The sequence below is a fragment of the Vulpes lagopus genome, chromosome 2 (assembly GCF_018345385.1).
Source record: "Vulpes lagopus strain Blue_001 chromosome 2, ASM1834538v1, whole genome shotgun sequence".
In the NCBI taxonomy this organism is placed as follows: domain Eukaryota; kingdom Metazoa; phylum Chordata; class Mammalia; order Carnivora; family Canidae; genus Vulpes; species Vulpes lagopus.
Genome location: NC_054825.1, coordinates 33,920,849 through 34,197,959, shown reverse-complemented (window position 1 = coordinate 34,197,959; position 277,111 = coordinate 33,920,849). Strand labels below are relative to the sequence as shown.

Here is a 277,111-nt window from a genome sequence, read left to right as displayed (position 1 = left end):
GATGCTCAACCTCTGAGCCACCCAGGCGTCCCAACAGTTCTTTGTCACATGTCTTTTGCAAATATTTTCTCCCACTTTGTGACTTGTTTTCTCATTCTCTTGATGTTGTCTTTCATAGAGCAAAACTTTTTACTTTTAATGAAGTCCAGTTTATAAATTCTTTCTTTCATGGATCACACCTTTATTTTCTTTAAGATTTTATGTATTTTTTTGAGAGAGAAAGAGAGAGAGTGAGAAAAAGTACCAGCATGGGGGAGGGGCAGAAGCAAAAGGAGAAGCGGGTAGCCAGCATGTGCGGAGCTTGATCCCAGGACCTGAAGATCATAAGGACCTGGAGATCATGACCCAACTGAAGATAGTCATTTAACTGACTGAGCCACCTACGTGCCCTGGATCACGCCTTTAGAGTTGTACCTAAAATGTTATAATCATACCCAAAATCATCTAGGTTTCCTCCTATGTTATTTTCCAAGTTTTATGTTTTACATTTGGGTCTATGATGCATTTTAAGTTAATTCAAAGGGTATAATATCTGTGTCTAGAGTCATTATTTTGCATGTGGTTGGAAGTCCAATTGTTCCATCAGCATTTATTGAAAGGACTATTTTTGCTCCATTGTATTTTCTTGCCTTCTTTGTTAAAGATTGTTCACTATATTTATGTAAGCTTATTTCTTTTTTCTTTTTTATTTTATTTATTTATTTTTTGGGGGGTCTATTTCTTGATTCTATTCTCTCCATTGATTTATTTGTCTGCTATTTTGTCAATACTACACTGTCTTGATTACAGCAGCTTTATAGTAACACTTAAAGTTGGCTATTGCCAGTTCTCCAACTTTGTTCTTCTCCTTTGGTATTGTGTTGGCTATTTTGGGTCTTTTGCCTCTACATATAACATTAATATCAGTGTGTCAAAATCCACAAAATAACCTACTGGGATTTTGATGAATAATGACTTAAGTTTATTTATTTATTATTTTTATTTTTTTTTAAGTTTATAAATAAGGTTGAGAAGAACTGACATCTTAACAATTCTGAGTCTATGAATGAACCTGAAATATTTCTCCATTCATTTAATTCTTTGATATCCTTCACCAGAGTTTTGTAATTTTCCTCTTGTATATATCTTGTACATATTTTGTTAGGTTTATACCTAAATATTTCATTTTGGGGGGTGATAATGTAAATGGTATTATGTTTTTAAAATTTCAAATCCCAAATTATTCACTGATGGTATATAGGGAAGTGATTGGTTTTTTATATTAAACTTAAATTCTGCAATCTTGCTATAATCACTTATTATTTATGGGAGATTTTTGTCAGTCCTTTCAGATTTTCTATGATGATCATATCACCTTTGAACAAAAATAATTTTATTTCTTCCTTCCCAGTCAGTATATCTTTCATTTTCTTGTCTTATTGCATTATCTAGAACGTCTAGTATGATGTTTAAAAAAAATGGTGATAGGGGACATTTTTGCCTTGTTCTTGATTAGTGGGAGACCTTTAAGTTTCTTACCATTAAGTATGATGTTGATTGTAAGTTTTTTGTGCTTATTCTTTATTAAGTTGAGGAAGTTATCCTCCTACTTTACTAAGAGATTTTTTTTTTATCATGAATTGGTGTTGAATTTTGTCAAATGCTTTTCCTGCATCTATTGATATGATCATGTGATTTTTCCTCTTTAGCCTGTTGTTGTGATAGATTATATTAATTGTTTTTTAAAATTGATTTTTGAATGGTGACCCAGTCTGGAACACCTGGGACAAATCCCACTTGGTTATGATGTATAATTCCTTTTATTGTTGGATTCAATTTCCTAAATTTTCTTGAGGAGTTTTGCATCCATGTTCATGAGAGATACTGATCTGATGTTTTCTTTTCTTGTGGTATTTTTATCTGATATTAGGGAAATATCAGCTTCATAGAGCAAGTTCAGTAGTATTCTCTCTGTTTCCATCCTCTGAAGGATGATGCTCTTTGAAAGAGGATAGAAAATTGATATAATTTCTTTGTTAAATTTTTGGTAGAATTCACCAGTGGGCCCATCTGAGCTTGGCACTTTGTTTTGGAATGTTATTAACTATTTATTCACTTTAAAAAATAGATATAGACCTGTTCAGATTGACTATTTTTTCTTGTGTGAGTTTTATCAGGTTGTGTTATTCAAGGAATTGATTCATTTCATCTAAGCTATCAAATATGTGGGCATAGAATTGTTTATAATATTCTTTTATTATCTTTTTAATTCCCATGGAATCTGTAGCAATGTCCTCTCTTTCATTTGTGGCATTAGTAATTTGTGTCCTTTCTTTTTCTTTTAGTTAGTCTGGCTAAAGGCTTAGGGGGTTTTGATCTTTTCAAAGAACTAGCTTTTGGGTTCATTGATTTTCTTTGTTGATTTCCTATTTTCTATTTCATTGATTTCTGTTCTAATTCTTATTATTTATTTTTTTCTGATTAACTTGGATTTAATTTGCTCTTCTTTTCCTAGTTTCCTTAAGTGGAAACTTAGATTATTGATTTTCTAATATTCTTTTTTAATATGTGCATTCAATGCTATAAATTTCTCATCAAGCACTGCTTTCACTACATCCCACAATTTTTTTTTAAAGATTTTATTTATTTATTCATGAGAGACACACATAGAGAGAGAGAGAGGCAGAGACACAGGCAGAGGGAGAAGCAGGCTCCATGCAGGGAGCCCGACGTGGGACTCGATCCCGGGTCTCCAGGATCATGCCCTGGGCCGAAAGTGGCGTTAAACCACTGAGCCACTGGGGCTGCCCCTCATCCCACAAATTTTAATAAAATGTATTTTTATTTTTATTCAGTTAGAAAAATTATTTTAATTTCTCGTCAGATTTTTTGACCCATGTGTTATTTAGAATTGTGTTGTTTAATCTGCAAATATTTTGGATTTTTCAATTATCTTTCTGTTGTTCTTTTCTAGTTTAGTTCTATCATCTGAGAGCAGACATTGTATGATTTCTCTTCTTTGAAATCTGTTAAAGTATGCTTTATGGCCCAGAATGTGGTCTATTTTGGTGAATGTTCTATATGATCTTGAGAAGAATGTGTATTCTGCTGTTATTCAGTGAGGTAGTCTATAGATGTTTTTTATATACAGTTGATTGATGATGTTAAGTTCACAATGTCCATATTGATTTTCTGCCTGCTGAGTCTGTCCATTTCTGATAGAGGAGTATTAAAGTCTGTAATTATGGTAGTGGATTTATCTGTTTCTTCATGCAATTCTACTAATTTTTGTCTCATTTAAATGGATGTTAGGGTGTTAAATGCATACACATTAAGGATTTTTATGTCTTTGAGAATTGACCCTCTTATGTAAAAATAATATTACAGAATATTAAGGTAATATTACAGAATAATAAGGGTATTATAAATACCCTTCTGTATCTCTGATAAATTTTCTTGCATTGAAGTCTGCTCTGTCTGAAATTAATATAGCTACTTCTGCTTATTAGTGTTAGTGAAGTATATTTTTCTTGATCCATTTATTCTAACTCTATTTGTGTCTTTATATTTAAAGTGGGTTTCTTGTAGACAACACTTAGTTGGGTCTTGTATTTCGATCTACTCTGATGGTCTCTGTCTTTCCATTTATATGTTTATAGCATTGATGTTTAAATTGATTACTGATATAGTTACATTATTTTATTTATTACTATTTTATACTAATTGCCCTTATTCTTTGTTCCTATTTTTGTCTTCCATTATCTAATGTTATTTTACAATTTATAATAGTGTTTTTAGTTATACTTTACTTACTATATGCAGGTGCTGTGCCATGAGTTTTGCTTTCATTTTCTTACTTAGTCCACTTAACAATCCTATGATATAAGCTATAATAGCCAGCACTTACTATATGTCTACTAAGCTGTTAAACTTGTCATTATCTCATTTAATTCTTTCAACAACGCTATGTCAAAAGTTATTATTATTCTCATTTTACAGATGAGGGATCTGAGGCTTACTGAGGGCATGTAAGATGTCAATTGTAGTCTTATCTTCTTTTAATTTTCCAAAATAATCCCTACTGTCTTCATCCTGCCTTACAAACATCTTTCTTTACTTCCTAAGGCTGAGCTTTGTCATTGCTTACCTGTTTCATCAAAAAATAACACATGTATATCCTTTCTTTGAATTTGCTTATTCTTTCCTAAAGTGTGAAGGCTTCTGTTGCTCCTGTTAAGTTTTTTAAAAAATGATTTGTGTGTTTGTGTGAGTAGCAGTTAGAATGAAAGCTGAGGTATGAAATACATAAAAAGTCTCTTTCTTGGAGGACTTTACAAGATGGTAGAGGAGTAGGAAACTTTAGTGTTGTCTAGTCAGAGGAATTCAGCTAGATATCTATCAAATCATTCTGAACACCCATGAACTCAACCAGAGATCTAAGAAAAGAATTGATGCAATTCTACAGATAGAAAAGTGACCACTTTCTGCAAGGCAGGAGGTATGGAGAAGTGAATCCGAGGCAATATGTCAGAAGATAAACTGTGGGGGGAGGGAGTCTCTCCATAAGTTGGCTACCTGAAAGTGATATAGAATCAGATTGCAAAATTGGAACTTTTAGAAGTCTGCTTGCGTGAGGAACATCCCTGCCCGAAAGGGTCTTAAGTAACAAAATGGGGCAGAATATTAGAATGACAAGATGGAAAAATTCACCTCAAAAAAGAGGACAAGAGGCAGTACTGACTGCCAGAGATCTAATCAGTATGGGAATTCAGTTGGGAACTAGAGTTCAGAATAATGATTATAAAGATACTAGCTGGGCTTGAAAACATAGGAGACACTAGAGAATCCCTTTCTGGAGAAATAAAAGAACTGAAAAAGAGAGGAAAAAGAGAGAGAAGAGGGCAGAAGGTATATTGGAGCAAATTATAACAGAGAAGGTCTCTAATCTGAGGAAGGAAACAGGCATTCAGGTCCAGAAGGTACAGAGAACTCCCATCTGTTCTACAGTTCTTTTGGTTTCTATCTCATTGATTTCTGCTCTGATCTTTATTAATTCTCTTCTCCTGCTGGGTCTAGGCTTTATTTGCTGTTCTTTACCTAGCTCTTTTAGGTGTAAGGTTAGGTTGTATATTTGAGATCTCTCTTGTTTCTTGAGAAAGACTTGTATTGCTATATAATTTCCTCTTAAGACCCCCTTTGCTGTATCTCAAAGGTTTTAAACAGTTGTGTTTTCATTTTCATTCATTGCGTTGAAAAATTTAAAATCCTCTTTAATTTCCTGGTTGACCCATTCGTTCTTTGTAGAATGTTCTTTAACCTTCAGGTATTTGAGTTCTTTCCAAATTTCCTCTTGTGATTAAGTTCAAGTTTCAAAGCATTATGGTCTGAAAATGTGCAGGGAATGATCCCATCTTTTGGTACCAGTTGAGATCTGATTTATGACCCAGTATGTGATCTATTCGGGAGAATGTTCCATGTGCACTTGAGAAGAATGTGCATTCTGTTGCTTTAGGATGTAACTCTCTGAATATATCTGAAGTCTATCTGGTGCAGTATATCATTCAAAGACCTTGTTTTCCTTGTTGATCTTCTGCTTAAATTATCTGTCCATTGCAGCAAGTGGGGTGTTAAAGTCCCCTACTATTATTGTATTATTATCGATGTGTTTCTTTAATTGGTTTATACAATTGGCTACTTCCATATTAGGGGCATAAATATTTACAATTGTTAGATTTTCTTGTTTGATAGACCCTTTGATTATGATATAGTGTTCTTCTTCATATCTTATTATAGTCTTTGGTTTGAAATCTAATTTGTCTGATACAAAGATTGCTACCCCAGCTTTCTTTTGCTGCCCCTTAACATGATAAATGGTTTTCCACCCCTTCATTTTCAATCTGGAGGTGTCTTTGAGTCTAAAATGAGTCTCTTGCAGACTAGGAGCTGGTTCTTTGAAAGAATTGATTAGATTAATAAACTGGCCAGATGAATCAAAAAGAGAGAGAGAGAGAAGGGACCCAGATAAAATCATGAATGAAAGAGGAGAGATCATAAGCAACACCAAGGAAATACAAATAATTTTAAGAATATATTATGAGCAACTATATGTCAAAAAATTAGGCAATCTGGAAGAAATGAATGCATTCCTAGAAATGTATAAACTACCAGAACTGAAACAGAAAGAAATAGAAAACCTGAACAAACCTATAACCAGCAAGGAAATTGAAGCAATAATAAAAAATCTCACAACAAATGTATGGCTTCCAGGGGAATTCATCCAAACATTTAAAGAAAAATTAATACTTATTCTACTGAAACTGTTGCAAAAAATAGAAATGGAAGGAAGACTTCCAAAATCTTTCTATGAGACCAACATTACCAAAAAGGAGAATTACAGACCGATATCCATGATGAACATGGATGCAGAAATTCTCACTAAGATACTAGCCAATAGAATCTAACAATACATTAAAAAGATTATTCACCATGACCAAGTGGGATTTATTCCTGGGCTACAAGAGTGGTTGAATATCCACAAATCAATCAGTGTGATACACTACATTAATAAAGGACAAGAACCATATGATCCTTTCAACAGATGTAGAAAAAGCATCTGACAAAGTACAGCATCCTTTCTTGATTTAAACTCTTCACAGTGTAGGGATAGAGGGAACATACATCAATATCATAAAAGCCATATATGAAAAGCCCACAGCAAATATCAATTTCAATGGGTAAAAACTGAGAGCTTTTCCCCTAAGGTTAGGAACACAATGTCCACTATCACCACTGTTGTTCAACATAGTACTAGAAGTCATAGCCTCAGCAATCAGACAACAAAAAGGAAAAAAAGGCATCTGAATTGGCAAAGAAGTCAAACTCTCACTCTTTGCAGATGACATGATACTCTATGTGTAAAACTCAAAAGACTCCACCCCAAAATTGCTAGAACTCATACAGGAATTCAGCAATGTGGCAGGATATAAAATCAATGCATGGAAATCAATTGCATTTCTATACACTGAGACATAAGAAAGAGAAATAAGGAGTTGCTCACATTTACAATTGCACCAAAACCATAGGATACCTCGGAATAAACTAACCAAGAAGCAAAGATTTGCACTCAGAACACTTATGAAAGAAATTGAGGAAGACACAAAGAAATGGAAAAACGTTCTATGCTCATGGATTGGAGGAACAAATATTGTTAAAATGTCTATGCTACCGAGAGCAGTCTATACATTCAACACAATCCCTATCAAAATACCGTCAGCTTTTTTCAAAGAGCTAGAGCAAATAATCCTAAAATTTGTATGGAACCAGAGAACACCCCGGATAGCCAAAGGAATGTCAAAAAAGAAAACCAAAGTTGGTGGCATCACAATTCTGGTCTTCAAGCTCTATTACAAGGATGTAATTATCATGACAATATGGCACTGGCACAGAAACAGACATATAAATCAATGGAATAGAATAGAGAACCCTGAAATGGACCCTCAACTCTATGGTCAACTAAACTTTGACAAAGCAAGAAAGAATATCCAAAGGAAAAAAGTCTCTTCAACAAATGGTGTTGAGAAAACTGGACAGCCACATGCAGAAGTATGAAACTGGACCCCTTTCTTACACCATACACAAAAATAGATACAAAATGGATAAAAGACCTAAATGTGAAACAGGAATCTACCAAAATCCTAGAGAACACAGGCGCCAATGTCTGCGACCTCTGCCACAACAACTTCTTGCTAGACACATCTCCAAATGCAAGGGAAACAAAGGCAAAAATGAATTATTGGGACTTCATCAAGATAAAAAGCTTTTTCCCAGGGATGCCTGGGTGTCTCAGTGTTGAGCGTCTGCCTTTGGCTCAGGGTGTGATCCCCGGGGCCCAGGATTGAGTCCCGCATCGGGCTCCTTGCAGGGAGCCCGCTTCTCCCTCTGTCTGTGTCTCTGCCTCTCTCTCTGTGTCTCTCATGAATAAGTAAATAAAATCTTAAAAAAAAAAAAAGTTTTTGCACAGCAAGGGAAATAGCTGACAAAACCAAAAGACAACCGATAGAATGGGAGAAGATATTTGTAAATGTCTTATCAGATAAAGGGCTAGTATTCACAATCTATAAAGAACTTATCAAACCCAACACCCAAAGAACAAATAACCCAATTGAGAAATGGGCAGAACACATGACTAGATATTTCTCCGGAGAAGACATACCAATGGCTAGCAGACATGAAAAAATGCTCAACATCACTCGGCATCAAAGAAATACAAATCAAAACCACAATGAAATACCACCTCACATGTGTCAGAATGGCAAAGATTAACATCCAGGAAATGACAGATGTTGGCAAGGATGCAGAGAAAGGGGAATCCTCTTATACTATTGGTGGGAATGCAAGCTGGTGCAGCCACTCTGGAAAACAGTATGGAGGTTCCTCAAAAAGTTGAAAATAGAGCTATCCTATGATCCAGCAATTGCACTACTAGGGACTTACCCCAAAGATACAAATGTAGTGATCTGAAGGGCCACCTGCACCCCAATGTTTATCAGCAGCAATGTTCACGATAGCCAAACTATGGGAAGAGCCCAGATATCCATCAACAAATGAATGGATAAAGAAGGTGTCATATTTATACAGTGAAATACTGCTCAGCCATCAAAAAAAAAAAAAAAAAAAGGAAAGAAAGAAAAGAAAAGAAATCTTGCCATTTGCAATGACATACATGGAACTAGAAGGTATTATGCTAAGTGAAATAAATCAATCAGAGAAAGACAATTATCATATGATCTTACTTATGTGGAATTTAAAAAACAAAACAGGATTATAGGGGAAGGGAGAGAAAACTAAAACAAGATGAAATCGGAGAGGGAGACAAACCATAAGAGACTCTTAATCATAGGAAACAAACTGAGGGTTGCTGAAGGAGAGAGGGGTGGGGAGATAGGGTAACTGAATGATGGATGTTTAAGGAGGGCATGTGATGTAATGAGCACTGGGTGTTATATAAAACTGATGAATCACTGACCTCTACCTCTGAAACCAATAATACACTTTGTTAATTAATTGAATTTAAATTTTAAAAAGTCTTTTCCCCTCCCCATACAGCAGGATCTTGTCCATTGGTCCACAGCCTGGGTTTGGTAGTAGATGTCCAGGTAGCCAAGTCTTCCCTCTAATCTCACATGCTTATGCCTCTGCAATGCTAGAACTTCTCCGGGAAAGGTTGGGACATTTTACCATTGGATTTGCACACTTCTTATAATAACTGTCTTTTCCTATTTCAGTTCATGCAAAAACTTTCTCTTGCTCTTCTACTCTCATTCAATGCAGAAGCAATCTGAGTTGTCTCAGTTGCAGGAAGCCACACACACCTGCAGACCTTCCCCTGCAATCTGGCCCATACTTCTCCAAGAGTGGTCAGACTCTCTGGGAAGCTTGTTAAATGCACATTCCTAGATCTCACTTTCATGGATTTTGATTCATAGGAATAGGTAGAACATGGAATCTGTGTTTTAATAAGCACCACCCACCTACCCCACCCCTGAAATCTTACTTTAAAGCTCAAGAACCATGCTTTGGTCTAGGTCCATCTGGCCTAGGAGAGGGTGAGGGTTAAGAATAATGAAAACACACCTTCACAGTTGCCCTTGACTCCTCCTTTGGAATTCCCACTTCTCTCTACCCCAGTTCCATGGGTCTTTGTGTTATGGGCTTCTACCACCAATGCCTGGCTTGTGGCTCCTCAAGTTCTTTGGTTCTACCATGGAGTGCTATCTGGGAATGTGCATGAGATCTGGGAATATGCATTTAAATGCATTCTCCCTTTATCCCAGTGGAACTGTGATGCTTTCTGATTTTTCCTTAGTTCTTGCTCTGCTGCTGATAAATAGCTTATACCAAGTTCTGATCCCACTGATTAAGAAAAAGCTCAGTAGAGCAATGGTTATGCTCTTGGCCACAGAAGCTGGAGGGACCCAAATATAAATCTCACCTCCACTCAATAACATGGCTATGTGATTTAGGTCACTGGATCTCTTTGGGCTTCCCCTTTATGTGTAAAATGGAATGAGTATATCTGCTCTATCTGTGACAAAGAGTTGATGACTGGAAGGAATTGGCTGCTAGTATATGCATTCTAAAGGTGGGGTTGTGACATCACTGCTGAGCTATAAAGAAAAATATTTAAATTAGTTGGAATGCTCTCTTACAATAAGCTTTTACATTGAAAGCCTCTCTTCCCCCAGGCTGGAAGTAATGGAGGGCATGGAGAAGTTTGCCTTTATACAAAACTTTTTAAAGTGTTGAAACTACAGCCTGCAAGGAAAGCTGACCACCTACCATGCAACCAAGATCAAAGCTGTTCTCTTTTAAATAGAAAAGGAAAAGTTAGCTTGTTATGTTTGTCTTTCTTCACTTGGGGTGCCTTCTCAGGGCTTGCTACTTGGAGAGTGTGAGCCTGGACAAATGCCTCTAAAGTAAACCCATATCCTTACTTGTGAAATGGAAAGGACGATTGTAGGGTACATCCCTGAAATTATGCGTTAGTTCACATACATACACTGTCAGGGAGGAAACTGCTCTTGGGGAGCTGAAGGCCTTCACACCTGCCAGCTGAGGCACTTGAGGCTACGCTGGCTGCTTCTAAGAAGGCCCTATTTCTCATGCTTGACCAACTTAGCGTCTGGGTGGCTGGGAACCAGAGAGCAGTGCCTTAGCAGAAAATCCCCTCCTCCCATACTAAACTGCTAAGGTTGCCCTCTGGAGGTTTATGCACTTTTGGTGTTGAAGTGGCTGGCCCCCTGCTTTTAACATAATTAATAGCTGTACACAGTTGGAGTCTATTGCATGTGGTGGGTGCAAACCTGAGCCCATGATTCCATGCTTTGAATGCTCAAAGGACTTTGAAGCAGGCCTTTTCCAAGCGGGTGGTGTGCATGGGAAATGCCTTGTAGATATCATTCACAATAGGGAAATCCTCTCCTCTGTACTGTGATTGGGGCAGAAACCCTCAATAAAGGGCCAAGCTTTGAGGTATTTTAAAAGAGAGATTAACACTTATTGTAGAAGTGCTAATCACTGATTGAATTAATCAAGAGCCAAACTACAAGGTGTTAACAAGAAAGATTAGTGACTTTGGGTGTGAATATTCAAAACCAAGGATTGGGAAAGGACCAAAGTTTTCCCTGGTACCAAACAGAAAAAAGAGCAAATAGAAGACAAGGTAATGAACTACTACTTTTACCCAGTGATTTCCTCTTGAGCAGGCTGGGGAATCACTGTTTAAAAATATTAAATGTCAAGTGCATGGAACAATGCTTCATTTATAACAAAGACTCTAAAGTGTTAGCTATTATTATTCCTTCTATTAAGGTCCCTTGATAGGAATATCAGCTGAGGATTAGGGAGAAAATTCCATTTTCTTTAGAGGAGAAAAAAAATGTCTGGCTCAATTATTATTATTATTTTTTAAATTAAAGCTTAGTTTGCCTTCAGGAAATTGAACAGATCTTAAATGTACAGTTTAAGCTGAACTACTTTCATAAGAAAGGACTGGGGAAGATACTTTAGTGCTACAACAATGTACTAAATTTTTTACCTCCTTTCTGGAAAAAAGTGATCTGTAATCTGAGAAGCAAATAACCAAGGAAATAAAATTTGAAAGTGAAATTACAGCAATAAGGAGATGGTTGATTCAAATAAACAGCTATGTCCAAATCACTAAGTCTGAATAAATGGTTTTTAGGAAGTCTGTGTTTGCAGCAAATACAATGCGAGGGCAGAGGGGAAGGAGATGGTCACCTGGGGGAGGTTGCTGAGAATGAGGTGTTAATTTTAGAATATGATGAAAAAGCTTGAAAAAACCCAGAAGGGGGGAAAAACCCGGAAATAGATAATAAATTGAGTGAACTTAAAAAAATTATTGAAAAACCTGTGTGAAGTATTCAAGAGTTGAATGAGTGTCTTTTTAGTACTGAATTGAGGAAGGAGAATGAGGGCACTTACATTTATTGGTCTTAGAAGGGTCACTGAGGGGCACCTGGGTGGCTCAGTCAGTTATGGGTCTGACTCTTGATTTTGATTCAGGTCATGATCTTAGGGTTGTGGGATCAAGCCCTGTAATGGCTCCCCAGTCAGCACGGAGTCTGCTTGAGATTCTCTCTCCCTCTCCTTCTGCCTCTCCCCCAATTTGCTTACACACATGCATACAAGCGCTCTCTCTTTCTCTGAAACAGATAAATAAATAAAGTTAAAAAAAAATAAAGGAATCCTACAGCAGCCTCTTCCTTTTGGGCATAGAGTCTGCTTAAAATTCTCTTTCTCTGTCCCTCTGTCCCTCCATTCCCCTCTTTCCCTTTCCCTTTCTCTGAAAAAAAAGGGGGTCATTGAATGGCCGGGAGAAGTAAAAGGATAATTTGATTTCTACATCCAGCACAAAGATGATTTCACATGTAGACAGTTCCAGACTAAGACCCTTAAATATAGGTTATCTCTTGTAATCTTCACTATCATTTTATGAAGTAATGTTACAGATGGAGAAACTGAAGCTCGGTATGAAGTCTTGGAAATATCTCCTCAGTATATGTTTTGAATGTAAGCCAGCCAGACTAGATCCAAACCTGAAAAGCACTCATTTAAATTTTCTTAGGTAGAAAAAAAAATGTTTACTGTATAAATTTTGTAGGATTATTCAAGTAATTGGCATGTTTAAAATTTTCACCACCTAGACCAGCACCATCCAAGAGAAATGTACATAAGATACATGATGTAACTTGTAGCAGTCACATTTTATGAAGTAAAATAAATGGCGGCACCTGGGTGGTTCAGCAGTTGAGCATCTGCCTTTGGCTCAGGTCCTGCTCCTCCCTTTGCCTGTGTCTCTGCCTCTCTTTCTCTCTCTCTCTCTCTCTCTCTCTCATGAATAAATAAATAAAAATAAAATCTTAAAAGATGTGTTAAATTGATGGTTCTCTATTCTCTCCATCTATCTATCCATTCATTCAATAAAACTTTAATGAACATTTACCAAGCACCAGGCACTAGATTGGGCCCTGGAGAGGCAAAGATGAAATAAGGACTTTCGGGTACTATGTAGGAGGTGGGGGGTAATCTTTGGGGTGGTATAGGAGGAGTGTGTTGTGAAAGGGAGCCATTTCAGGGTTCTACTTAACACCTACCTAAGAGCTTGAGGGGCACCTGGGTGGTGGAGTCAGTTAAGCATCCAACTCTTGGTTTCAGCTCAGGTTGGGATCTCAGGGTTGTGAGATTGAGCCTGGCAAAGGGCTCTGTGCTCAGCTTGGAGAGGCCTTGAGATTCTCTCTCCCTCCCCCTCTGCCCCTCCTGTTAGTGCTTCCTTTCTCTCTTTCTCTCAAATAAATAAATAAATAAATCTTCAAAGGTGTGCTGGAAATGGCTTATACAGCTCTCAAAAGGCAACTGTTCAATTTAAAAAATATATATAGCCCTGTGTAAAAACTTATTAGAAAGGTAGAAGTCCATTTAAAGGTGATCTGAAATGGAACATACACTCTTCCACCCCATACCCTTTCCCTAGGGCTTTTTCCTGTTTCCTCTTTGTCCTGGTGCCATCCTGGCTAGGCAAGGTTCTTTGCCTCTTCTCTTTCCATAGCACAACTCTCTTTTATTTCAGACAAAGCACAAATTTGGCACATCAGGCATAGACCAGTCCAGAGCCGGTGATGTAAAGCATCATGTAATGAAATATTAAATCTTGTTTGTGATGCACATTTCTGTGCAAAGCAGATACTGTTTAAGCATGTGATTAGCAGATTTTCCCCCACAGAAGCATGTAATGAAACCATTTACGTAATATGTTCAGTTATAAACATTGTAGAATTATACTAACCTAAAGTATTTTTGAAACTGATTTCTGCTTCTTCCCTTCCCCCATGTAGACCAGACAAGCCTGGCATCTATCCAAAAAGGATTTTAAATTAGTGAGTCATTAGGCTGTGTAAAAAGAATTTACCTTGTGTAAAGGTACCCTTTTCCACAAAACAAAAGGGCCTCAATGACCACAACTCATTTAAACTGAAGATTAAACATTTTAACCAGAACAGTGCCCTAATTCAGCAAATTTTATTTATGTCCAAATGCAGTGCTATTGGCAATGAAGAGCAATTCGAGAAGTCATAACCCAAGACAATTATTGTGAGGGCCTTTAGAGTTTCCTATAAATTTACCCTGGTGACCTCAGAGCCAATGCTGGACCACATAGTCAAATATTTGTATTAGGTGTTCCTGTGTTTAACACACTAATTAAAAAGATGGAATTCTTTGATTCTATCTCAAATCATTTTACTTCTGATCTCTTTCTGGAAAAGCCTGTTGAATAAATGGAACTAAAAGTATGCTTTCTAAAAACAGGCTTTGCCGTGTTGCAATAAATCTGAGGATCGAGGACATTAATGTACCTGAAGTGGTCTTAATGAGTCTATGGTAGAGATCATCCTTCCAGTCCTGTTTCAGGGACCTTTACCTTGGAGGTTATAAATCCTTTGAGAAATGACTATAATGGGGGAAAGTTTTACCAAAGGAAACATTCAGTTCAAACATAGCTAAATGTACACTGGCCAGATGGGCAGGTTTAAGGACAGGTGAGGAGGCCATGACACTTTGAAGCAGTAACTCAATGAGGGGAGGTCACATGACTGGCCCTGGAATCTACTCAGAGGAAACAAAAATACCATTTGGAAATCTCTCCATTACCCTTCAAATAATGTATTTCTCTTCTTTTCTTTCCTATTTACAATTAGGGGTAGGAAGGGCTGCAAAGAGCTCTCATCCAAAGCATAGTCTGAGGACCACCTACATACAAACCACCTGGGGGAATTATATCAGGAGTGGACATTTTTAGGCCCAAACTCATTCCTGCTAAATGAGAAACCCTCACAGTGGTGCTGGTGTAGGGGGAGGTTGGAAAGCTTAGATTCTGAATTTTTTTGTTTTAAAAATTTAAATATTTATTAGTCTATTTTAAAATAACAATAAAACCATCACATTAACATATATATCTCTTGAACAATAATTATTCAATAATTATTTTCCAAAACAGCAAGTAATTTAGTAAGAAGAGTGGTATCACTCTTTATTTTTGCAAATCTCCTTAATACCTGGCTTTAATTAAGGACAGATAGATTTTCTTTTCTGCTTCTACATTGATTGAATCTTATGTGATATGCTATTTTGGTTGAAATCTGGTAAGTCTCATACAGGTATGTAGTTGGAAAAAAGAAGGGTGTTTTAATAGCATTCTCAGATAATTGTGATTTTTTTTTGATATCTCGCCAAAATTGGACAAGTAACAGTTTCTTTCTTTTCTTAAAGATTTTATTCATATATTTGAGAGAGAGAAAGAGAAAAAGTACACAAGTTGGGGGAAGGGGCTGAGGGAGAGGGAGAAACAGAGTCTGCTCAGCAGGGAGTCCAACCTGGGGCTTGATTCTAGGACCCTAAGACAATGACCTCAGCTAAAGGCAGAGGCTTAACTGACTTAGCCACCCCAGGCATCCCAAGTAACAGTTTTTTGAAGGGTAATTGCAATGTGAAATCTGAAATCATGTCACCAAAGAGTTCATACTGTTATATTAAAATTCAGTCATCTATCTGAAATCTGGGCTTTTAAACCAGCTACTTAGTTTATGCTTATACAGACCATAGTTTTAGAACCCCCAGATCCAGTTCAATCCCTTTATTATGCAGACATAAACTGAAGCCCTCTAAATGCATCTTCCTGTCACAGGACCCAAAGGCTTTTCCCTTTTATGATACTCCTTAGTCATTAACACAGTGCTGGAAGCATCATGGGAAACCTGTACATTCTTCCAAATTCCTCTGTCAATTTCTTTGGGTCCAACAGGCATATCCCAAAGGGGAAAATGGGGAGAAAGGCTGCTTATCAAGGTGGGTAACTTATTCAGGGCAGGATATTCAGGAAAGTAAATAGGAGGCAGAAACCAAACAAGAAATCTAATGACTTCCTTTGTATCAAGAGGCAACGTTGGGTCTTTACAACTGGATGATACCTTTCGTTTTCAGACTCCTGACACATTACAGCAAAGTAAGGCATTGTCATCTTGTGATCAAATCATGACCCTTCTCAAGCTGTGTGGAAACATTCATATTTATGCCAGTATTTGTTCATGCAGTGTAAGGAGTCTTTCCTCTAGCCTGATGTGGGTTATCAAAGACATTTAAAATTGTCTTTTACCCAAAATAAATGCACATTCTTCAGGAGAGGAAGAGAAAAGTGCTCTGATGTTGCAGCCTATCAGGACAGAGACTTTTAGTTGACCTTTGGTATCTATTCTCATTTTCCATCAGTACAAAATTTGCAGCTGTGCAGATGTCCCCCGAAATCAAAACTACATCTTCTAGCATCCCTTGCTGCTAAGTGTTACTTAGTTTTCACCAATGAGATGTAAATGGAAGCTCTGTGGGGCAGTTCTGGAAACCTTCCTTAAGAGCTAACTGGCATATGCCCTTTGCCCTTTCTTATTTCCTTCCTCTGGAGGGAGAGGCTGGAGCTCCATTATGAGTCATGAGGACAAGGCCAAAGTGTAGGGTTGTAGGCATGGGGTGCAGAAAGCTGGCAGGAGCCCAAGACTTTGAAGGCTTCATGGAGCAGGATCATCCTCTCTCCCTGGGCTTATCTCTGGATGGTTACATGAGAAAGAAATGCAATTCCAGGTTATTCAACCTTCTTTTACTCTGGATCCCTATTACTTGCAGCTAACTCCAACCTAACTGATGCCTCCTTTGATATGTGAGAGAGGGAAACCCTGCCAATTCTCTGTGAGCCCTTCACTCTGCTGCCAGTTGTCCTATGATGTTACCACTTTCAAGAACTTCTACAGGGAGGAACAGAATCCTGGGGGGCCTGGCCTCTCCCAGCTGCCCTGGCACCCTGGGCATGGTACTGCATCAAGACTGAGGAGAGAAAGTCTGTTTTGCTGTTATTCCCTTGGCTCCACCCTCACCCTCCATGGGGAACCAGGATGGGTGCGGGTTCATTCTATTAGGAACAAACACTTCATTCTGTTACCAACAGACACTACTTGCCAATTTTTCTCTGTTTAATTCTTACCAGAGTTTTTTTTTTAACACCTTAGCTTTAAAAATATTCACATTTTTAAAAAAGATTTTATTTATTCATGAGACACAGAGAGGCGGGGGGCAGAGACACAGGCAGAGGGAGAACCAGGCTCCATGCAGGGAGCCCGACGTGGGACTTGATCCCTGGTCTCCAGGATCACGCCCTGGGTGGCGCTAGACTGCTGAGCCAGTGGGGCTGCCCTCACATATTTTGTTAATGTGTTTTTTTAAATTCTGATTTCTCTTTTCTTGATTTTCACTAATTTTATGCATTTTAGTATCTGACATAATTTTACTTTTACATTAGTTTTTAGTTTTTATTTTTATTTATTTTTTTTTAAATTTTTATTTATTTATTATAGTCACAGAGAGAGAGAGAGGCAGAGACATAGGCAGAGGGAGAGAAGCAGGCTCCATGCACCAGGAGCCTGACGTGGGATTTGATCCCGGGTCTCCAGGATCGCGCCCTGGGCCAAAGGCAGGCGCCAAACCGCTGTGCCACCCAGGGATCCCAGTTTTTAGTTTTTAATATGGCTTCTTTGCTATTTTAGTTTATTTATCCTCTTATTTCCTATATTTATTCTCTTACCTTAGCATTTTATTATTTTTCATTCCTTCAATATTTTGATTAGATTCTTAAAAATCTATTCCTAGCATCTTTCTTTTCATTTATTTTAATGTTACTAACATTTTTATATCATCCAGTTTTAAAAGTTGTTTTTTAAAAGATTTTATTTATTTATTCCTGAGACACAGAGAGAGAGAGGCAGAGACATAGGCAGAGGGAGAAGCAGGCTCCCTGTGGGAAGCTTGATGCAAGAGTCCATCCCAGGATCCTGGAATCATGCCCTGAGCTGAAGGCAGATGCCCAACCACTAAGCCACCAAGGTGCCCCTCCAGTTTTAAAAGTTTTATTGTCAGTTTAGCTTGTCAATATTTAGTCTTTTTTATTCTTGTGGTTTTTCTTCATTCTATTTTTTCAAGTTCATCCTAACATTTTTAATTTAACTCTTTCAATTTGTTTTACCATTTAGTATTAAAAGTGCCACATTTTTTTTTGTTTGCTTTTGATTTTAGGGCTTCTGGATTTATTTCTTAAGTTCAGTGTTTCCATTTCTATTATGCCTATTTTTTGTTTCCTATCTATAACTTCTGAATTGATTTTTTATTCATTGTTCTTTATTTGTTTTAATGATCAGTAGGAAGTACACCACAGACATGATGCCATTGGTATCCTGACCTCCATTTCTTACCTTGCTTCTCTGCTGTGGGATACCTTGACTGGAGGTTAGGGGTGGGGGAAGAGGAGGAATCTGTGGTTTCAGTAGTGAGTCAAAACTTGAGCCCTTGAGGGGCACCTGGGGGGCTCAGTGGTTGAGCCTCTTTCTTTGGCTCAGGTTGTGATCTTGGGGTCCTGGGATTGAGTCCCGCATCAGGCTCCCTGCAGGAAGCCTGCTTCTCCCTCTGCCTATGTCTCTGCCTCTCTATGTTTGTCTCTCATGAATAAATAAATAAGATCTTTAAAAAAATACAAAAAACAAAAAAACTTGAGCTCTTGAACTAAAGGATAAAACAGTGTACTGTTTTCAAGGATCCATTTTACTCAAACTTTTGGGAGAAAAAAATTCTGTATCCTTGAAGATTCTTGGAAAGAAATGACCAATATATGCACTTAAAATGCAGTGTTAACTTTAAAAAATTCATCCCAAGTTCCAAAAATTGGTAGACTCAAATAGCAATAACCCAACTGTAAACCAAGGAGAGAAGAAGCCTCTACATGGTATTTGTGTCAAATATGTGAACCCAGGGGCACCTGGGTAGCTCAGTGGTTGAGTGTCTGCCTTTGGCTCTGGTCGTGATCCCAGGATCCCAGGATCAAGTCCCACATCTGACTCCCCGTGGGGAGCCTGCTTCTCCCTCTGCCTATGTCTCTGCCTCTCTCTCTGTGTCTCACGTGAATGAATAAATAAAATCAGAAAGAAAGAAAGAAAGAAAGAAAGAAAGAAAGAAAGAAAGAAAGAAAGAAAGAAGAAAGAAAGAAAGAAAGAAAGAAAGAAAGAAAGAAAGAAAGAAAGAAAGAAAGCCAAAGGAGAAAATATATTCAAGAAAAGGATAATAGGGGAGAAAGTTGAGAAGGTCATGTTGTAGAAACATTCATAGTAATGAGAACTGAGAGTAGGCCATTGCATTTTGTAGCCAAGAAGTTAATGTGACTTAAATGCTGAGCATCTGTCCACGCATCCATCCACTCATTGCTTGTTCATTCAGCATTCACTGAACATCTCTAGTGCACCAGGCACTGGACTATGCCTCTGAGAAATAAATGGAGAAAACACAATCCCTTGCTGCACGGAGCATGACATAAGACAGAAGGAACATTCAATGTTTTGAGACCCCTTTTGTGCATGAGTTGATCCCAGCAGGAGAAACCAGCTTCATGGGATAATTGTGATAGAAGGATAGAGAATTAGCAGGTCAGGAGGAAACTGAAGGGCATGTCGAAGGCAAGCCGAAGGAAGAGGGGCTTATCAGTTTAATTTTAATAGGGAGATTAAAGAGGAGAGAAAACAGAATGCTGAAGCATTTGGGGTCACATTTTTTAGAAGATTTTATTTATTCATGACACAGAGAGAGAGGCAGAGGGAGAAGCATGTTCCCTGTGGGAACCCCAATGGGGGACTCGATCCCAGGGCCCCAGGATCACACCCTAAGATGAAGGTAGATGCTCCTCTCCTTTGGCTTTCCAAATTAGATGCTATTCTGGTGTAACTACATACCTCCAAATTCTATAACGCTACTGTCCATTATTTCTTCTGCTGGCCTTAATTGTAGACATCCTAAGGCTCAGGCATTGGACTCATTTCTTTATTTTCTGCCTGATTAAACCCAGATAGTTGTCACAGCTTCAACCCCCAGTACCATCCTGATAACCCCAAGTCTATATCTCTAGCCCTGACCTCTCACCTGAGCTCCTGCCTCTTATCTCTGTCTGCCTACCACTGGAGCCTTCTGCCTGGATTTCTTACTCCTGCATATCCCAAACCAACCTCCTCAGATTCCTGTCTATGAGGGAATTGTATGTGTGTGTATTTTACTTGCTTTTCATACCACTGCAAACATAGGATAATAAGAATAGCTATTATATTTTGGTTACCTATTTTATGTCAGGCACTGTATATTTATGAGCTCATTTAATCCTACAAGGTAGGAATTATCTGCATTTTTATAGATGAATAAATAGAGGCTCAGAGAAGTTAAACAATCTTCCCAAATCATGAAGCTAGTATGTGGGACTCAAATTCAAGACTGTCTATCTCCAAAGCTCATGTTCTTTCTGGTGCATCACACAACCATCACATTTAAAAATTTATACCTCAGTTTCTTCAAATATGGGGAACATCAATGACCTCTATAGTGCTTGTAATTTGGCACAATCTATGTCCCTCCATTGACAGTGTTTGCCCAATAACAGCTAGTGATTAAACATAGAGGCTCTGGACTCGGGCAGATCTTGTTCAATCTCAGTGCCATTATTTACATGAAGGGGCAGGCTAGTTAATCTTTCTGAGGCTCAGTTTACTCATCTGTGAAATGAGGACACTAATTCCTACCTCCCAGAAGTACTGGGGAGAGAAAAATGGAAGGATATATGTCAAGAATCAATTGAAATGTCCATCAACTGATGAATGGATAAATAAAATGCCATATATCCACACAATGGAATGCTATTTAGCAATAAGAAGCAATAAAGTTCTGATACTCTCTACAACCATGAATGAACCTTAGAATCTATATTAAATGAAAGAAGTCAGTCAAAATATCACATGTTGTATGATTCCATATATATGAAATGTCTAGAATAGGCAAATCTGTAGAAACAGAAAGCAGAGTAGAGGTTGCCTTGAGCTGGAAGTGGGGGTGTGAGGGTGATGCTATGAGGGAAATGGGGAGTGATGCTAGTGGGTGCAGCATTTCCTTTGGGGATGATGAGAGTATTCTAAAATTGGTTGTGCTTTTGGTTATACAACTCTGAATATACTAAAACCCATTGAATTGCACCAATTGTGGCTAAATAGCTGAATTGTATGGTATGTGAATTAGATATCAATCAAGATGTTTTTTAAAAAGAAGGTATGTCAGATGCTTAGCACACTATTAGCACTCAGTAAGTTCTCACTTTTCTGACTTTCTCTTCTTTGCCTGGTTTGTCTCCAGCACCTGATAGTGGACATTTACTCCTACGTGCAACACCCTGCCTGGCTTGTTAACACTTGGTGGACTTACTTTGTCTCCTTTCGAGGTACTTGAGCATTTGGGGGCAGTCTGCTTGCTGCTCCTTGTTTCTTTCTTTTCTTTCTTTCTTTCTTTCTTTCTTTCTTTCTTTCTTCTTTCTTTCTTTTCTTTCTGATAGTCAGAGAGAGAGAGAGGCAGAGACACAGGCAGAGGGAGAACAGGCTCCATGCACGGGGAGCCCGACGTGGGATTCGATCCCGGGTCTCCAGGATCGCGCTCTGGGCCAAAGGCAGGCGCTAAACCGCAGCGCCACCCAGGGATCCCTGCTCCTTGTTTCTTGACCTCTGTCTGGGCTTGGGCTGCCCTGAATGTACCCTCCTTCACTAAACCTGTCAAAATAACCTTCCTGGTTACCTTTCAGACCTTCCCTCTCTCCTTAATCAACAAACACTTGGTAGGTAATGGCCCTAGACTGAGTATTGCTAAGCCCTGGCGGTGATGTGAGGAGCTTAAAGACTCCGCTCTTACCACAAAGAGCTCTTTGATTGTGTTTGGGGAAATAACACATAGATATAAAAACAACTAAGGTGAGGATACAGGTCTCTAAGTGTCAATTGTGTAATTCTCACGTAGATGCTACGGGAGTTTAAAGAGGTGGGAGATGATTGGTCAGGGAAGTCTTCAAAATGCAGTTGGTTTTTATTTGATGGGTAAGCTTCATAGTGGAAGAGAAGGGGACAGGCGAGTGAGCAAAGGCATGGGTATGTGTCTTCTTCCTGCCTTATATGTTTATTGAGCATGTAGTGTATGCTAGACCCTGGGGTCATAAAAAAAAAAGTGGGGTAAGATTTGTCCTGCCCTGTAAGAGCTTACAGATGTGGGGAAGCTGTGCACACAGAGATGACAAGCAATCTGTGCATGCAGTGAGGCAAGGGCGATATTTGCCTGAGGGAGTCGGTGGAGGCATCACAGAAGAGCTGACATTAGGACATGAGAGGTGAAGAAGCAGGTGACATTTCAAGTCAGGTGGTGAGGAAGCAGAGTACAGCCACAACAGAGGCCAGAGGCCTGAGGGCTGGGGGCAAAGGCTGAGAGCTGATGAGGCTAAGAAGGTGTGCTGGGACATAATTGTAAAGATACTGTGTTTTACATGAAGTAATTTATGTTTCCTTCTGAGGCAATCAAAGATGTGTGTTGGGGGACACCCTTTCCACTCTCTCAGACCAAACTGTCTGATTCCAAGTCTGTCTTTCTGTGTCTGTGGAATGTTAGATTCTGTCCAATGCTTCCTGCAGCAAGGTACTTCCCTTTTGTGAAACTGAATGCTGCTGAAGTGATCTTTTCTTGAAGCCTTGCCCTATGCGTCCCCAGAGACTCCTTTATCCATCATTCACAGCTTTGACAAACCTCACTGGAGACAGGCAGGGAAAACTTCCCATGCAAACTGCACGGCAGCTCCTTGGCAGAGATCAACAAATTCAGAATCAAAATAACGTTGATCCCACAGATTTTGACCGGTGGTCAGTGCAGCATGTCTATGCATGGCTTTCCAAATTTTATTTTGATTAAAACATTTTTAAGTGCAGGCCCCAGTCACTTAACAAACAAGTCCTTATAATATAAGTAAATTAGTACACTGTCCATAGAATTTTTCTATTGATGTACTGAAAAATTTAAGACCTCTTTCTATAGAAACATAAAACTCTTGTGGATCATTGGAGGATTAGTAGAAATGCATACAACACATCCAAATGTACTTAAGGAGCGTTTTTTTTTTTTTTAATATTTATATTGATTCTTGAGAGACACAGAGAGAGAGGCAGAGACAGGCAGAGGGAGAAGCAGGCTCCCCACAGGGAGCCCGATGCAGGACCCATCCTGGATCCCAGGATGACACCCTGAGCCAAAGGCAGACGATCAACTGCTGAGCCACCCAGGAGTCCCAGGAAGCGTTTTTAAACAGAGCACTGTACTGTACAGATAATTATTTGTATCATCTACAAGCAAAATAAGATTGTAGTTTCCAAACAAAAGGGCAAGTTTGTTGACTGAATGCATACTCATTTATCATGCTGTCCTGTACTGTATTAATATTTTTAAATGGTTAGTCAATCATAAAAAAAATTAAATCCTCAGTAAATCTTATCAGTAGCACAAAAATAATGGGATTTCTGTTTACAAGGTGTCGATTGTGTTCAGTCTTTGATAATGACGGCAGACAGTCAATAAACACTGGGACATTTACATGGTCGGTAGGAGCCTAACTAAACTATCTAATCTTTCAAAAGACAGTCAACACAATGAACTCTAAATCTAATCCCCTCAAATACTGGAGAGACAGTTTAGTGCTTTAAATACTACTCAACCCAAAACCCCACACTAAAAAGAACCATTAAGGCTTTTTCTTAAACTCACATAAGGGGGACATTCTGATTTCAGTTCCAATCTCTGAGGGCCAAACTTTACTTTATAATCTAAGTTCAACCTTTTATAAGATCTGAGATTTATGAAGGGTGACAAGTATTGTAAGGTAGAACTTGACTAAAAACTGAAAGAGGAGTAGTGTTGGATGCTTATTTTAAGCTTTTTAAATGACCTTTTTTTCTCTTAAATTTCAAGAAAGCAAAACACATGACTTGCTGGTTTTGTTTGCTGTAATCAAGTAGACTCACACTTACTCAGAACTCCTGTTGGTGCTATATTTATTGCTGGGAGTTTTTTTTTTTTTTTTTAAACTAAGGGCGGTGTGTGTTTGGGGGGAAGGCTATTAATTGACCATTTCCTCTCTTCCATGGCTGTGTTACTCAATGAAGATAAAGGTTTAAAATCCTAAAATCCTGACAAGAGACTTGTATAAGGGAAGTTGAAAATGCCTGACTATGGCATCATGGATTTAGACACCAAAAGAAACTTTGAGGTTTTTGTGCAGAGAAAGAAAGAGAAAGAATTTCAGCCTGACTTGTATAAGTGTCCTTTTGATTCTATGATATTTTGTGATCTTAGTCAATGATATGAACATGTGTGGGAGAGCATTTGATACTGGCTGGGAAAAGTGGGCCCTGACACTCCACTCAGAAAGAATGGTTTTCCTGAGATGTTTGATTTGGGGGCTTCTCTTCTCTTCTTGCGTGCCCAAAGTGTTAGTTTCTTTATTGTTCCTGTCCAAGGAGCTTGGCCAGAGAGGTTCTGGCTTATTGCTCCATTCCACACCTGAGGCAAGAGTGGGGCTCAAGGAAGAGCAACCTTGCTGCTGTGGAACAGCTTAAAACAGATGTGACTTTGCTTTGAAATCTGTTTAACACAACAGACTACCTGAGATCTGATGTTCAGTTCTCTTCAGGCTATAGAAATGAGAGTTTTTGGTTGACCTGGCATTCTGCCATGTCAGAGAGTCCACTGGAATCTCTACTTTGCTATTTGCAGGAAATGGCAGGAAGTGTGTGAAAATCTGGAATCCAGCAACAGGATTTAATCATGCCACATTATGAGGTCACTCTCTCTATCAGTGATTGAGAAGGAAGAAGACTGATTAATTTAATTTTTTTTTTTTTAATTTATGATAGGCACACAGTGAGAGAGAGAGAGGCAGAGACATAGGCAGAGGGAGAAGCAGGCTCCATGCACTGGGAGCCCGACGTGGGACTTGATCCCGGGTCTCCAGCATTGCACCCTGGGCCAAAGGCAGGCGCCAAGCCGCTGCGCCACCCAGGGATCCCCTGATTTATTTAATTTTTTAAAAATTTTATTAAGTTTTAAAATTTTAATTCCAGTAGAGTTAACATACAGTGCTAGATGGGCTTCAGGTGTACAATATAGTGATTCAACACTTCCATACATTACTCAGTGTTCATCATGATAAGTGTCCTCTTAATCCCCATCACCTATTTCACCCATCCCCCCAGTGGCCTCCTCTCTGATAACCATCAGTTTGTTCTCTATGATTAAGAGTCTGATTAAAAAAAAAAAAAAAGAGTCTGATAAAAAAAAAGAGTCTGTTTCTTGGTTTGTCTCTCTTTTCCTTTGTTCGTTTGTTTTGTTTTTTAAATTCTACATATGAGTGAAATCCTACAGTATTTATCTTTCTCTGATTTTGCTTAAGTAAGGCTGATTTATTTATTTTGGGGTGAGTTTATTGGGAGCTCATGCTGGCAAGCCCCTAAATTCTAGCATCTTTGGGCATCATTAAGGCCTAAATTTCTTTGTGGGTGCTCACACACTCTGTGAATTCCAACAATCCTTTAACTCCATTGGAACCTAAGAAACATTGATCCAACTATATTTTCACTGCCCCTCACTCTTTTCATGTCCTTACTTCCCTCCTTACTCAGCTTAAATCTGTGGTCAAATTTTTCATCACTCCCTTGAACATACTTTTGATTCCCTTGTTCCTCTGTTACTTGGTTAAACTTACTTAGCTAAACCACAACCTTTATTAAATTTGACTTTTCCTTACGCCCTTCCACACAGTTGAACAAAGCCAGAGAAAAACATACCATCAAGCCAGCCAACTGGTTTCATTTTACATCGCTGATCACTCATCTCTAGTAGAGTCTTACGGCTCTCTAGCAATCATACTATATTTCCCAAGGCCTTTCATTCGCTTATTCTACTGGAAGGGGATGATTTTTACACTCTTTCTTCTCTTCCCCAAACTTAAACCAGGAGTTCCCCATCCTCACTGTCATGATGATCTTGCTTCCTATATACTGAGAAAATGGAAGCCCTTGAAGGAAACTTCCATAGCCCCCATGCCCACAACTACCTACTTGCCAGCATCAGGGCTCATAGACTGTCTTCCCTCCTGTTCTTCTGGGTGAACTGTCCAAACTCTTTACAAAGGCTAACAACTAGGGCAGCCTGGGTGGCTCAGCGGTTTAGCACCACCTTCAGCCCAGGGCATAATCCTGGAGCCCCAGGATCGAGTCCCAAATCGGGCTCCCTGCATGGAGCCTGCTTTTCCCTCTGCCTCTCTCTCTCTGTGTCTCTCATGAATAAATAAATAAAATCTTTGAAACAAACAAACAAAATAAAACCAAAGGCTAACAACTCCATGTACATGCCAGACTGTACTCATTTCCTGTTCAGTCAAGGACTCTGCTGTAAGCACTCCTCCCTTCTCTCCTGCATCAATTTTCCCCTCTTTCCCAGTACCATATAAGTATTCTCTCATCATAAAAACAAACTCTCATTCCTCCTTCCCCTTCCAGTTTATCCCTCTGTTCCTTTCCTATTTTTAAAAAATTTTTAAAAAGATTTTATTTATTTATTCATTCATGAGAGACACACATGAGAGAGAGGCAGAGACATAGGCAGAGGTAGAAGCAGCCTCCCTGCTGCATCCCTATCAATTACTTTTAAATTTATACCTCCAGTATGTACCACTTCCCTGTGCTCCACACCATATATCCAACTTCCAACTTAACATCTCCACTTGGGGGTCTAATCTATATCTGTGCCTCTGCTCTCCTTCGACCCCCATCCAGAGACTGCTTCTCCTATATTGTTTCCCTTCTCAATAAGTGGCAACTTCATTCTTCCAGTTGCTTAAAAAAAAAAAAAAAAATCTTGGCATCAAGCTGGACTTTTCTTGCTCTGATACCTTGCGTTTTAATCCATTAACAAATCCTGTTAACTCTACCTTCAAAATATATTCAGAATTTTACCACCTCTCACCATCTCCTTTACTACCTACCCTGGTTCAAACCACCTTCTAGCTGGTTTTGCCACTTCTGCTCCATCTGGAATGTAGTAGAACTGAGATTCAAACTCAATTTTTCTTCCATTTTGAAGACTTAGATCTTTTGTCTGGGCTTTACTGTCCTTCTGCTTTTTTACCTTTGATGGCTGTGACTATAGGTACCTCCCCTATATTCGTTTCCCTATTCTTACCATTTTTCCTTAGTCATAGAATCCTAACTACATTCAAAATGGCACTGTGATCAAATATCTTTTGTTCTATCTTTCCCAGCCTCATGTGTGGATAGATGTGGGCATGTGACTAAAGTAACTCCTGATCAATGAGATAAAAGCAAAAGTTACTGGGTGGGATTTATAGGAAAACTCCTAAGTAAGGGGGACACACAGCTGGTTCCATCCTTTTTGACCTTACCCCACCCTCCTTCCTGCTGCCTGAACTGAGGACTTGGTTGCTGGGAACTGAACATTATTCATCTCTAAGATGAATTCTGATTAGTGGGAAGAGCATGTTTCTTTGAGTGTTGTCTTCTCTTACTAGTCTTTGGACAAGTCATTTAACCCCTGAGTCTAAGTGGGTGTTTTGTTTTGTTTTGTTTTGTTTTGTTTTAATCTGTAGAATGGAGGGCAGCCCCGGTGGCTCAGTGGTTTAGTGCTGCCATCGGGTGTGATCCTGGAGACCCGGGATGGAGTCCCACATCGGGCTCCCTGCATGGAGCCTGCTTCTCCCTCTGCCTGTGTCTCTGCCTCTCTGAGTGTGTGTGTCTCTCATGAATAAATAAAATCTTAAAAAAAAAAATCTGTAGAATAGAAATAATACCAAAAAGAGCTATTCCAGATGGCTATTGAGATGATAAAATGAGGGAACACATGTAAAAGGGCCTAGTTCATAGTAGTCACTCAATAAATATTTGTTCATTCATCTCAATAACATAAATGCTTTAGAATTTTTGAAATACTCTCACATACTGTACAAGTTATTGTTAAAATACCAAGTACCCATTAACACTTCCTCTAAGAACTTTTGGATGGTTGTATTTTAATTATTTTAGGATGTGACCAGCTTTTGTGAAGTTGAGTTAGTTGGCTTCATTATTCCCCTGCAACATTTCCTTTGCACTCATTGATTTCCATGGCTACATGATGATTACTTCCTGAGAAACAAAGGAACACATGTGTTTGGAAGTAAAAAGGAAGCATACAGATCACCTATTGAACCATAACCCTGTAAAGCTTGGTATAAATGGAAACTTTTCTTTTTATCATATGGTGTTTGAAGTGAAGGAATTCATATTAGTCATTAGCTCAGTTTTTACTCCACAATAGGTGTCCCTGTAAGGAGCCAGATTGTGTCAGGCCTTATAATCCAAACATATTCTAAAACATTTTGTAAAGTCGACTATTTACAACATCAAAATTTCTGAGTGGTGACCAATCCAGAAAAGTGATAGTAGGTAATGGGAAACTTGAAGACAAAAGATGAGTAGTAGAAGAAATAGCTTACTACTCTAAAACACATGGATTCTGTTTCATTACATGAATTAGTCAATCATTCTAGCAAACATATATTGATGACTTCTACATATGAGGTCCTGTAGTAAGTGCTCTGAGAATTACAAAGGTGAGTGAGGCCCAGAGGTGATATTCAAAGAATTCATAGCTTAGTATTGGAAATAAAATATTTACATCCCCTGTACAAATTATGTCCTCTTTGAAGTGATTCAGAATCTAGGGGGGCTTTGAAAAAGGGGCTGTTTTGAGTCTTGAAGAATACATAGATATTTGCACAAAGTAGGCAGATGGAAAGGCATTCCAGATAAAGGGACCAGTAGCTACAAAGACCCAGAGGTGACGAGGCTCAGACTTAGTGAATCAGAGGTAGGCAGAGATTGATTCAGAAATACCTATTTTGGAAAAAAAAAGAAATGTCTATTTCGGGGATAGCATCATTGTTAATAGGTAGGTATTTGGTATGTGGAGACTGGCTTAAAGTGGGAGGAGAGTATTATAGATGGTGTCCCCCTCAAATTCCTGTGTTGAAACTAATCCCCAATGTGATGGTATTTGGAGGTGTGGCCTTTGAGAGATGATTAGGTCATGAAGGTGGAACCCCCATGAATAGGATTAGTGCCCTTATAAAAGAGACTCCTGAGAGCTTCTTTGCTTCTTCTGCCTTGTGAGGACACCATGAGAAGATGGCCATAATGGACTAGGAAGCAGGCTCTCACCAGTTACTGAATTTGTTGGCTTCTTCATCTTGGACTTCCAGCTTTCCAGGACTGTGAGAAATAAATGTTTGCTATTTAAGTCACTTAGTCCATGGTATTCTGTTATAGCAGCCCAAATGGATGAAGAGAGGAAAAGTAAGTTCAGTTTTGGACATGTGGAATGTCAAGTGAAAGCGACAGGCTATTCTGGTAGAGATGTTATGTAGGTGGTTAGAAATGAAGTTTGGAGCTTAGGAGAGAAGTGCAATTGTAGGTCTACATTTGGGACTCATCAACACACAAGTGGAAGATGAACTTATAGGAGTCTAGAGTAAGAAGAAAAGACAGTTGGGGACGGATTCCTGGAAACAACTAGATTTAAGGGACAGACTGACAAAAATAAACCTGGGAAGGAGGCTGAGGAGCTAGAGAGATATAAAGAAAAACTATAAGAAAATGGCAGTGTTTATCAGATTCTCTCTTTCTCTCTCTCTCTCTCTCTTTCTCTCTCTCTCTTTTTCAGGCCCCCCCCCCCAGGTTTTGGGGTTCTTTTTCTTTTCTTTTTTTTTTTTAAGACAATCCTTTTTTTTTTAATTTTTGTTTATTTATGATAGTCACAGAGAGATAGAGAGAGAGGCAGAGACACAGGCAGAGGGAGAAGCAGGCTCCATGCACCGGGAGCCCGACGTGGGATTCGATCCCTGGTCTCCAGGATCGTGCCCTGGGCCAAAGGCAGGCGCCAAACCGCTGCGCCACCCAGGGATCCTGATTCCTGGGTTCTTAAGCTCCAATGAATCAGGGAGGCAGCATACCATAATGGTTATGAGCACTATGGTTAGATCTGTGTTCAAGCATCATCTTGAAGCCCACAGGTGGATTCTCTCAGCAAGTGTGTGTGTGTGTATGTGTGTGTGTGTGTGCTGTCCTGGTGTGGACTGCGGGTGTCACATTCCTAGACCCCTCTGCCCCCACTTTCAATCCAGTTGGAATAAAGAGAAATTTCTCCACTGACCTATGAGCTTCTCAAGGGTTTGATACACAGTAGGTTCTCAAATACATAGTTTTCTTTTAAAAGGTGAATGAATACATTAACAAAACATAAACAGGAAATAATTTTATAGTAAACATATGAGCATTGTGGTCTCCTAACACTGTGGTTTTATGGGTCACTGACATTTTCAAAACTGTGATCATTGAGCATCAGAGAAATATCTACACATGTCCACTGGAAAAGAAATAGAAGAACAGCTTTATTATGCCATAATAAAATTATAAAGCAGTTGATTAAAAAAAAACAAAAACAAAATATCATCCTTAATGGTTCATAACATCATTCCTTATTAAGCAATGGCATAACACTAATGCTTCTGTAGTGCTTTCTGCTTTCCTGGCATTGTTCTGAATACCTTATTTGTATTAATTAATTTGATCTCCTCAACAAAATCTATGAGATAGGAGCTTGTCTATTATGTAGATAAGGAAACCTCAGGTATAGAAAAGAGCCCAAGGTCACATAGCTAATAATTAGCAGAGGTAGGATTTGAACTCTAGAGTCTGTGCCTATAACTGCTATGTTACACAGAAGCCTACTTTGATTCTGTTACTTGCCTGCCCAGCCAGACCCACCATGTTTATCACCTAATACAGAAGGAAAACTACATTGTATGTGTGAAGTGAGGCCTTCTCACCAGGGCTTGGGTGGCAGAAGGTGGGGGCAAGGACATGTTGTGGGAAATATATTTGTGTTAAATCAGGACAACAAGCGTGGTAATTGTTGATACTAACAGAAATCATAATCACACAGTGATCTTATTTCACAATTTACTTCCCCTAATCCCATGGCCAGGTGACTTAAACTCCTTGTCACAAGCCCTCATTCATAAGCTCAGAGAGACAGAGAAGCTCATTGCTTTGGATGGGCCAAAAAGTGTGTATATGTGGGAGTCTGCACGGAACTCAGTGACCCTGTCTGTTCTCTACGGTCCTGCTCGGGACCTTGTTTTCTGAGGGGACCTTGTGTGAATGGCCTCATCTTATTAGTTGGTCTCTAGGAGCCCACACTGTTTGTCCCTTAACGGAGGAGTCACCGAGAGAAATCTCAGAAGGAGTCAAGCAAAAGAGGCAACACCAAACCAAGAAGAAACATTGCTGCTGCTTGAAGGGAATTTGAATCCAAAAATGATAGTTTGGAATGGCTCTAAGGAATGTATCCAATATATGCTATAGCACATATGTTTAAAAAAATTTTTCAAACAAACTATTTCCTGATATTATGTTCAATGAATAAGGATGTTTTACAACTGTTAAATATATTTAATATCACAGAAGAAAAGAACTCAAAACACATGAAAATAAATCAGATTAGGTTTTGTCTTTTGATTAATGTTTTTTTCTTCGCCCAACAGGAAAATACTCATTAACAAAAGTTTTGAGAACAATCAAGCAACTGGAGGTTATTAATATGAAAATATTGTCAATTGTTCCTCCCGTAAAAATCTCCCTGGACAGCCCACTTCCTGAAAAATGACTCAGCGAAAGCTCCCAACCCGAGTTGTTCGTGTTTCTTACAATTGTTCAGGCTGGTGCTCATTTCTTATCTATAAAGTCCCCTTTTGATTGATGATTCATGTTTCTTTTCAATTATAGGCTTTGAATGCAAACTATTTCTTAATGTAAACAAATGGCCTCAGTATTTAAAGCAAAACATTTCCGTTTGTTTAGTACTATTTCCTATTTTATGCCTGAAACCATATTTTTGAGGGAATTGTTTGGTTTCAAAAGAGGGAAAAGAGAATGATTGTTTAGAAGAATGTGCTCAAAGGAGGGGTGCATTTGCTATGGGCCGCCTGCCAGAGGTGCAAGGGTATGCTCAGAAGGGGCACATGGAGGCCTACCCTCTCCTAGCATGGCCCAAAGAAGTTAGTGTCCTGAATTCTTACTTTAAAGATCCTGGTTTTCCTGTGGGAGAAAAGTGTATCTTTGGCAGCTTGATAATAGGCCTGGTAGCATATCTTTATGTTCTCAGTTCAGCTGAAGGGCTCTGAGCTAGATGAATGGAGGATAAATGATGCATCGAACAGTTGCCAGAAATGCTAGAAAAAAGAGAGCAAGGTACTCAATGATTTCTAATAATGTTTTACAATTACCAATAAAAAAAATAAAATTAAAACCTGGAAGACCAAGGGCCAGTTTCAACAGACCATGTGTCAAAAACTGGCCACTAGGTAGCGCCATAATCCAGCTCCAGGACCATAGGGCTGAGACTGCTCATTCTTTGTTGGCCAGAATTCAAATGTTCAAGATTGACATTTGGGAAAGATCAGCAAGGGCACCCTAAAAATTTCCAAATAAGGAGACCCCAACATAATAAACAGAAGAGGCCTAAGGTTCAAAATATTTACTTGGTGAAGCTACTTATTCTATCTATATCAATTATGTTTATTGAGAACTCAAGAAACAGACATTGTAGGTGTTAGAGATTTTACCTTAGCCTTCTCTTAATGACACCTCAGATTTGCATGAAGATAAAGAAAGGAATAATCACAGTTAATTAAAATGATTAGTCCAGAATTTTCTTGTCAAATTGGGAAAATATAATTTAATTAAGCAGTGGACACTAATCATATTTATTTTGGAAAGTCAGTATTATTTCTGTCATTCTTGCCAAAGTCTTCTACTCATTCAGCAATCATTGAGTCCATGCCTACTATGTGCCCAGTGTCACGCCAGACGCTTTGAATATAAAGAAGCATAAGGCCCATTCCCTACTTTTGTGTAGCTCATAGTCCAGTATGGTAGATAAATATATAACAAAAACAACAATACTAAAAGATCAGAGCTTTGATAAAGACAACATGCTCAAAAGAGTTATGGGAGATAGTAGCAAATCATTCTATACAATGAGGCAGCATTGAACAAAGCCTCGAAAGATAAATCATAGTAATAGGTGACACTGATGCTCATCAGGTACCACACTCTCCAGAGTGCTAATACATTCTTAAAGGTCATGTAACCTTCACAACAACTGGATGAGGTAGGTGCTACTGTTGTCATCTCTGGCTATAGATGAAAAAACAGGTTTGGGGAAGGTATCTAGACAAAAGAAGTAGCATGTATAAAGGTTCGGAGACATATAAAACTATGGCATATTCCAGGAAATAGAAGCTCAGATAACAGTAATGATATTATAATATTCATAGAAACATGTCCTCTAAGATTTTATAAATAGAAAAATGTGATGAGTTATAGCAGAATTTTAGAACAGATTTTTAAAAACAGTTTTCTTAATTATGTAAAATTTTATCCTTCAAAGAACAGTAGGAATATAGTTTATTGAGAAAACATGGATCCACTGAAAGACCAAAATGCATTTTGTAATGAAATATTACATCTTGAGTTTTGAAGATGATAGAAAAAAAAAAAGGAATGGCTCCATGGAGCCACCTTTTTGGATACCATAGATATTTCTTTTTTTTTTTTTTTTTACCATAGATATTTCTTAAAAAACTTGCTGGGGCACCTGGTTAAGAGTCTGCCTTCAGCTTACATCATGATCCTCCAGGGACTGAGCCCTGCATCTGTCTCTCTGCTCAACAGGGAGTCTGCTTCTTCCTCTCCCTCTGCCTCTGCCCCACGTCCTTGTGCTCTCAAATAAATAAATAACATCTTTATTTTTTTCCAAGATTTTATTTATTTATTCATGAGAGAGACACACACATAGAGAGAGAGAAAGAGAGGCAGAGACACAGGCAGAGGGAGAAGCAGGCTCCATGCAGGGAGCCCAATGTGGGGCTCGATCCCGGGACTCCAGGATCATGCCCTGGGCCGGAGGCAGGCGCTAAACTGCTGAGCCACCCAGGGATCCCCTAAATAAAATCTTAAAAAAAAAACAAACCCTAACTTTTTAATAACAAACCATACTGCTGTGAGCATCCTGAAAATAATAATGCTATAGTTTTATTTTATATTTTTATAGTATGAGGCAATTTTATTTAAAAAATTATGTATTTGAATATATGAAAAAATATCCAGGAGGATATTCATAAAATTAATAACTGGTAATTTTTGGATGGGAGGATCTTGATTTCCTTATATATTTTCTCCATTATTTTTTCAGTGAGCATGTATTTATTTATTTTTTTAATTTTTACTTAAATTTTAGTATAATGCTATAGTTTTGAGGTTTAACTGCATACCCTAAAAGATTTTCTAATGTTGAAAAATAATACTAATAAAATTAAAACAACTTTTATCTATCTTATTTGAGATAGCCTGTATAAGATAAACTGTGATATCAAGATTAAATATTTATTGGTTGTCCATTACTTACAAAGCATTGTAATGCTGTATCAAGATAATTTATTGAACAAATATTTATTGAGCACCTAACTCGTGCCAGCCATGGTGTGAATTGCTGCAGGTATAGTAATAGCAGAACAACAATAAGGACCCAATCTCTGCTTACCTTACCTCAAAAAGACTGAGGGGTTTTTTTGTTTTTGTTTTTTTAATGATTTATTTATTTAAGAGAGAGAGAGAGAGAGCATGAGCAGGGGAAGGGGTGGAGGGAGGGAAAGAATCTCATGTTGAACATGATCCCGTAACCCTGAGATCATGACCTGAGCCAAAATTAGATGCTCAACCAACTGAACCACCCAGATGCCCCTGATGTTTTTTATTTTCCAAAAAGTTTTTATTCAAAAATAAATAAAATAGGGCAGCCCCCGCGTGGCTCAGCGATTTAGCACTGCCTTCAGCCCAGGGCATGATCCTAGAGACCTGGGATTGAGTCCTACATCAGGCTCCCTGCATGGAGCCTGCTTCTCCCTCTGCCTGTGTCTCTGCCTCTCTCTCTGTCTCTCTCTCTCTCTCTCTCTCTCTCTCTCTGTGTGTGTCTCTCATGAATAAATAAATAAAATCTTAAAAATAAATAAATAAAATATTTTTTCATTCAAAAATAAAATTAAATTAAAAGGCAGCTTTTATTTACAAAATTTTTATTCACAAAGTTTTATTCGAATAGTAAACTTTTTTTTTTTAAAGGTCAATTTCTAGTTCTAGAGGGACTAGGGTTTCTAGCAGACTAATAAGATAGAGACTCAGTTTCAGAGGAAGAAGAAAGCAGTCAGGCGCCTCAGTAACAGAGCCATTATCAACACAACACATAGCCTGATGATGTCTTGAAGATCCACTTAAGGCAGGATTTTCTAACCTCAGCACTATTAGCATTTGGGGATGGAAAAGTCCTTGTTGTGGGGGACTGTGCTGTGTACTATATTAGCAGCACCTTTGGCCACTACCCACCTCCAGTTCTGGCATTAAAAAATGTCTCCGAGGAGCCTGGATGGCTCAGTAGATTAAGCGTCTGACTCCTCATCTTGGCTCAGGTCAAGATCTCAGGGTGGTGAGATTGAGCCCTGTGTTGAGCTCTGTGCTGGGTGTGGAGCCTGCTTAAGATTCTCTCTCTCTTTCTCTCTCTCTCCCTCCCTCTGCCCCTCCTCCAACCCCCTCACCTCTCTCCCTCTCTAAAAAAGAAAAAAAAGGAAAAAACCCAAAATGTCTCCAGGCATTGCCTTGGGGCTGGGGAGGAACAAGAATCACTGGCCTAAGGCCACTGAAGCTGCTCCTGTCAGTGGTCAGGCTTGATCCTAGCAAGTAGTCCAAACAGTTTGAGCCCCAGCTGGGAGGAGAAGTTAAGGGTGGAGATTGGGAACATTCCAGTCACACACACCAGTCTCTTTTTATGGGCATCTTGGAATATATCTGTTTAAAAATGTTTCCATTTCCTCCTTTTCTTTTCCTTATTTGGTGAATTTGTTGTCAGCACGATGGGATAGGGGAGGTTGTTTTTCTTAACTGTTACTTTCGGGAGGAGATGGTCTCCTGTTCATTCAATCTGTGTGGACTTCCGGCAGGAAATGGCAGTCAAGGAAAGTTTTGAATAAAAGGAAGATGCTGGTTAGCCAGTGGAAACAGGAAGTTGTTGCCTGTGTCTTACACAGCTTAGAAGAAAGTAAGAGGCAGAGGGAAAATTCACTTCCCACAAGTGGGAGGAGCTGAAGAGAGTGGGATGGGAGTGGAGGAGGGGTAGGGAGCGCTGAGGAGCAGAGAGGCAACCAGGTTAAAAGACCTTGAATCTCCTGGGGGAGCTGGCTGCAGGGGAGGAGGGTGACAGCACTGTGTAGTAGGAATGGGGGCATGCAGTAGCAATAAGTCAAAATTATTGTGACTTATTAAGTTGTGCTGTATACCACTAAAAATACTCTATTTAAAGAAATACAGTTTTCTCACAATATATATTAAAGCATTTGCCAACATTATAAAATCCCCTTGAATAGAGAGAGAGAGAGAGAGAGAGAGAGAGAGAAAGCAAACGTGGCAAAATGTTAACAATTGGTAAATCACATGAAGGGTATATGGCTGTTCGCTGTGTTCTTCTTTAAATTTTCTGTAAGTTTGAAAGTTTTAAAAATAAAAATTTGGTGTATGTGGGGAGAAGAATCCATTTTTTTAGGATTTTACTTTATTTAAAATATTTTGAAATTTTATTTAAATTCAATTAACATATAAGGTATTATTAATTTCAGAGGTAGCATTCAGTGATTCATCAGTCCTATATAACACCCAGTGCTCATTACATCACCCAGTTGCTCCATTCTCCTGTCCGCTAGAATCAATTTTTTTTTACTATGTGATATTTGAGGCTGGATGGATCATCACAGATATATGTTCATGGGTACATGGCATTACCTATGAATTCTCTACAACATAGTATAGTGGTGAATAATGTTCTCTTATGACCAGAGTAATTTCTTTCTTTTTTTTTTAGAGAGGGAGAGAGGAGGGGGGCAGAGAGAGAATCTTTTTTTTTTTTTTTTTTAACTTATGATAGTCACACACAAAGAGAGAGGCAGAGACACAGGCAGAGGGAGAAGCACAGGCAGAGGGAGAAGCAGGCTCCATGCACCGGGATCCCGACGTGGGACTCGATTCCGGGTCCCCAGGATCCCGCCCTGGGCTAAAGACAGGCGCTAAACCACTGTGCCACCCAGGGATCCCGGAGGGAGAGAATCTTAAGCAGACTCCATACCCAGCGCGGAGCCTGATTTGGGGCTCAATCTCACAACCCTGAGATCATAACCTGAGCTGAAGTCAAGAGGACGCTTAACCAACTGAGCCTCCCAGGAGCTCCCAGAGCGATTTCTCATTGTACTTTTATTAATATATTCTCAGATTCTGATAAACTTAATAGGGAATTCTGAGATTTTTGCATAACTTGGATCAACATTTCTTAATAAGGCAGAGGTAACTCTTAGCTTGTAGCTTTTGCTCTCATTTATTCAATAAGCATTTCATGAGCACCTATGGTATATAGGGCAATGTGTTACGTGTTATGTGGAATACAAATATGAATCAAATGGACCTTCTGTTTTTTTTTTTTTTAATTTATTTATTCAGAGAGAGAGAGAGAGAGGCAGAGACACAGACAGAGGGAGAAGCAGGCTCCATGCAGGGAGCCCGACGTCGGACTCGATCTGGCATCTCCAGGATCACACCCCGGGCTGCAGGCGGCACTGAACCGCCACAGGGGCTGCTCGGACCTTCTGTTCTTAAATAATCTGATAATTTGGTAGATGAATTTTAAAACTTTCCACATAAATGACTTTTTTTTTCCCCACACAAATGAATTTAACCCAAGGTAGAAAATCACTTGGGTGTCCAGTCTTGGAGGAGGACATCATCACTTCTTCCAGAGGGAAATGGTGTTAAGCTTATTCCTGCTGCATCATGCAGTGGACGAACAGTGGGACTCGAGTGAAGAATCCTACACTGATCTGCTATTGCTGTATAACCCATTATTCAGTAACAACCCTGTGTAATTGCTCATGTGTCTGGGTCAGTGGAGCATGGTTGACCTATCCCAGGTTTGGGTGGGTAGTTTTGCTTCAAGCTGCTGTAGCTGGATGGGAATATATGCCTCTCCCTGCAGTTTTGTGAGTCAGTAGGGATGATGACCCTGCTTCATGTATCTTTCATTGTCCTTGGACCAGGAAGCTAGATAGGGCAGGTGTTCCCAGGGGATGGCAGAGGTCTATGAGGACAAATAAATATATGGGAGGCTTCACAAAGCCTAGGCTCAGAGCTCACATGCTGTTCTTTCAGCTCATATATGGTTGGCCAGCTGAAGTTACAAGCTGAACCCAAAGTGGTGGGTCAAGGGGGAACACAGTGCCCTAAGTGAGGTGTTGGCGAGGGTATGGATGCAGGAAGAGGTGAAAAACTGATGCAGTTTATGACATGTCTTTTGGTTATTGAGCACTACATCTTTAGGAGAAATAACTTCAATTTTTTTACACAGCAAAACTTAAAAATCTGATAAAAACTTAAAAAAATAGGTTCATATGGAAGAATGTCACTAGCCATCCCTTTATTTATTTATTTTTTAAAGATTTTATTTATTTATTTATTTGAGAGAGAGAGAGAATGAGAGAGAGAATAAGCAGGGAGGAGGGAAGGGAGAGGGAGAAGGAGAGCCTGACACAGGGCTATATCCCAGGACCCTGAGATCATGACCTGAGCTGAAGGCAGATTCTTAACTAACTGAGCCACCCAGGCACCCAGGCACCCCTTAGCCTTCCCTTTAAATACCTACTTTCTAGTAGTGGGCAAGAAAGCATGAAGTTAAACTCAGACTTGAGGAAGATCTAATGCAAATGGTGATGGGAAATATGTGCCCATTTAGTTTCTTTTAGTCCTTCTTGGGGCTGGCTGTGGGCCATATTTTCCCTTGATACTTTGGGCCTTTATTTCCTGCATTCTTTCTTCCTCTCAGTGGCAACCAGCCCCCATAACACCCTGATATCTTCATGTTTTCTCCCTCCCCATCAAAACTTTTTCTGTAGTAAAGATTTGGCCAACTCCTTCACAGTGAGGCCTAAGTGACTAACAAGGATTAGAAGCTAACTGCTTTCAGGAGCATTTGAATTTGAGCAGGGGACAGAAGAAGGAATGGCTCTGTGAATGAACAACCACATAGCAGTGACTAGGGTGGAGAAGTGAAGGAGATGGAGAACCAAAGAATGAGCCCAGTGGCCTCAAAATCATATCCTGTAAGATGTTACATTTTTCCTGGCTAAGCTACCTGCTCAAGTTTGTGGGCAAGGGTATAACTGTAGGAATAACTAGAAGTGTGGCTTGTATTATGTATTTAGCATAAATAATATTAACATATGTACCCTGACAAGTCAATTGTATTTAAAATTTTTATAGTGCAATGGTTCTAATTCCTGCCCAAGTTTGCAGTGACTATCTTTGAGAAACAAATAAATAGACATAGCTGACATTAGGCAGGAACTTTCTGAACTGTGTCAAGGTTAATAATAAGTAAAATGTTATAAGTAGAGACAGGACAGCAACAGCTGTGCAACATTCTTGGAAGCAAAGATTCTGATAGCATGAAGTAAGACTTTGAGCTCAGTTTTTGCTGCTACTCTGGGTAAACAGAGAACGTGTATAATAATTGAACAAAAGCCTATTTCTTTTATGAATTACAACTGTTCTGTGCTCAAAATCTGATGTCTACAGCTGGAAAATCAGGGGCATGTGAAGCAATGTTGGAAGAAGACCCAGATCAAAATTATGAGAATGTCCTGGCTGAGATTCAGTCTTTCGAGCTGCCCATTGAAGCTACTTTAAGGTAGGACTCCTCTTATGCGTTTCTTCTTTTGTGGTGATAATGCAGTCTTATTCACTTCTTCTTTTATTTTTTTCTATAATAGAATAAAAAATAATTTTTGAAAAATAATTACAATTCTGCATATACCTAAACTCTACCTCTTTTCTTATCTTTAGATAAATTACAGTAAACAATCCACTCTTGTTTGCATTGTATTTGTTTCCTGATTTATCACCACAAGGTTTAAAAAATAGAAATGACTTTCAAGAGATCAAAAAGGGTCTCTTGCCATCTCCAAATAGATATCCCATCTCATTTATATAAGATTTCAAAGGTTTTCTCTAAGATGTCACTTAGTAAAAAACATTGAGAACCATTAGACATATCAGTGAAACCAATTTCTATTTGGGTAGATGTGAGTTTTTGAAAAAAAAAAAAAAAGTAAAACATTTATTTGCATGGTTACTACTCGGGTATATGGTGATCTCCCGGATATGGTTATTTGTTTTTTTTTTTTTTTTAATTTCCACATAACATTTAAAAATAGCTTCTTGGTAATATGTGGATTAATGTGCACATTTCAAGAACAGGATTAAAATGAAAGACCATGTATCTTTATGTTAAAAGGGCAGCTTTAAAAATGTAATCCTTTCTGACTGCCTGCCTGTAACTGACACCTATCAGTGTGGGAATGGAATGGTAATCACTGAATTTGATAGTGACCGACAATAAATATTTGTTGACTAATATTTGTTGATTAAATAAAAGGATTTTTTGAGGAGGGGTGTTGTCTCTTCATCCTCAGAAAGGACCCCACGCCAAGTTGCTTTGAAATATGCTGCAGTTTAAATCTGAGTAAAGTTGGGGGCATGGGAAGGCATTGATATTTATTGGTTGATTCTTGGATTATCAATATGTAGGTGCAGTTGTAAAAGAATTAAAACTTCATTTCAATTTTTCCTTACACTTTTTTTTTTAATCTGAGCATCATGAATATTCCATGAAGAAGGGAAGGTAATTTCTACCCTATTTAATAGGTGGAAGAAACCAGAGTTTTTTTTACTAGTGGGAAACTCAATCATTTTTTTCCATAGAACCAACTTTATACTGTACCAGAACCTTCTAGAACTTGTGCATTTGCCTGATGGTTAGATCAGAAGTGTAAAGGGGGACAAGAAAAAGGGTGAGGGGAACCTCAATGTGTGTTGAGGCCAATGTGTGGCCTCTGTTGCTGTTGCTGCTTCAGAGCTCTTGGCCTTCAATCCCTGACTCTCTCCACCTCTCCCCTGGTCTCACAACCCTGGCTGACACCTATACATGTCATCCGTCCATGGAATAATACTCCTGACTAGTCTTCCTTGTTATTGGACCTGACTTCCTGCTTTGGATCTTGGAGCTTTCCTACCTTCTTTAGTTAGGGCAAATATTCCTCATCTTGTACTTAGTCTTCCTAAAGCAAAAATCAGTGTAGATCTGGCTGTCACAGCACTCTCCCAGTGTCACCCTCAAGAGGGGAGACAACATAGATATTTTCTCCAGGTGTTGCTCTTTCACCACCAGAGTGGACCCTCATTTCTGGGTTATTGAACAAGGGGTGAGGTCACTCTTTTCCAAAGGCTTCTGCTAAACCACCCCAATGTTATTTGGAGGGTAGACTCAGAGCTCTTAAAAAAGCTTCATCTGGGACAGTATTAAATTAGTTTTCCTAAGCTTTTGCTTTAATCACTGATTAGATAAAGACTTAGGCAGACATTTGATGCCTTTCTGCACATACTTATGCATGTTATTGATATTCCGGTTTCAACTATTCTGTTCCACCGTTTTTACAGAACACATTAGCTCATGTGGTCAAATATGAGGGTTGGAAAATCAAGACAGAACTTCCATTTTGGCTGAACTAGACTGTTTACTATTTGATAATGTCGTGAGATTTTCTTCCTTCTGTGTTCATGGTTTATTATTATTATTATTATTATTATTATTATTATTATCCACTCTTAGCCCTGCAAAGCAGGGCATGATTCAAATGTTCTTTCTTATATGAAGCCTCTCCTGATCCCCCAGTCACATATGAATGCCCATCCTTTGAAGCCCCCAAAGAATCCAGGACATTTATTCTGATTTACTTGGTGTGTGTGTGTGTGTGTGTGTGTGTGTGTGTGTGTGATAACCATTTTCAGGCTCAAAGATTCCTGAGGGCAGAAATCTCTCTTTCCTTTACCTTTGTATCCTCTGCAGAAGATTCTACCAACAGAGGAGCTAGATATTTGTTGAACTGACTTGTATGAGCTTCTGAACTAATGGTGACCATGTGAAGCAAAAGAAAGAAGGCAGTTGAAAGAGAAAGTAATCATTTTAGGGAAGAAGAGGAGGTGGTGGAAGTATTTGAATAGCTACAAGCACTAAAGGCAGAGATGGTGGAAAGTATGGGTCACAAATCGGGTCTGAACCGATACCAAAAGATTGGAAAAAAAAAAAAAAGATGGTGGAAAGTGGCTTGGGTTGGATGCAGATTGACCATTGGAGCTGCACAGGAGCTGCTGGGAGACCCTGGAGTGGGCGGTGAGATAAGGGTAGGACATTGAGAGAACAGGGCTGGCAAACAGGAGAGAAACCTTCTCAGGGAAAGCCCTGTACCTGAGAATTGAGAGACTTCTACTGTTCACCTTTCCTTGTCTCTGAAAAAAGGCATTTCCTTCAGCAAACACTTTCTGTCATAAAATCATCAACTCTCTTCCTTCCCTTCCCCTGCCCACCTCATTTTCCAGGTCAGGAATCTGAGGTGCCCTGCTCAAGGTTAGGGTTCTGATCAGAGCCAGGTGGGGTTTGCTTCTCTTTCTCTTTTAAAGACTTTATTTATTTATTCATGAGAAACACACATACACACAGAGGCAGAAACATAGGCAAAGGGAGAAGCAGGCTTCCTGCAGGGAGCCTGATGTGGGACTCCATCCCAGGACCCTGGGGGATCACGACCTGAGCCAAAGGCATCTGCCCTCAACCACTGAGCCACCCAGGCATTCTGGAGTCTGCTTTTCTAACAAGGTGAACTTCCAAGAGCTCAGTGGCTCAGGACTTAGAGATAGTTTCTGCTTATATCATTTAAGAGTCACTCAGCAGCTCTTCTTTCACAGGGTGCAAGCTTCCTAGCACTCACCCCACACACCCCCCACTCCTCTCCCAGAGGAGTCATGCTGTTGCGTACTGTCAAAAGTCTGAGGTCTCTTTCGCCCTGCCATTTGTACTCCCCCTCCTCCCCACTTCACACTTGGCTGCTCCCAGAGCAAACTTCTGCCAGACAGTGGAACCTGTCTCCTGCCGGACTCCTCCAGTGGGACCTTGGGTCTGCTCCTTTGGCCCTCCTCCTCCTCCTCCTCTTCCTCCTCATCCTTCTTCTTCTTTTTTTTTTTTTTTTTTGGTGGAAAAGTGGACAAAAATCAGATGATCCTGAGGTACTGTGTTTCTTTTCATTCTTTGTGTGAAATGGGACCACAGCCTGTAGTATTAAGTTTAAAGGAGAAATAGTTTTAGGGGAGAGCTGTGAGTTACTATGGTTTTCCATGATTTGTGTTGCCAATGATTTTAAATATCCATTAAAGAGACATTGCAGGCTGCTATAACCATGGAATCGGGAATGAGATTCCAGGGTAGAAAAGTAGAATTTGATATTAGCCTTGAAGATGGTGAGTGAGTTTAAGAGAAAAGGGAGAATTGTGAAGAAAAGTCTACTGCTAGTACCTGTAATGTCCTAGTATGGCTTTGCTTTGGGCATTCAGATTGTTGGTAGATGCAACTCATCAGCAGATGGGATCTGGAATTAGTTTTGCTGCCATAACCTTTTGCCCTGGGCATAACTGTTTTCCTTTTGTTACCACCATATGCTAATTTCCACTGGATTTTCTCATTCTTTTTAGATTTTCTGACTTTCACTCCAGTCCCTCCATTTGGCTCAGATATGTCCAGCTCCTTGCAGCTCCTGCATCTGGGGGGACATGGTTGTCCCTGGTAGGCTTAGGGGCTGTCTGGAGCCACACTAAAGGAAAGTACTAGCACAGCCTTATTCAGCCTTACCAACTTTCTTTACCACGGATGGGCACTAGGTTTCAAGCAGCAGATCAATTCCAATGCATTGGTAGTGGTTGCCTGAATCTCATATTGACATGATTCTGATAAATTAGTGATGGCAGCTACGGACTTTAAGATAGGGTAGTAGCAGTGTTCATAACATGTACCATGTTCACACTAGAACCTCTTGCTGCCAGGCCTTGTCCATTCTACCTGCCCTACTCCATAGGTCCTGGCTCAATCTAGATGTCTTGGGGTCCTGAGGTATGTTGTTAGCCTCTTAGACCAGGCCCTGAAGTCACACCATGTCTCAACCCACTTGGGCTTACAACTTACAGCATGTTTTATTGCTATCACTGACCCAAGAGTGGGTAAGGGCAGGTTGAGGGCACTACAAAGTTAATGGGAAGTAGAGTAAGGGGACATATCCAAAGAAGGCCTTACAGAGCACTGGGAAAAATAGGAGGAAAAGGGAATTGTATAAGATGACGTACCAGAAGAAATTTTTGTAATTGTTTTATGATAACATAATTGTTTTACACTTGTATTCACAGGCTCTCTTGGGCTCTTTTCCAAAAGCTGACCATGAAGTTTTACCAGTTTAAGAGCAAACAGGATATTTTTATTTCTTTGACCTTAATGTTTTTTAGGAATGAAGATAACATGCTTTAAGGAAAGGACAGAAAACATTAAAAAAATCCAACTAGTAATCTAAACTATATGTAAAAAAAAAACTATATGTACAATGAAATCTTGGAATGACATACTAAAAAATAGGAATAGTAAACACTTGTAGACATTTTACAATGCTCTTGCTCTTGCTGTATATACCTTCAGAAATGTAAGATTTCTATTAAATCTTACCCATTAAGTATGTCAATTAAAATTAATTCCAAGTTTTATTAGTTGTTTGAATTTGGCCTTAGTTTCTGAAACTATAAAATATGGATTAAGAACTTTTTTTAAAAAAAGATTTTATCCGTTTATTTGAGAGAGAGAGAGAGAGAGAGAGAGAATGAGCAGGGGGAGGGACAAAGGGAGAGGGAGAAGCAGACTCCCCACTGAGTGCAGAACTGGGGGGGGGGTGCATCCCAGGACCCTGAGATTATGACCTGAGCTAAAGGCAAACATTTAACCAATTTAGCCACCCAGGCACCCCTAAAATAGAGATTAAAATACAACCCATCTCAAATGGTTAATATATGCAAAGTGCTTAGCACAATGCCTGCCTAACACTTTGTAAATGCTCAATAAAAATTAGCTATTATTATTATGTCTAATTACAAATCTGGGGTATATATTTCAGTATAATTTAATAAATATATAGAGTGTTGAAATAAACAAGCACTCACAACATCTTGAAATTCTGAGTTAGTGGGAAATATTGAGTAATGTAAATTTTATTTTAGTTGTATAATATTTAGGAGAGAGAGGCATCCCTTTTTCAAAAACATATTTACTAATGCTTATATTTTATACTAATGTAATATCATTACCTTATTTAATCTCTGATGAGAATGATGTAGTGTGCTACATGTTGTGGATATATATAGAGAGTTCAGAGAAATCATCCAGAGATAAATGTGGGCCTAACCATGACCAAGGTCTACCCGTCTGCAGAACCTCAGGAAAGCCTGGAGTCCCCAGTGATAGTGGGCTGTGTAGTTGCTAAACTTCTGATTATTTAAATCATAGCATTCACTATTTGATCTTCAGTGTAACACAAAAGAAAATCTAAAAAGGGGGCAGCCTGGGTGGCTCAGCGGTTTAGTGCCACCTTCAGCCCAGGGCCTGATCTTGGAGACCCAGGATCGAGTCTCACATTGGGCTCCCTGAAGAGAGTCTGCTTCTTCCTCTACCTGTCTCTCTCTCTCTCTCTCTGTCTCTCATGAATAAATAAATAAAATCTTAAAAAAAAAAAAACAAAAAAAGAAAAGCTAAAAAAAAAAAAAAAAAAAAACAACCCATTTCTATATCTGGGAACCAAGTATTTCAACCAGGGAGACAGTTTTGTTGATATACCGGTTAAATTAATAGACTCTGGAGCCAGAAGGATGTAGGTTCAAATTTTGCATCTTTCATTACTAACCGAGCTACTTAAAGGATTACATGAATTAGGTATGAAATATATTTAATGTAATGCCTTATACATAGTAAATGCTCTTTACTCATTTGTTAATTCAGTAAATAAATGTTTATAGAGTGCCTATGGTGTGGTCAGCAGTAGTCTAGGATGGTCAATGGTTTTGCTGTGGATAGAGCAAGATGAAGACCCGGACAGTCTCTGCTCACAGGGAGCTTGTATTTTTATTTATTTTATTTTATTTTATTTTATTTTATTTTATTATTTTATTTTATTTTTTAAAAGATCTTATTTATTTACTCATGAGAGACACAGAGAGAGGCAGAGACATAGACAGAGGGAGAAGCGGGCTCCATGTAGGAAGCCCAATGTGGGACTTGATCCGGGGACCCTGGGATCACACCCTGAGACAAAGGTAGATGCTCAACTGCTGAGCCACCCAGGCATTCCGGGAGCTTGTATTTTAGTGAAGGGAGCTATGAATAAACAAATTAAAAAGTGTTATTGTTGCAGTGCCCCAGGCCCTTCCTCCTAAGATGTGGCTGGAGCTTGAGGCATGCCCGGCCAGGACATGGGAGACCCAGAGCAGCTGGGACGATGTGAATAATAGCACTTCAAGCCTGCAATAAAAAATAGCCTCCAATTAAACTACATTGCAAAGGCTGTCAAAGAAGGGGCGCCTGGTGGCTCAGTCAGTTAAACATCTGACTCTTAATTTTGGCTCAGGTCATGATCTTAGGGTCATGAGATTGAGCCTTTCTTTGGGCTGCACATTGGGCATGGAGTCTGCTTAAGATTTTCTCTCTTCTCCCTCTACCTCTCCCCATCCCTCTCTGAAAAAAAAGGGAAAGAAGGAGAATGGAAAGAGTAAAAAAGCAGAAGAGGCAGAGTCTGGGGCACCTGGGTGGCTCAGTTGGTTAAGTGACTGCCTTTGGCTCAGGTCTTGGGGTCTTTGGATTGAGCCCTGAGTCGGGCTTCCTGCTCAGTGTGGAGTCTGCTTCTCCCTCTCCCTCTGCCTGCCACTCTTTCTCCACGTGCTCTGTCTCTCTGTGTCAAATAAATAAATCAAAATCTTAAAAAAACAAAAAACAAAAAGCAGAGTCAGAGCCTGAGGAATTTGTGTTGGAAAAATCTGGACTGCTGTGTAGTGAATGGGAAGGTGGAGTATTTTCTGAAGTGGAATGGGTTCACAGATGCTGACAATACTTGGCAATTTGAAGAAAATTCAGATTGTCTAGATTTAATTGAAGCATTTCTTAATTCTTCAAAGCTGGTAAAGAAAAAGATGGTATAAAAAGACTATCTGTACCTGACAGTGAATCTGATTATAGCAAATCAAAGAAGAAAAGAGATGTTGCTGATGAACCAAGAGGCTTTGCCAGAGGTCTTGGTCCTGAGTGAATAATTGGGGCCATAGACAGCAGCAGAGAATTCAAGTTGTTCATGAAATGGAAAGATTTAGATGAGGTAGACTCAGTGCTGGCAAAAGAGGCAAATAGGAAGCATCCTCAAATTGTAATTGCTTTAAAAACTTTTTTTTTTTAAGTAGACCTCATATGCAGGATAGAGCCCAACACAGGGCCTGAACTTATGATCCTGAGATCAAAACCTGAAGTGAGATCAAGAGTTAGACTCTTAACTGACTGAGCAACCCAGGCATCCCAACTGTGATTGCTTTAAAAAATTGTTTTAAAAATATTTATTTAGGGATCCCTAGGTGGCGCAGCAGTTTAGCGCCTGCCTTTGGCCCCGGGGCACGATCCTGGAGACCTGGGATCGAATCCCACGTTGGGCTCCCGGTTGCACAGAGCCTGGTTCTCCCTCTGCCTGTGTTTCTGCCTCTCTCTCTCTCTCTCTCTCTGTGACTATCATAAATAAAAAAAAAAAAGACCTGAAATTAAAAAAAATTTATTTATTCATTTTGAGAGAGAGAGAAAGAGAGAGTGAGCAGAGGGGCAGAGGGAGAGGGAGAAGGAGAGAAGCAGACTCCACGCTGAGCATGGAGCCCAATGTGGGGCTTAATCCCATTACCCATGAGATCATGACCTGCATCAAAACTGACTGAGCTACCCAGGTGCCCCTGTAATTGCTTTTTATGAAAAGAGACTAACTTGCATTCTTGTCCAGAGGATGAAGCTCAATAATTTCTTGCATTGCTTTATATATTTTACACACACACACACACACACACACACAAAATCTGGGTTTTGAAAATCAAGTTTGATATGTTTGTTTTGAAGTAGTATTAGGGAAGTTGTTGGGGATCTTTGCATCTATAGCCTGGTTACTTTGAACAAATAAAAGCCTTCTGTAATTGCTTCCTTTATTAGAAAAGAATATTCCAGACTATGGTATATGATTCCCCTGCATTAGAGAACACCTTTTCTAAATGTTGGGGAAGGGGTACCTGGGTGGCTTAGTCACTTAGGCTTCTGACTTTGGCTCAGATCATGATCTCGGGGTCCTGGGATCTAGCCCTGTGGCAGGCTCTGCACTCAGCAGGGAGTCTGCTTCCCCTTCTCCCTCTGTCCTTCCTCCTGCTTGTGTTCTCTCTCTCTCCCTCAAATAAATAAATTAAATTAAAAGAAATGAAGGGGTGCCTGGGTGGTTCAGTTGGTTAAGCATTTGCTTTTGCCTCAGGTCATGGTCTCAGGGTCCTGGGATTGAGACCCATACTGGGCTCCCTGCTCAGTGGGGAGTCTGCTTCTCTCTCTCCCTCTATGCTTGCTCTCTCTCTCTCAAATAAATAAATCTTTAATAAAAAAATAAATGAATAAATGTTGGGGGTAATCTTCACAGTCATTACTCAATCAGAATTTGTGTTTAAATCCTATATGCCTGGGACGCCTGGGTGGCTCATTGGTTAAGCGTCTGCCTTCTGGCCCAGGGCATGATCCTGGAGTCCCGTGATTGAGTCCCACATCGGGCTCCCTGCATGGAGCCTGCTTCTCCCTCTCTGTGTCTCTGCCTCTCTGTGTCTTTCATAATAAATAAATAGAATCTTAAAAAAAAAATTCTATATGCCTGAGGACTATTATAGGTTTTTTGTTTATTTGGTGTATGTGTGTGTGTGTGTGTGTGTGTGTGTGTGTGTATACTTGAAATACATATGTAAATGGTTTTCTTTTTCTTTTCCTTTTTCTTTTCTTTCTTAACATTCACTAAAACAAAAACAGCATTTTATAACCATGGATAGGCCTCTGTTTCTGGGATGCCATCATTTTCAGCAACTTAAGAAATAAATCACTTAAAGTTAAACTGAATTTTTTCCTGAAGCCTTAACCTTTCAAATTTTGTAAATAATTGGACAATTTAATATAATGTAAGCAATTTAAATTGGACAATTTAAAAGCAGCCATATCAGAATCCATATCCATATCTACAATCATATAAATGCAAGTTTATCAGCAAGATCCCTGGAAGGAAATCTCCCCAACAACTGCCAACAACCTCCCCACCCAAATGAGAAAACTAGAGAAGTCCTGGTGTGTTTTTGTTAGGTAACCACACCTATTTAAATGGACAATTAAAGGTTCCTTATAGTGAACCATTCCTTTAAAAAAAATTTTATTTATCTGAAAGAGAGAGAGAAAAAAAGAGAGCATAAGCTGGGGGAGAGGGGCAGAGGGAGAAGCAGACTCTCCACTGAGTGTGGAGCCCAATATGGGGCTTGATCTCACAATCCTGAAATCATGGCCTGAGCTGAAATCAAGAGTTGGATGCTTAACTGACTGAGCCACCCAGGTGCTCAGAACCATTCCTTTTCAGGAAGTTGAAATCCCTGTGCTGTATTGACCAAAAGGTCATGATTCATGTAATATCTAAGACTTTGTTCATGGAAACCTAATCATAATCAGATAGTTACTGATTTTGGCAATTTAGGACCTGCTGAAATAAATGGGTGAACAAACTTCTGTAATCTAAATTCTTGACCTGCATGTTTTTTTCTTTACCCCAACTCATTCCTTACGTGCAGGCTCAATCTTCTCACTATTTGAGTCACTCGTTCAGCAGAAACTGGGGAAAACAATAATTTGGGAGTCAGAATGTTATCTGAGTATGTTGTTTACTTTGTTGTAAATACTGGTCAACAGTGGTCAATAGTTTTATATTAAAAAAAAAACTGGTATTAAGTGCTATGTGAATAACAAAACAGGGTGAGGGCTAGAGAGGTCCTGGGATGCTGTTTTGCAGAGAGTGGCCAGAATGTAAATGTCAGCTATTGTATTATTATTATTTAATTACATTACACTAGTCATGTTTCTTTTTTAAAAGATTTTATTTATTTATTCATGAGAGACACACAGAGAGAGGCAGAGACACAGGCCGAGGGAGGAGCAGGCTCCCCACGGGGAGCCCAATGCATGACTCAATCCCAGGACCCCAGGATCACAACCTGAGCCAAAGGCAGACACTCAACCACTGAGCACCCAGTCGCCCCTACACTAGTTACATTTCTAAATCCATTTTGCTGAGAGAAGAAAAATAGGATGAGAGGAGGAGGGGAGGGATCCCTGGGTGGCGCAGCGGTTTGGTGCCTGCCTTTGGCCCAGGGCGTGATCCTGGAGGCCCGGGATCGAATCCCACATCGGGCTCCCGGTGCATGGAGCCTGCTTCTCCCTCTGCCTGTGTCTCTGCCTCTCTCTCTCTCTGTGTGACTATCATAAATAAATAAAAAAATTTAAAAAAATGAAAAAAAAAAAGAGAGGAGGAGGGGAGAAAGGGCAAAAGGACTAAAGGGAAGCTAAGTGGGACAGGAGTGCGGAATAGAGAGTACAATAAGGATGAAGAGAAACACCAGCAATGAGGAGAAAAAAGAGAAGAAAAAAAAATTGATGTTATAAGCTAGACGTGAGAGGGAAGAGGAAGGAAAAGCTAGAATGAAATTCAGAGAAAATATTGCTCTTCAATTTCTTGACAGACTTGAAAATGTTTAGCTTTGGGATGAGTGAGCCAATGGACCTTTTAGGACATTGTTCTGAGGGTAAGCCTAACAACACCAGTTATCAGATCCAATACAAAATGAAAATGCAGGCCCCTTTGTTTAGAAATTATTAAAAATTACAAGATAGAGATGGCATAGCATTAAGCCACAAGCAACTGCATAGGTCACATACTGATGAACCAGCTCTGTCTAAGAGCTTAGCACAGAGCCTGACACACAGAGCCTGACACACAGCAAGCATTCAGTAAAAACAGTTGTTCAATGAACAGAACCTGGGGCTAATTACTTTTGAATTTCTCTAAAGACTGGCCCATATTTCAGAAAAACTGACTTTATTTGGCTCCAACTTCAAATTTCCTTCTATTGTTCTCCACCACGGGGTCCAGATCTTTATGGAACATCAGATTCCTGGACATGGTTTTTGCAGCAGGAATTCTCAGAGACCTGGCTGGGCTTGGTTTATAATTCTCATGCACTTACTGAGTGTGGCCACTTGAGGTCATTGCACCAACACGGCAGAAGGTGAAGGATGGCCATTATCAAGCCGGCTCCAGAGAGGGGCTAAAAGGCACCGGGAAGGTTAGATATTAAAGCCAATGTATAAAGATAGCCTCTCCTTTACATGTTGATACAGTTCTACAGCTATATAATGAGGGCTTTTAAACTCCTTAGGAAATATCTGAATGATATTAGCCAAGTCTTGAGAAGATGAAGATCAGGAAGTCAGCTCTAGGGTTCCCAAGTGTGGGGAGGAGAGTCATTCTGTAGAGATGTGCCCGACCTTATGAAACATGGTTTCACAACATCAATCTTAACATCAGAAGTATCTGTATGTGGATTGTTCAGTTAAAACTATTAACTGAGCTGGAGAGCCAACAAAACAGATATTGTCCCTGTGCCTGGAAGTGGAGACTCAAATGATTTGTTTACCACCACAGTATGTGCCTCAAAGGATGAGCACTGCCTCCAAGGACAACAAAGAGGCACTTGACTTCTCTGAGATCTGGAGAGGTCACTTAAGTGGATCTGGAACCAAGAGTCTAACCCAAGGACATGGTCCCTTTTCCTCTTCTACAACAGGAAACAAATTTCAGGCAATTTCCATCTACCAAGCATTTAAGAAAATGAAGTTCAGGTTCAGAAAATCTTGACATAAAAGTAGGATACTTTGTTAATGATTAGAAAAAAAGGACATTTTTGTGTCTGTTTTTTATTTGTATTTTATCAAAAAGGAAGCTAAATTCTGGGCTTCCTGGTTTAAAAATAAATGTCTGATAGTCCTGGTCTCTAATGCTAATGTTGATTGAGCTCTCGGCTAGACATTATGCAAATATTATCTCCTTTAATTGCCACACAATTTGGTGACCTAGGAGCTGTTACGTTCTCTAATTCACACTTGAAGAAACTGGGGCTTAGATAAGTTAGCTAGCTCTCTGGAGGCCCGACATCTAGTAAAAGATGAGTTGCAATTTGAATCCAAGTAGTTAAATGCCAGACCAGGGCAGCTGCATTCTATAGCCTCCTTCTCAGGGAGGGGTTTTACCAAGACTGATTATGAGTCTGCAGACAAGTGGCTTAAAGTATAAGTCATTAATGATTAAGAGTTTATTTACAGGTTAAATCCTTACTTTGGTGGTTAGTTTCCTACTGGACACACAATGCATCTCCTGTCCTGCCAGTCTTCCTGGTTTACCTTTCTTCTCCCAGGAGACCTGAAGTGAGGTTTTGAGTGAATCTCTGGAAGTCAGTTATCTACTGACCCAAAAATGACCCAATGTGCATGTGTAATCTGCCTGTGTGTGCCCCACTACCCTCCAGTCTCCATAGACCAGACTGATTAAATCATCTATTCCATGGGTAAAACAACATTGGAACATGATTATTGGCTGACTTTTATTAATGATAGAAACAGGAACTGGTTAATAGCTCCATCTTCTTCAACTCACTAGCTGTGTGGCCTTGGACAAGTGACTTAATTTCTGTAAGTCTGTTTCCTCATATTAAACTGGAGATAGTGAAAATACACCATAGGATTAAATTAGATTTCAGAAAAATTAGTACTAATTACATTCCCAGTTAAATTACTGGTTAAGTTAAAGATTAAATTAGATAGTATAAAGGGCTTAGCAAATAGTGCTTAATATATAGCTATTATGGTTTTTATTTTGTTCTATAGCTGAAATTCCTTATATTTTAGAGATGTACCGCTTAGAATAGGCTCCTTTTTGCACATTTATGTATTTGTTATATCTCTTTCCAAAATTAAAATTTATATAGTTATTTAGAATGTTTAGCTTTAAATTCTTAGCAAAAAAAACTTCAGGTGCTAATGGAACTGTCAGAAGTCACAAACGGAACCAGCAAAAGCTGTTTCAGAAGGAGAAGTAGTATATGGACTTCTGTCTTGACTTGAATTGAGGGGAAGATACTGCTGTGTATGTTGAAGTAATCTCTATGGGCAGGTGTTGAAATAGGCCTGGAGTGCCAAAGGAGGGCTGGCTTCCTAGAATAGGGGCTGGGTTTGGGTCCATGAGGAAAAGGTCTTCGGTAATGAGTGCTTGGGAATATTCCACCCTCAAACAGTTGTTAAATAAGAAGGTGGCCTGTACCCCTTGCCCTGTTCTCTTCACCTTGCTTTACTCTTCAGAATAATGAATTCTGGCCACACACATCAACCGACCTAAAATAGTCTGCTATTTCCTGCAGAGAAAACTGGCTTCCTATTCTCTTTGCAAGAAGATACAAAAATTTATCTTCATTTCATATGTTTTGATTTCAGGTTTGATTTTCAAAAGGTTTATTTTCTTCTCTCAACAGCTGTACCCACAAGTCAGTTACCAGGTGCCTCAATCCTTGTAGATGCAGAAAAATATTCCTTTTCTTACTACTCTAGAAATAATGGCTTGAAGGCTCAAACAATGGGGTCCAGGTACTGGGCTCTGGCTTGATTCAAGGATAAAATTCAACCATTTAAAAACAAAAATCCATAAATGTTGTTTCTTGCATTAAAGCCCTTGATAAAAGTGGGCATCATGGAATTTGAGGTATACATTGTTATTAGTACAGATTTCTATTAAGGCAACTGAATACAACCATATAAAATGTTACATTTGATGTCAATATGTAAAGGGAAAGTTTAAAAAAAACTAACTTTTTAAAATTTGATATTGTTCTAATTCCAAATTGTTACCAATCACAGATTAATCAAACTCCTACCTTATGCTTAGACCTAGTTTGGGATGCTACTTTAGACTTAGTAGACTTAGACTTAGTTTGGGATGCTACTTTCTAACTAATCCTGAATTCTTTCCAATGGCTTCAGAGCTTCAGCATTGTCTAGTTTTAAAATCCTTCCAGCTTTCAGCCACATGCAGAACTCCATGGGGGAACTATAGGAAACCACAAAATTAAAAAAAAAAAAGTGTCATCTCTCAACCTAAGGTCTTTAACATACTGTGACAATGCTGGTGGCATTTTTGGGAAGAGGGTTTTTTTTTTTTTTTTGTCTTTGCATATTTTTGCAGCTTGAAAAAGTGGGATTTCCCAGGGAAGATCTGGATTCTTCTGCACCATTGAGACAATGGAAACATGCTTGTTGATGAGGTTTCTTGGTAGAATGGGCAGTTGGATGTAGCAGAGCTTCCTTAACCCTCGAAGCCAGTATGTACTAAGGTCAGTTGCATTTTGATTCCCTGGGGGCCAAGGGTACAAAAACAAACAAAACTCACAGATGTATGAAAAGGAACTAATCAAAACAAGTACACACTATTTAAACAGTTGGTAGTGGAGTGGACAAATGTGTTACATTGAATCTAGAGTTAGTAGAGAAGGTCATGATTAGATAGGGGACTCTAAATGAAGGAGATATATTTGAGTTGAATTTTCCAGGGAGGTCAAGAATTTCAGATTAATGGAAAGGAGGGCATTTATATATGTTTGTAATGTTTATTGGGCCTTTACTCTATGTGGCAGGCAGAATAATGGCTCCCTAAAGAGGTCTGTGTCTTAATCCCTGAAACATGTAAATATGTCATACATGACAAAAGGGATGTTGCAGATGTTATTAAGGTTAAGACCTTAAGATAGAAGATAATAGATATGAATGTTTCAAGGTACTAAGTTTGTGGTAATTTGTTACAGCAACAATAGGAAACTAATATAATATGAGATAGGGATATGAGGTAGACATTACAAATGTGGTCATGTACAGACGGGGAGACTGAAAAAGATACTAGGTTCTTGTTCAATGTCACTCAGCTGTGAAGCAAAGGAGCAAGGGAATTAAATTGAGGATACCTGTCCCTAGAGCTCATGCAATACCACCTCCCAGGATTTTTGTAGGGAGGAGGATGGGGGTAAACTTCTAGTAAAAGCTCACTGAAGGGGGTGAGTTACACAGCTGGATAGGAAAGAGCTTGGCTCACTCAAAGGAGAGTTCGGAACCTTGGGTTAATGGGGATCAGAAAACAGTTGTCCCTCAGCGTTAGGTTTGCACTCCCTGATTATCTTCCTCAGTGGCTGCTTTGGCCACGACAAACTGGTTTACCCAGCGTCCCACAACAGGTCATTAAACAGGACGCTTCTACACTAGTACTTTGCGGAAGCCACCCCACTTCCCCATCTTTCTGATGCCTGCCGCTCTCGAGGGCTTCCACTCCTCCCCATCCCAGCTACAGGCCCTGGAAGGCACTGGGGTTCAAGGGTTTCAGGGACTAAGGCACGAAGTCACATGTTGCTCTGGACCTCTCTTGTATCTTTGCCATCAAGTGTAGTAGATTTTCATCATTTAATTTTCCTGATGCTTATGGCTTATTTCCAAGTTGGCTGGCCGCTGTGAACTTCCTGCACGAAGGCACCGGAGCAGTAGTCATGGTCGTCAGCTGGGATCTTCTCGGTGCATTCCTAAAAAAAATCCTCCCACACACAATTTTGATTTTTTGGAGTGCACATTTCCTTTTCACCGACTCCTCATCTCCCAGAGTACATCGGGGTTCCTTGTTAAACGTTCCCGCAGCTTTGAATACAGATCAAGGGGGATGGTTTCATTTTCACCGCCTCATTACTAAGGTATATCGAGCGCGTTAGCAGAGGGTCTGGGGCAGAGAATGCAAGAAGAATACACGGGAAAGCCAGGCCAGTCACTAGGTAGCAACTAGGGGCAAGTCGCGGGGGAGAGCGGAGGGCGAGGAGTCTTCCCTCCCGGCCTCTGCTGGGAGCACCACACGCTGGGACAGGTGCGGGAGCTGAGCTCCGGGTCCGGTCGCGTGCGCGTGCGCGTGCGCGTGCGCGTGCGCTGCCTCCCACACCCTCTGCGCGCCCCCGCGCCGTCTTCCCGCTCGCCACGCCCCCTGCCCCGCCCCCTTGCGCGCGCGCCGCAGGCTGCTCGTCCCCGCCGTCCGCGCGGCGCCGCGCCTCACCGGCTCCTCAGCTTCCAGCCAAGATGGCGGAGAATAGCGAGGGTCTGGGCACCGTCCCCGAGCACGAACGGATCTTGCAGGAGATTGAGAGCACCGACACAGCCTGCGTGGGGCCCACCCTCCGGTAAAGCTCGCATCGTCCCGGGACCTCGGGCTGCCGCCGTTGTCCGCTCCTCAGGAGCCGGGCGGGGCGTCCGCCCCCGGCCGCGCGCCGGGCGTACCGACAGGTGGTGCGCGTGGAGGCGGGCGGGGGCGCTCCGGGGCGGCGGGCCGGGACCTGGGCCGAGCCCGGGCGGGGAGGGGCGGCACGCGCGGCTGCACCTGTCTGCACCGCCCGCCTCCGCCCCGGGAGCTGTCACCGCGCAGCCGGTGGGTGTGGCCTCCGCGGCGCGGGTGACCCCGGTATCCGCGGCGCCGCCCGGCCCTGGCGGCCTGGGGTCCTGAGGACGCGCCTTGGGCCTCTTGGGCTCCCGGCGGGGCTGAGGGCGGCCGTGCTGGGGCGAAGGTTGATTGCCAGCAGCCCGCGTGACTGGGATGCCGAGGCGCCCGCAGGTGGAAACCCGGGCGCTAGGGCCGTGGCGGGCGTGGGAGAATTGAAATTGGCCGGGAGTGGCCGGCACCATTATCCCCCATCGCGGCGGGAGTGGGCGAGAAGGGAGCGTGGGCTGGCCGGGAGGAGCCGACGCTCGGAAGCGCGCTAGTGCGACCCAGCGCCCGCTCGCCAGGAGCGCCTTCCTGGAGCCAGGGAAGCTTTTACTTATTTGCGAACGTTTCATTAATTTTGCATTAACTTTCCCGTTTATTTTAAAGAAGATCTCCACCCTTTAGAAATAGTATTAGGTAATGAATATTCCAGACTGAATATCTGCTGCCCTAATAATAGACTGTTAGTCGGGCGCTGTTGTGATCCATTAGGTCAGGTTAGGCTTTCTCACCAAGGATGAAGTGCCTTTTAGAGGCGCTTGGCTGGCTCCGTGGGAAGAGCATGCGACTCCTGATCTCGGCGTCCTGAGTTCAAGCCTTCTCAGTTGGGTGTAGAGATCATTTACAAATAAGTAAATAAACCTAAAAAAAAAAAAAAAAAAAAAAAAGAGAATAACTGCCTTTTGAAGATAAGGTTTCGGCTTTCCTAATGATAATAATGTATTATTATTCACGTAGGGAAGTTAGGAGTCATTGTGCTTTACTTTCTAGAAATGAAGTGCTGTATGCTTTGTGGACTTGGGGATGTAGTATCAAGCAAAGCTATTTATAATGTAAATCCACCTTGCCCTGAGAGTCTGGAGTGTTCTGCCCTGGTTCTACCGCTGACAAAGTGTGCGGCGGTGGACAAAAATCATTTAAGCTCTGAACATCAATTTTCTTATTCCCGTACTTGGGAAGGGAGTGGGTATTTAAATGCCCGGGACATTAGAGATCTTGCCTATTTGTTCACTCTTGTATCCAAGCATGTGGTAGGCACCTGATGAGTTGTCCTTTTGTTTTGTCACATGAAGTTCTTGCTATGATACGATAAACATAATTAGTGCATTTCCTTAATTTTCTAGCATCATAATGATTTCTTTTCATTGAACTTTGTACAGGGATGCTTGGGTGGATCAGTGGTTGAGCCTCTGCTTTGGGCTCAGGGCATGAGTCAGGTCGTGATCCCAGAGTCCTGGGATCGAGTCCAGCATCGGGCTCCCCACAGGGAGCCTGCCTCTCCCTCTGCCTATGTCTCTGCCTCTCTCTGTGTGTCTCTCATGAATAAATAAATAAAATCTTACAAAAAAGCAAATTCTGTACTTTTGATAATGAAAGTAGAAATCATAGATTAAAAGGAAGCTTTGTTTTCTTCATTGCACATGATGAAACTGAAAGAGTACAGTATGTGGTATAGTTATCAGAACAGCCAATTTTTTTGAAAATACTGTGGGTTATGAGGGGAGATACTTCCTCTTGGGAAAAAAAATGCTAGGCAGTATCTTTGAAAAGAGATGAAATTAACCTAGAAGAAAATTTTGAAATATACTGAGAGACTTTCGTGACACAAATAGAAAATATGTATTCATGGTGTTACTCTGTTCTCTTTTGCTGGGCAGTTGTGTCACCACCTCACTTTGCTGAAACCCATGCCATTTTCTTTGGCCAGCTCCAGTGACTCATACTTATCCTATATACACACTTGGCATCATGTTCTCTTAGGAAGCGAACCTGTCTCTTAGAAAGAAAGGGAGAGGGGATCCCTGGGTGGCTCAGCGGTTTAGCGCCTGCCTTCCTGCCGGGCGTGATCCTGGGAGACTCTGGGAGACTGGGGATTGAGTCCCACGCCAGGCTCCCTGCATGGAGCCTGCTTCTCCCTCTGCCTGTGTCTCTCCCTCTCTCTGTGGGTGTCTCATGAATAAATAAATAAAATCTTAAAAAAAAAAAATAGAAAGGGAGAAAATGCCAATTATCAGGAATTACCAATTCTTGATACTGGTATCTGCAGTGATATTACTGGTAACATCACTGCAGATTCTACAGTATTAAAGGAATACTACAAATAATTTCATGCCAATACATTTGATAACTTAGAAGAAATGGACAAATTCCTTGAAAAATACAAACTATCAAAGAAGGTAATTTATCCAAATTGGTCTTTAGATTTGGATAATCTCAATCAAAATCCCAGCAGAAGTTTTTGTAGAAATTGACAAGCTGATTCAAAAATTCATATGGAAATCTATTGGACCTTGAAGAGTCAAACTGACGGGAAAAGATGAACAGAGCTAGAGGACTTACAATAACTGCTTTTAAGGTTTATAATAAAGCTATAGTAATCAAGTTAGTGTGTGGTACTAGCATTCAGTGAAACTGAATAAGGAATTCCATAAATAGATCACACCTATGGTCAATTTTTGACAGAGGTACAAAGGCAGTTCATTAGAAAAGGATAATGTTTTAAAATAATGATGAAACAACAGAATATCCATATGCAATATAATGAACTTTGATGTATACACTATATTTAAAAAGTAACCCAAAGTGGGTCATAAGCTTAAATATAAAATGCAAAACTATAAAACTCTTAGAAAACATAGGAAAAAAGATCTTTGTGACTTTGGTTAAGCAAAGATTTTTTACATGCTATTCTAAAAGCATAATACATAAAAGAAAAAAATGATAAATTGGACTTCAGCAACGTTGAGAACACGTGTTTTTCAAAGATACTATTAAGGGAATGAAAAGCCACAGACAGAAAATCTGAAAATCATGTATCTCATTAAAAAAAGTGCCCAAATTGTGTAAAAGAAGTCTTTAGATAAGAAAGCAAACAGTCCAATTAAAAAATAAGTAAATGAATAGATACTTCACAAAAGGTGGTACGCACAAAGCAAATAAGCGCATGAAGAGATAGTTAACATTAGCCATTAGAAAAATATGAAGTAAAACTGCAACATTGAATCATCCTATTAGAATATATAAAATGAAAAAGACTAACCATACCGTGTATTGGTGAGGGGGAACAATTGGCACGCTCATGCCCTGCTATGGGAAGTTCATAGTTGTTTATCAGGTTGAAGAAGTTCCTTTCTATTCCTAGTTTATTCAGTGGTTTTATTATGAAAGTGTGTTCAGTAATTTCAGATGCTTTTTCTGCATCTGTTGAGATGGTCATGTGGTTTTTAATCCCTTATTGTATTTATGTGGATATTACGTTAATTAATTTTGAGATATAAACCAACCTTACATTTGTGGGATAAATCCCATTTATTTATAGTGTGTAACCCTTTTTATATGTTGCTGGATTCTATTTGCTAATATTTTGTTTACGATTTTTGCATGTGTATTCACAAGAGATATTGGTCTGTCATTTTCTGGTGATGTTTTTGGTTTTGTTATGAGAATAGTACCTCAGAGTGAGTTGGTTAGTGTTACCTGAATTGAGGTGGCCATGTGGGGTTTCTTCCCCTTTGTTTTATTTGTGTGGTGTGGTACATTGATTTTTTTTTTTTTTTTTTTAATGTTGAATCTCTCTTGCATTCTTGGGATAAATCCTGTTTGGTCATGGTGTATAATCCTTTTACTGTGTTGTTGGATTCAGTTTGTTAGTATTTTGTTGAGTGTTTTTACATCTGTATTCATAAGAAATAGAAGTCTATAGCTTCTTTTTGATATCTTTATCTGGCTTTAGAGTAATACTGGTCTCATAGAATAAGTTATGGAGTGTCCCTCATTTTACACTTTTCAGAGGAGTTTGTGGAGGATTAGTGTTAATTCTTTAAGTATTTGGTGGCATCATCAGTGAAACCATTTCTTTGATAGGAGGTTTTGATTACTGATTCAGTCTCTTGTAGAAATCTGTTCTGATTTTCTAGTCTTTCTGAGTCAGTTTTGTAGTTTGTATCTTTGGAGAAATTTGTCCATTTCTGCTAGGTTATCAAAATTGTTGGTATGCAATTGTTCATAGCATTCCCTTATAACTTTTTATTTCTGGAAAGTCAGTAGTAATGACCTCTCTTTCATTCTTTTTTTTTTTTTTTAAGATTTATTTATTTATTCATGAGAGACACAGAGAGAGGGGGGCAGAGACATAGGCAGAGGGAATAGCAGAGTCTTCGCAGGAGCCCCGATGTGGGACTCGATCCCCCATCCCAGGATCATGACCTGTGCTGAAGGCAGTTGCCCGACCACTGAGCCACTCAGGCGTCTCTCATTCTTGATTTTAGTAATTTGAGTCTCTTTTTTTCTCTTGGTCAATATAGCTAAAGCTTTGTCAATTTTGTTGATCTTTTCAAAAAACCAATCAACTCGTGGTTTTATTGATTTTTATGTTGTTTTCTAATAATTTCACTCGTGTCCAATCTTTATTATGTCCCTCCTTCTGCTTGTTTTGTATTAGTTTTCTTTTTATTGCTGCTCTTTGATGGAAACTAAGCTCTTTTTTTAAAAAAAATATTCTATTTATTTATTCATGGAGACATTGGGGGGAGTGGGGAGAGGCAGAGACACAGGCAGAGGGAGAAGCAGGCTCCATGCAGGGAGCCTGATGTGGGACTCAATCCTGGGTCCCCAGGATCATGCCCAGGGCCGAAGGCAGCGCCAAACCACTGGGCCACCGGGGCTGCCCAAAACTTAAGCTCTTGATTTGAGATCTTTGTCATTTTAAAATAGAGGCTTTTACAACTATAAATTTCTTGCTAACCACTGCTTTAACTTCGTCCTAAAGTATTTTTAAAATTTCTTTTATGATTTCTTCTTTGTCTCATTGGTTATTTAGAAATGTGTTAATTTCCACATATTTGTGAATTTCTCAAGTGTCCTGTTCTTAATTTCTAATTTCATTACATCATGGCCAGAGATCATAATTTGTGTAATTTCAGTTCTTTATCGAGGCTTGTTTTATGGCTTAATATATGACCTATCCTGGAAAATGTTCCATGTGCACTTGAGAAGAATGTGTATGTTACTGTTGGGTAAAATAATTCTATAGATGTCTATTAGGTGTCTTTAGCTTATAGTTATTCATGTCTTCCTTTTTGATGTTCTGCTTAGTTTTGTCCATTATTAGATATAATGGATAGTTTCTGCTTCATGCTATTTTGGGCTCTGTTGTTAGTATGCTCTCTCTGTATTCTTGTTACATATTCCTGGTAGATAGACATTTTGCCATCATAGTATATTCTTTATCTGTAGATTTGTTTTAAAGTCTATTTTATCTGATTATAGTATAGCTACTCTAGCATTTTTATGGTTGCTTTTTGCATGATATGTCTTTTTCTATCCTTTTACTTTCAGCCTGTTTTTATATTTGAACATAAAAACTACCTCCTATAGATAGCATATTGTTGGATCTTGTTTGTCATCCAGTTTGACAGTCTGCCTTCAAAAAAAATATTATATTTATTTGAGAGAGAGAGAAATCACAAGCCGGGGACGGAGGGGCAAAGGGAGAGGGAGAAGCAGACTCCCTGCTGAATAGGAAGCCCAATGTAGGGCCCCATCACAGGACCCTGAGATCATGACCTGAGCCAAAGGTGAGTGTGAGTTGGGAGAGAGGCAGAGGGAAAGAAACTTCAAGCACACTCCCTGCTGAGTGTGCCTGATGTGGAGCTTCATCTCACAACCCATGAGTCACAACCTGTGGCACAATCAACAGACACTTACCGACTAAGCCACCCCGCACCCCAATAGTATGCCTTTTGATTGAATTGTTGAATCTACTTATGGATTTAATGTTATTTATATAGGTGGGTTTATTTTACTGCCATTTACTCTTTGTTTTCTGTATGTCACATTTCTTTTTTGATCCTCTGTTCCTTTTTCACTACTATTTTTTATTGAGTATTTTCCAGTATAACATTTTAATTTAATGATTTTTTTCATTATCTTTAAAAAAGTTATTTCTTAGTGGTGGTTCTCAGAATGGACTTCAGATTTATTCTAACTTAAGTCCAATGAAATACAGAAATGTTACTTCCATGTATCTATTATATCTTTTTTTTTATTTTTATTTTTAAAGAGAGTGTATGCAAGCAGGGCAGGGAGAGGGATACAAGGAGAGGGAGAGAGAGAGAATCTTAGGCAGGCTTCATGCCCAGTGCAGAGTCCAGACATGGGGCTGGATCTCACGACACTGAGATCATGACCTGAGCTGAAATCAAGAGTCGCTTAACTGATGGAGCTACCCAGGCACCCCTGTTCCCCTTTTCTGTGCTATTATTGTTATAGGTTTTATAGCTATCCATGTTACAAATCCAACAGTACATTGTTGTAATTGTTACTTTGTATAACTTTTGTTTTTTTAAAGAATCTAACATAACAGAGGAGAGCCAAGTATATATTTATAGAGTTTGTTATGTTAACTCAATTATCATTTCTGGTTGTCTTTATTTTTTGCTGAGTTTTAAGTCATCATCTTGTGTCATTTTCTCTCTCTCTCTCTCTCTCTCCCCCTCCCTCTCTCTTTCCCTTTCTTTCTCTCTTTTCTTTCTTTCTTGTCATTTTCTTACTCCAGTACAGCTTTGCTCCTGTATCTCCTTTGTACTCTTATTGTCAAATATATTTCTATATGTTAGGCCCACAAATAGAATTATGTACATGTTGTCTTATGCAATTGCTTTTTAAGTCAGTTAGGAGAGATGCTATTTATACTGTGTTTTATAATTATGTAATTGTCTTTACTAGTACTGTGTGTGTGTGTGTGTGTGTGTGTGTGTATGTGTGTATATACTGCCATCTGGGCTTGCTCTTTTGATTGTGAAGAACTTTCATTAGTTTTTCTTGTAAGGCTGGTCTGCTGCTAACTAATTCTCTCAGTTTTTGTTTATTTGGGAATATCTTTGTTTCACCTTCACTTTTGAAGGATAGTTTTGTTGGATATTAGACTCATAGTCTGACAGTTTTTTCTTTTAGAGTTGTGAACATGTTATCCCACTGTTTTTTGGTCCCCGTTGGTATAACCTTGTATGTGATAAGTGATAAGTGGTTTTTCTTTTGCTACTTTCGAGATAATCTCTTTTCCTTTCATTTCTTTTACCATGATGTGCCTAGGTATGGATCTGTTTCTGTTTATCCTTCTTGGAATTCATTGGTTATCTAAGGTGTCCAGGTTAATGTGTTTCATCAGAGTGGGAATTTTAATCATTATTTCTTCATACATCCTTTAAATATTTTTTCTGACATTTTTACCATCATAAAATAGTACTATGGTGCCACCATCATGTGTATGCTGATGTGCTTAATGGTGTCCACATTTCTCTGAGATGCTATTCATTTTCTTCACTCTTTTTCCTCTGTTCTTTGGATTGTATAATCTCTATTAGTCTGTCTTCAAGTAGTCTTTCTTTGTCAGTTTATATCTGATGTTGATATCGTGTGATGCATTTTTCATTTCTGTTATTTTCAACTCCAGAATTTCCATTTAAAAATAATTTCTATCTCTTTATCAATATTTTTTATTAGACATCTTCTTTCATTTCTTTAAGCATAGTTCTTAAGTATTATGAATGTAGTACTTTGAAGCCTTTGTGAAATCCAACATCTAGCCATCTCACAGGGCCTGTTTCTTTTTTCCTTATATGTGTCAATGTCTCCTATTTCCTTGTTTATCTCATAATTTGTTATTGTTGTTGAAAACTAGAAAGTTTAGATAATATATTGTAGCAACTCTTGATAAGGGATTCAGCCTCAGCCTAATTCCAGGAGGAGTCCTGGAACATGAGTGACATTAGTTGAGTTGCAGGGGCTGCACTTTTACTTTATCTCCTAAAATCTGTCAGTGGCTGCAGGCTGCCCCAGGTGTCTGTGTATTGGGTGACAGACTTTCCAGGCATCACCAGATGGAGTGCCTCCCACTCGCAGGTCTCTAGAAAAGGGTGCAGCTGTGAGTCCTTAGCAACTGGGAGATGAAAGTAGCACCAGGAAACAGGGATGTACTATACATTCCAGCAGCTAGAACACATCCAAGGAGATAGTGCTCATAAGTGTTGAAGGAATAAATGATAAAACTTTTTCATTTATCTCTTTATTTCACATTTATTCCTGGCTTAATGATTTTTCTAGTGGATGAAATCCCCCGATTTTCCTAATCTTGATTTTTGTATCTTGTTTTTCAAAATTATGATAAAATATATGTAGCATAAAATTTGCCATTTTAACAACTTTTAAATGTATAGTTCTGTGTCATTAAGTACACTATGCCACCACCAGCTGTCTTCAGAATGTTTTCATTTTCCACAACTGAAACTATGTTCATTATATACTAACTCTCCATTCCCTTTTCCCACCAGTCCCTGGCAACTACCATTCTGCTTTCCGTTTCTGTAAATTCGAATACTCTAGATACCTCATATATCTGGAATCATACAGTATTTGCCATTTTGTGGCTGGCTTATTTCACTTAGCATAATGCCCTCAGGTTCTTCTATGGTATAGCATGTGTCAGAATTTCCTTCCTTTATAAGGCTGGCTAGTATTGCATGTATTATTTTTTGTTTATCCTTAATCAGTGCACACTAGTATTGCTTCCATCTTTTGGCTGTTATGAACAATGCTGCTATGAACATGGTATGGTGTACAAATATGTGTTTGAGTGCAGTGATAGTTTTTTAGGCAGTCTCTGGGACGTGTTCTGACTGCAAGAGGGCTTTCCACCTTTTCTTTCTCCGGTTCTCTTTGGTAAACTAGGTGTTGTATGATTTTTAGCTTGTTGCTCTCATGAGTTATACCAGCCTCCTTTCAATTGTATACTACCAGAATCTCCATTGTTTTCACGAATGTCCTTGTGTTTGAACTTCCCCACACTCTGTTCTAAATAACCGTCACTTTTTTGGGGGAGAGCTTTGCAGCTCTCTGTACTTATCTCCTGTATCTCCCTCTGCATATAATCTTTGAGCCATTTTTCCAAAGTTGGGGGTAGAAACAGTGACTTGCTTCTCTTAGAAATCCTTGTTTTAAGAGCAGGACTCTGGTAGGGTAGTAAATTCTAGTCTGCTCAGCTTGTTACTGGTAGTGTAGAGCCTCTGTCCTGTGAGTGAGCCAGGGTGAGGCAGTCAGGATCCTAGTATTCCTGGCTTCTTCATGTATGGTAGAGTCTCTGTGCTATGACACTTTCATGGGGCTGAGTGAAGGAAGGGGGACTGGGTATAAGAAGGGAGCCCTCAGCCTCTTGGCCACATTCACCTGGAACACAAAGTTGGTAGGAAGGAGGATGGGAAATGCTGGATGCCTGTCCATTTTTTGACACTTGACTAAAACCTGCAGGGAGAGGAAGCCCTACCTTCTTAGCCACAACCACCTAGGATGGAGCTTCTGTCATGCTGAACTGGGTTTAGGGAGGAAGGATGTGGGTCATGGTTCAAGAGCCACAAACTCTTACTGTTCTTATCAGGTATTTAGTAGATTTTCTTGAATAAATGTTTCTTCATTTGCTGTATGCTCTTGGGACAACTTCCAGAGACTTGGTTTTTTTTTTTTTTTTCTTGTTTGTTTTAAATAATTTTTACTAATAATGGTTGTTTCACTAGGAAGCAGCTTTGTGAGTTCTGGAAGCTTCTTGTTGCTTTTAATAGTGGTAAAATTCACAAAACAAAATAAGCCATTTTTACAGGTATAATTCGGTGACAGTACCTTCACAAAGTTATATAACCATCACCTCTATCTAATTCCAAAACTTTCATTATTGCAAAAGGAAACTGTATACCCATTAAGCAGTCATTCCCCGTTACTCCTAGTCGTTGGCAACCACTATTTTGCTTTTTGTCTATGTGGATTTATTTACTCTGGGTATTTCATTTAAGTAGAAGCATACAGTATGTGATTTTTTGTGTCTGGTTTCTGTCACATTAGCATAATGTTTTTGGGATGCATCAGTGTTGTAGCATATATCAGTACTTGTTTGTTTTTTAAGGCTGAATAATATTCCATGGTATGGATATTCCACATTTTATCTATTCATCTTTTGGACATTTGGGTTATTTCTACCTTTTAGGTGTTATGAATATGCTATGAACATTCATGTCCAAGTTTTTGTTTGAATACTGGTTTCAATATTTTTTGATATTATATCTAAGAATGGTATTGCTGGGTCATACGATTATTCTGTGTTTAACTTTTTAAAATGTCTGTTTTATTGAAAGCCAATAGTTTAAAGTGCCATGAGACTCTGATACTGTCCTTCATTGTTGAAGATATAAACTCTGACTTACAGCTTTTAGCAGAGCTTTTTAGGCAAGCATCGGAGTAAAACAAAAGCTATCCTATGATAGAGGCTTAATGGTAAAGTTTAATTTATTACTGTAACTGATATCAGAATGGCAAAATTTTCTGTCAGGCACAGTGCATTACTATAAATGTTTTGGCTAGTGGAAACGTAATTACAGCTAGAAAATGGACAAATCTTTAGGGACATCCCATACATAAAGAGTACAATTTCAGAAATGTTTGTATTATGACACTTTTTTACCTATACAGTTTTAACGTAGGAAGGCTGAGCATCTCTTCTAATTTGACAACTCTTCCAGTATGAGCTTTACTGCAGTAGCACAACAAACTTAATTATTTCTAGCATTTTTCTTTTTATAAATTGAAAGAGTAAACAACTGACTATGCTCTTGCAGAGTTACTCTGGGAAATCTCAAAGACAGTTTTAGGTATAAAAGATACCTTGAAATTTTTTTTCTCTATTTGGGCCCCAAATTTTAGAAGACGAAATCAAAACAGTTATGAGATGTTACCTGAGAAGCAATGCTTTGGTACTGAATTAAAGTGAAATTAAAGTGGTTCTGAAGTATTTAAAAAATAAGCATAGATAACTTGATTGAAAAGAACCTTCATTCTTTCATAAGTAAGAGGAAATATTTTTGTTTGTTTATTAAATAATCAATATAATAAAGTCCAAAGGAAGCATAGAAAATTATTCTGGCAAAATGGATCCACTGCTGCTATTTAGGTAGATTACACAGAAGGTAAAGAATAACCTTTCATATTATAGGCAAGTCATTAACCAGTAAACCAAAGCAGCAAGCCCAACAAAATTGAGCAAATGTTGCTAAATTTTAAATGTATTTTATAGCTTATTGTCAGACTCAGATATTATAAACCAAGGCAAATACAATTCATTTTCCATGTTTGGTTGTTCAATATGCTTTTTCATGTTTTGGACCAGTTTACTATAGAGTTTACTATTCTTTCTTGGGGATCTGTTAGGTCAAAATCATTTTCAGGGGTACTGGCTTGCTTAGTTGGTGGAACATGCAACTCTTGATCTCAGGGTCATGAGTTCAAGCCCCACACGGGGAATAGAGCTAATTAAAAAAAATTTTTTTTTTCAAATAACTCAGAGGTTTTTATGTTAATATGCAGTGCGTTCATCATTGCTCTTTTTAAATGAATCAATCAGTAGATTTTTAAAAAATTGTTTTAATTTCTAATATAAGTATTGATAGTTATGATCCACATAAATAAAATCTTTTTGGAGTTCTTAATAAGTTTTGAAAGTGTAGAGAGACCAAAACATGGGAGAACTAATGCTATAGGACAAAACCACTCTTTTTCTTTGAAAAACAAAAACATATACACAATTGTATTTCTCTGTCACTATTGGTCTTAGTGTAATTTCAATCCTTGTAATGATTTAAACTTTTAACCAAAGTAACTGTATTTAATTTAAATTTCACATTGAAACAATGGAATGGAACATTGTGAACTGTCTGTTGTACAAAACAAGCATTTTATCAGACTAGCAATGCTCATGAGCACATACAGCTCTACAGAGGAGAGTACACTCCTACCAATGTCCCTTTTATAATTTTTTTAAGGTTTTATTTATTTATTTACTTGGATGTGTGCGCATGTGAGAGAGAGAGAGAGAGAGACAGACAGACATGAGGGGACAGGGAAGGAGCAGAAGGAGAGGGACAGACAGACTTTGCACTGAGTATGGGGGCTTGATCCCAATGACCCTGAGATCACAACCTGAGCTGAAATCAAGAACTGGATGCTCGGGGATCCCTGGGTGGCCTAGCGGTTTAGCACCTGCCTTCAGCCCAAGGCAGGATCCTGGAGTCCCGGGATTGAGTCCCATATCGGGCTCCCTGTGTGGAGCCTGCTTCTCCCTCTGCCTGTGTCTCTGCCTCTCTCTCTCTCTCTCTGTCTCTAATGAATAAATAAATAAAATCTTTAAAAAAATAAAAAGAATTGGATGTTCAACTGACTGAGCCACCTACCCCTTTTATACCTTTCTAAAGTGGGAAAAATGGACATTTTCATTAACAAGTCGCCAAAATATACCTTCTCTACAGCATATAAAAACAAGCAATAGTATATAGTGTTAATTATGCTTAGTTATCAGTCTTCTAAAATTCTACCATTTAAAAAAATTAACTAGATAACCGTGATTATCTATTAATTGAATATCAAAGTTTTAAGCTGCTTAAAGATCTTAGAAATCATTGTCAATGCAGGTTGTAATAAAAATTTGTCAGAGGGGTGCCTGGGTGGCTATGTAGGTTGGGTGTCTGCCTTTGGCTCAGGTCAGGATCTCGAGGTCCTGGGATTGGAGCCCTGCGTTGGACTCTCTGCTTAGCAGAAAGTCTGCTTCTCCCTCTCCCTCTGCTTCCCCCCGCCCCATGTGCTCTCTCAAATAAATAAGTAAAATATTAAAAAAAAAAAAAAGGTTTGTGAGAATAATGATTTAATTTAGTTGAGCACAAATTTATATTTTTAATCATCTTAAATATTTATATAGGCTAATGTTAGCTTATCTGAAAAGTAAATCTTTATGCATTTAGGAAAAACAAACCAAAGTAGAATAAAATAATTAGAGAAAATAAATAGCTTTTTTTCATAAAGCGAAGTTATCAAAACCCGGCTTGTTTGCCAAAGTTTTACTTTGATTATGTGAACCTAGGACTTTTAAAAATGTTACTGAGGGGCACCTGGCTGGCTCAGTCAGTAAAGTATGAGACTCTTGATCTCATGGTTGTGAGTTCAAATCCCATGTTGGGCATGAAGCCTACTTAAAAAGAATAAAAATAGAAAAATTTAAAACTGTTTGAGGTAATTCTTGTAAGATTAATTTTTTTAAGTCTAACATTTAAACTATTAGAAGTTTTTTTCTTTTTTTTTAAAGATTTTACTTATTTATTCATGAGAGACAGAGAGAGAAAGAGAGGCAGAGACACAGGCAGAAGGAGAAGCAGACTCCATGCAGGGAGCCTGACATTGGACTCGATCCCAGGTCTCTAGAATCATGCGCTGGGCTGAAGGCAGCAGCGCTAAACAGCTGAGCCTCCGGGGCTGCCCATACTATTAGAAGTTTAATTTACTTGTTCCCTGGGAATTTGACAAATATTCTATTTATACAAGTACTTATAATTTTTTGCCAATGAGCCAGACAGAAGAGTTAAACCCTTTCTGAACTGCACATAAAAACTTTATAGTTTTGTTTCTATGATTTCACCCCAAGTTAAGAGACATAAATTGTAGAGATAAAAACAAACAAACAAACAAAAAACTCTCACTGGTCCAGATACCAAAGTTTTTGGTGAGCATGAAATTCTTACTTGATGTGACCTCTAAATAGACAAATAGAAAAAATTACCAAGCCAGAGTGTCTTTTATCTTTTACCCAAGAGATCTCTGTCATCTATGTAGAGGGATCACCAAATAAGTGATGAAGCCATAAAACCAAATTGTTAGGTATTGTTATCACTTAGAGGTAATAATTTATTGGCCATGCAGTAATTAAAAACCAAACCAAACCTATAATCTGTAGAGAAGAAACAATGACAACAACCAGAGAAACAAGAGTCAGCAAAGTTAAATGTATATTGCCACTTGGTTTTTACTTCTGGGATCCAAGAAAAGAGGTGCCTAAGTTTAGGCAGCCCATGAAGTACAATTCTCTGGCAGTGCAGTTTCTTAGCTGTGCCAGGAGAATCCACTGGACATTTTGGTGAAACTTTCAAAAGTTTTAAAAGATAGTTTAAAAAAAAGATAAAACATGGCCCTCATACAAATATAAAAGTAATGCATGCCAAAGATTTTTTTTTTAACTTGTTAATTAATGAGAGAACTAATAAGCTGTTACAACTGTTTCAGAGACGGTGGCAAAAAACAATTATTGGCATTTGGGAATGCTAAAATAGATTTGTAAAGAGACATAGCTGGTCACTATCTTCAGGGCAGTAATCAATTGCATTCCACAGGCCAAAATGTCTTGCATTTATATAGAGAAGAATAATTTGCTTTACTCTCAGTTTTCTACAATTTATAAGGATTTAAAATAGGTCAGATAGTGAAAGGCACAGATAATCTCAAAGAATGTGTTAGAGTAATCATTTTCAACCACTTGAAAATCTTTCACAATTTTTTTTGCCATTAGTTGGAACCATTTTTTTTTCATTTTGTCTCTTACTATGCTTGTTTTTTTTTTTTCACTTGCAAAAGTTTATTTTTATGAAAATGAAATTTATCAATCTTCTGGATTTTGAGCTATAGGAAAGTTTTCCATAGTACTAGATTATAGAGGAATCTATCCATGTTTTCTTTTGGTACTTATATGATTTTTTGATTTTTACATTTCTATTCTTTTTTTGAATTTTCTTTGGGTATGGAATAATGAATGGCTCCAGGTTTTATTTATTTATTTTTAAAAGTTTATTTATTTATTTATTTATTTACTTATGTAATCTCTATACCCAACATAGGGCTCAAACTCACAAACCTGAGATTAAGAGTCTCATGGTTTTCCAACTGAGCTATCCAGGTGTGCTGGATTTATTTTCTTTTATATGGCAGTCCAGCTATCCTAACACTTCTTATTTAAAAAGCATATATTTTTCACATTGATTTGAGATGCTGCCATTACCATTTATTGAATTTTCATATGTGGTTGGTCTTTTGTTTCTTTATTCTTTATTCATTGTCTGTATATCTATTCATGTGCTATATATATATACCATGCTTTTAATTATAGTGGCTTTATTGTTATATTTGCTAGGGCTACCTTTACCTCATTGCTCATCTTTTTCAGGGGTTTCCTGGTGACTCTACCTTTTTAAAAATTTAAAAAATTTTAATTTATTATCTTTTTTGAGTATATTTGACACATAATCTTAGTTTAATATGTACACTATTTTAATTCAAGATTTCTATACTTTATGCTATGCTTACAAGTGTAGCTACCATCTGTCACCATGCAATGCTATTATAGTACCAGTCACTGTATTCCCTATGTTGTACCTTTCATCCCAGTGGCTCATTCATTCCATAACTAGAAGCCCGTATTTCCCATTCTCCTTCACTCATTTTGCCCTTCCTCCTAACCCCTCCTCCCCTTTGGCAACCATCAGTTTGTTCTGTGTAAGTATCTGATTCTGCTCTTTGTTTATTCATTTGTTTTTTAGAGTCTACATGAAATTGAAATCATGTGGTATTTGTCTTTCTCTGACTTATTTAGCATAATACTCTCTAGCATATAGATCATCTCTTGAGCTATTAGGCAAAATGCACATTATTTGATCTACTTTAGAGAATTTAACATTTTTTTGTTTGATTACCTAAAGTCTAAGGAAGCAGTCTACATCTGCATTCATTAATTTGCAGTAAGCATTTTCAGTTAAAATTGATTTAGCGATTCAATTTGTTATCCTAGAAGACAAATACAATTTTGTATGTATTGGGTATTTCCATTTCTCATCTTTTGCATTTTACCAAGTAGCACAGAAGTCAACAGGAAGAGACATCTCAGGTCAGAAGTGTAAAAACAGGAAGGAGGAAGTCTATTGCAAATCTGTGTTAGCAGATTATCAATTCAGGTTTCACTATAGAGGATGTCCATTAGCGATTATCATTGTACTTTGTTGTTACCCAGAATTAACAGTAAGTGTTAGTGTTATAGAACGTCAACCCTAGTTATAGGAAGTAATGTTAACCAATGAACTGTACTAGGTTCTTTCCTATGCATGGAAACAGGATATTGTTAGAACAAGTCACAGAAATTGCATATAGAGGAAAACAAGGCAAGTAAAATTCAACATCAAAAATATAGGGAATATCTCCTGTATTTTTTTTAAAGATTTTATTTATTTATTCATGAGAGAGAGAGAGAGAGAGACAGAGAGAGAGAGAGAGATGCAGAGACATAGGCAGAGGGAGAAGCAGGCCCCTCCCATCGGGAACCCGATGTGGGACTCAATCCCCGAACTGGGATCACACCACTGAGCCACTCAGGCGTGCCTATCTCCTGTATTTCTGCCTTTGCTTGAGCCTGATGCTTTGGCAGGTTGCATGACTCTTTAAGATATGATTGCACTCTTTTTTTTTTAAATTAGGGTATGTCAACTCTTTTATTTAAAAAATTATTTGACGGAATGTCTTCAATTGAATTAGAGGAAGCACCTGGGCATTATTTTGTAAACCATGCTAAGAGTGTATAACTAGCTGAAATATTTCATGGGAAATAACACAGAAGGTGAATAAGAAATCTTTATCTGTATTTTGTGATGAAAGAAATTGGATACTGTGTTTATACATTTTTTTCCTTCTGAGTTTGCTAGTAAGATACTTATTAGCATATCCTGAATTCTTTACTTAGCTGTACAATGTTGTGGATGTGTTGGAAAAATGAAAAAGTATTGTGTAAAAGCTAGATAGTGGCTGCTGCTGCTGTTGCTTCTGCTGCTTCTGCTTCTGCTTCTGTTTCTCCTTCTCTTCCTCCTTCCCCCACCCCTGGTTGACATGTTTTTTTTTTCTCAGGAGTCTGCTAACCTAAACTATGCCTTTACACACTTATTTATGGATTATTTTGTGATAATGCTTCCCACATTTTTTATGTCATAACACAAACAGAAAAATGAGAGATGATCATTGTGGTATGCCTGTAATCTGTTCAGTTGGGAAGATGTACTCTAGTATATTGATTAGATGAGGGGGTTTGTTAACCTCTTAAAATTTTAAGAAATGTTTATGTATGTGTCAGTGTGTGCCTGGATATGTGTTTAGGGAATTTTTTTTTTTAGTTGTAGGTGCTAAACCAAATTGAGTTAACGTAAGGAAATATAACAAAAATAGTGGAAGCTTACTGGCTACTTCACAAAATTCTTAAGGCAATCATGCTTCTTAAAAGACTGAGATAAAGAGGTAGAAGAATGTTTCTTTCTCTGTCTTCCTTTTCCTCTGAAGTATAGTTTTCTCTGCTTCTCTCTATACTTAGTGGAGGATGACCACCTAGAGCTTCCATATGTCAGTCTGGCACATATGGAAGTCCAATTCAAAATTCCTCTGAAGTCCAATTCAAAATTCCTGAAAGAGCGTATCTGATGGAACCAGTTTGGATCAGTTGTACACCTCTGGGCAATGTACTGTGAGTGGAAGAGACCATATTTCTTTTTCAACTTTATAGTTGGTCTGGAGTTCTCAGAGAGAAAGTGTATATTGCAGTTGTGTTTGTGAACTTTTCTGGGGAGAAGATCCAACTTTTTTTTTTTTTTTTAAGATTTTATTTGTTTATTCATGAAAGATACATACAGAGAGAGGCAGAGACACAGCTAGAGGGAGCAGCAGGCTCCGTGCAGGGAGCCTGAAGTGGGACGGCCTGGGTCTCCAGGATCCGGCCCTAGGCTGAAGGCAGCGCCAAACCACTGAGCCACCTTGGGGTGCCCTGAGAAGATCCAACTTTGATCAAAATTACAAAGGAGGATCTTGCCACTCCCAGGCCACTGTCCAAATAAAGATTAACTGATCCAAGAGTTATAATAGAATTCCCACTACTTAGTACATCCTTCATATGAGTTAACTGCTTGCCTTTTTCACAGTGCCATGTCCTTTTCTTCCTGTTTACCCATGATTGATTACCCCTCTCTATTTTTTCCAAGTACTCAAATATTACCTATCATTGAATTCTCATCTTAGGTCCAACTTCCTCCATGAAATCTTTGCATCTCAGAATAAGGCATTCTAGGTGTATATGTATTTATATATAATTTTTTGTGTGTGTCTGAGTTCTTATACCATGGATTTTTAAAGTGCTATACAATGTTATTTAATTGTGTGTGAATGTATGTTTTAATATTTATGTCTTAAATACATGTCTTAAATGCAGGACTAATGAAACTCACACATATCTGATTAGTTCCTACCATGTTGCATAGCATAGTGCCTTGGGTAAAGCACCCTCTCAATAAATACCTTCTGAACTGAATTAATGAAAAACAAAACCCTTTTTGTTTTATAGAAAACTTGAAAAATATAGAAGAATAGAGAGGGAAAAAAAGTTTCCTATTATTGAAGGAGACTCCTAATTGACATTAATTCTAGTTTATTCTTATATTAGAAACAAGTATTATTTATTTGTTGAATGTTTATTGAGCAAACTTATGCCATTCAACAAGTTAAATTTTTAGTATTAAATTTGTTAAATGAAAATATAATTTTCTTGTATAAATTTTCATCCTGGTTATTATTTCCTTATTGTTGTACCTTGAGGTGGTTCTTATTTTTGTCAAATTCTATAAACAGTGATAATAACTCTAAAATAATTTCCTAGGATCTTTGTTCCCAAAGTAAAAATAATCATGTATATAATAATGAAATCTATTGGACATTTACTGCGTGCCTATTTTAAACATTTAAATGTATTATTTAATCTTCACAAAAAGCAAATGAGATACCATTATTATATACATATTCTGCAGATGAAGAAATTGAGGTAGAGGTAGATTAGGTCATTGGCCTTAGTAAGCGCAGAGTAAGTGGTACAGCTAGATGAACACAGACCCTTTGGCCTCCCAGCCTGTACTCTTAATCGTTATGCTTTGCCTTCTAATTTAGAGTATCAGATAATAAAAGCTGCAGTGCAAAAACATTATTAAATTTTAACTGAAAAAACATGGCAAGGTTTATATTAAGATTAGGAAAGGCAAGGAATGTGACCAGGACTATGCTCAGGGAGGGAAGGTCCTGTATTTTAAACTTGTGCTTGGTCAGAGGAGGCTCAGACACTGAAATTAACTCACAATAAAATGATGTAGGTCCCTTACTCCTCTGCAGCTCCCAGATACAGGGCTGTAGTAACTTTAGTAAGGCCAATCTCCGGTTTATTCTCTCCAGGAGATGGGGGCTGCTTGATGCAGGAAAAATCCCTGACTTTTTATCTTCTCCGTATCCTTTTTTCAATTCTAAATGACAAAAAAGCCAAAACACCACCATCATTCCCTACCTTCCCTTCTCATTCCTATCCTTTTGTTCATTCCTTTGGTAAAAAGTACATAAGTCAGGTTTGCTTTTAGGCCTGTCTTACTAGAAGGGCTGGTTCTTTTCAGTTTGGTAGACCAGGCCTAAGAGAATCTGTGTACAATTTGTTTTTTTGTTTTGTTCTTGTCATGTCTGAATGTGAAGGCAGGCAACTGTTCTTTGTGTGGTTTATGAGAGTGTGTGTGTATATTGTTGATGTCTGGGTATTGCCAACTTTATTGTGGAGCAATTTAATTTTCAGAGACTTGATTAATAGAGGCATTGCCATAGTAATAACAAAGGTACTCTGGAAGTGAGAAGTGACTATTACATATTTCAGGTAAGTAATTTTCAGCAACAGAATGGTGATTTTTGTGCAGTATTTGTGCTTTTACCTTTTCTTGTGCAGTATTTTCCAACACTCCTTTTTTAAAAATTTTTAAAAAATTTTCCAACACTCCTTATGGATCCAAGACTTGGATTGTATACCTGGCTCTGGCCTTTTTAAAGATTTATATATTTATTTGAGAGAAAGAGAGAGTGAAAGAGAGAGAGCAAGCTGGGTGAGGGACAGAGGGAGATTGAGAGACAGAATCCTTATGCAGATTTCCCGCTGATCACAGAACCTATCACAGGTCTTAATTGCAGGACCCCAAGATTATAACGTGATCATGATGGCTAGCTCTGGCCTTTTTAGTGGGCACACGGTGTTGAGCAAATCCTTTAACTTCTCAGACCTTCATTTCCTCCATGTGTGAGATAGAGATTAAACCAATTGTCCTGTCTTCCCCAATGGGGTTCTTGGAGTCAAATGCAGTGATGTACTATGCAGAATTGCTTTGTGGATTACGAAGTACTAAAACAGATGTAAAAGCTTTTATTTATTTATTTATTTATTTTAGTTATTACATTCTGCTTTTGAGTGGTTGCAGAATTGTTCTTATCAACTTACTGTTTTCTCTGCAAAGCTGTGAAATGACCAATAGCAGTGGACTGTAGTCAGGATCAGTAGTGGGAATTGAAATCAGCCTTATATCAGGGAAAACATGTTTCTGCTTTCCTCCATACTACTTGTGAGTTATACTTAATGTGGCAAAATTTTTTGTCTTTTGAAAAACACATTATAAAAATTAATAGTTATTAGTTAAGATGTATTTTAATGCATTTTTTAAAGATTTATATTTATTCGTTTGAGAGAGAGAGCACAAGCAGGTGGAGAGGCAGAGATAGAGGGAGAAGTGGGGAGCTCAATGTGGGGCTTGAACCCAGGACCCAGAGATTATGACCTGAACCAGAGGCAGACACTTAATCATCTGAGCCACTCAGGCATCCCTAAAATTAGCATATTTTTGAATGCTTTCTTCCAAAGTTCAAATTAAATACATCAACATCTGGCTTTCATTTTTAATATATTGTGCAAGTTAGTAAAGTTCTTGATTTTACTTCAGGATCTTATATGATAGTGTCTTTTCTAGGACCTCCAAAAATTATGAGCCTGGAATTGCCAGAGAATTTTTATGGTATTTATAGTTCTTATGTGCTATTTTTAACCATCACATTAAAGTAATAAGGATCAGGATAAAGCAGCTTCAAAAAAAAGTTATTTTGATTTCATGGTTTTTGTTAATTTGGTTGAGTATGAGATTCATACCATGTTTTGATGCAATAGTAAAATATTTGGATTTGTACTTTTTGGTGAAGGGTGCCCTCTAGTGACCCTGTCCTTTTCATTAAGTTTTGCAATATTTTGTATCATTTTGGCACTTATGATTTGAATATAGAAATAAAAGACGGGTGGCCCCAGGTGGCTCAGCAGTTTAGTGCCACCCTCAGCCCAGGGCTTGGTCCTGGAGACCTGGGATCGAGTCCCACGTCAGGCTCCCTGCATGGAGCCTGCTTCTCCCTTTGTCTCTCTGTGTCTCTCATTAATAAATAAATAAAATCTTAAAAAAAAAAAAGACACCTTCAGTTCTCACTTTAGATGAAATGTACCTGAAATAATTAGAAAATAAGTTTTATGTTATACAAATAAATAAAAGATAAATTTTTAAAAAGATAGTGTTACACAAATAAATAAAGTAATAGAACTAAGAAAATTCCAGGTAGCAGGAAAGTTATTATCCAATATGGCTATTGATGAAATTTCTCTAAAGCAGCTGTCTGAGCTGAATTGTGAAGGAAGATTAAGATTGAAGCATATATTGTGAGGAAAGGACATCTTGCAGTGGAAAAAGAAGTTAAGGACAGTACCAAAAAGGACTGATGCCAAAAGTAAAAAAAAAGAGATAGAAGAAAAAAAGAAATTACTTTGGAAAATATTTAAATTTAATTCTAATCTACATATTTTATGCAGATATCCAAATAATTTGTATTGTACTTATAAACTTTTTTTTCAGGGATTCAGGAAGGATTTGGCTGGGCATTTGTGATTGGGGTTTTTCATGTATTTGCAATCAGATATTCGTTGCTGCTGGGGCTGAAATTATCTGGACTAGACAGCCAAGATGGTTCCCTCACATTGTTGGCAGTTGATATGGCTGTCATTCTCGAGCGCTCTATGTGGTCTCTCCAGCATGTTATTTTATACATGGTGGGTGGCTTTTCCCAGAGTGGATGTCTAAAGAAGTTCAGGGGCAAGTTGCATGTTTTTTTTCTAGTTTCTGAAGTTGTGTGTAATTACTTCTGTTATATTCCATTGGTCAAAGTACTCAGAAGCCTGCCGAGATTCAGAAGAAGGCGGGTATATAGATCTCACTTCTCAGTGGAAAGTGTGTAAAAGAACTTTGGATCTATGTTGTAAAACTACTTCATTTATTTTCCTACCTTTTTGAAGAATTATGCTCAGTACAGATACATTTTTAATGATTTAGGGATCAGTAAACCTCTGTGTTAAGGTTAACTATGCATGTTTGTTTTTTGCCCTTGATTTTCAGTTTCTTTTGCATATGATTGGTACTTAGTGAATATTGTTGGAAAGAATATTCCTGTCTTTATCCAAGTGTTACTGTCTTGGAGGCATTTCATTTTTTTATTTGCTCCTGGATTACAGAGTGTCAGGGAAAGTTATGGGAATGTTGTTTTTCATGTTTGATATATTTGATAAAATGGTTGGGGAAATGTTATGAGTACTTGGTATTATAATTTTATGTTGACTACTTTTTTTCTTGCTATTTTTAAAAATAGATTTTATTTATTTATTCACAAGAGACACACAGAAAGAGGTGGAGACACAGGCTGAGAGAAGCAGACTCCTTGCAAGAGCCTGATGTGGGACTTGATCTCAGGACCCTAGGATCATGACCTGAACCGAAGGCAGATGCTTAACCACTGAGCCACCCAGGCATCCCTTAAGTAGAATGAGCAAGACTTTTGTGCATTTAAAATAGAGAGATGGTATATTTGCTATTTGTTGTTTAAAAGAAAGGAATTCCAAGTGGAATTCTTCATGGAAAAAAGCATCCTTAGGATGCCTAGGTGGCTCAGTGGTTGAGCATCTGCCTTTGGGTGAGGTTGTGATCTTGCGGTCCTGGGATCGAGTTCCGGATTGGGCTCCCCATAGGGAGCCTGCTTTTCCCTCTGCCTGTGTCTCTGCCTCTCTCTGTGTGTCTTGAATGAATGAATGAATGAATGAATGAATGAATAAATAAATCTTTAAAAAAAAAAAAAGAAAGAAAAAAGGCCCCTTCTCCCAAATGAGAACTCATTCACTATCTTTGACTAATATCTTATCCCTGTGTTTTTCACATGGATGCTGCTGAAATTTTGGGCACCTTAGATGTATCTAAAGGCTCCTAAAAGGAGTTGCACAACCAATTTGCCAAATTTATTGATATACTAAAAATCTGTTTTTTCTTTAAAGATTTATTTAGAGAGTGTGCACACACATGTTGGGGTGGGGGGAGGATGGGCAGAAGGAAAGAGAGAAACTCAAGCAAACTTGCTGCTGAGTGTGGAGCCCAACGTGGGGCTCAATCCCATGACCCTGAGATCATGACCTGAGCCGAAATCAAGAGGTGGATGCTCAACTGACTGAGCCACCCAGGCACTTCCCCACCCCAAAATCTGTTTTTAAAACTATTTCTGAGTTTTTTAAAAATTTATTTATTTATTTATTTATGATAGTCACGCACAGAGAGAGAGAGAGAGAGACAGAGACATAGGCAGAGGGAGAAGCAGGCTCCATGCACCGGGAGCCCGACGTGGGATTTTGTTTTGTTCTTGTCATGTCCCAGGAATCCCTATTTCTGAGTTTATTAGCAAGCAATTTATATTGTATGGAATGGCTTTATTAGGTTTTGAAATTTTCTGATTAGTTTTTCTGTTATTTTAACATTGTCTTCATAGTATCATTTTTAGGAATATTTAATTTGTCAAAAGCTGATAATGGAGTGGTTAGGTTTATTAGGTTTTGAAATTTTCTGATTAGTTTTTCTGTTATTTTAACATTGTCTTCATAGTATCATTTTTAGGAATATTTAATTTCTCAAAAGCTGATAATGGAGTGGTTAGTTGTCTTATAATTATATTTAATATTCAGAAAAAGTTATGTAAGTAAGCAAAATGCAAATGTTAGCAAAATGTTAGTAAACAAAGTTTCAGTACTAATTAGTAAGATCAGTACCTAGAATCTGAAGAGTTCAGTATAAATAGGAAATTTGCTGAAGTATCACAAGCAGTCTCACTAATATGAAATACCAAATCTTAATTACTAAATACTAGAGATATAAAATTAAGGTCTGGGGATCTCTGGGTGGCGCAGCAGTTTGGCGCCTGCCTTTGGCCCAGGGCGCGATCCTGGAGACCCGGGATTGAGTCCCACGTCGGGCTCCCAGTGCATGGAGCCTGCTTCTCCCTCTGTGCCTCTGCCTCTCTCTCTGTGTGTGACTATCATAAATAAATAAAGAAAAAAATATTTAAAATTAAGGTCAGTATGTTAGACATTAAGCTTGATATGACTTTTGAAACACTGGTGAAAGAATAGGAAGAATGCATATGGACTGGAAGAAGAAAGAATGCTTGAAAGGATGTAAAAGCAATTTTTTATTACTAGAAATATAAAACTAAGGCTAATATATCATTTTAAGAACTGAGAGAAAATATGGTTAATGTTTGAAAAATTAATGACATTAAAAACCATCCAATGGAGATTGGAAGTAGCTAATACAATTTTATCAGAGATAAAACAATGTACATTTCTTTTCTGATGAAAGTTTGCAGAAAGTATGGACACCAACAGGTAAATGCAGTGCTAGTGCCCAGGGATTCTTGAACGGTATTTTTGGCTTTAGCTTTCCAGTATTTTGGAAGTCCATTATCTTGCTAAAGTCATAATTTTTCCTTAACAGCAGTTGATTGATGGCTTAATAAAATTCATAGGAAAGTCTGCCAGCGTCTACTATTTTAATGGTAATCATTTTAGGTGAGTATCTTCACATTTTTCTGTGTAGGACTTGATTATGCTCTTTTATGGTTATGTAATGGAATATTCATTCTAATGGAGAACAAAGGATTCCGAGATCAAGAAAGGCCATTTTTATTCTGTCTAGTGCTCCGGGAAATATAGGTAATTTAGGGAATTTGGGATTGGGTACTTTGAGATTTTATCAATTTTTTAAAAAATGTAAACATTTTATTAGAAGTTGTCATTTCTCTGTAAATAAATACAGGTATCCCCTATTTTTTGAAAGTTTGTGTTACATCAGTTCACTTTTACAAGAGACCTACATTAGTACCTGTTTTCACTAACTGAAAGAAATCTAAAGAGGATTTTTGCTTTTGTGAAAAAATATGGAAAGTGAAAATTGCATTCAGCAGCATGAGCAGGAGTGGCACTGCCAAGCTTCTTCCTAGGAACTATACTCAGCATCAAGAAGCCATAGCTCTCAACTGTGTCTGGGAGCATCTGTGTTTTATCTTGATTTATTTTGTCCATCTGTTAGCAAGATGTATTTTAAGATATACCAGAGAAACCTAAGAGAGGTTATTTTTTTGTGTTTGGGAATGCTCAGAAATTTTTCCACGTAAATTAGTAGTATTTGCTTCTTCAGTCTATATCATTTTGGTTTCTTTTTTTTTTCATTTTGGTTTCATAAGAGCTTTCTACTTTCAGATAGTAGGAGAAACCTCTACTTTTTATTCTCTTTACAGTTACTATGATGGATTTTTTTTAAAAATGAAAATATAGTGAAAGAAAAAGATACTGAAAATGGCATAAGGATACTGTGTGCCTTTTGGCAAAAAATATCCTAAAGTGTTTCTAGTAATGAGAGTTCTTTTTCACATAATATTTTGTGAATGTTATTTGTTTTCCATCAAAAGGTGTTTCCTTAAGAAAACCCTTGAATATGATTAATAAATTATTTATCTTATTAAGAGAATAGAATATCTGTCCCAAAAACTTGAAATAAATTGAATTCCTCCATTGAGACATTTGATTTGATAATATTAATTTTTGAAGAACCAATTTTAACGTTTTAGGATCTTAGTTTTTTTAAATCTATTTTATTACCACTAGGTGGAGCCCTGTACACACAATTCAAGAAGGCATTTCTGAAAGATAATTTACTTGTTTAATAAATGCTCTAAGCCGGTTACATCAGACTTTAGTGTGAAAGATTAGATGTAATGAAGATAGAAAATGTGTACTTAAAAGAATTTTTAAGCTCTGCTTTTAAGACACGTACATTGTTTTTATGCATTCCTATTTGCTAAAATTAAAACACTTAAATTGAAATCTTTAGTGTAGCATAGCCCATCTTTATTTTCTGTTCACGTGAAGTTTTTAAGTCCTTCTCTCTTTTTTTTTTTTTAAAGATTTTATTTATTTATTCATGATAGTCACACAGAGAGAGAGAGAGAGGCAGAGAGAGGCAGAGGGAGAAGCAGGCTCCATGCACCGGGAGCCCGACGTGGGATTTGATCCCGGTTCTCCAGGATCGCGCCCCGGGCCAAAGGCAGGCGCCAAACCGCTGCGTCGCCCAGGGATCCCAGTCCTCTCTTCTTTTAAAATTGATTTTACATCTGCATTTTGGCCTGAATAGTGTTACATTTTGGTAGAAGACTTTATTGTGCTGAGCTTTTGTTTTTTTGAAGATTTTATTTATTTGACAGAGAGAGAGAGAGAAGAGAAGTATGTGCACGCACACACAAGTAAGGGGAATGGCAGGCAGGAGAGGGAGAAGCAGGCTCCCTGTGGAGCAGGGAGCCCAATAACTCTGGAATCATGACCTGAGCTGAAGGCAGATGCTTAAGCGACTGAGCCACCCAGGCACCGTGCTAAGCTTTTAGTATATGTGCTGCCGAAGCAAGCACTCATGTTTAAGCTTTCAGAAGGGAGGACTGAACTATCTTACGTTGAAGTTATTATGTGTACAGTTGACCCCTGAAAAATGTGGGGCTTAGAGGACACCGACTCCCTGTGCAGTTGGAAATCTGCATGTAACTTTTGATTCCCCAAAGACTTAACTACTGATAGCCTGCTGTTGGCCAAAAGTCTTATGATACCGTGAACAGTTAATTAACACATATTTTGTATGTTATATGTATTATATACTGTATTCTTGCAATCAAGTAAGCTAGGGAAAATAAAATGTTAATAAGAAAGTTGTAAGGAAGAAACAATACATTTACGATACTGTACTATATTGAAAAAAATTTACATGTAAGTGTATTCACGCAGTTCAAATGCTTGTTTAAGGTTCAACTGTGTATGGAGCACTAATTTACAACTTTAGTAGATGTGGGATAGTGAAAAATTTACCAGCTTTCTGGTTTTGTCATGTATCTCTGTGTATTTATTTATAGCATTTGATTAGGCTTGCCAGTAGACAAACATTCTGAGGCACATTTTAAAACAAGGAAGAATTCATTAAAATTGTATATTGCTTGAAAGTTTAGAACAGTAATGTATTTGGCACATTCATGATTAGATGGATAAAACTGTTAACTGACTTAGGGTTCAAAGATTGAATAGCGCTAAATGGTATTTCCTTTCTTGCCCTGCAGATCAAAATTTCAAAGAATAATGATTGTTATTTAAAGACAAAAAAATAGATTTTTCAGAGCCTCCACCTGAGGTTAGATGAGTACAGGGCCCTTAATTTTCTCTTCTTCATATTTTGCTCCTCTTTATTTTGTTGCATTTGTAATTTAATACTGCCTAACAATTAGCTATGCCTCAGTTCTCATCCTTTTTTTCTGTCCATTGGATGATTTCACCTGATGGATGCAACAGTGCACATCAGGGATTCCCTATTGAGTCATTCTCAATTGTTGATCTTCAAAGGTGATCTGGTTAGTTGCTATGCCTATAACTTCTCTGCATTCCATACTGCTTATCACCATTTCTGATTGGAGAGTCTGTGTGACATAATGGTTAAGAGCACTGGCTTTGACACGGATAGACTGGAAGTTAAATCTTGGCCCTACTGCTGTGTGACTTTGAATTTAAAGTTTTAATCGTCCCAAAACTACATTTGTAAATTGAGATGCTAATAGAATCTACATTGTAAAGCTCTAGTGAATACACTTAATAGTAAGTACTTGGTTGTGTGTTACTTTTTTTTTTTTTTTTTTAATCTTCACCACATTAAGCCAGAAGCAGCAGATATGATTTCTCTCTAGTCAGTTGAGTCACTATGGGGAATTGTTGACAGGGAGTGCATTTCTTCTTTGCTTTCTATATTCTCCCTCCACTGTCTCTCCAAATTATCTCTATAATTAAATGTAGGTCCCTTCAGGGTGCTTGGGTGGCTCAGTCTGTTAAGTGTTTGCCTTCTTTGCCTTCAGCTTGGGTCATGATCCCAGGATCCTGGGATCAAGCCCTGCGTCTGTGGGCTCCCCACTCAGCAGGGGGCTTGCTTCTCCCACTCCCTCCCCCTTCTTGTGGGCTTTCTCTCTCTCTCAAATAGATAAATAAACAAACAAATACATAAATAAGTAAATAAAATCTTAAAAACCAAAACAAAAATTAGATCCCTTCAGAAAAAGACGGATAATCCCTGCTATGCATACGGTGTCAGGAAATACTTTGGAGAGGAATTGCTTTTGCTTTCTTCCCTTTTCCAGTGTTCTTTTATATATCCACCATTTCTCCCTTCCTCTTTGTCTCTATTCACTCAGCTATTTACTATTGGCTTTATTAGCAAATTTTCAGACTAGTTATTTCTAATATTTTCATCAGAGTGGGTAGAGAGTTAAATCAAGTACATGTATTGATTAATTCCATTTTGAGTGCTTTGTCTGGCTTTTAGATTTGTGCTGCATCTATTAAATTGAGAAAGAGCTGGGAACTTCCTAGGGTCCTTTTCAGGGCCAAATTTTATCTTGTGATGAATTTGGATTCTGGCACTTGCTTAGGCCTTTGGCACTTTTTAATAAATGCCATTTATTCCTGTGGTTTAGAATGTTTCCTCATCTCTACTTCTTTATTTCTGTGTACTCTGTTCAGAATGATCTCATTGATATGGATTATGGGTGACACGTGGTTATATCAGCTTGTGCTACAGCTTGTACTCATGTCTGTAACAGCAAGTGGTTATCAGGAGTCAGGAGAGACTAAAACTTAGTAATAGATGGATCATTTACAGTACTGATTCTCAACTTAATAGATGCAGCACAAATCTAAGCAGTAGAGGAGGAACAGAGGGAGAGGGAGAAGCAGACTCCCCACTGAGCAGAGACTCAGACGTGGGGCTTGATCCCCAGACCCTGAGATTATGACTTGAGCCAAATGCTTAACTGGTTGAGCCACCCAGGTACCCCTAAACTCCTTTGTTTGAAAAAAGGAGAAAGAAAGCAGGGAAGAATTCTGTGTGTGTGTGTGTGTGTGTGCATGCGCGCACGCATGTGTGTTTATAATGTAGATCCTATAGCCAGAAAAGACCTCATCAAGAAGGGGATAAAAGACCTGAAGAGAGGCAGCCCACGTGTAAGAAGTGTGATCCAGGTAGAGGAAATAACATGTGTAAAGCATGGAACAGGAATGTGCTTGGTGTGTTTCAGGAACCATTAAAAGGCCAGTGTTGCTGACACAGAATAAGTAAAGTGGAGAGTAAATATTAAGAAGTGAGGTCAATGAGATAACATGGGCAACATTATATAGGGATTTATGGGCTATTTTAGGAGAAATAGGGTTTTGAGCAGAAGAGAGACATGAGATCTGATTTATTTTTTAATGGAATCAGGATACCTGGGTGGCTCAGTGGTTGAGTGTCTGCCTTTGGCTCAAGGCGTGATCCTGGGGATCCCTGTGAGGAGCCTGCTTTTCTTTGCCTGTGTCTCTGCCTCTCTCTCGCTCTCTGTCTCTCATGAATAAATAGATAAAATCTTTAAAAAAAAAAGATATTTTAATGGGTTCGTCTACTGTGTTGAGAATAGATTGAAAGGAAGCAAGGGTAAAATCAAGGAGACTGATTAGGAAGCAGTTGGTAACATTTAGGCAAGGTGATGGTGGCTTCATCCAGCATGGCACCAATAGGGGTTGTAAGATGTGGTTGAATTTGCTGATTGTTTTGGTAGGGAGAGTGAGAGAAAGAGAACAGTCAGGGGTGATTTCAAGTTTTTTGCCAGAGCAATTAGAAGAATGGCTTTTACAAACAAGATGGAGAAAGAATGTGAGGGGAGCAGGTTTGAGGGAGAAGATAGGAAATCATTTTGGACATATCTGAGATGCTTATCGATACCCAGTTGGAGAAATGTATAAGTTTGAAGTTCAGGGTAGAGATTGGGGCTGGAATCATAAATTTGGGAAGTAGCAGTGTTCTTATGGGATATAAAATTCTAAATCTGGATGAGGTTGAGAGAGTAATATCAGTAGAAAAGAAGATATCCGGGGATCCCTGGGTGGCTCAGTGGTTTAGTGCCTGCCTTCACCCAGGGTGTGATCCTGGGGTCCCGGGATTGAGAGTCCTGCATTGGGCTCCCTGCATGGAGCCTACTTCTCCCTCTGCCTGTGTCTCTGCCTCTCTCTCTCTCATGAATAAATAAATAAAATCTTTAAAAAAAAAAAAAGAAAAGAAGATGTCCAAGATCAAAGTCTAGTTCTAGCTCAGCTCTTAAAGGCCCAAATTTTTAATAATTGTTCTCCAATATTGCTGTTTCTAGTATTATAATAGATACTCATTAAAAACCTATTACATGGAAAAAAAAAAACCTATTACATGGAGACTGCCCTCAAGAAGCTTATGGTTGATATGAAGAAACAAAATATAGGACATATATTGAAAGGTTTATTTATTTATTTTAAAGATTTTATTTATTTACTCATGAGAGACACAGAGAGAGGCAGAGACACAGGCAGAGGGAGAAGCAGGCTCCATGCGGGGAGCCTGATGCGGGACTCGATCTGGGACCCCAGGATCACGCCTTGAGCCAAAGGTAGATGCTCAACCACTGAGCCATCCAGGCATCCCTGAAAGCTTTAAATTACAGTACAAAGTATAATATATGATTATGTGTCATAGTGAGTGGAAAGGACTATAAATTTACCTATTCTGCTTATGAAGAGATAACTTGGCATGGAAATGAATGATAAAGTCTTGTTGGAGGAAATGCGAATTGAACTAAATCTCAAGCAATGGGCAGCAGATGGGGGGGCACATTTTTGGGAGGTCCTCAAAACTACATTCAAGTTCAGTAATTTACTAGGAAGACTCAGAATTTAGAAAGATGTTAAATTCACAGTTGCAATTTGTTGCAGCAAAATAATATGGATTAAAATTAACATCAGGAAAAGGTACATAAGGCAGGGTCTAGGAGAGTTCAAAGAGGGGTCTTCTGTTTGTCCTTTCCCAGTGATCGTGCAGATAGCACTTCTCCCAGCAGTGATGTATGGCAGTAGTCATGGAGTATTGCCAAGTAGGGAAGCTCACCTAACCCATGGTATCCAGGGTTTTTCCTGGGGATTGGTCACATAAACATGGCTGACTCTCCAGAGCTGATACAATGTGGCTGAAGGCCCCCATCCACTGTAAATCACATTATAAACCACATTGCTATCTTAGATTATTTGGCATTGTCCAGGACCCTCCAGTAAACACAGACAACTATCAGGTAGGAAGGACATTCTGAAGGTTTACCTCCCAGGAGCTGGGGGCAAGGCCAAACCTTTCTTTGGGCAAGTTTAATCCTTTTCTGAATGATAGTTGGCAGGGAGGATGATGCCCTCTATGTGGAGATAGCATGAGCTGAGTTATAGTAGGAATGTGTACACCATAATTATAGAACATTGTAGTGAATATAATATGGCCTTGAGAATATGAACCCTGGAGCCAGACTACTAGGATTCATATCTTAACTGTCCCTTGCTAGTTGTGGAATTTATAGCATTTACAGATGTTACATAATTGGTAACATTGTTAGGCAAGGGTAATAGCAGTATCTACTTTATAGGCTTGTTGTGAGGTTACAAAATTTAAAATATAAAACACTTAGAATATGTCTTGACACACAGTAGGTGCTACAGAAATCAGGAGTTTGTTCATTCTTTAATCATTCACTCAATGATTCTTTTTGAGCACTAGTATGTTAAAGACTCATATTCTGAGCCTCAGACCTCTATTTCCTGATATCTAGACAGTTTCCAGATATCTAGAGGGTTTGTGGCTCATTTAACATTAACTTGTTCAAAAAGAAATTAAATAATTTTTCACACAAATGATATCTATTAATGACAGTACTATCAATCCAATTTTATTTAAAGATTACTAGCCATTGTGGGCACCTGGGTGACACAGTTGATTAAGTGTCTGACTCTTGGTTTCAGCTCAGATCATGGTCTCATGGTGAGAGATTGAGCCTTGCATCAGGCTCCATGCTCAACATGGAGTCTGCTTGAGATTCTTTCTCTTTCCCTCTGTCCTTCTGTTTGTGCTCTCTTTTCCTCTCTCTCTGAAAAGAAAAAAAAAACAAACCTTAAAAAATGATTATCAGCTGTTGCTATAGGTTAAAACTTGTATTCAGTTGGCAAAGAACTTAATTTGTAGGGAAGTGTTGATCCATAGTTATATTAAGTGGAAATCATTGTGATGCCTATGCATTTATTCTATTGCCTCAACTGTTACCTGAAGATGGCATGCTATGTAATTTGGCCTGTAGTATTAGTAATAGAAATGATACCTTCTGAAAGGAAGAGTTTATCATAATATTCTGCTGCTTAAGGCCATGTACTTACAGAATTGCATTCCTTCCTGCTGTGCCATCTTTTTTTTTTTGGACCATGATAAGCTTCAGAGTAGTGACTTTGCATGTAAGAGATAGGAAAGTGTTTTTAGGTGTTTTACAAGCTTGCTTATTTTAAATCATTAACTTATGCTCTGAAGTAACTAATTTAATGTTGGTACTGTAGCAGATTATCATAAATAGCTTTAATTGTATATTTAAAAGTCATATTCACAGGCTTAAATCTGGATATCAGAATTAAGCAATTCTTGAAATGTATGAATGTCTCCTTAATATACTGATTACAGAGCAAAGAAAAAATTAGCTGTTGCAAAGGATGGATTTAATAAAGAATAAATTTTGGTGAACTGGGAAGTTAATGTTAGTTTTCTTTTTTGTGTACATTCAGGTCTGTGTATGACGACCAACCAAATGCACACAAGAAGTTTATGGAAAAGTTAGATGCTTGTATCCGTAATCATGACAAGGAAATTGAAAAGATGTGTAATTTTCATCATCAGGGTTTTGTAGATGCTATTACAGAACTCCTTAAAGTAAGGACTGATGCAGAAAAGCTGAAGGTAAGAAATATTTTAAAATTCTCTTTATCTTTGCTCTCATTAAATTAGTCAAGTATTAGTTTATAATACATATGTACAAATCATTATTAAATGTACTATTTTCAAGAAGTGAATTAGTGTATATATTTGGGAATGCTCTTTATGCTCTATTAACATAGTTGTCATGCTAATGACAGGAGTAATCTCTTTTTTGTAAAGCAAGTAATGCATTGACTTAACAGGATTTCTTTCCATGCAGGGAAATGAACTAAAAAAATTCGTAGAACTGAAAGCCTCATTTGCAGTTTTAGAATTTAAAAATTTCAATTAGTACAATAATGATAAAAACTATCCTCTAAAAAACTAAAAAAAAAAACAACTGTGATTGTGTTCTCGAAATTATTTAATAATATTGAAACTTTTTTTTAGTTTAATAGCAAAGCATAATTTTCTTAAAGGAAGTAGGTCTATATTTTCTGCTATACAGCAAAAACATTTATTAAACTAGGCTTGAATTTGTTCAGTCAGAATACAAAGTATTTAGTTATAAGAATTGGCCTATTTATCTTTCTTTACATTTGGAGAATTTAGCAGATAAAATGACCCTGGTTCACCAAAGTTATGATTAGAAAACCATTATATAAAGGATATTCAGATAACAAGAGACCAAATACAGCATCAATGAGGTCACTGAGCATCTTTGTTCAGAAATTAATGAGATTTTTAATAAAGTAGAATGTGCTTCCTTACTATGATGACCTAATGAGTCACTTAATATGTGGGAAAATTTGAGGTTGAGCTTTGTCTGCACCTGCAGCATTAAAATGTTGCTGTGGATTGAAATTTCCGTGTTTGATGTTAATCAACCACCCAGTGTTTGCATTCAGCAAAGTATGAATGTTTAATTACCATAAAATGCAATCACCATTTCGTACAGACAATGAATGGCACATAGACCTCATTGAAGTTATCAAAAAGGGACCAGTGGTCAATTGGGTCACTGATTTGAATTGTTTGACAGACTTAGAGAAGCAAGGAAAGTTCAAAAATCTAGATTAAATTTGAGAAGTTTGCCACAGAATCTGTTAAAAAGAACTGTCATAAGTAATTGAAGTTAACAAAAGCCCTTTTCAATCAAAAGTTCAAGTTCAAGCTGTAGAGTTAATTTGAATTTGCATTTCTTTGTTCTAAGTTTCTCATGAAGCATGATCTGATTACAAGGGTGAGCAGTTATATCAGGGCAGTTTTATGCATATTTGTCTAACTAAGGTGAAATTATTTTTAAGGTGCAAGTTACTGATACCAACCGAAGATTTCAAGATGCTGGAAAGGAGGTGAGAATATAATAAATTTCTTGCATACTCAATATGTGGGATGCAATTTAACTGTTTGCTTAAAAATATGAATGTTTCTTCTTTTCTAAGGTGATAGTCCAAACAGAAGATATTATCCGATGTAGAATTCAGCAGAGAAATATTACAACAGTAGTAGAAAAATTACAGTTATGCCTTCCAGGTGAGTTAAACTTGTCTATAATGTAATGCTTGGTTTGGTGAAATTATAATTGAATCATAGCATATGGTTATTATTCATTATGGGAATTACAGATTATTTGGTGATTGCTCCCAAAAGCTCATGGTTATCTTTCTTATCTATTTTAGTCCTTGAATTTTCATGGTTTTCTTATCTTTTAAAGTTTTGTTTGATGATCTGTCACATCAGGTTCCTAGAACAACCTGTACCTCTCCCATTTCCTTCCTGCCTTGTTTGTCCTTTGTCCCTCACCCCCCCTCCCACTGCTTTTTTGTTTTTCCTCAGTACTTTCCCATGGAGGAGAGTGTCTTTATTACATTTCCTTGCCTTCCCTAATTTGCCTAATTTTTTACTACTAGTTTTCCACTGTTTTCTGTTTGTCACTTAAGCTGGTTGGTTTTGCTTTGATCCTAGTCTCGTTTTGCTGATAAAAGTAAAAAATCCCAAGGTGCTCGATCTTTTCCCTTCTTTGGTCTTGCCTTTGCTCTTATATCTTGGAAAGACTGACTTTTTAGGTTTCTGAGTTCGATCACTGTGTTATGGCTGATAGTACTGGGACATCAAATAAATTCTGAAGAAACTCACCAGTATTTTCTTTCCCCTGATGTATCCTGTTCAAACAAAAGGAAGCAGGGTGTATGTCATCTTTTTCTTCATATAGTAAGCTGAATCCATTTTACTGTAGCAGTTTTTCAAACTTTTTTTTTTTTTTTTTTGGCAAGAACTTGAACCTCCATGTCCAGGGAAATAGAATGAGATACTTTGTATGATATTTATATAATGTAAATTTAGCTTGGAACACAAATTATATGTTAAAATTGTCAGCAGATTTTATTAACTAAAATACACTGTTTTTTGACTTTGTAAGAATAACTTTTCTTTTTTAAAGAATCATTGAAATTCTACTCAGTTTAATCACTGAACCATGGATATTTGTACTTTAACTTTGAGTAAATAAAATGTCTGCTTATTATATTCAGTTTCAGGGTTCAGGAACCTACTTCCTTATGGTAATGTTTAATAATACCTCTTTGCCACCATCAGATACACTGAAGTAGCCATGAAGACAGTCTCTAAGTTTGATTGCTTTGTCCCTGAATAGTAATAAGCCTAAACAATTGGGTACTGGTGGAATGAGAAAGAGCTGATTTTAGCTTCTTCCCTACGGGGCTATTTGGAATTGAGAAATAAAGGGTAGTAGAGGTTAGAGTTTTGTCACTGCTACTGTCTTTGCTTTCAAGACTGGATGGGCAGTCTGAATTCATGTAAATATTGTGCTCCTAATAGCCACATTGTGAATTGCTTCCTTTACTCCATCTAGCCTTTTGTTGAATTATCCACTTGTAAATACTTTTTTGTGTCAGCCATTACAATAAATAATGGAAATACAAAGTTGAAAATGACATAGTCCTTGCTCTTAAGGATCCTACAATCTAATATGAATAAAGATAAGTAAGCTGTTATTGTATAATTGCCTCACTCCTCCTTGCATTGGAAGGAATATGAGAGAATATAAGGAGTCATAGGGTAAACAATGCATTTTCCTGCTGCTTAAGTTTTTCTTATTATTTTTGAGGAGAGCATTATTTTTAACTAGGAAATAAGATAGATATGAAAGTTACATAAATTGTTGAGGTAAAACAGGAGGCTTCAAAGAAAGTTTATACTTGTAGCAGCAGTTTTTGGCTTTTCCCCAGGTTATGTGTTCACTCTGCTTTGGTTGGAAAATGTGAGAAATACTGCGTTACAATATAGGGGCTGTGATAGAGATATACATAGGATTCAGAGGTTGGATGGTTCACTGTTGCCACCATTGCAACTTTCAGACAAGTGAACTAAGTATCTTCTGTAAACTTGAAGACCCCTGGGAAGTAGCCAAAATAGAAAATCTGGAAAAAGTGTTGTCTCTCTCTCCGGTCTGTGAAAATGTGAGCCAATGGTTTAATGAGCCAATGATAATTTACTCACTTTATACTTTGAAATTCTACTAAGGATAAATTGTAATCTGCGTAGTTGCATTAAAACCTTTTTGGTGGCAATATGTCATCTTGTTGAAGGTTATAACAATTTTATTGAATAATTGCATTTCCAAGGCTGTAATAAAAATGATAAAGTTGCTTTGCTCTGTTTATTTATGATTTTTATTATAATTTACGCTCTGTAAGCTTTTGGGTTTTTTTTTTTTTTCTTTGTCATTTTGGTGTAAAATTTTGTTTAGTGAGCTATAGCACAGTTGTGTTTGGTATATTTTTGATATATGTATTTTATTTGATATATTGAATCAAAATTAATCAATCTCACTTACTCAATGTTGTCTCTTGAGTAACTAAAGTCCAAACTTCCAGTTCCACTACAGGGAAGAGATGTTAAGTTTCTGAATATGATAATTGTTAGTAGGTTAATGTTTCAATTATAGGTATCAACATACGAAAGTGTTCCAAATTCTATAAAATGCGTTATTATATGTAACGTAATGTTCAATATATAGAGACATTAAAATGTTTTTATTTACTTGAAGTATGAAATTTTATTTGAGAATATAAGCCTGAATTAAAGTATAGAGAAAATTAATGAATTTATAATAGGCTCTTTCCTGTTTTAATTTTTTCATCTTAGTTTTTTTCATTTTGAAAGCTAAAATAAGTTATATTTTTTTAATGCAGTGCTGGAAATGTACAGTAAGCTAAAAGAACAAATGACTGCAAAAAGGTGAGTTGGTTTCCTTCCTGTTTTTAATAAGAGTCATTTATTTTTCTGTTAAGAAAAGCATGAATAAACTTACTGTAAAGTGAGTCATGTGAAGTTTTACTTTCTACCTTTATTCTTTTTCATGCAAATTGCCCATCAGAATCATCTAATAAAGCAATTATTAACCATTTATTTGTGGATCCATATGCTCTATAAGTGAAATCAAAGATTGATAATATTGATGAAGGACAAATGGGCAACCAAACAGGAATAAAAAATATTGATTAGCTTCTATGTGAACATTGCTTACAATAAAAGGCTGAGTGTGTATTGTGAACCACAGTGAAAGTAGTGTGGGTAGTTATATTTTCATAATCTGGGCTCCTGTAGATCATGTTCTGTTTTATAACACTAATGAATACATGACAAATGAAAAATCATTTGTAATTTATTATCTTTAGATATAATTATGTTTAAAATGTTTTAAAGATGGACAATTTTAAAGTAACAGAAGAATCAGAATAAATGAGAATATTCTGCATTTGGAATAGGGAAATAATGATTTCCTCTTGATTTATTAATAATTGCTTAATTATCACTGTACTTTATGTACAAATCTATACTCATAAATCTGTGTACATCCTGCTTTATAGTGTTAAACATTGAATTTTATTGGCTTTTACCAATTCATACTAATTAGTAGAATTATTTTTTTCCTTCTTAATACACGAACCATCAGCTATCCTGAAAGTCTTTTTTACACTTTTTTTCTATCAAAGTTGTAATCTCTGTCTATCAAAATCCTCATATTTTGAAGACTCAGATAATATAGTTCTATGTGTTTGCTGCAGAAAAATAGGCATCATCTTCCCTACTTGCCATTTACCATTTCTTCTTGCTAGGGGCACAAAACCTTTTACCTCTTTTAAGGCATTATTTTGGTGTTTGCATTCATGTTTTTAAATAAATAACTTTTAATGTTTCTTTACTATTTTCTAGTTTGGGGCACTATATATTTTTTCAATAACATAATGTAATATTTATATTCAGATTTCCCCATTTATCCCAGATGTCTTATATCGTCTTTTCCACCCTGAAGCATTGGTTGATATGTCCTTTTTTGTCCCTTTAACCTAGAACAGTCTTCCTGCTTTACTTTGTTTTTCATAAAAGGGTCCAGGTCAGTTGTCTTGTTGACCAGGACATTTTGGATTTGTTTAATTATTTTCTTATGATTAGATTCAGATGAACTGTTTTTGGTATGAGTATGATGTAAGTGATATTGTGTACCACTCACTGTATGAAATCAGAAGGCATATACTATACTGTTAGATTTTCTCTGGATTATGTTAAATTTGGTCTTTTGGTTAAGAGGATGTCTACTAGATCATTTGAAAAAAGTATCTTTTTCTCTTTGCAATTACTAAGTATTCTGTGCAGTGATATTTTGAGTCCTATTTCCTTAACCTTCCACTCATTGGTTTTAGGATTCTTGCTTTAGATTTTTAATTTTTTTTTTTTTTTAAAGTAATCTCCATACCTAATGTGGGACTCCATCTCACAACTCCCAAGATCAAGAGTCGCATGCTCCTCTGACTGAGCCAGCCAGGTGTCCCTCTTGCTTTAATCAGTTATTATATTTAGGTTACAAAATGATGATTTTTATAATTCTGTCATTCCTTAGACATTTATTAGACTATAATATTAGCATCTTAATATAAAGAAGAGCTTTTTTTTAAAAAAAAAGTTTCTTTTTTCTTCTCTTTTTCATTATCAGTATAGACTCATGGATTTAAAAAAATAGTGTGTTATAATTATACTGCTGTTTTCATTATTCTTTTTGATGCTCAAATTGTACCACATTTGATGAGGGGAACCCCTCAAGCCAATTTCTGTGTCCTCATCTGTCTTTGAGTACTTTCTTGCCACACAATAATATGTTCCAGGCCCACATTGTACTTGTCTTGGCCCTAGACCTAGAAATAGCCATTTTGCAAGATACCCTAGTTCCTTTTAATAATGGTATTTAGAAACAGATCTGCTTGCTGGGTTGGTGTATTATACCCCTGCACTAGACACACACCTCTCTCATGCCCTCTAGCCTTCCAGGGTTGCCTTTGAGAAGTTTGAAGCCATTCTAATTTCTCATCTTTAGTTTGTGACCTTCCTTTTTTCTCTTTTAGAATCTTCTCTTCTGTGGTCTGTAGTTGCCTGATGATGTGCTTTGATGTGAGCCTGTTTACTTCCATTGTGCTGGGTACTTGGTGAACCTATTTGGAATTTAATCTGGAAACTGCTTTGATCTGATAATGTCTTTAAAATCTAGGAGATTTTCTTGAATTATTTATTTCTTTCTGTTTTCTTGATTCTAGGACACATAGTGATCTTTAATCTTCTGGATTGGTCCTCTGATTTTCTTTTTTCTTCCTTAACATGTTTTGTTCTGTTGACTCCTTGCTCTGCTTCTCAGATGTTTTTTCATTTTTATCTAACAAAAATAATGCTGATTTTATTTCATTTCTGCTCTCTGATTTTTAATTTCTAAGAACTATTTTTTGATCTCCAAATATTTCTTTTCTTTCTTTTTCTTTTCTTGTTTAGGGTAACTTGTTCTTGATTCATTGTTAACAGTACTTTGTCTTAACCTCTCTGAGATTTTAAGTCTATGTATTTATATATATGTCTTCTTACATATAGTTTGTTTCCAGTAACTTCCCCCCACCCCAGTTGTTGTTTTTGTTTTTTTACTCTCTGACTTTGTGGGTAGGGGTGTTTCTCAGATGTCAGGTAATTCCTTGGCTATCTACTCATATTTAAGTGTAGCAGAGGTAATAGGAGTTCTGAGTATGTGGGTGGGACTTGTTGAATGTAAATTTGTGTGAGGTTATCTAGCTGGGCTGTTTAGTTGGTGGAGACTTTGCTATTAATATCTGGAGTTATTTCTTTTGGGGCTGCTCAGATTCCCTAGAGGAGACTTTTCTTGTTTCCTGTCTTAAGGGTCAAGATTTGACTGCCAGTATTTTGGGATCTGAGTTGCTCAAGAGGGCATTTAGTATACATAGGCTCTACTAATTCTCTTGTTTTCAAATCAGTACTATTGCCTTCAACCTTGGGTAATGTCCCCACCCTATTTAGAGATTATTTGTTCTAGTCTCTTTAGTATTTATCAAAATGGGGAAAAATTGTTGCTCGGATGACTGGAGTGAAGTTTGCTTCTTAAACACATTTTCAACCAATATTCCTTACTTTAGCCTTCCTTTTCATTCCTACCTCCATAAGTAGTGGGATTCCTATGAATTCTTGACATTTTTGGAGATTCTAGAGAATAAATAAGTTTATGCTTGTCTCCTCAACTATTGACTTAGAATTTTCTCAGATTTGCTGAGTTTTTTTTTTTTTTTTGTACCACATGTCCATCAGCTTTCAACATTCTAAAATTTTACTGTTCTTCTCCTTTTCTCTACATCTGTGTAGGCTTATACTTAAAAAAAACATCTCTTCATGTTATTTTATTGGAGTTTCAAGGAGGCAAGGTTTTATTAAGCATGTATTCAGGCTGCCATCGCACTAGATATTTAGGACCCCACTTCTGGTGCTCTGCTATATTTTTGTCAGGATAAATATCCATATGGGGTAATAAAATAAAAGGTATGGGCAGATGTTATTCCTGGTGATCATTACAGATTGCAGATTAGCAACCTATAGAATCAAATTGACCCATAGATATATTTGGTTTGACTTGTAAAATGCAAAAAAAAAAGTTTTTTTGTTAATATCACTTTGTATTTGTTAAAATATCTGGGTTTACATTCTGATGACTCACAAATCTGATTCTTGAATCTCAAGCTTGGCTTTGACATCCCTGATTCTTGTTTACTCTTTTCACATGGATATTTCACCACTATCTCAAGTTCAGCATGTCTGAAACAGGCTTAACAATCTTTGCTTATTTCAGGGATTGGCCCCTTTTCTGTCAAGTGTGTTGTGAAATATTTACTCTGTGATACAGTTTTTTATTTTTTAAGTTATTTGCTTAGCAGTTTTTAGACCCAAATACACAAATCATAAGTCTATTATATAGCTCCATGAGTTTTTAAACAGCAAATACAACTTTATAACCACCAAGATGAAGATTTGAACATGATTTCTATCTGAAAAGCTTTTCTCATACTCTCTTCTGGTCATTACCACTCAAGTAAGATATGGAACATTTCTATCACCCCTTTATGCCCCTTCCCAATCGATTCCTCCTTCCTCCTCTACAATAACGACCTTCTGATTTCTATCACATGTTCTTAGAATTGATATAAATGGAATCATAGACTGTTTTTCTTGTCTAGTATCTTTCACTCCAAATGTTTTGAGATTCATCTGTGTTATTGCAAATACCAATTGTTTGTTTCTTTTCATTGTTGAATAGTATTCAGTTCTAAGAAGTTACTTATCTGTTTACCAGCTGGTAAGTATTTGGGTTGTTTTCAGTTTGGAGGTATTATGAATAAGGCTGTCATAAAATTAGCAGACAAGTCTTTTTGTAGATAGATGTTTATATTTCTCTTTAATATATGCACAGGAGTAGAATTGCTGGGTTAAGTGTGGATGTATTATAAGAAACCATTAAATAATTTTCCAAAATGGTTGTACCATTTTATACTCTCATTGGCAATGAGAATTTTAGATACTGCCCATCCTTGCATCCTTCAACTAGAACAGAACCATTTTGGCACATGTAAAATGATACCTCATTGTAGCTTCAATATGCATTTCTCTGATGACTGATGTTGAGTGCCTTTTCATTTGCTGTTTGGTCATTTGTGTATTTTCTTTTGTAAAATGTCTGTTTAAGTCCTTTGCTTATAATTTTAAGCTTAGAGACCTATTGAACAGAAAGTAGAGAGTTCCCACATATACCTTCCTTTCCCTTACAGTTTCTTGCATGAGTGCTAGTATATCTCTTACAATTTGTGAACCAATATTGACATGTTGTTAAATCCACAGTTTACAATAGGGTTCACTCTTCTGTGTTGTACAGTTCTGTGGGTTTTGACAAATGCATGTCATATTTACCATGATAGCATTATACAAAATAGCTTCACTGCCTGAAAAAATCCCTTGTGCTTCATCTCCTTCCCCATCCATCCACCTTCCCCAACCAGTGCCAATCACTGACCTTTTTAGTGTTTCTATAGTTCTGTCTTTTTTAGAATGTCCTATAGTTGGAATCATACAGTATATGTCATATTCAGACTAGCTTTCATTTAGCAGTATGCATATAAACTTCTTCCATGTCTTCTTGTGGCTTGATAGTTCATTTCTTTTTATTGATGAATAAGACTGCATTGTGTGGATGTACTACAGTTTATCCATTCACCTGTTGAAGAACATCTTGATTGCTTCTAATTTCTGGCAGTTATAAATAATGCAGCTGTAAGCATTTACAGGTTTTTGTGTGGACATAACTTTTCAATTCATTTGGATGAATACCCGGTGGTATAGTTGCTAGATCATACAGAAAAACTTTAGTTTTATAAGAAAGAGCCAAATTGTCTTCCAAAGTGGCTTTACTATTTTATACTCTCAGCAATAATAATGAATGAAAGTTCTGTTGCTCCACACCCTCACCAGGATTTGGTATTGTCAGTGTTCTGGATTTTAGCCATTGAAATAGATGTAGATAATATCTCATTTTAATTTGTAATTCCCTATTGGCATGTGATGTTGAGAATTTTTTCTTATGCTTATTTGCTATCTGTGTATTTTTTTTGGTGAGATATCTGTTCAGATATCTGTTCAGTGTATTTTGTACACTGAGAGAGAGATATCTGTGTATTTTTTTTGGTGAGATATCTGTTCAGATATCTGTTCAGTGTATTTTGTACACTGAGAGAGAGATATCTGTTCAGATATCTGTTCAGTGTATTTTGTACACTTTTAAATTTGGTTGGTAGTTTTCTTATTGCTGACTTTTAAGTGTTTTTTTAAAAAATATTTTATATACTAGTTCTTTATCAGATACATGTTTTGAAAATATCTTCTTCCATTCTTTGGCTTGTTTTTTCATTCTCTTAATTGTCTTTTTAGATAGAAGGTATTACTTTTAAAGTCTAGCTTATTAGTTTTTTTCCATAGATCATGCTTTGGTGATGTTTTTGAAAACTCATTGCCAAACCCAAGGTCACTTAAGTTTTCTCCTATGTTACTTTCCAGAGTTTTGTGTTTTATGTTTATGTCTGTCACCTGTTACAAATTAATTTTTGTGAAATCCATTCATGAACATGGAATATCTCTCCATTTACTTAGATTTTCTTTGTTTCTTTCATCCGAGTTTTGTGGTTTTCTTCATAGAGATCTTGTATGTATTTGATTAGATTTATACATAATTCATTTTTTAAAAAAGATTTTATTTATTCATGAGACACACACACAGAGAGAGAGAGGCAGTGACATAGGCAGAGGGAGAAGGAGGCTACCTGCAGGGACCCCGATGTGGGACTCCATCCCTGGACTACGGCATCACACCCTGAGCTGAAAGCAGATGTTCAACCGCTGAGCCACCCAGGTGTTCCACATAATTCATTTTTTGATGCTAAAGTAAATGGTATTGTGTTTTTAATTTCAAATTCCAGATGTTCTTTTCTGGTTTACAGAAAAGCAGTTGACTTTGGTATGTTAACCTGATATTTTTCAACCTTGCTATAATCACTTACTAGTTCTGGGAATTTTTTTGCTGATGCTTTGGGATTTTCTACATAGATAATCATGTCATCTATAGACAAGACTTTTTCTTTCTTTCTTCCCAGTATGATTACCTTTTATTTCCTTTTCTTGTCTTAATGTTTTTTTTAGTGTATGTGCTGCCGAAGCAAGCACTTTTTCTTGTAGTAATGGATTAGCAATGAATATCAGTATGATAGTTAAATCAAAGTGATGAGAAACATCCTTGCCTATTTCTGATCTCATGGAGAAAAACACTGTGGTTCTCACCATCAAGTATAATGTTAGTTCTGTATGATTTTTATTCTTTTTTCTTTTTAAAAGATTTTATTATTTATTCATGAGAATACACAGAGAGGAGACAGAGAGAGAGGCAGACGCACAGGCGGAGGGAGAAGCAGGCTCCATGCAGGGAGCCCGACGTGGGACTTGATCTGGGGTCTCCAGGGTCACGCCCTGGGATGAAGGCAGCGCTAAACCCCTGAGCCACCCGGGCTGCCCGATTTTTATTCTTTTAAATTTGTTAAGGTGTATTTTATAGCCCAGAATATGGTCTGTATTGTTGAATGTTCTCTGTGAGGTTGAGAAGAATATATATTCTGTTGTTGGATGGAGTATTCTGTTAATGTCAGTTAAATACAGTTGATTGATGGTGCTCTCCAGTTTGACCATATTCTTAACTGAATTTATGCCTGCTGGATCTGTCAGTTACTGTTAGAGGAGTTTTGAATTCTTCAACCATGTTAGTGAATTTATCTCTTTTCCTTGCTGTTCTATCAAATTTGCCTTACATATTTTGACACTGTTATTAGGGACATACACATTAAGGATTGTTATGTCTTTTCAGAGATTAATCATTTTATCATTATATAATGCTTCTCTTTATTTCTCATAACCTTCCTTGCTCTGAAGTCTGCTGTATCTGAAATTAATATAGCTACTCCAGCTTTCTTTTGATTAGTGTTAGCATAGTATATCTTTCTCCATCCCTTTACTTTTAATCCCTTTGTGTTTTTATATTTAAAATATAAATAGTGGTTTATAGTAGTTCCTTTTATACAACATATAGTTGGGTCTTGTGTTTCTTCTCCAACCAGAATTGTAGAACTTCTGTAAGAAAATATATGAGGATATTTTCACATTACCTGGGGTAAGCAAAGATATTTTTTAAAAGGATCAAAAAAAAAGCTACTATACAAAATTAGAAATTGGACCTTTAATAAAAAATTTTATTCATCAAAAGACACTTTTAAGAAAATTGATAGGCAAGCCACAGACTAGGAGGAAACATTTGCAAAAATTTTTTTCTGACAGGGTTCATAACCATAATATAAAAAAACCATTTACAAATTAATAAAAAGGAAAAAAAGAATAAAAATAAGGAACTTCTGGTTTCTGGTCTGACAGTAAAGAACTTTGAAGTAATTACTCCTGTCTTTACAACAAGAAGAGGGCTAAACAAAATTTAAAAACTCTTTTAGATCCATTGGAGAAATGAGGTTGTAGGGCAATCTGGTACCCCAGAATTACCTCTAATAGAGAAACAAATAGAGACTGTCACAGTTTATTGAAAGCAGAAGCTACTGTTGGAGCTTGGTAGGAGCATGGAAAGGTGATTGTATACTAGCTTCAGAGATAAAGATACCTGGGAGTCCAGGAAGTCCACCACTCTTCCATGAATTTTAGCTTCAGGAGCCCTTCCAGATTCTCAGAGTGTGGGTCACAGAAAAATACCAACAGAGAAAGAAAAAGAAAACCAGTTTGAAATAAGGCCAGTGAGCTGTCTTCTAGCAAAATTTTGAATGAATCTCATTACTTTAACAGATGTCGAGCTATTAAGACACTATTTCTTCTTGAGTCAGTTTTCATATCTTATGTTTTGTCAAGAACTTTGACCACTTTATCTGAGTTGTTGAATTTATTGGCATAAACTTATTTATAGTATTGTCCTGTCATCCTTTTAATGTCTATAGGATCTGTAGTAATGTTCATCATTGTCATTACCAATATTAGTAATTGGTGATTTATATGACATGAAGCTTATCAATTTTATGCATATTTAAAAAAATCTAATATTTGAGTTTGTTTATTCTTTTGTTTCTATTTTTATTTTTATTATTTCCATTGCTATACTTGGGGTTTAATTCTTTTTCTGTTTTCATAAAGTTAGAAGTTTAGAACAGTGATTTTATGCCTTTTTAAAACTTTTCAATCACTTATTGAAATGATTTGTATAGTAAATATGCTATGAGATAAGTGAATTTTAGCTTAAAATGCCTATAATCCCCCCTAAATGACTATAATTTTCTAGACATCAGTGTATCAGTGTAAATAACAAAGAAACAGACAAACAAAAGCTATAATGAAACTCAACTTCTATTGAAACATTTTCTCTAGGATAGGAAAATGAGTATATTTTTAAAAGTTTAAGATGTACCCAAATATTATATATATCACAATTCACTCTAAAATGTTAAAATCAATATATTTTTAAGCTTTTTAAAAAATTTAAGTAATCTCTATACCCAACATCGGGCTTGAACTTATAACCCCCAAGATTGAATTGCATGCTCTTCCAACTGAGCCAGCCATATGCCTTTCTTTTTTGTTATAAGCATTTAAAGTTATACATTTTCCTCTTAGAACTGCTTTAGGTGTGGTTTTAAAATATTTTTATTATCTTTTAAAAATATTTTCTTATTTTCTTTTTTTCCTCCCAAAGATTTTACATATTTATTTGAGAGAGAGTGCAGAGTGGAGGTAGGAGCAGAGGGAGAGGGATAAGTAGACTCTACACTGAGCTCAGAGCCTGATGTGGGGTTTGATCCCACACCCTGAGATCATGACCTGAGCTGAAATCAAGAGTCAGACACCCAACTGACTGTGCTGCCCAGGCAATCCTTATTTTCCCTTTTTTGAACTTTTGGTTTATTTACAAGTATATTGTTTAAGCTTCAAACATTTGGAGGGGATTTTAAGGATATATTATCATCTTTATTATTAATTTCTAGTTTGATACTATTGGGTGAGTGAACATACTTTGTATAATTTCAAACCTTTAACATTTATTGAGATTGCTTAGTGACCCAGCGTATCATCTGTCTTGGTGGATATTTCATATGTACTTGATGAGACTATGTATTTTCCAGTTGTGGCTTTATTTTATTTTATTTTATTTTTAAATTTTTATTTATTTATGATAGTCACACAGAGAGAGAGAGAGAGAGGCAGAGACATAGGCAGAGGGAGAAGCAGGCTCCATGCACTGGGAGCCTGACGTGGGATTCGATCCCGGGTCTCCAGGATCACACCCTGGGCCAAAGGCAGGCGCCAAACCGCTGCGCCACCCAGGGAACCCCAGTTGTGGCTTTAGCATTCTAGAAATACCAGTTTAGATCATGTTAATGTGAGAGCAGTGAGGTTTTCTTTTTCTGTAGTGTTTTTTTGTTGGCCAGTTCTATCAGGGATAAGAGAGGGGTGTTGAGTTTTCAACTCACATGAAATGTCCTTTTGTATCTTTGGTAATATTCTATGTCCTGAAATCAACTTTGTGTGATATTGATGTAGTCATTTTAGTTATTCTAGCATGCTTATACTAGATGTGTCATGGTATATTTTTGACATCCTTTTACTTTTAATCCTACTCCTTACATTTAAAGTGTTTCTTATCAATAGTATATAGTTAGGTCTTACTTTTTTTCATCCAGTGGGCAATCTCTACTTTGTACATGGCGTTTTAGACTTTTTTTTTTAATTTTTAAAATTTTATTTATTTATTTTAGAGAGAGTGAGGGGGGTGGAGCAGAGAGAGAGAGAGAGAGAAACAGGAGGTGAGAGAGAATCACAAGCAGAATCCCCCCTGAGTGCAGAGCCCACCTGGGGCTTGATTCCAGGAATGTGAGATTATGACCAGAGCTAAAACCAGGAGCCAGATCCTCAACTAACTGAGTCACCCAAGTACTGCTAGACCATTTATATTTATGTAATTATTATTATGATTGACTTTTCAAGTATCTTCTATTTGATACATTTCTTTCTTTCCTTTTCATGGTTGAGGTTTTTTTTTTTTTAGTTTATGTATATTTATCTCTAACTCTATTCACTTACTAGGTATACATCTTTGTTTAACTTTTTAATGATTACTGAGAGCATAGTATTCATGTTTAGCTCATCACAGTTGACTTTCAAATAATGTTATTTTATCAACAATATAAGAAAGTTAGAACAATTGTATTTATTCCCATCCTGTTTGTTGTGTTTTTATTATAATTCACTTGGAACCTACACATGCACACACAAATATATTAACCATAATTAAAACAGATTCTTTTATACTTACCCACTTAAACTTTTCTGTTGTTCTTTTTTTCTTTTTGCAGATCCAGGGATCTGAGTGGCATAATTGCCTTTAACATGATAAATTTTGTTTAGTATTAATTGTAGTACATATCTGTCTGCTGAAGGGAATTTTCTTGTCTATCTGGAAATGTGTTTTTTTAATGTCTATTTCTGAACAGTAGTTTTATCGGATAGGGAATTCTGTTTTTTCAGAGGGTCCCCTTCCCTTAACAATTTAAATATTATGGGTTTGTATTTTTTTTCTTTCATTTTCTGCTCTCCATTGTTTCTGTTCAGAAGTTCAGCTGTCATTCTCATTGGTGTTACAAGATTTGCAATTAGATCTTTTTTCCTTTGGCTACCTTTAAGATTTACTCTATGTATTTTGCTTTTGTAAGTTTGATTGTGATGTGCTTAAGTATAGTTTTCTTTGTAGTTATATTGCTTGGGGGTTTGTTTAGCTTATTTTAAATCTGTGGGTTGATAACTTTCATCAGTTTTGAAAAATTTGGGGCTCTTATCTCTTCATATATTTCTTTATTATTATTTTTTCTCTCTCTTTTCTTTTGGAAACTCTAGTTACATGTATGTTAGATCATTTAATGTTATCCATAATTTCTAAGAACTCCTCCTTTTCTCTTTTTGTTTCATGTTGGATAATTTTACTGTACTAATTACTGTAACCCATTATGTCATTCAGTATGTATTTGTTGAGTTGAAAATAAATCACTCTGTGGCTTTTCACTTGGTTTTTGTGATACTTAATATTATTTCTAAGTGCTTTAAATAGTGTAAAATTTTCAAAAAAAGTCCTTAAAATACATTTTATTTTAACTTGAATTAAATCTGTACTTTTTTGATGTGATGGTCTGTGGATCAGAGAGATATGAAAGCACATATCAAATAACTAAATATTATAATTAAAATTTTTGCAACATATACATTTAAAATATTGTGATGACTATGATAATGCTTATGATGTTACAGATTTAGGTGAAGTGAAATAAGGAAACTATGCTAGTGTAAGTCTTGAATTTTCAGCCTGCAAACTCGTTTATGTGGTTTTATAGTTTGTGGTTAGTAAATAGAAATAAATGTTAATTTTACTTATTTTTTAACCATGTGTCCTTTTTGATTGGAGTGTTAGACTGATTAAATATTTTAACTTGAAGATTAATGTAATAGCTTTTTATAGAGTTTTTTTCTTAACTTTTCACAGGTATTATTCTGCTCTAAAAACTATGGAACAGTTAGAGAATGTATATTTTCCCCGAGTTAGTCAATACCGCTTTTGTCAGCTAATGATAGAAAATCTTCCTAAACTCCGTGAGGATATTAAAGAAATCTCCATGTCTGATCTCAAAGACTTTTTGGAAAGCATTCGAAAACACTCTGACAAAATAGGTGAAACAGCAATGAAACAGGTGAGATTAAAAAGGAAAATTTTAATTTGATGTTATTCAGTAGTCTAAATTAGAGAATATATCCAGAGTTTACTTGTTTTTAGTTATATAAAATGCTTATTTTTGTTTAGTTTTATCCTTTTCATATCTTTCCTGAATTTTGTTTTGAATGGATTTAGTCATCATTTTCTTTTGGTCTGTAGCTCTTCCATATTTAAGTAAGGTCAGCCTATTGACTCACCAGCCTGTCTGTCTCTTGGGAATCTTCCCATGTATGTGGTATTACATTAACTTTTGCCAGCAGTCAAATTTGGTATAAAGTTAGCTGAATAGGCAGCATGGGTGGCTCAGCGATTTAGCGCCACCTTCAGCCCAGGGCCTGATCCTGGAGACCCAGGATTGAGTCCGGGCTCCCTGTATGGAGCCTGCTTCTTCCTCTGCCTGTGTCTCTGCCTCTCTCTTTCTGTCTCTCGTGAATGGATAAATAAAATCTAAAAAAAAATTTAGCTGAATGGCAGCCACAAGGGCAAACGATATTCCTTTTACCTTAAGGTTCTAAATTGCTCTTTTTAAAAGTATTATCTTTGAATTGGCAACTTCTATAGCTCAATAATAAAAAGACAAGGCAGTGGACAAGATTTGGCAGTTATTACTTTCTTTTTAAGATTTTATTCATTCATTCATGAGAGACACAGAAAGAGAGGCAGAGACATAGGCAGAAGGAGAAGCAGGCTCTTCCTGCAGGGAGCCCGAGGTGGAAGTCAATCCTCAGACCAGGATCACGCCCTGAGCTGAAGGCAGACACTCAACTGCTGAGCCACCCAGGTGTCCCAAGATTTGGCAGTTATAAAATTAATGTACCTTCCTTTTGAATCAGCAGTTCTTCTTCTAGATAATTCCCATTAGAAATGAAGAACACGTGTCCTTGTAATGTTCATAGTAGCTTTGTTTAGTTAACCCAAAACTGGAAACAGCCCAAATGGACATCAAAAGGGGGTTAGATACACAAATTGTGCTATATAAAAATACAATGTAATATTACTTAGCAATAAAAAGGAATGAAATTATTGGTATGTACAAAAAATATGAATCTCAGGCATTATGCTGAGCTACAGAAGCTGGACACACAAAAAAGCACAGATTGTATGACTCCATTTATATTGTAGTTCTACAGAAGGCAAAACTAATTAAAGTGAAAAAAATAGAGCAGTGGTTACCTCTAGGTGGGGTGATTGCCTGAGAAGGGACACAAAAGGACTTTCTGAGGAGATAGAAATGTTCTGTCTCATGATAAAAATTGTACGGTTGACAAAATTATACAGTTAAGATCTGTACATTTCAATGTATATAAATCTAACCTCAGTTGTAAAAAAATAATTGGAGTGTGTGTGTATGTGTGTGTATGTGAAGTGAGTAGGTAAAGGTAGATAGATGAAACAATGTGTAAGTATTAATTGCTGAAGGTAGGCGATGAGTACTTGAGAGTTTGTTATATTAATCTGTTTATATTTGAAGTTTTCAGTAATAAAAAGTTTTAAAATGATTATAACTTAAAATTTCTGAGTTAAAATTCCCAATAATCACAGTGTCATAGAAATAAAACAGTGTTCAGCATGCTTTCTAACCCCTAGTTTTCTTTTCTCAAGTATCAGAAACTATTTTAGAGGAGAAGCTTCAGGTTTGGCGAGGTGGGCAGAGGGATGTGTGCTGGTTGGGACCTGAGCACACAGCCAGAGAGTGTACCACCGGCATGACCTTCTCTTCCTTCTCTGGCCAGGGGTTTCTGAGAAGATTTGACCTGATTTGATTTGATTTTCTAATTAAAGAAATGTATCTGTATCAGACTGTTGTCACAACAGAAAAAATTAAAATTCAGTATAAGAACTTCCTCCCTACTTTATCTTTTTAAAGAATTCTGTATAAACCAGATAATCTCTTATATTCCTATTAATTGTTTCAGCTTTGCACAGTGGTCTATGTTAATTTAAGAGATTTAATAAATTTGTTTAGTAAATTGTTTACTTTGAGGTGTATAGATTTTGAAAATTCTTTATCAGGATCACTTTAATAATCAAAACATATGTAATAATGTAGGACTTGTACAATAATGTTTTTAAAAGCTTTAAGAATTTCCTGTTAATTGCTGCTTATCAGTAGATGGACTGTAGCAGATCTGATCTTCAAATTATTTTTGATAGTATCTTTTGTTCACATTGAATACTTGGTTGATTAAAAAAATGTATTTATTTGCTGTAAATAAACAGAAGCTACAAAAGAGAATTTAAGCCAAATTTATTTCCTGCCTTTTTTTTGGAAGCTAGGCCTGAGGCCATTTTCCCTACCATTGGAATGATGGAAATATGGTTATTTGTGGGGAGGAGCATAGGAAAAGAAACCGTAAAAGTATTGACCAGAAGGTTAAAGTTGGAATTTCAGAGTAGTAATCTGGAAAAGGTAAAGGCTAAATTAAGTGTAAGAGAATGAGATTTGAAGCCAGAGTTCAGAAGAATCCAGAGATTCTGAATCTAGAGACTGTCATTATCCCAGAGAACTACATTGGTTAGGAAAGCCCTAGGAAAGTAGAACCAAAAGATTACCTCACTTTTAAGGTAGAATAAAGTGTGGGATTTCATAGCTTTTCTCTGAAGTAATCATCTTTCTCCTCCCTTGTTGACACTTCAAGATACGAATAGAACATGCTTTTTATAATAAAATGAGAATCAGGGGAGCTTCTGATTCTTCTTGTAGCACCTCCCATTTCTTCTCAGGACACTGTTTCTGCCTGATTGCTTCTGATTAGTGAGGTTTTTTTCTGCACCGGAGAGTTCTGCAACATTAAATTCTCGTCTTCACCATCACAATGCTTTTGGTACTTGAAAAAGTACCTAAGTCTGGACAAGGAGTTCTCTGTATGCCATGAGAGTAAAAAACACAATCACTTGGTAAGGTTTTTTTCAGCACAGATGTAAATTATAGTTTAAAGTTCATGTTCTATTATACAGTCTAAGTTTCTTTTTTTTTTTTTTTCAGTCTAAGTTTCATTATTAAACTTATCCTCACTGACCTGTTTTTCATAACCAGTTTTGTACCTTTTGCCTAGGCATTCTACCAAGTCATGGGCCCTGGGATTTGAGGTTTATGAGAATTTCCTGCTGAAAGGGAATATACTCTTCCTAGTTTACTTCCATTACTTTCTTGTAAAAAGAATCAAGCCCCCTACCTCTGCAACTTAAAGAGACCTTTCATTGCAGAAACCTTTCCTATTCATGTCTTTTTTTTTTTAATTTATTTGATGGGGGGTGGGGCGGGGAGGGTGAGCAGGAGGAGTGGAGGGAGAGGGACAAGCAGGCTCCCCACAGTGCAGGGAGCTCATGTGGAACTCTATCCCAGGACTCTGGGATCATGACCTGAGCCGAAGGCAGATACTTAACTGACTGAGCCACCCAGGCGCCCCTAATCATGCCTTAATTCCATTATCTTTTGTCCCATTTTTGGATTTACTTGTTATATATTCACTTGAATATCCTGTAGGCACATCAAACCTAGCATTTCTAGAAGTAAACTCACTATATTCTTACAAAATTGATTTTTCCTATATTTCTTATGTCACATTGTAATATGTCCTACTGTCATAAGCCAGAAACTGGGGAGTACTTTAGACTTTTCAGGAGTATTTATATTCTTTATGTAATTTGTTTCTAAGTCCTACTTGGTAACTGTCAATTCTGCTTCTTAATATCTGTAGATTCTGTGTCCTCCTTTCTACATACCTGGACTGTTGTTACATCAAATTAACTATTCCCTTATTTCTAGTTTTTTCTCCTTTTGCTTATTATTCTAAAATGCAGATATGACTACTTTCTCTTCAGTGATTCCCAGTGACCCTTTACCTAAATCTAAATTCTTCAGTATGAAACAAAAGCCTCACCTCCTGATATTCCTTCTTCTTGTGATATAACAGTATTGGATCTCTTAAAATTTCTGAACGTACAATTTGTTTCTTCTACCTAGAATGCTTTCCATTTCCCCAAATTTCATGTCTGAAGAATTCCTGCCTTTTTCCCCCAAAATAGGCTCGCTTAAGCATCACCTTGTCTTTGGAATCTGCCTTCATTTGTCCTACTTCTGCCAGCAAAAGATGGTCTCTTTCTCCTTGGTGTATATATCCCTTATACTTTTCACACTATTATTATAATTATTTATTTTGTATCCTGACTAGACAGTGAGGTCTTTTTTTTTTTTTTAAGATTATTTATTTGAGAGAGAGAGAGAGAGCATGTGAGAGCAAGCATGAGCAGAAGGGAGGAGCAGAGAGAGAGGGAGAAGCAGACTCTCCACTGAGCAGGAAGCCTGATGTGATGTGGGGCTCTATCCCAGGACCTCAAGATCATGACCGGACCAAAGGCAGATGCTTAATCAACTGAGCCACCCAGGTGCTCCTAGACAGGGAGTTTTTTAAGTGAGGGATTATGTCCCATTTATTTTTTACCTTTCTGGGATCTAGTACCATGCCTAAAATGAGTGGCACAAAAAGTCATTTTTTTGAAGGATCTTAGAGCTGAGTTTAGCTTCTCCGGGGAGGATTTTTTAAACTAAAAAACAGGCTTGTACTTTATTTTTTAAACGTCTTTTTAATGTGAGAGATGAATCCACTATGAGTAGTCAGATGTTTAACAACTAAAATTCATGGTCTCGGTTCATATTTTCCATATTACATTTTCTAGTATACATTTTAATAATATCCTTTAGGAGGAAGCAGGAGACTAAATGGTCAAATAAATCTGGGTTAAAGTTAAGTATATTTCTGTAGTTATGAATTATAAATCTAGAAAGGGGATACAATATAGGATGCTTATTTAAATTATTTGAGCAGGGGATCCCTGGGTGGCTCAGCTGTTTAGCACCTGCCTTTGGTCCAGGGCATGATCCTAGAGTCCCAGGATTCAGTCCCATGTTCAGGCTCCCTGCATGGAGCCTGCTTCTCCCTCTGCCTGCGTCTCTGCTTCTCTCTCTCTCTCTCATGAATAAATAAATAAAATCTTAAAAAAAATAAAATAATTTGAGCATAGAACCTTTTTTCAAGACATAGATACTATGAAATATTAGTTTTGTACATAACAAATTTAGAAGCAGTGCTTTTAAAAAATGATTTGTACTCTGGAAACAGAAAGCCATTAACAGAGTTAATTTGGACAGCTTGATGCTGTAGTTCCTTCTGTGAGGTTAGTGGACATTTCATAGAGTTGGGATTTTAGCCAAAGAGGGAACCAGTGCCTTCTACCAACACACATATGCCAACTCAGGAAGTAAATGATCCAGTGTAACTTCAGAGCTTCAGAAAATTAAACATTTTTTCATTACTGTTAATCAATTGAAGTTAAGGCAGGATATTTTATGTACATTCATACATGTGTCATTTCTTTTTTAATTTTTCTGATATTTTAAATTTTATGTGGCTGGTTTTTCACTTAAAAAAGAATTAGTGATTATTATTTTTAAAAAGTGACAATATTCCAACCAAAGGTCATTAAAATAATTGGATCCTTATTTGACTTGACTTATTGAAATGAAGAGGAGTATACTGTTTGGTAATTGACATAAAGCTAACGCTAGGATAGGAAACAAAGTCTAAGTAATGGAACTATTAGATATGGACTTCAAAATTTGCATAGTCAAGGAATTATAAGACAAGCTTGAGAATTTTGGCAGATCATTGGAAACCATAAAGCAAACCATCTGTAAATTCTAGAACTGAAAATACGTTACAAATTAAGAACTCAGTGTGTGGTTGACAGAACATGTTAGACATAGCTGACAAGAGAATTAATGAGCCAGAAGTTAGGTCAGAGGAAAATATCCAAATTGAGGCTCAAAGAAAGAGACAAGAGGATGGAAAGTAAAGAGTTTAAGGACATATAGATAAGATAGGAAGATTTAACATTTGTAATTATAGCCCCAGAGGAAGAAGAAAGAGATGGACATAAATATAGCAGATCTTAAGCTGTCGTTTCAAAAAGTTCATTGAATTTGAAGCAGGAGAAATACAAAAACCCCATATTTAGGCATATGATAATAAAATGTTAGAAAAATAAGGAAAAGAAGAAAAATTATCTTAAAAGCAACCAGAGGGAAAAATTTATTGCCTTCAAAAGAATAGTAATAATACTAATATTTAGCCGATTTCTTAGCAAAATTAATGGAAGCCAAAAGATAGTGAGCTGATATATCTGAACTGTAGATAAACCTTATCTGTCAACCTAGAATTGTTTACCTACCAAAAATATCTTTTAGAAATGGAGGTGAAATGGGAGTGCCTGGCTGGTTCAATTGGTAGAACATATGACTCTTGATCTCTTGGGGTTGTGAGTTTGAGCCTCATGTTGGGGGTTAGAGTTTGCTTTAAAAAAAATGGAGGTGAAATGAAGATATTTTTTTCAGATAGGAACCTAGAGAATTTATTTCTAGCAGGCCTACATAAAGGAATTATTATTTTCAGACAAAATTATCTCAGAAACTCAGAGATGTAGCAAATAAACAGGGCAACTATTTTGGGTAAAATTGCATATATTACATTGGCTATAAAAAACAAAACATCTTGTGGGGCTTACATATTTATAGAATTAACAGTGCAAAACAACACAGATGTAGAAAACAGCACAGATGTACATTGACAGATGAATGGATTAAGAAAGTGCAGTATATATACATACAGTGGTGTATGGTATATTATTCAGTCCTTAAAAGGAAACTGTGAGGTATCTAAAATAGTCCAGTTCATAGAATCAAAGAGTGGAATAGTGGTTGCCAGGGACTGGGAGAAGGGAAATGAATTACTAATCAATAGGCATAGAGTTTCAGTTAAGCAAGATGAATAAGCTCTAGAGGTCTGCTGTGCAACATTGTACCTCAGTCACCAATGATATATTATTAATATATTAATATTAGTATATGTTAATTATGTAATAATGCATATACATTTAAAAACATGAGACTAGATCTCATGTTAAGTGTACTTACCACAGTAAAATGAAATTTTAAAAAGAATGGAAGAAGATAATCAAGAGTAGAAATCAATATAATAGAAAAACAATACGTTAGGGAGGACCAACAATGCTGAAAGTTGATTCTTAGTCTTTTTTTCAAATAATACTGATAAGCCCTGGCACAACTGTTCAGAAAGAAGAGTGAGAGCATAAATAAAAAATGAGACATCATTCCAGACCCTACACCCAAAGGCATTAGAAAGATAGGAATATATGAAATTCTTGAACCAATTTTATACCAGAATAAATTTTATAATCTGAAGTTTTCCTTTTTCCCAAATAGGCACAACAGCAGAAAACCTTCAGTGTTGCTCTGCAGAAGCAAAATAATGTAAAATTTGGGAAGAATATGTACTTAAATGATAGAATTCCAGAAGAAAGGAAAGAAATTGAATTGAAACAAGGATTTGAGGAAGAGGATGAAAATGAAGAGGAGGTGATGGGAGTTCCTTCCTTCCTTTTTCCCTCTCTCTCTCCCTCCCTCTTTTTCTTCTTCCCTTCTTTTTTTTCATGAATTTTTTTCTTTTGAGTTGTCATGTATGTCTGTGTGACTCTCAGTGTTCCCATGTGCAAATTGAATTTATATAGATCAATTTGTGATGAGCTATTAGAGCAGTGTGTCATATGAAGTATTAGACTGCATAATTGAGAGGTAAACAGGATATATTCTAGATTATATTAAATAAGCCATAGATAGTTGACCCTAGGTATTCTGCCATAATTAACAGTAATATTGTAAATGTAATGATTTTTTTGTAGTGATCACTCATTTTAATTATCTGTGGCAAACATTTAATTTCATGATGGGCTTGGCTTTGCTGTTTAGACTAATTCTGGAAAGCCTGTCTTTTTTCCCCCAGTTAGTATTGAGATATTGCAAAAATGGTTCAAATGTGATTAAAGTTTTTTAATCTTAAAAAAGTCTTAAGTCTAGAAAACTTGAAATTATCTTTAAGTTCACTTTCTTTCATCTTCGGTATCCAGATTTATTCCTTTTTTTAAAATAATTTTTTAAAAAGATTTTATTAATGAGAGACACAGAGAGAGAAAGAGAGGCAGAAACACAGGTAGAGGGAGAAGCAGGCTCTATGCAGGGAGCCTGACGTGGGACTCGATCTGGGGTCTCCATGATCATGCCCTGGGCTCAAGGTGGCGCTAAACCTCTAAACCACCTGGGTTGCCCTCCAGATTTAATCCTAATCTTACTTGCTTCTTTTACTCTCTACACAAAGTCTCTGTCACCTGACTTTTTATCTTTTCCTTTGAGTGTGTATGTTTCTACTATATGCCTGAGGATGAGTGAGACTATATGTATTTCTTGTGTGTGTATATGCACACGTGTATATGTGAATGTGTGTATGTGTGCATATGCAGTGGATGTCTGATATTGTACGGGATATAGACAAATGAACTGCCTTAGTATAATGTCTTTTTGTTTGTTTGTTTATTAAAGATTTTATTTATTCATGAGAGACACAGAGAGAGAGGCAGAGACACAGGCAGAGGGAGAAGCAGGCTCCATGCAGGGAGCCCAATGTGAGACTCGATCCTGGGACTTCAGGATCACGCCCTGGGCCGAAGGCAGACGCTCAACTGCTACGCCACCCAGGCATCCCTATAATGTCTTCTTAATATGGAATTAGCGTGTTCTGGTTAGTCTCTGGAAAATAAATGTTTTTGAAATTTACTTTTTTATTCTTTTTTTAATCAGTATTCAAAGAGTCTCTGTGTTCTCTTCTCCCAAGCATGTTCAAGACAAGTCTCTGTCCTTTAATGACCTTATAATTTAAAACACTCAACAATGATGATAAATACATAAGAATGAACTATTGAACAAATACCAAAATAATTACAAAGGCATTGTGTTTATACCATAATGTTTTTATAGTTGATAAATATAACATGAAGTCCATGATTCCTTGTCTGTCTTTAACTTATATTACCCAACAGTAAGCCAGTAGCTTGATAATTTTTATTTTTTTATTATTTAAAAATTTATTTTGAGAGTGGGGAGGGGCAGAGGGAAAGGGAGGATCTTTTTTGATAGAGAGTGAATGTAGGTGGAGGGTGGGTGGGGAGAGGGAGAGGGAGAGAAGGAATCTTAAGCAGGCTCCATGCCCATTGTGGAGCCCATTGTGGGATTCAATCCCATGACCTTGAGAGTATGACTTGAGCTAAAATAGGGTCAGATACTTAACCAGCTGAGCCACCTAGGCATCCCAACTTTGATAATTTTTAAAATGTGGTTTTATTTTTCAGATCTTAACTGTTCAGGATCTGGTTGATTTTTCCCCTGTTTACCGATGTTTGCACATTTATTCTGTTTTGGTGAGTATCTTTCGTATATGTATTTTGTGTCTGTATATCCACATAAGTATTTGTATAATAAAAAAGACATGTATGCATTCTAGGACTGCTTTTCTAAAGGTTGACCATAAGCTCAGTGAACATAAATATTTTAAATATCCTCTGTGAGTAAGGCACTTACTCTTTTAAGTTATCATAGTCTGCTTTCAAGTGATATATCACTTCATCTTTATTATGAGAACCTTATACAATAGTATACTTATAATAGTATACTTCCATTTCATTCTTCTTGCATATCCGCTGTGTTGTATCACAGTTGCTTTTAAATATATTGCTTCTACATTTGTTTACTCTTTTTACATTGCATTTTTGATTAAACAATTCTTTAAAAAAATAATAACATTATTTTGATATAATTAATATACCAAAAAATTTACCCTTTTAATGTATACACTTCAGTGGTTTTAGCATATTTATGAGGATGTGCAACTATTACAGCTAATGCCAGAAAATTCCATTTCTGAAGAAGGAAACCTTTTTTTTTTTTTAAGGATTTTATTTATTTATTCATGACAGACACAGACAGAGAGAGAGAGAGAGAGAGAGAGAGAGAGAGGCAGAGACACAGGCAGAGGGAGAAGCAGGCTCCATGCAGGGAGCCTGACGTGGGACTCAATCCTGGGTCTCCAGGATCACACCCCAGGCTGAAGGTGGCGCTAAACCGCTGGGCCACCATGGCTGCCCTGAAGAAGGAAACCTTTTACCAATTAACAATCACTCCTCGGGTCCCCTGGGTGGCGCAGCAGTTTGGTGCCTGCCTTTGGCCCAGGGCGTGATCCTGGAGACCCAGGATCGAATCCCACGTTGGGCTCCTGGTGCATGGAGCCTGCTTCTCCCTCTGCCTATGTCTCTGCCTCTCTCTCTCTCTCTCTCTCTCTGTGACTATCATAAATAAATAAAAATTAAAAAAAAAAAAGAATAAAAAAAATCAATCACTCCTCAATGTCCCCTACCTCTAGTCCTTGGCAACCACTCATTTCTTTCTCAATGGATTTGCCTGTTCTGGATATTTCATATAAATAGAATCATAGTAAATATGGTCTTTTGTGTCTTAGGCTTTTTTCACAAAGTTGGAAGTTAAGGTCATTGATTGAGATCTTTCTTCTTTTTTAATACAGACATTTATAGCTATAAATTTCCTTCTAACCACTGCTTTAGCAGCATTCCATGAGTTTTGTTTGGTATGTTGTTTTTGTTTCCATTCATCTTAAAATATTTTCTAATTTATTGTTATTTGTTCTTTAATCCACAGGTATTTAGGGGTGTGTTGTTTAATTTCCATGTTTGTGAATTTCTCAAAAGTTTTTCTGTTACTAATTCCAAATTTAATCTTACTGTGGTCAGAGATCATATTTTGTATGACTTCAGTCCTTTTAAATTTATGGAGGCTTGTTTTATGGCCTAACATATGGTTTATCTTGGAGAATGTTCCATGTGCACTTGAGAAGAATGTGTTTTTTATGGAATTGTTTTCTAAATCAGAAGACTGGAGTTACAAATTATACTGTCTTTATATTTACCTCTATATCACTTAACTGGTACCCTATTTCTTCACGTGAATTAGAGTTACTACATAGTGTCCTTTTATTTTTGCCTTTAACTTTAGTATTTCTTTTACGGAAGGTCAACTAGCATCAAATTCTCTCAGTTTTTGTTTATCTGGGAATGACCTAATTCCTTCTTTGCATTTTAAGAGTAGTTTTGCTAAATATAGAATTTTTGGTCTTTTTCTTTCAGCACTTAGAAAATGTCTATGGAAGGCATTTAGATTTAAGGCATTTTGAGGTTTGGATATTCACTGAAATTGGATTAATTTGAAATTGAAATAATTGATGGGGCACCTGGGTGGGTGAGTCAGTTGAGCATCTGCCTTTGGCTTGCGTCATGATTCTGGGGTCCTAGGATTGAGCCCTGCATCGGGCTTTTGCTTAGAGCCTGCTTCTCCCTCTCATTCTGCCTGCCACTCTACCTGCTTATGCGCGCACTGTCTCTCTCTCTCAAATAAATAGTCTTTAAAAAAAGAAATAGAAATAATTGAAAAAATGGTAATTATGTTAATTAGAGTAAATAGAATTATCTTCATTAGTTAACATCTTTTCTTTTAGCCCCCTATTAAAAGACAGCTCTATACTCATGAGCTGAGTAAAAACAATAAGCACAATATCAATGTGAACTTACTGTTTTACAAATTAATGATGTTTCAAGTGTATTGAGCCTTATTGAATAATGTAAAAATTGTTTTCTTTTTAAAGCTATAATAAATTGTACTATTGAATAAAAACAATAATGCTTGTAGTCTGTTCTATGATGAAATAATTCTTCAAATGTGTATGGTTATAAAGTAATTTAACTGCTCGGATTCTTCTCAGATTTAGTATTTTATCTTTTATAACATCAGGTAGTAGTATATACATTTAACTGCATTTATACCTGAAGCAAATAGAGGGTGGGATCCGTCAAGATTACACTGCTATATGTAGTAACTTGAAAAATTGGCTTCCTGGGCAGCCCAGGTAGCTTAGAGGTTTAGCGCCGCCTTCAGCCCAGGGTGTGATCCTGGAGACCTGGTATGGAGTCCCACTTCAGGCTCCCTGCATGGAGCCTGCTTCTCCCTCTGCCTGTGTCTCTGACTCTCTCTCTCTCTGTGTCTCTCATGAATAAATAAATAAAAATCTTTAAGAAAAAAAAAAAAGAAAAAAGAAAAATTGGCTTCCAGTTGTCTGATCTCAATTTTTTTTTTTACTTTGTTTTGTTTCTAAACTAGATTATACTGGCTTTTAATCAAGATGAAGTTCTTAATTATCTCATTTGTTAAAGTGGCTTGTGTGGTTTGATTCTTTTAAAAACTCCTTTCAAATTAGATGTTTTCCTATAGGTTTTTGGATTTGGTGGAGAAGAATGCTTTTTGGCTTGATAATGCTTAATTTTTCTGTCTTCTATGGGCCCAGTGAACTGCAGAGTGCCCAGAGGCACTTCTGTTACTTTGTATTATCCTTCTTCTACATCCATATGATCCACAAAAATAGTGGCCCTATGAGTGTTGTTTATTGTTCTTTCCCTAGTGCTTTTCATTGCATTTGATATTTCATAAAATTTTGCTAAATTAGTAGCTGGCTCTTTAACACCACACTCAATTTTTAATAAAATTGTTTTATTTATCTTTATCCTGGTATTTTATATCAATAGGCACTAAGCTCTTTGCAAAAGAATAGATCTTTACATCTGATGCAAAAAAGTATTGAACCAACAGATATTATATGAGGTTTCAGTGTGGCTTCCTTGAGAATGATACATTAGGTATTAAATTTTGTTTCATTGTTCATGATTTAAAATTAAAGAAACAAGCACAATTAAATGATCAAAAGAATTAAAAGTCAGTGGTAGAGAACCAATAGAATGATAGAAGGTTTTAGACTCCAGTCAGCCTTTGTGAGTATTCAGAAGTAATGTGATTCAAATACTTAAATACTCAAAATAAGGGGATCCCTGGGTGGCGCAGCGGTTTGGCGCCTGCCTTTGGCCCAGGGCGCGATCCTGGAGACCCGGGATCGAATCCCACATCAGGCTTCTGGTGCATGGAGCCTGCTTCTCCCTCTGCCTGTGTCTCTGCCCCTCTCTCTCTCTGTGACTATCATAAATAAATAAAGCAGTGCTCTTTTTTAAAAAAAAAAAAAAAAAAAAAATACTCAAAATAAATGATTACTTTCAGAATTTATGTTACTGTAATTAACTGTTGGTTTATAATTTTCAGTAACTTAATTTTAGTTCTCTGTAGATTTTTTGTATCTTTATAATATACAGAATTTATAAATTTAAGGAAGCTGAATTTTAAAATATGTCAGTTTTCATTAATTTTTTTCCTTTCTTTTTTTCCTTTCTTACTGTGTGAGGTTTTACTGTACTGTATGTGTAAATAAACTTTCATTAGCATGAAAACTTCTGGTTGGTATATATGACCTAAAATTGTAAAAGTAAAATGGCCAAAATTTGTTAACGCTGATTCCTTATTATTATTATTATAATTACTTTCTTTTTTCTTTAAAGATTTAATTTATTTATTCATGAGAGATACAGAGAGAGAAAGAGAAAGAGAGAGGCAGAGACATAGGCAGAGGGAGAAGCAGGCTTCATTCAGAAAGCCTGATTTGGGACTCGATCCCAGGACTTCAGGATCATGCCCTGAGCCAAAGGCAGACACTAAACTACTGAGCCACCGAGGCATCCCTATTTAATTACTTTCATTTGTTATTTCATTTAAGCTATTTTCTACTAGTAACTGGGAAAATTACTTTTCTCGGTTGATTTTCTTATTTGCAAAATATGACTAACAATTTATAAAGCTATGTTGGGTATTAAAGTAAATAAAAATAATAAAGTGCTTTAGCATAGTACTCAGTATATAGTATCACTCAGGTAATGATAAAAGGATTATTGTAGGAGGGTTTCATTAATATATAGTATTTGGAGGACTAGGTCATGTTTTATGCTTTTTTTCTTATTTAGAGAGGTAGAAGAAGAAGGAGGAGGAGTGGGGTAGTGGGAAGGGGAGAGACAAAATCCTAAGCAGGCACCAAGCCTAGCACAGAGACTAATATGGGGCTTGATCTTACAATGCTGAGATCATGACCTGAGCCAAAATTGAGAGTCAGATGCTCAACTGAATGAGCCACCCAAGCACCCTAAGGACTATATCTTTTGATTTTAAGTCCGTTTTAGCCAAAGAACTCTATGTCCAAAGTCCTTAAGGTATCATTTCCCAAGATCTGTTTGATCAAATGTCTGTTCCATGAAAGGAAAATAGGTATATTGTGGGGAAAAAAGGTTCTCTTTGGAAAATGCTACAAATAGTATCTACAATATAACTTGTCATTTCTAAGGCTTTGAGAAATCCTAAGAGTTATGTGAATTTCCTTAGCTGGCTATATTTAAATTTTATGTGTTCAGAGACCATTTTTCTTAAAATAAGGGATCCTGAAGGTAGTGTGAGAATTGTTATCCTAGGGATTTCAGGGATTTTAAAGACTTTCCAAAGGGTCCTGGCTTATAATTTTTAAGGAAAGAATATGTAGATCCTCTGCTTTTTCCTAAAAGTGATCTGTCTGGGAACCTTGGCCTCCTTTCTCTTACTTTTGGCACTCTGCCCAGATGCCCTTGGATCTCTTTTATAACAGTTGGATCTCTTTTATAACAGCTGGAGGAAGTGCCTCAGAGTCTTCCGTCCTGGGGGAGCATGAATCTTTACACTGTATTGTAGTGTTTTTGCACTTTTCAGATGTTCTAGATAGTACATATTGTTTTGTTTTTATAGTTGAGATAAAGGCTTAAAACTTTACAATATATATTTGGAATACAGTGTTAGAACATTTTCTTTATATCGGTTAAGGAGCTTTCACCGTCATTGTGCCCTTCACTGGGTCATCAGTCCTAGTATCTACCTGATACCATGCCTGCATTTGCTCCCTTTTTTCCCTATTTGATGCATACCATAACCATGATATTTGATACCTTGAGATGAACTCTGAGTACAGAGTTGTATCATGACATAGGATGTTAGTTGTTGGTGTGACTGGATGTACTTGCATCAATAAAAGAACATGTTTCTCCCCTTAAAAAAAAAAAAAAAGGAAAAAGAAACACCCCCAACCACCATCCCTCTGCAATATAACTTATCGTTTAGAGTTTTACTGTGAGATCAGGCTGAAGCCTGTCTTCTTGAAGACTTTTTTGCCTGAATTGGGCACTGCACTCTCTCTTGTACTTTCCTCAATTCTTGAACAGTCTCCCTTTTGAAGACTTTCTTATTGTATCACTTGGTGTCTGTTTCTAGAAAAGCTACCTGAGATATTATGTTAGTTATCTACTATTGCATTTATTATTTCACAGGGTCAGCTGTCTGGAAGTGGCTTAGCTGGGTATTTCTGGCTGAGGTCTCTCATGAGGTTCCATCAAGGTGTCAGTGAGGGCTGTAGTCATCTGTAACTTGATAGGGCTTGGGGTATTTGCTTCTGTTATGACTGTTGGCAGAAGGCCTCAATTCCTTGCTACATAGGCTGTCTACAAGGCTGACTGATAATCCTCATGACATGGCAGCTAGCTTCCCCAAAATGAGTGATCTGAGGGAGGTTGAAATGGAAGCCATAATGTCCTTTATAATCTAATATCAGAAGTGACATACCTTTACTTCCTTTTTTAAATTTTTATTTTTATTTCTTTAAAGATGCATTTATTTACTCATGAGAGACAGAGAGAGAGAGAGAGAGAGGCAAAGCAGGCAGGCTCCCTGCAGGAGTCTGATATAGAACTCGATCCTAGAACTCCAGGATCACACCCTGAGCCAAAGGCAGATGCTCAACCGCTGAGCCACCCAGGCATCCCATACTTCTTTTTAAAAAAGATTTTATTTTTTATTTTATTTAGAGAGCATGTGCATGAGTGGGGGGAGGAGCAGAGGGAGAGGGAGAGAAGCAGACTCCGCACTGAGGGGAGCCCAATACAGGGCTCTATCTTATAACCCTGAGATCATGACCTGAGCTGAAACCTAGAGTCAGGCGCTTGACTAACTGAGCCACTCAGGTGTCCCACCTTTACTTCGGCTATATCCTACTGATCATATAGATCAGCCCTGGTAGAATGTGGAACAAGACTACACCAGAGATCTTTGGGAGCCATCTTGGAGGCTACCATACTTACTTCATAAAAGAAAGACACATCCTTCACTGATACCCATAGTATTAATCCATCATTACTACTACCATTGTGCATTATCTTGATGTGTAAAAATTCCAAGATGCCAAATAAAGGAGAAGTCTCCTTTAATAATTAATTAAGGGACTATATACATAAGGGTTTCTTTCTTTTCTTGTGCAGAAAAGGGTAAACCATGTTAAAAATACTATATCTTGTCCTGTGGTAGGATATTTTTAGTTCTGGTTCATGGTATTTAGTAATGACATAAGTGGGAGTAGTGAAAATTTTCATTTAAGGTCCCGATCTCTTTTGTTCTCCAGCTGTTGACAATGAATATATAATACTTTTATGAGGGAGTACTATGGAAGTACAGAAGTGAGAACATAGGAAAATTTGAAAGCAAAACTGTATCCTATATGTTTAAATATAAACAGTGCTTTTGGCTGATCTTAATACACATCCCTAGGATGTGTCATTTGCTGTAAAGAAAAACCTTTAAACATCCAAAATGATATGAGTTAGTAAAGTGGAATCTTTTAAACATGACTAGAGTATTTTTAGGGGCCGCCAGAATTTTGAAGTTATATTGACTAACCATTCTTTCATGTAAGTTGTGATTCAGAAACAGTTAAAAGCCATTTTGCCAAATTGTATCATAAATGGAAGTCCAGTTACATGTGTGATATTTCTTACTTCATATTAAAATAAAATAAGGGGCGCCTAGGTGGCTCAGCGGTTGAGCATTTGCCTTTGGCTCAGGGCATGATCCTGGGGTCCTGGATTGAGTCCCACATTGGGCTCCCTGCGTGGAGCCTACTTCTCCTTCTGCTTATGTCTCTGCTTCTCTCTGTTTGTCTCTCATGAATAAATAAATCAAATCTTAAAAAAAAAAAAAAAAGCTGGCTGCCAGACTGATTAGTTTCTAGAATGATCACCATATTTAACAAAATTAATGAGTTGTTCCTGACTTTTATACTTGATTTTATTTTCTTATTTCCAAAATTTAGCACCAAAGGTTTATATATGTCCACATATTTACTGAAGGCATATTGTATTTTTTTATCATACTCCTCTTTTTGTAAATAATTTAGAATTCTATGTGTATATTACATTGCATTATTTTTTTTCATTGCATTATTATAAATTAAAGAGAAACATCAGTTAAGTAATGAGAAGTGATTTATTATATTGTTTTTAAGTTTCATGAATGGATTAAACAATCACATTGAGTTTAAATAATCTTAATCTTGATGACTCTTGTAATTTTATAATTTATTCTCAGTGGTTTTCATAATGTTCCACAATGCATATTAACTTTTGAATTTGAAACATGAAGTTAGACTTTTCCTGAGGGATAGTAAATACAATTGACTTAAAAGTTTGACTGTGAGGACTGGCTTTGCTAATTAGGTTTTAGGGTGGGCATTTATTGGTTAATTAAATACACTAAATCTGCAGCTTAGAGTTTTTAACTAAAAAGTATGTTGCTGAGACGCCTGGGTGGCTTGGTCGGCCCAGGTTATGATCCCAGGGTCTTGGGATCGAGCCCCACATTGGGCTCCTTGCTCAGTACGGAGTCTGCTTGTTCCTCTTCCTCAGCCCCTTTTCCTGCTTGTGCTCTTTCTCTTTCTCAAATAAAATAAATCTTAAAAAAATAAATAAAAATTTAAAGTATGTTGTTAGTTCCTGAAAAAGCCCCATTCATCATGTTAAGATATTCATTTCCAATAAAAATTTACTTTTGGTTATATTAATTTAACATAATAAACTTAGGTTGTATTGATCAGTTATGTACTAATTGTAATGATAATTCAGCCTAGAAGGAGAAAACTACCTTAATGCCTAAAGCTTTATGGCCTCAAAAATAAAATAAAAATACAAACATACTACATTAGAAAATGTAGTATTAGAGGAGTACCTGGCTGGCTCAGTCTGTAGAGCATGTTACTCTTGCTTTTGAGGTCATGAGTTTGAGCCCTACAATATGGGATAGAGTTTACTTAAAAAAATAAATATAGCATTAAAAAAATAACATGTTAAATTTGAAAAAAATCTGTAAGGGTGGTAGTCTGGAATGTAAATTTAAAAAGTGTGGCGGGGGGCAGCCCCCGGTGGCTCAGTAGTTTAGCGCCTCCTTCAGCCCAGGGCCTGATCCTGGAGACCTGGGATCGAGTTCCATGTCGGGCTCCCTGCATGGAGCCTGCTTCTCCCTCTGCCTGTGTCTCTGCCTCTCTCTGTGTCTCTCATGAATAAATAAATAAAATCTTTATAATAGTAATAGTAATAATAATTAATAATAATAATAATAATAATAATAATAAAAAGTGTGGGGGATGTGTGCCTGAGTGGCTTGGTTAAACATCCAACTGTTGATCTCAGGTCAGGTCTTGATCTCAGGTTTGTGAGTTCAAGTCTCACATTGGGCTCCATGCTAGGTATGGAGCCTACTTTAAAAATAAAAATAAAAAAAATAAAAATAAAAATAAAAATAAAAAACAAAATAAAATAAAATAAAATAATAATAAAATAAAAATAAAAAATAAAAAACAAAAAACTAAACTTTCTAAATGTGAAAGAAGAGCATGTTCACATATTTTTTAAATGATGTGAGTAACCATTGGATTGTTTAAATGAGGATGTAATAGTTTTATTTATAATGTACTTGAAATTATATCCTTTACATCTATTTAAACTCCTGGTGAAAAAGGTTTAGGTACCAAAATAAAACTGTGAGGGGGACCATAGTATTTTTGAAATTCTTTTAACTGAGTACAAAAATACTGGAAGAACTGCTCTGAGGGATACCTAACTAAACTTACTTTCTGCATTGTGAGTTTATTTTTTATGGCATTAAAAAAAGTCATTTTTTAAAAAGATTTTATTTATTTGATATAGAGAGAGATAGCAAGCGAAAGCAAGAGAGAGCATAAGTGGGAGGGAGGAGCAGGCTCCCTACTGAGCAAGATCCTGGGATCATTACCTGAGCTGAAGGCAGGCACTGAACCCACTAAGCCACCCAGGTGCTCCAAGAAAAGTAATTTTTTAACTATTTAAATATTAAAGTTTTCAGAAAAAAAATCTTTTTTTTTTCAGTGAAAATATGAGTTTTTATTTTTTTCCCCTATTCGATTCTCTTTTGGAGCCTTAAGTAGGGATATGGGTTCTCAGCCTTTTCTTCTCACTCTGGATGGATTGTCCTTTAAGCAGAGAGGAAGACAGAAAAAATGGATCTATAGTCATTCATTTACTTGTTCAGTCATTATTCATTCACTCAGCAAATAGTAATTGATTGCCTTCCATGTGCCAAACATTGTGTAAAGTGATAAGGATACAGTGGTAAACTAGTTGGATAGGACCTTCTTCTAACAGACTTACAGTGGTAAAGATAGATCTTTGTCATCCAATATGGTAACTACTAGCTGTGTGCAGCTATTTAAATTTAAAGAAAATTAAAATTCAGGGTCCCAGTATTTATTATTGGCCATCGTAAGTGCTCAGTAGCCACATCTATCTAGTGGTTACCTTTTAAGAATGCAGATATAGAAAATATTCATCATCACAGAAAGTGCCATTAGATAATGTTGTGATAGACTACTAATTAAGAATTTACTGCACAGTGTGAAAAGTGCAATGATACGGATATGCAGGTTGCTATGGGAGGACACAGACAAAAACAAGCCTCAGGAAGTTGAGGAAGGCTTTTAAAGGAAGTGACATCTATATTGAGTCCTGAAGGGTGAATAAAAGTCATATAGAGAAAAAGAACTGGGAAGCACATTTCAAGAATAGCTTCTACAAGCCCTGGAAGTAGGAAGAAAATGGTATATTGAGTATACTATAATATGAGGCAGGAAATGGAGGAAGGTGCCAGATGATGTAGGGTCTTCTACAACATGTTCAGAAGTTTAAGCTTGACAGCTGAATTTCTATTTAGTTCCCTCACAGATAGCCATATTTTGAGTTGGTCAGTCAGAAGTCTACAAAACCTTAATATTAAGTTGGGCAACTGTCAAATTGTTTGAATTTACATTTAGTCTTCCTAATTGTCATGGTAACAAACAAGATTACTGTTTTTGAGCTATAAAGCCAAAAACTTATTCTTGACATTCAGTATGAAATACCATTTCAGTGTTTATATTCCATTTGTTAGAAGATTTAAAATGACTCTTGGGGGTAAAGAAGTTTTCTGTTAGGGTACCTGTGTGGCTCAGGATCGAACTCTTGATTTTGGCTCAGGTCACCATCTCAGGGTCGTGAGATTGAGCCCTGCATCATGCTCCCTGCTCAGTGGGGAGTCTGCTGGAGATTCTCTCTCTCTCCCTCTGCTTCTCTCCCCAATCATTTTCTCTCTATCTCAAATAAATAAGTAAATCTAAAAAAAAAAAAAAAAGAAAGAAATTATCTGTTCTTTAGTGTGTGTGTGTTTCATTACTCTGCTAATTTTACTTTAGGGTGATGAAGAAACATTTGAAAATTATTACCGAAAACAAAGAAAGAAACAAGCAAGACTGGTATTGCAACCTCAGTCAAATATGGTAAGTATGTGAAATTTTTGAATTGATTGTGTTGTTACTTTTTGCCTCTTACACTGTTTTAGTTTCTTCAGAGCATGTAACACTATTCATTCAACAACAAATACTGAACACCTTCCATTTCTAATAATTGGTTTAGGTGCTAAGGGTATAGCAGTGAGCAAAACAAGTAAGTTCTTTCTCTCATGAGCTTACATTCTATTAGGGAAGGTAGTAAACAAATAAAATAAGCAGTGAATAAATAAAAAGATAAACAAGTAGATATATAAAGTATCAGGGAGTGGTAATTCATTTCTGACAATATGGTAGACTATGTACTTTTAAGTTGTTCTTATGAAAAAACAAAGATGCTGGATAATGCATTTAAAATTTTTAAAAATTATTTTTAAATGCACTGAAGATTTGGTAGAAAAGTATAGTCAGGACAAAAACTTAAGTGAATATGGAATTACTCTGTATGTCGATTATGATGATAATTATGTGACTAAATATGTTTGTGAAAACTTGCAGAAACAGTATATGAAAAAGTGAGGCTTATTGTATGTAACTTATATCTCCATATATTCAACTATAAAATAAAACAGGAAAACCTAAATGAAGCAGAAATCCAGATAGGTTTAATGAAGCACTAATTGTGGCTTTTATCTTAGGGGTATCTGCTGAATTGGAAAGTATGAATTTTGAGGACATGGGAATACAGAGGCCTATGTCCAAAGCCTCCTAAAGGAGCTGATAAGAAGTTGTCTTCCTTAGAAAGCAGAGACTCCAAAGAATTAGAGCCTCACTATTAGGATGACCTAAAGATGAAAAACATCTAGGGACACCTGGCTGGCTTAGTCAGGAGAGCATGCAACTCTTAATCTTGGAATTAGGAGTTTGATCCCCCTGTTGGATATAGAGATTTACTTAAAAAAAAAATGGGCACAATGTTATTTAAAAAATCTAACAAGACCTCTCTGATCTTTCTGCTAAACACTATAAAGAAATTGCCTATCTTTTTTTTTTTTAAGATTTTATTTATTCATGAGAGACAGAGAGAGAGAGAGAGAGAGAGAGAGAGAGGCACAGGCAGAGGGAGAAGCAGGCTCCATGTAGGGAGCCCGACATGGGACTTGATCCTGGGTCTCTAGGATCAGGCCCTGGGCTGAAGGCAGCGCTAAATCGCTGAGCCACCCGGGCTGCCCAGAAATTTCCCATCTTAAATGCTGGTTCTGAAGGAACAAGGAGAAAAAATCTTTGAGAATATATAACAAGCCATTTTTCACATGTATTTGCAACCCAAATTCATTCTATTTGGATAGTCAAAAAAAAAATCTCAAGTTGAAAATTCAGTTTGAAGTTGTTCTATGCTGATATTGCCCAGTAGAAGCAAATGCAGATTTCTCAACTTTCATATCATAGTTTCAAGGAAAATTAGTAAGTCACAGTCAAAAATAATTATCAAACAAGTGAAAATCATTAAAAATATTGGCAACAGAAATAAGTTCTAAAAAGACTTTCAGTATTTGAATTATTAGCCATTTAATATAATTAAAGAAATAAACAGCAAGCTTGTCGATGTAAATAGGGAACATGAAGGAATGACCAAAATGAAGAAAAACCAAGTAGAATACCTAGAAAATAAAGATATATTAACTAAAATTAAAAATGTTATGAATAGGTTTAGCAGTTGGTAAATTCTATTAGTTGATCTGAAGAAATTATCTAGAAAGCATCACAGACTTAAGAGGATAAGAATACAGAAGAGAAAAAAAAGACTACAGAAGAGAGATATAGGGAGATACAGGGAGAAAGTCTAACATCTAGTTGAAGTTACAGAAAGAGAAGATAGAATAAGTGGGACAGAAGAGTATTTGAGAACATAATGGCTGAGAATTTTCCAGTATGGACAAGAAATAGAAACTTAGAGATTCAAGCCCGAGGAATCCTAAGTAGGTAAGATGAAAAGAAATACACTTGGAAAGAACTTACAGTGAAACTGCAGAATGCAAAGATAAAGAGAAAATAGAAGATGTGAAAAATAGTATCAGCTAACTTAAGCTAATTGACATTTATTGAATACTCTACCCCAAATAGCAGAAATGCACATGCTTTTCAAATACACGTAGAAGTTTTACCAAGATAGAGCATATTCTGGGCTATAAAATAAATCTCAACAAATATAAAAGACTTGAAATCGGGCAGCCCCAGTGGCACAGCGGTTTGGCGCCACCTGTAGCCTGGGGTGTGATCCTGGAGACCCAGGATCAAGTCCCACATCCTGCTCCCTGCATGGAGCCTGCTTCTCCCTCTGCCTGTGTCTCTGCCTCTCTCTCTCTCTCTTCTCTGTGTCTGTGAATAAATAAATAAAATCTTAAAAAAAAAAAGACTTCAAATCATACAAAGTATGTCTTTTGACCATAAGATAATTAAATTATCCATATGCAAAAAAATGAATATTGACTTTTACCTCAACAATTCAAGAAATGGATCATGGACCTAAATGCAAGAGCTAAATTTATAAAACTTTTAGAAAAAGAAACGTTTTTGTGACCTTGGGTTAAACAGTATTTTCTTAGGTGACATACATAAAGTATGAACCATAAGAGAAAGAAATTGATAGATTGAACATCAAAATGAGAAACTCCTCTTCAAAATGCACTGTCAGGAAAGTGAAAAGACAGGTGGGGAGAAAATATTTGCAAAACTTGTGTTTAACAAAGGACTTGTACTCAGAATTTGTGTAACTAAATAATTAAAGACAAACTAATGGATAAAAGAAGATATTTTACTAGATACACAGATGAAAATTAAGCACATGAAAAGATGTTCAATATCGTTTTTCATCAGAGAAATGCAAATTAAAACCACAATTAGATACCACTATTTACCTACTTGAAAGGCTAAAATTAAAAAGATTGATAATAGCAAGTGCTGGTGAGATACGGAGCAACTGGAACTCTCGTATACTTCTGGTGGTTCTAAAAATTATGCAGCTGCCTTGGAAAATAGTTTGGCAATTTGTTATAATGTTAGGCATACACTTATCATACAGCCCAGTGGTCTTGCTTGTAGGTTTTTACTCACAAGAAATGAAAACAATGGAATGTTTAAAATGCTAAAAAAATAACTGTTGGGCAGCCCCGGTGGTGCAGCGGTTTGGCACCGCCTGCAGCCTGGGGTGTGATCCTGGAGATCTGGGATCAAGTCCCACATTGGGCTCCCTGCATGGAGCCTGCTTCTCCCTCTGCCTGTGTCTCTGTCTCTGTCTCTCTCTCTCTGTGTCTGTGAATAAATAAATAAAATCTTAAAAAAAAAAACTGTTAACCTGGTATTCTATATCTAGTGAAACAAAGGCAGAGAGAGTCATTTTCAGACAAAGAAGAGGAGAATTGGATACTAAGATATCCTTATTAAGAAAATTCTAAAGAATCTATTCCAAACAAAAGGAAAGGGTGCCAAATAAAAGATATGAGATGCTAGAAGGAATGGATAGCAAAGAAAGTATAAATATGTGGATGAATCTATGTCAGTTGTAGAAAATAATGTTAATAAATATTCTGGACTTTAAAACAAGATAGAATTAGGGCAGCCCAGGTGGTTCAGCAGTTTAGTGCTGCCTTCAGCCCAGGGTGTCATCCTGGGGTCCTGGGATTGAGTCCTGCGTCGGGCTCCCTGCATAGAGCCTACTTCTCCCTCTGACCGTGACTCTGCCTTTCTTTCTCTTTCTCTGTCTCTCATGAATAAAGAAATAAAATCTTAAAAAAAATTAAACAAGATAGAATTAAAATGCACAACAACAAAAGCATAAACATGATATGGGAATTAATAAAATGAAACTATGCTGCAGTTTTCTGAATTGTCCAAAAGAGTAAAAATACTGATGATTTTAGATTTTGCATATTTTAAATATGCATAATGTAATTTCTGGAGTAACCAGTAAAAGAATAGAAATGGGGTGTATACTTTCATATAATATAAAAAGACCTAGAATGATAGAAAATAAAATATTCATGTCTTAGAGTTGATAAAAAAATGATAATTGAAACCTGTAAGCACTTGATAACATTGATTAAAAATATATAATGCCAGATTGCCACAACTAAAAGGACATCCATAGTAGATTTTTAAGTATGTCTTAGTATCTAATAAACCACATAAAATATCAGTAAGAATACATGACATGCTCGATAGACTTGATCTAATGAATCATGTAGAAGCCTACTGTAACAACTGTAAAACAACTTCTCAAGCACACATGGCACATTATAAAATGTGACTATAAATGTTATAAAGGAAGTATCAAGAGATATCAAACATCTGGTATCGTATAAACTCCTTTCTTTCTGATCATAGTATTTTCTTTTATTTTTGAAAGATTTTTTTCATGAGACACACACACACAGAGAGGCAGAGACATAGGTAGAGGGAGAAGCAGGCTCCCTGCAGGGAGCTGGATGAGAGACTCGATCCCAGGATTCTGGGATCACGCTCTGAGCCAAAGGCAGATGCTCAACCACTGAGCCACCCAGTACCTTGATCATAGTATTTTAAGCTAAATGGTAAAAAACATTTCTTTTCCAACAACCTGAAAAGAACTTCCCAGGTGTTTGAAAATTTTTATCACATTTATGAAATATGCAGAATACAACATTTAAACTTAATTAAAATAATGAAATATTTCATGTAATAAACTTCAGAGAATGAAATTCAAATGATAAAATATTTTTCTATATGCCTTTTGTTAAGGTTATTAACATGCAATTACAGATCATTTTTAAGGAGTTTGACTTTTATTATGAATCAGATATAAAGTCATTGAAGGTTTTTAGCAGAAGATATCAAGATTTGATTACTCTTTAAAAAGTATTCTGATAGCTGTCTGGAGAATAGACTGTAGAGAGCAAGTCTGAAAGCTGGTGAGACTGGGTAGGAGAATGATGAGAGAGAAATTATGTGAGAACTTTCACGTAGTGAAATTCTGCACAAGTGAGAAATTACGGTGGCTTGAACTAGCTTATTGAGAAGAGGGTTCTGAAATTATATTTACTTTTTAACTTGTTTATTGTCTGTCTCCTTTTGAATGTAAGTTCCATAAGGATAAGGACTTTCTGGTTTTTACTAGTATATCTCTGGTGCTTTAAAAATGTATGTTGCATATAGTAGATTCTCAGTAATTATTTGTTAATAAATGATGTAGTGACTTGAAACTTACTTTTATGTTACCAGTATTTATTGGTTTAAATTTATTTTTATTTTTCATTTAAAGCATGAAACAGTTGATGGGTATAGAAGATATTTCACTCAAATTGTAGGGTATGTATCTAATTTGGAAATAACTATTATTTTTATGTTAAATGTCAGAACTGCTTGTTTTCTATTTGGGTTTTTTTGTTTTGTTTTGTTTTTGTTTTTTTAACATACAGTATGTTGGTAATTACTGTTTTTAGGTTCTTTGTGGTGGAAGATCACATTTTACATGTGACCCAAGGATTAGTAACCAGGGCATACACTGATGAACTTTGGAACATGGCCCTCTCAAAGATAATTGCTGTCCTTAGAGCTCATTCAGTAAGTCAGACAAATTATGTTACTAAATTTTTAATTCAGTTACTTCAAGAACTTCCTAAATGCATAATGTCAGAAGAAAACTAACTCCATCTTTCTGCATCTTTTGATAGCAGCTCAGATTTGGAAGTAGTAATGTTAGGCTTTTGTTTGGTAACACTGAGATGTGATTTTGCAACTGACTGGGGCTTCTCAAGGCACTTTTAGTCCAGCATTATAGAAAATGAAGAATTAAGCTGGTCTCATTAGTCTCAACTGACCTCTTCATTAGATCACTGAAAAGGACCGTGAAGAAAGGGTTTTTAATTATCATTCCAAATTCTTTGTTTCCAAAATAAACTCCACCATTAAAACTCAATTGAACTTGTTATTCGATGTTTATAATTTGTTTGCTGTAACACAGTTACAAATATCCTAAAAATATGCAATTGTCAAAATTTGAACTCATTTGAAATAATGAATCTTTATGTAATTTTTTAAATGAATTGAAGTAAAATGATCAGATATTTGCATAATACACCTTTTGTGGAAATAATATGTTAGTGTTATTTATAAAGACTGTTATTGAGCATAGAGATTGAAAATATTTTAAAGGGATATTAGCTTATGTAGTATTTAGATTATAAAAATACTATATTTTTAATTTATCAGGATTGTAGATTCTTTATATAGTATTTGTCCAGTCAATTATAACTTTATCTAACATACCAATGAAGAACGATGTTTTTTCATGGTTTACACTCAGACCAGCTCTGAATATGTAAAATTATAGCGTGCTTCCTACTAATTATATGACATCAAATACAAAGTCATAAGGTATTAAATGCAACATATCACACTAAAAATCTTGTTAAATGCTATTAAGGGGACAGAATGAGTTTCACTATCCTTTTGAAACAGATTAGTTTTTTTGGTGAATTAATAAGAAGAATCTTCAGTTGTCATTCTTATATTGGAATAACATTTCATGTAATACGGATACTTCAGGTACATTCTGTTATGGTTTTTCTCCAAGAATTTTTACTGAATAGAGGAAGCCAGCCATGGATCTAACTAATAATCAAGATTTTAAATTTATAATAAGTCTGGCATACTAAAGGAAAACTTTTCAGGTTTGGTTTGTTTTTAATCAAATGATCCTGGTTTATATTTGTTTCCTTGTTTCTATTTCCATCCCTTTACCTCCCTCCCCCAGTCTTATTGTACTGATCCTGACCTTGTTCTGGAACTGAAGAATCTCATTGTGATATTTGCAGATACTTTGCAGGTGGGTAATATTCTAATTTTCATTTAATGCCTATTTTGATCATATAAGGATATACAAAATACAGACCATGCTCATTTATTTTATTATGGATTAATGGGAAAAAATTAGTAGTAACCAAATGTGTGCTTATGTATTGGTATTCCAAGACTTTTCAGTTCTCTGCTGCTTCCTGATTATGAAGCTTGGACAGAGCTAGGGAAATATTACCATCTTTTAAAATATTGGTCATTCGGTTAGAATAAATTGTTTATTTAGATATTTTTATAGTTAAAAAAAAGTGCAGAGTGTAGTGGAAAGAACTCTGAACTAGAATGAGAAGATACAAGATCTGCTTTAGGACAGTGAGCATGGGCTCTGGGAGTCACACAAGACCCTGAGTTTATATTTCACTTCTGCTTTGACTAATTGTATGTTTACAGTTTTTCTAAGCTTTAGATCCTCACTGGTGGAAATGATTTTATTACTAGTTTTGGGGATTGTTCTGAGTTGTAAGTGTGATAACAAATATGAAAACATGTAGTTTGAAAGCTGTATCCACTCATTTCTTTCCTAATTTCAGGTGTACTATGACTGAGCAAACCATTTTACTTCTGTCTTTTTCTTTTTTTAAAATAAGATTAAAATTGAATTGTCTCAAAATTCAGTGTCTTTGTGATTTTCAGTAACAAAGTTTTAAGCTTGTCCCTTTTTTTGATCATGGATGGTCAAGAATTAATTGCGTTTTGTTTTCATGCTTAAACTTACAGGATTTTTATGGTTGGAAGAACATTTCATGAAACATAGATTAGCATTTTCCAAAGTGTGGTAATAGATGTTACTTTATTATTTTTTTTATTTTCTTATTTTTTTTTTTTAGATGTTGCTTTAAAAAGAGTTCTGTGGTCAAAAACATTTGGGAAATAAGTGAAGTAAAACAGATTTCTACACTAAAAGCCTTTCTCAGAGCAGATTTATACCATATGATTCCAAAAGGAAGGTATTTATGCAGTATTTTCCCAGTATATTTGACCCTTGAATCTTTTTTCCCCCATATGACATCTTGTAGATCTAGAACTTTATATAATATGCTTTGGGAAATGCTAATTTAAACTATTTGCTTCATCACAAGAGTCTTCATCCTAGAATAATAGTTATCTACTTGATTATTAAATCTAAGAAGATTTGACATACTACTTTAGTCAATTATTTTATCTTATATCTTTATTAATTTCTGTGCCTTATACTGTAGCATCAGGATAATGCGGATTTTTTTTCATGAATCTGTAATACTGATTTCTCTGCAAAATAAAAACTTCTGGTAAGTCTTATCAGAGAGTACCTTAATTTTTTTAGGTTTATCTTTGAGTAACTTGAGGGAGTTTTGTTGCCCTTAATGACTAAAAACATTACTACTCAAGACATGGTGGGGATAACACTCGCTGGCCTGGAAAATGTCACTAGTCCACCAGCTCTTATGGATCCATAGCAAAAAGGAACTGCCTTCAGGATATAAGTCAACTACATCACTAACAAAGCTTACCTCAATTGGCATTTATTTTGTAGCAAGACTTTTTTGTGTAGATCAGCTGCATTGATTTGTATTCTGATACAAGCTCCTTATCTCTTTATAAACCATGAGGGACTGTTCTGAACTGGCACTTTGGGTACAACTGAATGTGGTATAAATGTGCTGTGGTTCCAAGGATCTCTAGAGAATCAGAGGAAAGGGATAGACAATATGTAGGTATAATAGAGGCAGTAGAAAGTAACAGTAATAGATGTATAAACCCTTGTAAGTATATCTTTCTAATCTTACTGCTTTGAAATAAGATTCAGGAAGACAAATATGGACAAACTCCTTATTACTTACTTATTCAGAAATCCTGCAGTATTTTCATTCCAGTGAAAATTGACAGGCTGCGTACTCTGTGGACCTTATACATAATTAATAAATGCTGACTTTTTAAGTTATTATTTTTTTAGGGAGGTGGGGAGGGGCAGAGGAAGAGAGAATATCCAGTAGGCTCCACACCCAGTACAGAGCCTGACGACCCTGAGATCATGACCTGTGTGAAAATTAAGAGATGGACATTTAACTGAGCTGCCTGGGTGCCCCCCCTCCCCAGGTTGTACCTTTTTTTTTTTTTTTTTTAAAGATTTTATTTATTTATTCATGAGAGACACACAGAGAGAGGCAGAGAGAGAAGCAGGCTCCATGCAAGGAGCCCGATGCGGGACTCGATTCCTGGACTCCAGGATCATGCCCTGGGCCGAAGGCAGGCGCTAAACTGCTGAGCCACCCAGGGATGTTCCAAGTTGTACCTTTTAATTGAAGAATTGGGGATTGTTCTGAGTTGTAAGTGTGATAACAAATATGAAAACAAATATAAAAACTAAGAAATATTGCTTGATATTTACTTTTGAAAATGGACACTTTGCCACCCTAAGGAAAATTTTCATATTTCATTTTATTATTTAAAGCTGACTAAATAACATTAACAAGTAACACCAGCATATTATAGTTCTGTTTATTGCCTATTAAGCAATCAGAGGTAAACATTTAGGGCAGCCTGGGTGGCTCAGCGGTTTAAGCGCCTGCCTTTGGCTCAGGGCGTGATCCTGGAGACCCAGGATCGAGTCCTATGTCGGGCTCCCTGCATGGACCCTGCTTCTCCCTCTGCCTGTGTCTCTGCCTCTCTCTCTCTCTCTCTCTCTCTCTCTCTCTCGTGAATAAATAAACAAAATCTTTTAAAAAAAAAGTAAACATTTATGATTCATGCACTAACATTTTTGGAGCACCCACCATATGCTAGTAGCTAGGTGATGTGTAAAATGATACAGACTTAAAAATCAGTAAGACAGTAGGGATATAAAAATCCTTCAAGAAATTTACAGCTTTGTTGTAAACAAGATGTATAGAACATATTAATATAGCAGTATATTAAAAAGCTTTGGGCTTGCAGAAGACGGAATATCTAACTTTGATTCCAGGAGTTGGGAAAGTCTGTATCGAAAGTTGAAATGTGAGTTGTAATTTAAAAGAGGAGTTCAGCAAGTACATATCAAGAAAGGGCCATGAATGGCAGAGAAAATTAAATAGCATGTGTAAAATATAGATGGAAGGATAGTATGATGAGCATGAGATTGGTCAAGCAGCTTGATTGTGAAAGAAACTATAGTAGATGGGTGTGAGCAAAGAAAGGCAAATAGTGGTAATGAACCTGACAAGGTAGTTTAACCCAAATTATGGCAGGACTTGTGGGACTTTAGTAATAAGCCTTTGGTAGTTTTTAACCAGTGGAATGGCATGATCAGATTTGTACTTTAAATGATAATTTGGAGTCTTGACAATACATTGAGTTGAAAGAGACAGATGGTTGGAACTTTAGTTTAGGAAGCTCTTACCGGTCTAGGCAAGAGTTGTGAAGGACTGAAATAAAGCAGTGGCACTGGGAATACTTCTGGAAAAAAAATAAGTGATGGAGAAGAATGACAGATTTGAGATTTGTGAAGGAGATAAAATCAAAAGAATTTGGTAAATGATTAGATATGTTTGTCTGTGGGGTCATTTAGATGTTTTTTTTCAAGTTTCTTACCTGATAAACTGGATTGATGGTAGAACTATTACACAGGAAATAGGAAAAACACTTTGTTTAGCTGGAAAGGGAAGAAATAAGTTAACTCTAGCATGCTTCTTGACAGACTGGAGATATCTAACAGGTGTTGGAATTAAATATTTGGAACTTCTCAGAGGCAAAACTAGAGATGTAGATTCAGAATAATCAGAGAAAATAGTGTTTGAGGTCAGTAGATTTCAGATTATGCTGATTAAGGATAGAGATAGAAGAAAAAGGGAAACTGAAGGACTGTTTATAGATAAGAGGAGAACAAAGGAGAGAGAGTGGTGTTACAGAATCAAAGCAGACAAATTTTAAGAGAGGTAGAGTGAGATATTGACTTTTATATTTAGGAGGTAATCTGTGACATTGTTGCAGTTTTAAAGGAATAGGAATGGCAGATTGTAGTAGGTTTGGCTATGAAGAGAGTAACAAAAGGAGGAAGCTGGCAGGGCACAGCACATCTAGGAAGGGCTTTTTTGTTTTTTCTTACTTGGTTTAAAGATGGGAGGTAATTAGCATATTTATCTAGCTAAGAGAAAGGAACTAGTGGAAGTTAAAGACAACAGTGAATAGATAGGCCTTGGAGTAGTTCCTGCAGGGGTAGGATTAAGAATAAAGAGGAGGGAAACCTTGAAGGGAAAAGGGACAACTCTGTGAGGTCAAGAAATGTTTGGTACTGAAATGGGTAAAATTTCAACGACTTTGGGTTTAGAAAGTAATAAAGTTTTGGAGAGTGTATGTTTGATGCAGAGATGTACATTTTCCCTCTACAATGAAGTTGATCTTAAATTGAAGGTGCAAAAGGAAGCCAACGCGTTTCAGACGAAATATATTCCCTTTTCTTCTTTTATCCTTTTTAGGGACCACTTTCCAAGACACTATTATGTAGATCACTTATCTTGAACTTTTTCTCCAGTTTTGACTTCTGATACTTCTTAAGGTTAACAATGTAATCCAGACTGAAAAGAGAGAGAAGAAATGGAAAAATTATTCCAGCTTCATAAAACTCTTTATAGGCTCTTTCTTACTTAATGCAATCTAGTAGAGAGTCAAAAGGATATTTTCTTTTCATACTGTTGGAATGACATACAAGATGATATAGTGATCACTTTTAAATAATTATTCAGTATTCCCAACATTTCTCTAATGAATATATCTTTACTTATTTGACTTGCTTATCTGCTTTTGTTGTGTTTTAGGGTTACGGTTTTCCAGTGAACCGACTTTTTGACCTTTTATTTGAAATAAGAGATCAATACAATGAAACACTTCTTAAGAAATGGGCTGGAGTTTTCAGGTTAGTCTAAAGGCCATAAAACCTTAATGTAACAGTGAAAAAGTTTGTCAGATGCTAAAGTGATTGATTTTACATTAGCAATGAAAAATGCTTACAATAATTTTTTATTGTAAAATATACATAGCAAATTTTGCCGTTTTAACCTTTTTAAAATCTACAGTTTCATGACATTAAGTACATTTATATTATTGCACCCATCCCCACTATCCTTCAGAACTTTTTCATCTTCCCAAACTGAAACTATATCAATTGAACATTAACTCTCTAGTCCCTTCTTCTACTCCCTGGCAATCACCATTCTAGTTTGTTTCTATGAATTTGTCTACTCTAGGTACTTCATATAAGTGGACTCATACAGTGTTTGTTTTTTTGTATTTGGATTATTTCACTTAACATAATATTTTCAAGGTCCATCCATGTTGTAGTTTGTATCAGTATCTCATTCTTTTTCAAGGCTGAATAATTCAGTTCCATTTATATGGATATTACCACATTTTATTTATCCATCTGTATTTGGGTCATATGCACCTTTTGCTGTTATGAGTAATGCTGCTGTGAACACTGATGTACAAATATATGTTTGAGTTCATGTTTTCATTTCTTTGGGGTATATATCCAGAAGTGGGATTGATGGATTATATAGCAGATATATGTTTAATAAATTGAGGAACTGACATACTAGTTTTTCCACAGTGGCTGAACAGTTTATAATAAATTTTTAATTGTACTGCTTTTAGTTCTAATCTCTGAATTTTTTCCCCCAGTAAATAGATATAAGGCTGTAAGTATTCAAAGGTATTTAGTATTAGAAATAGAGATTTAGGGATCCCTGGGTGGCGCAGTGGTTTAGTGCCTGCCTTTGGCCCAGGGCGCGATCCTGGAGACCCGGGATCGAATCCCACGTCGGGCTCCCGGTGCATGGAGCCTGCTTCTCCCTCTGCCTATGTCTCTGCCTCTCTCTCTCTCTTTCTCTCTCTGTGTGTGTGTGACTATCATAAATAAATAAAAATTAAAAAAAAAAAGAAATAGAGATTTTTAAATTTTAAATTTTATTTGAAGAAAGTGCTATTTTTACAAAAAACTAGAGTAAAAATCTTTAAGGTGGGGCACGTGGGTGGCTCAGGGGCATGTAGGTGGTTCAGAGGTTGAGCTTCTGCCTTTGGCTCAGGTCATGATCCCAGGTTCCTGAGATTGAGTCCCACATCACGCTTCCTGCAGGCAATCTGCTTCTCCCTCTGCCTATGTCTCTGCCCCTCTCTCTCTATCTCTCATGAATAAATAAATAAAATCTTTAAAGGATCTAATTAGGAAAATTACTTTTGCTTTAATCACTTGCTTGTAGGGAATGGACAAAGTATTTTAAGATCTTTATAATTTTGTATTGCCTTGAAAAGAGAAATCTGTTCCCTAATTCTAAAACTCTTTTTCCCTCTCTCCTCCTTCCCTTCTTCCCTCCTTCCTCTTTCCATTTCTTCCTTTCTTTTTTTTCTTTCAAAAAAACATGTAAGTCTTGAGATCTTACATCTAGGTCATCCAAATATGATAGAAATGACATGGCAATAATACTTGATGAGAGTGAAACAGAGGATATATGAAAGAATTTAACGTAGGTTGGCATTTGCCTCATTAGTTTTCAAAACTGAGTAGTGTTGACCTTCTGAATATTGTAATAAAAATCTTTTAAAAATACTTAGGTGTTCACAAGGTGATACGCTTATTAAAATCAACCAAATAAATTCTTATTTGCACTTTTTGTATTAACATTCCTTAAGGGTTATATTGTCAGGATGTTGTCTCAAGTGGACAGTTGACAGTCTTGATGAAACATGTATAAGTGTCAACAATTTTTGATCTTTAGTATTTTAGAAATATTGGTAGTGCTTATTGGTAATCTATAATGTATATGCTATGATGTAATATGATAATATGACATCTTTCTATATAAAATCTTTATACACACACACATATAATCTTCAGTTACAGGGTTGATGTTATTGCCCTCTTCAGAAGATTATTTAAATTTTTACAATTGCTGATAGATTTGTGTTGACCCAGCCATTTTCTCTTATTTATCATAAGACTTATATAGTATGGGGGGACACCTGGATGACTCAGTTGGTTAAGTGTCTCACTCTTAATTTCGGCTCAGTTCATGATCTCAAGGTCATGAGATCGAGCCCTGTTGCTCAGTGCAGCATCTGCTTGAGAGCCTCTTCTGCTCACTCCTCCCCACCCCGCCCCATTCTCTCTCTCTCTAATAAATAAAATAAATCTTAAAAAAACCCCAAACTTTTAGTAGTCAGTGTTCCCCAAGATTGAGGAGACCATGAGGTATTGTTTTCTCTCTGGGATGCTAATGGGTTCATTTAGATGGAGATAGGATTAATGTTATCTTCCATTGTAGATAGGGAGGATAATGGATGATAGCATGTCACTTATAATGCATAATTCTCAAGTATATTTGGCTTCTACTTTCAGTATCCCTTATAGATCACACTTTTTGCTTAGATTTTTAAGAAGTGGCAGAGGAGTGCTTGGCTGGCTTAAGTGGTAGAGTATGTGACTCTATCTTGGGGATGTAAGTTTGAGCCCCATGTTGGGTGGTATATAAAGATTACTTAAAAATAAAATCTTGAAACAAATAAGAGAAGTAACAGAATTTAAGCTTTTCTTATCCTTATTTTCAAAGATTTTACAAGTAGTGAAGTGACAGCCTAACAATGGCAAAAAAGTAAAAGTTATCATCAGTACTGAATAATTAAGACTTGGCTATTTCTGTGATAGAATTTATAGTCTTAACTATTGTTATAGGTTATCTGTGTGTGATTCTAACTATATTGTGAACATCAGTGTTGTTTATATTCTTGATTGCCTAGCCCCTAGTGCTTTACACAGCATAGTAACTCAGTAAATGTTTATAGACTTCAGTTCAGTAAACAGTCCCTTTTAAGACTACATTAACATTTTCAGAATGTGAATGTACATTCAATAAATTATCTTTCCTTGCATATTAATAGATTCCTTGGCATTTGTGTAAAATAGTTTATGGTCTTTTTTTTTAATTTATCATTTTCTAGAATATGTGTATTTTATTTTATTTTTAATTTTTATTTATTTATGATAGTCACAGAGAGAGAGAGAGAGAGAGAGAGAGAGAGAGGGGCAGAGACACAGGCAGAGGGAGAAGCAGGCTCCATGTACCGGGAGCCCGATGTGGGACTCGATCCTGGGTCTCCAGGATCGCGCCCTGGGCCAAAGGCAGGCGCCAAACCGCTGCGCCACCCAGGGATCCCTAGTTTATGGTCTTCTAGTAGTCTTCTACACTGGAATTTTAATTAGAGTGTTATAGAGTGTTATGTTAGCTTCAGGTTTGCAGTATAGTGGTGCAGCAATTCTGTGTTACTCAGTGTTTATCAAGATAACTGTACTCTTTTTTTTTTTAAGATAAGTGTACTCTTAATTCACTTTACCTATTTCACCCATTGCCCACCCACCTTCCCTCTGATAACCATCTGTTTGTTCTCTGTAGTATAGTTTTCCTTTTAACTCCTTATTTTATTTTATTATTTTTTTTTTAATTTTTTTATTTTATTTATGATAGTCACAGAGAGAGAGAGAGAGAGAGAGAGAGAGAGAGAGAGGCAGAGACACAGGCAGAGGGAGAAGCAGGCTCCATGCACCGGGAGCCCGATGTGGGATTCGATCCCGGGTCTCCAGGATCACGCCCTGGGCCAAAGACAGGCGCCAAACCGCTGCGCCACCCAGGGATCCCTTAACTCCTTATTTTAAAGTGCTATTTAAAAGGAAATAGAATTAGTTGAAGCTTCTCACAGTATTTAAAGTGAATAAGAGTCTTATTCCTCCCTACTCCCGATCAATCTCATTGTAAGTACTTCGTGTACTGTAACAATTTACAAACCTGAGCTTTTATTTCCAGCCTCTCATCAAGACCCCAGACCCATTTATCAGTGAGATATCAGTCATCCATTGCTGAAGCTGTATCATCCTCTTATATTCCTTACCTCAGCAGATGTCTCTGATGAGGTGACATTTACATCATTTGTCCACTTGCCCTATTTAGAAACCACAAATTCATCCAGATCACACCTTCCCTCATAATCCTCATTTAGTTTTTAAATCCTGTCTATATATTCTACTTCTTAAAGCTCTTGTTTTTGTTTTTGCCACTTTTTTTCTGCCCCCACTAGGACAGCTTTTTTTTTTTTTTTTAAGATTTTCTTTATTTATTCATGAGAGACACAGAGAGAGAGAGAGAGAGAGAGGCAGAGACACAGGCAGAGGGAGAAGCAGGCTCCTTGCAGGGAGACCAACGTGGGACTCGATCCTGGTCTCCGGGATCAAGCCCTGGGCTGCAGGCGGCACTAAACTGCGGAGCCACCGGGGCAGCCCTAGGACAGCTTTAATTCAAATCCTCATCACCTTTTATGTAGATTATTCTTCAGTTTTTCTCACTGGCCTCTTTGTGCCTTATTGTCCTTTCCAGTTTATCATCCACATAGTGGGCATGTGACATTTCTCTGCCTAAAACCTATTAATGGTACTCCAGGATAAAATCTGGGTGCCTCAGTTTGTCCACCTGCCCGGCCTCATTTACACCATGTCTTTTGTATACTTGATACTCCAGTAGTGCTGCACTACCGGTGGTTTATTCCCTCCCACATTCATACTTTTTTTACCCTAATGCTTTTGCTTGTTATGTTCCATCTTTCTGAAATGCTGTTCTTCCATAATCTCTTTAGAAGTATTTCTTTTTCATCTTGAAAGATCCTACATAGCTCATGGCTTCTCTATAACACTTTCCATGAGATACCCCCCTCCTACCCTGATAAACTTAATCATTTCTTCCTTTGTACTATTTCTGAACCTTACATGTCTTTTATTGTATGTATAGTACATTATTATAAACACTATTGTTTTCATATCTGTGTCTCCTATTAGGTTGAGAACAAAGATCTTGATTTTATCTTCATGAAGTAGGGAATTTTCATCACAATTATCCGAGAGCCTGGCACACAATAGGTGCTCAATAAATATTAGTCAAGCTAAACTGTTGATTAAAAGAAAGTTGATGATTGGACAGCAAGTATGTTTGGACAGTTTGGGTTATGTGACAGTGACAAAAAATGCCCTATATCTCAGCAGATGAATGCAGACATTTTATTTCTCCCATAGAAGTCCCTAATGGGTCCATGATCCAGGCTGTTTGCATTTGTATTTCTACATTCTCAGCATGTGGTCTCCCCTATCACTATGGGAAAGAGTCACACAGTTAGCTTGTAAGTGCTTTAGACTTGAAACAATACCTATCGCTTCTATTCACAACCCAATGGCCAAAACTGATGATAGAGCTCTGCATCTTTGCAAAGGGGCTGTGTAGTAGAGAGCACATGGGTACTGAGTGAGTAGTAACTGTTTCTACCTTACTAAATATAAGGGGTCCTTTTGTAAATACAACAGTGTTAAAAGACTAAATAAATAGAGAGCATTGTTTTCATCTTCTGGGAATTTATAATCTAGTTGGGAAGAGAGAAAAAACTTACAATTTGAGAATTATCCTATCAAGATATACAACTGGAATACTCTTCATTTTAGTTATAGATAATGAGTTTGTTCAGACTGCACATCTAAAAAATTGTTCTAGGGGGTGCCTGGCTGGCTCGTTGGTGGAACATGTGACTCTTGATCTCGGGGTTGTGAGTTTGATCAGCAATTGAGTAGCGCAACTACTTAATAAATAAATAATCTTTTTTAAAAAGAATTGTTTAAATAAGTAAATAAAAGAATTGTTCTGGAGTAAAAAACTAAAACTAAAGTGCTAAGAGGATGTAAAACAAGTGGGAAGAAGAGATTACATATGAATTTTGATGGACAAGGTTTGTTACTGAATTTTAGAATTGTCTAATAAAAATGCTTTTGCAGTAATTGTCTTTTTTAAAAAAAAATGAATTATCCTGTATCACTCTAGTGATACATTTTTTAATATTAAATTTTCAATTTTCGGGGATCCCTTGGTGGTGCAGCGGTTTGATGCCTGCCTTTGGCCCAGGGTGCGATCCTGGAGACCAGGGATCGAGTCTCATGTCGGGCTCCCTGCATGGAGCCTGCTTCTCCCTCTGCCTGTGTCTCTGCCTCTCTCTCTCTCTCTCTCTCTCTCTCTCTCTTTGTGTGTGTGTGTGTGTGTGTGTGTGTGTGTGTGTGTGTCTATCATGAATAAATAAAATAAAATCTTAAAAAAAATTTTTTTTTCAATTCTCTCTTTCTTCTTAACAGGGATATTTTTGAGGAAGATAATTATAGTCCCATCCCTATTGTTAATGAAGAAGAATATAAAGCAGTCATCAGTAAATTTCCCTTTCAAGATCCAGACCTTGAAAAGGTACAAGCTAGTTTGTAATTCAAGAATTTCTTAAGCATAAATGCATAATAGTTATTGCTACATAATATTAACATTGTAAATTACAGCAGCCTCTTTTGAGGCTTTTGTTGTTGTTGTTATTTGAGAAAATCAGTTATGTTTTGTTAACTTTTGAAGATTATGTTATTGCTGCTACTACTACTGTTTTGGTGAAGTTAAGAAGGGTCTTTCCTGGGGATATTAGGAGCAGTTGTCCTAAATGTTAGGTGGATTCCCAGGACAGGTATTAGTTACATTATGTGGATTTCAAATTAGATAAAGTAAATGTTGAGTAGATTAAAAGAATAAGATTATATTTTAGGGAAAGAGAGGAGAATTTATTTAAAATGTTCATCACTATGGAAGATCTTATTTTGTGTTTTCTTTTCTAGACATACACTTTTGCAAAAAGTTTATCTTCATTAAATAAGAGGTGTATAAAGGCGGTTGCTGCCTGTATATTTTTTCCTGGAGTAGGAGTGTATATTTTTGGAGTCAAGATGTCTGAACAAAAGACAGGATAGAGAAAGAAAATAGACTACATGTAGAGTATTGTGAGAATACATATGATGGCACATGTGTGTTCGTACTACGCATAAGCACACAATTGTACCTATCCAGTATCTCTGTAGGATCAGATCTCCTGGGAAAAGGATATTGTATTTTCTGTTGTCACTTTTTTATTCTTTTTTTCTTTTTACTCTTCTTTATTATTTTCCAACTCTATAATTTAGTTCTTCTCTGCATTTTTATTTCTTTACAATGAAGAAGAATGAGTGAATTTTGAGTGAGTTGTGCAACCTGTGACTGTAAATTTTAATTTTTTGGTATACATTAACTAGGCATATTATGTGTAATAGTCACTAAACTAGACCATGTAATTAAATGCATAGCTTTTAGATTATAGCTAAGATTGCCATTACATATATAATAATAGTTATATTCTAATTATACACAAAAGATCAGAATTTTTTACATGTTGTAGGTTGGTTTTATTTTGTTTTAGTTACAGGTAGTATTTTTATTTAGGGTATAGCATCTGTATAAAGAGCATTGGATTTCGTCCAGGTTCACATGCCAGCTCTGCCTATGGCTTATTATGGGCATATGACTTACCATATTTGGGCGCTTGTGCCACATCTGTCAAATGAGAAGGTTAAACTAAATAATCTTTAATGGGGCAGCCCCGATGGCTCAACGGTTTAGCGCCGCCTTCAGCCTAGGGTGTGATCCTAGAGATCCGGGACTGAGTCCCACATCAGGTTCCCTGCATAGAGCCTGCTTCTCTCTCTCTCTCTCTCTCTCTCTCCCTCTCCCTCTCTCTGTGTCTGTCATGAATATATAAATAAAATCTTTAAAAAAAATCTTTAATGTCTTTTCTAATTACACTAAATTATTCTAAGTAGGTTTATAGTTAGAAGGAAGTTTGGCTTTGCTTATAGAATGCTTCCAAAGTATATAGTACCTCTTAGGACTAAGCTCGTTAGGAGTTGTATTCATTGGTTCATATATTATTAAAAAAAGAACTAGAGTTGAAGTAGAAGCTGTGGAAATTAAAATGCGTGAACCTAAAAAGAAGTCTCAAAGTTATTTAGTATTATTGGATAAAATCCATTTTTTTCCTAATTTGAGTATAATTTTCAATTAAAACTATTAGAAAAGATGTAAAACTGTCAGATAACTCTAGTTATATTTTCAGTGTAAATTACACATGAACAAATAGTAAGACTGCACATATATGCAGAGATCAGCCTTTTTGTAGATAACTGGGCTAATTTAATTAGAATACTTTTGCTAAACCCAGAACATATTCATATTCTGTCTTTAAATGTCATTAAAATAAATTCTTAAATCTGAAATATCTTTCAAATAGTATTAGGTTCATTATTCTGTAGAACATAAATTGGAGGTAAGTTAGCACTTACATCATTATCAAGTGATTTTAAAGAATGGCAACTTTTTGGTTGCTTTTTTGTAGTACTCCTGATTGATTTCTAAATTTGGAAAGGTTGAACCTACTAGTTTTGGAGAGACACTGCTGTATATGAATTTTTCATCAGCAGCCGGTTGTAAGTTTCCTTGTGCTGGAGATACCTAAGAATACCTTTGTTCATTCACATATTTATGATTCACCTGCTATATAGTAGACACTGTGCTATTTGGTTATTTTTTGATCTCTGCTTTCAAGGAGCTTGTAGTCAAGTGAGGGATAAACAGGAAATTACAATTCATAGACATTGGTACTACTTAAGATGGAGCAAGCAGCATGCAGAAAGACTAATTCTGTAGGATAAAGTGCAAGGTTGATAAAGTATAAGAGATGAAGATCAGGAAACAAAGATGAAGTAGAAAGCGCCAGACTATAATAGCCTTTGTAAACAATGTTAGAGAGTTCAGCCTTTATCCTGAGGGCTACTGAGAAGTTACAACAAGGTTTTAAGCAGTAAAACCATAATGAAATTTGTGCTTTTGAAAGATCTCTCTAGGGGCACCTGGGTGGCTCAGTCAGTTAAATGTCAGACTCTTAAGTTCAGCTTAAGTCATGATCTTAGAGTCATGAGATTGAGCCCTGAGATGGGCTTTGGCTGAGCATGGAACCTGCCTAAGATTTTTTCTCCTCCTTGGCTCCCACTCTCCCACTCACATGTTCTCTCTCTCTCTCTCTCTCTCTCTCTGTCTTTCAAGATCAAGCTCTCTATCTCTCTGGCTAATGTGTGGAGATTGGATTGGAGAAGAGTAAGATTAGTGGCTAGGAAACTAGCTAGGGGTTTGTTGCAGTTATCTTGGTGAGAGAGATTGGTGACTTGAGTGGGAGTTATGGTCATGGAATTTTTTTAAAGAGATATTTAGGAAGGGGCAACAAGAGGAGTTGATGATTATTTGCATATGAGGGATGATGAAGATAGAAGGGTCATGTATGATAGCCAAGTTCCTGCCTTAAAGAATAGTAGCATTCACTAAGATAGGAAGCACAGGAAGAGCAGATTTAGAAGTAAAGGATGATAATCACTGTTGGATCTACTGAGTATGTCCCAAATGTCACAGCCAAATGGTAGGTGTCCAAGTAGTGGTTACTTGTATAGATTTGGACTTGAGGAGAGTTAGTCTGGAGTTGTAGATTTGGGTGATAATGGTACTTGGAAGATGATTGAAGTCATGAGGTTAGATGAGATCATCCAAGGAGAATATGTGTGGTAAGAAAAGAAGACATGGGATAGAACTCTAAGGCATGGCAATAGTTTTAAGGGATGGCTAGAGGAAGAGATACAGAGAAGGTAGAGAAATAAGAGGAAAATCAGTTTGGGGCATGGGTACCAAGGAAGGAGAGATCATTTAAGAAGCATGAGGGAACTGTGTCAGATACTTCAGATAAATTAGGTAACATGAGAGCTGGAAAAGTCTACTGGATTTAACATCTATGAGATCATTAGACATCTTGGTGAGTGAGGGTACTTTCACTGGTTAAGCTAGGTTGCAACAAACATGAAGATGGAAGTATAGATTAGAATTCATTAAGTATAAATGGGGCTTTGGGTAAAAATCTTAGAATTTGCCTTTTGGAGACTGAGAATTTGCTAATAGATGTTGGCTGATAAAGCAGTTTAGCCAAAAGGCACTCTATAAATCATTGGCCACACTGCAGTTAAGGTACTATAGGAGTTATGGGATGAAATGGGTATGTTATTAAATTGGTGTCAAGCCTTCTGAAGGGGAATGAAGGGATTCTTTAGAATTAATTGATGATACTGAGCCAGGAAGATGGCCCGTAACTTTCATGGCCAACCTGACTCTTCTGTTATGAATGCAAATCAACAGGCAGCTAGGCATCTTCTGCAGGATACTTATCAGAACATACAGTGGTACTAGTATATGCATTTTCTGCTTCTTAGAAGTGTGATAATATGATTTAGGAAATAGGTCAATTGCCACTTTATTTTCTTCATAAATATTTTGATTTGCTTTAAAATCTCAAACATAATTTAATAGTAAGACTTTGAGATGTAGTTATTTCCTATTCAAATGTGAAAGCAATTTAATTTTTACATTTTTAGGTAATTAGAATATCTTTTTCTAAAATTTCAAAAACAATAGTAACTTGTTTTTCTTTCTACAGCAATCTTTCCCAAAGAAATTTCCCATGTCTCAGTCAGTGCCTCATATTTACATTCAAGTTAAAGAATTTATTTATGCTAGCCTTAAATTTTCAGAGTCACTTCACCGGAGGTAAGTTTACTAATAAGAAATATATCTTTATCATAGCTATTTTTATGAAACATTAACACTTGTTTTTCAGGCCTTGATTCTTTGATGGATTATTATCTCATTGGAGAGGCTTACATATTTAGCAACATTGGGGTTAAATTGCTGTAAATTTGATGTTAGATTTTTTTTTTTTACTTTCTATAATGTAAATCTTAAAACATAAAAATAGAGATAGGAAACTCCTGTGTTTTCAGCATCTGTAACAATAATAAACATTTTTCCATATTAATTTTTTTGCTGAAGTATTTTATTTTTTAAAAATATTTTATTTGAGAGAGAGAGTACCTATGTGCACCCAAGGGGCAGAAGGAGAGAGAGAGAGTCTCAAGCAGACTCTTGTGTTCAGCACAGAGCCCCACATGGGGCTCCCATCTCATCATGACCCTGAGGTCATGACCTCAGCTGAAACCAATAGTCCTACATAACTGACTGAGCCATCCAGGCACCCCTTTGCTAAATATTTTAAAGCAAATTCTAGAAATAATGATATTTTAGTCCCAGAAACAGTATGTGTTTCTAAAAAAAAAAAAAAAGACATTTCATTATTTAATCATCATAGTTATTAACAAAATGTACACTATTCCATAATATCAGCTCCCTACTCCATATTCACTATTTTCTTGATTGTCTTCAAACTGTCTTTTTACCATTGGTATATTGGTTTGCTAATAACAGTTTACTACTGTTACTCTTTTTAGAATTTTTTAATTAAGTTTTTAATTTTGATTCCAGTATAGTTAATATACAGTGTTATATTAGTTTCAGGTATACAATGTAGTTCTATACATTACTCAGTGCTCATTATGGTAAGTGTCCTCTTTAATCCCCTTCACCTGTTTCACTCATCCCCCTGTCTGGTAACCATCAATTTGTTCTCTCTTTCTCTTTTTTTTCCTTTGCTCATTTGTTTTGTTTCTTAAATTCTACATATGAGTAAAATTATTTGGCATTTGTCATTCTCTGATAGACTTATTTTCTTTTTTTTTTTTTTTGATAGACTTATTTTCATTTAGGATTATATTCTATAGCTCCATCCATATTGCTGCAAATGGCAAGATTTCATTCTTTTTATGGCTGAATAATATTCTGTGTGTGTGTGTATACATACCACATCATCTTTATTCATTTATCTTGGACATTTGGGCTTCTGTAGTTGGTATATTTGAATCAGGGTCCAAATAAAGTTTATTAAATTTGTTTTCCAATATTCCTTATTTTTTCTTTTTCTTTAGTTGTTTAGATCTTATTTATTTTAGTTTTTCTGTTGCTCAGATTACCAGTAACTAAACAATATCCCTACTTTACTTGTCAAAAGAAGCTGATATTCTTTTTTTGTTTTTTTTTTTAATTGTTTTTTTTTTTTTTTTAAATTTTTATTTATGATAGTCACAGAGAGAGAGAGAGAGAGAGGCAGACACACAGGCAGAGGGAGAAGCAGGCTCCATGCACCGGGAGCCCGACGTGGGATTCGATCCCGGGTCTCCAGGATCGCGCCCTGGGCCAAAGGCAGGCGCCAAACCGCTGCGCCACCCAGGGATCCCAGAAGCTGATATTCTTAATAGTTTTGTTTTCCCTTAATTAGGTTTAAAGTGAGGATTAAAAAAAAATCAGTTGGGATCCCTGGGTGGCTCAGCAGTTAAGCGATTAAGCGCCTGCCTTTGGCCCAGGGCGTGATCCTGGAAACCCAGGATCAAATCCCACGTCAGGCTCACTGCATGGAGCCTGCTTCTCCCTCTTCCTGTGTCTCCTCTGCCTCTCTCTCTCTCTCCCTCTCTCATGAATAAATAAATAAAATCTTAAAAAATAATAAAAATAAAAAAGAATCAGTGGACTTAAAGGATGTTGTAGCAAATTGTATCATACTCAGTAATGGAGAGTAGTACAGCAGTTATTGGTGGCTGTAGTGAACTCGATTTTATTTTTTTTAAAGATTTTACTTATTTATTCATGAGAGACACACAGAGAGAGGCAGAGACATAGGTAGAGAGAAGCAGGCTCCCCTCAGAGAGCCCGATGTGGGACTCGTTCCCTGAACTCCAGGATCAGGCCCTGAGCCGAAAGCAGAGCTTAACCACTGAGCCATCCAGCCATCCCCTGAACTTGATTTTAAATGAGAGAATACCATTTATTTGGTGTGATAAAAGTACTAGCTTCTATTTATGGAGTTCAGAAATGTGATATCTCTGTTTTACTGACAAGGAAACTGAAGCTCAGACTCTCCATCATCCAGAATGACCCATCTGGTTAGTTTGATAGCTGGGATGACGGAGTAGGTCTTCTGACTCCCCTATCAGTGAAAGTGTTTGGCATATAAGGAACAATCAGTTAATATTAGAAGAACATTAATCTTTATGCCTTCTTGTTCCAGCTACTGAGATGGACCCTGCATTACAGTCACAGGATATATTTCTAATCATGAATACACTCTGGAGAAGAGAGTGGTGAAACTGGCTTTCATAGTCTCCCTCTCTGAATTTTATTTTTCTGAATTTGTATACTGAGTGGCAATAAATACCTTTCACTGTGAAACTTCTGAATTTTAAGTCATAAGAAAGGCTTGAAGGCAGTTCAGATATAAGTCATTTATTTTTCAAGCTGAAACTGAACAATGGCAGTTTTATTTTATTTTATTTTTTTAATTTTTTAAATTTTATTTTATCGGTGTCTCTTATCATAAGCTACCATATTTTGGATTTAAAGAGCAAATAAAGAGGAAGAAATGTGTGTTCTGCCAGGGTAAAGAGTGATCTGATTTTAGGTCTTACACTGCTTTTTCCTTGCAAATAGAGGTGCTTTAAAAGATTTCTTAATTTTTGTTCCTGAATAATATATGAGTTGGAAAGGAAAGGAAAAGAAAGGAGGATAAATACCTAATGCATGGCATTTGCTGTGCTATGTGTTTCTCACAAGCCAGTAGTCCCCAGACCAACAACATTAGCATCTCATGCAAATTGTTAGAAATGCTCCCTCAGACCTACTGAATTAGAAACTCTGAGGGTGGGGCCATGGGTTTTACCAAGTCCTCTGGGTAAGTCTAATGTACTCTACACCTGAAGAAACACTGCATTAAGCTCTTTAAGCTTCATTGTATTCTACCACCTCTTATACCAATGTCTCTAAAGATATATTTCAAAGACATTAGCTTTTTCTTCAATTGTAAAGTTCTCTAGAGACACTGTATTCTCTCTATTGCACAATAGGATATACACCATATAATCTAGCATTTGAAAACCAATGTATATATAGGAATATTAACTGAAAATTAGTAACAAATTACTACAGTGGTGGTTTTCAGTAGTGGAACTCAAATGGTCTGAGAGCTGCTAGTAATTTATGCCTATCTTGTTTTTCATTTAACACTCTAAATTTTTTATTTTGACAGAGGCAATATATTACAGTGGTTAAGAATATAAATTTCAAACTTGGTCCTTAGAGTCTTGATGGTGACACTGACTAGTTCTATCTAGTAGGACTTTGGACAAGTTACTTAATTTTAATTTGTTTAAATTACAGTTCCCTTGTCTGTAAAGTAAGTGAAATAATTCATAGTGTGGTTGTAAGAATAAAATAAGGGAGTGCAAGTATAATAAAGCACTCAGGGGCAGCCCCAGTGGCGCAGCAGTTTAGCACTGCCTTCGGCCCGGGGTGTGATCCTGGATACCTAGATCCAGTCGGCTCCCTGCACGGAGCCTGCTTCTCCCTCTGCCTGTGTCTCTGCCTCTCTCTCTCTCTCTCTCTCTCTCTCTCTATCATGAATAAATAAATAAAATCTTTAAAAAAAAAAAAAGCACTCAGTATAGTGCCTGGCATATGGCAAACACATAGTTACTTCAGAGAAGATGGAATACTACAATATAAGTATTGGAGCTTAGAGTGTTTATAGTTTCAGCATCAGGGAATTGTTGAATAATTTGTAAGGGAATGACATTACTAGGTTATATTTTACAGAGTTTACTCTGATCTCAGTGTGGATGATAGATTGGAGGGGGATAAAAAGGAATAGTGATGTTGAACTGGTTAAGACAGTGGTTTAAGAAGGGAGATGAAGAAAGACTGAAGTAGGATCAGTGGTGACAGAGAGGAAGGGACATAAACAAGTATTTAGGAACCTGATAGTACTTTCTGCTTGTGAATAATTAGAAGAAATTGTTAAGGGAAGGTAACAATTTGACTTACGTTTGGGTGGACTTGAATTTCTTTATATACTCTCAAATAGATTCTGGTTATATTTAGTCATCTTTGAAAACAATGCATGCATTCATCTGTTCTAAACATGTGCACATGAAAGGGAGAAACAAGTATCTCTTTAATAGTCATCCTACAACTTGGCTCAATGGTTCTATTTGAGGATTATTCTTGAAGCTGCTGTCTCAACTCTATAATATTGAGTTCCCCTCAACTTTTACTTTAATGTAGATTACTTTAACATTTTTAAAATTGGTGGTATATTACAATTTCATGTCCTAACACATACTTTTTATTACCTAATCTAAAGGTTGATTATTGAAAAATAAGACTGATATCTAATTAATGTATTATTAAACTATAGAAAGTATAGCAACTTAGCAGTTTAGAATTAAGTTTTGTTTTATTTACAGAGGAGAGACATTGGCTATCTAATTGTTATCTGATTTTTTTGTTGCATTTATAACACCAAAGATAAAAGTCATCAGTTAAAATATTATGTATGATTTCCCCTAACGTCCACTAATGGCTTACTAGAACTAGAATTGGGACCTCAGTTCTGACTCTTTTTGTATGTTAACTCCTAGCCTTCTAGGAAGTCAGTGTTATGGCCTAAAGCTATAGCAGAGAAGACTGTCAATTTTTTTCCTCTCTTTGATAAAAATATTTGTCACTCTTGTTAGTTCAATATCTAGTTATTCTTTTTTTTTAAGATTTATTATTTATTTATTTATTTATTTATGATAGACATGGAGAGAGAGAGAGAGAGAGGCAGAGACACAGGAGGAGGGAGAAGCAGGCTCCATGCCAGGAGCCCGACGTGGGACTCAATCCGGGACTCCAGGATCGCGCCCTGGGCCAAAGGCAGGCGCTAAATCGCTGAGCCACCCAGGGATCCCCAATATCTAGTCATTCTAATGAACTCTCTATGACCATAAGTTCCTCATTCAACAAGGCTTATGTTTATACTTTTGAAATTATATTTTATTAAAAACATTGGCTATTTTCATTTTGTTAATAAGAGAAGCAGTAGTTCAGACTGCAGAGACAGACACAGCATAGTTATTTTAAAAATATGTAAATATAAATTTATTCAAAAAATCAATTGATCAAAAAATAAATTGATCATCAGGTTTCTGACACATATTTTTATTTAAAAAAAAATTATATCTGTGACCTGAAATTGAGCTATTTGAGTACCTTTGTTTTTTTTTATTTGTTATTAAAAAGTTCTGGAAAAAATCACTTTCTGGGTTTTAAAGCTCTTTTATTATGTTTAAACATATTTTGGAGTTTGATTTTTAGAACCAGAAGATGCTTCAGAGCTTTTTTAGTACAAATGTTTGGGTTTCTTTTTATATATGAATAAAAGTAGGACTGGAGAATGAAATGACTTCATGAAGAGACTTCAAAGTCTCAACTATTTGGTTGCAGAGGAAACATCTGGACCTAATATGATCTATAAGAAATTTTCAGTTTGCCTAAGAGGTTAAGCTATAAAATATTTTAAGAGATTTATTGTAATTAAGATTTAATTACTCCGAAATGTTTTTTAAAATGTGGGAAAAGTACAAGTTATAGGCTCAAAGGACAGGGAGTTAAGGAAAAAAATCTGCTCAGTTGAGATAAAAACCTGATGGGGGAATACTGATTATTGTCAGGTACATCTTGTTAGGACAAAAAGGACTTAAATGCTGATAGGTTTTCTTTCTCTACTATTTCTTATGCAAGAAAAAAAGTATGCATTGACTTAGCATTCAAGGAAGTTCAGGGAAATTAAACAACAGGCATTATCTATGCATGACTTTTCATCTGAGAAGTATGCTATTCAGGGTGTCTTTAAGCATAATTTGAGTGTGTCAAAAAAGAAACCAGAGGAGTAGGCAACCACTTCTTTTTTAACAGAGTGAGTATACTGATTGTTCTAGGACAGTGTTGATATGATTAGAAAGAGTCTTCTGTCTCAAAGTTGATGTCCAGTAACCCTGAAACCCTGCTGCTGTGTCTGGGAAGTCTTGATTTTAGTTGTAAAGTATCAAGAAAATATTCTTGAGGTCTGTCAGAATTAAGGTTAACAGATACTGAAAAGAGTGCCTCCATTAAAATGGAGAACATTGGAGTAGTAGTGAGAAGTACCTGTGTTTTGTCAAATCTTGCTCTATTTGCATTTTTTAAAGATTGCATTTATTTATTTGAGAGAGAAGAGAGTGTGTGGGCATGAACAGCGTAGAGAGGGAGAACCAGACTCTCCGCTGAGCAGGGAGCCCAACGCGAGGCTCCACTCGAGGACCTCAGCATCATGACCTGAGCCGAAGGCAGACGCTTAACTGAGCCACCCAAATGCTCTGCTGTATTTGCATTTAAAAAATAAATATAAACTAGTAAATATTTGTGCTTCATAGATTATTAAGAGTAATGTTTTAATAAAAGAAAAAGGATGCTAAAATTTTAGTCTATGTTTAAAGCAGTTGGTTTGCAGCTGAAGTAATTCCACCTCCTCACCCCCACACCAGGTACATTTTACATTTGGCAATGTCTGAAGACATTTTGGGCTGTCACAACTAGGGGGAAGGGTGCTACTTGTATCTATTGGGTAGAGGCCAGGAATGCTGCTAAACATCCTTCAGAACATAGGACAGCCTCACAACAAAGAATTATCTTGCCTAAAATATTAATAGTGCTGAGACTGAGACTGGGAAAACAGTCCAAGGACAGCTTAGCTCTTTTGATAATGAAGCTATATATATATATATATATATATATATATATATATATATGAATGAAGTAATTGTTTACTTAAATTGAAGGCCTAGTGGTTAGGAGAAAATAAAAGCTTGTTAGTGCTTGCCTAGTAATCTTTAGGATGTTAATAAATATCAGAGGTTTATTTTTTTCTCTTTTTCTTTGCACCAAGTTAAAACTAATGTAAGGTAATTATGTTTATTTCTTTGAACCTTTTTAAAAAATGTCAACGGACATTAATAGCTTAGTTACATTAAAGTTAAATCTAGTAATGGCTCACATCAATTTGCATTTAAAAAATAATTTTAGCTATAGTTGTATTTTTTGATTGATTATAGTTGTATTTTTGTTGTATTGAATATAGTTGTATTTTTTATTTTTTGATTGCCAGACTTTACATGTATAGTTGTATAGTGTCTTTGGAAGTATCCATAGTGGAGTCATAATTTAAAAATAACTTTATTTCAAAAAATAAAAATAAATAAAAATAACTTTATTTCCTTATACTAAGTACCGCATGGTCTTACTGTAATAGTTAATGGCATACATTTAAATTATGCCGTAAATAAACATTCTACTTTATTGAAAATGTCCCTTTTGTGACAGAATTGAATTTGGGGATTTAATAAATCTGGGTAATTTATTTAAAGATATAAAAGAATGAGGTGGAGCAAGTTATTTTGCTAAACTGTGTTAAATCATTTAGGAAGCTAACTGTTACCTTTGTGGAAAGCGAAATAATAATCAACCTTTATTTTTAGCTCAACAGAAATAGATGATATGCTTAGAAAATCTACAAATCTGCTGCTGACCAGAACTTTGAGTAGCTGTTTACTGAACCTTATTAGAAAACCTCATATAGGTTTGACAGAGGTAGGTTAAAAAAAATACTTAATAGCTAAATCTTTCATTATATGAAAAAAACTTTACGAATTAAGTTATTGCTAAACATCATCCTATAATACTAGCTTTCTTTTTTATTTTAAAATTTATTTTATTTTTAAAGATTTATTTATTTATTTTAGAGAGAGAGAGGAGTGCACATATATGGGGAGAGGGGCAGAGGAAAAGAGAGAATCTGAAGCAGGCTCCCTGCTGAGCACAGAGCCACCACTGGAGGCTTGATCTCAGAACCCTGAGATCATGACTTGAGCCAAAATCAAAAGTCAGATGCTTAACTGACTGAGCCATCCAGGCATCCCATGTATTTTAAATTTATTAGTAGAAGTGGATTTGTTTTGTCAGTGTAAATTCGAGCCATGTAAGGAAAAGGGTTTACTTGGAGATTAGTTAATAGTTGAAGATATTAGAACATATATGTAGATTTTTTTGATAGCCACACTACACTTTACATGAAAAGTGAAAATACTCCGATTTTTGCTTGGTAAGTGTATAATATTGGAAAAGTACTTTTAAGAGTTATTTTAAATTAATTGGCAGTTAGACTCATATTTTTTTTGAATGATAGCATTCCATAGTATTTGCAGCCAGGTTTTGAAGTCACATAATCCCTTGTATCCTATAAAGCTGTAATTATGCAGAAATGGTACAGTTGCTAAAAGTAATAATTTATTTTCAAAAACCAAATGATTTGGTGTACATGTCATTTTACCAGATATATTTTGTATTTTCTAGCTAGTGCAGATCATCATAAACACAACACACCTGGAACAAGCTTGCAAATACCTTGAGGACTTTATAACTAACATTACAAACATTTCTCAAGAGACTGTTCATACCACGAGACTTTATGGGCTTTCTACTTTTAAGGTATGTAAAAATCTGACCAAAAAGTTTTATTTCCATTACTGTAAGCAAACTTAAAAATTAAAGACAATTTTTACTGTATACTTGATTCCATTATATTCTGACAGTTGAAAATTAGAGATGATCATTTTCAACAGCAAGCAGATAAATATCAGTTCTCTTTTGGCACTTTAGACATCTTTACTAAATTGAAAAAAATATATTGATTTTCTACAGCTCTATTACATTTTTTTTTAAAGATTTTTATTTATTTATTCATGAGAGACACAGAGGGAGAGGCAGAGACATAGGCAGAGGGAGAAGCAGGCTCCATGCAGGGAGCCCAATGCGGGACTTGATCCCAGGTCTCTGGGATCATGCCCTGAGCCTAAGGCAGATGCTCAACCTCTGAGCCACCCAGGTGTCCCTTGTTCATGTTTTGAAGACTTAAGAGTATTGCTAAATCGGTCTAACTGGATTTGCATTAATATCTCACACACAGTTCCATAAATAATTTTATATGTAATGTGTGCACATGTGTATTTAGAAACTAAAAATATAAGATGAATTAGGTAAGACTGGCTTTATATCCTTTATTAACTCTGATCTGAAGAAAAGTAAATATTACCTTATTACATGTTACTGAAGTCCTCTTTTCTGACTGGAAAGATTTTTGTTTATATAATACTGTGGAGTATCCCAAAAGATTAATGGTTGTTTTAAGCAGAATGGAAGATTAAATATTTTATTAATTTGTTTTATGAACTATTTTATAACTTCATTGATTTGGGATCATGTAGATGAGACCCTGGCATAATCTAGTAATAGAAATCATTATTCATTGAATTGTTTATTAAATTAATATAAATCACTTACTGCTATCTTTTTTTTTTTTTTTAACTGACTGCTATCTTTAAAATAGGTTGGCTAGTTTAACCTCATAGTCTTTTCAAAGTTTTTCATTGAAGAGTTCTCATGTTTTTACTGTTGCTATATTATAAATTACTCAACTTGTCTCCTGTAATTACAGTACAATTAGTTACATTTAAAAAATTCAGTAGACTTGTATTTAGAAATAATTAATGTTAATAGGAACCACACTTCGAAAGTGTGAAGTCCAGAAATAATTCTTGTATCCTAAAATTATCTGGCTGGTCTCCAAATCTTCTGTTTTTCTGGCGATTCTTGAGGTTATAGTCATTCTGATACATAAGGCACAAATGCAGCTAGTATCTGAGTAAGGAAATAGATAAAATTAGTTATTAAAACAGAAACTTGACAAAACAGAAATTCATTTATTCAGATGGTATAGTACAATAATTAAGGACAATGTATTTTGAAGTTAGACTGTTGTGTGATTTTGGGCATGTTCTTTAACTGTATTGTTTCCCAGGTTTTTTTCTATAAACTCTGAGTAGTAATGTATTACCTACCTCATACAATTATTATGATATATAAAGGGGATACTTAGCATAATGTCATTTGTTGTACATCATCTATGCTCTGAGCACTCTATTAGATGCTAAGAATATAAAAATGTATCTCTGTCCTCGAGAAGCTCTTAGGAGAAAAAACTATAAAAAGACCCTTGACAGTATGGTGTGATAAATACCATAACATGGGAGGAAAGTCCACAAGGTTTTGTACATTTTTCTAATCCAAGGACAAATTCTTTCCTTTTATATTAGATTTTGCATAATCTTTCTTTTTTTCATTATTGTTCTGTCCTTATGTCCATGTGTTACTCATACACTGTCAAGAAGAGATATACTAAGAACTGGAGTTATAAGTATATTTAACGGTTAACATTAAATTTAATAAGCTTACTCTGTACTCTCATTAAAACATAAATTGCCTTGACATCTGGTTTATCGAGGGATCTTCAAGCAAATTTTCTTTTCATTTATAAGTCAGAGAACCAAAGACACTGGAACATGATGCTTTTAGATTAAGGGATCTCAGAACTATACTTTCCCAAATCTGCCTCTTGGGAGGGAATACTTGGAAATGTTAGTTCTGGTTCATCATGCGAATGGTCCCATAAGTTATATTTAGTTGAAACACAACTGCTATAGAATACTCCTTGGGTTTTCTCAGAAATCAGGAAATCAAGTGCAGCTTATACAAATAGTAGAGCATCCTTGTTTTTTGTTTTGTTTTCACACAGAATTCCAGAAACCCTTTCTGTTTTATGATATGAGAACAAGAGCTGTTTTCATTTCTGCCTTTTGTCTGTTTCAAGAGAAATTTGTCTTAAACTCTGAGGAAGCAGTTCAACAGTGAGAATTATTAAATCAATGTAAAAGTGAATTATTGAGTGAGATTGGGGCAATTTCCATTCCTAGGGAATAAGTCAGGCTGTTGCCTGTTTCACAGAGCTGATTAAAGTACAGTCTTGATTACAGACATTAGCATGGATTGCTTAGTTAACCTCTTAGCCTAATTCTTTCAGTGCAGTGACCCTAGCAAACATATTTCTGTTTAGTTGCCTAATGATTATGGAAATAAGCATTTAGCAGTTCTTTGATCCACACCCTCATTTGTTTCCTTTCCAAAAAGCACAGATGCACACACCAAGTGCTTGATTTTTTACCTCATTTACTTACTTTATGAAATATTATATAAACTCTTCTGTTAGTGTGCCTTTCAATTTGCTAAATCTGTAAGTGATACAAAAGAGGTTAAGTAACTAGTTTCTGCCCTCAAGCAGTACCTCAGCTTTTTAAAATTAACCTGGACCCACACTGAGAACTACTTTAAGACTTCTGAATGAAAAGATTTGCATCAGAATGGAGGGGGAAAATGGGAATACCATTACCTTTTTAATCTATATAGTAGAGAAGTGGCCCAGTTCTTTTTCTTTGACATCAGAACTCTTTACCTTTGCTTCTGGGAGTTTTTCCAACCTGCCACTCTAAAGACGCCTAGCAGTGATTCCAGCTGTAAGTGCCTAGATGGAATATGCTTCTGATTCTATTTCTAATTTGCCTTTTGAAAAATCTGTTGATGACTGTATAGCAAAGTTTTTTTTAGAACTTTAAAGTGACAGTGGTAAGTTTTTAATTAAGAGCTTGAAATTCTCTTCCTATGCAGCAACGACATGGTACATGGACTTAAAAAAATTTTTTTTAATTAAGTGTAACATACATATATAAACACACATAATTTATAAATGTAAAAATTATAAATATATATAGCTTATTAATTATTAAGAGGTAAACACAGACTTATAGTTTCATTCTGGCAAGCAAAGAGCTTGGAAGTTGTCACTCTGTCCTGACATGTAAAAAACTGAAAAATCACCCTTTCTTTGATCTGTCAGAGAAGTGAGATTACAGGGCATACTGCTGGCCCCCAAGTTGGAGAGAGGCAGGAAAATACAGAGAACCACAACCTAATGGAACAGAAACTTCCACAGGAATCAGTATTGGGGTAGGAAAACCTGAACTGTATTGATGAATTGCTGGAGGCTCAATGTGGACAAGTCAGGGAGTTAAAACTCCAGGGTGGGGCACACACTTTTGTGAGTTGTCCCTCCTGAAGCTCTACCAGCTTCTTCCAGTGAAGACTGAAGAATAATGTTGTGCTTCCAGCAGTGGGGAAGGAAAAGGAACCATTTTGAAATACACCAGAGCATGCTGTTCTTTAAGTATTCTTTTCTTCTTAATAAGACATAACCTCAAAAGAAACTATGTACCAGTGCCTGAACTATAGGGATTTTATCAGAGCCTAACTAAATTGGGGGAAGAGAAATACAGAACTCTAGCTGCTGTAGCCATCCCACCAAAGGGGTGGAAATGAGAAACAGTTATGAAGTTTACAGCTAAGGGCCAAAGCTTACTCAAAGACTGTGATCCAGTCAACTATACTTAAATAATAAAAATTAAAAAGAAAAATAAACCCAAAAACCTGTGACCTTAATCATGACTATAGAACACTTCCTCTCCCCTCACACCTTACCACCACATTACTAAAGTCCTATTTACTGCAGTTCCTTTCACCTAGTACATCATGTTCGGCTGTCAAGAAAAAATTTTATGGAAGACTAAAAGACAGAAAGCACAATTTGAAGAGGTAGAGTAAGTATCAGATTAAGATATTCAGAGATATTATAAGATGAGGAATTTTTTAAAATTATGATTAATATGCTAAAATGAATAACGTAGACAATATGAAAGAACAGGTGGGCACTGAGACGGAAAGTCTAAGAATAAAAAAGAAAGGCTAGAGATCAAAAGCAATATAATAGAAATGAAGAATGCCTTTGATGCATTCATTAGTAGAGTAGACACAGTTGAGGAAAGAATCTCTGAGCCTGGGGATATGTTAATAGAAACTTCCAAAACAGGCAAAGAGAAAAAAAATGCTGAAAAAAATTAAACAGAATATCCAAGATTATGGGACATCTACAAAAGGTAAACATATGCACAATGGGAATATTAGAAGAAGAAAAAAGAGAGAAATGGACAGAAGCAATATTTGATGCAGTATTGACTGAGAATTTCCTCAAATTAATGTCAGACACTAAACCATGGATCCAGAAAGCTTAGAGAACACCAAGCAGGATAAATACCAAAATAATTATGCCTAGGCTTATCATATTCAGACTGCACAAAATTAAAGAGTCCTGAAAGAAGCCAGAAGGAGGCAAAATAAGAGTTACCTAGAATTAACAAAAATAAGAATTACATCTGACTTCTCTTTGTGAAACATGCAAGCAAGAAGAGAATGGAGTGAAATATTTAAAGTGTTGAGAGAAAAACACTCACCAACCTAGAATTTTATGTCCTGTGAAATTATCCTTCAAAGGTAAAGGAGAAAGACAAATAAACAAAAATTAAGAACATTTGTGGCCAGTAGCCATGCCTTGGAAAAAATGCTAAAATAACTTATTCAGAGAGAAAGAAAATGATTTAGGTCAGGAACTTAAATCTACATATTCAAAGGAAGAATATGAGAGAAAGTGTAAATGAAGGTAACTTTAATTTTTTTTATTCTTAATTGCTGTCTTAGATGTGTTTGTTCAAAGTGATAATAGTGTATTCATGTTGTATGCTTTGTGTGTATGTGTATGCTTATGTATGTTTATGTGTAAGAGAGATGAATGATAGCAATGATACAAGGGAAGGGAAGAATTAGGATTATTTTGTTATTATAAGGTACTCTTACTACCCATAAAATGGTAAAGTGTTATTTGGAAGTGGACTTGGCAGAATTATAAACATATTGGAACCTCTAGGGGAATCACTAAAAATTTTTTTTAAAAAAGCATAACTGATATGCTAAGGAAAGAAATGGAATCATACAAATATTCAGTATCACAAAAGGCAAAAAAATAGTGAAACAAAGTAGGAACAAAGAACAAGTACAACAAATAGAACACAGTAACAAATATGTCAGATACTAATCAGTATCAGTAATCACTGTAAATATCAATAGCCTAAAAATACTAAATACTAAAAATACTAATTGAAAGACAGAGATTATCAGAATGGATCAATAAAACAAGACCCAACTACATGTTTTTTTTTTACAAAACCCACTTTAAATGTAAAAACACATGTAGATTAAAACTAAATTGTTGGAGAAAGACTGTGTTAACACTAATGAAAAAGTGGGTGGTTATATTAATACAGAGCAGACTTCAGAGCAAAGAAAGTTATTAGGGATAAAGAGAGGCATTATATAATAATAAAGGGGTCAATTCTCCAAGAAGACATAAGAATCCATGGTATACATCTGCCTGGCAACAGGTCAAAATATATGAAACAAAAACTGATAGAACGTTGAGGAGAAATGAATAAGTCCATTGTTAAAGTTGGAGACTTCAACACCCCTCTGTCAGAAGTGGACAGATCCAGCAAACAGAAAATCAATAAGGACATAGTTGAACTTAATAACATCATTGATTACCTGGATATCATTTAACAACAGCAGAATATTACATTCTTCTCAAGCTCACATGGAACATTCACCAAGACAGCCATATTCTAGCCCATGAAACACACCTTAACAAATTTATTTTATTTTTTTAAAAATATTTTATTTATTCCTGAGAGACAGAGAGAGAGAGAGGCACAGGCACAGGCAGAGGGAGAAGCAGGCTCCATGCAGTGAGCCCGACGTGGGACTCGATCCCAGGTTTCCAGGATCAGGCCCTGGGCTGAAGGCAGTGCTAAACCTCTGAGCCACCAAGGCTGCCCCAGCTTAACAAATTTAAAAGAATAGAAATCTGATACAGTATATGCTCTCAGACCACTGTGGAATTAAATAAATCAGTAACAGAAGGATAAGCTGGAAAATCCCCAAATACTTAGAATCAAACAGGACACTTCTAAATAACATGTTGGTCAAGTTAGAAAGGGAGAGTAAGGGATTATTAACAGTTCTATGCCCATAGATTTGATAACCTGGATGAAATGAACCAGTTTCTTGAAAGACACAATCTGCTAAAACTCACGCAATAAGAAATAGACAATCTGAATAGATCTATATTTATTAAAGAAATTCAATCTGATTTATAGTCTTCCAAAACAGAAAGAACACCAGGCCTAGATGGGTTTAGTGATGAATTCTACCAAATAGTTAGGAAAAAAAATATACCATTTCTCTGCAATATCTTTCACATTGAAGCAGAAGAAATACTTCCAGATTCATTCTATGAAGCCAGCATTACCCTAATACCAAAACTAGTAAAGGAATTACAAGAAAAGGAACCTACAGACTAATATCTCTCATGAACAAAGATGTAAAGTCCTCAACAAAATATTATAAGATTGAATCCAACAACTTATAAAAGGAATTCTACATTATGATCAATTGGGATTTATCCCATGTATGCAAGTCTAGTTCAACATTTAAAAATCAGTTAATGTATGAATAAGTCACAGTGATAAAAGGTACAGCATAGGGAATACAGCCAATAGTTGTATAATAGCATTGTATGGTGACAGATGGTAGCTACCCTTGTGAACATAGCATAATGTATAAGCTTGTCGAATTGCTATGCTATATACCTGAAGCTAATGTATTCTGTGCCAACAATACTTCAATTAAAAAATTATTGAAAACCCAGTTAATATAATCCACCACATCAGCAAGCTAAAGAAAAATAATGTGATCATATCAATAGATGCGAAAAGCAATTGGCAAAGCTCAACACTAGGAAAAAATTCATGAGAAAAATTCATGAGAAAAATTCAGTAAACTAGGAATAAAGGGGAACTTCCTTAACTTGATAAAGAGTATCTACGAAAATCCCACAGCTATTGTACTTAATGGTGAGAAATTGGAACCTTTCCCACTAAGGAACAAGGCAAAAATGTTCCCTCTCACCATTACTTTTCAGCATCATAGTGGAAGTCCTACTTAGCTCAGTAAGACAAGAAAAGGAAATAAAAGGTGTACTGATTGGGAAGAGAGAAATGAAACCATCTTTGCAGATGACATGATTATAGAAAATCCAAAAGAATAAAACAAAAACTCTTCTGGAATTTAATTAATTATCAGCAATAGCAGAGTTTCAAGATACAAGGTTAATGTACAAAAGTTAATAGCTTTCCTATTTTTTGTTAGCAGACTCAATATTGTCATGATGTCAATTCTTTCCAACTTGAACTTTACTTATTTATTTATTTGTTTGTTTATTTAGTTAGTAAATGAACTCTACTCCCCATGTAGGGCTTGAACTCACAAATCTGTGATTAGGAATCACATTTTCTATGAACCGAGCCAGCCCCCAACTTGAACTTTAGATTCAAGGCATTCCTCATCAAAATCTCAGCAAATTATTTGATGGATATTGAGGAACTGATTCTAAAGTTTAATGGAGAGGCAAAAAACCCCAGAATATGCAACAGGATACTAAAAGAGAAGAACAAAGTTGGAGGACTGACACTACTTGACTTTAAGATTTATTGTAAAGACAGTGTGTTGGGGTGCCTGGGTGGCTCAGTAGGTTTGTCATCTGCCTTTGGCTCAGGTCATGATCCTGGGTCCTGGGATGGAGCCCCACATAGGGCTCCCTGCTCAGTGGGGAGTCTGCTTCTCCCTCTGCCTCTCCTTGCTTGTGCTTATGCTCTCTCCAATCTCTCTCTCTCTCAAATAAAATAAATAAATAAATAAATAAATAAATAAATAAATAAATAAAATAAAATCTTAAAAAACAAAAAAGTGTGTTACTGACCAAAAAAACAGACATATATATCAATGGAACAGAATAGAGAGCCTTGAAATAGACTCACATAAATGGATTCAACTGATATTTGACAAAGGGGCAAGGACAATATTATAAACTATATAATAGAGCAAAAAGTCTTTTCAACAAATGGTGCTGGAACAACTGGACATTTACCTGCAAAGAGATGAATTTAGATACAGACTTTACACTATTTCCAAAAATTAACTCAAATTAGATCATAGACCTAAACTCATCCATGTAAAATTATAAAACTCATAGAAGTTAACATTGGGGAAAATCTGGATGACCTTGGATGGCAATGACTTTTTAGATGCACGATCCATGAAAGAATCTGCTGGATTTTATTAAAATTAAAAACTTATGTTCTGTGAATGCCATTGTCAAGAGAATAAGAAGACAGGTCACTGATTGGGAGAAAATATTTTCAAAAGACATGACCAGATATGAGACTATTCAAAATATGTATACAAAGAACTTTTAAAATCCAACAATAAGAAAATGAACAACACAATTAAAAAAATGGGAAAAAGACCTGAACAGACACCTCACTAAAAAAGATACACAAATGGCAAGTATGAATATGAAAAGATGTTTCATATCATATGTTATTAGGGAATTGCAAATCAAGGAGATATCATTGCATACCTACCAGAATGGCTAAAATCTGAAACATGAATACGACTAGATACTAGCAAAGATGTGGAGTATCAGGAACTCTCATTCAGTGCCGGTGGGAATACAAAATGGTACAGCTACTTTGGAAGACAGTGTGGCAGTTCCTTCTAAAACATACTCTTACCATACAGTCTAGCAGTTATACTCTTTGTTATTTCTCCAGATGAGTTGAAAACTTATGTCTACACAAACACCTGCACATGAATGTTTATAGCAGCGTTCTTCCTAATTGCCAAATCTTAAAAGCAACCAAGATGTCCTTCAGTAAATGAATGGATAAATGGTATTTAGATAATGGAATAGTATTCAACACTAAAAAGGAATGAGCTATCAAGTGTGAAAAGACACGGAGGAACTTTAAATGCCATATTATTAAGTGAAAAAAACCCATCTGAAAAGGCTATGTATGACTATGTGATATCCTGAAAAAGGCAAAACTATGGAGACAGTAAAAAGATCATTGGTAACCACAGTTTGGTGGTGAGGAGGACGAATTGGTGACACACAAAGGATTTTTAGGGCAATGCAACTACTTTTTATGATACTATGATGGTGGACATGTGTCATTATATATTTGTCCAAGCGCATGGACTGTACAGCACAAAGACTGAACCGTAAACTATGGACTTTGGGTAATAATGATCTGTCAGTGTAGATTAATTGATTATAATGTACCACTCGGTATTAATGTACCACTCGGGTGGGCCATTTGGATAGTGTAGGAGACTACAGATGTAGGGGGCAAGGAGTATATGGGATATCCCTATAACTTTCCCTCAATTTTACTGTGAACCTAAAACTGTTCAAAAAAGTAAATTCTAATTTAAATTGGAAAAAATTGAACTCATCCATGTAATTGCAAGGTGATGATATAAAGCATTAGTACCATTGTAGAAACCTCCCTCATTCCTGTTCCCAGCAACTGTCTCTTCTTTCTCTCAGTACTGAGTTTTTTTTTTTTTTTTCAGTACTGAGTTTTAACAGCACTGATTAATATTTTGTTTTTGAGCTCTATTTAAATGGAATCATGCAGAATGTATCTTTTTGAATGTCTGAGTTCTTTCACAACACAGTTTGGGATATGTCATTTGTGTTATTGCATCTAGCTGTAATTAAATCAGTATAGTGTTCCATTATAGAATTTACTAAAACTTATTTATTACATGAACTATAATGTCAGTTTTGACTATTCAGAAACTTTGTCCCTTCCTTCCTGTTTATTTTTATTTTATTTATTTATTTATTTATTTATTTATTTATTTATTTATTTATGATAGTCACACAGAGAGAGAGAGAGAGGCAGAGACACAGGCAGAGGGAGAAGCAGGCTCCATGCACCGGGAGCCCGACGTGGGACTCGATCCCGGGTCTCCAGGATTGCGCCCTGGGCCAAAGGCAGGCGCTAAACCGCTGCGCCACCCAGGGTTCCCTTCCTTCCTGTTTATTAACTGCGTGTGTGACCTCTGAGTAACTGAAGTATTACTGTATGAATAAAATAAAATTTATATTAATTTTTTATTTGTAAAGATATAAATTCATTAATTGGTATAATCATACATTTTAAATTAGTAAGATATAAGTATTAGTTTTAGAATCAAATTATAATTATTACATTATTTTACCTATGTAAAATTGATTTGTTACTGCTTTGCTGGAACATTTGCAGTATTCTTGATTGATTAATTGCATTTCAGATTCTGATTATATGCTTTATGTATAGTCTTTTGTGTTATTGGTGGATTGTTATGATTTCTTGTTTTGTTTGTGCAACTTGATTGTCATTTTGTAAAGGTAGTGCATGTAACATTTCTTTCTTTTGTCACTTATACCACCAGCTTCTCCTCTTTTTATCTGCCCTCATTAGAGAGGGCTACATAAAGCAGGTTTATAATTGTAGCTGATTTAATACAGTTGAATGACATAAAATCCTAAAAAGTAGATCAGAAAAAAGCAAAAGCTTAAATATTTATTGAATAGAATGAAGAATTAGGTCAGTTATACGGAAAAGTAAATAGTGAGGATGCTACCTTGCCAAGAACATGAAAGCTAACAAAAACAAAAGCATTTTGGAGTTCTATAAGCAAAGGAGGAAGATCAACAGAATTTATAGACTACCTTAACTCCATTGACACATGAAAGTGCTCAGCTTTCTGTTTTTCTGTAATTTATAATCAGTTAATCACTTAATTATAGCAAGTGCCTCTTATAAAGGTGGTAGAAAGCAGAAATAGAATAGGGAAGGAAATGGTTGAGGAGTACTTTAAAAAGTTATTTATATCGGGTGTTTTGAAAACCTGATGACAGACAACGTAGATTATCTAAGAAGTGGCAGATGCTACTACAAAGCCCCAAGCCATTCTTTAACACCTTTGAGGTACTAAAGCCCCTGAAAACCAGAAAGGTAAAATGTAGCACCTACCTCTTGAAAAGGAAAAGGAGGTAATTTAGGTAATCTGAGCATTAGAAAATTATGCAATTTATAATGACCTTTAACAATGCTAGATAATCTAGAAGTTATGTTTTAAAATTATTCTAGACTCTGATTCTAGCTCAGAAGGCATATCTTGGAAATATTGAAGGTTTGGTTCCAGACTACTGCAGTAAAGCAAATATCTCAGTAAGAGGAGTCAGATGAATAGTTTGGTTTCCCAGTGTGTATATATATGAGTTATGTTTACACTATACTGCAATATGTTAAGTGTGCAATAGCATTATGTCTAAGAAAGTGTAGACACCTTAATTAAAATATATTTTATTGCTAAAAAAATGCTAACCATCATCTAAGCTTTTTAGTAAGGTGTGATATTTTGCTGGTAGAGGGTCTTGCCTCAGTGTTCAAGGCTGCTGATAGATCAGGATGGTGGTTGTTGAAGGTTGGGGTGGTTGGGGCAATTTCTTAAAATAAGACAACAATGAAGTTTGCTGCATTGAATGACCTTTCCCTTTGATGAATGATTTCTCTGTAGTATGCAATACTGTTTTAGCATTTCACTCACAGTAGAACTTTTTTTAAAAAACGGAGTAATTTCTCAAACCCTGCCACTGCTTTATCAACTAAGTTTACATAACACTCTAAGTCCTTTGCTGTCATTTCACAGTCTTTCCCAGCATTTTCACCAGGAGTAGATTCCATCTCAAAAAAAAACATTTTCTTTGCTCATCCATAAGAAGCAATTCATACTCTGTTAAGGTTTCATATGGGGTTGCAGCAATTCAGTCACATCTTTAGGCTCTACTTTTCTGGTTTTCTTGTGCTTTCCACTGCATCTACAGTTACTTCCTTCACTGAAGTCTTGAACCCCTCAAAGTCATCCATTAGGGCTAGAATCAGCTTCTTCTTCCAAACTCCTGTAAATGTTGATTGACCTCTTTCCATGAATTGTGAATATTCTTAAGGACATCTAGAATGATGAATCCTTCCCAGACCCATCAGAAAAGTTGCTTCATTAGCCCCTAACAAGAGAGTCAGCTTGTCCTCCGAAGCTTTGGAGTCAGGCTTTGACATCACTCCAGCTGTGAAAGTCCTAGATGACACCTTCTTCCAGTATAATAAGACTGTTTGTGCTATATGGAAAAGTCTGGTGTTTAGTGCAGCCACCTTTGTTATCCTAACTAGATTTTCTGGATAACTTGTTTCTATATCAGCCCTTGCTGCTTCACCTTGCACTTAAAAAAAAAAAAGAAAATTTATTTATTTATTTTACAGAGAGTGAGTGGGGGAAGGGGCAGAGAGAGAGAGAGAGAGAGAGACAGAATCCTGAAGCAGACTCTCTGCTGAACGCAGAGCCAACGTGAGGTTCAATCCCAGGACACTGAGATCATGATGTGAACTGAAATCAAGAGTCAGCTGCTCAACTGACTGAACCCCCTAAAGGCCCCACCTTGCACTTGTATATGGTGGAGACAGGGTCTTTCCTTAAACCTCATGAACCAACCTCTGCTAGCTTCCAACTTTTCTTCACCTTTTTTCAGCCTTCACAGAATTGCAAGTTAAGGCCTTGCTCTGGATTAGGTTTTGGTTTAAGGGAATGATCTATTCAGACCACTAAAACTTTCTTCACATCAGCAATAAGGCTGTTGTGCTTTCTTAACCAGTGTATGTTCACTGGAATAGCACTTTTAATTTCCTTTAAGAACCTTTCCTTTGCATTTGTAACTTGGCTATTTGGTGCAAGAAGTGTAGCTTTTGGCCTATCTTGGCTTTCAACATACCTTCTTCACTTGGCTTAATCATTTCTAGCTTTTGATGCAAAATAAGAGATGTGTGACTCTTCCTTCCACTTGAACACTTGAGGCCATTATAGGGTTATTAATTGGCCTAATTTCAGTATTTTTGTGTTTCAGGGAATAATAAGGCCTGAGAAGAGGGGAGATGTGGAATGATTGATTGGTAGAGCAGTCAAAACACATATAGCATTTATCCATTATGATCAATGACTTATATGAGCACCATTCTTGGTGCCCCACAGCAATTACAATAGTAACATCAAAAATCGCTGACCACATATCCCCATAACAAATACAGGAATAATGAAAAAGTTTGAAATATTGAGAGAATTATCAAAATGTGACACGTGTGTATAAGACACGTGCATATCCTAAAACCAACAACTTCTGTTTTTTAATGATAATAATATAGTATGATGAAAATATCTGGTGAAAAGTAGCTATTTCACTAAATTAATTTGAAGCATAGGCAAACAAATCCTTTTGTTGCTGTTGTTTTTTGATTGATTTTGGTTTCCAAATATGAAGATAAAACAACTTCCCTGATTATCACACTGACATCTAAAATATTTAAATTAAAAAATCATAATCTCTTAAATCAGCTTTTCTTTCTGGCTAATTTTTTACAGTGGTAGCACCATTTTTCTTGCCTCCTTTCCTGGAAAATCTGTAGTTATCTTAGATGTATTTCTTTTTTACAGGCCCAATCACACTCTTTCCCCATAACTAATTTCTAGTGTTCTGTATGTAGTGATGTCTACTTTTTTCCACATGTCTACAGTGTCAGTAGTGAAAGTGGCTAATGATTTAGATGGTGGGTGCTACTGATCATGCATACTAGATCAAGATCATAGATTATTGAGCATCATTTCTTGAACTAGTGCAGGAAGAAATTAGCTAGGGAGGATAGCTCCTTTGTTTTGACAGTCCCAACTTCATCTCCAGCTTAAGTTTTCAAGGCTCTGAAAAATGTTCCCTTGCTCCAGATAAGTATTATTAAATGTAACCATTTTTTAGAATGTTGAATAAAATATTTTAAATAAGATACTTGTATTATTCAGGACTGTTAACAGAAAATTGGTAAGAACTGACAGAAAAACCCAACTCAAAATGCCCTAAACAATAAAGGGAAATTATTAGCTAACTGTGACTGGAAGTCCAAGATGTGAGATAAGCCCACTGCTCAGCAGATGTCACCAAGGACCCAGTTTCTCTGTCCCTCCTTTAGCTCTACTTTATACAGTATTGGCCTCATTGTCGGGCTGGTGCCCCAGCAACTATAGGCTCTCTCTTTCTAGTAATGAAACAGCTGCCTAGTTACAGTTCCAAACGTTATATGCCCTATCATCTAAAGGAAACTGAATGGGTCCCTCTACAAGCTGCTCTGGAACACCCTGTGCGTAAGAGGGTGATAATTGCTAATTGACCTAAATTCATCAGGATTCATCCTTGGAGCTTAGATATAGTCCAATCTAGACCAGTCAGACCTGTGAGGGGGAGCAGAGTGATTTTCCAAAATGTATTTGGGGACTGTTTCAAGAAGGGAGAATGGATGATAGGCATTAAATAACAGATGTTTCCTGAAATATTTATTTAAAAAAACTTTTTTAATAATAAATTTATTTTTTATTGGTGTTCAATTTGCCAACATACAGAATAACACCCAGTGCTCATCCCATCAAGTGCCCCCCTCAGTGCCTGCCACCCAATCACCCCCACCCCCCGCCCTCCTCTCCTTCCACCACTCCTAGTTCGTTTCCCAGAGTTAGGAGTCTTCCATGTTCTGTCTCCCTTTCTGATATTTCCTACCCGTTTCTTCTCCCTTCCCCTCTATTCCCTTTCACTATTATTTATATTCCCCAAATTGTTTCCTTAAATATTTAGCTATTACTACTTACATTTTATGTAAAACACACATGCTTATGTTTCAGGAGGTCTAGGTTGGAATTTGTTTATGTGTTATATTTTAAAAAATTCCTTAGGTTGCTCTGTTGCATACCTGTGGTTGAGAACCACTGATAGTATGATATCCTTTAATTCTTATAGATTGAAATAGTATAGTTCTCTAATTATGCTAGATTTCTGCCTCCAGAGGGCGCTGTTTCTTTAACAAGAAAAGGAAGAATTAATTCCGTTGTTTATAGGCTAAATCTTTAAAAATTTTAATATAGGAGTTAGCTGATAATGTTCCTGACTTTCTGGTGAGATTGTAAGGATTGAGAGTATTTTGGTTTCATTTATAGTAGAATTTACTAGGAAGTCCAAATTAATACTCTTAACAGTCTCTAAATTACAACTAGAAATATTTAGAAATGTCTTATCAGGGGCAGCCCTGGTGGCTCAGCAGCTTAGCGCCACCTTCAGCCCAGGACCTGATCCTGGGGACCCAGGCTCCCTGCATGGAGCCTGCTTCTCCCTCTCCCTGTGTCTCTGCTCCACCCCCCCCCCCCCATTCTCATGAATAAAAAAATTTTTTAAAAGTCTTACCAAATAATTTAGTGTATTTTTGTGTATACATACAGGAAAAGCTACAATGAAAACTTTTTGTTTCTTTCCATGTTTTTTGAAAATCAAGTATAGTGAGTCAGTTCATGGAGTTCATGTACATATGTTTTCTAATGATTATATTTGCCTCGATTATAAAACAAACAGAATCCTTAACCCTTAGCAAGATGCTTGTGTTGAATTTAAAAATGTTCCTGCCTAGGACTACTGTCTGAAATTTTTCTTTCACACAGCACAGCCAACTACTGCCTTAGATTTCTTTATTTGATATTATAGCCTGTGAAAGTACTAATAAACTTTTAAAAATACAAATACCCCCTACCCCAAATTACATTTATCATGTTGAGAAAAGTTGTCTTAACTTGGATAGTTTATGGGAAAAGCAAAACCTGCTCTTGGTATAATCTCAGAAAAATAGTTTACAGCTAACCCTTCAACAATGTAGGGGTTAGAGATGCTGATCCTCTCCCCTCCCCCCTGCCTTCCCCGCAGTTAAAAATTCATGTATAACTTTAAAAAAAATAAGCTGGAATTCATGTGGGGCTTGAATTCATGACCCCAAGATCAAGAGTCAAATCTTCTACTGACTGAGCCCGACAGGCACCCCCAAAATCCATGTAACTTTTGATTCTCCCCAAACTTAACTTTGCCTTATGATAGAAAGAAAAATGTGCTAAGTATTACAGGATAACTGTACGGTTCTGAGTTTTAGGCTTCCCTTATCTGGCTACCTTCTGGATAGCAGTCTAGCTTCAACTCTATAGTGATGTATATTTATCTGCTTAGATTCAGTAATGGTAGGGAGACATGAAATAGAACTGATTGTGAACACCAGAGCAAAATGCAAAGTGGTAAAGAAATTGGTTTTTAAGTGGTATCAATAAAAGTGTGTTGTGGCATAGTTCTGTGGGCTATAAGCATTTGCCATCTTAGATATCTGCTCCTAATGCTAGTAGGTTAAAGAGAGATTATGTATTACTGCCATGGCTAATGCACAGTAAATAGGACTCCCTTTTCCATTTCGCTCCTGTTTCATGTTTAAAAAAAAAATCATCCTGTGAATGTTTAATGCCCAACGTTTTTCTCCCTTACATGTAGATAACTATAGTAAGTTAAGCTAACTTGGGCAACTTGGATAGTTTGGGGTTTCAATTTGCTGGTTGTTTCCATGCAATTCACTCAGTCAGCATTTATTGAGCATTACTAGGTACCCAACACTAATGAGTGTAGGAAAACAAGCGTTTTTTGTTTTTTTTTTTAACATCTGGCTGCCAAGTTCTGTTAGGTACATTAATTATAGAAGTTTGCTCAAAACAGCACTCTTAGGTTATGATGCTGATTCTCTTTTCATAGATGAGAAAAATAGGATTTACAAAAGTAATTTGCTCAAGATGTAAAGATAAGTGAAACAGTGGGAACTAAAATCCCTCCCCTTTTCTCACATCCATGGCCCGTATTTTTTATGGGCCATTTCTCCATTATTCATATCAGTGGGATGGTGATTTTTTTTTTAAGATTTTGTTTATCTGTTCATGAGAGGCAGAGACACAGGCAGAGAGAGAAGCAGGCTCCCCACAGGGAGCCTGATGTGGGACTCAATCCCAGGACCCCGGGACCATTCCCTGAGCCGAACGCAGATGCTCAACCGCTGAGCCACCAAGGCGTCCCTGGGATGGTGATTTTTAAAATGGCCTCAGATTCTTTGATACTTCTCTTATGAAGAGTAGTGATTTATGTTCCTTCCCCTTGAATCTGGGCCAGCTAGTGACTGCTTTAACCATTGGGTACAGTGGAAATAATGTTGTGTGAGACTCTGAGGCTAGGACATAAATGGCAATGGCACTTCCACATTATTCCAGTTATTCCGAGCATGGAAAACACATGCTTAGAGGCCTGAACTGCTATGCAAAAAGGCCATGCACCTTGCAGCCACTGTGAGGAAGCCAGGCCATGGGAGAGGCAACCCGTCACAGGTGCCAGACATGCAGTGAGGAAATCTCAGGATGATTCCATCCCTCAGGTTTTAGGTCTTGCTCCCAGCCTTCAAGTTGTCTCAGCTGAGGTCTTAGATAGAGTGGAGCAAAGTCATCCCCACTGTTCCCTGTCTGCATTTCTAGCCACTAGAACCTTTATGCATAATAAAATCCTTGTTATTTCAGGCCACTAAGATTTGAAGGTAGCTTGTCACTCAGTAGCTGGATCAACCGGTGACAGAAAGCTCCTTTCTAGCCCACATGTTCTCTTCTTTTTTGCTGTTCTTTCACTAGACATATACTCCACACTAATTTCTTAATATTTACTTATTCTGTGATTGTTTTATTTTCCAACTAGGTTACATATAAACTTCAAGACAGGAAATTAAAAACAATTTCTTTAGCAAGGACTCTTCTATTGACTACTCTGTTGCAAGCAGTATTCTAGGTGAACAAAAACAGACGCAAACTTCCTGCTTTAATGGAGCATACGTTTCAGTGGATGTTTTGTACCTACCTTACCTAGGGTACCAAATTTATAGTGCCCAATAGGGGATCCCTGGGTGGCGCAGCGGTTTAGCGCCTGCCTTTGGCCCAGGGCGCGATCCTGGAGACCCGGGATCGAATCCCACGTCAGGCTCCCAGTGCATGGAGCCTGCTTCTTCCTCTGCCTGTGTCTCTGCCTCTCTCTCTCTCTGTGACTATCATAAAAATTAAAAAAAAAATAACTATAGTGCCCAGTAACGTGTTCTTGATAAACACTAATGTTAAGCTTCTCAATCTTCAGGTTTTTTTGAGTAAACTTGCATTGCATTAAAAATTTTAAAAGACACTACTGGCTTAAGTTGCCAGAATTAACTGTTTTGAGTCAGAACTAATTTGCTACTCCCATATTTAGTAGTGCTTCAGTAAAATTTTAGTCAATGACATTAATACTAGCTTATCTTAAATTCCTGTTTTATTTAAAGTACTGATTATTTTACTTTATTCTTTTTTAAAAAATATTTTATTTATTTATTCATGAGAGACACAGAGAGAGAGAGAGAGAGGCAGAGACACAGGCAGAGGGAGAAGCAGGCTCCAGGCAGGGAGCCTGACGTAGGACTCAATCCTGGGTCTCCAGGATCAGATCCTGGGCTGAAGGCGCCGCTAAACTGCTGAGCCCTGAGCTGCCCTATTTTACTTTATTCTTTAGTTAAGGAGAGATGTTGTAGAAAGTTTGTATTGTGTATGTCAAATTTGTGTTAGATCTCTGAGAGTTGAGAGAAGAAAAATCTTTCTTGTAAACTCCTGTTCCAGTCCTGCTCTAAAAACAGGCATGCAAATGGAATGATGACTACCAGTAGTTGATTTCCTTTCAGTCCAATATGGCAGTGAGTAGTGAGTGGTTAGAGATTGTGAAAATTGGGCAGGGAGGCAAAAAAGCATTAAACTGTGAAATTGGCATATTTGATTGTTCTTTTTTACCGTCTCTTACACTGTTCTGAAAATTTTTAAGGCACACCAACCAAAATACCTAGTAAGGGTTCCTGATTATATTTTTAAAGTTACAACTCAAATGACATCCTCTCCATCAAGCTTTTTATCAAATAAGTAGTAATTATTTCTTCCTTTGTTTACTCAGGATATTTTGTTAAACCTTGCTATAGCACTAGTCATATTTTGTTACACAGGTCCCCCTTTATATTCTTGTGTATATTAGTATATATAAGGATATGTCCAGTCCATCCCCAGTGGATGCTTGAAACCTTGGATAGTACCAAACCCTATATATATATTGTTTCCTTCAATATACACATGGCTATGATAAAGTTTCAAAGTTAGGGAGCCCTGGGTGGCGCAGCGGTTTAGCACCTGCCTTTGGCCTAGGGCACGATCCTGGAGACCCGGGATCGAATCCCACGTCGGGCTCCCGGTGCATGGAGCCTGCTTCTCCCTCTGCCTGTGTCTCTGCCTCTCTCTCTCTCTCTCTGTGTGACTATCATAAAAAAAAAAAGTTTCAAAGTTAGACACAGTAAAAGATTAACAATACCCAATAATAGAACAATTATAACAGTGTACTACAATAAAAGTTATGTGAATGTTGTCTTTCTCAAAATACCTTATTGTGATGTACTCCCCCTTCTTTTTGTGATGATGTGAGATGATAAAATGCTGATGTGATGAGAGGGAGTAAGGTAAATGATGTTGGCATTGTGGTGTAGCATTAGGCTGCTGTTGACCATTTCGTGATATGTCAGGAGGATCTTCTGCTTCTGGACCGTGGTTGACTGCAGTTAACTGAAACTGCAGAAAGTGAAACTATGGATAAGGCTGGGGGGTGGGGTGGCAACAATATTGTATCTTTCCCTGGATTGTGAGATCCTTGAGAGTGGGAATTTACTCATCTCAGTGTCTTTATAGTGATCTTATTCATAGACGTGATATAAATTGTATATTGTATTAAACTGTATCTAAATAGAATATGTGACTCCTAATGGTTAGTGATACTGAAGTCTCTTCTTAGTCAAAAATCTACACGGCTATTAGTTTTGTCAGAAATATTACATTGCCATCCTCGGCCTATCCCCAAATCAAATTAAATTTAGTTCTCATGCTTTACTTTCAGGGTGAGAGTGGTTCATCTTCCCTAAGGTGTTTGTACAGAATATTCTGGGGGCTTGTGTAGCCCCTCCCTCTGAAACAAAACAAAACAAAACCTGAGAGGAAGGCAGAGATCATTCCAGTTTTAACTTTTAAGATGCTCCATAAGTTTATGTGAGCCTTTAAAAGAAAACCTGGTCACAGGGATCTTTTGTCTTGGTTACAGAGGCCACAGTGCCTAGTTTGCAGTTCCCCTGATGCCATTCTATCAGAGTACTGTTGTCTGAGTGAGAACTCACAACTACCAATTCTTCTTTTTCTGGTTTCTTAAGGTGAAAGTTTAGGTTATTGATTTGAGATCTTTTTTCTTTTATAATATAGGCATGCATACTGTAGCATTTTCTCTAAGTATGGCTTTCATTGCATCCATAATTTTTGGTATTCTTTTTATTTATTATGTTTTGTTTTTCTTTTTCGTATTTCTCAAAATATTTTCTGATTTGGATCATGATTAATTCTTTGACCCATTGATTATTTAATGGAGTCTATTGTTTAATTTCTACTATTTGTTAATTTCCCAAATGTGCTGCTGTTACTAATTTCTAATTTCATTCTGTTGTACTTGGGAGTACATACTTTGAATGATTTCAGTCCTTTTAAGGCTTGTTTTATGGCCATACATATGCCCTCTTCTGGATGGCATCCCATGTTCACTTGGAAAGTAATGCATGCACTGCTGTTTTTGAGTGGGATATGCTATAGATGTCTGTTAGGTCTAGTTTTTTTATATTGTTGATCAAAAACTTTTCTTCTGTGTGTTCAAATCCATTGAACCCTTGTAATAATTTTTTCATTTCATTTATATTGTACTTTTCAACTGTAGATTTTTTTTTAAGATTTTATTTATGTGAGAGAGAGAGAAAGCAAGAAAGAATGAGCAGGGAGAGGGGCAGAATGAGAAGCAGACTCCCTGCTGAAAGGGGAGCCTGATGTAGGGCTCAATCCCAGGACTCTGGGATCATGACCTTAGCCCAAGCAGACACTTAACTGACTGAGCTACCCAGGCTTCCCTCAACTGTGGCATTTCTACTAAAAAAAAAAAAAAAAAAATTGTCTTTTTATTTATATTCTCTTTTTGAGGCATTGCTGTATTTTCCTTTAGTTCCTGAGACATGGTTTCCTGTAGTTCTTTGGACATATTTTAAATAGCTGATTTAAAGACTTTGTCTTGGGGCACCTGGGTGGCATAGTTGATTAAATGTCTGACTCTTGGTTTCAGCTCAAGTCAAGATCTCAGGATTGTGAGTTGAGCCCTGTGTTAGGCTCCCCGCTCAGCAGGGAGTCTGCTTCCTCTCTCTCTGCCCCTTCCCTGGTTTATGCACATTCTCTCTTTCTCTTAAAAAAAAAAAGAAGAAAAAAATGAATAAATAAAACTTAAAAAAAAATAAAGTCTTTGTCTTATAAGTCCAATGACTGAGCCTCCTTAGTAAGAGTTTCTGTTGATTGCTTTATTCCTGTGTATGAGTCATACTTTCTTATTACTTTGTATGACTTATAAATTTTGTTGAAAATAATACATTTAGATAATATATTGTGGTAATTCTGGAAATCAGATTCTCCTCTCTTCCCAAGGTTTGTTGTTTTTTCCTGGTGGTTGGTTGGTTGATTGGTTGTGACTTTTCTGAATTAATTCTATAAAGTCTGTATACTTTTTCCTCTATGACCACTAAAGTCCCTGCTTGGTTAGCTTAGTGGTCAGCTAATGATTGGATGCAGATTTCCTTAAAAACCTGGAACTGATAAGTTCCCAGTCTTTGCTGAAAAACTATATGTGTGTATTGGCACATACCTTAAACACTCAGGCATTTGACAACTCTGCTTTAGCCTTCACTTCCTGCTTGTACAGAGCTTCAAGGTCAGTCATAGGTGAGAGCTTAGAACCTTCTCAGGTCTTTTCTGAGCTTATGCACAGCCTTCTGCATGTATGTAGTCTTATAGAATCCCAGGAATATGTCAGAGCCTTTAAAGTCATCTATGGATATCTCATAGCCCAGTTTCTCCTTTCAAGCTTTTTAGTTAGTCAGTTGTGTGCCCTGTTATATACTGCCTCAGGCATATGTAATGGTAAACATTTGCCTTTAATTATTTTCAACAAATGTCTCCCGAGAAGACTTTTTGCACTAGACAAACCCCAATTTAAATCAAATAAAGACATCTCTATATGTGGGGCCTTCCAGGGAACCATCAGATAGTTGAAATAATGATAATTATCTGGATATGTGGTTTTGAAGGAGCTCCAACCCCATTCTGTCCCCTTTGATGACTGTCAGGCTACTAGTTTTTACCACAGTTGTGGGATGTTGATTTTCAAGGATACTACAGAGCTGGATCAGGGGAAGAAGAATGGAAATAAGGGCGCACTGAAACTGCAAAGCTCATTTTCTTACCAAGATATGGCTGTTTTTCTTGAAAGAACACTGTTTAGAATATTGCAAGTTTTGAATTAATTTCCGGAGTTCTGGAAAAGTTGATTTTGACAGTTTTTGCTAGTTTTATTGTTGGTTTTATGGAGGATAGAATGTTTGGAGATCTTTGCTCTGCTGTTTTTGCATTACTCCCATCCTTTCCTATTGCCTCCTCTGAGAAGTTAACTATCTCTTTCTTTTTTTTTTCTTTTCTTCTTTTACTCTTCAGCTTAAAACACCAACGACTATTCCATTTCTTCTGTGACGGTCCAACTTTATTTTTCTCAGTCAGTGGATGGGGTGGTCTTCTGTGTTCTTGACAACTTCTGTTTTTTCACTTCTGTTTCTTCTCAGGGTCTTCTTAAAGCTGTGAGAACAATTCAGAATTAATAATTCATAAATTATCCTACCAGACAAAAATGGAAAGGTGATAATGAGGTTGGGGGAAAAAGTGATGTCAGTCAAATAGACTACTATCAGCCAAAAACCCAACATTTTTCATGGACTTCAAATAAATGACTAAAATAATAGACCAAGGAAAAATATAAAATTAATTTTAGAATTTTGAGAAAGCTTTTAAAAATTATTTTCTTCTATAATTGTTTCTAATTTGTATTATTTTGTTCTTTATCAGGATGCCCGACATGCAGCAGAAGGAGAAATATATACCAAACTTAATCAAAAAATTGATGAATTTGTTCAGCTTGCTGATTATGACTGGACAATGTCTGAACCAGATGGAAGAGCTAGTGGTTATTTAATGGATCTTATTAATTTTTTAAGAAGCATCTTTCAAGTGTTTACTCATTTGCCTGTAAGTATACAAATTTTTAAAAATTGTATTGTAATTTTTCTTACTAAAGTATATTTTAGAATTTAATCTTACTTTGAGGTTTACTTGTTCAAACCAACTTCCTAGCTTGAATATTTTCTTTCCATTATTATAGATCCATTTGTGAGGACTTCTAACTTGCCAGTTGTTTCAAGTTTTAATTTATTTTAATTTTATTTTTTTATTATTTATTTATTCTTGAGAGACACAGAGAGAGAGTGAGTGAGAGGCAGAGACACAGGCAGAGGGAGAAGCAGGCTCCATGCAGGAGCCTGACATGGGACTTGATCCGGGGTCTCCAGGATCACGCCCTGGACTGCACGCGGCACTAAACCACTGCACCACTGGGGCTGCCCAATTTATTTTAATTTTAATTGGAATAACTAGAACTCTTTTTCTACCAAAACCACAACAAAACCCTGAAATTCAGTGTAGACTTAAATTGAAATAAACTCTAACAGGTGCAATTCTCATAAAAGTCCATATAATCAATGGCTTTTCCAGTAGAAAGGCAAAGAAATTATTCAATATTTTTAGGCCAGAGATTAAAAGAAAAACTGGAACATTGTTTTATCCTGATATATAGTCATATGTGCATCTATATTTTAAATAATCTATTGATGAAACGTTTATAAATAGCAGGGACATTTGGGCATGAATAGGCTAGAACAGTGGATTCTTCAGATGAGGAATGCAAAAACCAAAGAGATTATGTTGGGATGAACATACTTTCATTAGGTATATTCAGAAATAATAGAACTACTATTAAAACATGAGTGGTGTAGTTTTGTACAAATAAAATAGGAAATACATTTGTTGACCTTTTTATCTCGTAATATGATTAGCTGAACATAAGGAAAAAAAAACAAACCTAGTTTGAAATAATAAAATATAGAAAGAAAAGAAAAAAAGATGTAGCTGAACACAAAAATATTTAATCTCAAGCCTACCCGACTACCTCCAACCATCTCTCTTGTTTAAAATGGAAAATAAAAAAGTTATTCTCCTCATTTTTTGACTGTCTCCGTCATGAGTTGCTCCAAAGGGCAATTGAGAATAGTTGAAGGCAGGTGTTGCTAAAAAACAAATAGAAGAATTTCCTAAAGAGATTTTAATAGTGTATGTGTGCCAAAGAACTTTTAGAAGCTTTCCCAGGGATTATATTATATTCCTAACTGCTGTCCTTCTGTTGAAAAGGGAACCTGTATATATGTTTAATTCTTGTTTCAACTAATTTCTAAAGAAAGTGTTCCTTAGGCACCGGAGTAGCTCAGCAGTTGAGCGTCTGCCTTCAGCTCAGGTCATGATCCCAGGGTCCCCGGGTCCTGGGATTGGGTCCTGCATATGGCTCCCTGTGGGGAGCCTTCCTCTGCCTCTGCCTGTGTCTCTGCCTCTCTCTGTGTGTCTCTCATGAATAAATAAATCTTTAAAAATAAATAAATAAGTGTTCCTCATATAGTATGGATTAAATAATTGTTGAATTAATTTGAATTCATTTTGTCAGTATACATCCCCAGCCAAAAGCAAACTACAAGAATACACGTGTGTGCACATATATATACACAGATAGACACACATCCTATTTTTATGTGCAATATCTGTTTCACAGCTTGACACAATGTGAAAGGTAGGAATTTTGTGCATAAGTTAGGTAGAATTAAGAGAGTTTATATGTTAGAAATGGTTGGGGGAAATACCTTACTTCAGGAAGCTAACATCTGGAGAGAAATCCTGCTTTCTCTTAAGGTGTAATGTAGTAACACTGAGGGAAACAGACTCCTGGCCTAACTAGATCATTCATGTAATCTATTATGGTATTTTGTATAGTTTTAGGTGATTCTTCAATGCCATTTTGGATTTTAATGTCATCTAAGAAAACTTTTTCTGTAAGGGAAATAAGCTTTTATACAATGCAGAGCAACAAATGCAATAATAAAATATAGGGCATGATTAAATAAACAGAAAATTATAGTTCACAGCTAAGAAAAGAGAAATGGACTTAACAACAGTATATTCTTATTCAAGAAATAAACTAGAAATGTAATTTCCAAGCAAAAATATTAAATTATTGACTGTAGTAAGTTTTAACTAGTGTTGATAATTGTATTATGGCTTAGTATATTAATTTTCTGAAACACTAAAATTATATGTTCAACTATATTGTTTTCTTTTGAGTAAAGAACAGAGGCAGTATTATTAAACAAATTATTTTTCTAAGCAGTATATGTTATATAAGCTACCATTTTTATTTTAATTTTTTTTGCTGTTGTTGTCTTTTGGTGGTTGAGGGGGCAAGAGGGAAAGAGAGAGGGAGAATCCCAACTTGGGGGTTCTCGATCTCATGACCCTGAGGTCCTGACCTGAGCCAAAATCAAGAGTTGATTACTTAACTGACAGAGTCACCCAGTTGCCCCTATTTGAATGCTTTAAATAAAATAAAAATAATTCCTTAGTTACAGGTTACCCTGGGACCCAGATGGAGGAAGGGGCTTCTAGACTCCTTTAATTCTCAAAGAAGCTTCAGAAGATTATTTATCACATTTAGTTTCAAGTCAGCTTAAGCAAAAGTAGCTATCCCACTTACAGACACGAAGAGTTAAGTAGTGGCCATGTTCCCTGTCTATCCTAGTTTTGACATTGTTCAAGGTCAGTGCAGTGAGTTAGAGTCAATGGGATCTCTGAGACCAAGGACTACTCTTTTGAATAGTGCAAGTATTGGCCATTAGTGTAAATAATTGGACACAGAAGTTGAGTCTGTGGGATAAAACTTTGATCCCCCAACCCTAGAAAGTAACTAAAACAGAACACTTAGTTTAAAAGCTCCATTCTTAGCTTCATTGCATATTTAGTTTTTGTCACTCCCTGCCACTGTTCCAAAAGAGTATTTTCTCAATCACAGGTAATTCGCTGACCACATTGCCTGGTACAGGTTGCATTGGTTCCCAAAAAGTCATAATCCAACCAATAGAATTTTGTTGTCTGCTCACAAGGTATGAGAACAATAGAAGTTAATGGATAATAACGATTTTGATGGGAGACCAGGAAAAGAACTTTGTTACTTTCACTTTGTAACTAAATTGTGGTAACAATTTGAAGCTGTAGAATTTGGAAGACCAGCAATAATATTCACTGTAGGTACTTCTTATTTGTAGGGTTGGATGAGTGAGAGAGTTGGTATATTACTTCCCTCACCTGTTTCTCTTTACTTGCTCTGTTTTAGCCAGTGCAAGTTTATGTAGCAGATGAAAAAGTAATTTAATATGCTTCTATATTAAAATATTTATTCATCTGCATTTCCCCTTGCTCTAACATAGAGGCCAGGCTCTTCACTGACCATAGAAAGCAACAGCAAGCTAAATAGGCAGTATTTGCAGTAATGACTGGTATTACTCCATTACCCAAAATGTTAAGCTGCCCTGTTAAATATATTATCTGCCTCAAGGGAACTTGCCTTTTTCTGACTCAATTAAAGCAAACCCATTTATCTTTTATTGTTCTTGTGGACCAGGTTGCTGAAGTGAGGAGAGCATAGGATGGGATCTAGAATTAGAACAACTTATGCTTGAATTTTAGATTTGTGATTTACTAACCATGGGATCCTGGCAAGTTGTGTAACCTCTGAACCTTTTACCTTTTGCAAAATAGGCATAATCCATTTTCCTATAAGACTATTATAGGATGAATTGAAATAGTGTCTAAAGATACTGCTTGTCAGGGTGCTTGGCATAAAGTAAGTATTAATAATAGATGTTAATTTTGTATTTTCTTCTCCTTTCTTCCCTCTGTTACTATTTTAAGGTCTTTTGTAGTATTAGTTTCATTTTGAATATGCTTTACTTTTTTTTCTTGTTGTATACATGCCTACATTTTAGCTTGATATTATTTAGCTCTGAGCTCTATACTTTTACATTATGTAGCCATTAAAACCTTTAATTGTGAAAGATATTCACTTTAGAAAGCATATTTATGTGAATACTTATAACTTGAATATACTGCTTATAATGGCTAACAGATACCAGTGAAGTCTGTTTAGTATATGAAGTAAATATTATTTCATCCCTAAATTAATATTCTTGGAATCAGCAGTTTTTACTATTTCATATGTATAAGTAGCCCTTCTTGTTTCTAGTATTCTTTTTCCTGACAATAGAAAATACAGCTAAGTATAGAAGAAATAAAAATTACCTATTAACTTGTCAAAGGATAACCACTGTTAACATTTTGACATGTATTTTCTTTCATATTGGCAAGTCATTTCCTTTTACACAATTATGAGACTTAATTTAAGTCTAATTTATAAGTAAGTTTCATTTTTTTAAAAATAAGATTTTGTATTAGCTAGAAAATTTAAAATGAAAGGAATTTTAAAAAGTATTAAATATTCATTCACCACTTGTATGTATGTAAATAGAAAAAGTTGTTGAGCAGCTTAAACATACCTAGTTATTTTTCATGACGACTGCCAGGTGGAACTCTAACTCTGTGAATGTACTGCTTAAAGACTCAGCATTGTGGCAGCCCTGGTGGCCCAGCAGTTTAGCGCCACCTTCATCCCAGGGTGTGATCCTGGAGACCCCGGATCGGGTCCCATGTCAGGCTCCCTGCATGGAGCCTGCTTCTCCCTCTGCCTGTGTCTCTGCCTCTCTCTTTCTCTCTGTGTCTGTCATGAATAAATAAATAAAATCTAAAGAAAAAAAAAAGACTCAGCATTGGTCTGCTCCTAGAAAGAACAATGAACATTTCCTTTCTTCATAAATGCTAATAGTCATGTGTTTGTTTCAATAAAGATATTTTGTTGATTTATAACCACTAAAGGATATGTATAAATGGTAATAATGACTCTTTGATTTCTTCATATGTGATTGGCAAAGGGGACCCAATTTACCCAAATTCTATACTAACAAATGGTTATTTTTTACAGTAGAAGTCAGTAGAGGATATGCATTCATGATTCAGTTGCACATATTTCTTCCTTTCTCAGAACTCTATTTTATCTTTAGCCATAATGTAATTTTCTTTGCTTATATTTGCTATTACGCTTGAGTTGTTAAATAAACTAATCTTGTTTCTGTTTGAACTGTAAGCATCAACTTTTCTTCTAAGAAAGATAACATTTTCCTTTGCTTTCAAATATGCTTAACTTTTGGTTTTCTGCATTAATAGAAATTTTGTGATGAATAGTAAAAAAAATTAGACATGACTTTAAAGAATAATGAATTTATCTTTGGTATCTTTATTATGAATAGATGCCTGGAAAGCTGTTTATTAAAAGAATATCTATTGGGGTGCCAGCACTTGGGTGGTTCAGTCAGTTAAGCAACTGACTTTGGCTCAGGTCATGATCTCAGGGACATGGGATCGGATCAAGCCCTCTGTTGGGCTCCCTGCTCAGTGGGGAGTCTGCTTCTCTCCCCTTCCTCTCTTAAATAAATGAAATCTTTAAAAAAAAAATCAAAGACTATCTATTAATAGAATCATTTCTCCCATATATTTTTCCCTAAGATTAAAGATGCCTTACTACTGAGAGAATTGGCTTTAAAATAGTGATGGGAGGGATACCTGGGTGGCTCAGCGGTTCAGTGCCTGCCTTTGGCCCAGGGCGTGATCCTGGAGTCCTGGGATCAAGTCCCACATCGGGCTCCCTGCATGGAGCCTGCTTCTCTCTCTGCCTGTGTCTCTGTGTGTGTATGTGTGTGTATCTCTCATGAATAAATAAATAAAATCTTTATTAAAAAAGTAGTGGTGGGAATTATTATGGGAGCCTGTTCTATACATTTCTTCCCAACTGTGCATTCAGCGACATCACATTAGTAGCCATAGGTAGGAGTAGATATAGACTGAGGAGATCAGCAAATCTTACAAATGAAGGCTTTTTTCCCCAGAGAATTGTTAAGCATCTACTAGCATAGCATTAAATACAGTGTATATTTTAAAACCTTGCCAAAGAAAAATGGTTTACTTCTGATTAACAAGAAATAAATCAGAGTATGTGTTCAATAATAAAATTATAGTAGGAACTACTTTGAAGACAGGGAAATTATCTGATCTTTAAATTCTGTATCTACTTCCCCATCTAGTTCCCTTTTAAGGTTTTTTTCTTGTTTGGGTGTTTACTTTGAAGTATTTTTCCCTTGGCTTAATTTTTTGCTTTCAGCCATAAGTGTTTTGTTGATGGCCTAATTTAGTATCCTTTGTAAATTCTTTATGCTTTATGTATCTGGTGACACTAACCTCTTAATTTGCATTTTTTATTTCCATATATAATTTTGAAACATATGCTTGCTTTAAGTGAGAAACAAATATATATGCAATAATAAATGAAGAGGGATCTCTGGGTGGCGCAGCGGTTTGGCGCCTGCCTTTGGCCCAGGGCGCGATCCTGGAGACCCGGGATCGAATCCCACGTCAGGCTCCCGGTGCATGGAGCCTGCTTCTCCCTCTGCCTGTGTCTCTGCCTCTCTCTCTCTCTCTCTCTGTGACTATCATAAATAAATAAAAAAAATTAAAAAAAAATAATAATAAATGAAGATAATTTAGTCAGGAACAGATACTATGTAACTTTAAAAGTCATTCTCTCCTTGAGGCACCTGGCTGGCTCAGTGTGTAGAGCATATGAGTCTTGATCTTGAGGTCTTAGGTTCAAGTCCCACATGGGTGTAGAACTCACTTTATTTTTTTTATTTTTTTATTTTTAGAACTCACTTAAAAAATTATTCTCTTCTTAAAAATTTTTTTCTGAAGATGCAGCACTATATTGAAAATTTTAAGATTTGGGGTCTGGGCCAGATTCTTCTAATTAGTGCTGTGAAAATAGATAAATCGTTTAACCTCTGGGTCAATTTGTTAATATCTGTATCGTTTCATAGAGCCTAAAATAAAGGTTGTTTTGTTTTGTTTTTATTCCAGTTAATACATGTACATAGAAATAAGTCAAATAGTCCAGAATTGTTTGGGATGGAAAGTAGCTCCTTCCTCACTCTTTCCTCATACCCAGTCCCACTTTCCCAGACTGCCATTTTTTACTGTATGTTTTTATTTCTTCTGGTGGTTATCTTAAAAGATACAGACTATCTAGTGATTCTCTGCTATGAAAGATAGGCATGCATAAATATTTATACTATTTTCTTGTTCCTTCTACTTTAGTCCGTATCTTAATTCTATGTAAGACAAAGATATGAGCTTCCCAACCCTTTGCTTTATTAGTTCTTCATCTACTGTCTTTTGATAACTACAGAAGCCCTTGTCTCTAATTTTAATTGTACCAGTTGCTGTCTGGAATTGCTGGAATTGGTGTGTAGCTATTAACCTGGTGTTTTCTTTCTCTGCTTTTTGGGTAGGGAACTGTGTCCTGGATTCTGCATGTTTTTATTTCTTCACTGATTGGTTTTACTAAACTGCCTTATAACTTCCTCCTATTTAAATCCTTGCATATTGCAGAGTCTTCTGTCCTCATGCTTGGTAGTTTAGCTGGTTATATAATTCTAGTTTGACTAGCTTTGTCCCTGATATTTTTCATGGCATTTCTCCATTGTCTTTTGGCATTCAGGTTTTAGGATCTGTTTTTTCATTCTTAATATTCGGAAATGTCATGGGGATGTGTGGAAATGTGGGCTTTTATTTTAGTCACTTATCTCTTTACTTAGCAGCCCTCCTACAAAAACTGTGTTTCTCAGTGTAGGAAGATTGTAATCTATTATTTTTTAGATAACTTTGTTCCCTCCAATTCTTATCTTCTCTTTTCTGGACTCGTTTAGTTAGATGTTTGATTTCCCAGATTGATTCTTTTTATCTTTTATCCTTTCCATCATTTCCTCTTATCTTTTTTGTTCTGTGTTTTAGGAGACTTTCCCAATTTTATTTTTCAATGCTTCTATAAAATATTTTGTTAATTTAAATTTTTTAAGGAACCACTTCTGTTTTTAAGTGTTCCTTTGTCACAAAGTACTGTTCTTTAAAAAAATGAATATATTATCTTTCAAATCTTCATGAGTATTAGAGGATTTTGTGGGGTGTTTTTGATGGGTATTTTCAGTTTCTTAAATTATCTGTATTACCCTTGAATAGATTTTTTTGTTCTTTATTTTGCTTATTCTCTTTTAATAAAGAAGGCACAGAGAGCTGATATGAGTTTACTTTGCTACTGTGTACACACCCTTTTCTTGGTCAACTGACCTACTCAATTCCCCTGAGTAGGAATTGACTGGGAATTTTTTAAAGATTGAGGATCATTTTGCCTAGGATTCTTTACCTTGGAGTGAGCAGGTATGGAGCTAACCATGAGATTGTGGCCTCATCTCTTCAGGGCCAACTTCATGTATGTGGGACCTATGCAGTTGCAGGGGATCTAGAGTTTAGAAGGCTCCTGCATGTGATTTGGTGCTCGGCTGTTGTTTTCTTGCAATTCTTAAAAATTTTTCAACAAAGGGCCCCACATTTACCTTTTGTACTGAGCTTCATAAATTATGTAGCCTTCTCTGCCTCTCTTTCCATTATTATCACTCCATGCCAGAATGAGCAGAGCTCTTTTTCCCTCTCTTCCTCATCCCTTCCACCAATGCCAGAAGCCTCAGCTCTCCTCTAAATGTTCTTTCATTATGTAAATTGCCTCTGCTCTGTAGGTAAGAGATCATTGGCATAGTTCGAGAAATCATTAATTACCTTCCTTATTTTTCCATCTCATTTCTAATTTCTGTCCTCTCTCACACATCTCATTTCTGGACCTCTCCTACACAGCTGACTCTCAGGTCCACTGTAGTTCCCTGTTAGCAATTAATGGGCAGGATCTTTCTCTTCTTTGTTTCATCTACTTTCTGTCTTCCAGAAATAATCTCTTTATGAATTCCCCAAGCATTTTCATTTTCTCCACTCTTAAACATTTATTCCTTTTTTGCAATTCTGTGCTTTTTATTTCACTTCTATCTCAGGGCAGATGGGAAGCAAAGACATTAACTTAATCTACCATCTTGATTCTGAACAACCTGCTTCCTTCTCTTTGAAGTAAAATGATTGGATTAAGTCATCTCTAGGGTCCTTATATATAATACTATGTTTCTGAGTATCATTATTTCATACAGTTGTAAAGCCCCAACCTAACATAGATTTATTTATTCTGGCACCTTATTTCTCTTTTAGCCCTACCCTTTTATGTTCTTTATTCTTTGGTTCAAACTTTCTTCTGAGTTAGATATATGGGTTTACATGTCCTTTTACTTGACTGAAAATTGTAAAGGAGAATTTTAATAGTCAACTGTACAATCAGAGGTTTTAATCACCCTCTCTTTCATGTGACACCAGAAAGAATTATATAAAAAATACAGATTGTAGTTTTAAAATCATAATACAGGCAGCATTGAATACACTTTAGTGCTTATCAAGTGAAAACATAACCGTATATTGTATATATATGCTTACAAATTGGTTTTCCTTATTTGGATATTAATTTTAAATACATATAATGGTAATAATGAATCACATTGATCTGATTTTTTGCCTATAAGTCATAAAAATGATATGATGTCAACTATGATGAAAGCATACCAAGTCCTATGACTTACATGGCATTCATGTTAAATGTTGTTGCCAGACTTTTATTGACTTTTATTGGAAGTTAAATCTAGAAAGGACTTAGAGATTATCTGGAGTCTAGTCCAGTCTTCCAGAAGGGTGAATTGTCTGGCTAACACAGTTGCCAGCCCCCTGCTTACTAGGGTTAATTAGGATGATCGAGCTGGCTATTCCTCTATTACTGTTTGTGTGTGTGTGTGTGTGTGTGTGTGTGTGTGTGTTTAACTTATTGGGTGTTTGGTGAAGAGGACAGCTTCCCACACAGAGGGGCACCTTCAATGTAGGCTATATCGGATTTTCGGCTGCCACTAATAAATAGATTTTGAATTTCATTGACCTAATATATAATAAGGTTAAATCCATGTTTCAGGGTAAATATCTTTTTCTTAAAAAAATAATGCTTAAATATTATATAGTTTATTATCAGAATTTTAGAAGTAAATTAGATAATTTTAAAAAATTAAACAGTAAAAAAATTAAAACTGGTAAAGTTCTTGGTATTTTAATACTAACTACTTGATTAGGTAAACAAGTTTGGAGGAGGATTTATCGGATTGGTATTGATGTAAAAATTCACATACAAATCTTCAAAATAAAATGATCACATTTATGTAATAAATTACTGCCTTTAAATTATAGCAAACACAGAGCCAGCTTGCTTGTTTTGTAGTGTATTTTGCTACTTTTAAACACTGCTTCTACTGCTATTGGAATACATTTTCCTTTTTTATTTGATTGCCTGGCTGACTTCCTTCTCAGACTAACAGCAGTGATCATGCAGCCATGACGGTAAGTAAATACAAGCCAAAGCTAGCATGTGAATTAGATAATAGTGAACTTCCTGCAGGCTTATTTTTCTCTCCTTAAGTATTAATAGTAAATCCTAATTATTTGGGCAGTATTTTTCATATGATTGTAGTTGTGTGGAAAACCGCATTTGAAGGCAACAAACAGTATTTATTTTGGTGAAGCATTCAGAGGGATTCTCTGGCACTTGATTGCGAAAGTTAGTATTATGGTGCATCTGTGGTGAGTGCAGTGCTTTGGGAAGCCTCTCTGGTCACCTCATGCATGACAGGGCACAATTTGCAGATATTTTCCTCATCTGTAAAATGAGATCAATAAGAGTACATGCCCTATAGACTTTTGTGAAGGTTAAATGAGGTAGTATACATAAAATATTTAGAAAAGTGCCTGGCATATAATAAACACTCAAAAATATTAGTTATTATTATTACTTATAAGACTATTTATGCTTTTCCTGAGTGCCTTTTCTTTACAGACCTTTCCCAAACTCCACTTGTAGAAATCTACCTTGGTACGTAACCAAGTATGATTCATGACCTAGTGTAGATTTTTCTTTTTCACTCCAAACCCAGTACTGCTCTCCTGAATTGCCTTAGTTTTTATATTTTTTCACTACTTCATCATATTTTGCATTTTACTGTGTTTCTTGCTTCATTCCACCTCCAGTTGTGAGCTCTTAATGGCCAAAATAAAAACTCATAAGTATTTTCTGAGTGTGCAGATATTAAAAACTGTTACCTTAAAAAAAATCTCAACTAGCTTTTGGAATCTAAATGTTTCTAACATTTCTGTTCCTATTCCTATTATTGAAATTCAGATTTTGTTTATTATAATTGTTTTCTAATTAGTGTCTGCCAGTAGTCTCTCCTCACTTCAGTTCATCATACATACCAGTGCCAGATTATTCTTTCTAGAGCACAATCTAATCATATTTCCCTGTTGAAAAGCTTCAGAGTCTCTTGCTTATCTAAAGTAGAAATTTTACAGGCTAATGAAAAGAAGTTATGTCAGCGTATTTCCTGACCATTGCTCAGCATGGGTATTCAAAGTAGAAAATTCATTGTGTCCTGGATCTTTCATTTTCTACCTTGGCTTCATTTATAACTGTAAAAATACTGACTCACTTCCCAAAGCATCTTTAATACTAACGCTCTTCCCAAAGCATTTGCTAATTCCACTTAACCATATGTGGATACTTTGTCCCACTTTTACATTACTGTTTATATTTTGTCATATTACTATAGCTGTTTGAAGACTTGCCTTCTTTCCACTATTGGAATTTAATCCCTTTATGTCAGGAACTATTATCCACTCATTGTATCTTCTGTAGCACCTAAACAATATTTTACACAGAAGAAGTGCTTGATAAGTATTTTTTAAGTTAACAAGAATGAAATAGCAAAGAAATAGACTGTTATAAAAATCATTTTCTTGTATGCATTGAGTGTAAAAAATATACTTCAAGAATCAGAATTTTTGAATCAAATTTATTTGTGAAGTATAGAATACTTTCTAGTTTTGAAGAGAAAGTTTATAGTCTTATGCACAGGAAAAAATTTGGAAAATGTCTGTATGAAATTTATTTATTTATTTATTTTTTTTTTTGAAATTTATTTAGTACAGGTGGTATCAGTACTGATTAAAAATATTTGTCTGTTTACTCTTTCCTTGCACATCTCCGTGAAAGAATAACATAATAATTCAAATTACAACTCTTTTCACACCTGTAAATTGAGTAGTGATTTAAACAAAATAAAAGACCTGAGATAGTACCAAAATAATGGTTGTGAATTCCCAGCACTAAAAACACTGAAGAGACAGATCCTCAGGCTTTCACTTCAGCCTTTTCTTCATTTGTGTTAAATGAAGAATGTGTTAAGTACTTCGAAAGCTTGCTTACAGGTTTCCAGCAGATAAATCACACACATGTTCAAAATACAGAAGTCATGTTCAGAAGTGATACTGATTCTGCTGTCCAAAAAAGCCCCTCAGATTGTTTCTTGTCCTCTATTTAAGAAGGCAGGGATAGATTTGAGGATCAGGTTTATATTAATTGGCATAAATTTAAAAATGTTTGGCACTTGAATATTCAGTGTTTTGAAAAAGTTACTTAGATAGTTCTTTGGTGATAAATGAACTAATGATAAATGTCTAATGACATTTTTGATATCCTTTTCCATACTTTATAAAAAGTTAATTCAATTAAGTACAAACCAGGGCAGCCTGGGTGGCTCAGCGGTTTAGTGCCACCTTCAGCCCAAGGCCTGATCCTGGAGACCAGGATTGAGTCCCATGTCGCTCCCTGCATGGAGCCTGCTTCTTTCTCTGCCTGTGTCTCTGCCTCCCTCTGTGTGTGTGTGTGTGTGTGTGTGTGTGTCTCATGAGTAAATATTTTTAAAAAGTACAAACCAGTAATGGTACATTAGTGCACTGGAGATAATTAAAGAACTTTGAGAGAGAATATAAATGAAAAAGCTGAAAACAGTCAGCCCACTCTTAGAAATAGAATTTGTATTTTTTCTTAGGCTTTTTATTTTTTTAATTTGTAGTTTTTTAAGTAAGCTTTACACCCAACATGAACATGGGATCTGAACTCATGACCCTGAGATCAGGAGTTAACATGCTCCACCAAATGAGCCAGCCTGGCCCTCTTATGTTTTTTCTTAAGCTTTTTGTTAATGTAATAAAAGTTAAGTGATTGTCACTACTGCAAGTTAATTGAAAAAAAAAAAAAAAAGAATCTCACTTTTTAGTTGAAAATGAACATAGTTGAATTTTATAACTTTAATCCTTTCAAGTATTTATTAAATTGATGCTAGCCAGCATCATGGTGAGAGATTTAATTGCATTAAGTTGTATTCTCTGTGTGTGTGTGTGTGTGTGTGTGTATAGCATAGCACACTTAAATATTTCCTGCTGTCAAAGGTTGTAGGAAACAGCATTTTGATTCAGGGCATAATTGGAAGAAGTAGTAGTGATAAAAGGCTTTTAGTTTAGAAGGAAACACATGAGAGATTTAGTAAAAAGCTTATGGATTAGGAGAGAACTCTAAGACCTGACCAGTAAGTAACAGATCAGGGAGATATAAATGAAAATAATTAGAATGGATTATTATCAGCCCATAGACTAAATGTATGTATATGTATACAGATATATACATATGTACACTTAAAAAGATTCTGTAACTTTACTCTTTAACAGCTATCAGTGAAATAGACTGTATCATTGGTGATGGCTTTATGAACAAGGTACCATTCTGAACAGGAAGAATCAGTACTAAAAACAAATGAAAATGCAGTGTCTGGCAGCTTTCCTACCAGGTGGCAACAGAGAATTCATGTTAAGAAAGTTAACTGAATTTTTGCAGAGAGGAATGGTAAATGGTATCTAGGAATGCAAATGGTATCTTCCCCTTTAAACTTGTATCCCACAATGGAAAGAAAAATATAGAAGATAATTTTTCCCCAAAGTTAAATGGACAACAGTTGAAATGGGATGATATTTACATATTTAGATAAATTAAAATAAATTAATTAATTTAAATTTAATTTAATAAATTCATTAATTTTAACTTAAATTTATTATTCTTCCTTCTTTTTTGGTATGTTTTTTCCTATTTAGGGACTAAAATATGTGGTTAAGAGATTGAGTTTGAATTATGTTTTATGAGCAAACAAAGGCAGCAAAAAAGGAAGTCAGATCCTCTAAAGAGAAAGATAGGAGATGGTAGCACAGATGGAGTTGGAAGTTTCCTGTCTAAGCCTCTATCCAGTGATGCCAAAGAGCCTGTTTTTCTTTTTTTCTTCTCTGTATGGAGCCTACCAGGAAAGGAAAAGGGTGAAGATAGAGCTGATGGGAGCGGTAGAACAGCCTTAGCCTTGGTGCATTTATATTTACAGTATGTTAGCAGGTCAGAGATAACAAAATTCATCAGACCACCATGCTGATACATACTTATAAAAAACTTATGTAAGGTGCTATATATGAAGGGAAGGAGATTGAACTTTGGGAAATCCCACCAAAGGAACATGTTCAGACAAATATGAAATATAGGGAGTGAATTCAGAAAATGAGCAACATTTTAATCCCTTCCTTTTCTTTCATTCAGGAGACTTTAGGCATTGTAGGAAAGCTGTCATGTTCTTTTAGATCTTTTACTTATGAAAATTGGTATGTTAAATGTAGCACTGAGATTAAAACCTCTGTCAGTTCTTTGGAAACAAGAAGAGAGCAGTTGGCAAAGGCCTACTGTAGATATCTGTAAGGACTTACTCTTTACTCTGAGTATTGCTGAATGTCATTTGCAAGATTGTCTCTAGAAAAAAAAAAGGTAATTAGATAACTTACCTTGATCACTCCCTCCCACTTTGTATAGGTTTTGTCTTTTTAAAATCTATATCTTCCCTCCACTTGATACCTCTCCCTTACTCTTAAAAATCCCATTCCTCAACTGGAAGTGAATCTAAAAGTACCCAAACCCCATTCCCACATTCTAGGACAGCCCTGTGAAATTACTTATTCAGGAAGTCCTTGACATTCTGGGTGAGTATACCCCAAAACTTTGAGAATTTTCAAATTTGAGGATACTGCTATGCCATGTAATTTCTTTCAGAAAATGCTGTGAAATATAACTGAAAAGTATAGACTTCAACAAGAGTTATTTTATCCATGTCAACTAACAGAAGACAGCAGAGCCACACTGAGTTGGGAGGTTGGGACTTTGTATTCAGTCTCTGAGTGATAGATACCCCCCATACCCATTTCATAGAGCATGTTATTCAAATATGTGCCTCAGCAAATGAAGCCCTACTTGTACTGGACTCTGAAATTCTTAAAAGGTTGAAGCCTAAATTTCAATCCTTGAATAACAAAGGCCTGCTTTGCACTATACTTTATATATATGGCAGCATTTATGATATGTCAGCTACCTGCCTACATATATTAATAAGAGAGTCATTTGGCTTGAGTGACATTTGTCCATTTTACTGTCATCTGGAAAGTACTTATATTGTCTAACGTATTAGTGATTCTGGCAACTTCTTTGCAAATTTTAATTTGTACTGGGATTGCAAACTGTAGTACATTTTAATGATTAAATAGCCTTAATACTCTAAGCTGGATGCTTATGTAAAGAAATGAGGATATGACTCTGCTATCAGAGAGCTGTTGCTTTTAGAACCGTTCTTGGGATGCTCCAGTATTTCCCTCTTAATTCTGTGACTTAGCCGTAGTAATCAGTCACCACAGGGAAAATTACAGCTCATCTTTAACTTCCCCTGCTTTTCTTATAATTGCCAAGTGAGGAAACTTATAGAGCCCTAATATTTTATTGCTTCCCTACTTAACATATGCCTAACTGCCCAATTTTCTATTAACCAGTAGATATAAGAGGAATAGGGACCTGGGTGGCTCAGTGGTCGAGCATCTGCCTTTGGCTCAGGTCCAGGTCATGATCCCTGAGTCCTGGCATCAAGTCCCACATCGGGCTCCCTGCATGGAGCCTGCTTCTTTCTCTGCCTGTGTCTCAGCCTCTCTCTCTCTCTCTCTCTGTCTCTCATGAATGAATGAATAAAATCTTAAAAAAAAAAAAAAAGAGGAATAATGCCTGTCAGCTTCCACACAACATAAACTAGCTTCCTCTTCTTGTCAGTCTGGGCAAAAGTGCATGCAGCTTTCACCATTTTATCTTGATTTCTGATATTCTCAATTGCTTGGAAGCAGAGGCATTTCTTTAAAACCTTGACTTCTTCTAGACTTTGCTTTGCTTGTCTTTGCATTCTCTTTCCACCTATTAAAGGTAAAACAAATTGGAAGATAGCATGGACCTGCCATAACATCAACAGTGATACTTACAGAAAGCTAAAAATCTGGATATTACATGTCATCTAAGGCCATGTTCAAAAGATTAAAAAAAAATCAAAAGGCCACCAAAATTTGATGAGCCCAATGGTTGGAATAAGGAAGTTTTGAGTGTAAGAGAAATTGCCATATATTATAACTGTCCTAAAATTTTCCCAGTTTGGGGAAATTTTTTTCTTGACTTTAAGATAATTGTGTTCTATTTAATCTGTATGCGCGTGTGTGTCCCCATGTCTCCGGGAGCACGCATTTATGTTAATCTCATATCCTTATGATTGGGAATTTTTAGGAGAAAAGCCTGAAAGGGGAGAATGTGAATTTATACTTCACTGCAGAGATTACGGTTTACTGATGTGGTAACCACCTCTTGTGGGGTTAAAGCTACTTTAGGTAGGGACAGAAAGAGTATGAGAGGAATATAGAAGTCTAAAAGAGGTATTTTGGAGAATGTTGAAGGTGTTTAGAGTTGGGTGTATTTCGATAGACCTATGAATGTTTTTGGCATAATCTCAAAAATCTATCTTCAAGATAGTGTTAAAATTGTTATTAAAACTCACTGAAGGAATTCATCTTGATATTTAAACCTTTATAACTCATCCATTCTGTATTGGGAATGAGACATTCAGTGTTACATATGTCAGTGTTAGAGTGTTCAGCCAGAAGCCTATTTTACTAGAAAAGAGAATCTTTGTGCATTTGTGAAGTCATTTTAGGGAAATTTTCATATTTTATACTAATGTTTTGGGTATGTTTTTTCCTGACTTAATCAGGACTTTTTAACATATTATTAAAATAATTTAAATTAAAAATTAATTAATATAAGAGCAAGATGTAGTTTTATATAATAAAACTGTAATGGTTTTTTTTACTGTAATGGTTTTTATATAAAAACAGAAGATATAATAAATTTCATAAGTTAAAATACCTACTTTTTAACTAGGCATCTTTTTTCATATATCAGTTAGGAAATTGTTTCTAATTTTAGTGTTTACTTCACATTTGATGAAAGACCTCACTCTCTTAGTCAAACTATTTGTCTTAAAAAAGGCTAAATACATTGTTGGCCTTTGGGAGACTGACCAGTTCATCAATGCTTCCCTTTCTCTTTTGCTTTAACTCTGAAAACACTATTTCATCGTCTTAAGTGGAATTTATGTAGCAAACTGAGAGGCAGTGAGTTTGAATATTATGGCACTATTATACCACTTTAATTTAAATAGCTTAAAAAATTAATAACAAATAATTGTAAAACACCGTACAGAATCAGAATTAATTAATAAGTTCTTTTGCCAGTGTTAGATTTAATATTCAAATCGACCATGGTTTTATTTGTTTTCCAGATTTTTCTGACAAGAGTTACATAACCTTTTAAAACACAATCTGTTACCAATTTAAAGAATAATAAATGCAATGCACAATATTTTTGAGTCTATATATTTCTTTTTACTTAAATAAAAAAGTAGTTTATTGTGCAAAGTTGACCTTTTGTGGGAATATAAATAAAGTAAAGTGGATTCTCCTGGGATCATTAAGGAAGGGAGACCAATGCAGAAAGAATGGTTGTGATTTCAAGAGCACATTTTTATGTTAAATGTGGTTGAGAAAGAATGAAAGCAGTATTGAAAAATGGTTTCAAATAATTACTGTTGAAATCAAACCTTTCTTTTTTTATTAGATCTTTGAAATAAGAGAATGGTGAGACAGAAATGAAAACTTCAAATGAAAATTTAAATGTGTCAAATTAGTTTTTAAGTATTCTACATTTCTTCTATTGTTATGAGTAGGTCTATCAAAATATTACTTTGAAACCAAAACAGTTTTGAGCCAAAATCTAATAAAATCTGTTGTATTTTTGTTACCATGTCATTTTGTGGTGTTTCAAAGGAAATGGAGTATCTTTATCCTAATCTATAATAGTAAATTATTTTAGAAATTTGGCTTGACATACAAACAGATGTGTTTTCTTGAGTCCTTTTAAACTGAGGGTTAGTGGTTTGTGGTTTATTGTTCCTGTGATTGGCATTAAAAGCTTTATTTCACAGCTTGCAGTGAGGGACTATAGGGTAGAGAGTGGCTGTGTTCCACAAACTAAATTCAAAAAGTGTCAATCAAGGTCTCACATAGGTTGCTTAGAGAATGAGTTTTCTTACTGATTTCACCAAATGTCGCCTCATGCTGTCTTTGATTGGCACAGCCTGGCAGGGAGGATGGATGAATCTGTCACCGACTGGTTAATTGTGTTGCTGGTCTCAGTCTGACATCAGGTCTTTGACTCTTAAGTGGCTCAATACAAAACAAATTAGCAGATTGTAGTCATATTTCTCATTCTATATGCTTTGACTTTGTTGAATGCAGTCCATAAATCATATTGACTGACACACAAGTAAATGATGAAAGCTGCTTTTGAGACATGGATCTAGAAAGCAGCACTGTGAAGGTGCCATGGAAGGATGCATATGGTTGACCCTTTGGGAATTTCCTAGGAGCCAAATGTCTCCTTACCACAATTGTTCTTAGAAGAAAAGCTTTGGGGTAATGCAAAAAGGATCTAATATGTCAGCAGATTCTCTTTTACAAGTTCCTTTGAAATCTAAGAAGTTTGTCTAAGGGTTTTCTCTCTTTGCAAGTTGTTTTTCAGCAAAATGTTAGAGGAGGGTAAAAAAGGAGTTACCTTTAAAAGTTTGGCAGGTGTTTTTACTTATTGAACTTTGTGTTAAAGAAAAAGAAAATGTTAATAGTAGTTGCAATTAATTTTTCAGATGAAGGCTGCAGAAATTCCTACGTCCTTGAAATTTATTCATTATTTTGGTTTTGTTTGTTAAAAAACAGCATTTCTAATGAAAAAGGCTAGTTTTTAAAGATAGTTGCAAACGCACTTAGATTACTTTTGTTCTAGAAAATGATAATATTAAGAATGTCCACAATAATAGTAATAATAATAATGTTCAGAAAGGGGTGTTCTGGTTATACCAAAGTGTGCCAAGGGCTATAGGCATCAGAAATGAATTGCCAAAGGTGTTTTTTGGATGTGCAAATATTTGAAACTTAAAAATTTTCTCTCTAAATATAAGTCATAGATGGACTTAAGGATATTTGTGCATATTTTATAGATAGGAAGTAAACATGTTAAAAATGTATTATTTTATAGAATATAACTTTTTAAATATTTAAAGAATTCAAACCTTTGATATTAACTTTAATTTTGGGCTTTGGAAAGACTTTATTTCATTTGAAAAAATTTTTTTTCATTTGAAAATTTATAAAATATAAGAAATATTTTAATCTTATATCTTCTTTGAGAACAATAAGCCTGTATTTAATATGCATTTCAGAAGAAATTTGGTGTTAGGGTTTTATTATCATATATATTGTTTAAACAAAAAGCTAAATTTGCTCGCGCACTCATGTATATATGTGTGTGTGTGTGTGTGTGTGTGTGTGTGTGTGTGTGTGTTTTCATTACTTATTTCCACCAAGATTATGGAACAGTCTGTATTTCTGTACTCTTACCATCATTTTTGGCTCCAGTACTGTGGTTATATAGTCACTTCTAGCATCTGAACCCATGTTGAATTTTAAAGATCACCTTAAAATTAAATTGCTAAAATTGTGCAGTGTGTTTACTTTTGAAATGAATATAATAATAATTGTAGGGGGCAATTTATTAATCTTTTGCAGTTGGTATATTACAGGGGCAACGTAAGTAGGACATGGAGCTGATTGGATGGAGAAGTACATGAAACTAAAATGCAATAGTTGTTCCATTAGGTCAAAATTACATTTCCATTAAGTATTTTTCAAGCCTACTATATGTGATTAAATGACATGTCATTGATTTCTCCTTTTTCTATGTTTTTGTCCCCCTCCCATTCATATTGATATGGTGCTTGAGGAATGGAGCTGCATGTCTCCCAGACTAATTCCTCTTGGGTTTGAGGGATCTTGAAGCATGCTGGGTTTTGCATTGTTTGTTACATTCTTTTTTGGCAGTTCATCAGTATCTGTCAAATATATTGTTTGCATTGGCTTTTATCTCTAAAGTTTTTGATTAAGAAATTAAGATTCCATTTCAGATAGTTTTTCACTGCTAAGTTTCTGAATGCTAAAGACATATTCATAAAAGCTGCTTCATTTCTAGTCTGACTTTAAATGTGTAGTTTAATGAACAAATGTTCTAATAAACATCTTAAAAATATAGTTATGTTCTTTTCTAACAGATCAACTCTGTAAACATTTCTGTACCAATTTAGTGAAACATTTATGTTTAGATTTTTACATCATTTTGTAGCTTTATTGGCCTTTGTGAAAGTAGTAAAAAACATAATTATCAAATAGCATTGAGTAAATATTTATTAATGCAAATGAGGCAAAACATGACACATTTTCCAAAAGTCATTATTTCTGACCATATTTATAGATCTTTGAATCCTATCACAGAAGTCAATCCATCACCAAGTCACATGGTGGTAGGTTGCAGAGAGCAATACTAGGAGCAGTGTTACACTAGAAAACTGTACATGAAAGAGTCTTTATAATATTTTAAACTTTTAATTGGAATACAGAATCCATTTAGATTAACAGTTTATACTAAAAGTGATGTTGTGTGATTCAGCTTTGTAATCTAGAGACTAAATACTAGAAATTATAATTTTTAAGAAAATATAGCCTTAAGACTATCAGTGAAAATTTATGTAGTTTTTAGGAGCTTACTGTAGTATAAAATATTTTATAATGTTATATATAGTGAAAGAAAAACACAAGTATTTGTAGTTATTTAACCACATATTTCTAAATAATCAGATGATTTAAAAACTAAATGTAGATCTGTAGATGATTTTGAAATCATATTGGTAGGCAAGCTCCCCTCCCCTCCAGCTAATTGAAGCTATGCTACAAACCAGTGTTCTAACTAGAAGAACTTATGATTCAAAATATATTTTTAATTTTAGGTACAGTTTAAATGAAAATAAATTATGTTGCTTATTAACTTTATTCTGACTTGATTATATAAAGCAGAGCTTAAAGAACATCATATGAATAAAATGTTCTGTCAATATAATTATTTTATGTCATAAATGTCATATTTTAACGTGCATTTTTAAAAATACTTGGGACATTTCAAGAGATCTAACATAATAATTCATGGATTTTTTACTTGTCTTTTGATTTTCCTGGGTACAATTAGAACTTTAATGATATTTATGTTCTAAGAAGGACAAGTAAACAAGAATATAATTCTTAATTCTTTTTTTTTTTAATTCTTAATTCTTATGCTAAAAAGTATAGCTGCTTAGAATACAGAAATAGAAAGGCCAGTTGATCACTGTTGTACCCCCAAGAAGACAATAAAAAGAATGTCAGATATATAATTTTTCTGATACTTTGTGGTGTTTTTCTATGTTTGTTTATTTATTTATGTTTTGGTTTTAATATTTGTTTTAAACAGGGGAAAGTTGCTCAGACTGCTTGCATGTCAGCCTGCCAGCATCTGTCAACATCCTTAATGCAGATGCTATTGGACAGTGAGTTAAAACAGATAAGCATGGGAGCTGTTCAGCAGTTTAATTTAGATGTCATACAGTGTGAATGTAAGTACCTTATTAAATCTCATGCATTTCTAGGAATCTGTATTTAAATTATATGGGAAAAAAATGGCACATAAAAGGATGACTCAGAAAAGAGGGAAAAGACCTGAATCAGTGAAATTTTCAGCCTTTGAAGCAGTTTCTTTCAAGAAAAATGTCTCAGTTTCAGTTTAAGGGCTCTAGCACTCCAGAAGCACTGAAGTGGTTCTATACAGACTGGGATAATTGAAAAGATGATTCATTTTTCTCCTTATTCCTTTTTCTGGTCATTATTGCCAGGACACTCTAAATACTGGTCATCAGTGGCTGAAATCATTCTAACTTGTCAACTTACTTTCTGGATAGGTAGCTTTTTGGATACTTGCTGCAGGGATAATTTTAGGACCCTGTATTCCAAACAAAGCTTCTTTTGAATTCTGAATTTTTGGTTCTCATTCCCCCTCAATTTCTTAAGCCTTTACCTTTGCCATTGTTTTTCACTGTTTTCTTTAGGTAAGAGCTGAGCAGATTCTATAATCTCTCTGTAATTCCATTCCGTTTTCTTTAGGTAAGAGATGAGCAGACATTAGCCAGTCTGCTTCAAAACTGGATATGCTGTTTGGTTATTAGCTTTGTAATATATACTTCTGAATGTGGGTTTTATCACCATTAAGTTATAGCTCTTTAAATAATTAAATGATGAAAATCCCTGGTTGACAATGGAGTCAGGCACCACTGTTGATAAATTGAAAATCAGTGGGGGACAAGAAGGATTATAAAATGTCTGTCTGAGACAAATATTACAATAATATATTCTGTATGAAAGACATTGAAAATGTCAGCGACTTGGAACTGAAGCAAGAGTGACTGGTAATTTTTCAACAAATATAAAATATCTGTCCACTGTGTATAAGGCATTCTACTAGGGAAAACAGAGTTCATATTAAAATGAATAATTATCTAAGCTATTTGATCAAGATCAGTTTGCTGAGCAAAAAAATAAGTCCAAAGTTTTTAAAAACTTACCTATTTCTTAAAAAAAAAAAAAAAAGAAATGCTTATTTACAAAGGAAAAAGTTAATTTTTCCTTAGGGAAGAGGATTTATTTTCTTTTCCTAGGAAGCATTTCTGTTTCCTCTCGTTAGAAAACCTTTACTAGCTAGTTTGGTTAAAAGAAAGGAAAGAAGAGGAGAGGAGAGGAGAGGAGAGGAGAGGAGAGGAGAGGAGAGGAGAGGAGAGAGGAGAGGAGAGAGGAAAGGAAAGGAGAGAGGAAAGGAAAGGAGAAGGAAAGGGGAAAGGAAAAAGGAAAGGGGAAAGGAAAGGAAATGAAAGGAAAAAAAAGGAAAGGAAAAGGGAGGGGAGGGGAGGGGAGAAAAAAAGAAAGCCCTTTATTATATATCTTTCTCAAAATACAGCTATCATTTAAAAATGGTATTTTTTATTTTTTAAATATTTATCAAAATAATACCTTTGTTTTTTTACAAATTTCTAAGCTCAAAATAATTGCTATTCCATTCTATAAATAGTTTGAAACTGATTTTTTTGTAAGTTCTATAAAGTTTGTCTTAATAAGATCATTACAGTATGACATTACATATGTAAACATCTTACATAAATATTGCTTGAGGTATTTTGTATTATTACATCATTAATGTGTTTTCAAAATAATTAGTTGGCTTAATACTTTATTGGCATTTGGTTGTATCTTCTCAGGTGTTTTGTTCAAAAGTGGAAATTACTGTTTGGCTAGTCAGCTCTAGGTATCTAGATCTTCTGTGTTGTCTTCCCTCTCCATAAAAGGCTAGTCTAGCTGTGCTCAACAAAATCTTTGCCTCTCTATCCTTCCATAGATAGTTTGTACCTTTAGTTAACTTATTTGGGTGGAGTTCTTAAAGGCTGCTTTTAAAATGCTGATTTTTTTTGAAGCACTATTCTCTTGGAAGAGACCAAGAAAAGAAAGGTCCTAAGGATGAGCCATAACTCAGGAAATCTAGGTTTAAGTACAAGAAGGGTAAACCTTATTAGCCTGATGGGAGCCAAGGTTTAGGCACTATAGATACGGGAAGGGAGAGACCAGGATTCAAAGAAAACCACACAAGATAATTCAGCTTCCTTTAAGATTATGCCTACGATTCACTCTGCTCCTTAACACTTATCATGTTATTATTTAATCATTACTCACTTAATATAGTATCATGCATTCGGTACTAACTGAAGAAATGTAAACCAATATTATATTTTCCATGTTTATTCCACTATCTTTCTGGTGCAAAAGAACTCTACACCCTATCATGAATTTAGTGACTGATTCATAAATCACTTAAAAATGAAACTTAGCTTTTTTTATTGAATATTTTTAGAGAATTAAATTTGCATTTTATTTTAAATAGTATTTTTGGGGATCCCTGGGTGGCTCAGCAGTTTAGCGCCTGCCTTTGGCCCAGGGCGCGATCCTGGAGTCCCGGGATCAAGTCCCACGTTGGGCTCCCGGCATGGAGCCTGCTTCTCCCTCCTCCTGTGTCTCTGCCTCTCTCTCTCTCACTCTCTCTCTCTCTCTCTCTGTCTATCATAAATAAATAAATAAATCTTAAAAAATAAATAAAATAAATAGTATTTTTTTTAATCTGGATTTTTTTTCTTTCCTTTTTTTTTTTTTTTAATTTAAGGTTTTATTTTTCAATAGTCTCTATACCCAGTGTGGGGCTCCCACAACCTGGAGATAAAGAGTTGCATGCTCTACCAACTGAGCCAGCCTGGCACCCTGAAAGCAGTTTTTTAAAATACAAAGTTTATTTTCAGTATTGATGCAGTATGTATGCTTTCTATATTTTGGAGCAGGGAAAGGAGAAGAGGAATTTGGCTAGGTAGGAGGAAGGCTAAAATGCATCATAAATTTGTGAAGAGAAGGGTCTGAATACCACAGGAATCAACTGGGATATGGTGAAGATAGGTAGATAATTCAAATGTAGAGTCCTAAAAGCTAAAAGATCATTGAGTTTCACCACTTACATGATAATAAACATATACATACTCCTCTGCCTTGAAATCCTCTCTAAATAACCGTGCCAAGTAGTTGTCCAGCTAGTACTTGAACATCCAATTTGGGGATTAACTACTCTTCAGAAAATGTGTTTCCATATAATGTATCACTCTATCAATTTCTTCCAATGAGGTGAAATCACTTTCTCTAAACTTCTCTTTATTTAGCTTGTTCTACCTTAGCTATAGTCACCACTGCCTTTGTGCAAATTAGAAATGGTGTCCCTACTAAAAGGAAAAAGCCATTTAGAGTTGTCTGTTTTATATGAATTAGAAAAATTTCATCTTTTTTTTCAGGTGGACTCAACCCCCTCACATGGTTTATCAAGTGAAATGTAGTCTAGATGTCAGCCCTTCTCTTGCGACCCTCTCTTCTCCTCAGCTAGAGACCCATATGTAGTAAGATGTCTGATGCAGTCTGTATGTGGCAGTTCTGCTTAGGGTCATACAGAGGAAAACAAATTTTCATCCACAAGCAATTATGGATGAAAACCAAATATATGAAAACTGCTCTTATATCCTTCCAAATCATCTGAAGGCCAGACGTCAACAATTCCTCTTACTGTTCTCATGTGATGTGATTTTAGATCCATAGTTCTTCTTTGAATAAACTGGTTTGACTACCTTGTGTTTAATATCTAATATCCAAAGTTGACTACAGAGATACTCAGGTATGGGGGAACCAGTATAATCTGCAGTTGAACTATCAAATACATTGTTCCATAGCCTATACTTTATTACCAAAGCCCAAACTATTATTACCTTTTTTGGTTACTAGAGTATATTCTCAAATCTTTGAAGCTGTAGTCTTCTAAAACCTGTGTATCTTTGTCTGTCTCTTGTGTGTGCATGTGATTGTAATTGTTAAGCTCTGTTTATCCTATCCTATATTTGTATAGTTGGTTTTTGTTTTGGGATTTTAAAGTTATCCATAGTAAATTTTTAAAAAAGATTTTATTTATTTTATTTATTTTATTTATTTATTTATTTATTTTATAAAATAAAATAAATTTTATTTATTTTATTTATTTATTTATTCATGAAAGACACAGAGAGAGGGGGAGGGGGACAGACATAGACAGAGGGAGGAGCAGGCTCCATGCAGGGAGCCTGATGTGGAACTCGATCCCAGGACTCCAGGATCATGCCCTGAGTGGAAGGCAGATGCTTAACTGCTGAGCCACCCAGGCATCTATCCTGTAAATTTAAGATTTGTTTCACAACTAATCTATTGAGGTCTTTTTATATCAAAATTTAATATCAACTGCAGATTTGTAATCATGCTTTTTACATATTTAACAGGGTCACTAGCAAAACATTGAACAAAACCTTATATCTATATCATGAGATAGAGTAAATCAGTGGTTCTCAAAACCTGATCCTCAGATGAGGACCTGGGAACTTGTTAGAAATGTGAATTCTTGGGTCTCATCTGCTGAATTAGGAGCTCTGGGCACCAGACACCCAAGGTGATTTTGATGCACAGTAAAGTTTGAGTACCACATTATATGGACTTTCCCTTTGTATTGACTTAGATCCATTATTCAGTATTTTATGGGTAAAGTTTGAGTACCACATTATACAGACTTTCCCTTTGTATTGACTTAGATCCATTATTCAGAATTTTATGCGTATCTTAAGAGTTTTTTTTCAGCCAGTTACTAATTCCCTAATTGAATCTAGTTCATGGTTTTGTTCAAAGTAATAAGCAAGTTTGTCAGATGCCTTGCTGGCATATGGGCATAATAACGGCCATTAGATTTTTCTTATCAACCAGTCTACCCTTTAAAAGAAGAAAATTATTACTCTGATTCTTTATAAACTCATATTGTTTCATAATAATTACTTTCTCTTCAAGAGGCCCAGAAATCATTACTTAAAAGACTGTGACTCATTCTTGAGATTAACATAAAATCTTACTAGTCTGTGTTATACTCAGAAGAGATCCAGAGTCCAAGGAAATCAGGTACCAGGGGTTAAGAATTAGAGACCATGAACCACCACAGATCCTGGGCAAGTTAAGAAAGGCTTAAGTCAACGAATTTAAGCAATAGGAGATGAACATGAAATACTAACATCAAGAATGACCTTTTTTTTTTTTTTTTTTTTAAAGAATGACCTTTATTATGAGGTGGCTCAGTCAGTTAAGAGTCTACCTTCAGGGATCCCTGGGTGGCGCAGCGGTTTGGCGCCTGCCTTTGGCCCAGGGCGCGATCCTGGAGACCCGGGATCGAATCCCACGTCGGGCTCCCGGTGCATGGAGCCTGCTTCTCCCTCCGCCTGTGTCTCTGCCTCTCTCTCTCTCTCTCTCTCTCTGTGACTATCATAAATAAATTAAAAAAAAAAAAAAAGTCTGCCTTCAGCTCAGGTCATGATCTCAGGGTCCTGGGATCGTGCCCCATGTCAGGCTCCCTGCTTGGCAGGGAGTCTACTTCTCCCTCTCGCTCTGCTCCTCCCCCTACATGTGCTCTCTCTCTCTCATAAATATATTAAAAACTTTTTAAAAAATGGCCTTTACTCTAAGTTAGATTTTCCTTTAATTGGTTTTGATCAGAAAGCAGAATGTTTATTTTTCCATCATCATTGCTTTGTGAAAACATTATACATATATTTTTTTAGGCCTTAGAATGTCAGTCTACAGGTAGAAATGGAAAGGACATCTCACTGAAGTTGGGAAGATGGGTAGATGGAAATAATTTTGTTTCTGACATTCAACCATGTACTTTTAGTTTTTTTATTTTTCTGATGGCAAAAGAATTAGCACTGATCCATCTATGTGCTCACTTGTTTTTTTAAACAATTTTTGCTGGTATTCCTTATGACACACATACTTGTAAGTTAAACTGGCTTAAGCTAAAATTTCAGTCTGCAACTGAATTTTTCCCATGTAAGGTCAAATGATTCATAGGAAGATTCATTTATTTAAATGTTTAATGAGAACCTATTATCTGGTATATACAAGGAAATCCAGGTTGAAACAAGCTTCAAAGATCTCATAGTCTGGTTGGTTGGGAAGAGGCAGACATGTAAATAACTATACTAGAACATAACAGTTCTTTTTTTAAATAACAACTCTTTATATAAGTATATATTACTTGTAGTAGAGAGGGAACAACTCTTTATTCCATGGGGTTGAGAAGATTGACTGTAATTGAAGTGAAATTTGAACTGGGCCTTAAAGGATGGATAAGATTTCATCAAAAGCAGGGAAGGGCATTCTGAGGTAGAGGGAATGACCTAGACAAAAGCACTATGATGAGAGAATGCTTGGGGATTTTTCCCATTTCCCCAGTTTTCTGTGGCTCAACTACAAGATGCATGATGAAAGCATTACAAGATATGACTGGAAAAAGTTAGACTCCTAATGCTTGAACTTTATTTAATGAGCAATAGCCAGTTTAACTTTTTTTTAAATATTTTATTTATTTACTCACAAGAGACACACACAGAGAGAGAGAGAGAGAGAGAGAGGCAGAGACACAGGCAGAGGGAGAAGCAGGCTCCATGCAGGGAACCCAACATGGGACTCCATCCCGGGTCTCGAATCATGCCCTCCCTGCTCTGAAGGTGGCACTAAACCGCTGAGCCACCCGGGCTGCCCACCGCTTTAACTTTTTAATCAGGACTATGATATGATGAAATCTGTCATAGAAAGTTAACTCTGTGTCAGGTGGAAATTGAACTGAAATAAGATACTGCAAGTAGGCAAACCTGATAAAGATTATAGAACTTTTTTGTGAAGGATAAAAAGAGCTTGACTTTGGGCAGTGGTACTGAAGAGAAGAGGTTGGATTGCAGACATTTTGGATGAGAAAATACATAAAATTATTGAGTAAGTAAAGGTACAATTTGATACGATTAAGATGGTTAGAATCACACAGATGAGACCTAGAGAATGCATCTCATGATTCAGGGACTGGGGGCAGGTGTGAAAAGGGAGAGAAGAGGGAGAGAGAGAGGAAGGAAAGGGAAGGGGGACAGAGAGAGAAGAAAAAGATTTAACTTCCAGGATAGATAATAATATTCAACATATATAATTGTAGGCACCTCATAGAATGCTATGTTTACAGCATACTTGTTGAAAAATGAACAAATTAATCAGGAAGTCTCTATAATTTACAATTGTCTCTTTTAGAGTTCTGCCTTCGTTGTCAAAAAGTTAAGGCCAACTCAGGACTGTTTAAGATTTTGATGCAGACCTAATAGATCATTTATAAAAATTCTTCTCATATTTGATAACTATGTTTAAATAACCCCTTAAATCATACCTGTTTTAAAGAGTTAAAGTTTCTTTAATATATTCTTAGGGGATTGTTTTTTTACTACCCTTTGGTCATTTTTCTTTGGATCGTTTTCTTTTTTAACCCATAGTAGATCAAACTTGATAGAAGGTCTGAGTTCATGAATGGGGATCCCTGGGTGGCTCAGCGGTTTAGCACCTGCCTTCGGCCCGGGGCCTGATCCTGGAGACCCGGGATCGAGTCCTGCATCGGGCTCCCTGCATGGAGCCTGCTTCTCCCTCTGCCTGTGTCTCTGCTTCTCTTTCTCTGTATCTCTCATGAATAGATGGATAAAATCTTAAAAAAAAACAAAAAACAAAAAAGAATGTCTGAGTTCAGGAATGTAGAATCATATGAACTTATGTAGAACTTTTTTTTTAAGATTTTATTTTATTTTTAAAGTAATCTCTACACCCAGTGTGGGCTTGAATTCAATCCTGAGATCAAGAGACACACATTCCACTGACTGAACCAGCCAGGTGCCCCTTTATGTAAACTTTTTAAAAAATTTCTTTCAAATCAGTCTTAAGATGATCTGAACATATGTCAGGAAGCTGAAACGATGGTTCTAATCCTGACTGCCTGTATTTTGGGCAAGTGGCTTTGGACAAACCATTCAGCAATCGAGAAGCCTCTGTTTTTCCTGTAAATATGGGATATGGAATTGATAATTTCCAAGGTGCATGCTAGTTTACGATTGGGAGGCAGTAAAAATTTTAAGGCAAACAAAAGTGGGGCTTTGAATTCATACATTAATTAATTCCTTCTTATCTATTATGTGTTTGGTATTTAAGCAATATAGTGGTAAACAGAAAAGGTTGTCACTGTCTTGGGGTTTAAGCCCAGGGGAAGCAATCATTAGATAATTGCACTAGTAAATATGACTGTAAGTTGTTAAATTCTATAGAAGTATAGGGTACTTTGAGTAAGTATAAGAAATAGACCTAATTTAAGTAAAAAGCTGTATAGATTAAGAATACAAGGTAGAGTCTATGCATGAATAAAGCGGATACTTTTGATTAAGTTGACCATATAATCAAAATGCTACTATAGCTACCTGATTAGAGAAGTCAGGAAGGCATCCATTTGGAATTGCAAATGTAACCACCTCTGAAAACTGCACGGAACCTTTGATCCTATAATAAATAGACTTTGTATAACTTCAAGAGAAATTGCTTCTTAGTTAGAAGAGCATTTGCCACACTTGGTGTGAAGCAGATGTTCTAAATCTTAATGTGTGATTTTGTTTTATGCTTATTAAACACATTGTTATGTATTGGGCCCCAATATTGCTTCCTTGTAAATGCAAATACATAGAGGAAAAGATCAGAATGTCCTCTTAGGTTTTTATAAAGGTGTCTCAGAAATCTTTTACATCACTAACAAAATACAGAATATTTCCAGAGCATTAGGCAATCAGAAAGAGTTGAAGTACCCAAAAATAGATCTAGAATCCTTTCCCATACATTCTGTATAAATATCCAGATGAGATTATCCACTCCTAAGAGTTTAACATCTTAAATCCATAGATATTAGAAAAGCTCCAAGTTGAAGAGTACTGGTCTCTGTTTCAGTGGTGAGTTATTGAGGAATAGGTGAATCTCTAGATATAAAGGCCTTGGTCTTGGGACACCTGGGTGGCTCAGCAGTTGAGCGTCTGCCTTTGGCTCAGGGCGTGATCCTGGATTCCCACGTTGAGCTCCTTGCATGGAGCCTGCTTCTCCTCCCTCTGCCTGTGTCTCTGCCTCTCTTTCTGTGTCTCTCATGAAAAAATAAATAAAATCTTAAAAAAAAAATAAAGGCCTTGGTCTTGTTTTTTTGTTTTTGTTTTTTTTTTTAAAGATTTTTATTTATTTTTTCATGAGAGACACAGAGAGAGGCAGAGACATAGGCAGAGGGAGAGGGAGAAACAGGCTCCCAATGGGGAGCCCAATGTGGAACTCCATCCCAGGACCCCAGGATCACGCACCCTGAGCGGAAGGCAGACGCTCAACCACTGAACCACCCAGGTGTTTGGTCTTTTTCATTTTGAATAAAGCCTTAGCCCACTTACAAAAATGGATGAAGCCTCTTTATAGATACTGTGTGTGTGTGTGTGTGGCTTTGACCTCAGGGCCTCTAATTCTAACCTTGAAAAAAGAACTGTATCTCCAAATAAAAGGATTCAGGGAGAATCACGTGGATATATACCATAGAACAATATTTTAACGTCTAATTTTATAGTATACTGGATGTCATTATATGGGACATTTGGTCCTAAAGGCATACATCCCATTGCTCCCAATCACATGTAACAATATAAGTCTGAAAGTCAAAACTTCGGGGATCCCTGGGTGGCGCAGTGGTTTGGCGCCTGCCTTTGGCCCAGGGCGCCATCCTGGAGACCCGGGATCGAATCCCACGTCGGGCTCCCAGTGCATGGAGCCTGCTTCTCCCTCTGCCTGTGTCTCTGCCTCTCTCTCTCTCTGTGTGACTATCATAAATAAAGAAAAAAAAATATTAAAAAAAAAATGAAAGTCAAAACTTCTAAGACCCTGGACTTCTAGGCATGAGTTCTTCACCACCAGAAAAACCACTAGATGGTGCTCTTCATCATTCCTTCTAACGACACATCTGGAGCACAGGGAACACCTTCTTTGCCTAGCCAAAATTTGAGTTCTAATTAGCTACTTTAAATTTTCAGATCTAGCAAGAAATAGAATTATTAGGAATCTCTTTAATATGCAGACTACTATATTTATTTTCAGTCATTTATTTAGTTACAAAGTCATTCCATTTTATATACCTCTCCCTTGTTATCTACAGTCTTAAGACTAGCCTGGCCAGCCTCCCCATTTTCTCTCTCTCTCAATCATTTGTCAGTCTTTTGGTCTGTTTGCTCTTATGACCCTTTCTTCTGCTTCCACCCACCCCTGACAATCCTAAATATGCTTGTAGATATTTTCCAAATAATCTACATTCTCTGCTTTTAGTAAAAATAACTGTGCCTAGGATAAGATTGTTCAAGGACTTATTCCCTCTGTATTTAATTTCAGAGAAGATTTTATATTTTCATGCCAGGATAAATACTTACAGCCTGACTTTTTTTTTTTTTTTAAGATTTATTTATATAAGACAGAGAGAATCCTAAAGGGCAGAAGGGGAGAGAGTATCCTGAAGGAGACTCCCCACTGAGTAGGGAGCCCAGCTCTGGTCTGAATCCCAGGAGCCTGAGATCATGACCTGAGCCAAAATCAAGTGTCAGATGCTCAACCAACTGAGTCACCCAAGTGCTCTCTTCCAGCCTGACTTCTTAGCAGTTTTTGTACCCCCATACCAAACCCTATACATCTATATGTAGATCCTGAGGGCAAAATTTTTTGTTATATATACAAATAACTCGTGGCTTTGGCTACAGATATTCTTTATTCTCTTAGAACTTTGGAGATGGCCAATTTGGAAGACATTTTTTGTCATTATATTTGTCATGTATTAGCATGTATTATTTTTCACTTTCAGTTTCTTCTAAATTAATTCAGACTTGTCTCCTTTCCAGTTAGGCTTATATAGTAGTTTTACTCTGTTGTTTTCAAAGACCTTCCCAGTAAGATCAGACATCTTCCCTTCTAGTCTTTCTTTTAGGGTATTTTTAAACTTTGGATCACTTATTATTATTAAGTTCCATATTCTAGCAGAAAATAAGAGGAAATGAGTAGATCATGAAGTGATTTTTGTTTTCAAAAAATGGTCAAGTTGGGCCATTAAGAGGAAAAAAACCCCAAAGATTTAGAGTAGCTTTATTAAAACAACAACAACAACAACAAAAAACCTCTAGCAGCACTTGGCTGGCTTAGTTGGTAGAGCATGCAGCTCTTGATCTCAGGACTGTAAGTTTGAGCCCCATGGTGGGTTACTTACAAATAAAATATGTTTAAAAATAAACTTTAGAAAGCCTAGAAACTATTTTTTTTCCCTGGAAACTATTTTAAAATATTGTATAGGAAGACCAGGATCAATGTGTGTTTTTAAAAAATACACTTCCTGACATGGTTAAATGACAAAGAAATAGATATCGTAATAGGGAGTAGGCATTATTAAATAAAAATAATAAAAAGATGACCTAAGAGGGGTAACCTGGTGGCTCAATTGGTTAAGTGTCTGCCTTTGGCTCAGGTCATGATCTCAGGGTCCCAGGATGGAGCCCCAATTCAGGCTCCCTGTTCAGCAGAGAGAGTGCTTCTCTCTCTCCCTCTGCCCCTCCTTCCACCACTCATGTTTTCTCTCTGTCTCAAATAAATACAATCTTTTTTTAAAAGATAATCTAGAGAAAAAAACACAGAAACCCCAAATATGACAAATCATATAAAAAATAAGGACCTAGATGAGCCAAGAGGGAATCTGGAGATAGTACTTAAAGGCATCCCCAAATTAGTATTCATTTCTTTAAAACTTCAAAGGTTGAACAATATCTCCAGAATTATTGAAACCATTAGACAATATTAATAGAAATGAATGATTTGTATTATTATTCATTCATTCAACATTATTTGCTGAATATTTCCTATACACCAAACATGGATTATATAGAGGTAAAAGAAATGATCTCTACTTCTCACAAGCTTCTTGTTTAGTGGAAGAACTCACAATTTAGTTTTAATTGATGAAAACATTAGGAATATTCTCAGCCATCCTCAGTTATTTTGAAATAAATACAATATATATATACATAGTATGTTCTAGCTTTACAGTGCATTAAGCCATGTGTGGGTATTAAATTAACTAAAAATTCAGTTCACTGGAGATAGAGAACATTTCTGTTATTGCATAAAGTTCTGTTGGACAACTCTATTCATGATCTATTCAGCAAACTACATAATATATCAATAACCAGGACTGGATAGCATCTTTTTAGAATTTCTTTGTTCATTTGTTCAATTTTCCTTGCATTTATTTAAGAAACTTTTGTTGACTACTCTATATCTCAGGCATTTTGCTAGGTGATAGGGATGTAGAAGTGAGAATATATATTCTACCCTCAGGGAGTTCATGGTCAGGTGGGAAGACCCAGGCAGATAAACAATTATAAGATAGCAGAATGGGTGGTGTAGTTAGCCTGTGCACTGGAAATTGTAGTGAGAATACAGAGGAAGACTCACCCAGCCCGCAGGATAATGGAAGTCTTCCACGGAAGGTGATGATTGAATGGAAAGATAAGTAAGAGTTATCTGATGGAAAAGAAGAGGAGAAGGGCTGCTCCAGGTAGAAGGATCGCAGATACTGTGGAAAGAGATTGTGGTTTATGCAAGCAAGTACAGGTAGTTTGATACGGAAAGTGTTTAAGATGCCTTTAGGGAAGTGGTAAGAGATGAGACTAGAGAGATTGGTAAAGACCAGATTATGAAGGACCTTATTTGTCTTGCTTTATTGGGAAGGTGATAGGAACCATTGAAAGATGTTAAACTCTGATGTCGCACAAACTACATATACATCTTACATAAATCACATTAGGAGTAGTGGATGGAGAGGAAGCAGGGAGACCAGATAGGACTGTGTGTTATTATCCAAGCAAGAAGTGATAATAGTTTGAACTAAGGTAGAGACAGATTCAGGCTGAAGATGTCTCAGAAGATAGGAACAACAGGATTGACTGAATTTTGGTTTTAAAGAAGTAAGGGAAAAAATATGAAGCTCTTGAACAAATTGAGTAGTATATAATTAGAAATGTCCTCTGTACCAGATGATTATCAGATTGCTAAATTGTCTCCTTTCCCTAAAAAAAAATTGAGAAAAAGCCCTAGGAACTATAAATGAGTGAATTGTACTTCCATATTGGTTAGGTTCTTGTGAGAGATAAGATAAAAGGTAAGAGACTAAATACATAATCAGATTCTAGGTTAACTGCGTGAATGCTAGGAGATCTGAATTAACTATATGATCCTGGACAAGTTATTTCAGTTTTAATTCTTCTAATCTTTATAGATTGAATCTTTATAGATTGAATCTTTATAAATGAAGGACTAAGTGACTTTTAAGCCAAGTTTTCAGGGGACTGGTGGAGGTATTTCAAAGAGTGTCTCTTCTAGACACAAGATTTTATGACCCATCATCTCCATGTCCTATTTATTAAAATAAGTTATTGTGATGATCAAAGTAGGTGGTGTGTGAGAAACTGCTTTGTAAACTATAAAGTGCCATATAAATTTATGAAACTCATAATTTTGACACTAAGCTCCATGGTTTAATCCCAAGTAATGGAGCTTAAACTATAGTACATTAAACAGGAACTGAGAGAAAAGAAAATGAAAGATGATTTTCAGTGCAGAAAAAATTCTGGGAGATAAAGTAAATAATGATTGCAAGTGTAATCGAAATTGAGCTTCATTTTATGCCTGATGTATAAAGTAAGTTTTTAAGTGTCCCTGTGTTAGAGGAAGTATTTATTTTCTGTGTATAGATGTGTATATGTGGAGATGATGCAAGCTGAGCCAGCATTTATAACCTTGGTTGGAGACCACTAGGGATTCATGGTTAACTGTTACTTGGAAACAGTGGCCTGAGACTGGGGCCAAGAAAGCCAACAATATGCCAGGCGGTCTACCTTCACTTACAACAGGTTATTAGAATTTTGCTTTATTATGTTTCAATTAAGACCTGATGGTACTAGAGAAAGACAACTCAGTTATTTGGGATTGGGACATGGTTGGGGGTGATGGGATCACCACAGTATGAAAGGATGCCACTTTTCATCATATGAAAAGACAATCATGTGAGTGAATTATACTAAATAATGAAAAGTTATGCTCAGTAAATCTTAGTTTTCTAGAAAAGGGGGCCTGAGAAAAGTAAGCGTAGTCACCTAGTGGCCATAACTATGTATGCAGTATATAGCAGAAAACCAAGAAGTAAAGGAAAAAAGTGGTATACCTCCGAGTAACAAAAAGGTTATTCCTACTTGAAAAGAGCATACTCAAAAGCATATATAAAACACATTCACCTTATTTGTGGGAGAGGCTCTTGGTCATTCTGTATTTGCTTTTTAGACACAATTCTAGTGGTCAGTTAGCTGGCTGGCCAGCTCAAGACTATTAAAGGCAGCATATTAATAAGATGAAGAGAGAGCAGGGAGTAAGAATTTATATTAAAACTGCAAGAGAGGGATACCTGGGTGGCTGAGTGGTTGAGCATCTGCCTTTGGCTTGGGTTGTGATCCCGGGGTCCTGGAATCGAGTCCTGCATCAGGTTCCTTGCAGGGAGCCTGTTTCTCTCTGCCTGTGTCTACCTCTCTCTGTGTGTGTCTCATGAATAAATAAATAAAATCTTTAAAAAAAAACTGCAAGAGAGAAGGCAGAAAAATTATGGGCTAGACACAAGAACTCAAACAACACAGCTTTCTGAACTAATTAATGTTAAAAAAAAAAAAGGGACCTTAATAATATGGCAGCTTTCAGAACTTATTATATTGTATAGAATAAAAACATTCTTAACAGTAATCCAGAGAATTAAGAAACATTTAAATAATATTTAGAAAGAAATAATATTTAGAATGCTCAAAGTTAAAGAAACAAAGGAAGTATTATGTTACAGTTTAAAATTCTATCAAAAATGCTTAAGATTTGAAAAATTAACATTATCTTGGGACACCTGGGTGGCTCAGTGGTTGAACATCTGCCTTTGGCTCAGGGCATGATCGTGGGGTCTTGGGATCGGGTCCCGCATCAGGCTCCCTGCATGGAGCCTGCTTCTCCCTCTACCTATGTCTCTGCCTGTGTCTTTCATGAATAAATAAATAAAATCTTTTTAAATAAATAAAATTAACATTATCCTAAAACAACAGCAACAACAAAAACTTTTGACATCTTTATTCCCTAAAAATGCCAGATAAATTAAGCTGTGCTAGACTTTCATGTATTTAAATATATGATTGAGTCTTTCTAGACTGTATTTCACATAAAATGCACTAAACTTAAGAATTATTTTTGTTGGGGCTCCTAGGTGGCTCAGTTGGCTAAATGTCTGCCTTCGGCTCAGGTCATGATCCCAGGATCCTGGGATTGAGCCCCATGGTATGCTCCCTGCTCAGTGGGGAGTCTGCCTCTCTCTTTGCTGCTCCCTCTGCTTGTGCTCTCTTGCTCTATCAAACAAATATATAAAATCTTTTTTAAAATTTAAAAAATAGGGCCACCTGGGTGGCTCAGTCGGTTAAGTGTCTGCCTTCAGCTCAGGTCATGATCCCAGGGTTCTGGGATTGAGCCCTGTTGGGCTCCCTGCTCAGCAGAAAGCCTGCTTCTCCCTCTCCCTCTACCACTCCCCCTTCTTGTATGCTCTCTCTAATGAATGAATAAAATCTTAAATAAGTACCCTATATATATATTTCTTGAAATAACAAAAATATTTTTTTAAGATTTTATTTGTTTATCTATTTATTCATGAGACACACAGAGAGAGGCAGAGACATAAGCAGAGGGAGAAGCAGGCTCCCTCTGGGGAGCCTCATGCGGGACTCGATCCCGGGACCCTGGGACCACACCCTGAACCAAAGGCAAACGCTCAACCACTGAGCCACTCAGGTGCCCTAATTCTTTTTTTTTTTTTTTTTAAGATTTATTTATTTATTTGAGAGAGAGAGAGAGAGGCAGAGCGAGCACACAGCGCGAGAAGGAGAAGCAGACTCACTGCTGAGCAGCTCAATCCCCCTGAAAGCAGACGCTTAACTGACTGATCCACTGAGGAGCCCCTATGTGGCAAATTGAAATGGTTTCTAAAATACTCACTTAGATAAATTCTTAAGTGGAAAATATGTAATGTTTTGTAGAAAAACTCAGATATTAATGGGGAGGGAGAATGCTTGCAGACATTCTGACTTTTATCAGAGAAGCTTGCATGTAAAATGATAGGTCTTTTTTGTGAGTCAAAGGTCTTTTTGTCTTCAAAATAACTAATAGTGGAATTATCTTCAACTTAACTAAACAAGCTAGGTACTAGTATTAAAATATTTTATGTACAAAAAATTATTGAAAAAAATCTTTTGAGGGGCACCTGGGTGGTATGGTCTGTTAAGTGTCTGACTCTTGCTTTCAGCTCAGGTAGTGATCTCTGGGCTGTGAGATCCATCTGGCGCTGGACTCTGCAGTCAGCATGGAGTCTGCTTAGAATTTCTCTCTCCCTCTTTCTCTGCCCTTTCCCCTCTCTCTAAAATAAATAATCTTTTAAAAAAAGAAAAAAGGAAAAAATCTTTTGATATATTTTTCAATCTTAAAATATTTTTAGTTTTTCAAAAGGCAGGATTCCTTTGTGGAAAAAAATTATTAGAAGTTTGACATGAACAGACATTCTTGCATCATCCTCATTCTGCTACTTAAAACCTTTGTCTGCATGTAACACTGACTTTTTATGTGTCTGCCCATTATAGCTTTTAGCTAGAGGTAGGATTTTCATAAGCATGTTCTGTAACAAAGGAGAAGTTTTGAAATATGTTGACAGCCATGGAATTGGTATAGTTTCAAAATGTTTCTATAATCATTCACCTAAGGCTAAATAGAGTCAGAAAACTTTTCTTGATTGAAGTATATTACTACTCTTGAACTTTTTGTGGAATAACCATTCTAAATTTATTGTAATTAAGGATTACAGTGATTAAATGGTAGATTAGAAGTTTAAAATTATTAAAATACTTGTGGTAATGGGTGTGGAGAACATTCTCAGTAGTGGAAATTGAAGCTCATAAATAGTCTTCATTTGAAATGGTTACATGTAAATATAATACATTTGTAATGAGTAGAAATTAATTTAGTGGTTAAATCCTTGTATATTTTGCAGTCTTGTTTTTATTCTTGTGTTTTTTTTTTCTTACAGTGTTTGCCAGCTCTGAGCCTGTGCCAGGATTCCAGGGGGATACCCTACAGCTAGCATTCATTGACCTCAGACAAGTAAGATGTAATAATGTAGTTCTCATTTTTTGCCTTCTACTGTTGCCTTTTTTTTTTTTTAAATCCTATAGGAATGCTTGTTTGTCTTGAAACAATCTTTCGAAAGTGCTTCTTTGATAACCATATGTTTGGCCTTTCTCTCTGAACTTGTATCTCTATTTGGTGTCTCAAACTCATGCAGCACTCTCATCAGTAAATATTTAACTTATTCATTACCTGCTAACTATGTGACTAACTTTTTACTTTGGTTTAATGACACTTGAAGTTTGAGTTATTTCTTAATGATTTCATGGTCCTATATAAAAATTTGTTGGTATAATTAATGTCAGGACCCAAGTTAAAAGTAAATTATTACAACCTAGAAAGGAGCCCCTTGCTTAAAATTGTGGTAAAGAATGCTTTTTTAATAAATTTTCTGGGGGTGCCTGGGTGGCTCAGTCGATTGGGTACCTGCCTTCAGCTCGGATCATCCTGGGGTCCTGGGATGGAGCCCCACATCAGGCTCCATGCTCAGCTGGGAACCTGCTTCTCCCTCTCCTTCTTCCTGCTGCTCCCCTCGCTTGTATGTGTGTGTTCTCTCTCTGTGTCAAATAAATAAATAAAATCTTAAAAAATAAAATAAATTTTCTGTATGCTTCCATAAAAAAGGACTAAACTACTTTTTTTTTTTAAGATTTTATTTATTTATTCATGAGAGACACACACACACACACACAGAGAGAGAGAGGTGCAGAGACACAGGCAGGGGGAAAAGCAGGCTCCATGCAGGGAGCCTGACATGGGACTCGATCCTAAGTCTCCAGGATCAGGCCCTGGGCTAAAGGTGGTGCTTAAACCGCTGAGCCACCTGGGCTGCCCGGACCAAACTACATTTAAAAAGGTAATTATACATTTATATAATTCTTTTCTGGTCATGTAAGTCTAAGTAGAGTAGCAAATAATGATAATTTTTTAATCTCCTAATCAATTTACTACTCTTTGACATCACTACTGTATTGTCATTTTCTTTATTTACTTTGTACCCTTTTTCTATCTCCCCCATATTTTTTTTCCTTCTTATTCATTTCTTCTTTCCCCCTCCTTCTTTTTCTTTCTTAACCTGGAATTAAGAAATTTAATAGAGTTGGGAGGCACAAGAATATGGAGGAGGGGTAGGTCCAAGGTAGAGGACTCAGGGGTACAGAACTAACAACAGGATGGCTGCTGCCCTTGGCAAGAACCAAATGGAGATGGAATTAGAACAAAGCCAATGTGACGCTTGATCTCCAGGTTGTGAGTTTGAGTTTCACATTGGGTATAGAGACTACCTAAAAATAAAATCTTAAGAAAAAAACAAAGCCACTGTAGTATTAGTCTATTAATGGTCCCATCCCCTTTGGGGATGGAGATGATGAAGATGGGGCTCTACTGTTGATGTAAATAGACTACACGGTGATATTTAGAGCAGGACCAATTTGAGTAATTAAGGAGTTCTGATTTCAGTAAATGTTTGAGAATATAGCTGTTTTTGCTTTAATTCCAAACCAGTTTTCTATACATATGTATGAACTACTAATTACTGATTATTTGGAAGGGAGTAATGTAGTTGAAACAGACACCAAAGTAATGTAAGAGCGTTTTGTTCTTGTGGAGCTTAAAACTCTTTTAGAGAAACAAAACCCCTATGAACTGGGTAGAAGTACTTATGGACAGTGAGTCTTGTGGATATAAATGGTATATATACCTTCAAGTCAAGTTTAGAAGGAAACTGAAAAAATTACTCCTGTCTCCTGTTTTTTACCTGTAAAACACTGAACATATAAAACATATTAATATTTATTTCTGTTTACCCTTAACTAAATTGGAGAAGATAGTAGAAAATCAAGAACGTGAACTCTGAACTTTTATTCCAGCTTACCAGAAGATGTTCTTTCTATTGAAGGAAGATCTGTTTGCTTTAGAAGGAGTTCTCTCTGTTGTGGTCTTATTGCCCTAAACAAGATGATCTTATTGCCCTAAGCAAGATGATCTAATACAGATCTAATACAGAAAATGGAGTCCTTTAGCAGACTGGAAACAGGCTTGGTTGTATGTTCATCTTTCAATTAGGTTATAGCCACTTATACGTTTCCCTGTTACAGAGACATGAATATGTTCTCCAAGCCAAGTATCTAATTTGAGGATATCTCCCATTATATACAAATAATCCGTTCTTAGAAAATTTGAAATTTATTATGTGATATTTTCTCTTTTGTATGAATTTGTATGGTATTAACAATCACGCTGTAAGATTGTGAATAGGACCACATTTGAAACTGTGGGGAAAGATTCTGTTCTTTGATTTGTTCAAATAGGTGGTTAGTTCAATGCAGATTAAAACTCTGATTCTAGGTACTCTCTTCCTTCAAAGACAATCATCATTTGACACCAAAGAAGGCCTCTTAACAAGCATATGTAAAGCATTCCCTCACTAGGGAATTGTTACTAAGACACACTTACAAATATTAGTAAACATCTCAAGTCTTTTTTGTTGAATTTACTTTTCATGTATGTGTACTTACAGGTTTTAAATCCTGGTTGGCTTTTCCACATCAATGTAATTTTTTAAGAAACTTTAAAGTGAATACAAAAAAATCTTTTAGAAACCTTTACAATTCTGAAATCTATTACGACACATGTAGAGCTATTAAAGATTTGTGTAGAAATACCTATTTAATGTAAAACACAGTTTTAAAGTATGGTATTTAGTATTCAGTGCGTGTGGATAAATTTTAATAAGTTAATTTTTAACGTATTAATTCTAGTTTTTAAAGAGGCTTAAAAGTTTTTCCTAATTAGTGTTAAAATTTAATCATACTCTTTTTGTACTTTTGCATTCTGAAACAAGAAGATGCAACTAATTTTTGTCATTAGCTGCTGGGCCACTGAGACACACTTGAATTTTATGATTTTAGAGGCTTGGGTTTAATAACTTGACAAAGATAATTATTTTTCACATACCTTTGTTTCTCAATTTATAAACAGTTAAGTGGTGAAATGCCAAGTATGGGGATTGACTAAAAATAAAATCAGTCTTTAAATTATCATATGAGGTGATAGAAGTTTTTTGTATCAGATATCAGTGTTACTTAAATAAAGATGCCTTAAAGTTTTAGTTGGTGTGTTAATGTTCCTGACTTCATAAAGGTATTTCATAGAATATTATTTTACTATTTTTATACGAAGTACTATATCACCAAAGAAGGGTGCTAACACTTTTATTTACGGTTTCTGCACTTTTTCTTCTTTTTTTTTCTAGTCTGTGATCCATTTCTGTCTTAATAAGGTGGCTGACAGTTCTTTTCAAGTATACTTAGAAAGGCAAAAGAGCCCTTTTCATAGTACTTATAAGGGGTCATGCTTCTGTTTTTTAGTTTGAATTTGATACTGCTTCATGAATTGCTGGGTATGAAAGATTAGGAAGTAGGTCCAGTGGTCACATTTTACCTGCCCACCCGGACTTTGCCCTGAGGTCAAACTCCTGATATTTGCTGTTCTGAATAGAGGACTTGATGACAAGTATGAGCTGATACAAGAGGAAAGTTAGAACCATATCAAAGCTGAAGGCAAGAGAATTGGGACTCAATGAGAGACTGTAGCTAAAAGATGGATCATCAGAATTGCCCTCTTTTAAAGAAAAGGAAATAGCTGACCTGTGAGTGAAAAGACTTTATCATCCTGCCAATCACATGCTTGCTAATGGAAGCCAGTTATCTCAACAATATCTTGAGGTCTTCTACCCCATAGACAGTGAAGAGGACTAGTGGTACTAGTATTGCATTATATGAATATACTGTCTCAATCAGTTTTAAATGTGCTGTTTTAATATGATTTGTGTGTATAAACTTTTTTTTTTAATAAGTAAACCCTATCGTCCTCCTACCGCCAGTTCTAAAATTAATTCTCTGAAAGAAAGACTTTGGTATACTTAAAAAATATCTATTTTCTTTCACAAAGACCATCTATTTTGTTAAATATAACCTTTCAGATGGGTTTCAGGTGAATATATAAAATTCTTTTGAAGGTATGAAAATTTTCAGGTATGAAAACCTTAAAAATGTCAAACTATTTTTATTAAAATACTTTTTATAAAAAAATGCTTTTTAATAGTATACAGAATTCAGTGATAATTTTTTATAACTTATTTTTTTTAAGTAAGCTTATGCCCAACATTGAGCTTGAACTCATGACCCCAAGATCAAGAGTCAAATGCTCTATGACTCAGCCAGGTTGGTGCCCCTATAACTCATTCTTCTCTCTCTCTCCTTTTTTTTTTTTTTTTTTAAAGATTGTATTTATTTATTTGAGAGAGAGCAAAAGAGGGGAGGTTGGCAGGCAGAGGGAGGAGGAGAGGGAGAAGCAAGCTCCCTGATCAGCAGGGCCTCTATCCCAGGACCCCAGGATCATACCTGAGCCGAAGGCAGATGCTTAACCACCTGAGCCACCCACGTACCCCTGTCATTCATTCTTAATATACAGAAATACTTTACTAAATATCACCAGAAAATGAGCTGGCCATAACACTGAATTTTAGTTTTCATATAACTGAAGATTAGTTTTTAATGACCAAAATGTTTAAGATGTAGCCAATTTTGTGGGAAACTTCCAAATATATATCTCACCTTTACAGCTTTTCCTGAACATAATTTTCAAAGTAGATTGAGTATCCATGGTTTACTAATCCTAATACTATAAAGTCTCTTTACCTGATTCTTTTTCACTTTGTGGTAAGTTAGACTAATAAGATATATCATTGCTACATTCAACAATATCTTGATAATCTTTTGATAATATGAAGAAGTTTAGGTAGATTGAATGATAATGCATTTAGGTGGATTTGAAGCTTTTTATAAATCAATCTCTTGGGATAACTGGCTAGCTTAGTTGGTAGAGCATGTAACTCTTAATCTCAGGGTCATGAGTTCAAACCTCACATTGGACTTAGAGCCTACTTTAAAAAGATAAATAAATAAAAATAAAAGAATCATTTGCCCAAAGAAGTTGGCTGTTGTATCATTATTACCCCAGAGCAGTATTCCTCAGAGTCTTTTCAGGAACACTGATTTCTCATGATGAGAAAAGATTTCTTTAAAGGCGTTTCTAGGTCAGCCAAGTTTGGGAAACACTTTATACTCTAATTCCCTCTTAGAGACTTAACACGTGTATTATAATTGTGAGGAGAGAAATTCTGTGGTAAACCCAGCATTTCCCAAACTCATCACAAAACACCTCCCTCACTCATTTTGGGTTGTGTTACATGAAACATACTTTGGGAAATGCTTCAAGACTCTGGCATCACCTTCTAGATGTCTATCTTTGATAGTTTGGGATCAGCATACTTTTAAAATAATTATTTGGATAATAAATACATAGAAGAAATATAAATTATATGTATAGATGATGCAAAGCTAAGAGAGTTACCTACAGGGTCAACATGCCCTTTGTAGGCTTAAGTGATAAGTGAAAGCCAACAAGATTAAATTTACCAGGAAGGGGTGCCCAGGTTGCTCAGTTAAGCATCTGCCTTCAGCTCAGGTCATGATCTCTCAGGGTCTTGGAATCAAGCCCCGCATAGGCCTCCTTGCTCAGTGGGGAGCTTGCTTCTCCCTCTTCCTCAGCCTGCTGCTCTCCCTTGCTTGTGCTCTGTCAAATAAAATCTTTTTAAAAATTTTAGCGAGGAAAATATTAAATGCTGTATTTACTTTTTTTTTTTTTTTTTTTTTAGTAATTTCTATACCCATTGTGGGGCTCAAACTCACGACCCTGGGATCAAGAGTGGTATGCTCTTCTAACTGAGCCAGTCAGGCACTTCCTGTATTTAATATTTTTAAATTTAATTTGAAAAATTACAAGATGTAGAAAATCTGACTTATAATATGAAAAAGATCTGGCAGTTTAGTTAACCTCCAAATGAACTAACAGTTTGCTAGGAATTCTTAGACTGCATTCATGTAAGGGTGGTATTTGGGTTAGACACTGTGCTTTGGGCCTGTTAAGATTGTGCCTTGAGTATTGCACGGTGATTTCAACACAATTGGAGAGCACATGGAATTCCAACTCTAGTGATGGATCAGATATCTCGTCATAGGGAGAGCCTTTGAAAAACCTGGGAATATATAGTCTAAAGCCTTAGAGGAAAATCAAATATGCAGTTCCTATTAACCTAGATATGAGTTAGGTATACCATTTTTTTCTTCCTGTTAGAATCCTGTGCCATGAAAATGACCTCATAATATTCCTTTCCCCATCTAGGATTAGATCATGTTTTGTTTTTGTTTGTTTGTTTGTTTGTTTGTTTGTTTGTTTGTTTGAAGTAGGCTCCATGCCCAGTGTGGGGCTTGAACTCACAGCCCTGAGATCAAGAGTTACATGCTCTACCAACCAAGCCAGACAGGTGCCCCAGATCTCATTTTCAAGTATTTGACTTTGATCCTTCCTCTGTACTATGTGTAGAGAATTTGAGAGAGAATTTGAATTATGGAAAATATATTTGGATCTCATAGCACTTTTCAAATAGATGTTTTATTGAAGTATAACATACATTCACGGAATTCTTAAGTGTACTATTGTTGGCTTTCACAAAATAAATTCATCTCTGTAATACCCAGATCAAGAAAGAAAACTTGACCAGTAAGTACTTCAGAAGAGATTCTACCCCTTACTGTTCTTTCAGTCATCCCCCTCCTCCCTCTCAAAGGATAACCACTGTCACAACCTCTAACACCACAGATAAATTCAACCTGTCTGCCTTCTTTAGTTCAATTACATCTATGAAATTTATCCATGTTATATGTAGTTGTGGTTCTTCATTCCCTTTGCTGTGTAGTCTGCCATTATACAAATATACCATAATTTATACATTTTATTATTGAAAAGACATATGAGTTGATTCCAATTTTACTGTTACAAATTGTGCTAACATGAACATTTGTTTACATGTCTTTTGGTGAATATGCACACATTTCTATTAAGGTGTTTACCTAGGAGTGGAATTGCTTAAATCAGGTCGTCTCCATATAATCAGTTTTATTAGATACTGTGAAGCAGTTTTCCAAAACAAGAGTTTTATACTTCAGCTAGCAGTGTAGAAGAATTCTTGTTGCTCTATATCCTTGTCATCACTTGGTATTATCTGTCTCTTCCTTTTTAGCCATTCCAGTGGGCATGCAGTTTTACATTGTAGTTTTTTTTTTTTTTTTTTTTATTTATGATAGTCACACAGAGAGAGAGAGAGGCAGAGACACAGGCAGAGGGAGAAGCAGGCCCCATGCACCGGGAGCCTGATGTGGGATTTGATCCCGGGTCTCCAGGATCGCGCCCTGGGCCAAAGGCAGGCGCCAAACCGCTGCGCCACCCAGGGATCCCTTACATTGTAGTTTTAATCTGCATTTTTTATTTGACTTACAAAATCGAATCCCTTTTTATATATCATTGTCCATTTGAATATCCTCTTTTGTGAATAACCTGTGAAGGGTCTTTTTGCCATTTTTTCTATTGTCTACTTCTTACTGATTTGTAGAAGTTCTTTGTATATTCTGAGTATGAGTCCTCTATCAAATATATGTAGTGCAGGTATCTTCTCCTGCTTTGTGACTTTTCTGTTTACTCTTAGTTGTGTCTTTTGACAAATAGAAATTCATGCTTTTAATAAAATCCAATTTTCCTTTTGTGGTTGGTTCTTCCTAATGTCCCGTTTAAGAAGTCTTTGCCTATCCCTGAAATTATAAAGATATTTTTCTGTTTTCTTCTAAAAGTTTTATTGTTTTACCATTCACCTTTAGGTTTATAGCCCATCTGGAATTGATTTTTGTGCATGGTGTGGAGTGGAGGTTCAAGATGCATGTTATTCCGTATAGTTATCCAGTTGACCCAGCACCAATTTTTGAAAAGAACTGGATCTCATAACATTTTAATATAAAGTAATTGTAAAACACAAGACTGTGAGACATAACTGATATGTGCTTCTAATGTATAAGTAAAATAGTTTCTGTTACCTTCCAGTTAACTATATGCTTGTATTTCATGGTTCATGCCATTCCTCATTAGCAAATTAGTGTAGGTTTGAGGTTTTTTAGTATCAGCCTAACTATAGTCTTAACCACATCAAAGGTATTTTTAAAAACAAAGCAATTCTAGAGTAAGTATCCATAACAATATGGGCAATATAAAATAAAAAAGCTAAGTTACAAGCCTGTGAGGACAACAGTAATGCCCTTTTTGTTCACTACTGTACATCCATTGCCTAGCTGCTATTCTTGGTACCTAGAGATCAGTAAATGTTGAATAAGTGAATACAAATATTTTAGCTATACTCAAAAGCACATTTTTGGAATAAGGAACACCTTATTTTTTTAAAAAAAGATTTCATTTATTTATTCATGAAAGACAGACAGAGAAAGAAAGAAAGAAAGAAAGAAAGAAAGAAAGAAAGAAAGAAAGAAAGAAAGAAAGAAAGGAAAGAAAGGAAAGGAAAGGAAAGGAAAGGAAAGGAAAGGAAAGGAAAGGAAAGGAAAGGAAAGGAAAGGAAAGGAAAGGAAAGGAAAGGAAAGGAAAGGAAAGGAAAGGAAAGGAAAGGAAAGGAAAGGAAAGGAAAGGAAAGGAAAGGAAAGAAAGGAAAGGAAAGGAAAGGAAAGGAAAGGAAGGAAAGGAAAGGAAAGGAAAGGAAAGGAAAGGAAAGGAAAAGGAAAGGAAAGGAAAGGAAAGGAAAGGAAAGGAAAGGAAAGGAAAGGAAAGGAAAAGGAAAGGAAAGGAAAAAGGAAAGGAAAGGAAAAAGGAAAGGAAAGGAAAGGAAAAAGGAAAGGAAAGGAAAGGAAAAGGAAAGGAAAGGAAAGGAAAAAGGAAAGGAAAGGAAAGGAAAAAGGAAAGGAAAGGAAAAGGAAAGGAAAGGAAAGGAAAGGAAAAAGGAAAGGAAAGGAAAGGAAAGGAAAGGAAAAAGGAAAGGAAAGGAAAGAAAGGAAAGGAAAGGAAAGGAAAGGAAAGGAAAGGAAAGGAAAGGAAAGGAAAGGAAAGGAAAGGAAAGGAAAGGAAAGGAAAGGAAAGGAAAGGAAAGGAAAGGAAAGGAAAGGAAAGGAAAGGAAAGGAAAGGAAAGGAAAGGAAAGGAAAGGAAAGGAAAGGAAAGGAAAGGAAAGGAAAGGAAAGGAAAGGAAAGGAAAGGAAAAAGGAAAAGGAAAGGAAAAAGGAAAGGAAAAGGAAAGGAAAAAAGGAAAGGAAAGGAAAGGAAAAAGGAAAGGAAAGGAAAAGGGAAAGGAAAAGGAAAGGAAAGGAAAGGAAAAAGGAAAGGAAAGGAAAAAGGAAAGGAAAGGAAAGGAAAGGAAAGGAAAGGAAAGGAAAGGAAAGGAAAGGGAAAGGAAAGGAAAAAGGAAAGGAAAGGAAAGGGGAAAGGAAAGGAAAGGGGAAAGGAAAGGAAAGGGAAGGGAAGGAAAGGGAAAGGAAGGGAAGGGAAGGAAAGGAAAGGAAAGGAAAGAGGCAGAGACACAGAGGGAGAAGCAGGCTCCATGCAGGGAGCCTGACATGGGACTTGATCCCAGGTCTCCAGGATCACACCCTGGGCTGAAGGTGGCAATAAACCGCTGAGCCACCCAGGCTGCCCAGGAACACCTTTCTTAGAAATAGTGTTCTGTATAAGTTCATGGTTTTTATATAAACAAACATTCTTTAAAGGCAGTCAATTTTATTTCTCTATTTCAGTTTTTTGATGAGTATTTCTTTTTTTTTTTTAAGATTTTATTTATGTATTCATAAAGAAAGAGAGAGAGAGAGGCAGAGACACAGGCAGAGGGAGAAGCAGGCTCCATGCAGGGAGCCCGACGTGGGACTCGATCCCGGGTCTCCAGGATCACACCCCAGGCTGCAGGCGGCATCAAACTGCTGCGCCACCGGGGCTGCCCCTTGATGACTATTTCTAAAAATACCTGACACATATCTGTGTTCTTTTAAGTAAAAGTAAAAAAAATTTTTTTTCTTGATTTATCTCCATCATCATTAGGGATACTAAAATAGTAACATGTTATTTCTAAGAAGTGTTGAATTGCTCCAAAAGCAACTGCTTATTCTTTTATGGATAAAGAAATATTCTGGACAGGAGAATTATAGGAATTTAGACAAAGGCAATATACACCTTAAGTAAGTGATCAGCAGTGACCAAACATAAAACAGAATTAAATGAGCATTTGTTAAACTACCATTATTTGGAACAATGAGTCATGAAGAAAGTGGATAGGATTATGGTCAAATAAATTCAGGAAATCCTACATATTTTGTCCCTCTCTTGTAAATTCACAATTTCATTACCCATTAAAGGCTTTGAGAAGTCTTAGAGTAAAGGTGTATTCCCCTTTACTCTCAAACCTTTTGAGTACTGAATACTTTTCAGAAATGAAAATCTCTTACTGTCTTGCAAAGTAGTGTTCTGCAGCATACAGTTTAACACTGAATCACCTGGACTACTATTGCATTACTTTAATCTGTAGATTCCTAGAACTATCTGATAGAAACAGAGGGCTATGATAACAAATAAATAAATCTTTCAGTAGATAGATGAAATTTTAGATAGATGAAGTATTAAAACGCAAATAATAAAAAATGAAAAATAGTTTTCAACAATAATTTGTTGAACTTCCTTTAAAAAAAAAATTGGGAGGATTTTATGAAGGGTGATAATTACCAGAGGATTAATGCTGCTTAGATGCAGTAAACCAGTCAGTCAGTCATACAGAATAACTTGTTTTTAAGAAGCATGAAACAGTAACACACGATTGCTTGTGAAGAATGAAAAGATTTAAGTGGGAAATTAAAATACCAGCTCATGTAGAGTTCAAATTCTAAGAGTTGTCAGATTTCTTAGTGACTCATCAAGGCTATTGTTACTGAGCCACAGTATGCATACCTTGACCAAAATAAAGGATATATTTGCTACTTTTTTTTTCTTTAATACACTATAAGTGAGATGGGGAAAAATTTAAAGGAAAGATCTTTTGATAAAATGATCAAGGTAAGTTCTATATTTTGTTTGTTGTAAAGAGTGTCTCAGTATTAAAAAGGAAGTATAATTGAAGTGACTTTTTTCAGGTTAATTGCACCTTTCCTTAAGACAGAGAAATCTATTATTTGCCAAAATAAGAACATTAAAACAAAGCCAAAACTGCCACAGAGAAAATATTATTACTATTTAGTAGTACTAAAAATATGAAAAAAGTTCTAAGTCCTTTAGAACTTAACTGAAAATTTTTGCCCAGATGGTTTACTTTACACATTAACTTAGCTGTAAGCACCACAGCTACAAAAAGAGAAGGGGTAGAGGACAAAAGCTACTTTGTTCAGGTGATCTTTTTTTACCTACTCCAGCTTCTCCTTGGCAGGCAAAGGAGGAGTTTTACACCTAAATACATTCTTTACCTTCTGTTGCTTCTTTGATCTGATATAATTTAAAGAATACATTTTTGGGGCACCTCGGTGGCTTCGTGGGTTATAGGGCCGACTCTTGATTTCAGCTCATGTCATGCTCTCAGGGTCCTGGGATCAAGCTCTGTGTTGGGCTCTGTGCTCAGTGGGAAGTCGGCTTCAGGATTCTCTCTCCTTCTGCCCCAATCTCTGCTTGTGTTTGCTCTCTTTCTCTTAAATGAGTAAGTAAATCATTTTTTAAAAATCATGCCTTCTGGGCAGCCCGGGTGGTTCAGCGGTTTAGTGCCGCCTTCAGCCCAGGGCATGATCCTGGGGACCCAGGATTGAGTCCCATGTCAGGTTCCCTGCATGGAGCCTGCTTCTCCCTCTGCCTGTGTCTCTGCCTCTCTCTCGCTCTCTCTCTCTCTGTCTCTGTGTGTGTGTGTCTCTCATGAACGAATAAATAAAATCTTTAAAAAAAAATCATGCCTTCTTACTAAAAAATAAATAAAATAAAGAATACATTTTTAAAAGTCATGTTGTGACCCTACACATGCATCTTTTAATTAATGGTACCTTCAGAAATTTTTCTTCCTCCAGAAAAGTTCATGGAGCATTCTGAATATTAAATCAATTCTTTTAAGTTTAGTTCTCTCTCTTTTTTTTAAAGATTTTTATTCATTTATTCATGAGAGACACAGAAAGAGAGATAGGCAGAGACATAGGCAAGAGGGAGAAGCAGGCTCCACGCAAGGAGCCCAATGGTGGGACTCGATCCCGGGACTCCAGGATCACGCCCTGGGCCAAAGGCAGATGCTAAACCACTGAGCCACCCAGGGATCCCCTTTTAAGTTTAGTTTTCTTAAGTAGGCTCCACGCCCTTAGTGGGACTCAAACTCACAACCCCAAGATCAAGAGTTGCATGCTGGGGGTGCCTGGGTGGCTCAGTGGTTGAGCATCTTTCTTTGGCTCAGGTTGTGATCCTGTGGTCCTGGGATCAAGTTCCGCATGAGGTTCCCTGTATGGAGCCTGCTTCTCCCTCTGCCCATGTCTCCGTCTCTCTCTGTGTGTGTCTCTCATGAATAAATAAATAAAATCTTAAAAAAAAAAAAGAAGAGTTGCATGCTCTACTGACTGAGCCAAGGCAGCCAGTTCAGTTCTTTTTTGTTTTGTTTTTTTTTAACTTTATCAATTCCTGGAATTTGACTTGTTCTAACCATATCCTGACCCAGTATGATCTCATTTAGTTGGAACAACAGTATAGTCTATGCTGTTTTTTAAAGAGGCAACCATAAACCTCTCCATTCACAAGTCTCTTTTCTTACTGTATGTGTCATCAGTACATACACCATTTTTTCGTGATGAATTGTGAATCTGGGCTTCTCAATACAGTATGCTACATGAGAAGACTAAGCAGCCATTAGCCATGGCTCTTCTTCATTTGACTTCTTATATTCTGTCACTTTGTAGAGAAATCTGTTAGGAATCATTTGTAGCTTTGTACTGATTTTCTTTTTACCCTCAGCCTTCACAATTTCTTTGACAGGGATTGGTTAAATGTAGATTGCATTGCATAAAGGCACTTACATGCCTCTGGATCAGGGATTCTAACCTGGGGACCATGGATTGTTTAGTAGGACATTCATGCAAAATTTTGTTTGTATGTACATTTTTCTAAGAAGAGGATCCATGTTTTCAGATTCTCAAAGACACTATATATGATTTAACAACAGTTATTCAGCCACCACTGCTCTAGGGGAACTCAAAGCTGTCCAGATTAAGCTAGATCACCAAGAGCTGTTCTGTTTTCAGATATTTCTTCATTTACTGAACAAATATTTGAGTACCTGCTCTGGGCACTGTTTTAAGTGCTCAGGATACAGTGGTGAACAAGACAGGCAAGATCCTTGCTCTCACAATTTCATTTTGTTGAAGGAAGATCCACAATGAACAGTGATGATTTCTAAATAGTTTTAGATAGAATTTCAAATAGATTTAGATCCTGTGAGAAAAATAAAACAGGCCAGTGTTTTAGTGACTGGGGGTAAGATGGACCACTTTGTGGTTGTCAGGGAAGACATTTAAGGAGGTGACATTTGAGTAGATACATGAATGACATTGAATGACATGAATGACATTGGAAAATATGAGGAAATAGCATTCCTGGCAGCAGAAAGAAGAGCAAGTGCAGAGTCCTAAGGTGCTGTCAAGAAAGAGAAAGGATCATAGTATGGCCTTAAAGTAGTGAGCAACGGAATGATAAGTGCAAATGATATTGGGAAGATTATCAGAGCCAGATTTGAGGGCCTTATTAAGTAGTTTGGGATGTTAAGTATGATGGGCAACCATTCAAGGGTTTTAAGCAGGTTAGTATCATGCTATGGTTTACATTTTTTAAACGGGGATGCCTGCCTGGGAGCTCAGTCAGTTGATCTTTGACTCTTGGTTTTCAGCTCAGGTCATGATCTCATGGATCGTGAGATTAAGCCTGAGTCGGGCTCCGTGCTCAGCGCAGAGTCTGCTGGAGCTTCTCTCCCTTTCTCTTTTCCCCCACTTGCTCTCTCCCTTTCTCTCTCTCAAATAAATAAATGTTTTAAAAAAAAGATTATTCTGGCTGCTCTGAGAACAGATTGAAAATGGACAAAATCAAAATAAGGAAGAACAGATGATAATTTTGGTAGTTCAGGATACTCATGATTGATTGCTATTAATTATTGATGATGTAGTTCACAATATTTCAGAGTGTCTTCTTCATGTGGATAGAGAAGTTGCTGTTTTCAGTATTGGAAATAGTTGAAATTATCCTGAGTAGTATGAGTTATATAACTAAATATATTTTTTGTTTTATTTTTTTATTATTTTTTATTTTCTTTGTTTTAAAGCTAGAAAACTCAATTGTATAGGATAGCATCACATGCATTTTGTGTACTAATCTCATCTTCTCTCTTACCTTCACTTTCTCTTGGCCCTGAGTTTCCTCAATTATGTTTTTTAAGATTTTATTTATTTATTCATGAGAGAGACAGAGACATAGGAGAAGGAGAAACATGCTCCCTATGGGGAGCCTGATGCAGTACTCGATCCCAGGATCCTGGGTTCATGACCTGACCAAAGGCAGATGCTCAACCACTGAGCCACCCAGGTGCCCTGGGTTTCTCAGTTATTAAGTTGTGCTTATCTTACAAGTATTTTTATAAGTTGTCTTTTATTAAAACCCCTTTGTGGGAAGATAGTGTGTAAAGAAATTAAACATATATTAGCGGAATGCTGAAACTGCTATAAAAAAGCATTATATATGTATGGATTTTCATTTATTTCTTCATTCATCTATTCAATAGTGTTTATTAAGTGCCTACAATAGCCAGCCATTGAGGAAACAAAGTTGAACAGTAGCACAATAAAATAAGAACTAGACAATTTGAGAAATAATTTAGTTGGTGTCAATGAAGATAGAGTATATTCAGAAAGATATTTTGGCTAAAGGATAAAAATTAAGGAGTGTAAAAAGAAAGCCTCTGTGAAGTATTCAAATGGTGTGTTGACAGGATACTCTTTTTGTAGGAAATCAAGAAGTAGGATGGAGTCCTGCTTCTCTTATTAACTCTTGTATAATCTTGGGAAACTGTATCCTGAACTATTTCACTATCTATATTTTTTTATTTCACTATATATTTTAATGGTTTAATGAAATCTGTCAGGAAAAATATTGTATGGCTTACTTCTGAGAGAGATGTTTTTCATGGTGTGCTAAATATTTATTGCTAAAGTTGGTGGGTTACGTGAAGCTTGCATTGCACAAATGTCATTAATTGAGTCGGTAGTTCCCATCTCTTTGTACTTCCATACTTCATCAGGGTGGTGGTGAACCTGGTGTGCCAGATCCACATCACGGTGAACTAAGAGGAGCATAGTTTTGTAACAGTATTACTTGGTAAGGGAAATACTCTGGACACCCACATCCTTGTTCTCATTATTCCCCCCACTTAGTTAACTTCTACCCTTTTTTTTTTAATTTTTTTTTTAAATTTTATTTATTTATGATAGTCATACAGAGAGAAAGAGAGAGAGGCAGAGACACAGGCAGAGGGAGAAGCAGGCTCCATGCGCCGGGAGCATGATGTGGGATTCAATCCCGGGTCTCCAGGATCGCGCCCTGGGCCAAAGGCAGGCGCCAAACCGCTGCGCCACCCAGGGATCCCAACTTCTACCCTTTTATACATAGTCTGATCATTCCTCTCTACTACACCCCAAAGGGGCTATGAAGTTTAGGAAAGAAGTTCAGATATACTTCACCACAGAAAGATAGGCAAACCTCGATAAATATATATACTTTGTTTGACTCAAAATGAACAACTTTGGAGTCTACCTAAAGGGACATGAGCAAGAGTTGGAAGTTATGAAGAAATTGGCCATAATTCTTGCTGTGGAGACTGGGTGTCTGCCAAGACTTTACTTTGAAATTTCTGTCTTCTGTTTCTAATCTTAAGGCATCATAACATACAATTCTTTTGCCACTAGTCCAGTTTGTTCTTTTATGATGAGGAAGGAGGCACTTTTAAATAACAATTATTTCCACTATAATTAAACAAATCTTCTTTTGTTTGCATTATATTTGTTACTATATTGTATACACACTCTGCTTGCTTAAACTTGCCCCTGTGACTACTTCACAGGAACTTTCTTTAGAAGTTTTAAAGTCTTTGACTTCTTAAAGTATTAATGGGATTTGCCAAAGTTGTAGTATCCGAATACTTGACTAGATATAGTAGCAGGACAGTAAGCTTGTTCACACAGCTCCTCCAGCAAGCATTTTTTCTCTTAGACAATCCTAAATTCATTTGAAGTGCCAAAGAATTAAAGGAAGATGTATTTGGGTTTACTCCTGAATATAACAAGACCAGACATCTCACAAAATTTACCTTAAGGTCCAGATATTAGAAAAGTATGCTGCCCTTTGCAAGAGCTTAGATTATGAAGGATTAGTCTGAACCTAAATGACTTTTGCCTTTTTGTCCCTTTTTGTTCCTTTTTGTTCTAGTATCATAATTCTGGAGGTTTACAGTTTATATGCTTAACTACATATGTGATTTATGCTCATACTTTCATTTATTGATATAAATTTTAAACTTGTAGATTTTGTGATTATTTTGAGAGTAAAGGTTAGAGCTGTTTTGTAGTTTAGAAAATTACACTCCAAAATGATTTTTTGAAAACCAGGAAAACAAAAAAGCGAACAACACCATAACAGTTACAAAAATAATGCATGCTTGCTGTTTTTTTTATTTTTTAAGTGATTACAGACTCACAGGAAGTTACAAATATGGTTCTGTGAGATCCCATGTATACTTTATCCAACTCCCTCCTCGCCATGGAGACTTTTATATAGCTATCTACAGTTATCAAAATCAGGAAATTGACATTGCATGTTCACTGTCTAAAACAAAAAAACCAAACATGTAAAAATGTATAAAGAGAAAACTTTCAGAGCATCTGGGTGGCTCAGTAGTTGAGCATCTGCCTTTGGCTCAGGTCATGATCCCAGGATCCTGGGATCGAGTCCCACATCAGGCTTACCATGGGAGCCTGTTTCTCCCTCTGCCTATGTCTCTGCCTCTCTCTCTCTCTGTGTCTCTCATGATTAAAAAAATAAAATCTTAAAAAAAAAAAAAGCTTTTGTTTTTCCCTCTTCAGTCTCTCAGTTATCATTATGTCTCCCTGCAGATCTTTTAAAATGTACATTTGGTTGTGCCTGGCCGGAACAGTCAGTAAAGCATGCAACTCTGGATCTTGGGGTAGAGCTTATTGAAACAATAATAAAAAACAAAAAAATAATAAAATGTACATTTAAACACAAATACAGAAGCACCCACTTGCGTGCAGATGTGTAGATTTTTTTGCTTTTGGTGAATAAGAGGATCGTTTATGCTATAAGCTACATTTTCCCTGTAATACTACACGATTTCATATTGATAAATATAGATCTGTTTCATTCTTTTTCATTTCTTCATAATGTTCTGTATTATAAATATACCTTAATTTATTAAATAAACCCCCTTTTATTGGACATCTATGGACTCTCCAGTTTTTCTACACATAAATAATGCTGTAGTTGGTATCCTTACACTTCTATATTGAGCACTGTGTAAGTATTTCTGTAGGCCTTTAAAAGTGGAATTACAGAGTACTATGAAAATAACACTTAGGGCAGCCCGGGTGACTCAGGGGTTTAATGCTGCCGCTTTCAGCCCAGGGTGTGATCCTGGAGACCCAGGATCAAGTCCCACATCAGGCTCCCTGCATGGAGCCTGCTTCTCCCTCTGCCTGTGTCTCTGACTCTCTCTCTCTCTCTCTCTCTCTCTCTCTGTGTCTCTCATGAATAAATAAATAAAATCTTAAAAAAAAAAAGAAAATAACACTTACAAAATTGTAGCAATATACAAAAGTAAAAGTTATGAGAAACAATTATTCATGTAAGTATGTATTTGGGCAAATATGGAATATTTCTTATTTATAATATAAGCATTATTATACTGTGATTAATTTTGTGGTAAATTTTCAGTATGTTACACAAGGTGTAACTCTTTGTCTCCATAGACTGGGAATTATAAGCTGGTGTATAATGTAAAGAGAGGCAGTCCCAAATTTAAATGTTTTAATCATCAATATTCTTGATAATTTTTTTCACTGAAAGGGATAGGTTAAAATTTTTAGAATCTTCTACCAGCAGTGAAGGATAGCGATAGCTGGTCTTTATAAATATTACACATCCATTAAACTAATTATTAGATATAAATGCAGTATTGGTATTGTTCAGCATGGAACTTTATTCTTCTCTCAATATTAATTCACATTTTTGCCAAACTCCCTATTATTCATTATAAGAAATCCTTTCCCTTAATAATTGTTTTCTTTTTTTGAGTGAAAACTATTTTTTCTATTATAGATTTCTTTGAGTTGGAAGTATAGTTTATGAAAAGCGTAAATATTTAAATGCTTTGTCAGAAAAACAGCAATTATTGCACTGTTTAACATACTAATGAGTATTCTAATCAGAACCAGCATATCCGCTCTTACGATATTTTTGCTGTATAACACAAAATTCCCTAGACTGCCTTTATATTTGCCATTTGTGTGAATCTTACAACAGTGTTCTAAAACTTTACCAAGCATTCTTTTTTGAAATCAGATTGGTTATACATACAAATAAAAGGAAATCTTGTATAAATTAATCCATCCTAATCTGGTTGTTTTAAGCACTTAACTTATAAATTGAGGAAATTAGATCCTAATCCTACTTTACATATAAATTTGAACAAGACACTTAATCTCTCTGAACTTTAGTTTCCCTTTTATAAAGTATAGAAAAGCCTGTGTTTCTCTGGAATGAGATGTTCAAGTGAAAAGTTGTACACAAGTACAACTAATGGTCTGAAATGGAAATAAAGAAAAATTAACAGGTGATCAGTGAACTTTGTGTAGAGAATCTATCAGTGTCTCAGGGTCCGTTGTAGGTAATCTGTATGTGAAAGAGTCCCAGACTCAAACAATATTTATGCAAAGCTTTTCCAGTGGTTTAAATTAGATTTTTCTTGTGCATTAATCTCTCTGGTTTTCCTTTTGTTGCAGAAAAGACAATCCTTAAACTTCGGCTTCTCAAAGTGTTCTATGAAGTATAATTTAGTTCAGTTCAACAAGCTTTTATTGAGTACCCTAAGGGAGAAGTAAGAGCTATTATCTTTGCCCTTGAAGGACTCATAAGTTGGTTGGAAAGTGAAAACAGATAAACCCCAAAACTAGGTACATGCACATACTCCATGCTTTCGGAGTGAAACTTTAGGGGTCCACAGAGCCACCCATCCTCATATTTAGAAGGCTGAGAGAAATTTAATTGGGTTTTTTTGGTCAGTAGAGACATTTTAAGAGCCAAGTGGATTTGTGTCGTGATGAAAATTTTTACTAATACATGTTGAAAGGATGAAATTGCTGAAGCAATTATTTAATTTGAGAATAATTTATTGTATTTTTCCTGAACTTCCTTCTTAGGTGTATATTACAATGCTTTAGTACTTAATAGTGACAGTTTAGTCCCTAGAGTATTTTACAATTTATAGTTCTCTCTTTGACTCGCTTGTGTTTTCTTAATTGTCTGATCATCTTTTAATTACTTTCAGTCTGTGATCTAATGATTTTAATGGTCATGAAATCCTAAGACTTGAGAATTAGAAGACACTTAAAATCCTACCAAACCTCCTACAAGCTCTCACCTTAACCAGGGCATTTGCTGCTACTCCTGATGTCTTGAGAAAGTCTGTGTTCAAATAGAGGCTTCTCTTACCTTTTGAAAAACTTCATGACAGCCTTCATCATTTCTTCCTAAGACCTGGTGTTTCTAGAAGATTAAAATGTTTGATTACTCATTAAAGTGAAGTACTTTCTCTCTTCTCTCTCTACTTCTTTCTCCTCTCCTCTGGCCTCCCAAACTTTTTCCTGTCTATTCACTCATTGTTTTGTTTACTCTGTATCTTTTCACTTCTACTCCTCTTAGGGTGTGCCATCTGAAGACATTCCAACGTAAATGGCCCTACAGCCTCAGCGCTTTTGCTGAATGTTTTCTTCCCGTCCTGTCTTAGAATTTTGAGGATATGCTAACCCAGTAGCCTTCTAGTGGGAGCTCAGGACTCTCACAGGCTGCACAGTGTTAAAGAGGTCGTGTTCTCCTTGTCCCCATTTCCATTTTTAGGCCATTGTTCTACTCTTGAATGAAAGCTCCAGCCCCTTTGAACCTCCTTCATTCATCTCTGACACCACCAGTCTCTCACAATTACTTTTGTTGTTTGTTTTTTAAGAAGATTTAAAAAAAAATAATCTCTATACCTGAAGTAAGACTCACAACCCCGAGATCAAGAGCCCCATGCTCCACCAACTGAGCCAGCCAGGTGCCCCTCAGTGTTGCTTTATTTTATCTATATTCACATGCATCCACATTTTCCATCCTCAGACTCATGTAATAGGTAGCCATTTTATTCAAGGTTCTCTCATCTTCCTATGCCCATGGCCCCATCTTTCCATGGGACTTGTTTCGTTATTCATCTGCCTTTCCTCTGCTTTATCCTTTTCCTAACTACATTAGCCTAAAAACATATTCAACTCTTTCCTACCCAAGAGACAGACAGAGGGCAGGCAGGGGATATCTTCTGTAGTCTCTTTCTGTTTACAGTCTCTTTATTTTCTCCGTTGTATCCTCATTCCTTAAAGGAATTATTCATAATTATTTCCTTCTTTCCTCATTCTACTCTCTGCTTTGCCACAGTGCTGAAACAGCATTTACTTGGGTCACCAGGGATGACCAGAAGACCTTTTTATCCCTTATTTTATTGGTTCCTTCTGCTGTATTTGATAATGTTGATCACATCCTCTTTAAAATTCTCTCTTATTCAATGGCTATACTCTCTTAATGCTCTATGTTTTTTTTGTGGCTTCCTTTTCCTTCCCCCTAAATGTTGGTATCCCTGAGGCTCCTATCCTTAGAACTCTGTTCTATACACATTCTACCTGGGTGAGCTCATCCACTCTTCATCAAATCTCTGGCACAAATGCTGTATGCCTTAGATATGAATGCAGTTGCTTGGTAAACATTTCCTACATCCTATGTGGCTAAAGCTGTCAACACATCATCTTTCCTCCTTCTCAAATCAGATCTTTTCATATTCTCTGTTTTGGTTGGTTGATGGCACCACTCTGCCATGTCCCACATTCAATCATTATGTCCTAGGAATTTTTCCTCCTAAATATTTCTTAATATTTCTCAAACCCAGCCTCCTCTTTCCATCCTAACTATCTGTCTATTACCTATTCATCCTCTTCTCTCTATCCCAATCACTTGTTTGTCCCAGTGTATTATTTCAAGGTTACCACAACAGCTGCCTAATTATTTTTCCTGTCTTTAGTTTTTTCTCCTCAAATCCACTCTTCACAGAGCTGCTGGATTTACCTAAGTGATGAGTTTGACCAGGTGAACTTTCTTGTTTAGAATTCCCCAAAGTTTCTAAACAAGGCATCCATGTCCTTTTATGATCTGGTCCCTGTCCCCTACTCCAGCCTATTCTGTATTAATCCCTTACTGATAAGTTTAACAACATCAACTAAAGTGCATGACATTCCCTATAAACACAACTGTTTCTCATCTTTGTGCCTTTTCTCATGCTGTCCCATTCGCTTGAAATACCACTGCCTTTCCCTTGATTAATTCCCTTTTTCAGACTCTGTTTGGATACTATCTCAGATGCCTTTTTGGGTTTATCTCTCACCCCCTAAACAAGATTGGATGCTCCAATAGTAACCTGTACATAACTCCATCAGTGTAATTAGCATCTTAGTTCATAATTATGCTTTGTGAAAATCTCTTCCATTACACTTGAAAAATTCCTTCAATCCAAAGACTGGGTTATCATCATTTTTTTCAAGTCAAATTTTCAAATAGTGTCAAATAGAGTGCTTGTCACATGCAAATACGACCTCTTCATTTTACAGAACAGGAAGTTGAGACCCAGAGTTTACCACTCCCTTACATGATTAACTCAAAATGAAAGTAACTTGTTTTTAAAAAAAAAAAAAAACAAAAACCAGCAGTCAGGGAATTTAATAGGGCATAAGATAAATACACTATTGGTGTCATAAGAAACAGTACTTTTTCTGTATGAGATATAATCATGAGGCATATAATATCCATAGAATATTGATTAGGTGAGATATTGGAGGAGCTTGATTTGCCCAACCAAATGTTGCCAGTTTCTAGCATTCTGAAGCACTGTTACCAAATAGCAGATATTTTAAAATTATTGTGAAAATGGCGTGCCTGGATGGCACAGTAGGTTGAGTGTCCAACTCTTGTTTTCCACTCAAGTTGTGATCTTGGGGTCCTGAGATTGAGGCTCACTCTCCCTCTCCCTGTAGCCCCTCCCCTGTTGTCTCTCGTGCTCCCTCTCTCAAGTGAATAAATAAATCTTAGAAAAAAATTATTAAAAAAAAAGAAAAAAATTATTCTGGGGGCACCTGGGTGGCTTAGTCAGTTAAGTGTTTACCTTTGGCTCAGGTCATGATCTCTGGGGCCTGGATCCCCATCTAAGGCTCACTGCTCAGCAGGGAGTCTGCTTCTCACTCCCCCTCTGCCCTTCCCCACTGCTACTGTGCACTCTTTCTCAAATAAATAATCTTTAAAAAAATTATTCTGAAAAAAAAGCTGACTCATTTTAAGATGTAGTATTTGTTGAATATTTCCTTAAAATCATTGAATATTCTCTTATTTCCCAGATACTTACTAAGAATGAAATTCCTTTTATGAGGCAAATGACAGGCTCAGTCTGTAGAGCAGATGATTCTTGATCTCGATGTTGTGAGTTTGAGCCCCATGTCAATGTAGAGATTACTTAAATAAAACTAAAAATGTTTTATTAATTTATTTTCAGCTAATCTGTAAATACTTAAAGAATGCTTTAGACTTTTTACCTCTTATCCGTCTCTCCCCTTCTTTGTCCTCCTAATTATGAACAAACTTTACCGTCTTGGCTGTGTTGAGGGTGCTGGGTCTGGTATTATGTGTTATAAGGAAGAGGTTCTTTCAGGTGCCTGGGTGGCTCCATGGTTGAGCATCTGCCTCTGGCTCAGGTCATGATCCCAGGTCCTGGGATCCAGTTCCACATTGGGCTCTCCACAGGGAGCCTGCTTCTTTCTCTGCCTATGTCTCTGCCTCTCTCTGTGTGTTCCTCATGAATAAATAAATAAAATCTTAAAAAAAGGAAGAAACTTTTGCGGCTTGAGTTTTTTCTGATGGCCTAATGTACAGTGTTAATGCAAAGTAAAATGGAAACAATTATTTTAACAAGATGACGCAGCCTATTTTGCTTAGAAATGACCTGATTTTCTGTTTATGTTATCCAGAGGTCAGGTAGGGATTTCTTTTTGCACTCCCATTATACAGATTCATATCATGCAAGCATTGCAAGACTTAGGGATCACAATCTATTTAATTCCACTGGCTGCATTCATCTTCTGAAAAGTCCTTCCCCTGCTGTTTTTACTTACTTTCTCTTTTTATAGTTTAATTCTGTACCCTATAGTGAAGATATGAGGTCAATAGGTCTTAACCCATAGATGTTTTTTAACTAAGCTTCAGCTTAAAGTTTGTTGCCCATTTTGAAGTTCATGTGGATACCTGCTTTGGTCAGAATGTCACAGCATTGTCACTGTTACCCTGTCCCAGAAATCTATCACCTAAGCACTCAAGGCAAGAATCAGGCCCCACCGTAAGCCATGGCTACCTGCTGTATACTCCTACCTTGGTGAATCAGCTTCAGTGTAGTTTGATAACTGCCCTTTCTTCAAATTTAATTATGCCTTGAGGCTGTGGAAAAACTGAATTTATCTGTTGAAACAGACTAAGCAGCAAGTGTTCTGACATGTTTATTAAGTAAATTATTACACCTGACTAAAGGTAATTACATATACAGTCAGGTTTGGAAGTAGCTGGATAATTAAGGGTTAATAAATTGTCTAGCATAAAAGAAGTGCCTTTTAGATTGTAGAAAAGTAAACTAAATACAGACCTTTTTAAATTGTTTGAATAAAGATTACAAAATCTTTAAGACTTGAAAGAGATGAATGAGGATGCAAGCCCCCTTAAATACAAATACTCACTGAGATAATGTAATATTCTTGTCTTAAATGGAGACCACAAAGATTCTTATTTTCTGTATTTCCATCATGCTAACTACAGTAGTCTAGCTAACTCTACATTCCTTTGGGAATCCATAGCAAAATGGTAAAGCATCTATATTTATATTTAGGATATAAAACTGAAACCTTATCTCTAGAAAGCAGAACAAGTGAGATACACAATTGAAATTAAGTTCCCTGTTTCACCATAGTGAAATCTAGTTATGCAGTGATTGGAACTGGGTCTCCACTTTTGTCACTACCTACTAAGGTATTACCAGGAACTATCCCCTTTAACTCCAGTAGTGATTGGGATTTAATGGTCTTGTTTTGTTTTATTTATCTCAAGTGGTCTGAGTTCCATTTTAAAGAAGAGAATGATGCATTTATAACTAATGGCAAATTAAAAATACTATACATTACTTGACTTATAAAATTTTAGAATAAAACATATGTGACTGATTTTATTGAAGACTAATCCATCTATTAGATTCTCCAAGTTTTCATTTGCCTTATTTTAAATCACAACCATGGGGAGGAAGGGAGAGAAATATCCACTTAGATTCACAAATTTAAAAAAAAAATGGTTATTCTCCCTCCCTTTTTCTTTTTATCAAAGTGCATTTAAAGGAGTATATAATGAAGCACCAGCTTAGTCTCTAGCTCACTTCATTCAAGGAACTATATCCTGGAGTATAGACACATTGGCATATAATTTTTCTCCATTGGCTAATCCATCTTGTCTTCCTTCATTGCTCTAGGTCTTACACAGCCAATTTATATAAGCAGATCTTCTCCATAGCGTGTGTGTGTGTGTGTGTGTGTGTGTGTGTGTGTATTTTTATTGGAGTTCGAGTTGCCAACATTCTCCATAGCTTTGATGAAGCAAAATGACTTACAGAGAGGATCAAAGTCTGGTGAACACCTCTCATCATGAGTTTCAAGGTTTGATTTTCTGAGTATGGGAAGTGAGAACTTTATTGGTGAAGTAATTACATTTACTACTTGTTACAGAAGTATGGCAGATGATATAATGGATATGGACAGAAAAATGTATGACCTGAGAATGTTTATTTAGTATGTTTGATGGTGGCATCCCTGGTTTACAAAAGGTAAACTCAGGAGCAGAACTTTGGTTGTGAAATATTTTTAGTGTATTCTGTAAGCACAAATTAGTCAATAAATCGACCAGTCTAGCTTTCAGAATAATTATAAGACATTACTAAAAATTCAAAGATGTTTTAATTATTAATAGTTAACATTAAGGTATATTTGCCTTATGCTATCTTTAAATAGCTGTCTTATTAGTATATAAGATGTGAGTACAGCATAGACTTATAAAATTCTGGGTCACAAGGTAACATGCACGGTTTCATCTCAACATTTACTTGTTGCCTAGTATACACCGAGTGCTGGGCCAAATGTGAAGATACAAATACAAGCAACACAAATTGCCAGCTTTGAGGCACTTACAAAGTACATTATTCGGAGGAAGTAAAGGCACTTCCACCTGCTGGGATATTGAAAAGAGACTGGGCTGAAATAACCATGGAATCACCCAAACTGCAAAGGGAATTTATATTTAATTATTTAATGGGTAGGCAGACACATCAGTATACTGTGGAAAATGCTGTGATAAAGATGTGGCAAATGCTCTGAGGACATGAAAGGAACAGAAAACCCAACCAGGATGGTCTGGGGGACTTCTTGAGAGAGGTGAGATTTAAATTTTAAGAAATTTAAATTTTATGGAATAAATAAGAGTTACATGGGTGATGAAGGAGGGGAAGGCAACTCCACACAGAGTAAAAGAAAATGAGCAACATACTGAGGGTTATCATGGTTCTTCTTAAGAGAACTATTAGGAATTCCTTGTTTAGGAGCTTAAATTACAAAGTAGGAGAGGAAGCCAAAAGGTTGGCCACCCCTAGATGGGCCACTTAGGCATGAACTTTGGCATATTTTGGGTTAAAAGGAATCAAAACTCAGCAGATATAGTTAAAGCTCCTTATGTCCCCCTCAAATGCCTGTTTGTTCCAGGAAGAGAGTATTAACAGAGATTCCTTTTTACCTAAGAAACTTCTCTGCATTATAGGGTGACCTTTGTTCTCCCAAATATCTCCTTTCACCTTCCTGCTAATGGTCCTTCTTCCCTTTGTATCCTCAGACCCTACTGCTGTCTCTAGCTCATATAAGCTTCATGTTGCCTCATTGTCTTTGGAATTTCCATGTCTGTGTAGATTCTCCATAGGTAAGCTATTAAATTTAATTTTCTCCACTTAATCTGTCTCACATCAATTTGATTCTTAGTCCAGTTAGGAGGACTTTGAAAGGCAGAGGAAATTCTTTCTCCCCAACAACCTGGACTAGGTACAAAATCAGTTTTCATTTCATGTTAAAGAATTTGAGCTTTATCTTAAAGAAGTTGGGAAGCCATTGATGGTTTTAAGAACCTGAGTGTTGTGGGGATCCCTGGGTGGCTCAGCGGTTTAGCGCCTGCCTTCTGCCCAGGGCGTGATCCTGGAGTCCCAGGATCGAGCCCCACATCTGGCTCCCTGCCTGGAGCCTGCTTCTCCCTCTGCCTGTGTCTTTGCCTCTGTGTGTGTGTGTGTGTGTGTGTCATGAATAAATAAAATCTTTGAAAATAAAAAAAAGTAAAAAGAAACTGAATGTTGTGATCACATTTGTATTTTAGTTGGATCTCTCTGGCAGCAGTGTGGAGATGGATCTGGGGTATTAGAAGGGAGAAGAGTGGGATAGGTGAGACCAAAGGCCTCGGGATAGAGATTATAATATCTGAATTAAAATAGTAGTAGGAGAAATGGAAAGGAGGAAGCAAGTGAATTCAAGAAATATTTAGGAGGTCTAATTGGCACAATTTTGGAATAAGTTAGCTGCCAGAGTTGTGAAAGAGAGGAGTCAAAACAGACTGAATGATGAAACACTTGGGTGGCTCAATTGGTTGAGCAACTGACTCCTGATCTCAGTTCAAGCCCCAAGTTGGGCTCCATGCTGGGTGTGGAGCCTACTTACAAACAAACAAACAGAGCACCAGCATCAACCAAAATCAATCTGAATGCAGATTTCTGGTTTGGGTAATTAGGTAAGTGCTCTTGTTCAATATGTAACCCACCTTTCAATATCAGGAAACTGAACTAGGTATTCTCATGACTGAAAAAAAAACAGGCCAAGTTTGTGTAAAGGTATTATAAAAATCAAAATCATACTCAACTGTTTGAGGTAAATGTACCTGAGGAAACTATCTGAAATTTTCTTTTCCTGTTTTGGATAATTATAGGGATTTTGCTTTTTAGAAATAGACACTAGAAAAATTCTTGATAATAATTTTAACATCTTTGGCATTTATAAGAAACTTTTAGGAAACTTCAGTTAAGTATCTATCGTTTTTTGGGTTAAAATATGTAATATAAATAGCTTAAACCCCAGTTGCCAAATAATTATTTTAAAATTCAACCATATGGGCAGCTCGGGTGGCTCAGCAGTTTAGCGCTGCCTTTGGCCCAGGGCGTGATCCTGGAGAACCAGGATTGAGTCCCATGTCAGGTTCCCTGCATGGAGCCTGCCTCTCCCTCTTCCTGTGTCTCTGCCTCTCTCTCTGTGTCTTTCATGAATAAATAAATAAAATCTATTTAAAAAATTCAAACCATATAAATAGTTGTTAATTTCTTATGTTACTAAATGGAGAGTCAAAAGATCTTAAAAGTTTTTGTAACAAATTCTACTCCCAGTTATATAACCAAGAAAAATAAAAACATATATCCACATAAAAACTCGTACATGAATGTTCACAGCAGTATTGTTAGTAATAACTAAAAAATGGAAATAACCCAAATGCCCATTAACTGATGAATGGATGAACAAATGTGGCATATCCATTCAGTAGATTATTTGTCAATAAAAAAGAATGAAGTACTAACACATGCTACAACATGGATGACCTTTGAAAACATGCTAATTGGCAGAAACTCACTACAAAAAACACGTTATATGACTCTTAATTTGGAGAGTGTTAATGGTATGGAGATTCTTTTGGGTGACAAAAATGTTCTAATACTGATTTGAGATGGCTGCACAACTCCATGAATATACTCAAAGCCATTGACTCATGTAATTTAAATGGATGAACTGTATGTGAACTACATCTCAAAACTGTCTTAAAAATTTTATAAAGGTAACATAAATAGCAGTTTATATTAAAGTTATAAAAGTAAAAATAGAGAAGAATTGTGATAACGATCAAAAATAGGAAGGTTGTGGGCAGCCCTGGTGGCGCAGCGGTTTAGTGCCACCTGCAGCCCAGGGAGTGATCCTGGAGTCTCCGGATCAAGACCCACATCCGGCTCCCTGCATGGTGCCTGCTTCTCCCTCTGCCTGTGTCTCTGCCTCTCTCCCTCTCCCTCTCTCTCTCTCTCTCTCTCTCTCTCTGTCTCTATGAATAAATAAAATCTTTTTTAAAAAATAGGAAGGTTGTGTAAGTAAGGTAAACCGTTATATATGATAGATGCAAGCTGATAAATCAAAAGTTAGAAAAGTAAGTGTATTTAGAGACACTGTATTTAGAGTGTATTTAGAGACACCATAATTAAACAGAAGGAGTTAAATGTGATTGCTTCTGAGAATGGGAAGGGTGGAGCAGTGGACTGTTGGTTTTTATGATAGGCTCTATATGATTATTAACCATGTATTACTTGGTAAAATTATTTTAATAAATTAGCCACATAAAATCATACATATATATGTATTTTTATGCCATTTTAGACATGATAGTGACCAAAAAATTAAAGATAAAGCAAATGTGGACTTGTATAAATTTGATTATGTAAATTCCATTTTTTACCTCTTTTCCCAAAATCCAAACCCACTCAAGGAGTTATCTAGGAGTACTACATAACTTAGCATCACAAATACTTTGAGAAAATTCTAACTTCTGCTGTGTGCAGTTCCTGGAGTGAAATGACCTGAAGAGATCAATACCTTTAAACAGTCTCTGCAGAGTGCTTGCCCAGAGCTTGCTTGTGGTCCTACGTAGGTGGGAGTGGAAAGGCTGGCTGAGAACAGGTTTGGCAAATGGGACATTTGAAGAGGACAGTTGTGAGATAGGAGTCAGGTATATCAGCATGAAGAAGCTTGAGGGCAGTTAACACCTGAGGGCAAAAAGTGAGGCGAGTAAAGGCTCTGTACTGCGTCTTAAGAGTTTTTGCCTAGGCCCTTTCTGGCTGCTACTTAAAATCCTCTTCTGTGTTTGATGTGGAGTTTTCCATTATGTGGTGTTTTTGAATAGCTGGAAAGGGGGTAAAGCCAAGAGCTTTAAAAATCATATTAAGCTCATCATTTGATTTTAACATCTGTTTAGAAAAAGGTCTTGTATTTTCCCCCATTGGGACTAACTTAGTTAAGACCCATTTTTCTTGAATCCCCAGTGCCTAATTGCTCATATTTCTTCGTTAAAGCTGTATTATGGTTTAGGATTTTTGTTGTTTAAATCTCTGAAGTGCTGTAGGAACCCTTGCATTGCCTTTGCATTTTGGAGGGAAAGGAAAAATGATCTCCTGCTTTACTTTTGGAATCTGCAAAGCCAACTCTGAGGTCCCAGGTGGATTTGGTGTTTGGAAAAGGGAATTTTGGGGACTAAGGTTGACCCTGAGCCCCCAGGTCACTGTTCACATTTACAAAAGCAAACCTGGTATCCCCAATTGCTTTTCTCTTGAGGTTGGCTTAGCTTTATTTATCTTCTGTCTTGGGTCACTGCCCCTGAGGTGCTTCAAAAGCAAAACCCAAAAGATTCAAAACAAAGAAAGCTAAACCAGATTCAAGGAAAAAATGACCTGGCACTCTGGGTTCACTTTTACAAAGGCAAAAAGTCACTTCAAGATTTCCATAGAATGGTTTTAAGTCAGCCTAGGTTCATTGTGTCATTTGCACAAAGTGATCTCAACAGGTCGGAGACCCCCAGTTTCTTGGGTGTAAACTGGGAGTGAGATTTAGGATAAGAAACTGTCAGCAAGCCACATGCCTTGACACAAATGAATTCTTCAGTGATTCTGAAGCGATTTAACTATTTTGAGCATATGAATGGGACCACACATGCAATCTTTTTTTTTTTTTTTGCTTAAGCTGAATCTTTGTTTGCTGGACACACACAGGGAATGCTGAGGAAGTGAAATTTACAACTCACTTACAGATATTGGCATAAATCCACTTTATGTTATCAGATTTGTTGTGAAGGGTATTTTTGAATCCTTGATGAAAAAAGAAGTTAGGATACAAATTTTAGATAATCTTATAAATCATGATGAGATAGAACTGAGGCATCGTATTTTGCTGTTCATTTTTGTATGATCCATACTTTGCTTTACTTCCCAAAAGGATTTAAGGTAGAATTACTTTACTTGACTATTGGAACAAACCCATTTATAGGACTTAATACCAATTTTGTTTATAATATGTCTGACTTTATCCTTTAATAAGTAATTATAAAATTGCTTTTGAATAATCTAGGGAAGATTTTTGTTTCTGTTCATGTTTGATCTACATCTTTGAATATCAGGTATGTATGTTAATAAATTCACCTGTTGAGACTGTGTCTTACTGTTTATTTTCAAGACTGAGAGAGATTTTGTATAATTAATAACAAATGTATTGTTTGTGTACTGCCATCTGAAAGGGAGCAAAGCTTAAGGTAGAGAAGTGAGGTTTTCCATAACTTAGGTTTTAATATTAAGGATATAGTGCATCCTGTGAAACCTGACCAAATGTGAGAGGTAGACCCCAAGGCTATGACTGTGTATGGAGTGAAAGTGAGTAACAGTGTTTTTTTTTCCCCCACACCACTCCAGTTTTCCTCATGCCTTCCTCCAGAGCAGGCATGTTCTTTTTAAACTACTCCTAAATAAATAAAAATTTAAAAAAAAAAATTAAACTACTCCAAAGACCCGGGATCATGCTTTTTGATCAAAGCAGGCATGGGTAGCAGCCTATAGAAATGGGCTCATTTCTGTAACTCTGGTCTGGCATAAGAGTTACAAGGTAGGACCCAAGAATAATGTCCTAGTTTTGTGTTATATCTTTTACTTCAATAGAACTTTACTTTAAAAGATGAAGTGGGATTACATCAAACTGAAAAGCTCTTTCACGGTAAAGGAGACCAACAAAACAAAAGGCACACTACCGAATGGGTGAAGATACTTGCAAATTATAGATTTGATAAAGGGTTATTATCCAAAATATATAAAAAACATACACAACTAGGGACACCTGGGTGGCTCAGCAGTTGAGCATCTGCCTTTGGCTCAGGGCATGATCCTGGAATCCAGGATTGAGTCCCACGATGGGTTCCCTGCAAGGAGCCTACTTCTCCCTCTGCCTGTGTCTCTGCCTCTCTGTCTGCATCTCTCCTGAATAAAGAAATAAAACCTTTAAAACAAACAAGGGCAGCCCGGGTGGCTCCGCAGTTTAGCACCGCCTTCAGTCCAGGGTGTGATTCTGGAGACCCGGGATCCAGTTCACGTCAAGCTCTCTGCATGGAGCCTGTTCCTCCCTCTGCCTGTGTCTCTGCCTCTCTCTCTCTCTCTCTCTCTCTCTCTCTCTCTCTCTGTGTGTGTCTCATGAATAACTAAATAAAATATTTTAAATAAATAAATAAAACAAAAAAACGTACACAACTGAATATCAAAAAAAACAAAAACAAAAAAAAACCCTAAACAATTCGGTTAAAAAATGGGCAAAGGACTTGAATAGACATTTTTCCAAAGAAAGATATACAGACAGCCAATGGGCACATGAAAAAATGCTAAATATAACTAACAGAGAAATACAAATCAAAATCACAGATATCACCTCACACCTATGAGAATGGCTATTCTCAAAAAGACAAATAACAAGTGTTGGCAAGAATGTGGAGAAAAGGGAACCCTGTGCACTGCTGGTAGAAATGTAAATTGGTGCAGCCACCATGGACAGCAGTGTGGAGGTTCCTCAAAACATTAAAAATAGAACTGCCATAAGATTCAGCAATTACAGAGCACCTGAGTGGCTCAGTCAGTTAAGTGCCCAACTCTTGATTTTGGTTCAGGTCATGATTTCGGGGTTGTGAGATTGAGCCCCACTGTCAGGCTCCATGCTGGGTGTGAAGCATGCTTAAGATTCTCTCTCTCCTCCCTATGCCCACCCTCCCCCATCTCTCTCTCTCTCTCTCTCTCTCTCTCTCTCTCCCTCTCTTAAAAAAAAAAAAAAAAAAAAAGATTCAGCAGCTCCACTTTTGGGTATTTATCCAAAGGAAACAAAAAGATCAATTTGAAGAGCTATATGCACCCAGTATGTTCATTGTGGCATAATTTACAGTTGCCAAGATGTGGAAGCAACCTAAGCATCATCAGTAGATAAATATATAAAGCTGTGGGATAAATATATATACAGGATAAATATATATAGAATCCTGAAATATTGCTCAGCCATAAAAAGAAATGAAATCTTGCCATTTGTGTTAACATGAATGGACCTAGAAGGTATTATGCTAAGTGAAATAAGTCAAAGAAAGACAAATACTTAATGATTTCACTTATATGCAGAATCCAAAATACAAAATAAATGAGCAAACAAAACAGAAGCAGACTCACAGATACAGGAGACAATGGTTGGTTACCAGAGTAGGGAGTGGTTTTGGAGTGAGTGAAATAAGTAAAAGGGATTAACAGGTACAAACTTCCAGTGTTAAAGTCATAGATATATAATATGCAGCATAGGATATATAGTCAGTAATACTATAATAACTTCCTATGGTGATAGATGGTAACTAGACTTACATTGAGGATCGTTTTGTGATGTATAAAAATGCCACATCACAATGTATACCTGAAACCCATAGGATATTGTGTAGCAATTATACTTCAATCTAAAAAAGTGAAACAGTAAAAAAATAAAATAATAAAATTAAAAATTTTTTTAAAATAAAAAATAAATAAAATAAAAAAGTGAAACAGGACCTTGTAATAATTATGGATGAAGGACACTGATAGGCCATTCAGAAATATTAGTGCTTCTTTCTCTGAGAAGATCATTTAACTCTTACTAACATTAGATTTTAGTCTTTATCATGAGGAAACCTTATTATTATTTTTCAAGATTTTATTTATTTATTCATGAGAGACAGAGAGAGAGAGGCAGAGACACAGGCAGAGGGAGAAGCAGGCTCCATGCAGGGAGCCTGACGTGGGACTCGATCCTGGATTTCCAAGATCAGACCCTGGGCTGAAGGTGGTGCAAAACTGCTGAGCCCCCCAGGCTGCCCCTCAGAATCTTATTTTCTTTACCAGTGTCCCAGGGAAAAGCCTGGGTGCTACCCAGTTGACTGTATTCACTAGCCCTAATTTGCCCGCAGGCCAACATTGGCCTTTTTTCAGATAGCTCTGAGCATAAGCCAAAGAAGTCTGTAGGGTACTCTTTTTTTCTTTTTTTAAGATCTTATTTATTTATTCATGAGAGACACAGAGAGAGGCAGAGACATAGCCTCAGGGAGAAGCAGGCTCCCTATGGGGAGCCTGATGCCTGATTCATTCCAGGACCCAGGATCAGGACCTGAACCAAAGACAGACGCTCAACCGCTGAGCCACCCAAGTATCCCAAGGGTGCTCATTTTTTATACTCTGAGAAGCTTAAGGAAAAAGCTCCTGAGTAAAATTGGAATGGTCTGGCATCATCAATCAGTAAGTTATTTCTTGAATGTCTACTGAGTGGTTAAACTCTGCTGGACACACTTTATGGGTTTGGCTGCCTAGCATTATGAAGTTTGTTTCTATTATTAAATGCTGTATTCTGCATTTGAAGAATCCTTACACACATGGAAATGAGAAATCAGAATAGGAGAGCAGTGTGTTTTATGGCTCAATATTTCCTCTGCATCTGTATCCATGAGTCCTCTGGGGCACAGACACAGAAATGGCGCTGGAGTCTACAACCACTGGATTCGTGGGCTGAGAAGGATGAGCAAGCAGTCACTGGCTCCTACAGAAATCAGCAGCTTCTAAATATTAAATTGACTGTAGCTTCCCTGTATGTTAACTAGCTGGAATTTAAATAAAACCTTGAAACTAGGGACGTCTGAGTGGCTTCACGGCTGGGTGTCTGCCTTTGGCTTGGGTCGTGATCCTGGAGTCCCACATCGGGCTCCCTGCATGGAGCCTGCTTCTCCCTCTGCCTCTCTCTGTGTCTCTCATCAATAAATAAATAAAAATCTTTAAAGACAACAACAACAACAACAACAACAACAAAAAACCTTGAAACTAAAAAAATGAAAATTAAATAGATGTAGCTTCGTGTGTTACTGTAGTTTAAATTACTAGGATTTTGTGTGAATGTTTTTTTCCTTTATAATTTCATGTTAATCGCTTCTCAGCCTTTTGGCTAAGATCAAGTGTATAATTTCATGTTAAAAATCAAAATATTACTTAACTGCTTGCTTTCCCACTTTTCCCAGTTAAAATGGAGACTCTTGAAGGACAGTGACTATTTGTCTCAGTACTGTATCTCTGGTCTGGCACAGTAGCTAGTATATTATAGGTGGGCAGTCAATATTTGTTGAATGAATAAATGAATCTTACCTAGATTGTTGGCCTTTAATCCACATTGGCAATGCATTCCTTAACCATTAATGTGCAACCTTATGCAGGTTTCCATTGATATCTACAAGTTAATGATGCACAATGTGTATTTCTATAAAGTATTAATGTACATTTAAAAACATGTAGATTAGACCTGTCTACATGTAAACAGGCAGGTTAAAGTTTAGGGTTCCTGTAATTTCTAGTAATAAGAGATTTGCATATGAGTATCTGACCATATGTGAAAATTGTAAGCATAGTATTTCTTTAAGTGAATCTGTTTTTGTGCTGTTATGTAGAAGAACCAGTTCTGTATTCACTGTTAGAGTTGGTATAAGTTTTAAATTCATTAAATGGACTCCTCCTTTCCCACCTGGGGGTAGATCAGCCAAAGAGAAAAAAGAGACTTATTTTAAGGCCTCTTCCTCTTCCAAATCCCAAAGGTCATGTTGCTAATGCCTTTGGAAAGAAAGGGAGATTACAGCCAGTGTATTAAGTGGTTACTTTCTGCTGACTGTGCGCTTGCCCACACATACTTGTGCAAATATACTTGTGTGTTATACTTAACACCTAAAAGAAGAATCCTTCAAAATTAGGCTTTTGTTAACAACTGTGTGAGAAGTATTTATTATTGAAATTATTTTAATATACAAATATATAACCCTTGTTTCTAATTCCAGAGTTAATGTGACCTTTGTGGAATATTATGAAAACGAAGAAGACAGTAACAGTTACCCATAATCCCACCACACAAATAAGAGCCATTCTTAACATTCTCGAAAATTTTCCTCCAGTGTTTTTTGATGAGTGTTTATGTAATTTTAGTAGGAACGTTTATCAGAAACATCTTACTAAGATACTTAAAATTTTGTATACACATCAGTTCTAATAAGTACATGATATTCACCTTACAAATAGATATACCTCACTATTTTACCATTTTCTCAATAATGAGATTTGGCATGTTTTCAGGGTTTTTGTTTTTTTCCCCCCTTCAGTTTTTTGATAACACAATTAATGTTTTTGAGATTAGTATCATTTTTCTCTACCTTTATTATTATTTCCTGAAGCTCAATTCCTAGAAGTAAGATTACTAAATCCAAGGGAATGGCCATTTTTCTTGTGTTCTTAAACATGTATTATAAAATCACATTCCAGAGATGTTATGCCGGTTTTCATTTTAGCCATCAGTGTGTGTGAAAGTTAGCTTTTCCCTCCTTGTGAAAGTTGCTTGTCGCCAAGCAACAGTCAAAAATTAAATAAACTTAAACTTCAAATAACTTTTCTTTTTCAGACAGTATATTCTTTTAGCGCTGTTTCAGTGTAGTTTCTTTACCAAGATCTTAACTTTTGATATAGCCTAGACTGTTGTCCAAAAGAAAATAGAGGGGCTTTTAATATTAGTAGTTAATATTTTTATCATGGAATTTTCACCCTTTTACAGGAACGGCTCTATTAATAGCTCTGTTAATATTGGATGGGGAAAAAAGTCAGGCAATCCATTACCTTCCTAAAAAAGAGGTAGTTTCTTGTAACCTTTCCTTAGGTTTTAATCACCCCTGAAGTTTTGTCCCTCCCAGAGTCCACAGATTGGTTCACATATTCTATGAGTAAATACAAATGTGTCCTTCAATTGAAAGCAAAACCAGTACACTCCTTACTTACAAAGTGAGTTAAAACAAGAAGAAAGAAGAATTTAAAAACTGAAGGAAGGTAGTAAGTAAAGTATTTAGCTTTCTGAAACAATTCAAATGGGGATAGGAAGTTGGTTTTAAATGGCTTAAAGGAGATTAGGGTTTTAAAGTTGGATAAGGAGTTTGGTGCTTTGGTTTAGGCATGGCATTGCTTTTAAAAGATTACTTCCATATTTGACAACAATTCTAACTGGAGATTATAAAGCAAATAGTCAATTTTAAAACACTACGGAATACAAGAGGGCTTCTTTTTGTTGTTGTTTGTTTATACAAAATGATTGCCTAGAGTTAACAGGCTGAGTCCTGAAGCCCTCATTTCATAATACTACTGAAGATCTATCACCAGGGAGAATCCAGCAGAGGTTGTTTAATGCACTTAATTGAGATTATCTGAGCTTTTGTTTTAAATTACTTTGGGAAAAGTCTAGGTACAAACGGCTTCTTTGAAAGGTAAACATACTTAACCTCTACGAAAAAAGGTTCAATTTAAGTTCTTTGAAATTCTTCAAACAGGCAGTAGCACCAGCCCTTATTAATTAAATGGAAGTATGAACTGAATAATGTATGAAGATTAAATCTATATACATCAGTACAAGTGTTAATATAATTCTATTAATAGTGTTTTCATTATTTTACAATCGTTTGAGAATGCAATCAAGTATTGTATTAGAAAAGCGACCCTTGACAATTTCAGTAATTTCAAAAGTAAAAATATAGTATATGCTGTTTTGGCTATAAAGTATGGTTAATAATAAAATTTTAAAAATGGATTCCTTATTTTGTTTCATTTAAGAAGCAGGTCATATTAGAGTGGACCAAGAATGGCATATACTGTATGTATTAGCTATGATAGGTAGTCAAAAGTTGGTTTAACGTTTTTTGCCCTATCTTCCTCAGCTCCTTGACCTGTTTATGGTTTGGGATTGGTCTACTTATCTAGCTGATTATGGACAGCCAGCTTCTAAGTACCTTCGGGTGAATCCAAATACAGCTCTTACTCTTTTGGAGAAGTGAGTATATCCTGAAGACTTCTTTGCATACATAACATTTTAGCATTTTGTGATTTAGTGATGATTGAACAACTAGAGATTTTCAACAAAAGAGAAATGTCTAAATGGAGCTTAAAAGCTCAGTCCTTTTAATGACCAAAACATAACCCTTTCTCTTTCCTGGTGTAGTGTCAGTGTGGTTTTATGAGATTGCTGTTTATATTGATATGAACAAAATTTTGACGCATCTTGTCCAATTAAAAAGAAGTTTAGGTGTTACTTTTCCCTCTCATGATGTGGCAGGTTTTCCTTTCACTATAATCATATTTCATTTCAGGTATCACTATTAAAATTTTCAATTTTTGAATTAAAAGTGTTTATTATTTTCCCACATTTTAAAATATCTATCATGTATTTGATTTGAGAGGACAAAAGGAACTGTTTAAAATAAATGTAAATTGGGGATCCCTGGGTGGCTCAGTGGTTTAACACCTGCCTTTGGCCCGGGATGTGATCCTGGAGTACCAGGATCAAGTCCCACTTCAGGCTCCCTGCATGGAGCCTGCTTCACCCTCTGCCTGTGTCTCTGCCTATCTCTCTCTCTCTCTCTCTCTCTCTCTCTTTATCATCTCTATCTGTATCTCTATCTCTATCTCTCTGTGTGTCTCATGAATAAATAAATAAAATCTTTAAAAATAAATAAATAAAATAAAATAAAACAAATGTAAATTTATTTTACCATGCCATGAAACACTACTGAGGCCACAAAAAAAGAAAATGCTGCTTTAGATTTTCTAATGTTATTTTTCCTTCACCTTGTTTTGCTATGAATGTGATTTGCAGAGTCCATAGAGGGTATGTATTTTAGCATACTTAGTGGGATGATACTAGAAAATATTATATTAGAAAGCTTAACATACTTTAGACTTACATACTAATGCAGAAACCCCACTTGAGGGACAGCCTGGGTGGCTCAGTGGTTTAGCGCTGCCTTTGGCCCAGGGTGTGATCCTGGAGACCTGGGATCAAGTCCCAGGTCTGGCTCCCAGCATGGAGCCTGCTTCTTCCTCTGCCTGTGTCTCTCTGCCTCTCTCTCTGTGTGTCTCATGAATAAATCAATAAAGAATCTTTAAAAAAAAAAAAAAACCCCACTTGATATAGAGCATAAAATAAAGCTACTAATTTTTTGTGTAATTACTTTCTCTGTATTTTTATTAGTCTCCACTTTCTTTGAAGTATATTTTTCAAGCATAAGAATTAGTATGAGATAATTCAGAGCATGCCAAGATATTTTACTTGTGACAGCATAGTTTTAATTTCCTTTTACCAAGCCTCTTCATTCACATATATTCCTAGGATGAAGGATACTAGCAAAAAGAACAATATATTTGCTCAGTTCAGGAAGAATGATCGAGACAAGCAGAAGTTGATAGAGACAGTCGTGAAACAGCTGAGAAGTTTGGTGAATGGGATGTCCCAGCATACATAGACTTGGATTGCACTCCGCGACACCAAATCTGTGATTCAACATTGATCTCTAAAAAGCACGGGTCATGATAGTTTAATTTGTTTGCAGCATTTAAGAATGCAGTAGAAAAAAAGACACTGATGAGAGATGAAACAAGAAACAAAAATATCATTTGTATGGATTTTTAAATAACTGGATACTATTTTATATATGGAAAGTGTGACATTAATTTTTTCACATTTAGGGAAAAAAGGCAAAATGTAATATATAAATTAGGTCAAACTTGTGTATGAAACTGATTTTAAACACATTAGAAAAACCTTATATGCCTCTACATATAAGTATTTTTTTCTATTTAGACTTGAATGTCTTTTCTGTTGTTGTTTTTTTTTTTTTTTTCATCACTATCCAGTTTTGAAATGCCATCATGTCTGATATGGGAGTATTTCACTGTCATTTTGTGGCTTAATTTTTATTTTCATTTCAATATGATTTAAGTAGACTAAATTTTCCAATATTGCAGATTCTGAGAGGAAAATATGCAAATCTTTAAAGATCCCTGAATCAAATCAAACTTGATTTAACTCAGTAAGAATGTGAATTATTTGTTCTGCTTGGGTGGTTTAATTTAATGGTTCTGAATATGAAAAAAATAAAAAGGTGTTTGGATTTTCTAAAACTGCAGTGTTGTTTCTGGTTAGCAGAGTTAATATTTCTAACCATATTATTTGTAGCTGACCCCATTCTAGGATTTATTTGGTTTGGTTTGGTTCAAGTTAAAAGAGGAAAGGAATGAAGTGAGGTAAACCACTTCAGGTGCTGCTTGTGCTAGGGTAGATATGTTTGTACACACAGAAGTTTCTACAGGGGTCATGTTACTTTATTCAGATAGCAGATGTCAGTACCTATCCTTTGTATGGAAACAAGCCAAACGAAATGAACTCTGGAAAATCTAAAATGAATGTACATTTTCTTCTGTGTAGATTACCGTGGTCCAAATGGAAATACCAGTCTGATCCCAACTTTCTTTTCATTGTATTTATGCTAAATATTCCTTTTGCATTTTCAGGATTTATTCCTGTAAGAAACTTACACTTGACTCTGTAAAATAAGTGTAAAGAATTATATGTACATTTCTTGATTTTGTGAAGAAACATTAAAAAGGTTGAGCAAGTTGTAGAAAATGCACTGCTGTTGAATTTATCCGGAGGTTCCTTATTGAAAACAACTGCTTCCTTTAGAAAGACTTTTATTCCCTGGTTATTGGAATAGGGAGTGTCACCAAAACAAAGATAGATGCATTTATTCTCTTCACCATCTCAATCTTTCAAGTACTTCACATTTAAAAAAATACTACATGGAAAACATGGCAATTCTTCGGCACAGTAAAATCTGGAAGTTGGAAGAGGAGTGGTGAACAGCTAGGTCTTTTGAAGACTGGAATGTGGAGTCCCTCGCGTGCCTTCCCCAGCCCCGCAGGGCACCCAGGGCGTCTCCCTGGCTTGGGTTGAGGCGTCCCCAGATCCGGAGACACTCCGCTGTTGTGCTGCTTGAAGCAGCCCCCGGTGGGTTCCTAGCCATGGTGGTGTGAGATTCACCTTCTTTCATAATACATGGAACACCCCTGCCACTCCCCGCCTACTCTCGGGCTGCCCTGTAGGGACCGGGACGCCGATGCCCTGGAGATCTGGAGCGCTCGGACCGGACACAGACGGAGAAGCATCTTGGGAGACCGAACGGGGTGGCGCGGAGGGGCCTTGCGAGTGGGAGGGGACGGTGAATCGGCCCTGGAGAGCGGAAAGGCGCCGGGAGATACCCGCTGCTGGCGGCACTACGGGTCTCCGCGAAGCTTCGGGCAGCAATGACACAACCAACTTTCGCAGGGGGCCTGAAGCGGTAGATCAGACGCGGGTGCGGCGGGGATGGGGATGTCGGAGAATCTCGGCCCCGGGTACCCCTCGCATGTGCTTGCCACGCAAGGCCGCCATCGGAGACCTCAGTTTCCCTGGAAACTGAAACAGCCCAGGGGACCCCCCACCCCCACCTCAAGCCCGTCAAGGTTCGCGTGCCCAGAGAGGATGGGCACCCCGCCTCGGGCTGGGGACGCCGCCGGGCCCGGGTCCGCCGGGGGCGCACAGCCGGGAACTTCTGGCGCGAAACTGCAGGCCCCGCCCGAGGACCTGCGCGGGGCGCGGCCCCCAGCCCGGCCCGCGCGCCTCGCGGCTGCCACTCCCCACTAGCCCGTGGGCGAGCCCGCCGCTGCCCACCGCCTCCAATCACTACTCCGCTCCGAGCGCTTTAAATATGCATGGGCGCGTCACGTCGTCTGAATCGGGACGGGTCCGCAGGGAGGGAGCCAATATCTGTATAAATGTGCCCGGGTGGGCCGGGGCGAGAGGGAGGTGGGGCGGGCGCGCCGGCCCGGCGCTGGCAGCGCACGTCGGGCCCCGGAGAGCGGCTCCTCTCCCTGCTCTCCTCCGCTCCGTCTCGGGGGCGCCGACCCGGGAGGCGGTGGGCGGTACCGCGGATGCCGGCGACCGCGGTGGCGAGGGCTGGCGTTTGGGCGCAGAAGCCGTCGGGCTAGAGGAAGGCACGTTCCCCGAGGGCTGCGGGCGCAGCCGCCCTCTACCACCGCTCGGCCCCTAGCGCGAAGTCCTTTTCCGGGGCTTTAGATCTCGGTTTGGGCCCGCGAGCCCCGGGCCCTTTCCGGACCAACAGGTGAGCCCCGGGGCTGGCAGCGCCCGGCGCTCGCGGCCCCCGCGGCCCCCGCGCGGCTCGCCATGTTCCCCTGGGGGCCCAGCTGCCTGTGGGCGCTGGGGGCGGCGGGCGCCGCTCTCCTGGGCGCGGGCCTGCTGCTCAGCCTGGCGCAGCAGCTCTGGACGCTCCGCTGGACGCTGAGCCGGGACCGGGCCTCCGCCCTGCCCCTGCCCAGGGGCTCCATGGGCTGGCCCTTCTTCGGCGAAACGCTGCACTGGTTAGTTCAGGTGAGTAGCTCGCACCCGCACACGGCCCCGTCCTCCCGGGCTCCCCGCGGACCTCCTCACTCGCAGCGCTCCCAGGGTTCCCAGCCGGCCTCGTCCTGTCGCCCGGGCCCCAGAGAGTATGCACAGGCCTCGCCTTTGCTCGGTCGCTCCCTTGAAGGGACCGTATGTCGCCGGAGTTCACCCGACACAACGCCGGGGTGAACGGAGGGGTTCTAGGAACGTCGCCCTCTACCCTGCAAGCGCGGAATAAGGAATCGGGGCACTTCCCAGCCGCGAGGCCTCGGGCGCCCAGGTCCCCGTTCTGAGCCTCAGTCTCCTCACCTCACCAATGGGAACAGACCAGTGCCATCTACATTTCCATTGGGTAGTCACGGGGCCCATCTGACATTCGGTTTTGTAAAGAGTGAGGCGCCCGCCCGGAGCGGGGAGCTGCTAGCGAGGGGCGGTGGGGCGGCCTGGGCCGACCCCCGGCCGAGGCCCTGCGGCTCCAGCCTCGCTCCGCCTCGCTCGCAGGGCTCCCGCTTCCACAGCTCCCGCCGGGAGCGCTATGGGACAGTGTTCAAGACGCACCTGCTGGGCCGGCCGGTGATCCGCGTGAGCGGCGCCGAGAACGTGCGCACCATCCTGCTGGGCGAGCACCGCCTGGTGCGCAGCCAGTGGCCGCAGAGCGCTCACATCCTACTGGGCTCGCACACGCTGCTCGGCGCCGTTGGCGAGCCGCACCGGCGGCGGCGCAAGGTGAGCCAAGACCAAAGAAGGGGCCGTCGGGACGTCAGGCATGCGGTTCCCGGGGAACCTGCTGTGGGCCAGCCTGGGCTAGGTTTTAGGGGCACACTTTGAAGCTGGCAGGGACCCCAGGCTAACCAGTGGTGGCTTTGAGCCAGTCTCTTACCTTTCCCCGCTTTGGTTTATAAAGTCAGGACTGGGACTCAAGGGGCCTTTCATCTCCGATCTTGTCTATGTGATTCTGATACCGGAGTGGTGGAAAACCAGACTCAGAGAGGGGCCAGAGACGGCTTCCTGGAGGAGGTGGCATCTGGAGCCTGGGTGGATGGGAGGGACTGTACACATCAGAGAGCTAGAGGGAATGGCGGGCGGGCGGGCGGGAGCAGAAGCCAACGCATTTAGGTCCTGGCCGCTTGGAAGAGGAGAAAGGGACCGAAATCGGCCTTCTGGCTCCCCTGGAATCGCTGAGCAGAGGAAGCCGAAGGGACCGCGCGCGGCCAGCGCTCATGCCGCGGGCCCCCCACAGGTCCTGGCACGTGTGTTCAGCCGTGCAGCTCTGCAGCGCTTGGTGCCCCGCCTGCAAGGGGCGCTGCGGCGCGAGGTGCGCTCCTGGTGCGCGGCCCGCCGGCCGGTCGCCGTCTACCAGGCCGCCAAGGCGCTCACCTTCCGCATGGCTGCGCGCATCCTGCTGGGGCTACGGCTGGACGAGGCGCAGTGTGCGGAGCTGGCCCGGACCTTCGAGCAGTTCGTAGAGAACCTCTTCTCGCTGCCCCTGGACGTCCCCTTCAGCGGCCTGCGTAAGGTACTGGCGTTCTGGCCTCAGACCTTCCTCTCGGGGATCCCAGCGGGGGCTCCCTCGGCTCGCCCTCTGCGTCACCGCCCCGGCGGGACCGAGGCAGGGGCCTGGGTGGGGAGGTGGTGCGGCGTGGCGGCGGCGGCGGGGCTGACCTCTGTCCTCACTCGCGGTGGGACCCGCCGGCCGCTGGCTTCCGACCCTGAGTCCCGGTGGCGGCCGCCCAGCCATCAGCCCAGCTGCAAGCCGCGCGGCGCCCCTTGGCCTGGCCCCCCGCGCGTCTCTGGAAGCCCGGATGGCTGCGCCACTGATGGGCGCACGAGCGAGCGCCGCGACCTTCCTCAGGCCTGGACTGGGTTGGAGAGGAGTGGGTTCCGCTCCGCGTCCGCGGCTCGGGGCGCGTTAGCTTCCCCAGCAAAGAACCGCCGCTTCCTCAGACTTCCGAGCGACGGGACCGGCTGCGCTTGACCGAGAGCAACTAGGAGGCTGCGTTCGCCTTTTCGTTGTCCGTGAGCTGAGGCTTCTCACTGCACCGATGCCTGGGTTTTCCTCGCCTGAATAAAAATAATAGTTATGTACAAAGGGGCATGCCTTAGGCTGATCGCCTTGAATATATTTTCTGATTTAATCCTCTCAACCTGCAAAGTGTTCTTCTTCTTCTTTTATTGGTGAAGAAACTGAAGCTCAGAGAGATTAAGTGACTTCCCCAAGATCACACAGTTAGTAGGGGCAGAGGCAGGATTTCAACCAGATCTCCTATGCTCTCAAAACCCAAGGGCTCAGATGCTTTTGCTATGCTTGCTCCCCGAATCCCCACCCCCTGGCTATCAGCTTAAAGAGGGTAATGCTTAGAACATCCAGTAGTGTTCTCCAAGCCAGAGCTTTGCTGGATGCATCAAGATGTCCCTTCCTCTCTACTCTGGTGCCCACTGCCCCTGCTTGAGTCTAGTGCAGGGAAAGGGCAATGGGCTGCCTCCACCTGACTAGGCTCTGTGCCAGGCCTGGGGACTGAGAGGTTTGTGACTCTGGGCAATTGCTTGACCCCTCAGCATCCTCCTCTCAGGATGACAGTAACTCTTTGCCTTGCCTCAAAGGTTGAAATGTGATAATCAAGAGAGAATTATGTGTAGAGATCGTGGATAACTTCTTGGGCATTCACTGAGCCTCTACTACGTGCCAGGCATGGAGCTAAGTTGAGAAGCTTAACACCTGGATCTCAGCAAAGCCAGAAGAGCCCCAGGAGGATGTGGCGGGGTAGGTGTACAGGTCTGGCCCCCTCAGCCTTCCTGCCCTACCTCCCTTCTCTCCCCATGCATCAGGGCATCCGGGCACGAGACCAGCTGCATCGGTACCTGGAGGAGGCAATTGCAGAGAAGCTTCATGAAGACAAGGTTGCAGAGCCGGGTGATGCCCTCGACATGATTATCCACAGCACTAGGGAGCTGGGCCATGAGCTCTCAGTGCAGGAGCTCAAGGTAGGCAGTGGGAAGGTTCTACTTCTTTCTCATTCCTAGCAGGTCCCCATACACATGCTGCATTCTGCCCTCCTTGGGGTCCTATTTGGCCATAGGCACTCCTCAGGAGAGGGGGAAAGAGGAGCCATGGGTTCCAGTCGTGGCTCAGCCATAGCCACTAGCTCTGTGGCCTTGGGCCAGTCACCATCCACCTTTGTAGGAGTGGCCCTTGCTTCCAGGTTCTGGCCATAAACAGCTCTGCTTTCCCCACCCCCTTCTCTGTCACTTCACACCTTTGCCTCGGCTGCTCCACCCCCCCACCACCACCCCATATGAAGGCCTCTCCATTCCTTTTCTCTACAAACCCTAGGGTTCAGGGTCAAACTACACATCCTCCTTGAAGCTCCCTCTTCTTCCCAAAATCGACATTCTCCTTCCATGAGCCACCTTGTCACCTGGCACCTTTAACCTGTTTTGCCAACAGGAGGTCTCCCCTGAGAATTAGAGCCCCTTTCCAGGTATGTGTAGAGCACAGGCAGTGGAAGTAAGTGGAAGTAAGGCCCCTAAGAGCTGTTGGAGAATGCAGAAAAGAGCAGAGAGGTTGGGGGTGCAGGGGAAAGTTAGAAATGGGAACACCCCAACCCTTCCAAAAGAACTCCCAGCCTTTCTCTGGGCCTTAATTTCCCATTTTTCAAGAGCCATGAAGGGTAGGGTTCAGCCTTAAGTTTCTTCTTTGAGTATGGGGCTAATAATCTTGATTCTGATTCCTGAGTCATGAGATCTGGAGGTATTCAGGTGGTTAGAAGTAGATGAGCAAGTGGGCTCATGAGTCCTGGGAGAGCCCTCCCCTGTGAAAAGAGAGTGCTTGATAGGGCTGGTGGGCAGATGACTGCACCCCCCCAAATCAGGCATCTTTAGTTCTGGTCTGGGCCTCAGGGGCAGGCCAGTCAGATTAGGCCTAACCAGGAAGGATGTTGGGCCTCCCATGTTCAGGGCAGGCGGTTAGCCTTGGACCAGGTCATTCATTCTAGAGACGTTATGATGTGTCTTCCTGGCATCAGGCTCTATGCTGGGACTGAGGATATAGCAGAGAGCAAAACACAGCCCTTGCCCTTGAGGTGCAGGAGGGCGGGGGTACACATTCATTCTATGATCAGACAAATCAATGCATGAACACAAACTGTGCGGGCCGCCAGGAGCTGGCAAGACAGAGGGAGGCAGTGAGGGTGAGGCTGGGGCTTGGAGGATGAAGCCACCAGGCCCCTTCTCTGTCCTTCTTGGACAGTGCAGACCTGGAAGAGGTTTAATACTCACTGGGCCACTCCACTAAGCAGGAGGAGGAAGCCACGATGCCTTCTCTGCTCCGACGGAGGCCCTACTCCTGCTGCAGAGGCTTTCCTCCGCCCTCCCACCTCCAACCCCAGTTCACTGTCACAACGCCCAGCAGGGGATGCAGTCAGCACCACTGGGTGGTTAAGAGCACGGGACTCCCGAGCCCCAGTGCTTGGGACTACCCTGAACACCTCTCAGAGCCTCAGTTTCCACCCCTGTAAAACGAAGGCAGTAATTGTGTGTCACAGAATCAAAGGACTTAATACACTTAAAACCCTAAGAACAGCACACAGAATAAATTCCTAGCGCTGTCTCTGGGAGCCGTTTCAAAGCAAGGGGATAGATCCTGGTTTTGGTCATTGCTGTATGTGGCTTTCTGAAACGGCACGCTTGGGATTCCATGGACTCCCGGCCCGCGCACAGAGCCGCCCTCTGGCTTTTGCGCAACGGTAGATTTGGGCGCTTTGCTCCCCAGCCACGGGGCCGGGCGGGAGGCCTTGCGGCCAGGGCCCGCTGCCACAGACTCAGCGCCGTCCCGGCTGTCTTGCAGGAGACGGCCGTGGAGCTCCTCTTCGCCGCCTTCCTCACCACGGCCAGTGCCAGCACGTCCCTCGTCCTGCTGCTACTGCAGCACCCGGCGGCGGTCGCCAAGATCCGGCAGGAGCTGGCGGCGCAGGGACTGGGGCGCGCGTGCGGCTGCGCGCCGGGGGCCGCGGGGGGCGGTGCGGGGCCCTGGCCAGACTGCGGCTGCGAGCCCGACCTCAGCCTCGCGGCGCTGGGCCGCCTGCGCTACCTCGACTGCGTGGTCAAGGAGGTGCTGCGCCTCCTGCCGCCGGTGTCCGGGGGCTACCGCACGGCGCTGCGCACCTTCGAGCTCGACGTAAGTGCGCTCGCCTGCCCCGCCCCCCGCCACCTGTCGCGGGGCGGGGCCGGAGGGATTGGGCCCGTGAGGTCGCCTCTCCCCGCCCCCCCCGCCCCCCGCCCTCGCCTCCGCCCCGAGCCTCCGCTTTCCGCCCAGAAAATTAGCGGAGCCAGGTCCCACTTCCCGGATGGATGCACGGTTGGAATCCACACCTGGCGAGCCAAGGCGAGGAACAGGTTTTCTTCCGTGGCAAGGATCAGTCCCCTCAATTAGAACCGAGGTTTTTTTTTTTCAATATTTTATTTATTTATTTGAGAGAGAGACAGCCAGGCAACCCACGAAGCAGGGAGTCTGAGGGGGGACTGGATCCGAGGACCCTGAGCCGAAGCCAGACGTTTAATCGACTGAGCCATCCAGGCGTCCCTAGGACGCAGTTTTAGAAGAAAAACATACTTTTCTCCGCGCAGTACGGCCCCCCCCCCTTAGCCAATGAGTGTGGGTGGGGGAACAAGGAGAGCCCCTCCTCCCCACTGTGTCCCATACCCACTTCCCTACTGTCTCACAAGCTCAAGAAACCCATGCCTGGTTCCATCTCTCTGGGACTTTGGGCAATTCCTTCTTCACTCTGGGCCTCAGTTTGTTTTCTGAAAGTAGTCTTGGTCCCTTTGAGCTCTGTCAGTCAGGTGGTGCCAGGGCTGCAAGGCACAGTGGCAGCATCAGAGTGGAGCCTAGTTTTCCAAACCCAGGGTGTTTGCCTGAATGGTTGTCCCTGCAGACAGAGATTGGATTGGGTACCTCCTTCCTTGAGCCTTACTTTAAACAGTCCCTGAACATCTGTGGGGCATTGCATACCAGGGGTCCATTGCACTGTAGCTACTGGGATTCTGCAGGGGAGGAGTTCTTTGTGGAGAGAATGGAGGTCAAGAGGATAACTTCATCCCAAACTGGTGTGAGGAAGATGGTGGTCATTAGTTAGTCTGGAATAACACCAAAACATTTTGGGTGCTGACATCTGACATGGAGCAGTCAAGTGTTAGGATGGGGACAGCACACCAGCAGAGAGGGGACCGACCACCCAGGCAGAGGTGGGTGGATTAGTGAGGTGTTTAGAAGTGTCTTGGATGCTGCATCTTGAAATTCAAACTTCATTCTACAGTCTAAGGGAAACAGGAAGGGGAGCACAGTTCCACCAGGGGGAGTAGAGGGGAAGCCATCCTCCAGTTTACAGATGGGAAAAATGAGGCCTAGAGAGGTGAAAGAGGGAAAGTGAGTGAGGAAGAGCTCTTGTTTAGGCTAGGGAAGGAGGATAGTGGAAGGAAGGAGAATAGTGGAGGATAGGGTAGGATGGGATGGGGGGGAGGTTGGAAGACACATCAAAAAGTAGAATAGTTGAAAAAGCTGAAGGTGGGTAGAGGAAGCATGAAGGCTGCCTTCCAACATTTTAAAGATGCCTGGGTTTAATTCGCATTTGCATCTTCTTGAAGTGTGGCCACCAGACCTGAATATTATGGTACAGTTAATGGATGGTGGTGGTGGGGGGCGGTGTTAGAGAGTTTTCAGTTCAATGCAAAGAAGAGCTTTCTAATTGAGCTGACCATAGAGGAATGAGGGTCCCTGTCATTTGTGTTGTTCCCGCCCAGGCAGAGAGAAGGTGCGAAAGTAGAACTTAGTTCTCTGGATCTAATGTCCCAAGAAAAAAAAACAAAGACCAAACACTGAAACATAAACAACAGATAACATTTAGTGATCATTGATATATATGTCAGACTGTTGCTCTAGTCTCCAAACAACAAAAAGGGCATTTTTGTTCTTATTTTATCAAATAAGAAACAGGCTCAGAGAGACTGAGTATCCAGCCTAAGGCCACACAGCTCACGGGAGAAGGAGCTGACATTGGAACGCAGAGCGTTCTCCTAGCTTCGGGGTTAGACATCGGTTCCTGCAGACCTGGGGTGGAGGGTCGATTCAGAACTCGATTCCAAGCGCCTCGTATTCAGGCGGGTCCCCTCACTTCCCTGCAGGGTTACCAGATCCCCAAGGGCTGGAGCGTGATGTATAGCATCCGGGACACGCACGAGACGGCCGCGGTGTACCGCAGCCCGCCCGAGGGCTTCGACCCCGAGCGCTTCGGCGCGGCGGGGGAGGATGCGCGGGGCGCCTCGGGCCGCTTCCATTACATCCCCTTCGGCGGCGGAGCGCGCAGCTGTCTCGGCCAGGAGCTGGCACAGGCTGTGCTCCAGCTGCTGGCGGTGGAGCTGGTGCGCACGGCGCGCTGGGAACTGGCCACGCCTGCCTTCCCCGCCATGCAGACCGTACCCATCGTGCACCCGGAGGACGGGCTGCAGCTCTTTTTCCACCCGCTCGCACCTTCGGCGGCGCGGGATGGGCTACACCTCTGACCCGCTGCGCTTCGGAACAGAACTCGGCCAGGGGCAGCGGCGCGCTAGCAGCGCCGCCCAGCTGCCGTTTCCTAGTGCCGGCTCGGGCGCTCGCTCACTCGTTCAGCAGACGGTCGCCCATTGCAGCTCCGTGCCAGACTCTGAGAGGAGAAGCGCGCGCCTGAGCCTCGGCGCCCGGGAGAAGTGCCGGGGTCGGTGAGAAGGTGCCTCCTGCGCTCTGCGCCCTGGGGAAAGAAAGGTCGTGAGCCTAACCTTTCCCAGGCTCTTCCATGTGGAGGACTCAGTACAGGTCTGACAAAGCAAGCCCCAAGCTCTGAGGGCTCAGCAAGTGCATAGACCTGGGGTGTGGGGGAGGGAAACTGTAGGTACCTAGACTGGCATCTGGCACATGCTCAGCTCTCCTACCCAACTTTCTTAACCCAACATGTCTGCTAACCCAGGATTACCAGATGCCGGCAGGGATGAAGTGAAGAGATGGCCTCGCCTTATGGTTGCCTGGATCTTGGGGGTGGCGGGGAGAATTGGACTGTGCCAGAGACCCAGCGAAGGCGGCTGGACCTGTAACCCTTGGGAGGAAGCGCATCTCAGGCCTGGCTTTGGGCCGTAGTGAGACACACCGAGAAGGTGCCCAGCGGAAGGCCCTCAGGCAGCTGACCTCAGCTTGGTGCTTCGAGGCCACTCTGCCTGTCTCAATTTCGGCGGAAACTTAGAACTGTGGGGCGCTTCCGGTGCTCTAAATGGCTCAACATCACTGCTTCTACTGGCAACTTCTTAGAAAACAATAATTCCTACTTCAAGAACACATTTAATCTTCCCATATATACAGGGGAGAATAGGCACATCAAGATGTCTCTAAGGTTGGACTATTTTCACACAGGTTGAGACATAATCAGAGAGGTTTGGGTTATTTCTACCAAAACTAAGAAGGCCAAGAACAAAGTTTCCTGGCAGCAGTGGAAGGAGGAGGCTAGGACTTAGCTGGGCAGCTGCTCTCTGGCTGGAAGGTGTGGGGTAGGGTTTGGAGGATACCTAGGAAAGACATCCCCCTGAAAACAGACCCACCCCAGAGTGTGTCAGACGTTTCCTCCTGAGCATAGTCCAAGAGCTGGGCTGAGAATTATCCCTATATGTGTTGGCTGCAGGGACCTTCCCATTTACTACCTCTACCTCCTCTGTTGCATATGAGAAATAGGCAGAAGACTCCCCTGAGGAGCTGGCAGTGGGATCCTGGACTCCTTAGCCAGTGCTCTCCTCCCCCTCATCACTGACTCTCTGCTCCAGCCTCTGGGCCTGTGGCCATCACCTAGAGCTCAGCCCTTCATCCTTTCATAGTGATTCCTAGGTTAGCTTAAGGATTCCAACACAAGGGGTTTCCACCAGTGTTTAAATCAAAGCCAAGAGCCTCCAGTGTCACCATTCCCAACTGCCCAACGCAACGTTCCACCCGTCTTCAGACAGTCCAGGGCAGCTGGACGTGATGGGTGAGCCAGGGAAGTTGTGGCCCAGGCCGGGAGCTGACCCCTTAGTGAACCAGAAGGAAGCTGGTGCCCTCCTGACCTTATGCTTGAGGTGGTTCCCCGGGGCCAGAAGGAAAGGGGGAAGCAGCAGGCGCAGGCAGAGTCGGTAGCTCAAGAGCTCAGCGGGCCCTTCCAAGCCTCGGCTGACACTGCCGTAACCCCCATCCAGGGCAATTCATCACCTACCACTGACCACAGACCTGGCGCCAGGCCTTGGGATCGGCAGGCATTGAAGCAAAAGTGGCAGAATTGGGGCCTGCCCTCAGGGCGCTCCTGAAGCCACAGAGATCATGTTGGGGCTGAGAAGCTCCCACCAAGCAGAGGGGGCAGGAGGACCAGGGCTTGGGGTTGATTCTGATTGGGGGAGAGAAGAGCAATATGGGGAAGAGGTTCTCAGAAGCCACCATGGTGTACGTGGTTCCAAGAGACCTAGTTTACCTGTCCTGGGATCTGTACTAACTATAAGCTCCTGTAGGGGCAGCTCCAATTTCCCATTGATGATATCCTTTTGGGCAATTTCAGGGAACACCTGAACTCCTGTTTTAGGAGCTCCAGATTCTCTGAGGAAGGAGCATACTGGTTTTTTGCCCTCCTGGACTGCATCTGCTTATGGAAGAAGTAGACAATAAACCAGCAAACAAAAGAGCTCAAGAATGTCAGATGGTGCTAAGTGCTCTCAAGAAAATAAAACAGGTCTGTCATACGCAGTACCTAGGAGCTAAACTCTGCAGGGTGGGAGGGGAAGACTTCTGCAAGGAGGTGACATTGGACTTTGGAAGGAACCAGCCAGCAGTGACCTGGGAAAGGTGCTCCCTAAGCAGAGAAAACAGCAGGTACAAAACCCGGCTCACAGCCCTCACAGCCGGGAGGTTGGCAGGGGTTGCCAGAGGGGAAATGGTGGAGGAAGGGTGCTCACATGACTCCAGTCTACTTTTGGGTCTTCACTCCCCTCTTCCAGCCAAAAACTACTATTCACCCTCAACCCTTAGCAATGGGAAGGCTGTTTTGTAAACGTCTTGGAAATCGTTTGTTTTCCAGTGAACCACTCCTCCTCCTTGCCCACCACCACCCAAAAAGTTTGGCAAGTTTTCTAATCAAAGTTCTTATCTGGCTGGTAATTTATTGACCCCTTTCCCCATTCTAGATGTTCTTTAATGATCTTCACCCTCACATTTAATCCTTTTCTGCCGGACGCCCCCGCTGGACGCCCTCTCGGGTCTCCATGGGCACATTTATTAAAAATCTTCTCCCTCCCCCAGCAATTGCTGCACGCAGGGCCCACTCATCTTGTGACCCGGCGCGCGCTGAACTTGGCGAGGTGGCCCTGCAGAGTTCACTCGGATGTCACGGTCCGGCCTACAGGGGTCACAGGCAGGTCAGGCCAGAGGATTGGGAATGGGCCCCAGGTCACGCCCCCGCTCGCCGGTTTTGCTCGCGGGTTTTGCTCACCGGCTCGAGCTCAGTCTAGAAGAGGGCGGGCCCAGGATTTCTGAGAATTACTTCTAGCGCGTCCCGCCGGGTTCCTGCCGGTCCCAGAAGTTGGCCAGCATCGTTAACAGGCGCCAAATCGTTAGAAGAAACGACAGTGGTAGAGACCCTTCCCTAGAGCGCCTCTTAAACGCCGCGTAGGGTTACGGGGAAACTCAGCCTTCCAAACAAGCCCTTCGGCCGCTCCGGCTTGCAGCGTTGCGGGGACTGTGCGGTCCCTACCACCCCACACTGTCCAATCGCGCCGGCTTTGGGGACCACCACGGGAAGGCCGCGTATTTAACAGCTCATAGGATCAAAGAGTTTTCCATTTCCAAGGGACGCCTTCCAAGGCGTGCGGTGTGCTTCTGCAAAAGCCGGAGTTTCGTTTTAAACAAACGCACTTCATTGTTTCGTTCTGGGAGCTGCTGGTGCGTGCAGCGCTCGAACCAAGGATGCGTGTGGGCCGGCCAGGTGGGAAGTGGGGCGCGCACGTGCACTGCCCGCGGTGTCCGAGCTCCCCGCATGGGCGGCAGTAGCCGCTGACTGCAGTTGGGCAAAGGCTAGAAGACCTGCTTTCCCGTACGGATTCCCCCAACACTCCCGTTAGGGGCCGGCAGAGACCTGGGGTTAGGGTCGAGCACCCCTCTCACCCGTGTGGCTTTGGTGGATGGGAGCTGGGAGAGCAGAGGAGGGCTCGTGTGCCCCGGGTCCAGGTCATCTTGGTGAAGTAATCTAGCGGAGCTGGGAAAAGTGTTTGCAGCCAGGAGCCCCTTTCCGAAAATTCACGACTGCCCCAGGGTGTAGACAGATCGGGGAATTACCGTCTGCATATTCCCGAGAAGGAAAGAGGCGCAGGGATGTGTGGTGACTTGCTCAAGGTCATGCAAGCAGAGATGAAACCGGTCCGGGAGTACAGACTCCCAGGCTTTCCTTCTTCTATCTCTGTCACCCAATTTGCCCAGGTCTAGGGAATCCGCGTCCCCTCTGCCTAGCTGGGGCTGTGAGTCCCAGGGCCCTCGCAAGCCGGCGGGTTCGCAGAGCGCCGGTTGCCTACCGGTGGATGAATTGCCCCCACAGTCTCCCACTGGGGCGTCAGAGTTGGGGCTCAGACTTGGAAAGAGTTGCCCCTGGAGTCCTGAGGGACCTGGAGGCTCTCTTGTATCCTTAAGTCGGACCTTCCAGGACTTCATGAGTGCGAGTGCTGGTCTCCTTGAGGAATCTGGGGAGCTGGGATCCATGATCCGCCGATCATTTCTGAGGTCCCCCCCCACCCCCCCCACCCCCACAGCTCTTGCTTGGGTCGTGGCCCTGGGCTCCTCTGCGGGATCTTCGGGAGAGTCGGGAGGTTTGCGTTTTGCTCTGCGTTCTGGACCTCAGTTTCCCCCGTGTGGGACGTGGCAGCTAGTCCGTTCCTGAACGCACTTCCCTTTGCTTCCCCAGCAGGTGGAAGGGAGCCCACGGGGCGCCTGAAAATGGAAAGCCCTTGATGGCAGCTCTGGGCTGGGACCGCGCGTCGGACCCAGCGCGGGGGATTCCAAAGGGACTGCCAGCAAGCCCGGGGCTTGGAGCTCCCGCTCCCCGGGGCCCGGGCCAGCCTCAGCCGTGGTCTCGGAGCTCCGCACACCTTGTAAGGGGTGCGGGGTGGGGGGAGAGGCAGGCTGCTCCTAGCCCCGCACCCCAGGAGGCGCGCTCCGAGGGAAGCAGCCACCGCGCCGCCTCTGCCTCGGCGTGGAACAAACGGTTAAAGATTTTGGGCAGCGCCTCGCGGGGGGGAGGAGCCAGGGGCCCAATCCGCAATTAAAGTTGAACTTTGGGTGAACTAATTTGTCTGACCAAGGTAACGTGGGCAGTAACCTGGGCCGCCTATAAAGCGGGCGCGCGGCGGGATTCGGAGCGCTGGCGGCGGCAGGTGGCGCGGGAGGCCGCGGCGCGCCATGGGGCTCTCGGCGCTGCTGGCCAGCGCGCTCTGCACCTTCGTGCTACCGCTGCTGCTCTTCCTGGCCGCGATCAAGCTCTGGGACCTGTACTGCGTGAGCAGCCGCGACCGCAGCTGCGCCCTCCCTTTGCCCCCCGGAACTATGGGCTTCCCCTTCTTTGGGGAAACACTGCAAATGGTGCTGCAGGTAAGGGAGCTTGGGCGGGACAGGACGATTCTCAGGAGACAGACTCGGCTCCGGGCTCTCAGGAAGCCGGGGTAGGCGTCCCAGAGAGGGAGGTGACCCGGGCTAGGATCGGGGCTCGCCGGACGCGCGGCGCTCCCCGGCGCCCCCTCACGCCCGCCTCTTTCCTCCGCTCTGCTTTCCCAGCGGAGGAAGTTCCTGCAGATGAAGCGCAGGAAATACGGCTTCATCTACAAGACGCATCTGTTCGGGCGGCCCACCGTGCGGGTGATGGGCGCCGACAACGTGCGGCGCATCTTGCTCGGGGAGCACCGACTGGTGTCGGTGCACTGGCCCGCGTCGGTGCGTACCATCCTGGGCTCCGGCTGCCTCTCCAACCTGCACGACTCCTCGCACAAGCAGCGCAAGAAGGTGAGGGCGGGGGCGGCGGTGCCTAGACAGGAAGGGGGACCCCATCCGCTGGAGGGGTTCGGGGCGAGAGATGCCGGGGAGCGCTAGAGAGATGCAGGAGGTGTCCGGCTCAAGCCCGGTTTAGCTTTATCAGCCGGGAAGCGCCTTGGGTCTGGCGGCCGTGGGAGGGGGCTGGAAGGGGATCCCGGAAGGCGAGGGGGCGCTTTTAACACTTTCCCTCCTCGGAGCTCAGGTGATTATGCGGGCCTTCAGCCGCGAGGCGCTCCAGTGCTACGTGCCCGTGATCGCGGAGGAAGTGGGCACTTGCCTGCAACAGTGGCTGAGCCGCGGCGAGCGCGGCCTCCTGGTTTACCCCCAGGTGAAGCGCCTCATGTTCCGCATCTCCATGCGCATCCTGCTGGGCTGTGAGCCCCGGCTCGCGAGCGGCGGGGACGCCGAGCAGCAGCTGGTGGAGGCCTTCGAGGAAATGACCCGCAATCTCTTCTCGTTGCCCATCGACGTGCCCTTCAGCGGGCTCTACCGGGTGAGGGAGCTTGCAGGGTGAGGAGCTGGGAGCGCGGGGGGGCGCCGGGGCGCGGGGCCGGGCGTCCGCTCACTGCCGTGCGCTCTCCGGGGTCAGGGCATGAAGGCGCGGAACCTCATCCACGCGCGCATAGAGGAGAACATTCGCGCCAAGATCTGCGGGCTGCGGACGGCCCAGGCGGGCGGCGGCTGCAAAGATGCGCTGCAGCTGTTGATCGAGCACTCGTGGGAGAGGGGAGAGAGGCTGGACATGCAGGTGGGTGGCAACTTCAGGAAGAGGCGCTGCGGGATTTGGTCCCCTGGCTTTCCAAGGGCGGTGCCGAGGGTCCCCCAAAGCGCACGTCCGGACTCCAGAGTGGGCAAAGCGCCCAGACACCGGGGGGAGGGGGGGCCCGGAAGGCTGAGACACCCGGTCGGGAGAGCTGTGGGAGAGGCTGCAGCGGAACGGGGAGCATCCCCTAGCCCTACCAGGTTTTACAGGGAAAGTTGGAATTTGCAAAATGTAAATAATGTTGGGCGATTTTAATACAACCAAGGCTTTCATTCAAGAATTCCCTGTGTAGTGAGATTTTACTGGCTTTCCTGCTCGAGCCGAACTAAAGGGACTATGCATTTTGTTTTACAAATATAGTTTTTCTTGGCTTTCTGTCAGCAGACTTTTAGCCCTTCTCATCTTCTTTCTAGAACTTTCAGTTCGGTTCTAAGTAATCGCTGTGTAAAATTGAACGCAGACTTGTAAAAGAGGTTTGTCTTATTCCGTCTTCAGGCACTAAAGCAGTCTTCAACGGAACTACTCTTTGGGGGACATGAAACTACAGCTAGTGCAGCCACATCTCTGATTACTTACCTTGGGCTCTACCCCCATGTTCTCCAGAAAGTTCGAGAGGAGCTAAAGAGTAAGGTAGGAGGACACCGGGGTTCCCTATTAGCTTAAGAAATTCAGCTGCTCCGTGTCCAACTTGCCAATATGTAAGG

The 277,111-nt window shown here is 37.7% G+C and overlaps 3 protein-coding genes and 1 pseudogene across 7 annotated transcripts in view; all 4 read left to right on the top strand.

Annotated features, from left to right (window-relative positions):
* Positions 1-39,701: 39,701 nt before the first annotated feature.
* On the top strand, positions 39,702-260,725 carry EXOC6 (exocyst complex component 6). 5 transcript variants are annotated; one of them, XM_041743261.1, is made up of 23 exons: positions 56,417-56,534; positions 81,454-81,527; positions 89,676-89,847; positions 91,113-91,160; positions 91,251-91,341; positions 94,023-94,068; positions 106,319-106,523; positions 113,829-113,981; positions 115,805-115,873; positions 127,051-127,134; positions 132,380-132,426; positions 132,561-132,681; positions 133,874-133,945; positions 138,744-138,841; positions 145,133-145,238; positions 149,371-149,480; positions 157,208-157,319; positions 158,082-158,216; positions 181,455-181,634; positions 203,329-203,470; positions 220,597-220,670; positions 257,987-258,099; positions 259,435-260,725. In XM_041743261.1, exons 3-23 carry the CDS (start codon positions 89,716-89,718, stop codon positions 259,565-259,567), a joined length of 2,271 nt encoding a protein of 756 aa, XP_041599195.1. In that variant the 5' UTR covers positions 56,417-56,534; positions 81,454-81,527; positions 89,676-89,715; the 3' UTR covers positions 259,568-260,725. The 5 variants fall into 5 exon arrangements, with proteins under 5 accessions (XP_041599193.1, XP_041599194.1, XP_041599195.1 ...); XM_041743259.1 differs by lacking the exons at positions 56,417-56,534; positions 81,454-81,527 and adding an exon at positions 39,702-39,921; XM_041743260.1 differs by lacking the exon at positions 81,454-81,527 and having other exon boundaries at positions 56,101-56,534.
* LOC121484274 lies at positions 46,885-48,192 on the top strand (annotated as a pseudogene).
* Positions 260,726-262,326: 1,601 nt separating the features above from the next.
* LOC121480179 (cytochrome P450 26C1) lies at positions 262,327-270,096 on the top strand. Its single transcript, XM_041736525.1, has 6 exons — positions 262,327-262,530; positions 263,044-263,268; positions 263,783-264,058; positions 265,369-265,524; positions 267,386-267,715; positions 269,719-270,096. Exons 1-6 carry the CDS (start codon positions 262,327-262,329, stop codon positions 270,094-270,096), a joined length of 1,569 nt encoding a protein of 522 aa, XP_041592459.1.
* A 4,908-nt stretch (positions 270,097-275,004) lies between these two features.
* The window catches only part of LOC121485137 (cytochrome P450 26A1), a 3,563-nt gene continuing 1,456 nt past the window's right edge, over positions 275,005-277,111 (top strand). Inside the window, exons 1-5 of the mRNA XM_041745193.1 lie at positions 275,005-275,206; positions 275,390-275,614; positions 275,847-276,137; positions 276,234-276,392; positions 276,903-277,037. Of these exons, the coding sequence (XP_041601127.1) occupies positions 275,018-275,206; positions 275,390-275,614; positions 275,847-276,137; positions 276,234-276,392; positions 276,903-277,037 (999 nt within the window). The 5' untranslated portion in view covers positions 275,005-275,017. The remainder of the gene's footprint in view (positions 275,207-275,389; positions 275,615-275,846; positions 276,138-276,233; positions 276,393-276,902; positions 277,038-277,111) is intronic.

Coding starts and splice junctions, on each gene's coding strand:
- EXOC6 (XM_041743259.1), top strand. CDS start 39,800: ATGTCTACAGCTGGAAAATCAGGGGCATGTGAAGCAATGTTGGAAGAA. Junction 132,682..133,873: donor CTGTCCTTAGAGCTCATTCA/GTAAGTCAGACA, acceptor TCCCTCCCCCAG/TCTTATTGTACTGATCCTGA. Junction 149,481..157,207: donor TCAGAGTCACTTCACCGGAG/GTAAGTTTACTA, acceptor CTTTATTTTTAG/CTCAACAGAAATAGATGATA.
- LOC121480179 (XM_041736525.1), top strand. CDS start 262,327: ATGTTCCCCTGGGGGCCCAGCTGCCTGTGGGCGCTGGGGGCGGCGGGC. Junction 262,531..263,043: donor CGCTGCACTGGTTAGTTCAG/GTGAGTAGCTCG, acceptor CCTCGCTCGCAG/GGCTCCCGCTTCCACAGCTC. Junction 265,525..267,385: donor TCTCAGTGCAGGAGCTCAAG/GTAGGCAGTGGG, acceptor GCTGTCTTGCAG/GAGACGGCCGTGGAGCTCCT.